This window comes from Coturnix japonica, chromosome 12, assembly GCF_054131305.1.
Source record: "Coturnix japonica strain WE chromosome 12, WE-NBRP24, whole genome shotgun sequence".
Lineage (NCBI taxonomy): Eukaryota > Metazoa > Chordata > Aves > Galliformes > Phasianidae > Coturnix > Coturnix japonica.
This window is the reverse complement of record NC_140674.1, coordinates 9,267,867-9,556,224: the sequence shown is the minus strand read 5'-3', so window position 1 is coordinate 9,556,224 and position 288,358 is coordinate 9,267,867. Positions and strand designations below refer to the sequence as shown.

The following is a 288,358-nucleotide window of genomic DNA, read 5'->3' as shown; positions in this document are numbered from 1 at the left end:
GTGCACCAATGCAGAGTTATCATTTTATGATGATATGACAACATCTCTGCTGCAGTTTCTTTCATTTTTCTGCTGTTGAGAAACTAATGAGAGCAGACAACTTCTCAAAGAGAGAATAGTTGTTCTCTGGGGAGCTGATGAAAATTGGGTTTATTTTACTTTACTAGGGACTGAATGGTCTGAGGAGAATCTCTTAGGAAATCACATGCACATTGAAAATTAAAGCTTAGAGAGGAACCCTTTGGATAAAGAAAGAGAAGAGGAAACTTTGATCAAGCTGACTGATGAAATAATTGAAAAAGATGGTGAAAAGCCAAACCTGAGTTCCTGTGTTGAATGAAAGACCCATGACACAATCCAATATGCTGCATTTGCTTGGGTTATGCAAGACATAAGTGTATGACACTGGATGGCCCAACTGAAGGAACTCAGCTATATGCTCTTTTACATCAATTAGTATGTATGTACTGCTGCATGTCTGCTTCACACGACACCTAGAATGTGTTCATTTAACTGTCGACAGTGGCCAATAAGTGTGTGTATGTGTTTCTCTGTATTTTTAGGTATTTTACATCCCTAAACTCACTGAAAATCAGCTGTGGAGTCTAAGACTGTTCTCAAATGTAACTCAAAATTTTTCATTTCTCTGTTAAAATTATTTCAGTCTGTGAACCCTGACTGTGTGAACAGCTTTGCAAACAGAGTCTGGGATTCACAGCACCAGCACAACCTTAGGCTGCAACGCAGCACAAGAATAAAGATTTAGCTCTGCAGTTACAGCACAGGAAAGTTGAATCTTCAGACCAAAAAAAAAGTAAGAAAAAAAATGGAAGGCTATGAAAATGCAGCAGTTACTCCTGACTGTGGTGTCCCTTGTCCTGAGAAACAGAGTTGCTGATCTTACCTGTGTAGTGATCAGCCAGTTTGGTGTGAAATATGTCTCCCAGGACTGGGATAGAATAGAATTTTAATGTCATTAATGTGGCTGTAGAAAACTTCTTGTAAACTAGTGGCATCTCTTTAATTAACTGTATTTTTTGCATAATTTGAGTTATATATGTAACTGAGTCACTGAAAACACTTTTGGAGCTTTCTTTTGTATGTTTTTTGTTCTTCAGCAACTTTGAATCTCCACTGATGCAAGAAGTCGCAGAGCACCAAGGCAACAGCACAGATAGTTCAGGAAGCAGTTTGGGAAGCACTGTCACAGCATGTAAAAAGGTAACTTCCAAGTTTATGTTATTTTCAATAGCATATATATCCTGGGTTACAGCTTTGCTTTCTAGCTTTTACTATTACTGAGAAACACAGCCTTTAACTGATGCCTAAAGAAGAAAAGGATTGATACAGAAAAATAAATTCTGGTCTCTATTATTGTATCTTGTAATTTTGTGTGCATGGTCTATACTTTTCTGGCTACAAAATATATATGTGTGTGTGGGAGGTACATTTCCCTTAAGTAAGTATTTCTCATTTTTCTCGTTACTGGCAAAGTATAAAAGTCATGAAGAGCACAAATAAAGTCAGGACTTCTCTTTGATAGCTTGCAGGTTTTGGGGACCCAGTCTGAGGGCCCAGAGCTTAGCTTCTCCGAGGTCAATACAATACAGGGTCCTTCATGTAATAGAGCTTTTCTGCCTTCCTAGTATCTTAGCAGAGGATGTCAGCAACCAAGAAAGTAGTATAGATTTGACTGTTGCTGCTTTTATTGCCTCAAAATGGATTTATATGTGTTATTTACTTTAGAGCATGGCGAAGAAGGGAAGCAGTGCCTGTATGTGTCTGTATGTAGTTAGGATTAGTCAGGTATGACTGACAGTAGTTTATTAACGTAGGTATTACAATTGAGAATACATGAGGGAAGACTCTGGATGCTTTCATCCACTCTCAGGGCCAGATTGTGGCAGTGCAGTCCAAGGGAAGGCCATTACTGATTACAGAGAACAGGCCATCTTTCATCTCTCAATTTGCAATAACCATCTGAGCTCAACTATTTCCCATAGGCATAATTCTAGAACTGGTAAGAAAGCATCTGTTTACCACAAAATATTATAAAACTTTGTAGTTCATGCAGTTTTCCCATAATCGTGTCTTTTTCTTCCTTCACTACTAAGTGTGATGCTTTCCTTTTGTGTTTTCTTATTTTCCAAAATAAATAACAATGTAAATATTTAAACAGACAGATAAACATATTGAAGATAAAGACTTATTTTCCTTATCCTTCTGAAAACCACACTGTGACTCTGGGGGTTGAGTGTTGGCTGTCTACTGAAATTTCAGCAAATGTAAAATCACTGAAATAAAAAAATCCTCAATAGACTGATTTGTATGCTGGAATTGGGCATCTTTAACTCATCCCAGCAAGGCAAAAGACAAAACGTCAGTATTTTATTTGTTCAAAGAGTTTGCTTATTTTCAAGAAAAATTGGGTTTTTAAAAATGCTTCTGACTGTAATTGGAATCTGTAGAAATGGGAGTAAAATTCATAACATGACTGAACATCTTACACTTCTTTAATCTGAGTTGGCTGTTTCATGTAAGACTGAAGGACAGTTTGCACAGCACTGAAAAGTGTCACCACTGTGTTTATGAATGTTCCCAGCATGGTCACATTCAGAAGCATCACTCTTACAGACCTACTTTTACCTTTTGATTTAGAGCTGCTTCATCTGTCTGATCACTTACATTTGAACTTTTCATTTTAATATGAGCCAATTTTATGATGTTAGACACGCTAGAAGAAGTGATTCACCTCTGCCAGCACTTCTGACAAACAGTGGGATATTTTGGGCTTCTTTGCAGCTTTGTCACAGTGTGTGTTAGTGTTCTTTTTGTATGTGTGTGTGAGAGAGAGAGAGAGGAAAAGGATGCACAATAATCAAAGTAAGCCATTATCTTTTCTTTTATCTTACATTAGTTACAGTAATTTTTTAAGTTAGTTATGTAATTGGTGTTGGAGTGAAACTGTGAGTTCCTGCTGCAAGGGAACAGTTTAAACAGTTCACTTTCTGGTTTGAGTATTTTCACTTGGTATGAATGGGAATGGCTCCTGTCAGGAACAATATGTGATGTGGTCTTTTACCACAAAGACCAATCTGAACAAATGCAGAAGATGTGCCCCGTGATAGTTCATCTTATTCTGTATGTCCCACTTTCATATCTTTTTTGATGAGTAGTAATTAACCAAAGCAATTAAGATGATCAACCACGAAGACGCAGATGTTTCATTTGTGGAGCAGAGCCTACTTAATGTTGTCACAGTTATAGATATTTAGTGTATTTTAATGTCTTATGATCTAAATTAGGGAGCAGGAAGCTGTTACGTTAAAATTGTATGCAGTATTTTCCTCTGGGAAAGAGTGACTTTTCTAATCTACACACTGCTAGAGGCTGATTTTAGTTCATTGATTCACAACACACTGAGTAATGCTGACGGATGAGTCTCTAGATGAGAGTGGAAAATTTTTTTTTTTAGAACTATGAATTACTGCTGATTCCACATTTCGTGCATGATGCAAATTCATCCCGAATTGTTTTCTGAGTGTGATGATCCTGCCTTGAACCAGACATACAGCTGTTGAGTGTAAGTGCAGTCATTGAATAAAGTTCTGCTTTCACTTGTACTGCTGCAAATCAGAAGCAACCTCACTGAATTCAGCAAATCCCATGTACGCCAGTGGGACTGGCCTACACCTTGTCTCAGCTAGGTGACAATGAAGAAAACTACAAGATGAGAGGATAAAATTTTCTAAAGTGATGCTGTTTGTATTGGAAATGCAGGCTGTATAAAAGAAAGATGGTGAACAACCACTGGAGTAGTACAAGTTTAGGTTCTTTATCTTTGGTACAGAGCTGCTCAGTATAGTTTGAAAAGGACCTAAATGCAAAAATGGCAATCAGAAAGTATGGAAACAGTTATATCTCTGAGGGATAACTACGCTCACATTGCATTTCATTAGTTACCCCATAGATCAGGCAAGCTCACTCAAGCTAATACACTGTTGACCATTGTAGTCATACATTACTGTAGTATAAGGACTTCAGTCCTTTTAAGAACACATCTGCATACTCCCATTTTATATAAACACAGTTAACAAGTAAAATTGTCCTACAGTAGCCAGGTCCTAGGAGTATTAAATTAATTTGCCTATACCTGTGTGTCTTTGACCATGATAATATTGTTGTCAACTGCCAAAGCACCATGCCCAAAAGCTTATGTGGATTCAATTTATGGACTTACTGCATAGCAGGAATGCATAAACAGTGATCTGCATTGCAGCGTGGCCTGAATTATCCTTCTTCAATAGAAATGTTAGCGGGAAAGTTCTAAGAAATAACATATCTGTAATGATCGTGATGCAGAAACTTGTATTTCATAAGATAAGCTTAAACTCATCCAAAATTTACATCTCATCACAGCTATTGCTTAGTCAAATGTCACCTTCTGTCCTCTGAACACCATTCAGATATGTGTAAAATCAGAGCAAGAAGTCCCCATCCATATGCTTCCACACGCCTCCCTTTCTCATAGTGCTGTCTTTTCTGAGTAATTTCCAGAGGCATTCCAGATCACTTTGGGCCTACTTGTATTTGTTAGATTACTTACCTCCCCCACCTCCTGTTGCATAGGCTGAACTATATCCTATTTTGCTTTTCTCACCTATCTCCTTCAAAATCTAATTACTGAAAATTATCTTCTAAGACCTCCAGTATTAAAAATGCCATTGTACCCTTCTTCATATTTCTGACTGCATTTTCAAGGCTGTGTCCAGCACTGCTTGTGCACATATGAAAGCAGAATATAGGCCAGGTAGAACACCATCCTGCTAATGCTGCTCATCTCCTCAATGTTACTAAAAATCACATAATATCATAGCTTCCATGTAATAATCTCTACCACTGCCTTAAGGTATGTTATGAAATGCTGCATACAAAAATTAAATGCATCAAAAAGCCTTGGAATTAATAAATAACCCTGGAGTTATCCTCAAGCTTGACAGTAGCGACCTGACCTGAAACGTTTGTTCAGGAGAGTTATTAGTTCTGATAGTTCATTACCAGAATTTGCTTCATGAATGGAAGATAGATATACCAACGGTGATTTAACATCCACAGGAAGAAAAGGAGGTGAAACTTGGAATGCACATCTCATTTCATTAATTAATCACCTACAGTATACATCTGCTATAACCTAGCAGTTCTGAAGAGAAATATTGGTTGAGCACACAAAGTGCTTTGAGAAAAAGGAGTAGCAAGCTTTTCTGAAGCTTGTTTCTCTGTGATAATTTCTGCCTATTCCAATTTCTCAGAAACTGTTTGACATTTGGGAAAGAAAGACCCAAAGCTGTTAAGAATAAAGACAAGTTCACTAAGATTTTTTTAAGGAAATAAGACAAAACTTGTTACTGAGAAAGCTATTTCAGTTAGAGAGGACTGTTATGTATGTTCTCAGATCACATCTAAGAGGACATCAGAACTTGAGTCCTTGAGGATGAGAAGATCTAGAATCAGATGAAATCTGACATCAGATAGATATATATATATGTGTGTGTAGGTTTATATACATGTTGAAATTCTTCAAAAGGTTTTCTGAAGATGGTACTTCTTGGAAAAAAATATTTGATGCAATATTTTACCAACCAGTTTATAATGTTTCAGTAACACTATTATTATTTTTAAAAAGGTTTACAGTTTATAGAGCTCAAAGGAAATTTTTTCTCTGCTATATGACATATGCTGTTTTTCCCATCTAGACTCAGTTATGGTGGCATGAATCTATTCATACTAAGACAGTATGCTGTAGAATTTATTGAGTTCAGAGTCATTGAACTAGTAAACAAGATTAGCTAGCAGTCCCTGAGAAGAAACCGGTGTAGATGTGCAGCAGTCACAAGTCTTAGTAATTCTCAGAACAAAGTCTGTGGGCACAGGAGCTTTTCCTTCAGAAGAAATCTCATAGCAGAGCTAGAGTTTGCAAATCAGCCTACCCTTTTGCAGAAATAAATAAATAGATAGATAACCATAAAGGTGCAAAATCTTTGTAGAGGGCACTGAAGGAAGGTGCTGAAGCAAGCCAAATGTATGGGCTCTGGTATTCCTTGTCATCCATCCCCCAGGGATTGCAGTATTAACTATATGACTTTCTGACAAGTTAAAAATTAGAGTGGGTGTTAGCCTGTGTGTGGTAATAGGCTTACTTCTGCATTGCTCCCGAGTATTAGAAAATTGTGTTAGCTGGCCAGATCAGCTTTCCACAGTCATTCATCTTCCCTGAGAAAGGAAGAGGCCTGACAAGTTCTTCTCACTTCATAAGGAATTGATTTAGGCTTAGAAAGTAAGTGTTCCTGAAGTAGGAAAGAAATGTCGATGCAAATTGTACTGTAAGATAATGAAAAATACTGTGGATAGATTTTTTTTTTCCCAGGTAGGGCAACAAAGGTATATTTTGAAATACTACTGAAGTAAAAGTCTAAAATCTATAGTAAAGCCTTTTTCCAGTTACCAGCAGTACAAAGAAAATATACATCCACTTCACAAATGTTCTTGTTTTTTTTCCCAGGAATGATAAGCCATATAAATTGTTCTATGAGTACCATCACTGTTGCTGCTGTTATTTCCTGATGCTAATTAGTTGTTTCAAAAATAATAAGGGTTCCTCTTTTTCAAGGAAGAATTGTGAAGGATGAGAAAAAAAAACATGCCAAATAGTCAGCCTGTGGATTAATTTATCCAGACAGACCCTTTTTCTTTTGCTTCAGAATGCCCCACTACCTGAAATACGTGCCTTAAACTGAATTTAAAGGGAGATGCATCAGCTAGGCGGATAGGCTTTTTGTACAGTCAGAAAGCACAGTCCCTCCAGGAGGACAGCATACAACTCCGCTGGCTAATAAGATTCCTCATGTTGTCCATGTGAATAACCCCCCTTCTCATGCTTCACCATCCTCAACTATTTGCCCTTTGTACTCAATTAAACAGAAAATGAATGCATGGAAAGAAACAACTTTTCAGTTTTAACAGTCTTGTCAGCATAGGAATTCAACCCCTCGACCATCTGTGCCTCTCAGTTCCACTTTTATCCCTGATAGAAATTAGGATAAATTGGTCTAGCCTTCACGCTCTCAATGAAAGGGCAAACAGGAACGAGTGATTCTTAGTGTTGTCATCTGCCTCTTTTGCTTGTCATGGATCTTTCTATAGTGACCCTATAAATGTAATAAAGTACAAGCCTGCCCGTTTTATGATGTGGCTCTTTAGCCCCCAACAAATTATACAGAGACTCTGGCGGTGTTGTCACTGCAGACAGTTCCTGGTTCCGTCTGGCACAGCCAGCCCAGATCCATGACCCACTTCCAGACTTACTGGTATTTCAAAGAATCACAGAATGACCCGGGTTGGAAGGGACCTCAAGGATCATGAAGTTCCAGCCTCCCTGCCTGGCAGGGCCACCAAACTTCCACATTTACTAGACCAGGTTGCCCAGGGCCTCATCCAACCTGGCCTTGAACACCTCCAAGGACGGGGCATCCACAACCTCCCTGGGAAGCCTGTTCCAGGACCTCACCACTCTCCCAGTAAAGAACTTCCCCCTAACATCCAATCTAAATCTACCCTCTTTCAACTTAAATCCATTTCCATTAAATCTGATGCCATGCTTAAAAAGACAGTCCTTTCTGAGTGTGACTTTCTGCAGATACATTTCAATAACATATTAGAGGTTAGTTTATTAAAACGGCAATTTGACCCACCTGAAAATTGTGCACAGTTAGTACAGAGGCAGCAAGGAATATACTTCAGTCTAAGCTATCTGCCTTACAAAACTGACTTTGCCTCTTTATAATCTACAGATATCTCTAATCTAATTTTATTTTTATTCAAACAAAGCTTGTGGCACATGCAGGAAGACTAAGTCATCACAGAGAGACTGAACTCTGTGAAAAATCCTTGATCTTAGGGTACTGACTGAGCTCAGTATTCTTCACAGAAAGTTTCAAGGGCTTTAGCTTCTCTTCAAGCAGAAAAGTATTTTTAAGAAGAAAGAGGCTGTAGCCTAGGCAGCCTCAGAAATGAAGCTGCTAACAGAATGAATTGTACAGGTCTGTTTTAGACAGAGAGACACAGTAAATCATAAAGGCTGTAGGTTTGTATACTGTGGTATAAATAAATGATTAGTTTTCCCAAAGTCAATGTTTATCACTTTAACATAGAACAAAACTCCTAGCACTGTTTTCCAATAAACAGTGTTTTATTTGTTGGGGTTATTTAAGGCACCTCCTTCAAGGACTTCTAGTTCTTAGAGAAAAATGTCCAATACTTTAGAGGATCACTTGAATCCCAGGCACATGAACTGTATAAGGGAATGGGAACCCAAGTCTTGCCTCGCAAAAATATGTTTACGTGAGACTTTCATTGAGCACCAACAACAGAGTTCAGGCACAGTACGACAGAGTAAATTTTAAATTATTTTAACCTTTTTTAACTATTTTAACAGATCCTCTGCAGTAATAGCCTGCTAGAATCAACAGATTACTGGCTGCAGAATCAGAGGACACCATGCCAAATTGGCTTTCTGGAAGACAAGTCAGAAAGCAACTGTGCCTCAGTAAGTACACACTGTATGTAATCTCCTCTGGATAAATGTCCATTGGGAGCTATTTGAGCACGGTGTGGGGGTGTCTAGGGTACATGTTAAAAGAAGTCAATGACTAACCGACTCCAAAATTGTGTCAGTGTATTATTGATAGTTCCTGCAATTTCCAGCTTTCTGCAAAATATCCAAAGCAAAAAAAAAAAAAAAAAAAAAAAAAAAGCATACAGATTTCTATACAGAATACATGAATAAAGATTGCTTCAGAGGTTTCCCTGTGTTTTCATTATGCAATGTAGTCAGCAACTAAAAACAGAAAAATAAGCTGAAGAGTGAATTATTCCAAACTGTATCTTGTTAGTGGAAAGGTTGGGAAGAACAGATGCTTAAAAGGTTGCTGAGTGTTCTTGAAGACACAGGGATACAATTAGGGAGAAAACTTTCCATATTAGATGAGGAGAAGCTGCTAAAGGACTCAAATAATTTTGCATTCGAAATGATACTTAAATCTCCATGTATTATGGTTTATAATGCAATTAAATTAAGAACAGCTTTTGGTTAAGCATGTATTTGGAAAAATAAGACTCGTGTTTCTTTACATGCCACCTTTATGAAGCTGAATGACATTACATTGCTGTGACTCTAATAGTGTTTTATTCAAGAAAGGACTCAGGAGAGCAGAAACATTACCAGAAAGAATTACATAGAAAATGTGCTTTTAGGAATAGTATCAGAGATTAGAGGGCTAAATGTCATGCTGTTCTTTGGACACTGAGTTCGCAAAAGATACAGAGATCAAAATGCACAGCCTAAGTAGTGTGTGGTAAGCAACCACATATGGCACAAGGTGAGAAACTGAGCCAGATTTCCCTGTACAGCTTTGTGAACACGGCGCCTACTCTACATGCACAATTCACACACAGAATGTGCTGTAGTTTTCAAAGCGAGGTGTTAGTACCTAGTTCATTCTGTAATTATTGCAATTATTACTACAGTAGAAAAAAAGATTGTGCTGAAATAGAGATTGTATTGAACCATATGACTTTGTATTCACAATACAGAAGTAGAATTTACAGTTTTAAATTAAAATTAGAACATCATGCATAGAGAGCATTCATTTAGAAGCTAAGTAGTTAAACGTTATTTTGGAGCATCCCTGTTCACACTAAAAGAGGTGTTTAGTGGCCTGGAAGTTTAGTTCTAGGCTCCTAAGCATCTAAGCTTTTGAGTTACTGTTAAATAGTTACTCTAACTGTTATGAGCAGAACTGAAGTTTGCTTCATATTCCTGTTTAATTTATTCTGAGTGAAAATACAGGACAGAATTTTAATTTAAGTACCTGAAATGCTACACAAGTAATGCAGTACACTAGGAAGCTTCTACACTAATCATTAGAATGTAAGCATGCTGGTGTTTGGTTTGTTTATTTGTTTTTGCCTTTGCTCTTGTTTTACCAGAATTGCTCTTCCCTCCTCAGATATGCCAATGGTGTGTTTGGCTAGGCACGGAGCTCGAGCAAACTAGGGAACAGGGAACACTTAACCACTATGTGAGGATTAGTTCAGCATTCTACTCAGAAAGCATTTTGTTCTGAACCCTTTCCAGTGTCTGATGATGAATGAGTGGAGGCTGCAGGAACAAAGAAGGACATAACATGGGGCAGTTTCCCTAGCTTCTCTAATAGCTAGCAAACCAGACTGCCATTAACAGAAAATACATTCTTCTCCTTCATGAAGATTTTATAAATTGCTGCTACCAACAGTGCCAGAAATGTTTTAAAGTTGTCATTAGGTTTGCAGAATGAAAAAATAAATCTAAATTGTACTACATGGCTAACGGGTACTTTTCTTAAAGATAACTAGTAATACATTTAGCTATAGTGTTCAGTTTTTGTTTGAAGGAGTTTATGTAGTTACGTCTAATCTCACTATAACTATAAATGCAACAAGACTGTATGAACATAGATATCATAAATGTTGTGTTCATTGTCTCCCATTACAGATTAATGCATTTAGTACATGTAAAAATAGACTTGTGCCTGCCCTACATATGCTCACCAAGCGCACTAGCGTTGATTTATTAAAATATTAAACACTTAGCTATAACAGACTGCTTTTCCATAGAGAGATTTTTAAGGAAGAATGGGCATTTGAATACAAGTAATAGTCCATTAAACTCCAAGCTATGTATTATGATATGAAAAAAATAATTTGCATGAGATTAATAGTATTTTGTATTTGCCTAAGTTGGATATATTTTCCTGGGCTTTGAAAATAGAAATGTTCATGTGATACATGTTTTCACTACATGAAGTTCTGATAGTCCGTCATACTAGAAGAAACACTGTTGTGTCCATGTTTAGTCCAATGGTTGTGGACATCTGCAAAGATGAACAATAGAAGTCATAGGAAGAAATCGTAACTAAATGTGATGTCTGTTCTCTGTCTTTATGCCAGCTTTGTGGTACATTATCTATTAAAAGCGTTGTGTGCATTATGAGTATGATATTAACAGAGTTTGAAAGACTGTCTTGTCCTAATTTTCTTTTTCTCCTTTCATTAGATGTGTAGGAACAATCTTTTGTCCAAATGCACTGGAATTTAGTCCAAGTGAGCAAGGCTAATTGTTTTAGTCATTAGAACTTTGTAGGAAGAACTGCAGAGGCTAATCAGGAAGGGGCAACTGAATGAGGTATCTGTGAGCTTGAAATGAAGGCTTGTTGAGAGAGAATGAAGGTGAATGCAAGTTGGTAGTACCATTTTCTTATATAAGATCATGAGAGATTTTAAATGTCCTGGAGTTGAAGCGTGCTATCCTCTGTACTTCAGGTGATCCTATTATATTTTGCCATGCTGTCTACTTTAAAATTTTGACTCCTGTGAATAACTTATACACTAGTGCTTTGAGAGTATGTAGTAGAATGCTACTGTCTAAATATTTCCATCCTAAGAGAATAAGTAATTACCAAACATTGAATTAAATTACGATTAACAACGATACTGCTTTGCAACAACTTACTGGTGCAAATTAAGTACATAGTTTTGTGCTATTTTCATAATTAGATAAAATTTCAATGTAGTTTAATTACATAAGTCTTGTTTCATTTGTTTACACTGAGAACTTAGTCAAAATCTGTCAAATAGAATAAAGCTCATGGATTCATAAGATACAGTCATTCATAAGCTGCACAAAATGACAGATGTGATTAAATATTTGCAATGAGACTTTTTTGTTATCCCACAGAGGATAACACAAACTTTCATGTCTTTGTCCATTCCATTGTTTCAAACTCTTTCTCATTGGACCTATATCAATATTCTCTGCTTTGGACCTTCTGGTAAGTAGATCTCATATAAAAAGAAAAACCTGATAGGTAGTTTGTCCCTACTTTCCTTCCACTGACCTAAACATTCACGTCAGACTATGTAATGCATACATGTAAACACACACAATTGTCTATTGGTTATGTCCAACCCAAAGCAGTACCATCAGGAACACTTGGCCAGAGTAGCAGGAGAGGCAAACAGCAGAATGAATTTAAGTCAAATTCTGTGCTGCCAAAGGACACTCTTATTTAGCTCTTGGGTCCTCTGCCTGAACCTCTCCCACGTGTACTGGTTCTGCAAGCTATTTCACAATTGCTGGTAGTAGCACAGTGGGGAGGGGAGGATGATGTGACTAGGAATGATGGAGGGGACAATAATAGGCAACTAATGCTGCATAGAAGAACCTTAATCCATCAGAATCACAGGTGGAAGAAGAACTGCAGCATGGAGTTGTTAGCAGGTTAGCTGAGTATAGGAGAACACAGTTGGTCTAGGAGACAGGCATTAGCATCTCAAAGAAAGGAAGCAGTGACTATTTTAGTCAAGGGTGGCAAGACTGTTGCCTTGGTGAGAAAGGAAGCAGACTGCTAAGAAAATGTAGAGATGATGTAATTATGGATCATGTTTTCTATGATCTCTCTGTTTAATGAGATAATGAAGAATGTCACCTTAAAAGCTGAGTTTTCAGAACTGACTGCTTGCCTTGATACTGCATAGCTTGGCCATCCTAAGCAGATGCTTAGGCATTGTCAATTTTAAGCAGTTCAGCTACTGAGCTTTTAAACAGATTCAGGGGAGGTTAAAGTTGACCTAATTTGAGCTGGCTGAATCAAGGCTTCTGTGGTTTCATCTCTTTTCACTTCATCTTTTTACTGCCTTTGTATTTGTGTGAATATGCAGTAAGTCAAGTGACATAGAAAAGAAATTGCAAAATTAAGGAATTAGATTTTCTAGCCAATTCTTCCTTGAATCATCTCACTGTGTTGTCAGGCAAATGCCAGTACTCACTGAAGTGATAGAACAAAAAAATCCAGGAAACAGCTCTTACAAATGTATCTAGACTAAATGATAACATATGCAGAAAAGGAAAATCCTTGGCAAGGTGTACTTTAAGGAAAAAAGAGTGCACTTTTCAGTGATTAGTATTTCTATCCTTCTATTTCACACAGGTCTTTTTAAAGATTTGATATTATGCATCCTTAGAAGTTTAGGTACAGATATACCTGTTTACATCAACTTTTTTGATATTGGAATAACATTAATGTAACTTCTTGGCAATAATGCTGCTACTAGGTCAGGGTATGAAAATCTGTGCACTTGTGACACAGATCTCTTAATCATGGCCTCTATCTCCAGATATTCTCCAGGGTTTCTAGAGGAGAGCATGCCCTTACTGAAGGGTGAAGGTCTATGCCTACAGGAATTTAGAAAAGAGGCTGTCTCTTCCCATGTTTGGTATTCATCAGCAAGCCAAGTATGGAAATGCATTTTTGAAACCCAGAGGAGATTCTGTGTTTGTTTTAAATCAAAACCATACTTGTATTTTCAGGCATAATTCGGGAAAGTCTTTGAATGTGATCTTGTGAATAGAGATCACACATAGTTGAAACAATTTTTCTTTTTAATCTTATTTGAATGACAATGAAAATTTCTTAATAAAACTAGCAAAGGCCTACTTCTCTACATAGACAAGCCTACATACCAAGATGCTTACTTTCGCTTGCGTATACACCCTCAGCAATTTGCCTTATGGACAGGGAATTACAGCAGCACTTATTATAGCTTTCACTCACTAGTTACTAACGCATCTTCCGTAACAGCATTGTCTCTTTCAGAAATCAAAATCCAGCCATTGCATTTCAGATCTAAGCCATAATTACTAGAGGTATTTTTAGTTTTAAGTTTCATCTTCCTATTCAGCCTGACAGTACCTTAATTATATCCTGACAAGGAATAGGAATCAGCAGCTGCAGGCTAAATTGTGGTGTTGAGTCTTGGCCCTTTCTTAGACACATGTGGGCGTTCATGCCGCTGTGGTAAGGATTAACACCTTCCAGAAAGCCCCTGTCTAGCTCACAGAGAAATAAGAATGCCTCCCTTCAATTATTCTCCACCTTATGGAGTCCAGTGCAGGCAGAGCGACCTCTCTGTGGAAGGGATTACTTGTATACTCTGCACAATATATATATCTCCCTTTGGTTTTACACCTATTCATCTTAGAATTGCTTATCTTCATATATGAGCTAATATTCAGGCAGAAATGAAACTGCAGTTACACATTTTCAACATCACATATACACATTATATGGAAGCTTTTTTTTGCTGTCTAAGAATTGGGGGGAGAGGGGGAACATTCACAATAGCCTTTCTTCTCCTTTCTCTGTAGCTTTAGACTTGGGTGCTCCTTTATCATATTCCTGGATCTCCCATCTTCTCTCCTGTCCCTCTGTGACACTCTCATACAGCAGCAGTGTCCTATCTGTACTTAAAAGAATCAGATACTTAGCCTCACTCCAAGATGCTTAAGGTAACTCTGACAAAGCTATAAGTAGGGTTGCCAAATACTGGAAGAATCATTTGCAGTATTGCTGCTATATCCCCTTCAGCATCTCATATTATCATATTATCACTGCCTCCATGGTCTGATTTCTCAGGAACTAGGATTGCTGTGCTGCCTTCAGAGTGAACATCTTTAACTGCTTGCTACTGTTGTAACCACGGGCTCCCTGTAACATGAACTGCAGCGTGAGGCATGTAGAAATTTGTTAAACATTGAGTATACAGAGCGCAAGATAAAGCAGATGGGGCATGAGGCATAAATATTTACTGGCATATTTTCTTTAAGTAATAAGCGACAATTAATTACATCAAACCCAAAGGAATAAGTCTTAATGGGAAGAAAATATTCACAGCTGGTTTTGAAGCAATAAATTACGATGAGATGATTGTGGATGATTCATTGCTGCAGTCCAGCCATTAAAATAGAGATGGTCTCTAAAGTACCAAGACCCATTAATCTACAAAGTCACTTGAGAAATGCACCTTCAGAAGAGTAACTGAGACTAAGTTTAAGGTATATCTCTTGCTGAAAATGCTTGAGAGGTTATAAAATATCCTTTTGACAGCATACAGCGCTTATCTTAAAAAAGAACCATGGCTGGGCTGGGGAGACACAAACAGGTCACATTAGGACCTAATTTATGCCAACTTGAATGACTCAGAAAAGACAGTATAGTCTAGGTTGAATGCTTTTGGAAACGATCCATTAGGGCTTGCAGGAAGAGCAGTTGGAAATCCCGACTGCACATTAAGTAGCAGCTATACTTTTTATGGGACAAGCTTTGTCATAAGTGAGCCACCTAAACCATATGTACAAGATAGTGTAGCACATGGGGGATTAAAGCAAAGCAAGCAGAGATGTGCACAGGCACTTTAATTTTCAGTGCTTGTTCACGGTAACTTTTCCTTGCTATAGCAAAGGCAGAGGAAGATTCTTAAAAGGTTTACCTTACTTTTTTACCATGTTGTCTTGTTCCCAAAGCCTCCCACCACTTTCTCCCAGCCTTTGAACTATGCTAAACACAGTGCATGGCGTAGCCCCACTTAACTGTTACTGAATTGCTTAAACCTTTCAAGTCAGCAGTTCCTGAATGCAGATTCACTGTGCACACACTGCCAGTTTGAGGTATGGGTGGTCTGGCCATTAAACTCCACTGAAGTGCCTCTGGAGAGATGCCATCGCTAGGGACACTTGAAGGCATTTAATTTTTCAAAGGAGAAGTGAATGTTTACAGTGGTTACAAGTATGCCGCCTCCTCTCTTGTAGGGAGGTGCAAGACTGAGCACAGTACTAAGCTGAGCCAGGCACAAAATGCCAGAGTTCCACCAGCTCTCACTTGAGCTTCACTAACACAGTGTGTCCTGAACAAAAATACCTAGCCTACATCCTGCATCTGTGTGAGAGCTATAAGACCTCTGAGAGAAGGGCAGAATAAAGTAAGTTGGTAATCCTACTCGACAGTAAAAGCCGTACAGTTCTATCTATTGCCTATTTAGGCACTTAGATTTTAGAATATGAAGAGAATAAAATGGGTTTTTTTCTTTCTTTTTCTTTTTCTTTTTTTTTTTTTTTTGTCCACCTGAGTGAAAATATAAAGGAAGAAGGAGGAAGATAAATAGACTTTTTCCACTTACAACTAGAGTGAAAAATGATCATCCTCTAATTACACAAAGGTCTGTACAGAAAAAGGAACTACTGGACAGTGCCATGGTCCTGTTTTGGTGGAGAATGCATTTTTTGCTGGTTTGCAGTAGTCTGGTCTCACTTTAGTGAGATCAGAAAGGCACCAATATGTAAGTGGGGCATCTCTGTCGCAGCGACTTTCGTGTTATTGAGTCTACAGGGCAGAAAGCATGCATGAGCTTCTTTGTACTCTGGAGTTACCACCTGTCTACCTGTATGTCCTTATGCAAGCTACTGCACTGCACGTCTAGTACTTCCAGATATTTTCTAATTCCTGTAATTTATATCTGGTTCCTCTGCCAAAATCATTTTGGCAGGCGTGGAAATTAACATTAGACAAGCATTACATCCAAATGCTAATGGATAATTAGCTCTGTCTTCTACAGAATGCTTTTTTTTTTTTTTTCTTCTGAATTGCTATCAGACTATTTCAAACATCTCCTATAAGACACTGATCTTAAAATCCTCTTTAACTATTAAAAGGACCAGACTCTACTGTGTACGATCAAGAACTACAGCCTTTATACCATTCCTAATCTCATATCTACCAACAAGTTGAGCATATTAATTATAACAAAAGCCAGTGTCAGGGAAAATAAGTGACCAAGTTTTAGTGAGGGGGGAGGAAAAAAAAATAAATGAAAGAAAAAGTAAATTGAAATAATTGCAACAGAGAAACAACAACTGGTGATTTTTTGTTTCCTTATTTCTTGCAAAATATATCAGAGCTGTACAAAAATGAGGTGCCAATCTTTACAACACATCATTTTTCAGATGGTATTTATCTCTGTGCTCAGGAAAGGAAAACATTTGGGAACTACCTAATTGCCTTTTTCCATCCCATGACAGCACACCAATTCAATAGCAAGGTAGGAAGTAAAACCCAGCCTGCTTTCCAAAGCCACTCAGAGATGGATCAATAGGAGACTAAATAATAGTGATGACAAAAAAGTAATTTTAAAAAGTGGAGGAACATTACAGAATATTACCTGACCCTCAGCAAACTTCAGTTGGCAGTTGGGATCAGTTGGGATCTCTCCCTCTCCCAGAAATTATAGGAAAAGTAACTTTATGAGCTTTATAATGTAGGTGTCATTAATCCTACCTATTTGAAGAGGTTTTCAAGGAGCACAAGATAGAAGCTAAATGAAGATCAAACATTAGGCAATATGAAATTGTACGCACAAGAAAGACACACACACACGCTCCTACTTAATTCTCATTTCCTCCTCATTAGGATGTGCGTGACTGCACAGTTATGTCTTTAAACAGCTGAGAAATCTGTGAGCAAGCCCGGGTGAACTCAAAGCCCATCTGCCCTCAGCTATTCTAAGTGCCTCCTTGCAGCTCAGTTGGCTGCTGGCTGCAGAAGAAAAGATCCTTTGAAGTACCTAAAATGAGCAGTTGTTTATAACACAGATAAACACACATGCCCAATGACAGAGAGAGAACGCAAGGAACATACTAGGGTTGGAATTTCTTCTTGCCTCCTTCTGTATCATTCCCCAGCTCAGTGTTCTTAAGCTTATCTTCTACTAGAAGTTACACCTAAATGACACATGGATGTTTTGCCATGAGTGTTTTGCCATGTGCAGAAGTACAGGCACTTTGCCTGACATGCATGGACTGGGGATGGAATGGACAGTCCTGATGCAGTGGTCTTCATCTCCAGATACCAACAAGAGATGTTTAACTAAGAACTTTCACATTCTCTTCAGATGATGCTGCGTAAATATGAGTAATCTAATTTTTCTGAGCATTTAGGAAGAATCAGTGTCATTTCCCACTTAAAATCAGTACATGTATTATAGACAGCTTAGAGTATTTCCTGTGTAGTTTACTAAATAGCGCATCTGGGGAAGATAAATCCTTCTAGGTTCTCTCTTTCTTTCTTTTTTTCCCCTCCTTTTAACTCCCCTAAAAGTTGTTTAAAGGACTCTGTGAGAAAAGGTACTTTAAAATTGCTATTTCATATTGGATTCTGGAAATCAATAGATCAGACTTAAACTGGAGCAAAACCTAGATCTATCAAAACTACTTGTAATTAGGCAAAACATGGTCCCAAAGTAGCTGTGGACATGTATTTCTACAAAGTAGTTAATTTTGTTTAATTAAATATTTTCTAAAAAAAAAATAATAAAGAGGATACCCAGTATTACAGACACAGTAAACAAAAGTAATTGCAGTTTCTGGTTGCCTGTTTACCAACAGTAATAATTTCAGACATAAATTAGAGCAATGAAAGAGTAAATTCCAAGTTGAGGGAGGAGCAAATAAAGGAGAAGGGGAAAAAAAGGAAATTTCAAAGTTCAGTCAAGCCTTTCTTTCTAATTATGCAGTGGCATTTTAGGTTTTGAGAGCATGTATTTAAGATGTCAAATCAACTGACTTGATGAATCTTTTTAATGTGAGTGAACAACACACTCTCCAAGCATGGTAGGCATGGTGATTCATGATTTCATTTTCAAAAGAAATTAGTGGGATCTGAGATGGTGGTATCTTACACGCTTATTTTATAGATGCTTACACAAAATAATCCTCTAAAAATAGTCAGAGAGCAATAGAGGGCATCACCAAAGTAAACCCATGCTTATGCAAAAGCAGACAGAACTGCAGGCCCGCTCGTTTCAGGAACACATTTGGGCTCAGACCCTCCTCTTACGGCTCTAACAGGTTTAAATAGAGACAGAGGAGTCTAGTGTCTTCACAAAGCCATCTCAGCCTTCCATGACAAGACTCCATCAGCAGAAAATAAGCATTGGCCTTCAGCTTTTTCCAAGCTGAGTTCCAAACCTTGATGGTATGTGGGATGCAGTTAAGAAGATAGAAGGCTGAAGGGTGGGCAGCTGCGTGACCATCAGTGCTGACGGTGGGAAAAGGAGGAACTGATGCTTCTACCCCACCAGTATTCCTGCTACTTCTCTGCAGCACACAAAGTAGTATCTGATGCACTTGACATGACTCACAAAGCATTCTGCATGCTAGAGATTAGATTGAAATTTCCAATCATAGCGTAACTAGCAAGAAAACATAGACGGTGTGAGCGCATCTGATAATTGCTGGATGGCATCTGTCTAATCTTACAATAGTTCAAGTGTCCCAAATATAAAAGTTCCTACACATTTCATGAATATAAGTCCTACTGGGAGACTGTAAGCACGCTGTCTAGGTGTGATCTCAAACCTGCCTGCACAACAGAGAAACGAGGCACGGCCACAGCTTCACCAGCGTCCTACTGGAGCAAAAGTGTCCATCAGAGCTTACATCTCAAGATGCTAAAAAGCTAAACCTGAAATGTTAGCATGTAGCTAAGTGGGCTTTTTTTTTTTTTTTCCAGCAATTCAGCTGTTTTACACACCACTTCATAAGCACAAGAATATGTACTACTCTTTTTAGTAATCTTGCTGCTTCAGAGCTCTACCTATTTATAACCTGTGTAACAGCTGGGGCAGAGCTGTCCTGGAATTCATAAAAGTGTGTCTGAGCAGACAGATGCTATGCGAGTCTCCTTCAGCAGAAACAGAGGTCAGTCCTTACAGATTTAGTTTGACATGACTGAAGATGCTGGCAAACCATATGTTACCTCGATTATAGAACTTCAGCTAGAAATTAAGAAAACAGATTCATGAGCTACAATTCGAACAAAGCCCACAGCAAAAGATTGAGCTAGGGAAGATGAAGGAACATCCCTTGGTTCAAAACATGCTGTTGAAGACCCACAAAGCAGAGAGCATTTTTTGCTGATTCTGGACTAATTTTTGACAACTAAAAGTTTCAGTGATTTCTATCTAGAAGCTTCTAAATATTGGAAGTACTTTTCTATGAAGTTTTGGTTTTGGCTTCCTAGAGCAGCCCCGTAACTGACAGATTGTTCTGGTCTGTACTGAGATTTCAGTAACAAGAGCTAGCCTGCCTTGCTGAGCAGGAGGTCAAAGGAAGCAGTGAAAGGAGGAGCAGGACTGGCTTCTTCTGCCAGCCACAAACTGGTCTTACACCCACACTTGTTATTTTGCTCAGAAACAAATCCTCATGGAAAATAACATCCCCTGCCATGATCCAATTGAACCATAATTTTTCCACACCAACAATCTTTGTGCTCAGGAAATTGAAAAAGACAAAATTAGTTTAAATAAAACTAAATTATTGTATCGATTATGGGTTATTGTTTTAGATTTATCACTGTTTTATTCGGACTGGCCTTAAAATGAGATTTCTCAGCTTTGTTAGCTGTCATGTTTGTATTATCTAGTACTCTAAGATTGTACTTGACATTTTAATGGGCACAGAAGCAAAGACAATAAGCAAGCATAAGGCCTAGCAAGAACTTAATTTAAGAAGAATAATGTACACAGAAGTCTTTATGGGAATGTATGCGACACAAGCAGGCTCTTTTCAAGAAAGCTCTACCAAACCTAAATATAACAAAAGTTTCTATGATCCCCAAAATTATGAGAGGATTTAATTAACCATTAATGAAAGGGTAACCTCACAACCCTATTGAACACTTAAGAAATCTTTTTTTGTGTTTTCTGTGACTTTCTAAAATAATAATAATAACAACAACAACAACCATAGTTGAATCAAAAGATTCAAGAAGCATCATTTTGAAAGAACAGTCAGCTTAATACTTAAGGGGACTATGCACCAAGCTATAGATCATAAGCAGTACAAGTGCTTTCATTTAGCTTTACGCTGGAATCATTCATTCAAGCAAAAATGAATGCAAAGAGGCCTTGCAGGTCAGCACTTTGATAAGCATCAAAACAAATGATCATGTCTGCATGGATAGAATCTGCCACAAAAGGCTTTTATTTTTTCTTTGCCATCGTAATATCTATAAAAAATAAGTAAACATCATTGGTCATTTTCAAGGAGGAAAAGATTACTGAAAATTTCTTGTCAGAACGTGGCACGTTGCCACTCCTTCTCTGCTTCCTGTGGGTTACAGTTTGCTGTGATTCAGATAAATGAAGTAAAGCAATATTTTTTATCTTGAGCTTTTGTTGACTTCAGCTCCAAAGGGAGCCCAGCATGCAGCTGTACTTCCTACAGAACAGACAGTTTCCATTCTGGTGAGCAATGACTTGGACATATTTGGTTGCTATGCTGTGGGGAAATTACGGGGATTTAAACTAGCTTTCTAAAGCCAGGAGACTATCTGAGCTCTAATGAATGTTTAGAGCAACTGTATTGGTTTTTTTACTTTTGCACGATAAAATCAAGATGAGCAGAGCTCAGTATTCCAAAACTGCCATCACATCAGTTATTGCTAAGAGTAGAAATGAGTGAGGTCAGACACTCCATTAAATCCTTAAAAACAACTGTCAAAACACTCACAGTTACTGTAAAATTTCACAACTCTCCGCACAAATTGTACCTTCACAGTTGTACTTCAAAAAGAAGTGATGAAGCGTTCGGTAAGATAATAGCATATAAGAAACAATATGCATCTTGAGAACAGAGATATAAGATACAAGGTGGAAATAAACTCCAAGCCTTTAATTTCTCCTTTTCTGGACAGGCCTCTGTCTACAATAGATGCTAGCTGTTAAAGTGAATGAAGTCATTACTGTCACTAGGGCAAGCATAAGGTGCAGACAACGGCACAGTTTGAATCTGCCTTTTGTGCTATGGAGATACAGTCAATGCTTCAGTTCTTTGCCCTTGAGAACTGCATTCTCATCAGTTCTCAGAACAGGCTTGTACACAAAATAATGCTACTAGCCTTCGGCTCACATTTGTTCAGCTTTCCTACGATACCATTGTGTCCCACATATCCTCAGGCTTTGGCATTTAAACCATGTTTTTCCTATGCACCCAGGAACTGCACGCTCAGATTTTTTTCCTCCTGTGGTCTCTCCTGAGGATAATTTTTATTCACCCCCCCCCCCCCCCCCCCCCACACACACACACACAAACTTCTATTAGTCGGAAACTAAACATGAGGTTTGTGGGCACATTACAGTGCAGTCTCAAAGTATTTCCTCTAACGCCCTGCTGGGCTGTCTGAATTGGCACTCTGCCTGTCTAATTAGGCTTTGTACTATGAGAGAGGACAGGAGAGAAGATGGGGGAAAGAGGGCAGCACAAACCTGGGATGTAACACCCCGTCAGCTTAGTTTCTGAACAGTATTTACGTGGTTATACCGAGCAGCATGGCACATGGCACAGAGCACAGCAAGTTCTGCACAGTTCCCTGCAAAACCACATGCATGCACAGAAGTTTGGCCTGTGCATAAGCGTATGACACCAAATCCAGGATGCTTGTGACCCTGGGGCAGCTAGAACAGAGCTGCTGCTGATCAGCTGTTATGTACACAGGAACATACATTGTTTGAGCCACCTGAATTTTCTCCTGGCAACATCACACATTTTGGTTCTTCATGCAGTCTTACTCCAGAGAGAGGAAATTTCAAGACAGATTAGAGATTAAGAAACTGTGCTGAAGTATCTTTGCAACTTTAGGTTGCAAAGTCACCAGCTCAGATGTTAGAAAACAGTAGATACGAAGGTCTCTGCCTTTGTAATTGTGGACCTTTTTAAAGTCTTCCTACTCAGTGATTCAGGCATAGATCCTGTGCTGTGCAAAGATGGGCATGTAAGAAGACAGAATTAAGGTTGCATAAAGCCATCTGTATACAGTCCTAACTTTCAAATTTCATCTCTTCAGTTTAATTTCCTTTATTTTTGAATAGATATTGACATTTTATCGAGGGGTGTGATATCTAAAGTATATATATTTGGATTTTATGAAAAAGAAAGAAAAAACACCTCCTGCCGCGCTTGAAGCAAGTGTTGGTCACATCACTTTATGGCGAAGGACAGAGTTCAAGACTAGGACACTGATTTCTGTGTACTAGTTAGGAACATGGAACAGCACTTAGCCCAGTGAGAGGAGCAAAGAAACGGGTTTTCAGTTCAACAAGGAGCTAGAAGAACATCACAGGAAAAAAGGGACCATATATTTCAAAGCTGTTTCTCTTCAAAAGCTGCCAGCAGCTTTTAGCCATTACAACACTGTGCCACCAGCTACTGCTGTTATGGTAGGATGAGCCCCAAGTTAGTATTTTGGCATAGGAGAGGACTGAGAAAGACTAGAATTTCATCTTAAAAATACTAGGTTAGTAAAATTATTAAAACAAAAAAAAAAACACACTCTAGAGCTTGTTTAAATCTCACCTAAAGCTATAAAACATCTCACAGGAAAGAGTGTTTCCTTGCTACCAAGTGTTGACATAGACAATTGAAAGAGGCACTAACACTTCTTAAACAGCAAGAAATAGTTCAGCAGGTCCTTAGCTAGTGAAAACAGCACAAAACTGGAATAGATGTCACCCTAAGGTTGATAGTTGGAAAAAAAATTACACAGTTTTAAAAATAAATTAAAGAAAATTAAAAAAAAATAAAGAATAGATACTATTAGTAGTAGATCCCTCAGAGAGTTTCTTCATTAGCATCATTGAGCTTTTTCATGTGGGAAATAATAATAAACCAGTAATACCAACAGCCTTAAACAAAGTAAAAAAAGCAAAATTGACTATGTTTCCTTGCTCATCTTCAAGCTCTTTGCATCAGTACTTGGAAACAACTTGAAATTGCTCAACTCTTCCAGAGTGTGAGAGCAGCCTTGCACTTCCAGCAACTCCTTGAGGCCACTGTGCCATCTGTCAACTAGTAAAATACATTATGTGTTTTCTATATTGTATACAAATTATTTCTTAACATTCTTAAGACTCTTAAAATGCAGACAGTGGGTGCTGAGGTTTCTGCATAGTTTTCACACTTAAATAGGAGTAGATTTCAGCACCTGAAATGGTTGGTCAGGAGAATTTACCTTTATCAGTCACAGAAATCCTCACTCAAAATAGGAAAAAGAAAAAACAAAACAAAACAAAACAAAAAACCAACAACCTTTCATATATCTAGGTTCAGTATAATCCTGGAAGAGCTTCTTGAGAACCAAGGCTCAGTATGTTGGTGACCTACCTGGCACTGACCTAGCAGAAATGCTCAGAGACTTCCATGCAGAGGATGCTGGGCTACCCACCCCCCCAGTCCGTCTCATTCACATACAAGAATCTGCAGAGCAAAAGGAAGGTTGCTTACAACATGATAGGGTGTTAAATGGCCTTCCAGATCTATAGCATGCCACTTTCAGCCAGTATCCAGAGTCTAGATTTGGGTGCAATAATACAGCTCATAAAAAAGAAAACAAAATATTGCCCTCATGTAAGCAGCTAAAATTTCTACCCTGGAATCACAACTGAACTAAAGGTATATTTTATATTAACTATTAAGTAAGCAGAAAATAGAGTGATTTTTCAAACTAGTCTTATCTTCAAGCACCTTTGATAACTAATCAAGTTATTTCCAGGAATAAATATCTTTACAGTGAATTTCTCAGTCTGTAACACTGCTGCAGAGCCTCCTAGGATAGAGCTGTACAGATAACGTATGATGAAATGATCATCTGGTTCCCCCCACTTACTTAAAGTGGGGCTAATCTCCAAGCAAACAGCAAAAAAGACAGGGAAAAGCATATCAGTTCTTCAGTACCTTTCACTGGTGTGAAACCATTTCGGTGTAAAAATTGCCTACAATTAAACCTGTAAAATCCATAGAACAGGAAAATGCTAAGAGATGACATTGACAAGACTGTGATAAATCAGTGTCAACAGAATTTGACAAGTGTATTTGGAAACTGGATTCAGGACTGCTGCGCATTACATAATCATTTCATGGGATTCTGAAAATAAAAATTAAACTGATGACAGAAACAGAACATGACTTTTAAATAATGAATACTCCTGCACATACTGTTATTTCTTGCTGAGGCATTAGAGAGTTACTTTCCATCCACAGCACATGAAACAGAGATGATTTTTGGCTATGTGGAACAGGCACGCTTTTAGTATAGCAGCCTGCATCACTGTTAGAAGTCTTTGTGTGTAACATAGGATTATGTAGAATGGCTAGGTAGCAAATGGAAACGCACAGCTTACTGAGTCTTTGGCAAGGGTGTATGTTCAGACACAACTGCTCCAGATCTTTCACAAAGCCTGCACACCTCATCCAGGGCAAAATTAGACCTCACTGGGGCCTTGGAAGTAAAGCTTCTAAGCAAGAGCCCTGCCTTCAGTGCAGCTGTGAGTGTTCTGAGGTCTGGAAACCAGACACACCTCCCAGTAGCTCTCCCTCAGCTGCCAAACAAAGGGTATCCTGAACACAAGCCTTCCTGTGCACCTGCAGTCGTACAACTGTTTATCACTGGAGATGTGTACCAAACTGTGTGTACCAAAGCAGATGTGCACCACCTATTGCCTGCACACAAAATGACCACATGTAAAATCCCAATGGAAAGAGAAATCCTTTTTCTGTATAATGTATTAAGGACATTATGCAACTACCACACTAAAAGGGTAAAGGGGTTTTTGTTTTTAAATACATTATGGTTTTGATATTTTCGTAACTATTTCTTAAACTTAGCCGACCATGAGACACAGATGAAAGTGGTACGTAATGACTGGTGACAACGTCTGACAGATAAATACATTCTCTTTAAATTCAAAAGATGTTGAAAAATATGTTTTTAAGTTCATGTGAAGATTCATTAAGTCGTTAAACATTCTAAAGGGCAGAAAGCTTGCATTCTGAGTTTCGGGTTCTTTTGGTTCATGAGGGAGGTCTTGCTGCATCTTTCCATCTGCTGTGCTAGCTGTTAGTGCAGATGGTCATAATCTGTACATATGGTACACGCATATATAAACCAAAATCAGCATTGTCTCAAGTTATAAGCAGGCACACAAAACAAGCTTGGATGCTTAACACAAGAATATTGGTAAAGGACAATTCAGAGCGTTTTACTTTTCTAGAGGAATTTTACATGGAGCTCAGGAAATAAATGTTTATTGGGGGAGGGAAACAACTCTCAGCTCAGAAAATACAAAACCTGGATCAGCAATTTGTTTGGAATCAGGTTTTGGCTTTAGCTCAGCCCTGAATCTGTGCCAAACTTTGTTTTAAATTGAAACAACCCTAAAATCTCCCAAGGTCCTGATGAGATAGGCACGACATCCAGAAGCAATACAGTTATCCTGGCTTTGGAGTCTGTGCTTTTAACTCAAAAAGCTGGAGGAGGGGATTCTATTTCTGACAGTTAGAAAATGGCTTTCTAGTCACGTAAAGAAAAAAAAATTAAAAAATCTTCAGAAATGAAATGATCTTCAGATTTGAACTTGCTTCTTAAGTCAATCTTCCTACCATTAAATGGATATTGAAACTGATGGTGGTTTGAGAAGGGGCAGAAGACCCTGTAGTTAAAAGCTGTACATTCCAGTGAATCACAGGTAAACTTAACAGATAGGAAGCTGTTCTGCCACCGGTTGTAGCACCTGGTTAACACTACTGAAAACTTCATGAACCAAGGATAAAAAAAGTTCCATAAAGCCTTACACTTCTTATCAGGAAGCATTTCCCTTGTTTGAAGAAATCTGTAGAAGACATTCACAGTTTACATGTATACCAGTGTTTGCATCTATTAAACATTTAGCAGCAGGTTGCTGAAAAAAATCCATGGGAGAGGCAAGACATAAAGATTTCATCTGATATGAACAAATATATTTTTAACATCTCCTCTATCTCCTTGTGTGGCTTCTGTATTACAGCTCAGTGGAAACTCTCTTGTCTTTCTTAGTGTCTGCCCTGCTATTCTCCTTGCTGGCCTCTCTTGCACTATGAAAAAGCCTCACATATTCAGCTGCAAGAATAGAAAAGGAAGGCATACTGACTTTGAAAGGATTACCACCATTCTAGCATGACTAAGCTACTATTTTCTTTTCTTTCTTATTACAGGTTTGTTTTGTGAATTTAGATGCAAACAGAGATGATTGCAGCAATGAACAAGTGAAACAGGTAACAGTTTGGGTTCTAATAGCACGCACAGTGGGTATAGATACACCAGGACTTTCCAAAACAAACACAGAGCAAAACTCTATGGACAAATCAAAGCCAAACTTTAGCTTTTATAGAAAGCAATGCATCAAGAATCTTATATCATTTTAACACCTACCTTATTCCCATTCTAGAAACAGCTACTTATTACTTATTGCAGCTATATATACTACATATATTGTGTATATATATATATATCAATAGATATAGTCTGTATACTCATTGCAGTCTATGAATTGATGGTGTTTATCCTTTCAGAGGACTTCTTGCTTGGCCTTGGTTTTGTCAGAGAAACAAACATGATGTATCATATATCCAGTTACTTAAATTGATACAATGCTAAAGCAAAATCACCTTCAGCCTTACACTGGTTCAGTAGGTTCTGGCAAACTTACATAGTGTTCTTTCTGTTCCTGTGTGAGCATCTGTGGGACACACGGGGTGCAGACTTTGTGATATTCCAGTGTTATCACAACCATTTCCAATGCACTGAAGCTGATATTCAGCTCCATACACAGTTTCCTGGTTTCAATCCACCAGTTCACATGGATAAACTGATGGAGATGCTCTTCATTTCGTTGTGCAACAGCTGTACATGACCATCCAGAACGTCTCATCTTTTACATTGCTCTATGCACTGCTGATTTGTATCACCCATCACCTCTCCATAAATGTCTGGCAAGTGACAATGAATGCAAATGGCTGAAAATTTTCCTGCATGGAGGAATTCAGTGAAGCACCTTTGCTTCGTAGTCACTTATCAGATACCAATTTGTCTGACTGCCATCTGTCACACTGTAACAGAATATTGGCAGGAGGTTCAACCTCTACTGCCATCCCACCAACATCTACCTCTGACATTGTGGGCCAACATAATAAAATATTGTATTACTTTCAGAGCAGCCATTGTGTATATATAATTATTATAATATATAATATATACATAAGGAAAATGTTTGGTCAGTTCACAGGTCCTAAAATGAGTTACATCATGATACATGACTTAAATGCATGTGCTTATTCAAAAAAAAAGTCCTGAAATCTGAGAAGTTATATTTTAAATAATCAGTTTTGAACTTACAATCTCCTCCTTTATCATTTCATTCTCATTTTTCTGGCTTGGTGCCTGTAATCAACAGGTAGCTTCTAGCAGCAGCCTGTGGTAAGAGACCCAAGAGTGGGTTTCCTGAATATCCAGGGAGATCCTCAGTAAACCATTCAGGTTCACTTGTGGAACCATTTTCGGTCATAGAAGGACAACCAACACAGGGACCTAGCTGCAGCCTGCAAGTCATAAGTTAGCAGGAGCCATTTTTCTATACCATTTTTTATATCCTGAGTCTGTGGAAATTCAGGTGTCAAAATAAATACATCTTCTTGCAACAGAAAGATTTTTCCGTTGTGTTTGTGGGTCAATTGCAGAACAGACTGAGAAGTTTGATTTTACTGAATCCACAGGAATAAGAATTGTTTTCTAACAAGCAATGCTTTCACTGCAGCTTAAAGTGTCTGAGGAACAAAAGCTATAGGAAATGAGAAGAACTGAGAAAATATCACACGTCTCATATTCAATCTTACAAGCTAGATAACCATGTAAAAGCCAAGTTAAGCTAGCTGTATGCAACTACTCTTTTTTCTTCTCATTACAACTAAAAGGCAAGGAACTGAAGTAAAAGATATTCAAAAGTGTCATGATTTAGTACCCCAAAAAAAACCTGATAAAATGCAGAAATTTAAGCAGTAGAAGACAGAGATATGTAGAAAAATGTATGTGATAACAGAAAGGTTATAATTTTAAAAGAGAAAAAGGATGAGAACTTTTCTGTGCTACACTGAAGTGTCAAACTGAATAGAAACACTGAATTTAGTTATGATAGATATGAATACTTTTCCTCATCTGAAGATCAGCGTACTTAAAAGTGAATTGCTCCCCAAAGTTGAATTAGATTTGCTAAACCAGAAAGGTTTTTTTTATATCCAGTTTAATTCACTTTGAGGAAAAATAACAGTACTGCAAGCTAGTCATTTTGAGGATGAAAAGAAAGAAATGAGGTATCATTGAATTGCACAGTAATCAAAGTAACTAAAGTTGGATACCTGGGGTCTGTGTTCCCTTAGTGGCTTTGCCATTTGATGAGTTGTGTTCATGTAAAAAAAATATAAAAATGAGGTTATATTTGGCCCCTCCATAGAGGGTTGTCCTTGATTCATTGTTCAGAAAGCACACTGAGATCCACTGCAAAAAGGACCTGCACTAAGCCTTCTTGCAGTTATTATCCTCCTGGGCTTGGCTCTGTACACTGTATTCTTATACAGATGTCCTGGCATGGCACTGGGGACTCCCAGCAGAACAGAGGTGCAGATCTCATGTTACAAAGCATCACTGATGTTATCATTACTGCCATCTTCAGCCATAGCAAATAAATAAGACAGAAAATGATGGCATTACTTTAAATGACAGATCATGCCACTGAAGCAGCAAAGAAGTGCATATTATATCTGTGCTTTTGATGCTTTTGTTACTCTGCATTTAGTATTGCTCTAGTTTGATTAGCGATTTTCAACTAAGTTTCAACTAAATTTCCCTTTGGTTTCTTGCTTCTATGCAAAGGTTTACTGTATTCTCCTTTCCATACTGACTGTCAAAACTGGAAAAGATTCAGTAACAGATACATTGTTCTCAGTCTTTCAAAAACTTTTTAGCAATAGAAAGGCCAAGCATTTAGATGCTCAAAGAAAATCAAGCTGCTCAATACATGACAACATTAAGAAATGGCAGATGGTGCTACTGGACTGTTGGGCAGGATTTACACTACCCCAGTGATTGTGGCTCAAAAGAAAGAATGTACATTTTAACACTACCAGTTCTACCTTTGATGAATTCAAAGCAGTAAGTTTAAGCTTTCTGAAGGGATGCTGAAGTGCTATTTCATTCTGATGTTTGTGGATATATAATTATGCAATTCAGACTTCACTACCTGAAAGCAAAATCTCTTTCCATACTACAGAAATTGATCAGCGTCTCTCCAAATCTCCCTAAACTCATCAGTTCTATGAATGTACAACCCCCAAAGGAAAATGAAATAGTCCTACTGAGTGGATTAACATCAGGAAATCTTCAGGCTGATTATGAAGTTCCCCAGGTAGGAATCAAATTATCTGTTCTGAGCATATCACAGCTGCGATGGAAAGAATTTGGAAACTGGAAAAAAAAGGAAATCCTTTCAGCATGAACTGTGTGCATGTTTTAAAACCAACTGGGAAGTTCACAAACAAAAAAAACTGACTACAAGACATTAAGCATCTGAAAGGAGAGGACAATAAGAGATCCCTCTATTCCCTCTAGGTCCTGTGGATATTTGGGTTGCAGCTGATAATGCTGCAAGAAATTAACAGCTAATATGTCAGGGAAGGAAGGAAGAAAGATGCAATACTACTTCTGTACACATAGCTGCATCGGGGCACAGCTCCTACAGCCCCCTGTTCATGTGAAGTCTTGCTACTTCCTACTTTCATTCCCAATCCATATTGTTCCACACACCCACTTCAAAAAAGAGCTGACAACAGGACTTGAAGACCCCGGAGACTTCCCTAAGCCTGACTGTTACAGTGGAAAATATCAAGATTCATTGGCTGTATCAGAGCTCATTTAGCTTCTGTCAATGTAAAAAGTAATTAACGCATTAATTAAAACTTAACATTTAAAGAAGCTGAAAGCAAAGTTCTCGTGCTAAGTCCTTTGCTCTTGCTATTGCCAGTGAAATTCCTCATATCTGAGATTGCAGGCCAAAAATTCCTCCTACTGGCAACGTGAAGAAACGGTGACATTTGTTTAAAGTCATTTCAACATACAAGTTCCAGAGTCTTAACTCCTTATAAGAAGTGTTCTACTCTTCTCCATTTTTAACATGCTTTTCTTTTTAACGTTCATGTCTACATGAAGAACAAGAATGGACAGTACTTTTGTAGTTTAGGTTGGGTTCTGGTTGCATCCGTTTAAGTATGAATTGGGAAGAATTTAATTATACTGTAGAGATGTCATGGAGTATAAAATTGTCTCAGTAAATTTTAAATAGGTATATGCAGTTTTCCCTGCAGGAAAAAAGAAAAAAGAAAAACAGAAATTGTAGGACTAACCTAAATTTGTCTTTTAAAACGAGCAGAAAAGCAAACGCCATGTTGAGCCTTGTTATTTGCTTGGCTTTCCAGAGAATTTCATTTGTAAAGAGAACTGCATAATTTTCACAGAGCATCTGCTGGGCCTCTTCACAAGTACAACCCTGAAAACCACAGGCTGAAGAAAAAGCATGGGAACATCTGCTCTAGGATTGCATCTGCTATTAGAAAATTTCTTACAACATGGTGTATGCTCAAGGTCTGATGCTCATTAGCAGCTCCTTGGCAGTTAATATATCTTGTATTTTACTTTTAACAGACTAATGCATCTAGTTTTGAGTTATAAAGTAAGAATAGTATGTTTTATTGGCCTATTCTAATATAACAGTCATCCTATTCCATTGTTACTAGTTATTTGCTTTGCATTCACACCTGTCAGCTAAGGATCTTGGAGTTCACTATGCTAAGTACTGTTCAGGGAGCCCAGTGTGTCTGAAACAGCTCAAAATAGAATGTCTTGATCCAGAGCTGGTTCCACTCAGTCTAGGTCTTCCTTAGGGTATTGAGTTAAGGCATGAGATCACAACATACAAGTTGGTTTTGCTCCACAGTGCATCTCATACCACAAACCTAATCACAAACATAATATCATGCAAAGAGATTGACAACTTAGCCTAGTGGTCACATAAATATCCAACAGTTCCAATATCCATAAAACAAGGATAATAAATTCTTTTCCCTCAGCTTCTCCCCACCTTCCTTCTTAACTGTGCAGCTTCACAGGCAAAGATATTTTTTATGTTCAACACAGTACTTTCAATTGGAGGTTATACTGGTCTGAAGTAATGGGGTTTGGGGCAAATAAAGAACAAGAGGGAGAAGAAAATAAATCACTATTTTTAAATAGTTCCTAAGGATACCTAAAGGTGACCTGCTCCTTATCTCACCAGCCAGTATGAACAGAGTTGCCTTGAGAACAAGCACAGCAGCAGAAATTACCGTGAAAAGTAATTTATGTCCACAAACAATTCCTTCCAAACAGAGGTAATAGTAGGTGGTGTGAGGGCTGTAATAACCGTGTGTCAGGTGGCCAACTCCAACATAGTTAAAAGCAAGACTGTCATTAAAATAAGAGGCTGATTGAAAACAAGCTTGATGATTTCAACAAAATAAGGATGTTCCTGTGATACAGCTGGGTTCTGTACTAAAAAGCTTGTGTAACAGAAGATGTCAATCTAAATGGTCTTATTTTGGCATATATGTAACTGCACACTGTTAGAAACCTCTAAATGACAAATTGTATTGCATCTTTGCAACAGAACATTCCTGACATTTTTCTAGAGGAAAGTTTAAAATAAGTTCTATTTTTTAATTAAATAACTCTTTGAGATTCTTTTCCCCTCCAGTGTCCTTGGCAAGCAGATGTCTGCTTGGTTCAGTGTGCGAGGGGAGACAGGAAGAACAGTGCAAGCTGCATCATCTTTGAAATAAACAAGTTTCTGATTGGGCTTGAGCTCGTTCAGGAGAGACAGCTGCAGATAGAAGCTCATGTCTCAAAGCCTGAGGATGACACAAACTGCTCAGTGTCCTCAATAGAAGAAGATTTCCTCACAGCATCTGAGCATCTCGAGGAGGAAAACGAGACTGATGAATATAAAACTGGTAAAAGCAACAAAACTGAGCGTAATTCTGCTATTGTTCATACGGCAGAACAGCCATGGCAATTGTTACTGAAATTGCACTTGATGTTAATTTATGCATATGCTTATATGTAATTTAGAAAAAGGATAGCCATTCATACTTTTAAATTGTTGTTCAGACAGAAGGATACTTGTTTGTATAGCAGTTTTATAGAGCAGTAATGTATTAGTCAGTTACGCAGATATTTTTGTTTTAAAGATATGGGGTATACAGCAGAGACTAACATCTTACTTTTCTTTCAGTAGCCCATGACAAGATAAGTGTTTCAGAAGCGTCTCCTGATGTCAGGAAAAATAAAGGAAAGGGATTTGAAAGTCTCCACTACAGAAAAGCCAGGTTGCCATTAATTCTTGAAGGGAATTGCGTTAATGAAGATAATACCGATAGTAAAGTCTCTGAAGCTGTGCATGTTGTGGCTGAAGATAGGATCTCACGACCTGAAGATAAGCCAGAGCAAGAAATCCTGGGTCAAAAGGAATTAGTGGGAAGAGCTTCATCACCCCTCAGCAGTGAGGATTTGACTAACAATGTTGAAAATTCCTGCTCAGTGAATGTATTAGATGTATCTTTAACCAAAATGGCTAAAGAGGAGCTGGGGCCTCTTTATGACTCTACAGCAAAACCCAGCAGTAAGGCAGAAGCAGAGGATTGTGAAGGTATTAGGAAAAGCGACCCTCCCTTGCAAAACGAGCAAGCAGCTACAGGTCAGTATGCTACAAATCTAGCAGAATCTGTTCTGCAAGATGCATTCATTAGACTGTCACAGTCTCAACCCACTTTCAGCGAGGAGGCTGCAGTCAGCATCTCCGTAGGAAGCTCCTGCAAGTCAAAAGATGCATCTGCTTCTCGATCATGGAATGAACTTCCAAAGATTGTCATAGTGCAAAGTCCTGACAGCAGTGAGAATGTGCCAGACTGGCCAGGGTCTGCCTTCCCAAACCTGTGCCACTGGACTGAAACAGAGAGTTCTGAAGTTTCAGATTACTTTGAAGAAGACCATTCAAACGGACACAGCCAGAGTGCACTGGAGATGGCTCTGGCTTGTGCAGCAACTGTCATTGGAACCATTTCAAGTCCCCAGGCAGCAGAAAAATTCAGAAGGGATCAAGAAGCCACAGACTCCAAAAGTGAAAAAGTTGATAATGAAGATCTACACACAAATTCTTCACAGCTACTTGAAGACGGTACTAGCACAGAATATTCATTTCCATCTGCACTGTGTGGCATGACTCAAGTAGCAAGTGCTGTAGCAGTCTGTGGTCTGGGGGAAACAAAGGAAGAGAAGTACCCTGCAACTTCGAGTGGGCTGCTGTCTGCAGCTCAGACTTCTGCAGCCATTACTCTTCATTGTAGCATAGCTGTAGGAAGCAGCATGGAAAAACTGAATGATAGCATTGCAGAGGCCCTTCTCAAAGAGGCATCAATAATTTTGACAAAACCTAATACATACAAAAATGTAGGGCATTTTATGGAATCTATAAATGGAAGGATTATTGAAACAGCAGCAAGGCCACGGATTCCACATTCCAATGAAGTAATAAGAGATGAACTTGCACAGAATTTATCCAATATTATTCTACGACATTCTATTGAAGAAGTCAGGAAGAAAAGAGAGCTACAGTCCCATTCAGAAAACGGCTCAAGTACACAAGACATTTTTATGGAGGCTGCCAATGAGTTGCTTTTTAATGTGATATATTTCACTTGCAAGAAGATGAATGACATAAGACAAGTTGAAGAGTGTTCTCCTCTCTTTTCTGAAGGCCTGAAAGGCAAGAAGGTAACAAGAGTAGAAGGATGGCCAACACAGGCAACAACATGTGAAACATCACACAGAAGCCTTGATCATCCTGCTATTAACCCATTTGGTACATCCTACAGTGCTAGCAAAGACACTGAAAATGGTATCAGCACGAAGAAAATTAACATGAGAGATGTAAATAGCAATGAAAGTGCCACAGTGAATTCAGAGCTAACAAGTAGAGCCATTGGGCATAATGCATTTGTTGCAAAAACATCTCCCAAGAAAAGATACTTGAAAAGAACCACACGAGACTGTTACAAATCACCAAATCAGAGTAACATCCAGAAGAAGAGAGACTACAGGTCATTTTCAGACAGAGAAAGTACTTTTGCAAACAATGAATGCAGGCATGGTGTTCAAGACCAACTGCCTTCCAGTGTTGTCATGAACGCGGAAAACCAGGCCAAATGTAAGTGCGATGCTGAACTAAGTGATGAAGTCCAAGTTAGCTTGTCTTTGTTAGGAAACCACGTCTTACTTCCTTCTCAGCCTGTGCTACAGGTGAAAAATTCAAGAGACAAATACTGTATAACAGATTTTGCAGAAGAACTGGCAGAAACAGTGGTCTCTATGGCAACAGAAATAGCTGCCATTTGTCTTGAAAATTCAAATGGGAAGCAGCCCTGGTTCTGTGCGTGGAAGAAAGGCAATGAATATCTGGTTACCCAGAGTATATCATGCAGAACTATGAAAAGGAAAAAGGAAACCCATGCTAATGGCTCGGTTGTTCGGAAGCACAGGGCACCTCGACTTAGTGAGATAAAAAGAAAGACAGATGAGCATCCTGAGCTAAAGGAAAGGTTGATGAATCGAGTAGTAGATGAATCTATAAACCTTGAGGACACACCAGATTCTGTCAATATCTTTGCAAATGAAGTGGCTGCAAAGATTATGAACCTCACTGAACTCTCTATGGTTGACAGCATCTGGCAGGGCCCAAACCATCCCAGGAACAGGCTACACTGCGAAAGATGGAGCCGAGCCAAGGCCTCAAGCTGTGAGAGCATACCAGAGGAGGACATAGATTCCAAAGCCTCTGTCAATACTCTAGGCCTAATGAATGCCTTAGGTCAGCCTGTGAGCCAGACAAGTTCTGTCTCAAAGCAGTCTAGTTGTGAAAGCATTACAGATGAGTTTTCAAGATTTATGGTGAACCAAATGGAAAATGAAGGAAGAGGCTTTGATTTATTACTGGATTATTACGCGGGGAAAAATGCAAGCAGCATCTTGACTTCTGCTTTGCAACAGGTTGCTAAGAAAAATGGTCACCTTAATGTACGACCAAGTTGCCCATCCAAGCAGTCCAGCACAGAAAGCATAACAGAAGAATTTTACAGGTATATGCTGAAAGAAATAGAAAAAGAAAATAAAGATAATGCATCTTCCCCTCGGAGTTCAAAGGACTGGTGTGGCAATTTGCTACCACCCTCCCTGCGATCACCTTTTTGCTTTAGACAGTCCTCAGTGCCTGATGGCAGATCATCAGGTTCTAGACTAACAGTTAACATCCCAGTCAAGGCAAATTCATTAGATGGATTTGCCCAGCATCACCAGGATTCCTTAAGTGTACAGCCAGTCAGTACTGTGGCTTCTTCAGGTCTTTGCAAGTCTGATTCATGTCTGTACCAAAGATGCAAGACTGACCAGATAACAGATATGCTGATTCATGAGACATGGGCAAGCTCTATTGAATCTCTTATGCGCAAAAACAAAATCATAACCGATGAGGCAGAAGTTGCAGAGATAGATCATTTTCACAGCGATTCCCCACCACACGTGCAGCAGTACGCAAACAGACTGGCTGCAGATATTGTTGAAAATGGTAAAAATGTAATTGTTGTCCAGCAGGATGCTTCTGATTCTGCAAGCCAAGAACATGTGCTGGAAACCAAGCATCCCCAGGGTGCAGCTCAGATTCAAGTAGAACCCAGAAGGAGTGGAATAAATTTGGTTGAGCAAAAGGAGCATATGAAGAACTCTGAGTGCCTCCCTGCAGGTCAGCACAGGGAAGTGCCTTTAATTCAGATAGAAACTGATCAACGAGACGAATCAGATAAAGACTCTGAGTCCTTAACTTTACACGAGCTTTCTGAAAAGGAGCATCAAGGCAAGGAAAAGCCACCAGAAGCTTACGCTGGGAAGCACACTGTTTCCAGTACCCTTCTGAATAGGTAGGTGACAAAACAGCATGTTGTTTTGGTGTTTAATCTCACAGTAAAATTATTTTGGTGACTGCAGAAAATAAGGAAGAACCACCTTGGGAGAAATAAACAGGGCAGACTGTCACTACAGATTTTAAATTACATAAAACCACCTTCATGGTACTAATCTGTGGAGCAAACATATGCTGAATATGACTGTATTATGGTTCTGAGGTTCAAAACTAATACTGTATTAATGAGCAAGTTCTCCCTTACAGATAACTAAATCCTTAAAATCAAGACAGATAGATAAAGCTTGAACTTTCATTTGCTGATATCACTATTTAAGAAAAAAGTTAAAAACTGAAACAGAAGGTAATAGAATGAGAGGTGAAGTTCTCTCCTGTGCTTATGTCACTGATGTTTCATGTTCCTGAAAATGCAACCAGACTTCAGAGAGCTTGAAGTTCAGCTTTGTGCTCACAGTCTGGAAGAACAACAAAAATTCTTCAGCACAGGGAGGAAAAAAAATAAAATTTAAAAGCACCCTTCAACTACTTTCTTTTAAGACATTCCTGGGTAGCATCCAAATAAAGAGTAAAATTTCATTTCAGGGAGCTCATACCATGGCCTACCACCCTCTTGTTACAGCCATACTCCTTTTGTTGAAAAACTGGCATCTTTTGGTTAAAGCAGAGAGAGCACAGTGCAAATGCAGAAGATTGCTGTGGATGTTGTGAGGTTAAGAACAAGGCAGTCTCTCAAGGCATTACCTATTTTTAACTGTACCTCTTAATCATGTTTAATACTTAAATGGTATCCAAGCTGCCTATCACTTGGAGCTTTTCAGCACCCCATTATCTCAGAGCACTAGAAAGATGCTTGTGTTCAAAACCATTCTGACAAAACTCTACTTGAAGTGAGAAAGCACGTACTTCCCTGTCTGTGGCAGCAATTAGGGGGATAATTACAATAGTCTAAATTCTTTCATACTGATTCCTGCCCACTCATCTTCCTCTTCCTTCAAGTGCAACCTGCTTTTAAGATGCATTTAGAAATCTATTTGAATCTGTTTGAAAATTGAGTTATTTCCTGCACAGTTTATAAGCCATGTACTAACATGACCCCACAAGGTTGCTACTCCCACAAAAATCTCACATGTTTTGGATCAGGTATTTTATGCTACCTGCCTTGTGTTAAACAGACTCTAGGTAACACTGTCACCTTGCTGCTTGGCTGCTCATGTTGATGAGTTTTGTGTCCAGGAGGTCAAGGATGACAGGTTAGGTTATCTGACAGATGATAACAACTTGGTTAATGCTGCAGCTTCTCAGGTGTCCCCAGAGCAAGTGCACAGCAAAAGCAGATATTCATAATGATCCCACCTCACTATATTCTTAGTCAAGTTAATTACTTGCAATACAGTGTTTGGGTCGATCTCTTCTTTTAGCTGAAGTCAGGATGTTTGCCCACATCTTACAAATAAAAGCCTAGAGAAATTGTCACTTTAAAGAGAGATATTCCAGAGCTGCCAATACATAACAGTTTCTTTTTGTTACAGAATTGCAAATGCAAACCCATAAATAAAACAGAACTACAGTTTTGCTTTTGCTATTACTGTTGGAGCAGTAATTGATTCATGATTTATACCACCAAAAAAAAAAGAATGCTTCTTTTAATTATTAAATATTTTTTATATATAATTTTACGATTGTGTCTCATAAATATATGTAGGTGTGCAAGAAGTGCATCAGGTGGGTAGAATTAGAAGGTATTTTTTCCTATGCTCTCCAAATTCAGTACTGGAAAATATTTTTCACTTTGTTTTACTTTTTAGCTTCCTGTGAACAATCTGAAAGTTGTAGGTCTTTTCTGGATTGTTTTAAAACAGCTGGCTTCAAAATGCATTGACTAAAAAAAAAACAACTGGGTTCTTCTGCTGTATTTAAATAAATTAAAATGCATTTCAGGCAATTCAGAAAAACATACACAAAGCAGAAATGAGAGACTTTTAGAAGGTAGCGTGATCTGTGAAGATGCTGCACAAAACATTGATATTTTTCATGTAAGCTTGAGCGAGGGTTGAAACAAAAGTATTGGAGCACAATGATCCAATCAGTAATCCTGCAGAGCTCAGAAAAGATGAAACTGGATCCATCTAATTGCTATTATTTTACTTCTAAACTGGATTATAAACTCTATTATAACAATTTTGAATTTCTTATGCATATACATCTCTACTTTCATTTACTTTCATATGCCAGTAATTGGAGAAAAAAACAAAACAAAACCAACAACCTGAACATACCAATAAAAACCTTTTTACCCAGAACTCAGTGCACAACCTCAAGTGCTGAGAACTAAAGCCAGCATTAGAAGAGCAGGCAAGGATGCCACATTTCTGACTTTATCCTCAATTATACCTCCCCTAGCTGGAAAACATTCACGAACGTACACAGAACATACCTGATTATAATTAGCAGTCCAATAGAAATAAAAGATCCCCTTATATAAGCAGAAAACCTTGGCAACATATGCTTGCTTGACTCCCATATTTCAAACACTGATTAGCTGAAGTGCGTTAAGACCTAAGCAGTTCTTTTTGTGCAAGTTAAACTTTTTCTATGCATATTTCAGTGCAGGGCTTGCTTAGTTTTGTTAGCTTATAGTACTCATAGGAAGACCATTTTTGAAGAGCATTCCAGACCACATGTTCAACTAGAGTTCACGTATGAATTATAAGATTGCCTAATCTCTTGCATCTGTACAACTTGTGCACCTTGGTTGAATGTAATGATGAGCATTGCCTGAAGATTGGCAGTACCAGTTTGCTTGCCTGTATTACCATTATTCCTTGCCACCCTACCAGCAAAAGCACTCAAAGCAAACCAGATGCTGAAATCACAGGAGAAACAAAAGCAGCTGAAGAATTTCCAACACACCTCAGCAGCAGTGAAGAAAGCACTGGCAGCTGGTCCCAGCTTGCCAATGATGAAGACAATCCTGATGATACAAGTAGCTACTTACAACTCAGCGAACGATCCCTGAGGTACTAACACTGTCTGTTCTTAGTATGTGTTATACTTTAATCAACCACACCTATAATTTGATTAGAATGTGTCAGAAATAATAGAGCTAATAGCTCAAAATTTACTGAGAATACTGTAAACAAAGGCCAGATGATGAAAAAAAAACAACAAAAAAACCATATCCTGATTTTAAACCATGCCTTTGTATTGGTAAGCAACTAGATTCCATCAATGAAAGCACATTCTTGCTTAACCCTATGCAAGCACCTCAGTCCTACATTGAAGGGCCACCAAATAAACTATTTGTTATAGCCTTTCCTTTGCTTTATTTGCTGCTATTTCCTCGGTGCTTATCATGGCATCTGCTTAGCTGAGACTGCTGTTCCCAGCAAGTATCCGTGCAGTTAGAGAACAAATAGCACCCTGATCTGCATAGACAAGTGTGAGGAAACAGCTTGAAAGAGGGGAACTGAGCTTGCCCTGAATAAGCATGAATTCCGGTGCCCCTGTTGCACCGTGCTGCTCTGTGTTCCTGTTTAAGTCAAGATGTGTTTAAAGATGTTGCATGTACTCCAAGGACTAGATAAAGTGACATTAGTTTGACTTTAATACTTTCACAGCTTCAAATTGAGCAAGGTCTTTTCTTCACATGATCTTAAATTACATTTTTAAATACTGTCAAGTAATTACCTTTTTCCTGTGGGTATTAAGACATAAAGAGAAGACAGTATGATAATGAAGCAAGACAAAGGCAGTCTGTTAGAGAGCACTGTTGGCTAGCTGGAAAAATACTGAACAAAGCATGTCTGTCAGTGTGGGTGAACATTCATCTCATTATTGTAGCATCAATCCTTTAACAGTGTCAGATTTGAGGGAGGTGATGCATTGTGCCTTTTGGCTCTGCATTGAAACAAGCTGTTACAGCAAACCTGAGCGCATGGCATTCTGACACTGACTCAAAAACCTGATGGAGAAAGGAACTGTCTGGTCAATCCCTCAGATGTAAGGAAAAACACTTAGTTGCTTTTCTAATATAAATTAAGGTACAGGCTTACTTAACAAACAGAACACACCTGTGCTATTTGACGGCAAATTCACAACCTGTTTATCAGACTATTATGACTGCATAAACATCCACTGTCAAGTTTATAGCAATGTTGTAAAGCAAACATACTGTCTCTCCCCAAATACTATCAGTGGTTTTACTTCAACTGTGTGAAGTAAAGAATACTTCAATGTAGTAATGGTCACAAATAGCACTGGCTTTAATTAAAATCCCAGTCTTTCAGAGTAGCCAGAATCATAAGGGATTATCACTGTACCTGTGGGTGCCATCAGATCCCTGATAGTATTTGGGATAGGATGTAATACACAGAAACTGATGCAACACAGAATCTCCCAACTGGTAAGTAGTGTAATGAGCAGCCTTGGCATGTATCCTCACTCACTCACACACTCCCCCACTCCTTGACATAACCCACGACATTCAGAGGTACCTGAATCTCTGAAGGTTTTTCCAGGATCTCTCTATACTTGGCAATGTTTCATTTCAGTGGCATTTACAGACTGTTTTTATGTTTGATTCCAAATGCTCATTGCATAAGTCATTCACAAGAAGACATCTTACTATTATTTGTTTTCAGTTTACAGCATTACTTTGATACATGACCTGCCTAGAGCTATTTTAATAAAAATCTCATTACTTTAAAGATGTTAGCATGCTTAATTCTGAGAACCACTTGATGAGCACAGTTGTGTTTATAGAACATGGGACAGCCTCCTCACTTTACCTTCTACAGAAAATAATGTATGGAGACATGTTCAGTGAAGCTTGGCACTAATATTTAAACTTTTGCTTTGTCAGCAATGGCAACAGCAGTACAACTAGCAGTCTTGGCATTATGGACCTGGAAATTTATCAGGAGAACGTGCCACCTTCTCCTATGATTAAGTAAGTAGTCACTGAAGTGAGATGTGATGTTTAATCTAATTTCAACTGCAAATCATCTACACCATCTAAAACTTGCCAAGCCCTGCTTTGCACCTGCTGCTTAGCCTACCATTAGTTTCAGAAAGGTGCACATGCAGGTGTCTGTGGAGTGTGACAGCATTCAAGAGTGAAAGATCACAGGAAAGCCCACCCAGGTGGATCAGTTTCTCAAGAGAATACAAATCTATCAGCTGTTTTCTTTGACTTACAGATTACGTTCTTGTAACAAACACTTTATCACATAATACCCATCATCCTGTGTAACTTTTTTCTTGCAGTTTTCCAGGTCTTACATTGGGGGAGAACTTTAACCATTGTGAAGGAATGTTATAGACTGTTCCTAACTATCACTAACAAGCTCTGTTGTTGTTTGTTCCTAAGTGACTTAGTAGAAGAAAAGGTTTTCCTTAAAGAACAGACAGATAATACAGAGGGTAAGTTGAATCATTTGAATTACAACTTACAAATTGAACTTAAAATAACGTGCATAATAACTGTTGAGATTGTTTTTCCAGAAAGTACTTCTGGGCTCTCAGTGGGAACAGCCAATTATCAGAAAGAACTCCTGGTGATTAATTTTGATCTGGAACCAGAATGCCCCAACGCAGAGCTGAGAGCCACCCTGCAGTGGATAGCCGCTTCTGAACTTGGAATCCCAACCATCTATTTTAAAAAATCTCAGGAAAACAGAATTGAAAAGGTAGTTTTTACAGAATTGGGCATACTGCTATGTCATTTTAAACACAGTAGCATCGTTCTGCTCACAAAAAAAAAACAAAATTGCCCCAACAGGTTCTTGGTGATAGCAGGTAAAGCATTCACGAGTAGACCAACAGTTGTATACAGAAAGAAAAGTGAAACTCACCCAACTGGCAAAAGGAATCTCTAACACTCCTCCTCAGGAAGCAGCATAGGTCCAAGAAACGCTCTCCCTTCAGTAACTGGCCCTTACATGATCTCAGGATGGCTCCACTGTGGGTCTACCCCTGCTGGTCACGTAGAGAGCACAGGTGCAAACAACTTGCCTCACCCCTTCAGCAGGTGCTCAATCACCAGTTCAAGCCCTAACCTAACAGTTTCCACAGCAACTGATTTATTGAAGTTAGCGAGCTTAGAAGCAGATGTGAAGTCTTTGTTATTGCAAGATGGAAATACTTCTGCTTCTTATAGAAAGAAGAGAGTATTAAATACATCAGGATATAAGGTTCATCAAATTGCAGAATCATACAATGGTTTTTGTTGGAAAGGACCTTATAGCTCACTCAGTTTCAACCACCCCTGCTGTATGCTAGCTGCCCCCAACAGCTCAGGCTGCCCAGGAGCCCATCCAACCCAGCCTTGAGAACCATCAGGGATGGGGTACCCACAGCTCTCTGGGCAGCAGTGCCAGGGCTCAATGCACTCTCAGGAAGAGATTTCTTCCTTATGTCTAATCAATGCTTGCCTTCTTTTAGTTTAAAACCATCCTTGTCCTACATTCCCTGATAGAGTCCCCTCCCATCTCTCCCATTCCTCTCCATCTTTCCATGGTTGCATCTGAAGGATTCCAGACAGTTTATATGGAGTTCAAACATGTATCTGTAACAACAACAACAAACCAACAAAAACCCACAAAACAACCCACAACCACGTGATTGCAGACATCTAATATACAAAGTTCCGCAATTCAGTGCCTACCAGTAACAACTATGACTTAATACATGACTTGTACTTAAGATTTAAAGCTTTGAAATTCCCTAGTCCTTCTAAAGGCTCTGTCTGACCTACTATGCTGATCAGGGCAGCCTCAGGCAGGTGGGAACTTGTGCCTGGCCATCTGACAGGTTGACATTTGGGGTACAGCAGGGGCCTGACACTTCCTCCTGCAGTGAGGTCAGAACTGCCATGGCCAAATGCACTGCCCTTACCATTGCTTTGTACTGGTAGTAAGGGATTGCAGTTCAGTGATAAAAGGGTGTATTGCTCAAATATTCAGAAGAGATTAAATACAAAATAAAGACAAACTATACTAGCTTGGGCTCAGTATCTCACATAAGAAGATCTCATGGCTTCTGCATCAGAGCTAGATGAAGAGGACAGGAAGGATGGACTAGCTATATAGGTATATCGTTATATTATTCCCAGCCAGAGGGAGAGTTAAGCAAGGGTGTTTGTGTTTTCAGCAGAGGAATATTTGCAATCACACATCTGTTTCTTGGAAAATTAAACTATTTTGAATCATTGTATAAAAATTGTGAAGTACCTTCCCTGGCTCAGCTACAACAACAACAGAAAGTTATGTATATCAGCACACTTCAGCTCCTGTACAGATGTAGCTTAGTCTCCACTAATCTTCAGCTTGAATGCAAAAGTTTGTTTTCAGGCAGAGACAGACAGATGACCAGAACTGAGAAACACTGAGTTTTTAGTCCAAGCTTGGACACAGAGAGCAACGCTAAAGACCCAAATGGCCACAAGAAATGTAGACTGTTTCTGTTTCTGAATAATTAATGCTCACTGGAGATACTATGATACACCTCCTTCAGCATTTCAGGAATGACCAAAATTGCCCCCTTTCCAAGTTCAGCAAGATAGCTCTAGCCATAAGGCTTACAGAAGTGTCACGGGATACAAAACAATTAATGAAAAGGGTGTTATAAATCAGTATTTTCATCTTTTAAAATAATGTCTATGAGAAGATCATTTTGAATAGCAGAGATATTGTTTGATTTTCTTGAGTACTTGCATTTGGCTATCATAAACATGATTTAAAATGCATTCAGCAGCAACCATCCAAATTGCATCTAATTAAAGAAACAGCTGTCAGCTTTACCCATGTGCTTTGGCAAACAGTTAATTCAATTGCAGAAATACACTGGAGAATAATGAAGCACATTCTGCCTACAACAGCGCTCTTGGAAATAACTGTGCCTATTAAATATTGTTGAAATACATATTAAAAGTTTAGGCTTCGGTATGTAAATAGCAAACAGCTACACTAACTGGAGACACAGTATTTTCTTGGTTGGTTTAAATGTAGAAGTTGCAAGCCAATTAGATATTGATTGTGAAATTCAAGAAAATGAAAAGCTTTGATTTTTGCTTATATGCTAGAGGAAAAATCAGACCAGATGCATGACACAGTATAGCCCGTTATTAAGAACAACGTGGACAAAATTCAGAATTCTTTACAGCTGCTTAAGAGTATATATTTAACGTGGTTTAGAGGCAAAGGAAGCAAAATACAAATGCATATCCTTATGGCGATTCAGCCGCAAGCATAACAAAAGATTTCACGTGACAGAAGCTTACCCAGAAATCCTTCTCACCAGTAATGCGTGAATATTAAGAATTTGGGTGAATGTGAAACTTAAATATAACTCAGAATATAACTAATGTAATGCAGGATTGTTTTTCTCTATAAAATGGATAATCATGATTTCATTTTCACAGTGAAATGCTGATAACAAGGAAACTTGCGATTCTTTAGCAAGCTTACTTACACTGCTCTCCATTTCATTGAAGGAAAAAAAAAAAGAAAAAAGAAAAAAAAAAGGAAGTAATTGCTTAGAGGAGCTAATTGAGAAAACTTCATGAAATCTGATCAGTCTCTGGGAGCTGTAGAATTTCAGAAATGAAGTTCTCAGTGTGCTACAAATAAGAAGAGCCCTTATGTTACCATGCATCCACTCTGTGATACAGCAGTGCAGTTATAAAGATTGCCTCGCAGCAGTTTGCATGCATTTGTTTAACACCTCAGCAAAATATCAGTCAAATGCTAAGCATTTGTGTTGCTGTTTTTGTTTGGTTTCTCCTTCAATTTAGTTTTTAGATGTTGTGCAGCTAGTTCAACGGAAGGCCTGGAAAGTGGGTGACATCTTTCATGCTGTGGTGCAGTACTGCAAGCTCAGTGAGGAGAGCAAAGAGAAGACACCAAGCCTGTTCGACTGGCTTCTTGAACTGGGCTAGGAACATTCGCCTGCTCCACTTCTTTGTTTTAATCCAGCTTAAGTAAGCAGTGGTTCGTGTAACACTCTGATTTCCAAACATCAACAAATAAAATGAGCAAAGACATGTACAGAAACAGCACCTGTCTGTTCCACAACTGCACGGAGCAGAGTTGAAACCAAGGTGTATTTTTTCCTTCTGTATCCTGAGGGACGCTTGACATATTGTGCTGTAGGATGTACTGTGCTAGAAAAAAAGGTGGATTTTTTAGCTTTCTGAATTAATGGACTTAATTTACTTAATGAATTAAGTAAAACTGAATTGAATTTCTACTATGTTCCATTTCCATCAATTTGATTAAATCAATCAGCTGAAACAGGATGGTATACTAAGGTTCAGTTTTAAAACAATACAAATGTTTGTACAGTTTTAGCTTTTAGAACCTGAGTGTGTTCCAGGATGCACAGAGAAAACCATACCCTTCAATAAATAAAATGTTTTAAAAGAAGCCTCAGTCCTCTGAGAGGTAAAAACTTGTGAACATATCAGATCTTTGAAGTCACAAAAACAGAACAAAAAGCTGCTGAAAACACATCTAACTTTCTTTCCACGTGACCATTTCAGCCCTATAGCTGGTCCCCATTTCTGTTGTCTTCTTCTCAAGGAAATACAAATCTGGACTCTCAATTATTACCCTTAAAAAGCCTCCTTTCTTTACACTCGCAGGCAGTGCAGTTCAGTACAGCTGTGCTTGGTATATCCCCAAGTACAGCTCTGTGAGTCAGAGTAATGGGTTCCTAAAGCCCTGTCCCCACCAGGTGACCTCGGGCAAGTCAGTTCACCTCTGTGCCTCAGTGTCCCTATCCAGTAAGAGGGAGCAGTGATACAGAATGTGATATGTGAAGTGTTCCTGTTTAAAGCACTAGGTAATGTGCTGTGTGTCGGTTGGAACGGTGAAAAGAAACACTGAGTTTAATCAAGTAAATTGTTAATAAGGCAAAGAAGGATATAGCAGAAAAGAGTGCTGTCTTGAAATAAAAATCTTAATTTTTGTAATTTTCAAGAAGTCAAAACAATTGCTACAATCTGAGCACATGCTTGTTTGTTTTGGATACTTGTTGGACTATGTATGATAGTCCCCATTATGGTAATATTTATATAACTGTTTGATAAGATATACTATGGTATCTTCTCACTGAGATGATGTTAGGTATCATGCACTCAGTGATACTCTCTTGATTCTGCCAAAGAGATTGGTCTTGAATTTAAAGGTAAACATAACTTATCACATCAAAGCTCTTCTGTGATTTGTTTCTTTGAAAACCTTTATATTTTGCTTCTCCCTACTTAAATAGCATAATAGAAAGCCTGCCTGCCTTTCCAAATCAAATATTTAAGAGATATTTTATTTTCCATACAATAGTATATGCTTCTATAATATTTTTGGGAGGTGGGGTGAAAAGAAGAAAACTATCCTTTTGCACTAAATATTTTTGAAGATTTTGAAGTAGTTTTAAGTAATTTATGAAAAAAGAGCCATATTATTCTCAATTTTATCTTTAAAACCATTGCTAAATTTGCATGATTTCATCGCTCATTTGTTAAGAAATGCAGACTGTCAGTGAAACCTATTACAGAACATTAAAGAACATCTACATGTCTGCAATATGTGAAATCACTGGAGGTCTCTTTACTGTCAATATAAAGGTCAGTTTGTTGCATCCACTCAACCTAACTGCGGTACTGGGCCCGTTCCTGGGAACTGCTGAACATCCACAGCTGGCACTAACACAAGTGGTAACACTGAATGCTCAGCATTTCCAAGGCTGAAAGTTAGTAACAAGCACCAGGCATTGTAAAGTGCTTTGATTGAGCCAATAAATGGGAAAGTGTATTTATTTTTAAGCCAGGTTAGTTGTCAGTATATAAATTTTTGCTGTGGTAGAATAAATGTTTACTTATCCTACAAAGCACAAATATCATGACTGAGTTGTAAGTGCGATGCGGTTTTCTCTGTACAGTAGTTCTCAATGTTGCAATTTGTTGGGAAATAAATTTATGTTCTAACATTTGTTGTCTTTGCCTTTCTAAAAATATTTGACCAATTCAGTTATTGCCGTGTCATCCCTGTATCTTCACACAGCAGTACTTCTGAATGAAAAATCTCATCCCTGGACATTACAGAACAAGTCAGAGCAACAGGCTTGGCCACATCCCACTATTCATCCAGGGGACGCAATATTTATTATTTCGATCACTGTTACACATTCAGTGTAAAGAATTAACCCCAGAGTAGCTGACATTCTCAATCCCTATTATTGCTTACTCTGGCCTGCTTTCAATATCCGCTAAAATTAACGAGAGAGCACTGCTAATGTTTGTAATTTATTAAATCTACTTTAAGTCAAGGTGCAGAAAGCATTCACATAATGGTGTACTACAGGATACTGTTTAAGTTTTTATGAATCAGCACACTTCTCAGCAGTGCTGTGAATCATAATATGTGAAAGCATCTCGCATTCGAGCAAGAAGCCTGGATAACGTAGCGTGAAAAGCACTCCTATTCACTCAGCGAGTCTAGAAACAGAAATAAAGCCCAGGTGGCCTCCCAGTCCAGTGCTCAGCCCATAAAACCTCAGCCCAGTCACAGTTCTGTGGTAAGAAAAATTAAAAAAAAAAAAAAAAAATTAAATAAAATAAATAAGACCTGGAAGTCAAATGCTACTACAGATGTTTGATTCAGTGAGAATCCAGCATAGTATAAGAAAAAAAACTAGACAGAGCACAACCTGAAAGATTAAGCAAAAATCTACTTCCAAATAATGTTTATGTTCAGAAAACACTTCACAGCTCGTGCCATGAACATTAGCTCCAAATATTTGATGTGCAGTGTTTCTTCACACTGTCTGTATTCAGAGTCATCACTCAAACTACCTGTTGTTATACTGCATGTAAGAATGGAGGAGGAGCAAAAACAAGTTGAAAGATGTGGGCAAAGGGTATGAATAGCAGTTTAACTATTGAAGGCATGCAATAGTTAATAGCAGCACAGTTCACAAACAGTCGCTAATTTTTTTTCCTGGAAATATCAAGCAGGACATTATATTAAAAGTAAAAAACATAAAATAATCACCCAGCACTTTAACTCAATATTTTAATGCAAAAAAGTAAACAAAGAGTACTCAAGGTAGGTAGCTAACAACACAACTTCCACTCCTGAGAGTACAGTAGTGCTGTTTGTTTTCTTGTTTGTTTGTTTTTATTTAAAAGGCTACAAGGAAACAATAACACACAGAAACATGGGCATCCTACTGGATTCAGTCATTCACAGTTCCTCTCAGGTAACAGAGACTATGGAGCCAGACTCTTATCAGTGGCATTGTGTGAAAAGGCAACAGGCATGAAACAGGCACAGAGAAAGCACTCCATTTAAGCATGAATGAAAAATAGATCAAAGTAGGCTGCCCAGAGAAACTGCTGAATCTCCATCCTTGGCGACAGCCAAAATCCACTGTTGTGTTCCTGGGCAGCACACTGAGCTCACACTGCTCTGAGCAGGACTAGTGGACTAGACAATCTCCAGAGGGCTCTTCCAAATTCGACTGTTCTGTGAATCTGTAGCTACAAGGTGTCAACAAGTCAAACCTACCCAAATTCAAGTAACTTGGCTACTCAAGCAGAGCAGAAACAAACGTCTAAAAATAAAGCATATCTGAAAGAGTGAGTTTATTGACTACAAAACTCAGGATGTAAGCACATACCACACTGGATCTTTCCTTTTCTTCAGTCAGTGCCATACTCTACAGGTGTTATCCTTGCTCCCTAGTAATAAACACATTTTGAGGAAATTGTTTAGCTGTATTGCACAACATACTCAATTTTGTTAACAACTCAATTGACCAGCTACCTGGAAAACAGAGAAACCAGAAGGACAACATTTTTCTGTTTATGATAGCAGAATCTTCAGCAGTTTTTTTTCCACTGAGATCATCCTGCATATGGATATCTGGGGGTTCAGTTCAAAGGTCCAAACAATCACAAACCCTGCTCACATTTTCCCCACACAGGGACTTTTTGTCTAAGTAACTGGAACCTGAACAGGCTGCGTTGCTGTGTAACCAGAAGGTATGCTCTCATTAAAAAAGCTTTGTATTCTTCCTCATCCAGAACTCTCTCATAGCAATGAAGTACAAGAGCATGACTTAGACACTGCTCTGTGGCTACTGCTTGCCAACAGATGGTGACATCATGCATTGGTACAATATTTTCCACATCCATATTCATTTAAGCGTCAGTTTCAAAGTAAATTATAGCTTTTTTTTTTTTTTTTTTTGACTGTTTTTAAGCCATTGTTGGCAACCTACACTTGGGCGTGGCCCCACAACACTTGGCAAGCTCCATGGTGGTTTTTGGTTTTTTTTTTAGCATAACAAGATTAAAAACATGTTTCAAAACAAAGGAAAGAAAAAAGATAATTTGGGATACATTAGTTACCTGTAATGATTATATTGCCTCCGTAATTGAAAGCACAGGAGAATATCTCATCAGTGTGGCCCTCTAATATCTGAAGGCAGTGTCCAGTAGCAGCATCCCAGAGTCGAGCTGTCTTATCAGAGCTGGCTGTTAGAATACGATTGCCTTTAGGGTTGAAGCATATCTTTAAAAACAAAAAAAAATAAATAAAAAAAATCAAAAAAAAAACCAAACCAGAAAATAATTATATTACTTAGCATGTTAACATGCCTAGAAAAGGAAGTGTATCTAGAGATTAGAAAATGAAAACAGAAGCCAGCATATAATGTAGTCGGTTTATCTGCTAAAATTAGCATCACCACTGGCAGAATTATGTTATAAATATTGCTGCAGTTGTAATAATTTAAACATTATCAATATTCCAATGTAAAATATATGCATTTTTTGTGGAGATCTATTTTGAACAACGTATGTTTCTGTAATGTCCAAACTCCTACAGAAGGCAACATATTTTTCAGTATGTTTTTATATTTTGTTAAAGATTCATTCCCTAAATTGCATGCATTTCCAGATAATCAGATTTATACATATTTTTAGGAACTAACCAGACAATATCAGGTTTATTATATAATGCATTATTGCTTAATTATTAAGGGCAAAATACCTGTTCCCCTAAAATCAGATTTCCAGGTAATAACCATCCCAAGTGATCAAAGCTACACAGAACATCTGCAGAAACAGATTAACTTTTCAGCATGCTCCCAGATCAGCAGATTCTCACTTGCAGTGAAGAAATCACACCAGCCCTGAGGACCCTGATGGATTCCCTCTCTAACCCTCACAGCACAAACACAGCATATTTGCATGAAAGCTAGAGAAAGCAATCCATTTGAAAGAATAATGAAGACTTGCAAGTTCTACAGGTCTTTCAGTGAAGTTCACGAGTAAACTCAAGACCAAGTGACTTTTGAAATGGCCTTTGAGCTTCCAAGTGTCTTAGGCACCATGTATGTTCCCACACACTTTGGGTTCCATTCCATATATCAGATGTGCAAAGAAATAAAAGCAGTAAAGAGCAGGAGGTCTGGTGGAAGCAAGGGATAAGGGTGAAGCTAAAGATCTCAGAAGGCACCAGCTGTAAGAGTTCACCAAGATACTCAAATGCTTGCACTCATTCTTTAACAGTATTTCTGTGTCGTGGAATAAGTGCTGGCTTGGATGTTACGCATAATTAAATAAGAAAAGGTACAGATCATATACAACTTACCTTTGAAATCTCACCTTCATGCCCTTCTAGTTTTGCAATGCACTTTTTTGTTTCTGCATTGTAGACTCTTCCTGATCCTGTTGTAGTAGATTAGGAGCCATTTGTTATTGTTCTGATTATTTATTTAAATAAGAACACAGTAGTAAGACCAGAAGGGCCACATCCTCAGATTTTATTTCAAAGGAAATACACAACAATCTTAACACAGTGTCTTTCAAAGATAGTGTTTGTGAAAATGGAGTATAGTCTGGCTGGAAAAGGCTGACTTCTTAATGGTTGCTGTTGTCAAACTACTAAAATATTAACATCCACATCAAGTATGGACCACCAAAGTCTAATTTCAGAATGTGCATGTACATCACATTCAGAAAGCTTTCATTTTATTTCAGATAAAGATTCTAGCTAATGAACTATTAATTATTTTTAATAAGCTACTGATTGCATTTCAGAAAACTTTTCATATTGTCTTAAGCATTAATTTAGCAACTACAACAGATGAGATCCTAATGGTGCTCCCCATCATCTGGTAACCTGTTCTTAGAAGTGCAAAGTGAAAATAATGTGTAAAGAGAATGTGGCATTATCATTATGTGAGGCTGAATACAGAAAATTATTTATGGTGATTCCTAGAAAAATTAAAAGTAAGTGTGCTGAACAGTGAACGTTTTTTGGGGAGAATTTCCAGAGTTTAAGCAAAGCTTTCTATAATGCAACAAACATAATCTGATCTATAGTTCCAAGTCGTAATACTCTGCTTTGATCAAGCAAAAACAAAGCAAAAGGACAGATGTATTTTCATAGCAGTTTCTGTCACTTCACTTACCATCAGCAGAGGCAGTTGCAATACGCTGGCCAGCATAATCAAAGCAGACATCCATTATTTCATCACTGTGACCTGTTAAGGTTGCTATATGTGTGCCAGTCATAGCATTCCACAGCTGCATAGGCAAATAAAGGCTATTTTATTTGCTTATTTTGACTAATATACTTGATAGATAGCTAGTTGGTCAATTAAGTGACATGTATAAGTACTTTCTGAGGCCTGAATGAACATATTCACATGAATTCCTGATGTAAATCAATGAAGACTCATGACTTTATCAGCTTAATGAAGTACTATGTATTTTGTATTTCAATGCATTGATTTCAAAGAACCTTAAAAAATACGTCATTATTTAATTGGACCTCACTGAAATGAATAACTCAGAAGCACAGAGGTTTTGCATTCAGTTACAAGTTCTTTAAGGAATTTAATGTATTAGTTTAAAATTATACTATTTAATTTAGAAAATACAGAGTTTTATGTATCAGTAAGGCAGTGTGAAAGCTTCCATAAAAAAAATAATAATAAGCAGAAAAGGATTCAAGAAATACAGCAAACATGACACAAGACCCCAAAATGGGAGAAAAAACAATTGTCTACCTAAACTGTTACAACATGCTCATGCTACTTAAAGAAAGCGAAGAGCATGAAGAGCAGGGGGCTTTTTTTTCCCCCCAAAAAAACATGTGCATTTTGAATTCTTGTGGCTGGGGAGGTGACTGCTCCACACTTATAAACATCTCTTTGTATGATACTCCAATAATTTATCCTGAGGAATGTCCTTCATAGTGTCCAGCTATTACACGTGGCACAGTGGGCTCAGAGCTCAGAAGAAAGTCAGACATTTGATTCCTACATACTCTGAGTCACTTCTGAAGAGCTGGATTTTGGAAATGTTACAGCTGTGACTGTTTTACAGCAAGTAAAATGAGGATGCTATAAACTTGGGTGTTTGTTTTTAGATGTTGGCACAGTACATTTGTCAAACTTCTGAACACTTCCTAATCAGTATTATTTCAACTGTACGCAGATGAGAAACAGACAATCTCTCACCACTGAAACATAATCTTTTTGCAGTTTAACTCTAACAATCACAGGCATTCATTAGAAGTAATCGAAATGAAAAACTTGCTCCTAATGACCCACCAGAAGTCACATGTGATGCTTGTGACAAAAGCATTATGCGACAAAAAAATAAAAAGAGTAAGCTTCAAGGACATGAACTACAAAATAGTCCTTTTGCACACTAAAAATATAAATAAGTCAAAATAGCCAAAGTTTGCTATTTAGTTTAGCCTTACTGGGTGAAATTATAAACTACACTGTTATTAACTTACAGCAGAGTGTTTTAAATAGTCTACAGTGGTTTTGTGAACAAAAACAGGGATTCACCATTTCTATATAAAAACAAACAAATTATTCAATGTGTTATAATGCATAGAAGAGCTTATGTACTTGGGTGTTCAGTGCATCCCCAAGTTTCTTACCATGCATGTTTTGTCCATGGATCCAGTGACAATAAGAGAACAGTCCCAGTTGAACTGAGCACTGCTAATTTCTCCTCGATGGCCTATTAAAACATGCAACATCCTGGAGAAAAAAAAAAAAAACAAAAAAACAAGAATTTATATATTTTGTGCATATTTTGATGGATCCATATAAGTTATAACCAAGCTTACAAGGTGTTATAGGTAAGGTCTCAAATCTTCGGTATTTTAGCCATCAAGGCAATCAAATGGAGTAATGCAGCTCATTTAGTATCCCAGTACTACATCAGTTCCATTTTTTTTCCTCATTGAAACAAAGAGGCAGTAAGGAATTAAGTGAAAGAGGCCTCCCTGCTGTTTCAAAACTACTTTAATGACTGTATTGCCAGTGAAATGTGATGACTTTTCAGTGCCAGAGATGAATTTATTCTATTCATCTAGATACAAAGCACACACATCAAGTTTTTCCACATTACTCTCCCAATATTCTACTGGAATGAATTGCAAACAGTGTATTTTCAAAACTCCAAATGACTAACTACTGAGTCTAAATCTTTAACACAATCCACTGAAGTTCCATTCAATGGAACTTAATCAGGTAATAACGTGAGCTTTTACCAAGTAACAGGCAGATGACACCAAACTGAAATTTGATTTCTAAACCTCATTAATCCTAAACTTCTTGTTGCACAAGGACTGACAATACTAGTTCCATGAAATTCTTCAAAGAGCTTTAGCTGAAGAGGGGTACAGTCAGCCATTATTGCTTACTATGAGTTAATGAACCCTATAAAGCAATGAATCCCAAAAATGATTAATTGATGTACATATTAAAGGATTAGTAAATTAGGGTTTTATCATAATGCTAATAACATCATACCATTAATAGAAAATAGCTTCAACTAATGGATAAACTAATGACTAGAAAAACAACTAATGAGTTTAAATAACTGAAATCTTCACATGCAAAATGAAACAGTAATAGATTGATAAATATGCTAAATGAACAGGTCATAAAGCAAATCTCCTGAGCAACTGAATTCTCTACTTGTTTGACAACAAAAACTCGATTATACTCATGTTGTTTTATTGAAGGACTCTTTTTAAAAATTTTTTTAAAATCTTTTTAAAAGCCTGTATTGTACAGACCTTTGTACGGCAAAACCAAAAATCAGAGATCAGCAAAATTCAGGACTTTGTAAATGCGTTATTTGGCCAGCAAAACTACTGTTACCATAATGGCTAATAGCCAAAATACTTAATCACAAAAAGGTTTGGAACAACTTTGATTTCCAAATCTTGAAAAGACAATCCATGGCTTAAGTGTATATCTCCAGTGAATAAGCAGAATAAATAGCACAGAACCTATGATCTATCAGATTTTGCATTAAGAAGAACCCAGAAAACAGACTAGAAATACCAAGTAAAATATTCAATTTAAATAAAAATGCATAAGAGTTTTCTCCAAGATACCACCATACACACACTTTCCTTTTATTTACTAATTTCAGACATATTTCCCTTGTATTCACAAAGAAAACACCAAAATATTATACCTCTAAAAACATAATATTTATCTTCATAAATTACCTCATCAATTATCAGGCCAATCATTTTATTATTCTGCTTACAATGAGTTTTCAGTTGAAAAAATAGGAGGATTTATCAGGATAGCACAAGAAGCTCATATTTAGCCATTTAATTATTATTTGTCGGCATTACAATCAAGACATTTTGTTCTCTACAGTGAGTGGGATCAAATTTTCTTCATAACTATATACTGACATGCAGGAGTGTGAGGAGGAAAGTGGACCATCTGTTATTTAAAGTTAATGTGGCTAAGACAAATTTTCCATGAAATACCGTAACTTTTAACAGTCCGTTCATCTAGAAATTCTAGACACCTACAAAACCACAAGTATTCACACTGATGAATTATTTTGCTGTATGGAGCATCCACCAGGAACAAACCTATGATCTACCCATTGAGTCTGCCTTCTCGGTGCTCATGTATCTAAACCTGTTGCAAAAATAAGAGAGTAGTTCTTTCTAGAAGAACATAGGGAACTGGGTAAAAAAAATGAAAAGATCAAGTAATACTTACTCTAAAAAAGGCAAAAACACACAGTCTGTAATTTGTATCTCAACATTTTCTCTCGCATTTATCATTTTACATTGGATATTTTAATGAAATTTATTAGTACTTTAGTACCTGCCGGTGACAACATCCCACACTCCTACTGTGCAGTCAAAGGAGCCGGTGATAATTCTGTCTCCAGTGGTGTTAAAAGACAATGCAACAATTTCTGCTGAGTGCCCCTAAAAGAATGTAAAAAAGGGAGTTTGGGAATGCAAATACCGTTTTTCTATTAACTGAGTTCAACATGTAATTTTTTTCAGCACCACAGTTCTTCACCACTTCAAAATATTATTTACTGTCTTGCCCAATATATCACAGTTTTAACATAAAGATCTACTGGACTGTGAAAGAGTCAATAACCCAACACCTGAAAAAAAAAGAATCAGGCACACTGCTTAAGCAGAGAGCAATTGCTGGTGGTAGATGAGAAACCAGAGAAATGATTAATATTTTCCATATTTGATTTAAGGAGAATCACATTTGTTCACCAATGCATAATGAAATCAGATGATTCATTTACAGTAAACTACAGTACGGCCTGTCTCTGGTCTCAGTGGAGAGGCTTGGGAAAATGAGCACAAGTGTATTTATACACTTGTACATTCACATTACCTATTACTAAGGATTTATTCAAGAAAAATTGGAAACCATGCCAGCCAATAAGAACAAGTAGAATCCTATCAAGCCACATGAAGCAAAAAAGAAATCATCATCTACTGGTAACTGAATAGTTTTCCTCTGCTTGTAGAGAGAAAATACATCACGATGTACAGGTAATTGGATACCTTTCTCCTGCTGATGTTTACAGGAAGATAATCTCTGCAGATGCAGCCTCTGACATTGATTTTTTTCTTAAAGTTATTTTATGTTAATTCAGAGGAGGTGATCAATTACAGTATAGCATCATTTTAATGAGCAGTGGAAGGCATTCTATCCTATAACAATAATGTCACTGAAATGAGAATATCTGTCTTTTGATAAATAGGACTCCTTACAAAACACCATATTCTTATCATTCTCTTTGAGTTTTCCTAATGTTTTTTAAACATGGTCACTATGGGACTACTTGGTAACAAGTTCCCTGGAAGTTTTGAAACTGTAGCAATATTGTGTAAGACAGAAAACTAAGAAAGCAGGAACAATTTTAAAAACCATAAAGAATGAAAACATACTCTTAAAGTAAATACTATTTCTCCTTTCTCTATATCCCATAATTTGGCAGTGGTATCCATGCTTCCAGTTGCCACCAACGTGCTTTGGAGATTAAACGACAAGCATACCTATAGCAAGAAACATTGAAGAGAAAAAAAAGTGGGAAAAAGGCAAGCAGATAATTTACTACATTTTCTCAAAAGAAAGTCACAGTATTTCTAAACAGGAAAAACATCTGAACTAATTTAATAGTTAATGACTTACAGAAAAATTACAAGACTCTTCTGACAGTTCAATTGGAGCTCAACAAATCCTTACTCCAAATCTACTGGACTCACAGAGACACAGAACCCAAAGACATGTATGGAAACCAAGGAATAAGAAATATCCTTCCACACTCACTATTTCTGCAGAATGTCCTCTGAAAGTATGATAACAGATTCCTGTTTCAGTACTCCACAGTTTGCAGGTTTTATCAAAAGATCCAGTGGCAATCTTGTCACTAAATGAAAAAGCACTGTTTTTATTTAGAAGAAAAATATCTGACTTCAGAGACTCACAGTAGAATTCACAGCAACAACATCTGGTCTTCAAGGCATAAAAGTATATTTTTTCAAACTCTTGCATAAGCTTTAATTTACCAATAGTTTCTATTCATTAAATAGCAACTGCTCTTGTACAGATTTGCAAAGCAGAAAGTGGCAGCTGGGATCTTCTCTGCCTCTGCTCATGTAAACATAATGAAGGGCAACTGCCACCACTTCAGCCAGCAGCCATTCCTTCTGTTCAGCTCAACATGAGACAGAGGTGAATCTGGAGTTCCTTGCAAGAAGCTGCACAAAAGGCTTTATGATCTTGCACACATTCTGCCATACTATAAGATCCTAGAGCAGGATTTCATAAAGAGAAGTTTCATTAAGGAGAAAAATAACAGCTAACTTATAAGTAACACTAGCAATGAAGTTACTGGCTGCAATTCCAGAAGTATTTAATAGCTACCTCATTCCATCTAAGAGGGTTTGTTTTTGCACTGTTAGAATCTGCTTTTTATAAGTAGAAAAAGGGGTAAGCTCTGCTCCCACTTAAGTTAGTGAAAGAGCTGTGAGTAATTGCAGCTAAAATTGCACTGAAGTGAGGTGCCAAAAAAACATGTAGCAAGGGAGATGGTATTGAAGCTTAAGAAAAAAAAAAAAAGTTGTTACTTTAATTGAAATATTAATTTAAATGTAGCTCAAGGATTCCCTCAGGATATATCACTTCTATGTTAAGATCTGATTTTTGAACAGGTTTTTGTCATACATCAGTTCACGTGAACTGTAGAAAACAATTTGAAGAATTACTCTTTTATATTTAAAAATAATAATAATAATAATCAGAATATAAAGACATTGACAATGAATTCAGCGTTCAATACAGTCTTTTCATTCAAAAGGAAATGATGTTCCAAATAGTTTTTAACATTAATTCCTAATGCTAACTTAGTACAGTTTAACAGGTAAATAGGATATTTGACAGTGAAAGTAGTTATGGTGATTCAGTGTAAAAACAGGAAATAATTTGTCTCGTTTTGAAAAGAAGCAAAATTCTTTACTTATACAGAACCTCCCTAATGCAGAAAATGACAACAAAACGTCAGTAAATAAAGTAACTCCCTTCATCTAACAGGTGACAATTCTGAGCTAAGGCAAACAGGAACTGTAGAAATGCATGTGCACATTTGACATCCATAGAGCGACACCCTGTGGATTTTATAAAAATTACCAATCTCTGGCACATTGATATCATGTCTTAAATCATAATGAATGCTTTATATGCATGCAGTACAAAAAAAGTGGAGGTATCCAGTTTTGTTAAAATTCTGTTTTCCTTAATTGAAGTAACAAAAGCTTTGAATTCCTAAAATACGCTTGAAGCAGAATGTGCTTAAATGTATCTCAGATACAAACGACATACAGTGTCATCCTATGGTGATTAGCTGCAGTTGAACTTTTCCAGCTTAGAGTTGGAACCGTCTGAGACAGTCTATTTTATACTAGCAATTATGATTTATCTTAGAGAAAATGTATTTACCCATAGGGATTATTAAAAGCTATCGCATACACAACATTTTTGTGTCCCTCTAGTGTATGCAGCTCTTCTCCTGATGCAGTATCCCATACTTTGCAGGTTCTGTCGTAGCTTCCTGTGATAAAGCTAAAACAAAGAGAGATGTATTGACTGTGAATACCATACCATTCCTGTACTCACCCAAATAAGTAACTTCCATACACTTACATTATCTTGATATCAGACTCTGAATCTCTTCATTCTTTCCAAAACACTGATTAATGACCACAGAGGCTCTTTTTCTTTCTTTCTAATATTTAAAAAACCCACTTGTTTAAAATCTTTAGTATATTTCAATTAAAGCACAAGTTGTTGCTTTCCAATTTTCAAAACACAAATGAAAAACCAATAGCAATAGGCTCTCAGTGAAATCAGTCATGATAGAACTCCATAACAGTGAAAGTCCAAAACGAGTTTAAGCCAATGACTTTCTGAGCTTTTAGTGATACTTGCTCTGCTGCCATAAAAGTCCTTTTTTTGTGAAATACAGCAATCATCAATAAACTGTTTTATTGGAAAAAGACATAACCAAATCTCACCCACTCTATTTTGGCATCTCCCATTGGTTCTTCAATGGAAGATGAAAATCTAAACCCCCAATCACACCTGAAGTTGTTTATAAAAAAGCAAAAATATGTGAGTGCTGATTTTCACTTGCAATTTAATTTACACATACAAGACTTCAATTAAGTATTGCATGTTCAGAATTTGAAAAGAACTTACCGGGAACCAGATTTGTTGAATGCTACGTTTGTCAGTGGCAATATATGTGCCCTAAGTACCTGAAATAGAAGGGGAAGAGTGCAAGATTAAAATATATCAAATGCCTTCTAAAAGCAAATAAAAAAATTAAATTCCTCAAAAACATGCAATAGTTCAGTATTTTCTCCTCCTCCTGCCAGATTGGCAATTACATCTGCAATATATCAACCCCTGACCAAAACAAAAAAAAACCTCCATGACTCAGCAGATTACTGCTGCAGATATTACATGGTATTGATTTCAGATTCTTATTTCACTTGAATGAACTGCCTTTTCCCAGTGTTTACTTCTCCTCTGCTTTCCCTGAGACCAGTGAAATGGCCCTAGGCTGTATCTGAAAGGCCAAAAAAAAAAAAAAAGCCTGGTGACATTATTGATGGAAAAAAAAATATGACAATTAAGCCTTAGCTAGTAAAACAACAGAACCAGATGAACTGAGTATTTTTAAATGTGTGCATCATATATAGGATGCTTTCGGCTATTACATGATTTTGTTTGTAAAAACAGGAAGAACAAAAACAGACTGCAGCTCTATCTTATTAGGTCATGACAAAAAAGCATATAGAACTGTAACAAAGTTACTTATCCAAACAAAATTCAAAGAAGGGACTTAAAATAAATTTCTGCCTCCTTGGTTTAGGTTACAGAGTCTACGTTGTTTCAAAGACCCTTTAATCAGACAACTACATGTGCTTTGTATAAATTACCTTGTACCTACAGTAACAGACAAAAGTCTACTAAGCATATATAAAAATTGAGTCAGGTAAAAGTCAGTGCATCACAATACTTTGAAAATGACAACAAAGGAACGTTTGACTGACCTAACTAATGACTAACATGCAGCATTTGGTTTACATTTGAACAACTTAAGCTTATTACAAGCCTAAATCTGAAGAGTAATAGTATAATAACACAGGAAATCAGCATCTGCTGACAGTGAAGGAGTGTCAAAAATACAGCAGTGGTCCACTAGGTCTTCTCTGCAGCATCACGAATGAAGAAGAAATTATTTATGAGCACTGCTACTTAATTGGCAAAGGAAGGTCAAAGATGTTCAAGTCAGAAGAGTAGGAACTGATGGAAGGGAAACAACAGTGACCAGGTAAAGGAGAGAGAGAGGAACAGAAAAGGTAGACTTATGATTAATTTCAGATCACAGAATTAATGCTATTCTTTCAGCTTCCAGTGCTGTAGTAGCTTCAGTCACAGAACACCAAGCCTGCAAGAACTGCTTGTGCAAATGATATAATAACCAAACCCTCTGGCAGTATTAAAAACATACCTCAGTTCTGCAAGTTACAGCAGACTGTTGCAGCAGTCCCTAAGATACATGCCTATCAGTATGGCATGCCATTGCTACCCAGCAGATTCAAATCTGAGAGCTTGTTACAATGGCTTGCTTCTCTGTGGGGTTCCTAACACAACACTGTCACCACAATTACTGGAAACAGCAAAAGGATGGGTTTACATCAGTGCCTATCTGCTCTCTTAAGATTATGTTCTCGTGAAACAGGAAAAAAATATTTATTTCCAGACAATGGAAACACTGAACATTGTTTTGGGGAAAAATAATAAATAGAAAGTCTCGCTCAACCTGATCTCCTGTATCAGTATTTCAGAATAGTTTGAAACTTGCATTTCATATACATGCACGTAAAAGTATGTACTTCTAGTTACTTGAGAGAAAGAATTAAGCCAGGACTGATTGGATTTCCCTGCTTGGAGTATTTCCAAATTGATCAAACATGGTGCTACCCACAACAAACAAGTACACTATTTACTCTGAAATTTGGATGTGCAATTGAGAATTGGTCAGTCTCTGCGACGAGCAAAAAAATTTAAAAGACTGTGAAAATTAAGTCATTATTAGCACAGCTGAGGGCATGCCTTAAAGCACAAGGAAGACTTTTTAAATTTAAGATTACATGTTATACATACAAAGCTCTGTTTTCAAGGTTAAATGTACAGATCTTTTGTATTATTCACTCAGATGTGAACTTCTGGTCAGGAGAACTGAAATTATAATATATGATACATATACAGCAGCATTGCAAGTTCTCCCTTCTGTCTCTTATGTTTAGGGTAACAAGCAATACTGACCAGCAATTTTTAACAGCCAGACAATGCCATCTGCTGACACAATAAAGACAGAACACTTAATTATTTCTGATTGCAACATGCAGCCTCTGGAAGTAATTTTATATTACTTCGCACAGTTAAATACAGTTACTTTTACTGTCTTCTGACAGACTAAATCCTGGATTTGAAGACCCGAAAGGTCTCTCTAATCTCTCTAAAGCTCTTAAAAAGCTTCCCTATTTAAAATAAATCTACAAAATGCTGTCTGTAAGCTGAAGATCAAAACACCAGTATTCAAATCTTTACAACCTAAAAAGAAATCCATTTAGCACAAAACAGCATGAATACAGCAACGATGATTCCCTTACTCAAAGAAAAGAAATGTGAATGGGGAGTAACGTAAAAGATGCAAATTCCTTAAGCAATGTTTTGATGGGCCTCAGGCCCAATGCAGACGTGATGTTTGGAAGGCTTAGCGTATAATTCCCCTAAAATTTTCTCCTAGAAATGATCTGCTGAATAAATTATTGTTTTTAAGATCAACAATATTGAATACATGACTAACATTACATTTTCCATTAGCTTTCCAAGTACAAAAGATCAAACAACTCTTTTATTATCATTATTTCATGTGTTATTCCAGTCCTATAGACATGATTCACTGAATAAAGCTCGTATGAACCCTAACCTTCTAACCTGCTACTTTAACCAGTTTGTTGGCTCATCTCTTGGCTGGCAGAAAGTAATGACATCTGTTAGACATAACCGTATGTACCTGAATGCTTAAAATTAATCCACAAAATGAAGAACAGGAACACAATTCTATACAAATCTTCAGGGGCTTTCCCAGCAGCTAATCATCTGGATTCTACTTACTGGCTTTGTTTAAACATAACTATGGGTGTTGCTTGTCACAGAGTCCCTTGAAAAGGAAGGTAATTACTTGTCTCACACTCTCATACATAAGACTGTGTAAATAGTGAGTTGGAATAGTTGTACCTGTGGCCTTCTGGGGGAATTCCTGGCAGGCACAACCAGGACAGATTCAGTCTCTCTAAACAGTAGAGAGGTGACCAAAAAAACCACAAGAAATTAGTCATAAAATCCAAATTTTTGCTCACAGGTACAACCTACAGCTGTGAAAACATAATCACATTTCAATTGAAACCCTCAAAATCTCCAGTGTCATTTTAAAGATGTTTCTAACCTTAAAAAGATAGAATTTGTGGTCCTCTTGTTCCCCTAGTTTCTCTTGCAGTCTTTGTATTAAACGTATGACATGTTCCTTGCAAGAAGCTGTGATGAGAGGTTCTTCTTTTTGAATTTCTTCTACTAAGGCAATGACATCTGTGCTAGTTATGAAGAAACAGAAAAGCACGTTTCATTTCCCAGTAATAATTATAAATACAAGTATAGTATTTCTTCCAGAGAAGCTAAAACAAAGAATTAAACAATACACATTTATTTCACTGTGTAATGGCTTATAGAAATATGAATTAATCCTTGATTTCTTTACCTCTGTATAGTTGGAACAATACAAGTATAGCTGTAAATAGATAGCCAGAGGATACCTAAGGAAAAGACTCACCAACACTGAGGCCTTCAGTCAAGATAGGTTCTTGCCAATGCTGAAGCCACAAGAACTTCACAAAGGAGCAATCTCCAGAAAGAGATACTACCTTAGTGGTGGTCAGCCCTTAAATGGGATCTAGTAGAGGTGGAGTCAAACTCCACTCCTTCCAGGAGCACAGCTAAATTACCTTCACCTGTGCTCCTGCATATGACTCATCACTTGCCTTAGATGGTTAATCAGAGGTTCAGGCTGTAATCAACAGTTTCCCTTACAGCCTCTATCCCTCTTTAGTAAAGCATTTCATCAAGATTTAATGTTTAAACATTTTAGCTTGGTAAGAGGGTCAGACATGGGAGGCGTGCATCCAGAGCTGACAGTTTGGGAATACATACTTAACATGAAGTGGAGTTTCATAAATTCCCAGTGAATTACCCACGAAGTAGCAATGTTGGAAGCCAGCAAAAAAAGTTCTATGAAAAACTCCACTGGATATGACATGGAAGCCCATGAATTATCCCATAACATTCAGCTGTACAAATACTTGATGTGGGTGAATGAAAGAGGCAGCCTTCCCTCAGTAGTGTCAACTGAGAGGACAATGGTCATACACAAAACAAAACCAAACAGAGCAGGAAATTCAGTGTTCATCCAACTCCCTCTCCCCCAAGGACAAACAAACAAAAGACAGTAACCTTTTTTTGACATGGTGGTACTCAAACAACAGGACAAGTTTCCTATAGATGTAGAGGAGTCTCTGCCTATGGGGATGTTCAAAATCCAACTGCAGAGAGTCACGTTCAACCTGCTCTAGTTGCCTGTACTTTTTATATTCCAGATTTAAGGTCCAAATCAACCTAAACAATGCTCTGATCCTGTGACGTACTACATTCTGTAACTGACTGCACAGCATGGTCAGTCATGCTGGTGCATGAGTTATACGTAGCAGTATTAAAGCAATTTCAGTGCAAAAACTTCTTAAGTCAACATTATCAGTGCAACAAACATCTTATTCCTCACAGGGAAGACATCAGAGTTTCTGACTGGCGCCTTCCAACTGCCCAAAAGCCAGAGCTACATGTTATCAAAGACTGTCCCTTCCACAGTAAGCCTCATTTCCTTCCTCCGTGAAGTGACCTCTGTCTTTTATCTTACTTAAGGATATCCTATTAAACTTATATCTAAACTTATGCTCTACATTTTTTATTCTTCAGTGTGGCCTATCCTTCACCTTTATGTACATCACGGTCCTGAAACTTCTTTCATCACTTGCAGAAGATTAGACCACCAGATTCTTTGAATCTTTGGATTCAAAGAACCCAAGAGCAATTAGGATCCTACCAAAAGAAACAGAAAATTTCCATTCCCACTGCTTTCAATACAAGACTCTTACTTTCTCCACACAAACACAAGAGGGCAAATTACCTGTCTTACACTACTTTGCCTATGGTTGTTATGAGGATTAATGAACCAACAGGAGAGCTCTGAACTGACATCCCATTGGTTCCAGTGATTTCAATAGAGATCATGTAAAGCACTGTATGGGGAACCGAGTCAGAATAACCTTTTGAAAACATTCTGAAGTCATATTACAAGACCAAACTGTTGCTCACTGCAGCACTACAAAGTGAGGCACTGTAAAACTCATTGTCTCTGATGATTTGTAAAGGCATCTTGATAACTATCATTCTCTGAGAAATACAAGAGGCTCCAACTTTGAACGGTAACACAAAGCAGGATGGAATGCAAGATTTTCTATTTGAAGTGCTAGGAAAATGATTTGACTGTGCATTTTCTTGTCTGCGCGTGTGTTTTAAGTGAAAAAAAAAAGACATTGTTGGCTTCAATTATGTTCAGTGCAGTCAAACAGAGTTATACGCGAATGGCTATCGAACGGCAAACAGCTCCGCTTTCTGAAACAAGTACTTACTGAGGACTAAGATCAAGTAGATCTATAGATCTGGTCTTCAGCTCACTATCTTCTACATATTCCAGGATAATTCCTTATTAAGAAAAACAAATAAATAAATAAATAAATGATAAGCGTGTCTTAATTAGACGACGTGGATTCCACAACTCACACAACCACCTCCCACCCCACGAGCCCCGGCCCCGCACCCGGTGGGAAGTATCGCAGCAGCAGCCGCTTCGGCCCCATCGCCGCCGCCTGCGGATCGATGCCACGGCAACGGCCAAACACAGCCTGCGCGCATGCACCGCCGGCTGCCACCCCCCGGCCGGTGCTGGGTACCGCTGCGTGCCGAGCGGGAGGCTTCGGGTCGGTTTGCTGCTGTCTGCACGCTCAGATATCCATGGTCGCCCCCCAGGCCTGCACGAGGCCCGGCAGGCTACGTGCAACAAGTTAAACAGCAAACTAGTTCTCATTGCATGGGTCTTGTAGCACGTTGCAATGATGGGGCCACCTGGAGGTTCATGTACGTGACTTCTGCAGTGCAGTCGTGGGTCTCCCCGCAGGCTGGCTTTGAAGGCAGCCCTTTGGTCTTGGGAAGGCAGGAAATGGAACACAATGGCAATTCCAGGTTTGCTGTGCGACATGACTGGGGGTTTGGTTTGATCTTCTGTCTTATTTGTACATGGATGAGTTATCTCAAGGCAGATGGGAAATATTTTTATTGAAAGCAGTAAGCAACCTTCCAACAGAACTGGATCAGAACAGTCCTGTTCAAACATAACTTGGTGGCCTTTTGAATTTGTGTGCCACGATACTTATCTGCCCTGATTATAATGTCTGAATATCAATATTTGTCTTCAACATAAGCGATGCTAACAATGGACATGGACACGCTTCCTACATTAACTCCTTCCTCTCCATTCCTCATAAACACAGTCATGCAGCCTATCTGGTACCTCCAGTATTAGCTAACACCAACTAGAATCATTAAATCATAGACTATCCCAAGTTAGAAGAGACCTGTAAGGATCGCTGAGTCCAACTCCTGGCTCCATAGAGGACCACACAAAAAATCAGAGCCATATGTCTGGGAGCATTGTCCAGATGCTTCTTGAACTCTGCCAAGCTCAGGGCTGTGCCCACTTCCCTGGTTGTCCCAGTGCCTGACCACCCTCTCACTGAAGAACCTTTTCCTGATGTCCAACCTGACCCTCTCCTGTCACAGCTTCATATCATTCCTTCAAGTTCTATTTCTGATCACTAAACAGAGTTCAGAGCCTGCCCCTTTGCTTCTCCTCAACTAGAATTGTCATGTTTGCATTTTTAGTCTAATTTAAAGGCTTTGAACTTTTATACAGCAAAAACGAGGAGCACCTGCTATTTGAATTTAATATATATTATATGCATCTTTTCAGTCCTGCACTTCAGGGTGATATTTATCATATATATTGATATCAGGGTGATATCAATTGCTATGACATTCTCAAAAAATATCTTTGTTTCAAGATTTTGTGTATCATTTACCATGAGCTTTTTCTTTTTCTTTTTTTCCCCATTTTTCATAAGACTCAGGAAGGACAAATACAGTCCAACCTGTGCAGGGGTGAGGGAAGTGGAATGGCCACTGAGCCTCATGACATCAGCACCTGGTGGCTCAGCACATTCTCACCTCACCTTCTCCCTTCGAATCTCCATCCAAGAACATGCCTCACAGCTCAGCACCACCCAGAGGTAGCAAGCAGTCATGATGCTGGGGTCATCATCTGGCAAATCAGGCCTTGACACTCATTCCCCTTCTCTGGGACATCATGGCACCAACGTGATGGCACTGTATACTCTACTCCTATAGAATAACTCGAGAAAATTGCTGTCCTTCTGAGCTATGCTATGCTGAGATGAGGTTTTTCCCAGATTTCCCCAGGACAGACCTGTGTGCAAAATAGATGGTAACAAACAGTAAGCTTTTCTGACAAACTACAGCTGAGCAGAGGTCAGATTACCGACAGAGACTTTAGGCAGCACCAATCTATGGTGAAGGGAATTTCATCGGCTTTTAGGTAAAGAGATCAAAAGTATTGATGTTGGAAAGAGCACACATCAGTTGCTCCCTATGTATTTTTGCTTTTGTAAGCAGTTTGCAGCAATGGCAGAAAGTTGTATACTGTAGACCTCACTATCAGACAATATTCAAATGCCTTTGAAAGGCTGCGAAATATGCTTATCTGGAATGCTAGAGGCTGCTGGATAGCATGGGGCAAAGTTAATACAATTACAAAGAATTTCCTGTTGAGAAATCTGGGTTCTTTCTGCCAAACAAATTCTCAAAATCTCTATTTTCCCGAGCCAAAGCACCATCCTAAGAAGAATAATATGAAGAAAGTGTTTTTTGACTCAAACACACTCTCGCTTGCAGAGAAGAGTGGGTTTAAGGCTTCCTGATTTAAACTTGCATCGTGACCCACTTGTTCTGAAGTAGGTCAGTCTGCGGTATGCTGAACTAAATCAGAAAGGCCAGCACAAGAGTAGTCTGAGTTAAGGGAAAAATGTAGAAAGCCACTTCCTATTTTTGTTATGTCAGTAATAGGTGCAGTGAATTTTTACCAAGGGGAGTTTTGCATGCTGTCCCTTCTCATAATTGCAAGGTGCAGTAAGTCTGAGCTCTGATATTTCCTTGTTTCTGCTCGGTGAATTAAATGGGTTTAGGTAATTTTTTTTCAAGGTTCTTTTATTCTAGAATAGAGTTCCTACTTCCTGCTACTCAAACAGATACCCCTGTATGCTTCCCTCTGCATCGTTAGTACATCTTCTCAGTACGAGTTCTCACTTCTGCTTGGTTATTATCAATGCTAATTATGGTACCAGAGCCACGAAAATGTTAAAACTCTATGCAGGAGATGATTTTCTAGCTTTCTGTATGTGAGTTAAGTGCTTCTCTGAGAGAAACAGCCAACAGCAAGTTGACTGTATGTAAACAAAATGCACTCTTTCCCAAAGATTCTGTTTTTCATCTTTGCATGGCTGCTTTCATCAATTTCAAGTTATGCCAGAAAAAAAATACACATAGAGAGAGAGTTGCTATTCACCTAAGAATTATGTCACAGGTTTCTTTTCACATGAACATGCACATGTGTTGTTCATCTATGGGGAGACAATAAGTACAGGAAAAGAACAGCTGATCTGTTCATTGCTCTTTGTGTCCATCTACCAGTTCTTACAATTTCCCACAGTTGAGCAAATTCTATATAATCTTACTTCTCTCTGTCAGTTTTTCACTTAGCTGAAAAGTTTTCCTTTCCACTTTTTAAGAGTGAGCTTTCTTTCCTTTATTCATCTTACCACACTAATGGGTAGACGTGGCACCAAAAGAACTTAAATAAAAAACCCCAAAGCTCTTCCTTCCCTCCCCCGTCCTCCCCCCCAAAATATATATTCATCTTACCCTCTCTGAGAACTCAGAAATGCCTTTCATCTTTCTTTTCATAGTCCAGACTGTGAGGAGGCTGAGGACCCTTCACAGTTGAGGAGGTTTCTTTATCAGGTTGTCAAGATGGCAAAGCTGATGGCATCAGATAATTACGCAAGTATTCTGTGGTCAGACTGAGCCAAAAGATGAAAAGCAGTGAGTGATCTGGATGAACCTAGGGAGGCAAATGGAGAACTTCTCTTGAAGTTACCTAACACAAAGTTGAGTCAAACCAGTTTGAGTAAGGTGGAAGCAAGAACTCCTGATAAATAACAGGATTTCTACTAAGTCTATAATAGAACTGATGAAGATAAGTAGGGAAAGCCCCTTTGTGTTAGAATACACAGCTTCATAAAAGTCAAAATGTGTTTATTTCACCACTATGTTTGTAATAATAACAATAAAATTAAATAAAAAGTCAAAATCTCTCATTTGGTCTTTTATATCTCCTTTTATAATGCCAAAATGAATTAAGAATTTCACAAAAGCCATAAAGTTTTCCACATTTTTGTATATGTTTCACTAAGCATGAGTCTTATTATGTTGTCTCTGTGTATCATGTATTCTCATTTTTTTAAACCATCATTTTTATGTAATTCAGATAGTATCATATATGTGTGTGTATCATTCATTCAATGTAACTAGCATTAATACAGCCCTACTCACTTTAAAATTAACACAACATTTTTGCCTGCTCTTGTAACAGTTTGCAGCTATCTTATAGTGTGAGCATCTCTGAGATTGGCATTTTCTCAAACAGCTTTTATAAATGTATATATACTTCCCTCTGAAGGGAGAGACCATTTATTCCTAGTCAGAATAATCTCAAGTATTCAAGTGCCCACTGGGACACAAAATCATATTTTTCAGCCAGCTTTAGTAAATGTAATTTTTTTTTCCAGGTCTACATGGCATTTTATATTCAGCCTATTTATATTCCTTACGTATGTTATGTAACAGTCACATTTGAGTGAATAGTAGAAGTCATCATACTGGCCACTCCACAGCTCTGATTTTATCTGTCACAAAAAATTTATCATTCTCAAATTTCCATTCCCTTACTTTGTAAGTTTATGTTGATTTCACTAACTCTGTACCTGACCAATGATACTGCAAAGATATTAAACTACTGGTTTAGTCTTGACACTGTAATTGACAATTTCAGTGTAAATTGGGCCACTTGAACCCATCTCTACTGACACAAGTGTAATTAGACTGTTTGATCCATGGCACCTTGCTATTTCTGAGTTGTGAGTCTAGAGCATTTTACACATTTGTGTTGTTCCTCTGTCCTTGACTCTCAATGATGATTTCTATTTTCATCTCAACATTTGTTATATGAGTTCTAGGTACATAGTTTACCTCCTTGTAAGCCACATTCCTTCAATAACCATCTGTGTTTTGATTTTTATCTTCCAGAAAATACTAAAGGATATAAAATTTAAAATTAAATTGTACTAGAATGCCATAAAATTATTTTACCTTGGCTCATGGCCACAAAAGACAGGTCTGCATCACAAACGTACATAAAGGTTGAATCTGAAATGAGAAATACTTTGTGTTTTGATTCATGCATTCTGGTACACACCTTCACTAAAAATACACACACACACACACACACCACACACACTACTCTCTGTCTAAATGAATCATTTTTACCTAAGTTACTTTATCTTGTAACCATCTTTTAACCAGGTCTTATCATTCAGGCTTTCTCACAAGGGAAGTCCAAGTGCCACACACTTCCCATTGCCAGGAACTGGTTCGTCTGCTTCCCCTCCTTTCTTCTCCTCCTTTCTTTCCACAAGCATATCTGACCAAAGTCAGTTGTTCTTCACAACCTTCAAAGAGCTTTATTTTATTGCTGGTAGCTACATGAGAAATACACAGCTCCTAGGAAGTTATCTGCACTTAATCATGTACAAGGAACAAATTCATCAGTTTTAAAGCCTTAGAGTTAGGACTGTCACACTGGACAACTAAAGCTGACACCTCCCAGAACCACAGAAATCGTAACAAAAGAACACACTTTTGAATTTGTGTAAATCTATGTGTCTACATTTGATTAGTACATTTGCCATGGGTAGTGACTGCTTTTTGATCTAAAGACTGAAAACTGCTTTTATAATTCATATCTTGAAAAAAGATGATGCTTGTAGCTTGGTATTTGAGATAACTCTGCCAGGGTGTAACACAGCTGAGATCAGCATACAGAAGACTTTTTACAATTAACCACCTGTGCTGTTTTGGTGTTTATCCAGCTGGGAGTTTGCCATTCAAATCAAGTGACAGCTTCATAAGCCTAAAAGTCTTTCTAGGTTCAGAAGTTCCCTGATTCACTTTTCAATAAAATTACAGCTGATCAATGCATTCCTGTTCAGAAGTTCAATTAGATGAGGGCTAGTTGGTGCTGGTAATAGAAAGTAACTGACCAATTATCAACTCCCCTGCAAAAGAGCTGGAAGTGTCTTTGGCAATAAGCACATCCAATAATGATTGATTTTCTGTGAGATATTGTACCTGAAATCACGCTCACCTCAGTTTAAGAAAAACATATTTACCATTCCCTTTGGACTCTCACACGCATTATGACCCCCACTCTGTGTAGACAGAAGGAAAAAAAACGGTGAGAAGCAACAAAAGCTCATTGTTAGGAGCCACAATCAACAATAGTTCAGCAAACAACTTGTTAGCACTTGCTCTGCGCATGAGATATAACAGGATTTATATTTTAACAGCAAAATGAAATCAGGAGAATGACTGATACTCTTTCAGAGAAGAATCACTCTCCACACAACATTTATTTTTCTCATCAGCATCTCTGATGCCTTTTGTTAACACCTACTGTTCTTTCGGCATATGTAAACACATAACATGCAGTGGCAGATAAAGATGCGTGCTAAGAGCCATTCCTCATTGTATACATTTTACTATATAGGTTTTTTCCCTGAGGTAATTTCAAAGAACTATAACAGATACGACAGTATAGTATTTAAAAACTTTTTTCCATTAAGTACAAAAAGATCCATATCCAGAACTGGAACAGATTCAGATCCAGTCATTCATGTATTAGGCAATGCTGATCAGTGTTGGTCATACTGCTTTCTTCATAGTGGAAACTTGTACAGTAGCAATATCTTCACAGTTTTGCTGACATCAGCTCTGAGAAACCAATGGGAACCAGAGGAGGCATTTTGCTGTGTGCAGGCAAGGTAGCAAACATGGTTGCTTTGCACTGGAGTGGGAGACACACCTATTCCCAAGGTAGTCTTTTAAAAACCTCAGATTCTGACACTTTAACATGATCCCATTTATTGTGTCTACACCATCTTCCAGTCTATAATTCAGCTCATGAGCTCTTTGAGAGCCCACCCCAGAACTTGAAGGAACGGGGCAGAGTTCTGTGGTTTGCCACAGCCCTATCAAAAAGTCCTGGGAGTTCCCAGGCAACATGCTGGATAATTGCTTATCTGGGAGGGCAATAGGCTCTTACTTGATAACCTTAATATAAGGAATATGGAATCCACCTGTTGGAGAATAAAGCAAATTAATCACAGAGCTTCACAACACACAGAGAATAGATGGTTCCCAGATCTACAGGGCCAGAAGCAGATTGCATAAGTCCTATCAAATTTTAAAAGCAGAATCAACAGCCTCACATTCACAAACACCATACAAACCACCCCTGTGTCCTTGAGAGAGAAGCTGAAAAACAATTTTAAAGTTAAATCGAAATTAGATGTAATTAATATTTCCATCTCTATGACTAAAAGGTATCAGACGTCAAGGCATAGATTTATCTGCAAGACACTGGTACTGACATTGAGTACAGTTACACAGCCTACCTGGTCATAGAATCATAGGAGTTGGAAGGGACCCTTAAAGGGCATCTAGTCCAACTCCCCTACAATGAACAGGGTCACCTACAGCTTTGATCAGGTTGCTCAGAGCCTTTAGATATTGAAAGATCACATCCCTGAAGTCTGTATGAGCCCCGTAATAACAGGGACAGAGCTGAGTAGTCTCCCCCATTTACCGATACTCACATCTTACCTACTCCTTGAAGATTCCTTACTTTTGTCATACATTACTGGCTACAGAGCTCGACCAGGTATATTTAAATATGCTAATATGTGAGGAAATGCAAAGGGGAAGAAAGCACTGCAAAATTCTCTTCTAGAGATGACTAAGTTGAGAGCAGACTCTTTCTGCAATCACAAGCCTTGCTAGTGAATGGGATAGAAGCTTGCTGATGTAAGGTTTCTCCTGAATAAACCAGTAAAAGAAAATTCCTCAAGTCTTATTAGTGTGAGATTGAGGTATAAACAAGTCTTCATGTCAAGGAAAGTCTTCATGTACCACCACTCCCTGGAGAAGCGGAAAGCATTGTGTACTACGGATTTCATAGCTACCCACAGAGCAAACAGAGCAAGGTGAATAGTGGCTTTAACAGGTGTGAACACACTTGAAATAAATTCCTTTGCTCCCAAGCACCTACAGAAGTACTCAAGGTGAACTCACCTCTTTTAATGACAAAAATAAACTTACCACAAAGTGCAGATTTAAACATTTATTTTTAACTCCAGTTTCCATTTTTTTCCCCCCACAAGCACTTTTTTAAACAATAGCCTGAAAAGTATTATAATGCTAACTCCAGTTAAAAGGGAAATTTTGGCACAAGATAGTGCCAAGAAGTAACAAAATAAACAGAATAAATAACCTTTACAAAGATTTACAAATGCTGAGCAACACAATAGTGCTATGCAATAAGCCTAATACAATGCACGCTCTGTACAATAGCTTAATGAAGTCTACTAAACAGCACTCGTGTCATATTAGTAAACCTAAAAACATCAACAAAATGCTTAATTCAAGCAAAAGAGTGATGCAATATGAATCAACTCCAGAAGTTCAACGGTTCCAAAGAAGCCAGAGATAGTGGTGAGTAAGCACACAACAGTGTACAACATGACAACCTCAACCAAGAGGTTCTTCAGCCAGGTCTGCGTTTAGTTCCCTGCTGGAAACTGTATCACATTGACATCTTCTTGAGCTTATGGCTGTGGAAAACAACAAGAAAACACACAGAAATTACCACCTCAGCCACAGACCAATTACAGGTTTCTCTCTACAAGCTATAGCACCTACTACTGAGAGAACAGCTCAGGTAGAAGAAGGGACAGATGATATGACCAATCCTATGAGAACTCTAAATAGGAATAGACGTATGACAGGAAGTAGAAAGTCTGAGTTCAGAAGAAGCCCTCAGGAGATGTAGAGGTGCAAGAGAAAGACTTCTAGACATGCTCTGTCTCAGCCTAGTAGTATTTAGATATTGAGATTCATACCTCAGGAAAAGAAGATGCTTCTTCACCCAGTCTTCCTTAGGATTTACGCAGGCTTTCAGTCCCCTGTTGGTGTGGAAGCTGGGAAAGAAATAATGATAAGGATATTGGTAAATAAACATTGGAAATCATTGCTAATAAATACTCTGAAGCTGCATTTAATAAAAAACACACATCATAATCACTATATGTGATAAACAATAACACTTGCTTTAGAAAATATTGGTTTGATATGCAATGCTCTACAATGCCTTCAATGCTACATGAACAATGTAGTATTATCCCAATGAAGCTTACACATAATAGCTTCAGTCTTAGGGACTGTTTCTTGCAACCTAAAATTATGATCAATTTGTTGTAATTACTGAGACCAAGAACTTTGCTAGATACAAGAAATAACTTGTGAGACTGAAAAGAATATTTGCTGTCATGCTAAGATGTCAGGTAAACATTTAGGTGGTCTAAAACATCAAGGAAAAAATTCTGATCTCTGTGAATTAAGAAGTCTCATTTGAGTTTGTTACGAGGTTTATGCAAGGTTTTGTCAAGGAAACAGTCTGTGTAGGCAAGGTATCTCAGGTTGTGGACAAACACATCCTTGTCTGCACAGTGATTCCTAAACAGACTCATTGTCTGGAATTATTGTATGGCTGTCCTATGGGTTAGCAGTCCCTGTCTACTGAAAAATCACATATCTACAATTCAGACCATTGTTCCTACACTGACAGACTTCCTAAGGTTAATATATGATTGCCAGCAAAAAAACCCCACAGGATCTTCTGAAAGGCAACTTACATGATGGCATCGATATCGCAGACTTCACCAGAGAGCTGTTCAGTAAAGCCCTTAATGACCTTCCGAGGCAAACGGGCTTTGGTGTAAGACAGACAGCAATCTTGGTTGCTTTGTGCTGGAAAGAAAGAAAGAGTTATGTCAATAAAAGCCATTTGGACTATGTTGACATGCTGCCAGGGTGCGTTGTTTTTCAGCTCCCTAACTCTCTAGCTCCCCTTTGACAGAAAAGTTAGATTAGGCAGTACTCTTTGCTGAATTAATCCCCCACTCCCTCATACTATTGCCAACATGCACACCCTGGCACAGCTGGCATGGTGCAAAGTATCATAAGAACCACATCCTGGGGCAGAGTGCCCAAGTTCACTCACCCTGGGAGGTACTGCACAGCAGCAGCAACAGCAGCCCCAGCAGAGAAGCCAAAATCAAACTCTTGGTGCTGACGGAAGACATGTTCACCCCAAGCAGCAGCTGTGCTCCAAGGAATGCTCCTTCGCAGCCTGCCTGCACTGCCAGCTTCAACACTTCTCCACCTGCTTATAAAGCAGCCGCCAGAGCCATGGGAATTCACACGCGGGCGGGTTCCACTCTCATCACTGGGTTTCCCCACGGCAAATTCCATCATGCCCAACCTGAGTGCTCCTTCCTGATGCTATAACCAGAGATAGCGGCATGCTGGGGACTTTTTTTTTTTTTAAAGTAGGTTATAAGATTCAACCCAAAAGAGGAGGAAATAAAAGGTTGTGAGGTAATGGTTCTGTGGGTGAAACATATATTTTTAGGGGTAGGAGTGTGGGTTGTGAAATGAAGAAAGTCAAATGTAGGTAACTAAATATTACTTAGAGAAGCTGTGACTTTTCTTTGCCCTAGTTTAATAAACCCAACCTGGGGGCAAGACTTTCCAGATGACCGCTTTCTGAGCTCTAGATTGCAGAATTTCTTGGGCTCTATCGAGGATGCATGGAAATGGGTTTGTTTAGAGTTTCTTCTACAATATACTCACTCTCATCACATTCTGCCCATTTGTTACACATCTGAGCTGTTCCACTGGAAATTGTCTGTACTGTTCCAAACACATCAATACTGTTTCCTAAGTCACAGTTGTATCCTTTTACCCCCCCAGGCTAAACTGCACTGGAGTATTGATTACTCCTGAACATTCAGCCAAAACACACAAACTTTAAAGTGCGCCGCATGGATGGGGAAAAACTCATTTAGAGAGGCAAGCACATTCTGGGCTGCAACTGAAGATTGTGCTATTCCCAGTGCCATTTAGTGACCCACGTGAAAGGAATGTGATGGCTGCAGGCCACATCCTGATCAGATGAAGTACACTGTAGCTGCTGCCAGCTCCAGGTAGTTACAGGGTAAGCTGAGCTTTACGTGGCTTCTCCTAAGTCAGAACTTAAGGATGCAGTCATAGTCTGTTGAGAATTACATACATCCTATTCCTCATAGACTGTCAGTAACTCTCACAAAGCGTACATTCCTGTTATTCCTTAGTAAAAATGAAAAACTTAAAAGATAAATAAAATTCAACATTAGAACAGATTTATATTCAAATAAATCAATTTCTCTATATAATGGCCAGAACTCAGGTAAGTTCATACAGCTACGGTGCATGCCTTGCAATACACACAACATCTCACATAAGTTAGTAATGCTTGCACTCAACGCCACTGCCATTGGTTAAGGGGCAGAAATAAAGACAATAAAGATCCCATACTGCTCTATAAAACTGCTTTATGTATCATAGTAGAACACCACGTAAACAAATAACTGCTAAAATCACAACGCTCTTAGGATGCTTCTTGAACTGTTCTATGCACTAGCTGTCAGTACTAGCCAATGCAACAAAATACCTTACCAGAATGATAACATCTGAAATGACTGAACTCTAGGTTGACAGCTTTTTTTTTCTCCTTTGTTAAACATGAATAACTTATTTCTAAACTGATACTGAGAAGTGTCAAGTTGGCAGTGAAGGATTCTCTATCACCCCACTTATTTTCTTTTCAGATGGTTGTCCAGTGACAGCCTATAATTTATTTATTTTTAAGCAGGAAGTCACACCATCCAGTCTCAGTCAATAAGCTATGGAAATTAGGCATTGGGTTATCAAACCTCATTCCTCTGTTTCCACCCTCTTATTTCACTCTAGCATTGAAACTAGGAACGTCTCCATCCTCTTCGGAAAGAGAATTTTCTAAGATTGTCGGAACATTTTCTGCTCTGTGGATTAGCATCATGATCATCAAAAGCACCAAGCAAGCAGTAAGTTAAAAATGAAAATTACTCGTAAAACTTTTGTCTGAAAAGGAGATTCATTATTCAGAACTTTGACCCCCGCCACCTACTCCTAATTAAGTACAAGCAGTTCGGATACTGGAGCAATGTTGAAACCCAGCTAGTGCTCAGCCCATACCCCTGCCCTTGGGCAGTTTCCATCCCACATCCAGTTCCTATCAGAGCCCTTTGCTGGTGCTGTGCCTAGTGTCACAGATGGCTGCTGTGTCATGGGTGTACTCCTTTCACCTCAAAGATCATTTGATTAAAGAATCCAGGTTAAGATGTGGAAGTCACCATAAGGGCCTCAGATTCAGAAGAAAATGTTTCTTTTTTAGTACTTAGTTTGTACAAAGTACCTTCAATTTATTTGCTCAGTGTAGTTAAAAATCAACAGAAGGTGCACAGCAAATGGCTGAAGTAAGCTGCCTGGCAGGTCCTGACTTACCTAGCTCATAACCATATCTTATCTGTCTTCACATTTACAACACAATCACAGGGATGGAAAAAAAATAAAATAAATATATATATATATATATAAAGGAGAGAGGGAGGAAAAAATAAAACTGGTAAGATTTACATGTTCAAAGAAAATGGAAACATGGGTAGCAAGCTCCAAGGCAGCCACTAATGTTCTGCAAGACATCTAAGCTGTGGGTGGGCAGCACTGGACCAAAACTGATGTTTTTAATGTCCCAGCACTGATGTAGTTTGGGGTCTCCACAGACAGCCCTATGGTAGAGCTGCATGCTGAGTGCAGGCCAGCAGCGCTCCTGCACCCGTCCCACACCCAGCTGCCTCAGAGAGGTGCCGCCATCTTGGGGGAGGATGCCCCAAGATGTCTCTTTGACTTCTGGGGCACAGCACAAAGCACGAGAGGCAACAGCCACAAGCTATGAGAAGGGAAATTTGTATCCAACAGTGGAAAAAACATCTTCACAGCGATGGTGATGAGGCAACAGGACAGGTTGTTCAGGAGAGGATGTGAAAGCTCAGTTTGAATTCCTTCAAACCTAACTGGCCACAACCCTGCCCTGAGCGTGATCTTTTGTTTGAGTTCCTCAGCAGTTTGTAATCAAGCCCATATTATTATTATTGTGCACATGAGAAGCTGTATACCCCTGGGAAATTTAGAACTGCACTTGATTTGGAAAACAGCTTGAAATGCTTTGAAAATATGGTCCCACAGTGGTAACCTGTTTGACTAAGTGGTTCTGCTATGAGATTCCAGAAGTCATACAAGTGCAAGGCTTAAAGCATACCATCTACTACCATTAATATTAACACAGAAGAGGGATTTTATAATCACTAGTTAGTATGCTACATCTTGTAGTCATTCTTATATGGGCTTAGGTCTAATAGCAAATAGAACTGAAATAAACATCTCTTACCTACAGTAATGTTAGACACTGCTTATGTCTTTACCTGTTGTCTAAAATTAGTATTGTATTGACAATTTTTAATTGACTGGTAGTTTACCAAAACTTCCATTTTTAGCTGTCTACACAACAAGATGTTTTGTTTCATACTACTGTCCTTGGACAGACTGCTGAAAATAAATAATTATAGTAATACATGATCAACCAGGAAAAAGAGAACTAAACAGGAAACTCCCTTCTGTAATTTCCAATTGCTTAAAGCAGAGCAAAGGGCAGGAGAAGGCAGCAGTTCAAAGGAACATACGAGCAGAGCCAAAACGGGGATTTAGACATTGCATAATCCTCAGTGATGAAATATGCAATAAATCCAAAGCACAGAAGTTCCACACATAACTTGTTCAGTCTCTCTAACGTCACTGTGATGCAACAGTGACTTCATTACAGGTAGCACTTGCATGACTGCCTGACTAAAATCCTCACGTGAAGGAAGAAAACAGTTTTCACTAAGTATGTATTACACCTCATCAGGAATGGTTCTAGAAATAATACTGAATGAAAACTGTTTGATGCAGTCATGGAAGAATTAAACCTCTGATCTTATGAGAGAGCAGGCTATGAAGAGAATGGTATGATTTGATTTATCATGGTTGCCTGCTGCTTCTTACTACAAGACCAAAAAAAGCCGAATATTCTACAGGGAGATCTCTCTAGTTCAAAACTAATGTTATTCTGTCCTGCAGCCTTTTTTGGTACTCAGTCACCTTTTCACAGTAGTAGGCCTCTGAAAGCTGAGGGCAAAAATTGAAATTGGAACGATGGATGAAAAATAGCCAAAAAAAAAAAAAAAAGAGAAAAAAAAGAGAAAAATCTTCCTACCAACCTGAGCTGTTGGTTACGTTAAATTTGCTTCATACTACTCCATCTTCCTTCTTATCTAAAAAAGAAAGGAGGAATCTAAGAAATTCAGGCATAATCAAAGAAAACATTACAACTAATCTTTCTGAACACTAAAGAAGTAGAGAACTGCTTATTTTCTGCTTCCATAAAGGTAAGGAAGAAAGGAAGGAATCACTCAAGAGGATATAGAATGTATCACCCAAAAAGGTTTGAGAAAGTTTTGTCATTTGCAAACATAAGGGAAATTGCTTACAAAAAGTGAATGTGATTTACTGTCTTATCACATCCTGGAAAACACACACACACAGAGCAATCTTTTTGTACAAGAGTCATCCTACTTCAGCTCTGCATGTTTGTCAGTGCTTTTCCAGTGCTATTGCATGGTTGAGAATATTCCAGAAGCACACAGATTGCAACGATCTGGATAAGGAGAGAGTAGCTGGAGCCAAAATCCACAGCCTGAACATCGTGTTACTTTCCAGTATTAAGAAATGTGAGTCTGCACTTAAAAATATTATGAAGCATTCAATGCATTCAAAAAATATTCAATTCATAAAGGTAGAAAAAAGCCTCATTATGCCTCAGCAATGATGGAAGGGAGAGATGATATTTTCCAGATTTGTAGACAAGAATAGAGATAGGAAAAAATAATTTAAAAAAATAGAATGAAAGGTAACTAATATAATAAACACAGCTGTAGGTCAGCTGAAACTGCTCATGAATCAGGTGAAACCAATTTTGTCTAAAAATTGGAAGGGAATGTTTTATAAAACCTGCAGGAACTTTTCTCTAGCAGCCTGTGGTTCTTTTCTAGAACTGACATAATAAAGAGCGAGAAGGAAGAACCAAATGATGTGAAGTGGTAAAGTTTGAGGCTGACCTTGAACTCACTGACTGAAGGTTTTACCAGACTTGACATTTAGAGCACTCCATCGCTCCAGCCTGCTAAGTACTTGTTTGAAACAAGTACAACAAAAGGATTTTGTTCTGTATTACAAGAACACTAGCACAAAACTTCCCAGTAACACCTGTTTGTTTTGGATTGCCATACTACACAAATAAATTGTATGTATGTTAGCTAATATCATTTAATGGCTCTGTCAAAAGCATTAGCAGAGTGGCCATGGACACGGGCCTTCTCAAGTGTTGCAAGCAGTGTAGCTTTTCAGCACTAAGGAGGTACATTATGGGGACTTTCCTAAGGGAAGATTTAAACCAAGGTTGCATAAAACAGCTGGCTTGGGCTTCACTCTGTCTTACTCTTTTCCCAAGGAAGCCACAGCTTTAGGTCCTTCCACAATGACTCTCACAGAATATCCTGTATAACACAGTCACCTTGCTTATCCACCCTATACCTTTAAAACACATTCTGGACCTTAGTTCTTCAACTCTTGATTTCTCTAAGAGACATTTTAGAGTCCTGGCAAGAACAGTATTGCTTTAACTCCCTTTGATAAACATTTGCCAAGGTCTTTTTCCTCTCCTATGAGGTTCCTCCTTGTCGGCTTCAAGCATAACTTGGAACTGGAAATGACAACATTTCCAAAGTCTGGTCTGGACGACATCGGCCAACCCACTGTACAGCTCCTGTCAGCTGCTGCAGAGCTCTTTTACTGAGGCCCATGGCTGGCATTTTAAGGAAAGAGCAGTTCCCAGCCACACAGAACTGTTGTCAAGCTTCAGGGCCTCCTTGTAACAACAAGAGATTGTTCTGCAAGAACTAGAGCCAGAAATTCTGCTCTAACCCAAGACATTCTAAACCAAGCACTCTGGGCTTGACAGAAATCTGCTAATTCAAATGAACTGCACCTAACAAGAACATTTTGCCTGGACTTCTTAAATCTAGACTGTCTCAGATCAGAAAATGGTCCTTTTTATGCCTCATGTTTGTACCGAGGGTCCTGGGAATGTTAGCTGTAGTGTCAGCATAAGGCATAGACTGTAACTGCTGCCACTAAAAAACTATGTTTACACTCTCTTGGGACAAAAATACTTACCTAGTATTTGTCCAACTGTGTTTGGTTATTGCTATCCAAACCCTTCTGAACTGGCAAGGAGTCAAAGTGTTGGAAGAACCTATGAGAAGAATCTACTAGCAGCATGATGCATGTGTAATTTGTCAAATATCATTAGAGATTTAACGTTAAATGAAACATCCAGCTAGTTATGTGCACTTGTCTAGACATGCGTTCTTCCAGCAGGACTTGGGCAGTCGCAATGATTCAAACTCTCCCACGGTGTCTGTAGCATGAGATGCACTTTGAGGGGAGAAAATTAGAGCAGAGGTGCTGAAACTTCCTATCTGAGTTGAGTAAACATGAATTTTTACTCTGAAACAAGATATCCTTCCACGACAATAGAACAAAGGAAAACTGCCACTAGTGGGAGGTTTGTAGGATAAACAGGTCAGGTATACACGCCTCGGAAAGTGATCTTTCAACATGGGAAGTTGCTAATGAGTTCTCTCAGGTTTTTCCTCCCATCTCTGTGGCAATCCACAGCAAGTCACCATTAGTCACTTAAAGTATTAACCAACCTAAATGAGATTTGCTTGACCTAAAATATCATTTCCTTTGTGTTACTTAACTGAAGATGAAGAAGTTATGCAGTGAATGTCTGAAGCACCATTTAAGAGCGTTCACTGAATTAAATTGTACATCATTACAAAACAAACAAATGAAAACCAAACAACCAGGATGGCAAAGTTCCCAGGTCCAGCCATCAGATAGAGATCATTCCAGGAGACTTATCTGCATAATGCACACATCTATGAATGACCAAAATGCCCTCAAAATTCTGAAGGTGAAGGTGAATAGATACTTTTGTCCTCTTCCTGATCTACTAAAAGCATGATTTTTACTTTCTTTTTTTTTTTTTTTTTTTAAATGAACTGAAATAGAAAGAGGAGATTTTACATTGCTGTCAGAGATCAGTGAGAGTTGGCACAAGCCCTATCTCTAGAGACTAATGAACTTTTCTTCATACCCAAGCCAGCCCATGGACCTTGGCTGGCTCGCTAGTCAGTCGTGTGAAGCTAATAGCTTTTACAGGAGTAAGTAAATTGAGGTTGACAGTATTGAGAAAATAGGCCATGATTTTTACTGCATTTGGTACTTTATGAAAGTGATCTTTCACTCTTACGAATAACATGTGGTTCATATCAAGAGAGTATTAAAGAAAATTTTCACATTAGCCACAGAGAAAGATGTGTTTCAATCTCTTTTTTCCCCTCTCTTTCAGAAATGAAGAGCTCAAAGCCAACTTGTGAACCACCAACAACAGTCAAAGTGATGGTGAAAGACAGCTTTGCAGTTGCAACAGAAATTCAACCACATCTCTCACCGGGATCCTTTATCCTCTGTTTAATCCAGAAATACCATCAAACTGCTGCTCTTCCTAGAAGCACTGAGGGCTTCCATGACAATGAAAGAGCTGACAGACAGACTGTCTCTGGGGCAGAGGAAAAATAGTCCCCATACAAAATAAAAGGGGAAGATGCCTCAAAGCTCACAGAGAACTTTAGTCTGAATGATTAATTTTGCAGCAGATCAGTACCAGTAGATACCTTCACAAGCTGGAAGATGTCTGCTTTCCATCTCTGCCCTATGTCTCCTTTCAACTATATTGCTTTTCATGCCTCATCTAAGTGCTGCGATGGACCAAAATTTGTTTGTGCCAGAGAAAAAAATTCTAACACTCCATTACTTCCAAGCTTCCCAGTGTTTGACAGTTTCCTTAACAGACAGGAAGCAAACCAGAGAGCTGCAGTGCAGATCACTGCAATGCAAACAAGAATGCTGTACTCCCCATAAGGGCTTGGCAGGACTCCCAAGGGGACATCTACTGTAATTCAGGTGGTACTTTCCCAGCTTTTCATGAACAGGAGGGTGTTGCCCTGTTACATTTAATTCAACAAAGAAAATGCAACAAATTCAACAAAGAAAATCCAAATGGTGACTTATATTCCAGAAAGCTAAAGACAATTAAGTTAATTTTCCTCTAGCTAATAAGAGAAAACTAAGGAGGATAAAGCACTCCTGGCACAATGCAGTATACAAAAGAGGAGCTAAAGCATGGCTCCACAAGCAGATTATGTTTACCTTGTCATTAGAAAAACTCATCACAAAACTTTTACATACTCCAGGCTACCTTGCTAGCGTGTTCTAACAAGAGCTCCAGGCCTTCCTTATGCAAACATGTCAGTGTGCCACCACTTAAGTGTTGCCAGAGAGTAGAATGAGAAACACAGAACAATGATGAATGACACAGCTCTCCATTCCTCACTGCTACCAGCAGCCACTACCCTGTGTGGTACAAATGGAAATGCGCATTCTAGCAACATGTGAGTAAGAGCTACTGCTCTGATGCCCTTTGTTAAACATTTGGAACAGATAAAAGGAAAATCTTTGGGAAAAGGATTAGTGCTATTTGCTTTTCGGTCAGTCAACCATCAAACCATGTTTTTGGTCTCAATTTACTGCTGCCTTTGGGCAAGAAAAGGCCAGGATTATCTGCTCTGTTCCTTTAAGGATGCTGACAGTGAGCCAGCTGGAAGTGTTCTCAGAGGTGGTGTCCTCAAAACAAGTTGAACTACTAGAACAGGAAAATCAAGGAAGCCAAATAGAGTCCAGAAGCTGCAATACACAGAAGACAGCTGAAGAAATACTGTAGAACCCAGAAGGGGACTTTTCCTGTGGAAACAAGAAAGGAGGGGCTCAAGCACACAAGGTATGATCATATACGAGCTTTGGAAATCAGAAATCCAGCAGTGATGAAAAAAATATGGAGGGGAGGAGAGCAGTTTGGTGGGGAACTGCAGGACTAAGCCAGGCTATGTAGGAGAAGAGCTGGTGGCCCTGGTACCAAGTGAGAAATGATGGAGTGTACAGGGAAAACAAGAAACAAGTGGTTTATCTGCATCTGCACCCCAAGGCTTTTCAGTAACTCCAAAACTTTAGAAGAACCCAGTGTTACAAAGATAAATCGATCATAAAGTGTGAATGAATGAAAGTCTGTTCCCTCTGCCTTAAGCATGAGCACACAGATTTTGATACAGGAGGTTTGCGATTATGAATGCAGAAAGGGGTAATGGTATCAGTGGCCGGCAGAGCCATGCTAGGAATGCAGCAGAGTTCTTTGTGGTTCTGGGGTGCAAGGTGAGTGTGCACACTGCTGCAAAGAGAGCAGTATTCACCTCCTGCTCTCCATGGACAGAGCAGGCTGTCCCCACAAGCTCCCTCTGCTTCCTGGCTCTGCATATCTGTTAGAGTGGGAAATTTCTCATCTGAATTATCTGCTAGTCAAGAAAATGCACCTCCAGTAGCAAGCCTGCGGAAAAGAACTGTGTCTAACCCCAAACTGTGCATGTGCTGGGAAAGGAAGGATGCTCATACCAGGGTGCAAATGAAGATATTTTGTACATAGCTCAAAACAGAGATTGCTGCACGTGATGGCACAACCTTACCACAGATTGCCAGTGTCAGAGGTGCAGCTCACAGCACTGAGTCCCAGGAAATGCAGCAGTCTCTGGACTCCCCAGAAGTCTGTTATGTCCCACTCACATCCCAAGACATGGGTTATTTTGAAGGGCCCATGAGATCTGCCTCGCTTTCACTCCATTTGGCCTACTGGGCATTGAGCAAACCCAGCAGGACACAAAAGAGACATATTTAACCTGAAAATCTGGTTTGAAAAGGGAAAAGATACAGACTGGTTAAGTCATAGAACTAAGCTCTACTGATGCTCTACATTGAAGTGCTAGAAATGTTCTTCAGCCCCTCTTCTTGATCCCTGGCTCAGAGCCTTTGTGTGCCACATGAAACATCTATATGATGCTAGGGTGCTGTAAGGCATGAAAGATTACTATGGACAATAAGAGTGAGGTTGTTTTTGTGACAGGTTTAGGCAGAGTCCAAAGTGGTCCTTGCCAAATCCACATTCACAGCAGAAGCAACTGCAACAACACGGAATGAAGGAGGGGCAGAAATGCCTTTCCTTGAATCCTCTGGCTGTGTAGCTGTTCTTTTTGAGCACACTATTTCTCTGCTGGGGTCATCTTGCCCTCTAGTGGTTCACAATACAGAGCTGATATGCAGCTGTAATTTCTGCTGTAAATCCTGCAACAATTACGCAGTTGTACATAAAATGAAATAATTCAAATTCCGTTTGATTTACACCGTTTCTATGTGCATCATTAGGAAAATCTGCTGTTTTGATATAAACTAATAGAAGATACAAAATGCTTGTTACCTCATACTTCGCCTATCACCCCAGGTAACTTTTGTACCCTACAAGAGGGTCCTCTACAGTGAGCCCAGAGTGACACTGTCACACACACACAGACATTTCCATTTGTTTTGGAAGAAACCTTCCTCATCTTTTTTTTTTTTTTTTTTTTTTTTTTAATCTTAAATTTTGAGGAAAATGCTGCCCATAAAATACTTCTATTTTAAGACAAAAACAATATTTTGCCTGAAAAAAAGTTGTTAGGAAGAAAAACGAAAAACAGAAAGGACATCAAAAACAGACTGACAGAAATAGCATCTGGCAATGGGAACCCTACAGAGGGCTCCAAAAGATAGTCTGTATAAGTTTAGATTCCTGATACTGCCCAGATCAGAATGAATATGGAATATAACTTACACTGCACTCATTTCCTTTGTGTGCTCCCACATCACACCCATTTTCTTTTCTATGGTGTTCTGTCCAGAAAAGCTGCAATGAGGTTTAATTTATTCCTTAAGTCTCAGCTAGAGGACAGAACCGAAACATCTGCTTCATTTCACTTTAACTGTTATATTTAGTAAACACAAATGTTTTTTAATAGATTGAACATAGGAGGCCTGCACCCAAACTGGACTCCTGATGAAACTTAAGTACTTGTAACTGAGGATCTATCTTTACATCTGGGGGAAAGGGGAAGGGAGAAGCATGGAGAAAACCAGTGACTGTTATTCAGCAAGGTGCTTGGTTGAGATCAACAATGATGTCAAAGAGTCACAGTGCCCAGCTATCTTCATCTAGGAAGGCTTTTCCTGTGGTTAGCTTAGTCAGTACAGAGTGAAGGACAGTGTAATTTGTCTCTCATTTACAGATTTTCCAAATCTTTATGCACTGTCTACAGAGAAACAGCAGAAGTATGTACAGAAAGCTTTTCAATTTAGAGCTAAATAAGATGTTTTCCAGACGCCAGCATTTAAAGAACACTACTTAGCACAAGAAACCAGAAGATATATTGAATGACAAAGCATCTTTGTATTTGCGTGGGCAGTGTCGGCTAAGAAACCTCCTCCTCACTGGCTGCAAAAGCCATGGGCTGCTGGAAGAATATGAAAAGCAACACCTGGACTTTTCCCACCCTGATCCTCTGCCTCTATGGATTCTTCTACACAATGAAGCCATCAGAACCTTTTCTAACCCCTTACCTAACTGGACCAGATAAAAACCTGACAATAGACGAGGTATGATTTTTCACTGCCTTTTCCACTGAGAATAAGAAATGAAACATAGAACTTTACATAAAGTTTTTAAACAGCCCTGGCAGGTTACAGTTTGCAGATGGCATAAATGAAAAAGATCTGAAATACACATAAACAGGGAATGTAAAGCTTAAGATACACTACCCTGTTTAATAGACACACGAAGCTTCAGAACAATGTGTTTCCATATATAGCATTTTTTTTTCATCCCTTTCTATAAACCAATTTAAATAAATGAACTTATTTTCAGCAAGAATTAGACTTCCTCTTCTCTTCCAGGTTACCAACCAGGTTTTCCCAGTTTGGACATACTCCTACCTTGCGCTCCTCGTCCCGGTCTTCCTGATCACTGACTACGTGCGCTACAAGCCCATCATCCTCCTCCAGGGCATCAGCTTCATCGTCACGTGGCTCCTGCTCCTCTTTGCACATGGGCTGGTGGCCATGCAGGTGGTGGAATTCTTCTATGGGATGGTGACAGCCACCGAGGTCGCCTACTACGCCTACATCTACAGCGTTGTCAGCACTGATCACTATCAGAGAGTGACAAGCTATTGCAGGAGTATCACTCTCGTGGCAGCCACCTTTGCTGCTGTGCTGGGACAGCTCCTGGTTTCCCTAGCAGACGTATCATACTTTCACCTCAATGCCATCACTCTGGCTTCCGTGTCCCTGGCCTTTGTGTGCTCCTTTCTCCTCCCAATGCCTCAAAAGAGCATGTTCTTCCACAGAAAGGGCAACTCAGAAACCCACCCACAACCAGACAGAGTTGTAACTGAGCCCAGCCCCAACACATTATCGAGCTGCCAACAGAACAAGGACTGCACAGCTGCTGACACGGGACCGACTCCAGTGCAACAGCCTGAGCCCCAGCACCACGTGCTGAGAGTACTGGTGCAGCTGGGCAAGGACCTGAAGGATTGCTACAGCTCTAGGAAGCTTCTTTACTGGTCCCTGTGGTGGGCTTTGGCTACGGCAGGCTTTAACCAGGTTGTGAACTACATCCAAGTGCTGTGGGACTTCCGAGCCCCGTCCCACAGTTCTGCAGTGTACAATGGAGCTGTTGAAGCAGTGGCTACATTCCTGAGTAAGTTAGACTCTAAGAATCAATCAAAAGTGGCCTGAAAAGTTTTACTTTAGAACAGTTTTTCAGTTCTTTTTCATTGCAGATACTGCAGGAAAACAGTATACAAGTTGTGCATTCAGAATGTGGGCCTTTGATGTACAAAACGGTGCACACGTGAGCAAAGCTATTTATCTATATTACTGGGGCAAAAAACTTTATCCTACCGGTATGCAGAGAGTGTACGTCCCATGAATCTTACACGCACTTGAAGGCACTATGTCTCTTTTGACAGGGCTTTGAATTTTGTTTTCTATTCTCCCCACAATCTCCCTGCCAACCAAATAGTGCTACAGTTCCCATAGCAATAGCATAAACTCATAAAGACGAGTTTTCCATAAATATTTTACACATGGAGAGTATAAACCCCTCATTAAGAGCTGTCTCTAGTGAAATGTTCTTGCACAGCAGGAAGCAAAGAATTTCAGTCACTTCAAGATATGGAGGTGTGCAGGAAAAAGTGCTTACCCAGTTCTCAATGGTACTGATGTTAACAATTACTCTTGCAGCAGAAGCAGATGCCCACACTGCACAAGCAAAGTAATGTTATCCAAAGGCAACATAAGAGGATACCTCTCTGACTTGGCAGCGTTTCACATTCATATTGTGCTGCTGTAGAAATAATTGGGATGTGATCCAACAGGGAATTTAAATATGTCTTCACTGTATCAAGCCATTCACTACTCTTTCTGTCATTAAGGAGAAACAAATACTTCTAAGATTAAAAAGTACTCTCATCTGCAGGTAGGCAGCTAACATAGACCAATTGAATGATGCACTAAAAACACTTAACTCCTATAATGCCTACACCAGGAAAAATTCCTCTTCTCATGGCAATGCTTAGTTCTCATTGTAGAGGTTTTAAAATTGTATGAGATCCCATAAGACAGTTATTTGGATGGCTTGCCTTCAAAATAGATGTGTTTTGGTAGGAAACACACCAATATCAAATAGTATCTACCCTTTTTCTCTTTTATTTTTTTCTGAGTATATTCACTTGATATTTCATAGAAATCCTCCTTTTGGGGATCTCTGAGCTCCTTACTGAGCTGCACAGACCTAAACTATTGACCTAGAAGGTAACAGCTTGCTAGCTTGTCTATAACATGAGCTCATAGAAACTAGAAGAATTGTTCCTCAAGCTCCAAGCAGCATTCCTAATTCTCTCCCTAGAAGTGCATGCTGTGTACACACAGATAAATAATGAACTCTTACACAGGAGAGTTTATCCAAGAAGTGGAATAAAACACAAAGAAAAGAATGGCAGACACTTCACACCATTGTCTAAAATCAACCAGTCACCTGCACAGTTACAGAACTAGTCTCCTTCATTATTCAATGCTGCCTTGTGGTAGGCGAGGGTGGCAAGCTTTAGTAACATAGGCAATATAACAGATATAATGTTTGCTTCTTTTTCATTATTTCTTATTTTCTAGGCTCAGTAGCATCTTTCATGGTCGCGTATATGAAAATGAACTGGGACCTATTTGGAGAACTGGCATTAGGAATCTTCTCCACAATGGATGCTGTTTCTTTATTTCTCATGCACTTTACTACCAATATCTGGGTGTGCTATGCCAGCTACCTAATTTTCAAGGCAAGCTATATGCTCCTTATAACAATAGCAACGTAAGTATAAACCCTTTCAGCTATCATGATATGCATAATACTTAGAATACTTTAAGTTTACTTTGGGCATCCCTCTTTTCACTCTCATCTAATAACAGATGTAAGTGATCAGGTAAAGACAAGGACACTTAAATGTCTACTTATGTTCTAAATATCCTTCTAAACAAACATAAAGAAAAGTTATTAAAAAAGCACTGAACAATTGCCTATACAGAAGTTAAACATAGCATAAGGTATGCTTACTACTAAAGGCCATAGTAACAGCAAAGAATAAGTCACCGTCCCCTTGCATGTATACTGGTATAGGAGATATAAACTAAGCCAGGGGGACAGCACAAACATCTTGGAAAAGCAGATCTGGAAAACCATCTTCTAAAATCCCCTTACGTCCAGACCACCTTGCTGATATATATAACCGTATGTATAAAACTACAGGACACGACAAAACAATCCCCATCTTAAAGCCAACTAATCCCTCCCACTTCTATTTTGGTGGACTTTTAGTATATTATAATGGATTGTACCTGATCTACTTCAACATATTCTACAGAAGAATTAAAACCTGCATCAAAAAGCTTCAACAAATCATCTCAAAGCATTCTGCAGGGATATTTGTTCAGACAGAAACTTGGGAGGTAAACATTGCTATGAAAGACTATTGCCAAAACAAGATTTACATCAGAAAAAAATGGTTAGAAGATATCACTATAACCATTAATACTATTTCTCTTTCTTGTCTTAATAAATAGTCTCTAACCTGTGAGTTTTAATCTTTCCCCCCTGGTTCTCTCCCCCCACACCACTGGGGGAGGAGAAATGGGCACAGAGTTGCCTGGTGCTGAGTTGCAACCACAGCACCTGTCCATCTCACCTCCCATAGGTTCCAGATCGCAGTCAACCTGAGCATGGAGCGCTATGCTTTGATGTTTGGGCTGAACAACTTCGTTGCACTGGTGATTCAGACCATCCTTACAGTAGTTGCTGTGGACTCAAAAGGTTTGGGATTGGACATTGTGACTCAGGTATGTGCTTGTTAACTTGCTTCTCTATCATTATTTAGCCAATTTATCTTCAGAAGTTTATAAAAAGAAACTGTAAGGCAAAGGATAATTTAAATCCCTTTCTTCTATAGAAATCATGGCAACATATCTGGTGTTAGCCTTCCTATTTGCCTTTTAGTGCAGCATTTAAGATTTCTAATGATGAGAAACAACTTTTTAAAGGTGATGACTCTACACCTTAAATAACTTGGCCCTGATAGCTCACTAACTTTTGCTAGTTCATAGGGCACCGAATAACATGCTCTGCCCAAAAGATCAGGCTGGTTTTCTCAGATGTTGAATTAACATAAACTCACATTGTCAGGGAAGCTCAAGACCATGAGACAGCATGGGCTATTGAAATTACTTCAGTTCAAGGACACAAGCCTTCTAATTGCAGCTCAAGAGTAAACTTGATTGAGATCTCATGATGAATACTGTCTCAGTGCCCATAGTTTGGTCATTCAATTCGTTATGGGATATCCTATCCCACATCAGTGTCCATAACTTCAATCAGATCAATTCCATTCATGACAGCCAGCTGAAATTTACCAACATCTGCATTTTCTCAGTTGGCATTTGAGCAGCTGAGGCAACTTCCTGCTCCCATGGATTTGAAGAAAATTAAAGCTATCCAGATGTTCTGTATGGAGATAGCAAAAGTTACTTGGATAAATGAAAGATTAAATGAAAGATTAAAGATTAAGTCTTGAAGATTAAGGACAGGAACACCCATAGACTTCATAAACAGACCATAAATAGGCCACTGTTGTTGGAAATATTGATTCAAATTCATATTACACTTAATGAAGCCAATGTGGTAATCCCAGTGAAATGTGCAAGTAAGAGCAGGAAAAGGACCAACTCAGACTATTCACTTCCATGATTCATTACTGTGTGAGTAATGGACACGCTGCCTCTGCATTTTGCAATAATATTAAAAAAAAAAAAAGCTGTTCCTATCCCTTCACCCCTCTGATGTTTAATAGGAAGCATAAGGATTGGGAACAACGTGGCACTTCTCCATTCTTCAAAGCACTGCCTTGTGGAAAAGCTAAGATTGCGCTTGATGACAAAGCAAAAACTTCAACATTGAAACTATGCCAGGACATAAGTAAACAAAATAGTGTCTGTTCTCATGATTTCTCAATCATGTGTTTTTCATCAATTTTTCTGCCTTTTTTTTTTCTCTCCTCCCTTCCTCTAGTTTTTAATTTATGGCAGTTACTTTTCAGTCATAGCCGGGATTTTCTTGATCAGAAGCACTTACATGCTTGTCTCAAGAAAGTGCAACAGGAAAACAGTGAGATTTTGGAAAGAGCCTCAGAACCTCACTGAATATGAATCTAAAGAGCAGACTGTAACCAGCTGTGTGACGCAGTTGTAAGAGCTGGACAGACAGCTCACATGGCCCAGCCCTTGTGAGAGAAGAGCTCCTGCTGCAGCAAACAGGGAACCACTGTGCAAGAGGAACTTAACAACACGGCCCTGAAAAGCTACGCTGAATCACTGCAGCACTTCCTTACAACATATGCCAGCTAAGATCAACATAATGGCACTGTACCGAGAATAAAAGATAAGTTACTTTAGATTCTTATTTACTTGCCTATAAATAGCTAAATAGCAGTAACTTATATGTAAAGAGAAGCACAGCAACCACCTTGGTGTCATGCTGTGCACAATAGAAAAGATCAGAGTTCACTCTGCTTGTCTAGCTCTACCAGTGTTTCCAAGCTGCTTCCATGCACACTTGCTCACGAGTGTACATGAATCTGTTCTCTACTTTTGCCCTTTGCACGTACCTTGCTCTGAGCTGAGGAGTAAGATATTGCATCTGGATACTCTCTCCTACCCAAAAGCAGGCAGTTCAGTGGTAGATTACTCCCTCATAACTGAAAAGCCCACCACAGAAGCAGGCCTTGTGCACACAAAAGCTCAAAGGCAGAGTGGCTAAGGATTTGTGAGGGTCAGCATCTCGCAACTTTCAGGAGGCTTTAAATCCTGCAGCTAATTTAGTTCAGCATAAATGACAGACAGTCCAGGAGAATCATAGAACTGTAGGGGTTGGAAAGGACTTCTAGAGATCATCAAGTCCAACAGGGAGGTTTGCAGGGGGCAAAGCAGACTCCCCACAGCAGACTACACAAGTGGGCATCCAGATGGGTCCTGAATATCTTCAGAAAAGGAGAATCCACAACCTCCATGGGCAGCCTGTTCCCATGCTCTGCCACCCTCACTGTGAAGAATTTCCTTCACAGATTGGCGCAGAACTAGCTATGGTCAAGTTTACAGTTGTTTCCCTTTGTCCTGTCCCCACAGACCAATGTAAAGAGGTTGGCCATGTCCCTTCAACTTCCACACTTAAGATATTTATAAACATTAATAAGTTCTCCTCTAAGTCTTTTCTCAAGCTGAACAACACAGGTCCCTCAAACTTTCCTCACAGGGGAGATGCTCCAGGCCCTTTATTGTCTCTGAGGATCTCTGCTGGGTTCTTTCCAGGAGATCCTTGTTATTTTTGTGCCTGGGAGCCTAGAACTGGATACAGTATCCCAGGTGAGGCCTGACCAGGGCAGAGCAGAGGGAGAGAAATTATGAGTTTGCATAGTAAACGCTTAGTTTGATACAAAAATATATCCGTGTGTTAAAGTTAATTCTGTACTGCAGATTGATTCAAGCCTGCAATACCTACATCTAACTAATAAAAACAGAAATTACTTAGAATTTGTTTTTTCTTGTGGTGAGACCACATGTACAAACATTTACTCTTTTCATAGACTGGTCATCACCTGCAACTGGGCAAACTATCAGTGAGTGAAACTACAGTGAAACTACAAACAGGAGTGAGAGCAGACAGGAGAGAAGTTTGCTTCAAGTCTCAAGAAAATCAGTGGGACTTACCCAAATGAAGACAGCTTTTTTCTAGTCCGTTGGTTTAGTATTGGCATTGTGAAGATTCCCCTGGTTGCAAAGTGGCTTTAAGTAGAACAGTTTAACCAGTGCAGCATACAAGCAGATGTACTTATCCTCTGCGAAACAGTACCTTGTATTACTACAGAACTACTTATGTGGAAAAAAGGAACTCTGTATTTCCTGCTCCATGGTCTCAAGCTGTTTTTGGTTCAAAAAGTTAAATATCTCCCTATAGACAGCATCCGGTAAATGGAAAGGCATTAGCAACATGGCAAACTCTGCTGTTATGTAAAAATTAGCAGTAGTAAACTTCAGGAAAGGAACTAGAAAAAAAACAACTGGTAGAAATAACATTAAAAGTTAATCTGTTTTGAATTGGTCACAGCTCACCATCTTCCATGCACTGCCACTAAGGAGTAAAGGAACCAAGCAGATGGTATGTTTAACTTTTAGTTACAGAGAGCACTGTCTTCAGAAAACAGACAAGAGTTTTATACTCTTAAATTCCCGTCCTCTAAAATTTCCAAGAGATAGATTCTGGGGTTAGGAGTTTGGAGGAGTATTTGGGAGGGCAAGGGGGACTGGGAAGCTCTAACAGAATCGTAATCAGTAACAGAAAGGTAAAGCCTTGTGTTGTCCTGGGCTTTCAGCAGCAAAACAGTGTTGACCCAGCAATCACTTACTGGTTTCACCCAAACGACTGAGATGCACATGTCCTGCTGTGCGTTCACGTACAACACACACTCCTTGAAGAAGCCACAGCTGAGGTCTGGCAGGTACCAGGAAAGCTTTTTAGATCTGCAGGAAAATGAAACTTGGAACAAATCCACCTCCTCTTGCAGCTGAGCTGAGCATGAAGGGCTTGTGTCTCCTCTCAGCAAGGGATTCTACATAACAATTGCTACCCCAAGTGACAGCCCCACCTAAGTGCAGCACCAACTGCCCTTGAGGCACCAGTAGGCTGGGGGGGCAAGTCTTCTATTAACACACAATCAAGCTGGTAAGGCCCAGCCTGGGGGCTTTGATTGTTTGCAAAACACTTTCACTTCAGTTGTTCCACTCAGCTCCTGGACAGACAGCCCCCTGAGCTTGCTGAGAATCTAACACTTTGCTCAGCCATTTATTCTGAAATGAGACTGAAATGGAACTTGATTCTTCCACTGAGATGCATCTGCTCGAATCTTAGTACACCATTAAGAACAACCTTTGACAGATTAAATAGAGACTGAAGTCCCACCACAAGTGCACCTTGATCCGAGCTGTTCATTTACAACTGTGTTCGTGATTAGGAGGACATGTGAGGAAAGAAACAATGGTGAGAGTAGGGATGGTTAAAAAGTAAGCTTTCAAATGAGGTTTTACCAATTGTGAACAGTTTATTGACGACAAGTTCCTGGTGTTTGTTTTTTCACTACTCTTACACAGGTTATGGATTGCTGGAAAGGAGCCATATGCCGCAGTTGGATTTATCCCACACTCATCATCTGCATGAACGGGTTTTTCTCCACAATGAGACCTTCAGAGTCTTTTCTCACACCTTACCTAACCGGACCAGACAAAAACCTGACAGTTGAGCAGGTACGTAACTGTTCTCTGGAGTAATATTGAAGTGCCTAAAGCAGTAAGCCTTTGGTTAGTGCTGGAAAGGGAGACAAAGCATTCAGCAAAACATGTACATTTTACCTAAAGATTCACGTTTAAGATTGTGCTGGAGAAGAATAAGGGTTCTCTTTTCAGGGAGGCAAACATTTTGAAATTCCAGCATTCCTGGCATTTGGATGTTGTTTAAATAAATGAATAATTTCAGCAAAATCAGGTCAACCAGATCCCAGCTCTCAAGAGAAACCCAGGAGGGGCAACACAGATCTATTAATTCTTATTGTGGCATCATGCTGCAGGAAGAACAGGTGAACGTGGTACTGCGTGAGGTTACATTGACAGTGAAGTAGTGATTGGACAGAAAACAAAGAAACAGACTTCCACTGATGAGCTGTTAGATTCTATCACCTACAAGGTCTGCTGCAAAAGTAATGCCTTCTATTTTATTACTAGGTTGGCCCACAACATCAGAAGTATGTGGTGGTGGTACAGAGGCTGAACCCTCCCACCAATCTCCCTTTACATTTTGTTGTCACGTCACAGATGGCAGCAGAGGGGCAGACTGAAAGAATGGTGCCTAACATGAAAGCGTGTTTGAAGGAAAGGGATGCCAATGAATCCCTCCATGTGGAATGATTTACACCCACTGACATTCATGGACACTTGCTGCATGTGTATGGAGACCCAGCAGTGAATGCAAGCACAGGGAGCTGGTGAGTGGTGCATTTCAAGCAGTGGTAACAGCAGCAGTGGGTCATCTCCACTGGTGCAGTTTTGTTGTGTGTTGTTTTCATCCCCACAAACACAGCATGCAGGCTCTTGTTCACTGCTGTCAAAAAAATACAGTGAGTGGTGGAATGTGGAAAAATAGTGTTTTATAGCTGAGAATTTTGCTCTATCAAATAGAGCAATTGTGCTGTCTGTATCTGTTGTAGTTTCCATGGAAATAAATAGGAAACAATACCTTCAGAGTGATCTATGTGCATTACAAGACTGTGCAGGACAGGTCTGAATTTTAAAATATTTTAAATTATTTTTACAATTTACTTATTTTTTGAACTTTAAAACATGCTTCTAGAGCACACTTTGTTACAGAAGAAGACATAGTTAACAAGTGAGTCATGAGTTTAATGATATAATTAGAAAACACAAGCTTCATACACCCACGTACTGCAAGTATGAAGAACAGTCATTCCTGACTTGCACTTGCAAATGTTAAGGCAGAGCGTTAGCATAGCACAAAGCCAAGATTTCTGCTGAAAAATGCATTTATGGGATTCTTCTTTAGTGGAGGGAAGAGCAATTAATTTCTTTGGGCAGGGGAGGGGGGTATTACTATTATTTTGTCCTTCTAAACCAGAAAGGGAAATTATCAGTGTATTTTGTGTATGAGATCCTGATAGGATGCCTCACATCTGACCTCATCAACAGTCTGCTCAGAATTGACAGTACAGATTTAGCTCTTCCAGTTATTCCGTGGGTGTCCAACCTTTTGGCTTTCCTGGGCTGCACTGAGTGAAGAGAAATTGTCTTGAGGAGCTGTTAAGTAGCTCCAAAAGCAATGCCTCTTATTTAGTTCAGTGGGAACTACAACAGATACAAACAGCACAGCAACACTATTTGATAGGGCAAATTCTCGTTACAAAACACTATTTTTCCATGTAGTTACACCATCATTTGCTGTACTTTTCTCTTTTGTCAGCAGTGAACAGGAGCCCACATGCTGTGCTTTTAAAACAATCTGCACCAATGGAGATGACCCACTGCTGTTGTCACCACTGCTAAAATGCAACACCCACTGCCAGGTCTCCACACACATTCAGCCATGAATATAATTAGGTGCCATGGTTTCTATATGGAGGAATTCAGTGACAGCTCTTTGTTCCACATCACACACTTCCACGTCAGATGCCACTCTGTCAGACTGCCCCTCTGCTGCCATCTGCCACACAGAACAAAATGGAACGGGATGTTGGTGGGAAGGTTCAGCCTCTACTGCCATACCAATAACATCCACCTCTGACATCATGGGCCAACAGCATAACATAGGAGGCATGACTTACAAAACACTGCTCATGCAATATACAATACTGTTCATGTATACAAAGTAACATTTATCTTAATTCTCTCTCTCTCTTTTTTTTTTTTATTTTTAATTACAATACCTAAAAAAACCCAAAAAGCAACAAAACCATAAATCAAGTGGGATTTTTAACCTTGTCTTTGTGAAACTAAGGCATCAATCTGGTTCAATGGCAATGGCTGCATCTCTTAGTAAATCTTCCAGGTGTTCAGGTACAAGAGAACAGAGCACAGAGAGAATAAATCTCTGCATTTATTGATGAAATCTGACTCTTCCTGTAATTCATCCTTGAAAACAGTTGTTCACAAATGTGTGCATTACCAATAAGTGACAAGACAAATAAGGCACGACCATGAAACAAAAGGTATTTCTCTCTGGTAAGAGGGGGCTTCTAAAGGCCTGGTAAAGAGACATGATCATATTTTTGATTGTACCTCTATAGATCCCATTTGAAAACTCACAAATAACATTTATGTTGACTGAAAAGGGAGTCACAAACTGAAAAAAAAAAAAAAAAAGGTTGTTTTTTTTCCCTACAATCCTGAAACTTCCTCTGAAATTCCTCGATTAAAATGGAAAACAAAGCTGCAAATTCTTTGCTGTTCACAGACACGTTTTTATCCTATGCATCAAAACCCATGAACTTACTTGTCATCACTTGAGCTGGCGCTGCAGTGCCCCGTGCCCTGGTTGCAGCCCAGATGGGGTGCACAGCACACTGCTGTTGGGGAGGTGCTGAGGGGTCAGGCTGCTCAGCAGGGCACAGCAACCACGTGAGACAGAACTGAATTTCAGGCCACCAATGCATAGAAAGCCCAAATACTGCTCAAATATTGCTTCATCAAAAACTTCTTACACAAAAATTAAAGATAATGCATGGAGACAACCCACTAACAGCTACACATATACTCCAGTTCCTAGTTCAAAAAGAACGTGGTTCTTTTATTTTTAATTCAGAGATCACAGACATGCAATGATTCAAGCAAAACTTGAAACTGAATGGGCATTAATTTTCAGCTACTGCAGGGAATGGAATTTGACGCAAGGCAGATTTTGCTCTGACACAAGCATGGTTCTTCCAGGTTACCAACCAGGTTTTCCCAGTTTGGACATACTCCTACCTTGCGCTCCTCGTCCCGGTCTTCCTGATCACTGACTACGTGCGCTACAAGCCCATCATCCTCCTCCAGGGCATCAGCTTCATCGTCACGTGGCTCCTGCTCCTCTTTGCACATGGGCTGGTGGCCATGCAGGTGGTAGAATTCTTCTATGGGATGGTGACAGCCACCGAGGTTGCCTACTACGCCTACATCTACAGCGTCGTCAGCGCTGATCACTATCAGAGAGTGACGAGCTATTGCAGGAGTATCACTCTCGTGGCAGCCACCTTTGCTGCTGTGCTGGGACAGCTCCTGGTTTCCCTAGCAGATGTATCCTACTTTCATCTCAATGCCATCACTCTGGCTTCCGTGTCCCTGGCCTTTGTGTGCTCCTTTCTCCTCCCAATGCCTCAAAAGAGCATGTTCTTCCACAGAAAGGGCAACTCAGAAACCCACCCACAACCAGACAGAGTTGTAACTGAGCCTGGCCCCAACATATCATCGAGCTGCCAACAGGACAAGGACTGCACAGCTGCTGACACGGGACCGACTCCAATGCAAACGCCTGAGCCCCAGCACCACGTGCTGAGAGTACTGGTGCAGCTGGGCAAGGACCTGAAGGATTGCTACAGCTCTAGGAAGCTTCTTTACTGGTCCCTGTGGTGGGCTTTGGCTACGGCAGGCTTTAACCAGGTTGTGAACTACATCCAAGTGCTGTGGGACTTCCGAGCCCCGTCCCACAGCTCTGCAGTGTACAATGGAGCTGTTGAAGCAGTAGCAACATTTTTAGGTAAGTAAAAACACCACCAACTACTTCTAATCTGTCCATTCCTGATAGCATCATTCTGCAATGTCTTTGGTGCCTATCATTAAAAAGTTGACAACTAACGAGATTTTTTCAACAGAAAACAAAGCTATGCCTCAAAGTATGAGCAAATGCAACAGATTTTCCATTTCATGAAGATCTTTACATGAATTAAACTTCACTGTGCAGATGTTAACAGAAAATGCTTGATGATTTTGCCCTCTTAACTCTCAGTTGTAAAAAATGGAACAATACACCATACACAGCTGCCTCCAGCCCTCAGCATGAGGCACTGAGAGTACTTCAGCCTGAGAAAGCTCTATAAGACGTGAAAAAAAAACAAAACAAAACAAAACACTCAGAAGACTTACACAACACTTGCAGAAAACAGATGGAAGCCACACTGTTATCAAAGCCCATTTGCGGCCCTCAGAAAAGTCAAGATCTCTGAGCATGGTCCATTTGCACAGTTATGCCATGACTGTAGAAGGACAGTAATGTTTATTATTTTTTATGTTTAGGTTCAGCAACATCCATGGCAGTCGGATATGTCAAAGTAAACTGGGATCTTACTGGAGAACTGGCTTTGGGAATTTTCTCTGCAATGGATGCTGGTTCTCTGTTTCTCATGTATTTTACTGACAACATCTGGGCATGCTATGCTGGTTACCTTGCATTTAAGGCATGCTATATGCTCCTTATAACAATAGCAACGTAAGTATAATGCACAACTGTTCAGTCAAGTTGATTTAAATCAGTAAAAATATCATAGTTTCACATTAATAAATAAGTTTCCTCTGCAATAGGATTTTTGAATAGGTTATGACAGGAAAACATTGTTTCCAGCTCATATAAAGTCATGCTTAGAAACATGACTCAATCGTTACAACAGCTTATTCCAAGTCAGACAGTTCCTCCTGCTGCATTTAGCTGTCAGATGATTTACGTGCAAGTTGTCCTTAAGCAAACATACAGGTCCTCACCTAGCAAAAACAGCCACTCGAAGCAGGTAAGCAGGATGCACACTAGTGTGACAAATACAGGGAGAAAGAAAGATTTCTGCCAAAAAAAGATCTGAAATAGCTTTATCCTATGACAACTCCATTGTACGTGTGAAATAATTTCCAGATTTCTTCCCATAAGCTGCAAGCATGCAAATTCTCCACAGCTCAGTTACAATATACATTCATTTTCAGGTTCCAGATTGCTGTTAATCTAAGCATGGAGCGTTATGCTTTGATGTTTGGCTTCAACAACTTCATTGCGCTGGTGATCCAAACAATTGTAACTGTTGTTGTAGTGGATTCAAACGGTCTGGGACTGGGTATCAGCACCCAGGTAAGGCAAATCACTGACACTGCTCTCATTTTCCTGCACTCCTCTAAAAGACAGTTCTAATCAAAGCTTAGACTCTTGGAAGACATTAGGTGATGGGATGGCTTAGGGCAGTTACTCACTAGTAGCAGCTACTACCATCTCCCCGTCCTCTACTCCTGTCAGTGTTGCATTTCTACCATAACTTTAAGAACATCCTCCTAGAACAGAAAGGAAAAAATACCACCCATTATTCAGTTTCCAGGCTTACTACTGACAGGTTTATTATGAAAACACCCCAAACAGAATCAGGAACCAACCTGAAAAATAATTTACGGAGCTTTATTACTAGAGTAATTTTAAGTTGGATGCACTTTCAAGTTACTTCAGTTCTGAAAACTAAGAGATTCTTTCTGCTCTATAAACTCGGAGTTTATACACACACTCATAAGGTCCAAGTCTCTAGCTTTCATTTTTTTCAGAATAGAGCCAGAAAGTGCAGGGTAGTGGCCCTTCTCTGTTATTGAGGTGGGGATGAGAAGTAACTCCCTTTGTAACAGCAGACTGTATTGAATGAGGTCAAGCAGCTGAACTACCATTGTTTCAAGATGAGATCATTCAGGAGCATGGGCAGTGGGAAGCGGAAGAGGGTAGCACAGGGTCACCCCTTAAGTTATTACCCAACAACAAGAACAGTTCTTGTTTCTTCACTTTTCTCCCCATTTCTCAGTTTCTCATTTACAGCAGCTACTTTACGTTCATAGCTGGAATTTTCCTGATCAGAAGCGTATACACCATTGTCTCCACCAAATGCAGAAATACCAGCACAGCTGGTGAACCCACTGATCATTAAGGAATGATGGAAAAAGATGAAAAGAATGCCTGCAAGCAACACTGCAGAAAGCTGCATCATCTAAACAAGTAACTAGTGGAAACGTAATGCTCAACCAAGCCTGTGTCTGTCACACAACTGACCAGTCTTATAAGCTTCCAACATGAAGAGCTTCTTAAACAGGATGATGCATTTTCCTGCTTTCCTTCACCCCAGGAGAATTAATCCATGCACCATGCTCCATCCATCAGCCCTTGTCCGAAGGAAAAAAGAAGACTCCAAGTCTTTCAACATCAAATACATCAACAGGCCAGAAGAATACTGCTATAAGGAACTTACTATATTCACTGTCCTTTGGGATCTCTAAAACTTAAAAAAAAATATACAGAAATTACCATTCCCCACACACAGGCAACACCTGTCAGACACAGTGGCACACAAAGAGCATTTTCACAGGCAGTGGTCATGTCTGCCAGTTCCCCAAGAAACAAGCACATCTCTGCTCAAGCAGATGACTACAAAAAGTTTCTTACCTTGAAGAATTCTCCCATTTATTTCATTCAGCTCGCACGCTCCTCAAAAATCTCTAATAATTAGATCTCATTTATTCCCGTTATTTTGAACGTTAGAACTTTATTCTTCAACTGGCCAGAAACCCCCCTTTAAGCTTGAGGTCTGGGCACTCACAACATGTGCACATAACTCATTTAATTTCAGTATTATGCTTGAACATAAGCCCAGTTATCTGTGTTTAAATTCCACCACTGATTACTCTGATGCACTCGCAATCTTCTTGCAACTCCCTACCACAGATTAGACAAGCCAGACATTTCTTCCTCTCTTCTCGGACTGCAGAAAACATTCCAGAAAATTAAGAAATCCAGTTATTTAACTTAGTGTTCCACAGGAGGTCTTACTAATACACACAACTCAATAAAAAGAGACCTACTGCATTGTGGTACCAATGTCAGACATGCTGCCGTGATCACAGCTACTCATGTTCAAAGATTCCATCACTAGCTGCCTACAGTTATGCCTTCCAGCAACTAATCATTTTTCAAGTCACTACCCACCTCAGTGCTCTCAGTGTCCTTCATTATGTAGCTTACAGAATCCTGTAAGAGCTCATCTAAACTCATTCCTGTTAGATAAGCCACTTCACTTGAACAGCAGGCTCAGTCATGAGGATGTATTCAAGACCATAGGATATGAACTTAAGTCATCTCTAGGCATATCACTTCTGATAGACCACTTGCATATGAGTCAAAACATGAATGTTCTAACCCAGCTAAGCATTTCTGCACAGAAATAAAGCTACGCTTCTTTTTTCTAATATTTATTTTTTTTTCCACCTGCAAACTGTAGCAAAACATGATCAGCTTTATTATGCAGACAGGTATCCCTCTAACATTAGAGATTTAGGCATGTATAAATAGAAGAGCTCTTAGGAAAGGAAAACATTTTGAGAAATGAACAAACCTTCAATTTAATCTCATGACTTCCAATACCAATGGTTAAAATGATGTAGCTCATTCATTCCAAGAGATACAACAGCACCTTAAAGTGGCTGATCTATTTCCCAGTAACATTTTTCACATAACAATGTGTTAAAGTTACAAATACTGATATGCACAAATAGCTATTTTCTAAGAAAAATATGTACAGTACTGCAGCATAATGAATGTGGTATCTGCAATAACTTATTAGCCAATTTTAATATACATGATACCGCTACTTTTTTCCTGCCAGTTCACAGGTCCAAGGATGTTACCACAGCCCTCTGTTTTGCACATTATTACCCAGGGAGGTGGAAGGGAGGGGGTTGATTTTCTTTGTTTGCGTGTGTGTGAGGGGAGGGGAATGACTCCTTGTTGGGTTTTTCGTGTTCTTTCCCCCCTCCCCAAAGGTACACAATGCAGGCTTTCATTTTAACTTCTTAAAGACTTCTTTTGTGTTTAAAGCTAATATCAGTGAAACAAGACAACAGTGCAAGAGGCGCAGAGATGTTATGTGACCACATAAGAGTTCTTTTGGGTAAAGTGTCTATAAGGCTATAAGAAAGGATTGGTTGATGAGTTTCCTGCTGGAAATTGTCCTGTTGGTGCACCAGCCTGAAGGAGACAAAAAGAATAAAATAAGACATTTTTCTAACTCATAAATCATAAATACAAGGTATATGAAACAGAGAACAAATTAAGAGATATTTCTGGGTCATGTTGCAAAGTTTTAGTTTGTTTTTGGTGTATGTTTTATTTAAATTTACACTAATGTAGAAGTACAGTACATAGATACTTCTGTTTTGATTTGAGCAGCCTTATAAATGCCATAGCATTGTTATATATAATTGCACTTAAGAGATTCATGTGTTGCCTTCCCTCATTTGAAGCAAAAAAAAAAAATCATATAACTATAATTATTATGGATTATGCCTTTTCAGACACACACAAGTTATCAATATCATGCATCAACTCACCATAAAAGGGTTACTAGATACTCCAACAGCTGCAACTTGTCCAAAAGGAGTTACTACAGGCTTTGCCTGTCCAAATGCAGCAAAACCTGCACCTTTGAAAGATAACAAAATATTACTACCAGATATAAGTCTTCAATAAGTTATTTGCTGCAAACTTCCAAACTAAAACAAGGGGAAAGCTTGGGCTGCACCAGTCAGCAGGATTTACCCTACCTAAACAGCACAGTATTTAAAAGTTGCCTCAGCGTGCTGTCACATGGATAACACAAATTAGATGAAGAAGCGATCAGTATTCATTGCTATATCAAAATGTTTAGTACCGTAATAGCAATGTAAATCATATGCTCGTCTGCAGCAAACTTTTCACTTAGGTAGGCAAGAAGCCTAAATTACATCTGCTTACGTTTTCTCCAAAAGTTTGCTCCAGTGAATTACTGCTTTTCTATTAACATTGCTATTAACAGTGCACTCTGAGATGCTATTTATGAAGTAGCCATACTATCAGTATTAATTACTGTATCTTTAGATGCTAAAGCTCAGGAGCACTGTGCAGAGGAATATCAGAGAACTCATTTTTAAAAGCTTAAACATGATACACATTGGCATCAAAAAGCTAAGTTCTTTAACAAGAGAAAACTTGCAAAATCATACAATAAGACACCATCAGGAAAGCATAAAAATTATAGGTGAGTTTTTTTGTCCAGTTTCAACTGTTCAAAACTAATGAATTCCTGATTTTCACATACAAACTTTTTTCAACGTTACTTTATCATTCAGATTTTGGGAAAAAGTACTTTTTGATTTTCTCCTGCCTATGCTGTCCAAGTTAGAGAAAACATTATAAAGCACGCCTGCAACAGGCTAGGTAAAGATCAAACGGTCCTTGCATTTAGATCTGCTACATCTCTGAATATTTTCATCTTATATCTATTATGATAAAGTTTTGGTTACATCACTGCACACAGTCAAGCCTGACTGCTAACTACAGAGCCAATGGAATGCCGTGTGAGGGGAAGCGCTTGCTAATTTAACTACGATGTTCATATAGAAATAAAACATTCACTTGTTACTGCTGACTCAGATTGTCTTCTTTAAAACAGAAACATGGAGAAAGTGATCTGAAGTGTATAGACCTACCATTTGGCTGCTGAGCAAAAGCAGTCTGTTGGGGGAAAGCTGCTTGGGTTGGGAATGTAGGCTGCTGGAAGTTGCCACTAAAACTAGTAGGAAGACTGTAGGAGGCAGGAGTTCCAAATCCTGCAGGCATGCTCATGGATGCAGTACCAAATGTTGCTGCTGGCAGGCAAAAAAAACACATTCAGTTATTTGTAAGAAATCACATTTCCCATAAGATGTTACTGTAAAGCCACATTAAGAGTCTCCAAACGACTCAATGATCGTTAAAAAACATTCTGTTTAAAACCTGCATCCACTGATTTGTTACCTTGGATCATCACAAATTAAGTACATAATTTACTTTTGCACTTCAGAATGAAATCATGTAACATTTGCTAGATCCACTACACAGGCTTTCTGAAAAATAAATTGTTTTCCATACTTTCTACACTAAATACTTAACCCCAGGGTTTTACTGGAAAAAGTCAGCACACATTAGAAGCAAGCACTTCCAGGCAGCACAAGCCCTTCTTTTTCTCTACCAAGAAAAGCACAGCAATACCTTCCTAATTCAAGCTGCATTACAGTAACAAAAACAAAAAACTTAAGGGATACATGCATCCCATATCTCCAGCCCATCTTCAGTGTCATCTCAAAGGATAATCTCACCATGCACATTACTTTGCACACAAAGTTCCCAGTGCAAACACCCTCACTGTTGAAGTAAGACTTGAAACAAACAAAAAAACAGATCTTTTCATCTGATTCTCTGCTGAAATATTTCAAGTAAAGAACATAACAGCACGTATACAATTCTACATGCCTTCAACAAAAACAGGAGCACATCAAGTGCAAAAATATAGTAACAAAACCATTATTCAGTCTTTTGGGAGTTGTTATTGTAAGGAAAAGCATATAGAAGACCTTTTGGTACAAACAGAGACATTGGGTGTTTTCTTCTAATTCAACAATAGAAAAGACAGCTCTTTCAAACTGATAAATGTTCAATTTGAGGGCTTGTATAAGATCTATATGAAATAAAGGAAAAAAAGTCAATCAGTGTATTTGAAGAATATGGCTTAATTGCCAGTTCAAAAATTCACCCCAAAAGTATTCAAGGGCAAAACATTACATACACCAACTACAGAAAAAGTGCACACAGAACTGATGTACTGACACACTGACACTGTTATGAAGTAAAAATTAGAGAAACTATTTATCAGGAGAAGTTGATAAACAGTAAACAAAATCACAAACTGAGCAGCAACTTGGGATACCACAAAATTTATCAGGCTACTGTTAGCACAAGCTACAAGAGTCACTCAACTTACATGGTCATACTAGTGTGACTGTGGAATATGTCAATAATGGTTTTGTTTTAGTTGCTTTATAGATTTCTGTGCTCTTCTGTCCTTTTGTTGAGTTGCCAGATACCCACACCCACTCCATTATAAAACACGTAAGGCTTCTGAAATTCTATGTGCAGAGAACCAGATCGCTGCCAATAAGGTTTAACAAGCAAGAACAACTAGCCACAAGAAACTTTATACCAAATGTGGCCACCTACCAAAATGAGCGTGAGGAAATATGTGAGAGTGCATTGCTCCCGAGAGGCCTTATGGAAGCCACAAAGAGACCAGACAATGTCAAATCATTTATACACTATTGAACAGTAATTTCTTAAATGACTACTAATATATATATATATTTACATACACGTAGCAAACAATTCAACCATAGCATTAGCAGTGTTAGATAAGTTAAGTCATAACAAATAAATGCTACAGACCAGATGGCCCCTGTAATAAATATTTCATGCAGAAAACATTCAACTTAAAAGGACAAGCAACAAGTTTACATCCTATATGGAAAGGGGTATGATATTATCATTACTTATAGTCACTATCTCTTATTTAATACATTCTATATCACTACTGCTGAGAAAGTGTTCAAACCTCGGCAAATCGAGGAAGGCAGTTTAGAAGGCAGAATAACAGAGCTGGAATATTTTAGAAATGCTGTAAAGCAGATTAATCTAGTTATCTCTCAGAATTTGCCATTGGGTGGAAAGTCCAAGTTATTTCCTTCCCACTGACTGTGCTGCTTCCAAAGGCTACAAAGGACCTAAATAAGATCCAAGAGAGCACAGATTTCATTCGTTAAATAGCTGAATAAGTTGAACTACATTATAACTCAAAAGTGACTTAAAAACATTTTTGCAGAGGACGTGAACATGATCAACTCCGCTTTAAGACAGCCTGAGCAGTGTAACTCAGCCTACCAAGAACTTTGAGTAAAGATCAATTCATTGTTAAAATACATACACATCAGCAGACTTAAGTCTATGCAAGTCCAGCTGGTGCAGAAAAGCACCAAGGTTTAGCAGTGTCTGAAGATGGAAAATTAGCACCGTATGACATTCACCTAAATCCTTGACTGATACTCTGTAGATAAATGCAAGATTTTTGTTATTGATTTCTATGCTATTTTCAAAATGATCAAGTTTTTTGTCTATAGAATTACGGAGTCCTCCTCTGGAAAATTAATGTAAATTTTGAGTACTACACATTTGGTACATAAGAGGGAAAAAAGGCTATCAATTCACCTATTGCCATCTGTGCATTCATTTTAATCAATTTCTGATTCTTCTACATTTATTTAAATGGTCTTCTCTGCTTCTCAGAAGTAAGTTTTACTCCAAATACAGTTGGGTATCAGCATACAGGCTCTGCATGCCTTACGTAAGTTTAGTTTCAGCTAAAACAGAATTTCCATTTTGCTACAAAGCTGAAGAGTTTCAGACTTTTGTGAAATACATTCCAGCATGCTTGATAGCATTTTGTTTTTAAATCCACCCCAAAAACAATATGTAATAGTAACAAAATATTAAATTCAGAAAGACAGTGAATCAAAACACAGCTGACAGGGAAAAAAAATACAAAGTTAATTCAAAGTTTCAGATTCTCTGCTGTGGTGTATTGATAAAAAAATCTAGATGCATTCTTAGATATGCCACCTCTTCTTTCCTTCCACTTTATCCACTTAATATACTGTAGATGTAACAGGTGTAGATTGTGTATATAACTACTAAACTTGTGAACAGCCCAAAAACTTCATGGAATGGTTTGGGTTGGAGGGTACCTTTAAGATCACATAGTTCCAATCCCCCGATATAGGCAGCAACACCTCTCACTAGAGCAGGTTGCTCAAAGCCCCAACCAACCTGGCACTGAACATCCACAACCTCTCTAGAAAACCCGCATCAGTCTCTCTCACCACATTCACATTAAAGAATTTCTTCCTAATAACACTATAAATACTATAATAATAAATTTTTTCCTTCATCTAACTTGGTTCTAACTCTGGTGACCCTGGATTTGAGGTCTTCCAGAGCTTGGAAATAAAGAAAAGTGGGGAGTGTGTAGAAAATCAAGCATACTAGCTTTGCAATCTGTTGTGAAGCACATTTCAAAGCTAAGGTAGTAGTAATGAATAGTACTCAACTGGTAATACGCAGAGTACAATATAGTACAGGTATTATTAAATATCTTATGCAGATCACTTAGACACTTCATGGCCAGAGTCTGAAGTTGCAGAACTGGGCCAGAAACTGGAAGCTAATGCCCTCTGCTCTCCCCTCTCCCCCACCCCCCCAAAAAATAGCTATCAAACAAGCGTAACAGAAGAAAGCAACTCTATGTTAAACAAACTTAAACTTGAAGACAAGTAATATAGAAAATCTTAAAGAAAAAAAAGAATCAATACAAGTATCACAAAAAAATTCCAATACATCTGTTCTGTGACTTTTTGCTAACCTGTTGCTCCTCGGCTATTGGTCTGGAATGGATTTGTTGAGGGTGCCACTGGGGCAACAGGGGCAGCTACGAATGGATTTGTGGAAGGTGTTGCTGAAAGATCAAAAAACACTATTTAATCACGAATTAAAAAACAAACAAACAAACAAAACAACACACAGTAACTCACAGTAGGTTTATAATGTTTTATCCATAAAATTGCCTGAAATCAGTAATAGATAAAACACTTAATTTGAAATGCATCACATGCATAGATCACAGTACTTCTTTGGTGTCCTTTGATACCTTTGTATCAAAAGTGATAGTATTGAATTCATAACAAAAAGTAAGGTGCTAGTCTATTGGGCAAAGCTGTTACATACCTCCAAATGGAGCAGGCACACTCGAAGATGCAGGCTGTGTCTGTGAAGTAGCAGCCACGGGTACTGTCCCAAAAGCATTGCTGAAAATAATTCACAAATTCAGAAAAGTCAGAACTGCTTGTTTAACCATTAAATGCAACTTCACATGCTGACAATGAATGTAAAAATATAGAAAAGAAATGCCTCCACACAGTTTGCTAACTGCAATACAAAACTGCAATACAAATGCCAGGAATGGAGGCCCTGAGTCAGAGCCTATAACTGGTGCCTGAGTCAGAGACTGCTGAGTAATAAAAAAAAAAAAATACATCCTCTCCATCAACAGCAAGAGAATGAATATTGAACAGAGGCCATCAGGGTAAGGTTACAAAACAAAAGCTTTAAGGGGCACTTCTAATTTCAAGAATAACTGTAAAAAGTCATTTGGTTTTTATTACTTTAGAGATCCAAAAAGAAGTGATTAGTACTATTCACATCAAAAATAAGAGCAATTTTTGCCATGGATGACGTTATGGTTTTTGGTATGCATACAAATATTCTCTACGTACATGTGTTACCAACTACAAGGTGTAATACTCAATCACACAGTACTGTTACTATTTAAAATAAAGGAAGTACTTTCAACAGCAAATATTTCTCCATGTTCGATAAACGTAAACCATGTTTGTTTAAGAAACAACTCTTAGCTACTTTCCTACATTTTGCTGAAGCCAATAAAAAGTCAGTTACATCTAATGAAAAGTACCTGCTGACGTTACTGGTGGAAGTATATGCATTGCTGGAGGTTGCGGTGGAGCTGAACACACTGTCTAATTCTGCTAAAGCTGCATACTTGTCTGAAGATGCACTTGACTGATTTGGGGCTGACAAAGCAGGACCTGCTGATGCAGACACTACTGTACTAAAGCCACTTCCTTGCTCACTACCACCTAGAAAGAGAAAGAACAGATTTAAAATTATGAAGATGATTTCACTTGCTGCCTTGCTGATGTTAAGCACCAACACACAACTCTCAAACTTAAAAACTTATACATGAGCTATGCCATAGCGTTATGCTTCTACAGATATTCTGAAGCTCTGCAGATTCTTGAGTTTCTCTAGAAAATAAGGGCTCGATATTACTTTCATCTTCAACTAGATAAACTCAACAACAACAAAAATACCCTTAAGTAACATTTCAGAACAAAGCTCCCCATTATAGACCAATAAATACTTTCATGTAATATTCGTAAAAAAGAATTACAGAATAACTACAAGGGCTGCTCCAAAACTAATGTTTTCTGCTTTATTATGTTGGCCCACAAAGTCAGAGGCAGATGTTGGTGGTATGGCAATAGAGGTTGAACTTTCCCACCAATACTCCATTGCATTTTGTTGATGTGCAACAGATGGCAGCAGAGAGGCAGACTAACAAAATGGTATCTGACATGGGCATGCATATGAAGAAAAAGTGTCATTGAATTCCTCCACCTGCTGAAATTCACAGACACTGAACGTTTAATGGAGACCAAACAGAGGATGTGAGCACAGTGACACAGTGGGTGGTGCACTTAATAGCAGGTCACCTCTGTTGGTGCAGATTTTCTTTCCCTCCTTAATCCCCCCCCACAACAAACACAGCATACAGGCTCTTGTTCATCACTGACTAAAACACATAGTTAATGGTGGTTACTTAAGTTGAAAAAAAATAGTGTTTTGTAGCAGAGAATTTGCTCTAATCTAAGTATTATGGTGCTGCCTGTATCTGTTTGTTTCCACAGAAACAAATAGGAGGCATTACTTTAAGAGGGACCTAAAGTTTTTGTCCTTAAAATTAGCTAAGCTTACGTTTTCACTTCCTAAATACACATTTACAAGCACTGATAAAACTGCAGTCTCAAAGCTAATTCCTACAGAAACAATGATCTCAAATGACTATTATATGGCATCACATAAGTATTCCACAAGATGTCACTAAACCTGAAGAAGAACAATAATAAAGTACTATCTCCCTGTAGATCAAGAAAAGTAATGAACTCTTAAGAGAAGATTTTAGAAGATAAGTAGGATAAATGTATGACACCTCAGCATCTCTTAAGAAAAAGCTGAGATTAAACTCACTTATCTTCACGTTCAGTGGAGTTCTGCTATTAAAAGAGAACCTTTCTTTGCAATTTTTATATTTCCATTCCTTATCTGTGGTCGTTCAAAAAGATCACTAAGTCAAGGAGACAGGACAACTTGACTGAATGTAGTCTTACTGTAGGCTAGTACTGAATTCAGAGTGGAGCTGAATTTTGCATCCTTGCTTAAAGATTATTTAATCTCAAGCTTTGCCAGAGCCACATTAACTGGCAATGATTAAAACCAAGCAGAAACTTCGCAGTGCCTATACGTTTATGAAAAAAATTTAACACAGACACAAACATTGTGGATGTGTGCAACTTCAGTGCTTCAGCAATATCAGAATAAAACCGAGCTTGAATTTCACTAGCATCTGGAAATCTACTTTCAAGACAGCATTTCTTTAGTACACAAGAAAACCCCACAATTTATTTTAAGAATAAGTTTGTAAAAAACTAGAGCAAAATCTTTTGGAGTCAGAGATGGGAAACCTACCCTGACACCTCTAAGCAACAACTGCAGTTCTATATTCAATAGTCTTCACCACACATTTTAGCACACAAATATTTGTATACGTTCATTTGAAGGGTTGGTTTTTTTAGTATAATGTGACTTGAATGTGTGTGTGTGTCACTGCACAATCCATTATTTAAATATTTAAACCTAGAGTTACAATAACAAGTTCTCAAGCAGCAGACTTTAGAAGACACCCTGGACCGATGCCTTAAAGTCTTATACCATACACACTAAGGATGCACTGAAGTGAAAAAAAAAACCTGATAGCTTAAAGTTATTAATTTGATGGACACAGTCATCCCTATGGGAAGTATACCAATGTAGTATAAGCACGTCAAAGAATAAAATTTATTACCTTGCCCTGCGCTGAAGATATTATCTAGATTAGCCAAAGCTGCATATTTGTCTGCTGACTGGAGACCTGGTTTATTCACTGCAGCTTTACTGGCTCCAGTTACTGTTGCATTGCTCTGAGAAGCATTGAAGGCTCCAAAATCAGCACTGGAGGATTTGGGGAAGTTATCAAAGTGAGCAAAGTTAGCATTCACTGATCCAGCACTTCCACCTGTAACAAAATAAGTTAAACATGATCGATGCTTTCTCCAGCCTTTGAGGTGTTTCTAAATTCTCTGTGGTTATCTGATGTAACACGTTCCCAATATCCCATCCCACAAGTGAGACCCTTTACTTCTATCCTTCAAGTTTACATTAGGTAAAAACAAAAACAGAACAACAGAAAACCACCACCACCTATGTTTTTTAGTCGGCAGCTCAGGGACAGAAAATGTTAACAGCTTAAATCAGTCACAACTACGTGCTGCCCATTAGCTGTTAAAGTAATTTCTGCAATAATAACTCACTAAAAAAAAACAAACACAAACATATGTGTATGAATCTTTAATATACAAAATAGAGAAGCTTCATTTTCTGTTATGTGTGTCAAATGAATAACTAATACTAATGTATTTGATAGTTTTAGATGACAGCCACCATTCTAGGCAAAAACCCAGCAGCCCAGAAGCCCGAGAGAAGAATGATCCTATGCCAATGTTTTAAGAGAATTGTGGGGTTTTTTTTATTCTCATATTTTCAGACTACATTCAATCAAGAAAGAATTTGGGGCAGATAGTTTATAAACTGGTTCCTTTTATATCTGGATTGTGCTGATGTAAGAGTACCCAAGTACCCAAATCAATTTGAAAAAAAAAAAAAATCTGGCTTAGGTCCACACAGTTGAATGTGTTTAAATATGAAACCAGGAGCTTCCATCTCTTCACTGTCCAGACTATTTTATTAATATAGGCAGGGCACGTTCTTAAATGAAATTAATTCCATTAAGCGTATCATATTTTTTAACAATTGGTTGAGACTTCCACTCGTACCACAAAAACAAAGCTTTCTAATAGTTTAATCAGTTAGGTTAAAACATATACAACAGTAGAAATGACGATACTATACTACAATGGCATAAAATGAAGCAAGCTGAGTTCTCCACTGTGTGGAACTTACTGTGCACAGCCTGGAGAGGAAAAGCTGAAGTAAATTCACCAAAACTGCAGCTAGATGAAAGCGTTCTGAACGCTGGACAGCCAGAAATTGTGTGTGGGTTAAAGTTAACATAAGAAGGGAGAAAGAAAATTTGAAAAAAAGTTTAAAACGACACCACACTCAAAAGAAAAAAAAAGAAAAGAAAGTCAGTCAGCCAAAGATCTCGACAAACAGCAAGTGTAAGCTCAAGCAAAAGTTTTAAAGCATGATCAAACTAAGGAAAAGTAAAAAAATAAATCTTAGCAACTGGCTCTACACATGAAGCCAAACACACTAAAATGTGTGCACATTACATGTGCGAGTAGACACACTTATTTTGGTACTGTGATGTGCGTTTGAGTCTTAAGCTCTTCACTTAAGATAAATAGTCAATTCGTGATCAAAGATAGTATTCATTACTCAGTTGTTTCAGGTGTAGAGCTAACAAACATATAGTGCCATAAAGATCAGACTTCTTAGCAGCGTTGGAAAAAGAAAATCAACAACAAACAGAACGAATTAATTTTGAGTTTCCCCAGAGCTTCAGATGGCTTGATTGCATTCAAGGCGGCAGGTGCAAGAAAAACTCAGCATAAGTATCTTCCAACAAAAAAGTAAGGGATTATTTCAATTAAGTATTGATCAAAAGTGCTAGGAGTTCTACCTGTATTTTGGGGCTGAAAAGAAGACTGACTTGCTGTGGGGAAACCTCCAAAATTACTCGAGCCACTAGACTGTCCAAATGCATCAAAGTTTGCAAAACCTGCATTTGCAGAGTTCTGCGCTGTAAATTGCAAAGGAACAAAACATGTTAATGGATATGGGAAACAAACATAAAAAACAGATGTATTAACTGAATTTATGGTCATGACAGCCACCAAGAGTTGTGCCCCATCTCCTAATTGCTTTTCACATGAGAAAAGTTATAGATTATTTTGGAACAAGCTTTCATTACTTATTTTCATAGACCTATGCCTCCTCCTCACCCATGCTACTACTAAACTGCATGAGCTGATAAACTCAGTGTTTGCAATTTTGATTGATCAGGGAAAAACAACTGAGAGTAGAAATGTTTACCTGTCAAACCCAAACCAAGCATCATTCTAAATGTCAGCTTTCAAAACAGAATGCGCGGACTAACTGAACATTTCTTTGGGAATAAAAACAAGGTGGGTTATCAAGTTATCACACTGATAACTTGAACTCCTACAATACAAAGTGCTTCTTTCCTGAAACCTTATGTCCTGGCTTCAGCTGGCACAGATTTGTTTTCCTTCATAGTGCTTGGTATGATGCACTGTTTTGGCTTTAGGAAAAAAAAAACAAACAAAAAACACACTGATGTTTTAGTTGTTACTGAGCAGTGCTGCACAGAACCAAGGACATCTCGGTTTCTCATCTTCTTGTACTGCCCTGCCAGCATGGGGCTGGGGAGAGCTGAGAGGAGATGGAACCAGGACATCTGCCTGAACTGACTAAAGGGATATTCCATATCATCTGGCATCACATGAAAAACATACAGAACTGAGGGCAGTTGGCCAGAGAGGCAGCCACTGATAAGGAAATGGCTGGGCAGCGGTTGGCAGGTAGTGAACAATGGTGTCTGTGCATCAAGAAGATAGCATTCATGGACTGTAACCACAAAATAACATCCAAGGAAATTTCAAACAGAATTTCAGTCTGTCCCTTCCTTTTTGTGGAATACTACAAAAAGAAATAAAAGGGAAAAAGTCCATTTAATTTTAAATAGCTGGGCATTCAAACATTAATATATTCAAAAAGAACAAGGAGCCTAATTCCTGAACTCCAGGTAAAGTCTTAAACATACTAAACAGAAATACCTGAATTCTACTTTGTTTCTTCTTAAAACCAGTACCTCTAAGAGAGATAAATTAAGAACTTAACTGCAACTCACTCAAAAATGAAAGTGATGCTTTAAATATTGATGCACCAATTGGATAATGATTACTCAGACTGATGTTTAATTAACCAAATAGGATTCAATATGCAAGTGTCGCTCCTAGAATCATGACTTTTCTCATTTTAACCTCTCACGTGGATAAAGATCTTAAATATCTTTTGAGTGTAGACTGAAGAACTACAGCGTATTATATTACAGGCCACTGAATTCTACTCTATCAACTGACACAGAATACAACTTGCAAGCAGGTCCAGTAGAGTTCTAAAGACTCCTGCATAACATTCTGATGTTAATCTTGCTCTATTTCATGTGGTAGCATTTAAATCTGTGCCGAAGTGGCACAAAGGTAAAGACTGGGTCAGACTTGCACTTTCCTTTACCAAAATAATTTGTAAATCATGTTTTAAAGTTTCTGAATTGACAGTCCATCCTAAGCTCTCCACCCAAAAGCCACAGAGCAACTCTAAGTTCAGGAACCTGAGCAGACTGCAAATCAGCACAGACTTCCAACCGCTGCTGTGATTATAAATCAATAAAGCAGTACAAAAACTTGCTGGTTACATCTCCTAATTGACATGGAAACACAAGCTACACCCACAACTTTGTTTCTTCTGTGAGGTTTACGCTACCTAGCATGGGATAAAAGGTAGGAAATATTCAAAAAATCCTAAAAACAATTACAAAATTGAAAGGCAGCTCTGAAGAAGGCAGTAACTATGTCATACTTTTTTCTAAATAAAGTCTCTTCTGCTGTTAGTGACAGAGTTATCCTGTGTCAAACGTACTTGAAATCACTTGTGCAGACAATACTCTAGTCTATTAGTTTGTAGACCAAAATGTTTAAACTTTTTTTTGACACTCTTACTAGTAAGGATGCTACAAAAAACAGTTCTTTATAAAGAGATGCTACCACCACCTCCCAACATCTCATCGTTTTGCAGAAACTATGGGACTTAAACACAGGAAATTCATGTAAAGTCAGCAAATTTTCCTCTCAGTGTGAAACCATATTCTGAGCCACATACATTAGAAAAATCTGGGAAAGAAAAGGACCATACCAGAAGTGACACTTCGTGTACCATCTTTAAGCTTCACAAATCACAGCACAGTTCTCTACCATATTCCTGTCAGCTGCTACAATTAGTTGAGCTTTAATTGCAAATCCAGTAAATTATATTTCTACTCAGATTTTGCATTCTAGAAATTAATTTACTTGAGTCTGTTTGGGGTTCTAAAACTTTTCTGTAGGAGTCAAGGGACCATACACAACATAATAACTGGAACAGAAAATCAGTCATCATACCTGGGCATTACTCAGAACTTTGATTTTTCAGCACCCGCTTTGACAAGAAATTAACATAATGTTATATTTATTCTAGAGTATTTATACTGTTCTTTCACCCATTCAAGAAATGGACCAGAAGAGCAGTTTTACCTAGATTTGGAACACAGTACTGAAATATACCTTGAACAGGACTTCCACAACCTAGAAGTCACATGTGTTAGGTATCTGTGAATACCGACTAATTCAGTACGAATTTAAAAGACTTGAATGTCTAGAGTAGAAATGTACAATACTGACCAGTCAGCACAAGTTTTCCCACTTAAATACACCTTTCAAAACAGTGATTAATGTGAAATCTTACATTAAGGACTTCACAAAACACACTGCATCAGAATATCCTATTCTTTATTACTGATTTGAACTAATTGTGCACCATATTTTGAAAGTTAAATTTAAGCAAGTCTTTGATACTTTGCTTAACTCTTCAGGCATATGACTGGAGTACCCCAGTCACTCTTCCTCTCAGTTTTTAACAGCTTGAGGTTTCTGAGAAATGTCTTTTTCTTGTTGGCTTAGCAGCACTAGTTCATCTCAAAACTAGATGAAAAACTCATTCGGGCCAGGCAGGCAAAGGTACTTTCCCACAATTACAATGCCAGTTCACAACAACGTACTTCAGTGACTACAGAATCAACTTTTTATTTAGGATAGACTTCTAGGACTTGAGATATTTGGCTGAAAATTCACCCTGAGGGCTCAATATGTTTTACTGAAGATATTCTTAAAGAATAAAAGCCTACCCCTCCTACCCAGTGAAGACATGCTCAAGGCTTGTTTACTCTCCCTGAAAGTAGAGACTACTACACATATAGGCTTTATTTGGTTTTCAAATAGAAACACAAGGTGGGGGTGGTAGAGGGAAAAATCTTTCATTAAACTGAGGGTGCCTTTGTTTTTCTTGTAACAAACTGACAGTTATTGTCAATGCATTTGATCTCACTTAGTCTTTTTATTTGCTTTTTTTCCATGACTGCTCTAATACTTCTCAAAAAGAAAATTAAAGGTCTAATATCAGCTTCTTTCTACATTCTGTTACTCATCCTTTCACTCTCTCCTCCAAAGAATTTAAAGTTCTGTCAGTAGGCAGAAAACGTTCTAATCATACGCATCATAGAAAATAGCTACAGCAACTCCCACTCCAAAAAAAAAAAAACCACCAAAAATCAGGATTACCAGTAGTTGCGTCTTCTATTTCCACATAGAAAGATCTAAACATAATCAACAAAACACTCTCAAAGCACAGAAATTAGATATACTTTGTGGATACATGTAATCCACAATAATAAAAAATTAGAACCGCACTTTATGCATACAAAAAAGGGACACATTGCTCAGAATACTTACCTGTATGACTGTTAAAGTGTGCAAAATTAGCAAAATTTGCTGTTGCAGTTGACTGAGGAGCAGGAGCAGCAAAGATATCTGAGCCAAGGTCACTGAGAAGGTCAAATTGTTTCTTTTCTTGTTGCTGCTGTCCTTGAGACCGGCCTACAACAGGAGACTACAAACAACATCCAAATTAGCTAAAACAAAACCAATGTTTTACCAAATAGGCTTATACAAAATGCTAAAGAAAAAAAATAGACATACTAAGCTTACTTCCTTAAGAAGTCATTTATTCTTGAAGTTCAAGATGCTGTATACAGCACAAACCTTTCTCCTGCAGTAGGAAGTTGTTATTTTACAATACTGTGGCAGTTTTAAAGTGAACTCTGCAGCAGACTTGTGGATTAAAGGATCAAATAAGAATAAATTAGCAGCTTAAAAGCAAACAATGTCAAGATCATGCATTTCAAACTGTAAACATTGTCCAAATTCAAGCAATAAAACTTTATTTTACAAGTTGGAAAATAGTTATTCACTGCATTCTGAAAAAGTTTTCAGAATTCAGCAGGAGGAAAATACTGAGGGACGTCACAGGAAGGCTGCAAGCTGCAAATTCCCAATGCGAGTCTGTGAGAGGTCTGCTGAAAAGCTGCCTGTACCCTAAAGGTAAAAACTTTTTTTCAAAAGCCATCTTTGCTTTAAAGTATATGTACATAGTGTCATTTGGCTTTAAACAACAGCACACAGAGGCTTTCTAAACGACACTCAGTAAGACAGCCACAGAATAAGGAGAAAGTAATAATGAACATGCACGCTTCTCACATATGTGCTCTTACACATGAAATTAACAATGAATATCAGCTATTTTATTGTTTCTTAAAGAAAAATATGCTTAAAATATAACACACTGGATACAGCTTATTGACGTATTTAAGCAAAAAAACAATTGTAATTAGACATGCCAGTCACAGACACACAAAAAAATCTGTATTTTGAAAATAATCATGAAAAAATAATTTTTATTTCAATAGAAACAACTTTAAATTTAGAACCTGATATGTAAACACTTATATACTTTAATAAAATACATAAAATAAGCTTAAATGGTTATAACATAAAAGCTGCTACTGCAAAACTTCCTATGCCACTGAACAAGAAAAAGATACAGTACTGAACAGTTCTGTCCTTTTGTTACTCACCTGGCTAGGTGTGCCCTTGTTTAAGTGCAGTGCAGGTGCAGCTTCTCCCAAGAGGGATTTGAGGGGCTTCACCTCAGGTGTGCTGCTTGTACTACTAGCAGAAGACCCCGATATGGATGCGTGGACTGATGCCACAACCTTTGCTTGCTCTGGGGGAACATACCTACATCCAAAGGAGCAATTGTTTTTATAAGTTTAACATGAAAAGTTCAGTTGAACAACCAGTTTTCACACTTGAGTCTTGTGGAAAGTCTCAGCTTTGCTGTTCTAACCACTGACCCAACAACAAAACACCAGCAGCTTGCAAAATGCCTATGAGTTAAATGTCAGATCTTATTAATTTTTATTTTTATTTTTTTTTTATTTTTTTTTATTTTTTTTATTTTTTTTTAATGGACTATTCCATTTTGTTTGGAATACAAACCACCCACACCTTCTACCTCCTAAGAAAAGCCTGCATGACACCTACTTTGCACTGCTGCTGAAATAGAAATGGCTTAAGATAATGTCATCAGTATGAACAACACACTGAGCAAGTTCTTTGAAGTTATTTTTCTCCCTTCTACTTTCCTGTAGGATCTACGAATAGAAGTTCAATAGAGCATTTTACCTTAGAGCTGTGCAATCTAGTCTAAAGAGCACACAAAAGGGAAAGTACACTCAAGAATAACAGTCAATATTTACTTCTTGTCAAAAGCAAACATTGTAAATTGCAAAGCTATCTTACCATCTTTTCTTCTCATATTTTTCCTGTAGAAACTCCTTTACTTTCTGTGGATCCCTGAAGTCTGGAATTGCTGATGATCTATCATCAAATAGGCCTAGCCAAATCTGTTTGCACACCTTAGAAGATTAAAAATAAAGATGAATGGTTAATAATAGAAAATACATTAGTCCAAAACCTATTCAATGTTATGATTGCTAATGTAGGCAAAGCATTAGAAAGTGTGTGGCTGCATAGCTTTTGTTCCAGATCAAGCTTCTGGTGCAGCACGTACTGGTCTAAACGCTTCAAGTCAGAAGACCATCTGTCTCCGCAGGGCAAGTGAATCCTAACATCCAAGTCCACTGCAAAACGCTGCTTTTGCAAAGTATATGCTCTCATAAAGGGACAAGGCATCTGAACACTACCTATGATGAACTTTAGCCCTTCTGTGTTACTTGCTTCTACACACAGCATTACTTGTACTTCACACTTTAAACTACTTCAACAGATTCCACGTTACATCATGAAGTTCCAGACAGAAGCTTTAAAATATTTCCATTTTACTCGTTATGATACTGTTTGAGTATGGTATTTTAATTTCATTTTTAAACAGCCTTTCTTACCTTTCTCTAAACTTTAGGTATCAAAATATTTTTAAGTGACCATCTATGAGATAAGAAAGAGAAAGACCTACTCTTCCTTTGATTTCATTTTTTTTAAATTGCAGTTGTGAAACAGAAAGAATCAAACCAACTATAAAATATGCTTCAGAGAGGAAATGTGACTGTTCTCAAAACCAAAAGACACACAAGTTCGTGTACTGTTATAATCAGCACTTCGGAATACTCCATAGGTATCCTGAACATGCATCTGAACAGCATAACAGACATTAGCAAACCTCTAGAAACAGGCACTGCCATTTTGACGAGATTTCTTCCAGAGAAACAAAAGATTTATGATGCATGTCCTTTCTTCCCACACCACCTCTGAAATCATTCTGGCCATCCCTCTTTTAAGCCTCCTACAACTGCTCCCTTCCATCCCTGCAACAGTATCCGGCCTTCAGCATCATCTACAATGACCTTCAGAGGAAGCACGTACTCTAACAAGTGTAGGAGCTGCACAGACTGACTGCCTTGAAAGCTGGCAAATTAAGGTAGCAGCTGTGCTACTTTCACTGCATCACCTTCCCAATGCAGGCAGTAACTCTGGTGGGGGAGGTGGGTGAGAGGGTGCATCTTTCTATAGCCACTTAACTTCACCCTAATTGTAGCAATTTACCTTCGGGAACACTGACCATCAAATTTGATCAGTCATTTCAAAGATTTATCTGGACTAGACAGACAAGAAAGTGTACATATTTCACATTTGACATCGTGATTTCATTCAGCTTGATTAAATCTAATACTCCATCGTTTACTGGAGAGAGGCAAGCAGTGGGAAACATTTAAGAATCAAAGGACAGCTAAATTAATGATTCAAATACTCAACTAAAAATAACATTAGCAGCCTCTACTTCCAATAAGCTCATCAGTTCTACAGAACTCATTTAGCAACTATAGTCCACAAAAGAATTAAGTTTAACGTACTGTACAGAGTTTGCTAAGTAACAGTCATCACTTGTAGCCTGTTGATGGATGAAATGAAACCAAAGGTAACTGCGTAATAGTTCTTCATATGAATAGGTTACAAACCACAGACTTGGTTAAACTCAAAAGCCTGCTCTAAAATAACAGCTAGGAGTATGAAGCACTATTTTACACAGTAACAATCTTTCAATCCATCTAAGCATTGCTTCTACAGACCCAATACACAACTGGAAAACATTCACAGGTCTACCTTTAAAAATCTGCAGTGGATGCTCTGATGTGGGCCAGCAGTAGCATTTTATGTTTATATTTGTAAGTACAACTGCACCAACCAGCAGCAGCACAGTGGGAAATGGTGTACTGGAACTCACAGCTGCCATTCCCTACTTCCATCCCTCCCCCCCCAATCCCAGTTTTAACTTTTCGAGGAACACCCAGAAGCACAGATGGAAAGAAAGAACTGTACCTAATTTTGGACAAGCCTCTATTTTACCCTGCAACTCGCAGAAAGGGCTGCTCACTGATGACCAGTGTGCATCCAGCCTAAAATAAGATCATGAGCAGAAGAGGAGGTGCTGCTCCCTACTCATTTCAGGCCACTGAATTCTTCACATTTCTTATACAACACCAAAATCAGATCCAAGAAACCCATCACAACTACTATGCTGCTAGTAGTATGGAAGCTCACTGAGAGATCAATTCAAATTCAAACCACATGGTTGGTTTTTTGGTTTTGTTCCTTCTATTATTATTATTTTTTTTTTTAATTTTTAAATGCCCTTCCTCAATCTTCTGCTTCATCTTCAGGGTGAAGTGCCTAAGCAGGGTGGGAAGAATACATCAAAAACAAAGACTGATTCTGACTCAGCGGCCCCCTGAGTACTACTGGCTATTTCTAGGAGAAAGAGAGATCCTTTACAACCAGCTACATTACCAGCTACACAGCTTGAGTAGGCAACAGTTGTGTGTACACAAATAGCTGTAGGACTATACAAGGAGGGGTGTACTGTCCAAATACACTGCTGGTTTAAAATACTTGATGTGAGCTTCTTGAAGGAGTTGGTTCTTGCACGTTTAACCTTCAGGCTTCCAAAAGCATTACCTGGAGCAACTCCTTTCTTCTAAGCACTTTAACACAAAAGCAGTAACTGAATATGTCTTAAGTCACCATAACAACTTAATTAAACCTGCCAGGCACCCTTCGTTGGTTCTCTGTCACTGGAAGCAGGGAGAAGAGTATTTCTAATCCATGTGTAAGAGGGGAATAACACAACATACAGCACCCAAGCAGAAAAACCTACATTTAGTCTCACATGCTTCAACAAGCAGCGCTTATTTTAATTAACAGTTTTCACTAATATTTCTACTACAGTTAAACTTTCATACACCTAAATTTCACTTAAGTTTCATTACATAAAGAATTCATAAGGAGTAAATATAACGCTCTGGAAATCTTAAATACAAATTAATCTTCTTAGAAACCTTTTGTTGTTGTTGTTGAAAATTAAGTTTTACTATCACATGTGAAACTAATAAAAGACAGTTATGTCTATTTCTGTATGGAGTACCACCCAACGCTTTGAACATCAGCAGCCACTGGGAGCGAGCACTGAGAGCACAATAAAAGGCCTGTTGTCTTTGCTCGTTTGCTAGTGACCTGTATGCTCTTTCTAGCTATACTTTTGTTACCATCATCTGACGTGGCAGGGATCCACAATAAAGCATTGATTATGCTTCAAGCAAGCTGTAACAGACTATGGTCAGCTGTCTACAAAAAAAAAGTTAATGGCGGAAAGCTGCACAGCATTATAGGATGAAATCACACTTGGAAATTATAACAAGGAAATACTAATTGTAGTCACTAGACAGAACTTGTTAACACTGTAACTTGAAATATGATAATATTTTTTAAAAATAAATTTTAATATTTTTTAATATGATATGTTAATATGTTTTTAATATTTTTAATATGATAGCCTTTCTATCATATTAAGCTAAGAAGTTACTAACTACAGCAGCCAGTGCAAAGCAAAATGAGAAGCAGTTTTATTGACCAGATCACACTATTTCAGAGCTATTCAAACGCTAGTCTTACAGGAAAGCTCAAGGAAGTTGGTTTTTTTGGTTGTTGTTGTTCTTTTTAAATTAACGTCAAATTATTTGAAGCTTAGTTACAGTGGGGTCTTCAGCACTTACATCCAGGGTACCCATGTCACTCCCCACTTACCACTGTTTTTTAAATCTACTACGTGAATTTGACTGCACTTGAGATACTACAAGATTAATCATATTAAAAAAAGGCAGAAAATCAGACCAGCAACTTCACCTGGGAGCACTTCAGTATGAGCTCCAGTTCTATGTACTGTCTATCCTGAGAAGCCTCAGGACACCTGGACAAAATAGCACACAGTCATTCACAGCAAGTGCTGACTTGTGCTCAGGCATTACCTCCAATACATGTTAAAAAAAGAAAACGTGTAAAAAGATGGTAGAGAGCATATAAATCTTCAAATTATATATATGCTTTGGGATGTGATACCCAAAGTCCTTGAAGAGCATGTATTTTTTAATTAAGCACCTAACTATCTCATACCTTAATCAGGTATATGCCTGATTAATACCTGCCTGAGTTTCAAGATACATCTTAAGCTTTATTCCCACAGAATTACCTCCTTTTCTCTTTCATGTATTACAGTCTGAGAAGTATCCAAATTCATCACAAAGTTGCACAACTTCTATATTAAGGTATCAGATCTGAAATCCTTAAGCTTTCTGAAACCCTTCTACTTCACCTCATTTTCTTGAGCTAACCCTGGTTCAGCCATTTAATATTGTTCTTTTCACAACAGCAGCACAAATAAAGCTCCTGCTCAAAAGCTCTGTACATCCAAAGGCCGTGCTATACTCTTCCTTTTGATAACTAAAGCTCTATTAAACAAAATGCTCTTCTTAGATGAGAAGAGCCTGGCAAGTCAGAGCCAAGAGTAAACATTCAAGTTACATGGGAGCCCCTAGAAACAGTGGAACATATCCAACAATCCATAATCATTGTCCACTGTCCCTGAAAAGTATAATTAGTTCATGTCCCACTGGGTCACCAATGCAGCAAGAAAAAAAAAAAAATAAAGACATACTGAAATCACGATGAGTAAGCACATGTAGTATTTGAAAGTCCGGTTTGTTGAAAGGCTGACAGAAGGAAGACCTGGAAGTTTTGCTTGCCTCTACTACATCTCAGTGAATATCACAGAAGCTGCAAAATAATGAGATAAAACAAAGCCCAGCAAACCTTGTTATGTGACAATAATTAGAAGAAATCAGGACTCAGAATAGCTATCCTAGTGGGACTGTAAAGTTTGTGAGGAAACTTTTACAACTGGTTTGGGAAGAACAGCATCTGTTCTTTGCCAACAAGCTTCAGACCTGTAAGGGATGTCATTAGACATTTGGCAACTAGATACTGGGAAGTGCAGAATTAGATCAGTAAGTACATCATGCAGCAATAAGGAAAAGAGAACCACAACCAGCCTCAACCTACTCACCCTGACCTAGATAAAAACCCTGGAGGTAGAAAAGCAGAAACTGCAAGCTGACATAACATCACGAAAAGGAAAAACTGGGCCAAGTGCGTACAGTATGGTCCCTTCCAACTCCAAGGATTCTACAATTTGTCTTTATATCTTTGGTTTCTCTGAGACTATACTCAGTAACTATTCTATCTGAGGGATAAACACTTTCCTAGACTAAAAGCCTTCACCCACCTGCTTTTCTATACACCTTTTATAGTCCTACAGTTTGAGGGATTGTGTTTGTTTTCAGCTTTGGCACAGGAGACTAAAGAACTGACACTACTCATTGTGTATCTAGTACTCCACAAACCAAGTTGACCAGAAAGGCTCCTGGTTGAAAACCCAGCCTCCTAGTTCATTTCTTACTTTTACAAGTTCCAGACAGGGCTCAAAGGAGCACCAATTTATCTGTTTCTAGGTTTGGATGGTTGCATTTGGTGGTGATGGGAAGATAACTATAGATTCACATGGTGGGGAGGGAAAGACACACTAAAAACTGCTCAAAGAGAAAACAGCTGTACCCACTCGATTTTGCAGAAAGCCTGAGAATTTGAGAGTTCAGCTACTTCTGTTCTAGTGCTATGTATTTCAGCCACCAAACATTTCACTATGTCATAACTATTTCACTGATATAGATCTCCTGTGTGTGTGGGAAGGCTGATATGGGAGAAACAAAGGCCTTCTGCTTACACAACACATTGAGCCACCACATTTAAACTCCTGTTAGCCTAGCTATGCTAGTTAGGAATCATACAGATTCAGTCAGGCCATGCTATGCAGTAAAAGGCAGCATGGCAACGATAAACCATAGTAAAACATGTACTTCTGCTGGGAGAAATTATCCTTCAAGTAGAAAATTCACACTACTACAGCAATAAAACACTTCTTGTTTAGATACAGACATCCTGCTGCATGGGAAGATTACCTGTGTCAGACTTGTTTAAAAACCTGTAATGAGATATTACCTTTCAGCAGTCTGGTAAACACAAAATTAGATTCCTCCCTCCCCCAGCAAAATATTCTATTGTGCACCAAATATAATGCTGACAGTGCAAATAATGAGATTACTATACACTAGAACTATGTTCCAAAACATAACATTCACCACAGGAAGAAAGATTTGGAAACAGTTCCCTTATGTAAGCAAGTTATAGCTTTGTTTAGTAGTTCAGCATTTCTAATGTCAATATTATTCATTAATCTCTGTAGGTTAAAGGAATTTTATACTGTCAGTACACAGATTTCAAAGACAGTTTGGGTCCAAAAACTACATCTGCTTTCATAAGCACAGTCCATGCTAGCAAATCCTGCTAACAACGACATTGTTCCACATGCAGTCAGCTCATCCATCTCTATATCGTATTAACAGAACCAGGGATATACCACAAGGACACCTGACTGCACAGCTCACGCTGTCAGGACTCATCAGGGCCAGCTTATTACCATTTATTCCACTCCCAGCTTCTAGTCTACTTTCCACAGACAAGAAAATTCTAGGGCAGCATTTTGTTCAGCCCAAAGACTAGCTCTGGACCAGGCCCATACTGCTACCAGTTCTGAAGTTCCATATGCTCCTGGAATCTAGAGAGCAGAAAACAGGTAACAAACACTCTATCAGCCACTATGAAGTAAACCAGCTCTATCCCAATCTAAACCAGTACAACAGGTGCCATTAAGTAAGGGTCACAGGAAAGCATACTTAAACACCACTAAACTACTTTCAGGCAGCCGAACATACCTGCACAGCATTCTGCTCACTAGCTCAGGTGAGCATTCAGCCCAGAGCAAGATAGTTTTTCCAAATAAAAGAACAAAATTTGCCACCATTACACACACTTTAAAATAAGCTAGTGAGAAAAATTACAAAGTATTTGGCAGATGTCAAAAACACAGAAAAATTAACTATCATGTAAGAGCTTTGCCTCGTATTACTATTTTTTATATTTGGTAAGAGGGTGCTGTGCAGATACAACTGTAATGGTAATGAGATGAGTACCGTTGCCACTTACCACAAGCGGTGAGTTCACTTTACACTAACATCACATTACTGAATCAGAGGCCTAACATCAGCTCTCCCTGAATGCTCATAACTGAGTCTCCACACCACACACTCCTTAGCATACCTATTAAAATACTTCATACACTGCTCTTCATGGAAAGGAGAAAAAAATACCCAGAAATATAGAATTTCCTTCATCCTTCAGAAGGCACTCAAGGAATATCAGCTAAAAGACACCTCCATTCTTGCCATACAAGTGAGCTAACTGCATTAGTAAAACCAGAGTCTGGATGCCTATCCACAAATAAATAAGCATCACCAAAATACAGATCTCTCCACATACAGTAAGGTTTAGCTTTGAACCTGAAGTAGTAAAAACTCACCCAAAAGTTACCTGCACTAGGAAGATTTTCAACAAATACACAGAGAAAGAAATAACATCACGTGTTTTAAGAGAAGCTGCTCTGAATAGTTTCTTCAGGGAAGCCTTCTAGTAAACAGGGGTTTAACCACATGTCACAGAAGACAGCAATTAGTGACAACTGGGGAAAAGCTACTATTTCAGGAGCTAAGAAAACGTTACCCCTTGTTTTAAAGGGAATGTCAACCTCACACAATACACTGACTTTATGAACTACTCCCTGAAGGACACTGGAAAACTACTTCCTCCAAGAACAACTCACCACCTTAATAATGACTTTATCTCAGTGAATGTTTGTTTAATGTGATTTCTTGCTATTTTTCTTTCAACAGAGAGCATATTCCCTGTGCTACACCATGATCCATTAATCCAGAAATAGAAAAGTTTACTACAGGGGCCCTGGCTGTATAAAAGTATTTTACACAACATAGAAAAGCAAACGTTAAAAACCCCAACTTGGAATAAAAACTTCATTTTTCTTCCAGTTGCAGAACTAAAAAGCTCAGTGCTACCAACATCCAAAACATCTAGAGACTGTACTTTGTTTCATACCGATCTCTAAAACTTTGGACAGTTCCATGTTTGAAGAAGTTCAGATCAGAAAGTTTCATTTCTTAATATCAGCATAGATGGAAAAAAAAAAGTTTTTTGTCAAGTAAGATGAATTTCATGTATCTAATACTTACCTAAGGTCAATACTAACACAAAGCTGCTACTTTACTACTACAACATACAGCATGATGAAGTGAAAGCATGCTTAATTAGGCTTTAAACTTCTAACGGTGTTTAAAGCATTAACACTTCAGCAAGCAACCTATTACCTACAACAGCAGAGGCACATCTTATTTATGAGGTAGCTCATTTAAATTGTGATAATGTTTTTATTAATGAGAGCGATGAATACAACAAAGACATATGCTTTTTGAAACAGTATGTCACTGCAGATATCTCAAGTGTATTTATGTTGACAGTAAATTACGAATAAAATAAATCATAATTACAGGGTAGTCAGTTCTATAATGAGGACAACTATGTTGATCAACTATGTAAGGACCAATACAGGTTTCAAATCAGTGAAAAAAGTCATCACACTCTGAAGAGAGGCAGCATTACTTTTGGAGCAGCCCTCAAATACAGACATAAATACATGCATGTATGCATCTTTTTGAACCATGCATATATATACTCATATGTTTTCCCCTATGCTTCGGAAATGTAAAGCAAAGTTAGAGTTCACAATCTAATCTTAACGCAAGAGACTCCTATATACTTTACCTAAACTCAAAAAAGATTATTACTCTCTTTATGCAAGAAGTCAACAATATGCTATAATATTTACATTGTTTAACAGCTTTAACAAGCCAAAGTAATTTCAAAAATCTATTCAAAAATATTGGGAAAATGTTGTACTGTCTGGTAGTGTTTAGACCCCATTCCAGCTTTGTCTAAAGCGATCACCCTCTAAACGACTAACAGTCATTTCAACAGGTAACACTTATTTCTTAGGACAGGAAAAGAAATTGCTATTTGCATTTCCATTCTTAAAACTGACAGTTATGAATGAGGCTAAGTCTATAAAAGTTAAGCGTCAGCATTTTAACTAATGATGAGCTTTACACCCACAGAGCTTCACAGGAACACATTAGTACAATACTCCACAGACTACAATCAATAACTCTTCTGAAACAGAATACAGATCCAATCAAAGCGAAACAGAATCTTTCCATATTTGGATTAGAAGTTGCCTCCAACTTTGTAATGTTACAGCACAATACTGAAATGCAAACCTCAACCCCAAACTGAGGACAGCAACAACAGAATCCAGAACACAGGCCCCCATCAGATGCAATCCAACATTTATATCAGATTTAGTTTCCATTTATTTAAAAAACACAAACACAAAGGCAATACATTAGAACTTCATTTCTTCAAAGCTGACGCAAGTCACTCTAACGTATCCAGTTGCTCATTATCTAATCCTTAGAGGAAATAATTTTTCCCTTTCCTTCCTCTCTTCAAGGACCTTCAAAACACCACTATTTTTATTGAAGAAAAAGGCTACTGAAACTACAGTAACGCTTCTTAGCACCTACCTTGTAGAAATACATCTACAAGCAATACATTCATGTTTGTCATGGTTGATTCTTTCAGCAGACACTGCTACAGTCAGCCTAAAGGTCTGGACATGCAGAGTTTAAATAAATGCATAGTGCATTCCTATTCCTAAAAGGAAACCTGTCTCTTAAGATCTGACCATGTGAACCTAGACTGGTCAGGCTGGGCAATAACACAACATTCTGATCATCAGCTACTGAAGTGAAACGAGCTTCTTAGAAGTATCACTTCAAATGAGCTTAGCTTCAAGACTCCTGTCTGCTTGTTACTTAAAAAACCCTGAAGCTTTGCTTAAGTACTATTTCAAAGTTGAATATTAAAATGCTTATCACTTGGTATTCTGTGATTTATACTTACTTCATTTCCGTGTTTCTGCAGAAATTCTATTTCCTGTTGTGTGAAAGTTGTCATTGAAATTGACTTCACTCTGTGGGGTGGATTCAAGCCCCGTCTAAAAGAAGAAGCAAGAAGTATTTTGTCAGTATTCAGGAAATTTGTCATCACGCAATTACTTTTAATGTTACAAACCAAAGTCAACTCATCTCAAAACTACACTCAGCGCAAAGTCAAATAACTGAAATTTAGTGGAGACCAAAGTTGCACAACACCAACTCCTCCTTCCTATGCAAATTTATGAGGACACTTGTACCTCTTGTGAAACCTTTATCTGTTTCCACAAACTTGTTCATCTTTTCCTTTACATCTCTCAATCTTGGGTCCCTCCATCATTTCTTTTTCCCCTCCCAATCCTCTTTCACTTGACCCCACTCTGCAGTAGATTTCCGCCTACTAGACTTCCCAGCTCAGATTATTTTCCTCTTGCTCTAACCTACATTTCCCGTTTCCTTTTTCCAGCTGTTTTTTTTTTGCCCTTCTGTCCACAGGTCTGTCATCTTCCCCATGAACACTACAAGTAACACCAGCAGAAGGAAACAGATTTTTGATTATGCTCTCAAAATAGTGAAATAGCTTGAAGCTGCAAGAGCTCTGTCTCAAAAAAAAATGGGCACATTCTCACATTCACACACTGCTCAAAGCAAGACAAACAGAAACCAAAAGTCAATTTTGTTGCCAAAGCTTGATACTGTCAAAACCAGTCCAGTCAAAACCTGCAAGCACATTAAAATCCTGCTGAGTAACTCCGTAAGTATAAGAAAATGCTTTCCTTTCAAGCCTTTGCCTTAAGTACATGCTAAGTACTGCTTTTGCCCACAAATATTCACAATTAAAATCAAACTGTTTTGCTCAATGAAAGGAAGAACATTACAGCCCACATATACCAAACTGCAGGGGCGCTGACAGGTAGTACAGCCATGTTACCTTAATCGGGTCTGGATTTTTTTTTTGATACCATCTTAAAAAGAAAATACACTAAGTTAATTATGAGGTAACCACAAAATATTGCATTCTTTATGTACATGAGAAGACTGTCTCCAGCAAAGAGGACACTCTGCAGGAATGTAACATAGGGCCAACAAATGGCCAACAAATCAACCAGTACAGAATTAGCTTTGATTCTTATATTTGTTATTTATCATTAATTGGCAGTTTGTTCAGCATAGAGTTTATAACATTATTTTTTTTCCAAATGTAGATTTAAGACGCTTGCTGTTTGAAACACCTGGGTAAATACAAACAGCTCACTGTACCTTGCCAAGACATACATGAACTTACAAGTACTCAAAAAGCAGAAGTCACACATGAACCTACTGGCCTATGAAAATTAGTTTCACAGAATGCTATTTGCCTAAAGCAATTTTTTTTCAAACCTGAACGCCTAAAATTAGACTCCGCGGTTTAGTATCTCAGCAAGAAGGCACAAGGTATTTAAGTAGGAAAACATGTGTACCTGCTCTACGCTGATTTATTAGGGCTCTTCACAGCTTTTAGGAGAGCACGCTGTCAGTTCTGCTAAGCACCACACTAAACGCATTTCAAGCACTGACTAGATGGTGTTCAGCCTAACAAGAGGCTTCCAACATATCCCGCTCTCTCCAGTGCAGACTGCTCCACTGTTTTAAATTGTATGTTATAAAGCTCAAGACGCCTGGATTTACAACTTATGGCCATGATGTCTGAGAAGACAACTCATCCCTTCTACAACCACCTGTCAGGGAGGGAAATAGGCCCCATCCCTACAGGCCAGGGCCTAACACAGAAGCATCCAATGTCCTGCATGACGGAAAAGCACACCACTGAATCACTGAACTAATAAACCTTGACATTCCAAACTTTTATGGTCGTAAATACAAAGTTAACAGCCAAGCCACATTACCATACAAACAAGTAACTCTTAAGTTCATTTAAGATGGCCAGGGGTGGGAGGAAGCCTAGAAAGAACACCTTGCATATCGGAACCACAAGAGAAATCAGCCTAGACCAAAGAGTTCAAGACAAGGGGGTTATTTGTACAGTATGGAAATACAACCCAAAACATACGCACAAAGTTTCTTGATCCAATCACTTAGATTCTACAATCAAATCATCTTAAAAACATTTCTAATATGATTTACTACTAGCATGAGCTACTTTCAAACATGCTATATCCTCAAGCCAACTACAATCTCCCTAGAACAGAACAGTTACTGGATTTAGAAAGAAGTCAAAACAGATAACCTAAGCACTAACGCTCTGGCTCTGCAAGTCCTAAACTATTTTACCCTTCCTTACCTACAGGATATTACAGGTGATTCACAAGCAATTCATGTACATGCAGGAGAAGCTTAATGGTAGACAGTCACATTTATCCCTTAAAAGGAATTAAGGACCTTTTTTTATCCAAATAGAAAAAAAAAATTACCTAATACTTGCTTTGTTTCTTTGATATATTAGGTGAGCATTTTGCACAGTTCTAATGCTTCACAGAATTCCTACTTAACAGGAGACAAATGAATTATAATCCTTTAGTCAGAATAATAATGCCTGAACTCAAATTGATCCTGAACGTATATTTGTAACCCACACAGGTCCAGTGGTACCAGTTACTCCTTCCTCTGCTGCAGAGCTCCTCAGGATGACACTACAGCACTTAACCCAGATCGCAGCCATCTCCTAAACAGCATTCAGGAAGGATGACTGAGTCAGATGACCATTCTGCCAGGCTGCATGCAGCCAGCACGCCACAGCTACAGCATCCCACACTTCCATCCTGCTCATGAATACAAGCTTCATATACTCAGAAATTATTATTCCTGCAGAACAGCACTGCAACCAGAACCTCCAGCTCTGAGACTGCCCTGTACCGACTTGGTCTGCCCTGTCAGCAACAGCTCATCAGCTGGATACTATGGCAAACAGAGCAAGGCTGTTCTTCAGCAAGTACTGTTAGAACTTGTGCTCTAACAAAGGAAGCTTTAAGGCCAGCAGCACAAGACCACAAAGTCTGGGGATTTAAATATTCAACATTTAAGACACCATCAGTGAGCACCAAAGGTTTGTTACTAACATAATTTAGAGCAAGTTTAGGCTGAACTTGTGATTGTTGGGAGAGCGGCTGTTTCTGTGCTCTTCTCCAACAAATGTCAGTAACATTTCAGAGAATACCAGACAAGGCTGGAACACAAGTTTCTATTTATAAATGTTTAGAAGTGGGCTTTGTTGGGACGGAGGGGCACTTGCATGGGAGGAATGGTGGACAGATGGTTATTCAACACCATTAATGTCACCCTACGTCAGATTCTAACATGATCTCAGGTCTAAGAGGCAGCAAAATCTGATCCCCAAAGAAGCAGGAAGTTAATGAGGCAAGGCAAATGCCAGGCCCTTGGACAGAACCCTACATTCCTATGTGTGCCTGGAAAATGAATTTTGGAAGCCCAGTGTAACCATATTCATTGTTGTTTCTATGCTATTGTTATTAGCAGTAAGTGAATGTAAGCAGTATTGGCCATTCTGGGTACGATAAGACTTCCCTGGAGACCTTCCACCATCTCACAAGTTCACTTTATTTTTAACAGCAAAAGACTCATAATCAAGTTAAATTTAACCTTTTCCTTGAAAAAAATCAAGAATCCTCTCTAAGCTGCACAGTATTTACCATGGCACAGACATTCACTGAGCTTTCCAGCCAGCATACAGAAAAATATAAAAATAACCACATGTATAGATACATAGCACATTTTCCAATCACAATAAGGAGAAAAAGGACTGGGAAGTGACACCAATAGTCAGAATCACCTTCACTCTGGAACTGCTCATTTAGACCTTTTAATTTCTGCAGAATTATTCTGGGGAAAGGGACAGCAAACCACAGCCACTACACAAAGGTTTATTGTTTAGTCTGTAGCTGGTATCAGCCATCAAACACTCTAATCTGGCTGATACAGAAGTCCCTTAGCCAGGAAGTCTTAAAATTTCAAATAGGAAGATTATAAGCAGCCAGCAGAAGGCCACATCATCCAATAACTGTAAGAAATTGGATAAAACAGCTTTTTCATTCCCCACAGTAACAATATGTTCTAAATAGTCTTACTTGCTCCTTCCTGACAAGCTGGGAATGCCAGCATCTGAATGAGAAAGTTCCCCAGGAGGTTGGAGGGGGTAGAAATAGTGATGCTGAGAAGGGGAAGGGTAGGAGAGGAGTCCAGATGATCACATCAGCAAGCTTTTAGAAAAGCTATCCACCAGACAAGGTTACACCAAGAGCTTCTGCAGTACTGAACCAGAAGTGGACTCTTAGGTAATCTTTTGTTCAAGAATTTACAAACACCTTAATTTGTGATAACCAGGAGTAGGTGCTTGAAGGCAAAGTCAGAGACAGCTGAGAAACAAGACAAAACAGCATGTGATAAAGACAAAGAGAGGATGTTGCTATCAGCATGATACACTATGGCATCCAACACCACACTAGACATCACCACCAAACACAAACTTGTACCCCAGTGGACTTTTCTCAAACCAAAAGGATCTGCCAACATTGTTGTAACAAAGAAAAACCTTCTAGTTTAGCAGCAGCCTGATTCCTGACCTGACAAGAGTGCTCCCATATAGCATTTCCTCCCACAACAGGGAAAAAAATGATTATTTGTATATTTCTACACATCTTACATTCTTCTCCAACACACACACTAGGCACAATTTCCAGAACGGCATGCTGCTTTTCTTCCATATAAAGAGCAATTAAACAAGGGGACAAGCAGAGGTATTTCAACATGAAGCCACTACCCAAACCACTGCGCATGAACTTTCTCCTGTATTCTCTATTTCGTGCAGCTCGGACTTTACTCTGGTAAACTCAACCTGATGGGAAAACTTAAGCCCTGCATATTACGGAAAAGGACCTCTGCTATATTACAAACAACTAACTTGGCATGCTTCACCTTCAACACTGAAGTCAGAAACAGACCTCCTTAAACTCATTTGTTCTTTATATTCAGCAGCACTTGATCAAGCCAGTCAGACTCTTTTAAAAGCACTTAACAGTCATGGTTTTCTTAAAGCCAGACCTAGTCACAAACTGTATCGATACCACTCTATACACAGAATATCTCTCTATAGAGCAGAAATCACTAGAAATTAATGATGGACCCCACATGAAGGCTTTGGGTTTGAATAGACTGAATAAACACCTCAAAAAACTCACAAAAAAAAAAGTCTATCCAGATATCAGACTTCTAAAGTTTAGACCTGTATCTAGAACAACACACCTGCTGAAGTTGATACTGATGTCAGCAACCACACATTAGAATTCACTGAGTAACCTTTCTGAAGGAGACTCGTTAACTATCAGTCTTTTAATCTTGCACTGGGCACTTTGCCCTTGAAAAAACCAGTCTACTTACTCCAAGAATACTTCCTGTACCAGACTAGAAAAAAAGTTAATTAAAACAGGAAGCAATGAAAGTCATTCACATAGCACACAAGACCAAGTAATAATAATATTAAAGCCTTACAGTAAAGCAAGTATTATGAAGCAGAATGCAAGCAGCCATTAAGAACTACAGAAGCAGCAGGACTTTTACACTCATTTGCCATTACGTGGTTTCTTCCCTGCGCTGTGGAACTCTCCATTGAAAAACATTTGGAAATAAACAAGTAGTCTGAAGAAATGTTTAAAAAACAAACCAAGCAGTCTCTGGTGATGAGGCAGGCCTTGTCCATCTCCATGCTGTCTCATTACTAAGACAAACATCCCACTGCTGAGGTTCTAAGGATATATGATCTGCATGTGCAATTCATGAAAGTGCTTCCATGTCTATATGAAGGGAACACAATTTTATTTCAGTAGAAAACTTGTCCTCTAAACAGTCCTTAGAATAAGATAGTAACATTCTAACAAAACACCAATTGATAATAAGTGTCTTTTAGTCAAAGCTTACTTTGTTTAAGCACACTAGCAACTAAGTGAGAGCTAACTTAACTGCAAGGGACAACTGCCCATGCTTGCTTGCTGTTTCATTGCATGTATGTTCTTTATGTTACTGTAAATTGACTACGGACGTTAAAGGATCATCCATCAGAGCCAAGAGACAGAAGGAACAAATCCTCCCAAAGCCACACTCAACATCTCAGCAGCACTCACGATATATATCTTAAAATTAAGCAGCCTGAAAAATAAAGAATATTCTCATCGAGCACTTTTGTCGTGTTGACAGTTTAACCAGTAAGAACATGTGCAGCCATTAAATAAGCTCTGTGCAGTAGCTTAAAATAGTTTCACATGCCAGCACAAATAACAGTTTGCTAACATAGCAAACAATAGCCAGGGCTGGCTGATTAAGTGCCATGTGTACATCAAAATCAAGAGTCTCTTTTCAGCTTCCCAACCTGAATGTATTTTCTGTATTTGCATCAAGCCTGTGCAAAAAGTCTACACAAAGCAGGGGGGAAAAAAACAAGCCTAAGTTGTATAAAAGGCAGTTTGTTCCATGTGAATTCAGCACAGAACTTACATGTCTGCTTTGTTCTGAGTCTCATTATAATTAGTAACTTTGTTCTAAAACATCAGACTACTTGAAGGACCTACAAGGGGAACCCAGTCCTTCTTAGTCTGGGACAGGACTTTGTTGAGGTTCCTACGTGTGTTTTACAAACTCAAGCCCTGACAAACAAAAATATGTATCCTCCGACACACTAAAGCCAATTCTTTGATCCTGGTCAATGCCACAGAAACACAAACAAGCAGACAGAGTTAACTAAGCAAACACTAACAATGAAGTCAGGAGCTTTTTCCTCCAACTTATGTGTATGTAACTGACATCCTGATGACACGAACTGCAATTCAGAACTGACTGATCTCCACCGGTTTAATTTCATACGTGCTCCAAGGAGGAGGAAGGGTGGGAAGGGGAGAAGGAGGGGGAGACCTGTGCAGGAATGAGGAACAGGAAAAAATGCAATCTCCTTCAGCAGAACCAATTCCTTTGTCAGAATTACATGTAAACTTCGCATGAAGTAATGAAAGATTTATAAAAGTCAATTTTTTTTTTCTGATCAATCCTATTAAACCTGCTGAGGCCAGAGATTAACCTCCTAGCTACAGCATAGAGTTGCCCCAATCTAATGGCAAGCATAATTGATGTATAAAAGGCCAAACTGGTGATCTAACACTGGGTGATGATTTTTCAATGCCAAAACCACAGTATTCACAACAGGGTTCGTCCGCCCATATCTTTCACGTCATGAAAGCGGGCGGCTGGGCCACGCGTGTCCTCTCGATCGGAGAACGCTTCTGCGGACACTTCATTACGTCTCCAGCCACGCTCAGGGGTCCGTTCTGCTGCCGTTCCCCCGCCCCCAATACGGGAGCAAAACGCTTACGCTTCCTAAGCGCATGAGAACACCTTCTGGACAGGATAAAGCCAAGGCCACACACAGCCGCTAGGAACCACCGAGCCGCTGCCCGCTGCCCGGGGGGGGCGGACTTCCAGCCCCGTACAACCTCCCGGCCGCCTCCCCCGGGCAGCCCCGAGCCGTTCGCCGTCCGACGTGGCCGAGCGAGCCCGGCGCAGGGAAGGCCCGGCCCGGGAGAAGCACCGCGCGGAGAGCTCCGCGTCACCGGCAGCCCGGAGCCGCAGCCAGGCCGAGCCGGAGCCGAGGTCACCCTGCGACGGCCTGGCCGGCTCCAACCGAGGGACCGCCCCGAAAGCCCCCGCCGCCCGCCCGCACTCACAGGATGCCGGAGCAGGAGGTGCACACGAAGCTGCCCACCGTCATGTCGGTGTAGGTGGGGCCGCGCTGGTCGCAGTCGAAGCACTTGCGGTTGGGCGGCAGGCTGCTCATCTCCCGCAGCAGCTTCAGGTGCTTCTCCTCCTGCTTCCGCTTGGCGCTCGCGGCCATGGCCCCGCCGGCGAGGGGACGGCCCGGCACGGCGCCGGGCCCCGCTCACACCACAACGGCGGCGGCGCTTCGGGGCCCGGCCGGCGGGAGACGAGCCCGGAGCGGGGAGGGGTGAGGGGCGGGGGGAAGGAAGAGCAGGAAGGGGCGGGGAGGGCGACCGGCGCCCGACGCTGAACCGGGGTGGGTGCGCAGCGGCCGCTCACGACGGCTGGAGGCACCGCGAGAGAAGGAGGAAGGGAAGGGGAGGGGGAGGAAGAAGGAGGGGCCGAGCCGCGCCTGGCCGAGGGCAACGGGCGCTTTAGAGGCCGGCGGCGGCGCCGGGCCCGGGGCGGCAGAATGACGACGAGTCCAGGCGGAACCTGCGCGACACCTTTATGAGATCAGGCAACGAGATGGCGGCGGGGCCGAGCGTACCGCCGGCTGCAGCGCCCCCTGCCGGCTGGGAGGACTCACTCCATCCCGCCTCTGAGCCCGACCCCGGGGTGGGGGTGGCACCGCCGGCGGGGCTGCGTTACCCGGCGTGACCCAGCGGGACGGCGTGAGGGAGAGGGCGGTTCTGTGGAGAACCTCAGTAGGAAAACCTCAATAAAACCGAGGGTTTGGCTGCGACGCGCTGCATCGTGAGGAGATGCTCCCTCATCGTGAGGCTGCTCCCTCCTCGCCCGCTCCGTAGTGAGGCGCGACCGTTATGGTTGCGCTGACCACGTCCCTCAGTGCCACATCTCCACACCTGCAGGACGGTGACCCCACCACCCCAATCCACTGCCTGTCCACTTCTTATAACGAGAATTTTTTCTCCCAACATCCACGCTGAGTTTTTCACCACAAACCAATGTTTGTGGGCAGAACATTGTCATCTATCTCTTGTTTTTTTGTTACTGGCGTCAGACATGCACAGTTTCCCCTTGCGAGATTCACTTTCCAACTGGACGCTTTCCCCTTGGAAGGGAAGGAGCTAATGGTCACATGTAACTACTCCCACTCTTGAGAAACCCGTGGCACTGGCCTAAGCTCAGAGCTGCCTCTAAGCTACAAAGTTGTCATCTATAGAGACATCCGAAGGAACGCCTCCAGTGCAAAATACTTCCAAAGGAAGAACAACTATCCATCTGATTTATTTTGTAACTCGGTTTGCGAAAACACCTGGCAATGCTACACATAGTAAGCTTTAATGGTTCCCCATGCTGTGTATTTATGGTCAGATCTTGGACCTCTGACATCAGTATCTAGTGTCATGTGGAATTCGTAAGGCCTGTGTGAGCAAGATCTGATTTGCTCTGTTTTCCTCATAGTTTGAATTTTCCTCATAGTTTAGTTTGGCTGGTTGGTTGTTTTGGCTCGGTTGGTTATCCAGGCCTAGTGTTCAGTATCAGTAGTTTGGCATTCCTCTGATTTCTCTGGAGCTGCTAATTTACATGAGCTGATCAACCAGTCCAAGGGTGTAATGAACTGATCTGAAACATTCCTAAAGCAGGTGGCAGGAGCCTCTCATAGTGAAAAACAAGCATCACTAAATCACTACATAGATACAAGTGCATAAATAGAGCTCTTGAAGTAAATACAGAATATACCCAGTCTTGGAAGAACCACATTTTCACTTATTTAAGTTCTAACCTCTCTCTGAAATGCTGATATTATTCAGAAGGTCTCATTTTGTTGCCTGCTTTGAAACATGCTTTGAAACACTGGAGATTTTTTCAGTGGCCTCAATGACCTCAAGCAAATGACCTAAATTCAGAAGAAAAATAATAGGTTTTAAGGTTAGAAATCAAGGTCTATTTCTTGGAAAATACTTTGGAGAGAGAGCAGTGACTGGCTAAAAGACCTGTGCTAGCAGGGATTGCTGCATACAAGTTCAGTTTCGTTTCAATGAGAACCAGCCCACAAACCATTGACAGAGTGTCAGAGGTGCTTTGTAACTGAGGGGAAAATGTTCCGCTCTGCTTGCTTATGTCATAAATATCACATGGGAGCAGTTAATAATAAAAATGATGCAACTGTTACTGAAGTTTTCATTTCCATTGATGCATAGAATGGAACTCACAGGAAAAATCTCAGCACTGTTCAAGTCAATTGCAAAGTTCAGTAAGAAGAGTAAACCAAATTTCATATTACACTAGAACAAGCTTTGATTTGTTTCATGAAGAAACTGTTGAGATGTTATTTGTGGCCAGCACCGAGATGGGCTCATGTTAGAAGCTAAATGACATTTTAAGCATTGTTTCATTAGAAATCACTTTTTAAATAGCGTTGACCCTCTCTATTGTGTGTCTCATAAAGCCAGGTTAGACCAGGAGAATAGCTACATCAAATTTCCCCCTGTTCCATCTCCCCACAGAAGCAATGAGTAACTTGTGCTTTTCTTCCGTGTGTTTGACTGATCACAGCTAGGGTTACTTTCCTCAAAGCAGGTGAATCATTTTTTTCTCTCAATTACTAAGAGCAAAAATGATACAGACAAATAATAATAATTAAAACAAAAATTACTGTTCAGCTTTACTATTTGATTTTCTGTTACCTGATCCATTTTTCTAGCCCTAGGACCTTAATTTCCTTTCCTAATTCTGTGTCCAAATTTGTTCTTGGTTCTCTCCTCCTAATGACTGTACTTATGCTTTTGTGGTTGGAAATCTACTGGCCAGCTGTTTTCTGAAAGTGCTTAATCCCTGCTGCACCTGCTGCAGCATTCAGCATCAACATTAATTTATTAACAGAAGGTGAAACAATGGATTCTTACACTTAAACCATTTCTGTTTATATTAAAAGGAGAAAAAAAAGAAAAAGAAGACAGCACCCAAACTTAAATGTTAGCCCAACAATTTCTGAAAGACACGGCTTCAGTAATCCCTTAAATATGGGCTAATAGGGTATAAATTATAATTTATGAGTGTATAATCTGGGGCACTTATTGTCAGGACCAAAAGAAACAAGTGTCTAAGAATGTACATCTGGGAGATGAATAAGACATCCTGTTTGTCACTAGGATTGAGGTCAGTAATATCCATTTTAAAGCAATTAACCCAGCAGGCTAAGTGATGTGGAAATTATCATGCTGAAAGACTAATGGGCTATTAAATCCATCTTGCTTCGCTACTGATGGGTATACAAAATTAATCCTGGGATTAGGTGTATTGCATCTGTGGTAAACTGCCACTGCAAGATTTGGATATGAGGAGCTTTCTGAGAACGTTCACTGATTTGCTCTGTTAAAAGTTCAGTCAGCTGAGCATCAGTTTTTGTGTTTGCATGTGATTTTATTTAAGCAGCATCTTTTTGTTCATGAGTAGATACATTTTAGCCACCGCAGGAATGGTAGCCTGAGATTCAAAGCAAATGTACTGGCTCTCAGGATGACATGGAGGAGTTTGAAAGCACGGGGAAAGAGGCAAAAAAACAAGAGCTAGCAGAAAAGTGGGAAGTATAAAGATAACATATATATATATATATGTATATATATGATCAAAAAGCAATTATTCTTTCATCTGCTCCTTCCCATTTATTGCTTCATGCATTAACATATGTGTTAACCAAAAATCTTTTACAGTGTTCAAGTGTGAGAGATCAAAGCTGTGTAGGCTCAGGTATCAGGAGTTAATAGCAAAGCACATGCCCTTCTAGCTGCAATGTAAACTAGGTTTTTTTTCTCCTTATCTGAACAAACCCAACGAGTTTGATGAAGAGGACTGTAAAAACATATTATGTCCTTCTAAAGTTAATGCAAGAGGTTGACATCAGACGTAGAAAAGCCTTAAGTCTCTTTGTGTTTGTCTTCTTTCTTGGTGATAATTACTAAGAATGAAGGCTGTGCTCTAACTGGTCATTTAGATGAGCTTCTTACAGCCATTCATCTTTCTAAGTTATTTTTCTAAGTTGTTTGAATGGAATGTTTGAATATATATTGAAACTTTGCTTGAGTTATATCTATTTCAATGCAGTTCAGTTGAATCTAAATGAAGTTCAGCTATGGGAAGGCCTGAGATTTCTTCGGTAGACTCCCACGTGGCACTGCTACCTTGTACACTTATCTCTTTTTCTCTTCACTATTCACTACTTCAATTTAACTAATTTTCATTTCTCACATAAAAGTGCTTTCCTTATACTTTCTTCTTCCTCTACTTTGGCTTTGTTCTCATAAAGCACCAAAAATTGTATACCCGTCAACAGGGTAAAAAAAATAATAAATCTGTTCCTAATTTTAGCTGTCCAGAGGTTTGTTCAGAAGGATTAGTAGCTTCTGTTCTATTTAAGATTTGCTAACAGTGGTCAATTGAGCACTGTGCCCTCCTGGGGGCACTTAGTGGGAGCCCTTTTGATTTTGTCCTAAGATGTAAGAGTTCCTTCAGTGTAGAACTGTTATGATGTGGGAGATGACTGAGCACGGGATTGTCCCACTTCATGGTGTAATCCAGCCTAGCAACCCATGCTGAAGTCCAAGAAGTTTTTTATTTTCTAAATTTAATGAGCAATATGAATAGCTCAAAAGTCCCGATTCTCTTTGTGCTTCCCATCTTGGTCAGCGATGTTGAAAGGTTATCAATATTTCAACCTCACCCCTTTGTTTGACACAGTTCTTGAGTTTCCATCGTGCCTTAAGTGCACAAGATCACATTCCCGGTTGTAATCACAGACTAGGCAGTGGAAAGAACATGTCTATGTACAGTTGCAGTGAAGGCAAATCATCTGTCAAAGGAACATCTTGTACGTGAGGTATTTTAAGTTCATCCTTATAGTCAATTTTCCTTATTTTTAGGGCGTAGTCGATGTTCTTATTACTAATTTTGATTTGGCTTGTTTTCATTTTTCATTACTCCGTAAGTTCCTGTAGCTGAGTGACACTTGACAAACTGCACCGTGGGTGCAGCTGAAAAACATTCACATCACGTGGCCTTCCAGAGGAGCCTCCCACAGGAGCAGTGTGGCCCTTTAAATTGAAAGAGAATTATATTCACACGTGATCCTGTCAACAATAGAAAAGTAATGGTGAGCCATATCATAGTATCCACTTACTGGGCCTGCCCATGGGAGCACACGCAATGTACAAGGCAGCCTAGGGCCTGTCGGTAGAAAAAGAGATTGTGGAAGTGATATCTGTACAGATGGAAGGAAGCAAATGAGTGAACTGGGAGAGAAAGAGCTGAAAGATGCCTTGGAGATGGAAAGACAATTTAACTCTTGGTTCAAAACTAGAGGGGAAAGAGATATGTTTAGGTTCTGTCCAAACCAACAATTTCTTTATTATTCAGCTATCCAAACCAATAAGCCAGGATATGCTCTCCCAGCTCTTTGAACAGCAACAACTTAATTGTCACGTTAATCTTTATATGACACAAGTTATTTTGTGAGCCATGAATGAGGTTTGTATTTAAAGCCCAGTGTATTTTCAAGTTCTATTCTTCAGTACCTTTCCCACTTGACGATGAGCATTTCCTGCCTGTTTTCTGCAAAACCCCCACGAGAGTGAAGAGAGGCCTTTGTTCCTCTCCACTAATGAATCTAAATTATTCATTAGTCAGTCTAATTTGTGGAAACGACTATCAGTTAGTGCTGTCTCATTTGGTTTCATTTTGCATTTTGTATTTATTTATATTTTTACCAAGTCTAAGTTAGCACCTTAGATTTGGTAAAAAGAATTAGAGGCAGTCTGACAAGCATCTTCAATGAGAGACATGCAAAGTTAGAACAGAGAGAAGTACTATTTCCAACCTGATTTCTGTGCTGTACCAAATTCCTGTGTTCTGCTGCAGACTTTCCTAGAATTTTAATTCTTTCCAAAAAATACCAATTGAATGTTAATTTGTAGAACAGGTTTTACTTCTGTGAGTAGGCCGAAGCAGTGTGTACAACTGGGGTCTACACGCAGAAAACAGGGCCAACATCTGGTAATTCTCCAGGTCTTGTATTACCTTAGAGCCGCAGGCCTGTGGTGCCACAAGAAAGCAGAAGGTTAAGTTCACTGGAATATATAAAGAAAGTCAAAAAGGTAAGAAATGAGGGAAAAAGTGAGCCGGGTCTAACATGCCATGACAAGGCACAAAATACCTACCATGTATTCTCTTTGTCTGAAGCACAATGCTGGTAAATCTGTGACTCCAATGTAGCGGTGTGTTTATTTTGCCTGATGAATAAGGCATCTTGTACACTGCAGTGAACCAATCCACGTACAGGAGCAGAAGACTAAAAGTCACGTAAGCATCCATTTAGAGTTGAAGAGTTGAAGTAAGGCAAAAAACAATATTGCAGTGCAAAGTAATGATGATGGACATGGACTTGAGACAAGGAAACCTGGGGAACAGAGCTTTCAGATGTCAGACTGAAAGAGAATAAGCCACATAACACAAACATGGGAAAATTCAGTTCTTCAGTCACCTAGATTACAAAAAGAACTTTAGATGTAGACTGATCAAAGCAATCTTGATGCTTCAAATTTACTGTAATGCTTTTTATTACTGTAAGTATTAAAACCGAGATACTATCAAGAATTTTTCATGAATCCCTGAGAACTGATTACATCCAAACTGCAGTTCTATAATTCAAGGAGGACAAGTGAAAAGGGCTTTGCAACTGTCAGCATTAACAAGTTAGAAGTACACTAACAAGATGCACAGAAAATTAAAATCCCCTGGAGAATGTAGTAAAGGTTAAATGCAGTTGGGGTGAATACATACAGATAATCCTTGGTAACTGCAGGCAGCCTCTTATGGGAGATTTTTTGCTGGAGAAACCTAATCTCAACCCGTACACGGTGGCAATACTGCTAAGACTAATGATATTTTAGCAGATTCTGTGTTATTTAGTTTCAAAGCAGAAGGGCAAACCCTCAAATTGCTTTTTAAAATGATTGATTTAAGGTGAAAAGTAAATCCCTGCCATTTGGGCCTCTTGTACATTCTGCTGTAAAGCACAAAAGCACCTTCAGTTCCTCTCCTTGAACTGACTCTCATCAATACTGCAAGTCATAGCTGGTGCTGCAAGCAGCTTAAATAGCGTTTATTGCAAGAATATATTCTACAGTTGAGTGGCAACGACTGGTGGGTCTCTTTGAAACAATGTATGCAACTTTCAATTAAGAAAGCAGATCTTGAAGGTGTTTGCTGATCAGAAAAACTGAACAAGGAGGAAAGGGAAAAACGCCCATCAGCACATGACTTAAATGACTTGATATGAAATGGAAGCTTTCTTCATGGCATAACAAAAATAATTTAAAATGTAATGCTTAACTGCTTAAGTAAATTAATATGTATATGTACTTAAAAGCATGATGTTCTATCTGATGGGAACTGGAATGGTCAGAACAAAACCTTCCTTTGGTCCGGCTTTTCAGTTCAGTTTGTGGACAATGTATTTAATGGAAAAGAATGAACAGATACTCTGAAGCAGCACCACGACTGGGAAATTTGGGATAACATCCACTGTGAGCCAAACCCTGCCTTATTGACACAGAAATTGGAGAAATACAGCAAACGAGGTTTTTAAGCAAGAGGAAGAAACTAAGCAAGCTCCCCCACCCCTCATGGTACTGTGGATGGAGAAAATAAGCAGCAAAATGAACCTGGCTGTTAATAAACCCTCACAAATATGGAATCAAAAGTATTTGAGAAGCCATTAGGCAGTGCAGTATTTCTTACAGCTTATGGTTTTTAATCAAGTCCCTTGTAACTGCTTGGAATTCTGACACCATCAGTATAATTCCCCAGAGCTCCCTGAGTTTACACTAACATTCCTGAACTACCAAGGTCTGCTTTATGAATATACAAGTTTCCGTTTACATCCCAGCCCTCCACGCATTGTTTCAGTCCTCTGTACTTCACCACTTAAGGGCCAGCCTTCAAGTTTTGCATATTCAGTGTATTCTTGACCAGTTTCTAACACTGCTTGGATGCCACAACCGCCCTGCAGCTTACATCTTCCCACCCTGCATATACGTGTGTGCAGGCAGATAATGGCCTCGCCGTGACAAGCACAGATGCAAGCAGAAGATAGAGCGGGTGCTGAGCCCTGCCCACAGTGCCCTGTGCCTTCAGTTACCATTTAAAGTAAAACAAAATCAAACAATCAACATGCCTGCCTGCCTGAAAACGTGCTGCAATAACATCTTGTGATATTTGGAGCAGGAATTAAATATTTAACAAATATTTCCACTGCAAAGGAAACATAAAAACAAAACTGCACTCTGGTATAATGAATGGAAAATTACACTTAAATCACTCAAATCTAAGGCCATTAGCCCCCTAGTGAGGAAAGGACGATCAGATTATCCAAGTGGTTGTACTGAGCTCATTGTCACAGTTGTTACTTGATGCAGGAGGTCTGTGTAATGGAATAAGCAACATTCAGATGCACAGTTTTACGTTAGGCAACAATGTTATTTCCGATGGGACTAAAAGGTCATTTTGTAAACACATTCACGGTTCCTATTATTGAAATTTAAGAGAACAATTATCGTTAGAATAATTATCAATTAGAATCAAAGTTGTCGTTTTCTCCAGTGGTTTCCTCAAATGTTCTTTGACACTGGAGTTATTTCTACAGAATTATGTCGTTAGTTAATAATCCTAAACGTCGATATTTGTTTGCGGTAACTTCCGCGATGAAGCTGCACCTCCTCGCTCTTTCTTTTAATATTATCATTAAAACAACTTAATTTCTTCCTCGGACCAAACCAGGACTTCTAGGCGAGTTATCGCCCCCTGGTGGTGGGCAGGCTTTCCCCACTCAATCTTGATGCTGTTACCGCACTGATCCTGAGACACTTCTTCAGTTTCTCGAGCAGTTCCTTAGTTAAGTAGCAGTGCCTCCAGCCCCGCAGCAGGCTGCACAATCACACCTTCGTGTAATCTGTTGGTTTTTCTTTTCTCACTGTAGGTTTAGTTTTAATATAGGACAGTGATTCTCCACCACTGCGCTTCCTTCAGCCTTAAAGAACACATAACAATTTCCACGTAGCTAGACTTACTTATTTGTTTGACCTGGCAGCATCCCCTGCTTTACTTCACCATCACAAATCTGGGTGTGCCTCCACAAAACTGCCATCTCAGTGCGATGGTATAGACTGATTGATACTATGTGAATGGTGACATCATTCCCTGAAAGCAGGTAAAAGTAGGAGAGAGCAGAAAGTTTTCAGAACCTTCACACACTGACCTCCCACACACACCAGTCAGAAGTATTTCCAATCTCTACAAGGTGGAAAAGTTGCCAGTGGGTTTTTTTTCCTTTCACCTGAGCCATAGGCTACAGAAAGAGATTGCATGTAATTAATTCTGATTGCCTATATGAAGTATATGAAGTCCGAGAACAAGTGAGCGCAAGCGGCAATGAGCACCTGCTGAGGGAAGGCTCTGTTTTTAATTTCCATCGCAGAACAGTCAGGTTCTGCAGTTGCTGCCAGGAGAAACAGCGGGAGCAAAAGGCTGAACTACTTCCAGTCTGGAGCACCATCTGTTTAGAGACTGAAGAATCATTAAACTTAGCTATGATGGCAATGGATTATCTTGATGATGTCCCTCAGAGCCGTACCATACCTGTACAGTTCACATGCCATACCTGAACATGAAGCTGCTGCCTCACCATGATTTAAGAAGCACCAACAGCCCTCAGTGCTGTGATTCTGTTCCCAATCTGCACCTGTCCACCACAGCAGCTGGCTGCTGACCGACCAACTAGGGATGGTTTCATTCTCCTAACTTACCCACGATTTCTTAGGCAAGCTGAAAAGGCAAACACATGGAACTGGTGCCATTGGATCAGTGGAATCATTTTGAAAAGATAAAAAACAGCATGTCCTTGGATGCCTGTTTCTCTACAGTAAAGGCATCTCTTAATGTTAAACTTCAAAGCCAAGTGTATTTTAGATGAGCAACAAAATAGTTCTGAGCCCATTTAATGTTTACCACAAAACTTATTAAAGGACAGGGAAAAGTATCTCCATCACCTCTGCACGGCATCACCCTCCCTCCCAAAGAATGAGAACACATCTTTTGATGTTTTGATTTCTTGATGGCTTTTTATAGCACCCGAATGCCAGAGCAGCTTATCTAAATGTGTGCTTTATTGTAAGAAGTAAGAGAGCTCGGTATTAGAAATGTCAGTAATGCTGTAACTTCCCAGTGACAACTTCAAACCCCAAATTAACAGGGAGGTACCTGTAAAGTGGTCGTATTTTAATCTCCTGCCTTTCAGTTACAGCAACAATTAAAATGCAAGCAATTGTTTCTGGACTTTTTTTATTTCCAGAAAATTATAGGAAAACTTCAGGTAACTGCAACCAGAGGAAGCTGCAGCTGAAAGCAACGAGGTACCCGGAGTGTGAGGAAGAAAGGAAAGGTTTAGCAGATAGATCTGTACTGCTGTCAGGATGCAATTGTTAGAACACACGTGGCTATTTTATATTACAGCTGAACAACTTCTGTGTTCCGGTTTACTTCCAGTTAACAGTTATGGTTATGAGATACAATTTGGACGAGTTAAAGGGAGGATAAATGCAATTACAGGAAGAAATATCTGCATCAGATCAAATGTAGCACACAGGAAAACATAATGGAGGTTGGCTGACACTTGAGATCATGTCAGCCTATTACAAAACTCCATCAATGCCAGAGAAAATACCTTTTTCCATCTGCTGTCAGTTTATGAATATAAACTGCAACAACTACCTGTACAATGAGTTGTTCAGCGGGTTGCAAAACAAACTGATTCTTTTCCATCAGGCAGTTACTGGCGTGCTGCTTGATACGCTGCCTTCTCTGAGGAAAGAACAGTCACTGGGATGTCAGTGCACTTGTACTCAGGACAAGCAGCCTGAAAAGTACTTTGCAGACCAGAAAGCTGCCGGGCCATCCCATAGTCTCTAGCAGAAGAAAAGCTGCAGTTTTCCCTGCTTATTTTTGGTTAGATTTACAGAATGAAGCAGCTTTAATCATTTAACATCACTGAGGTAGTAATGCACACTGAGGTGCCAGAAAGTAAAGCAAAGATACCACAACAAACACATTTCTGACCACGAGAACCTTGAAAATAGGTCACCTTTACCTACAAAACTCCTTAGTTTCCACTCAGACCTTCATAGAAACCAATCCTTTTTCCCTGTCCCCAAAGTACTTTTCCCTCCGAGCTCAGAACATTCCATATGTACACAACACAATACACTCATTTCTCTCACACGAAGCAGTTTCCTTCCAGCACAGCAAGCAGCAATCCACCTCTCCTAGCATTTATTCTCATATTCCAAACTATGAGACCACAGTAAGCAGATATTGAATTTTCTTTTAAGGTGAACTGCCAACACACTGCTTTTTTTTACTTTCTCTTGAAATAGAGGCATTTCAAATAGTAATTATTAGAGCTATCAAATATAATAATAATTAAGATCGAACTTTGAATGTGCAATAAATAAATAAATAAAAATCACGACTGTCCTTTTAAAATAGGTAAAGGTAAAAGAAACACCTAATCTGAAAACTAAAAATAGCAAAAATTATTTCAGCTTCAGCTCTTATTCCCCTGGAATACAGTGACCTTATTGGCTACGCTTACGTAAGTGACAACAGATTACCTAGATGGAATTTTTAACTTAACACAAGCAATTTTAGGTGTATTTTACATGTGATGGATCTTTCTGCACTCCTTTATATTCAGGCTTTCACCCATTTTGTTTACTATGCCAGAAGCCAGACGAAAAGTTTTGCTGCTGTCTACCCACAGAAGCATTTTATATGTGCTTAGGATGTATGTTGTAACAAACATGACAGTCACACATGAATAGTGATCAGTTGGGTGTTTTTAGTTAGTTTTTAGCTTTCTCTCTTGAATCTACTCATTAAAATGTTTCAGTCAAGTAGAACAGAGCCAGATCTCATCCTTATTCACAGGGCAGCAGAAAACACCACCTGCAATGCACCACTGAGCTGCTCAGCAGCCACAGCCTCAGACTGGGGCCATTCCCTGCCACACATCCTTCACATGGATGCAAAATAAAACCACTGCCTGCAATGGGATAAGGTAGAAACACTCCTTCCCTTCATCACTGTCACTTTCTCCTTTGAGGGCTCAGTCAGGAACATTACAGAGGTACGTTACAGAGGTACCTAAGTGTAACTGAAGTCATTGAAAGCCATTAAGAGAGCTACAGAGGGTGCAACTAAAGCCCACAGAGATCTCACTGAATCCAATGCCTCAGACACATCACTGCGTCAGATGAATGTCTGAAAGAGCAGTGAAGAATGAAGCTCCTGGAGACAGTGGAAAAGCAGACAGAGACGTTCTCATTTCTTTCAGCACAAGCCCTCGTAATCCTTGTTTTCCTTGTTACAGACTTCAACATGAACAACACTGCTTTGCAGAGAGTATTCAGTAACAGAAACCAATGTGTACAGGAAAAAAAATAGAAGACAAGGTTGCACCGGAGCAGTCAGAGCTGCTAAGTGCCATTTGCTTTCTTAAACCAGACCACCAGCATCAATCCCACTGACATCACGTTCTATGTTTTCACCAGGCCAAGGACAAATGGATCCAGACACAACTCACAGACCAACGCTGCACGTTAAGTTCCACTCACCTTATTACCAGCACCCTCAGAACCAGTCCCAAGGAAGCACACAAGACACTTTTTTCTATAGATTCTGAACACGCTATTAAACGTCATTAAGAACCTTCTCCTGTCATTACACTTCTCGGCCAAAATACATCCATTCAGGAAGATAAAGGAACTTCCCCTGTTGAGGACAATGCCTGAACATTAAACATTATACATAAGAAAGAGAATTTATTTGTCTTATAACCATATTTAATTTGAAAATTCCAAGAACTTGACATCAGAAAACCAAACTGAACTTTGCTCTCCTGAAGGTGTCTGAGTTCAGCATAGAAGCTGTTCATTCTTGAGAGAAACTGGAAACAGTCTGTGTTATCTAGTTGCTGCTGATGGCCTTTTCAGCTGTCCATCCTTCTTTAGGTTTCGAGTAATCCCACGGCCTCCTGTTCTCAGTGTACCCATAGAGCTTCCGCAGCGCCACGCGAGCAGCTTCTTCCTCTGCAGCCAGCAGCGTTTCCCCGGGCCCTTCAGCTATGAGCTTCTTATCACTGGGACAAAAGCAAACACAACGTTTTCATCAGAATCCTGAGCACTGCTGTACACCGTGGGTCAGTGCTGCTAAATGCGTTTCCCCCCAGTTTATCAACACTGCAGGTAATTTCTACATACAGGCACCAGCGCACACATTTCTGCTGTTTTGTTCTTGCAAAGAGGAGCTATTGGATATTCAGCAATGGAAACTCGAGTCCATTTACATTAATACCATACTAACCAGTACAGCCCAATGAAGTACAGTGGCAGAACCGTGCTGACCCCCAGCTGCCTGGTAATTCTTGGTTCTGGAGCAGCGATATTTCTCTTGGCCAACTCTTCCACCAGCAAACCCATAGGATTTACAACCTCCCAGATCTCAAACAGGTCTTTTCCAATCAGTTGGGGAATTAAAAAATCCTAAATAGAAAAATATTTAGAAGTTAAGGTCAACGGGAACAACAGCTCTAACTGCTACTGCCTGTGAACAGTCATTAATGCACCTGACAGCAGATAACTGGAAGGAATAACCAAACTGCCTCAGCACTACGGCATGGCTGAGCAGGACTGGGAGGTGTCGGTGCTGCTGAGCTCTGCTGGCTGAGCTGCTCAGTGTGCACACCAAGACAACCTGCTCCTCTTGAAGGCGCAGCACCTGCCTGATGGGCTCACAGTGCTGTGGGCAGCTCTGAGTGCGAGGTGAGCAACTCAGCACTGATTGTAGGGACACCCAACAGAGGCTGCGTGCTGCAGGGTCCTGCCAGAAGCTGAAAGTCCCACACAGTCCCATGTGATTTACACCTGTTCTGAACACTGTCTTGTCTGGTAACTGCTGCTTGCTCTTACAGACCCCACCTTGTATCACAAATGACATTTTAGCTAATAACTTCTCCATTCCAACATAGCAGTAAGTGAAAAGGACAACAGCTGTCCAAACTACCCTGTTATGCTGCAGTTTAACCGAGTGTTCCAGTATGAAAAGATCTTTGGATCTTTGCGCTCCTGAGTGCAGAACTTATGAACTCAGTGTGTTTGATATGAAATTAAAATGAAAGCATGCAATTTTTTTTTAAATTGAAGGCATATGTAATCTGACATGGGACCACTTCATTGTTTGACAGGTAGCATAAAACGTGGAGGGAAACACTGCTCCTTAATGAGCAATAGCAAATAGGAAGGCATTGCTGTTATAGGAGTGCACGGCTTAATGTACCTGAGCAGCCTGAGCCTTTTTGTTCTGGGGCAAGAACCGAACAAGCTCTCTGGCTCTGGTCACTAAGGAACAGAGCAAGACACACTTTTTGCCTTTCTTCCTATAACTTCGCCCTTCCCCCCCGCACTGACACCATCCCTTATTGCTATCAGCAGAGAACACCACAAAGGCCGGCGCACCCTGACGAAGAGCCCGGCTCTCTCAGTCCCGCTGCTGCCCAGCAAAGCTCCCACCACCGCGAAGAACGTGTTGTGCAGCACGGCCGGCGGTGCAGGGAACTCCTCGCACAGCACCAGGTCGTGCAGCGCCAGGTTGTGCGCCACGTAGGACACGAGCTGCTGCCCGGTCAGGAAGGACACGAGAGCCGCCACCCCCGGGGCGGGCAGGCGGGGATGGGCGGCCTCGAAGCTCCGCGTCAGGTACGAACGGGCGAACTCCATCCCTCGGGCCGACAGCTCCGCGTTGTCTCGGAGGTTGAGGGCGACGGCGTCTTTATCCACGCCGAGATCCCGGCGCTTCGCCTCCTCGCTTTTAATGTAACAGGAATTCACGAAGGCGGTTTTGAGGAGCTCCAACGAGAAGTTCTCCTGCAGGCGGTGTCCGAACGCCTGGATCTCGGCGTGGTAATCCCAGCCGGGCCGCTCCGAGCTGCGGGCGAAAGGAAACGCGGTCAGAACGAGGCGGCTCCGGCATCGCGAGCGTCCCCCGCCCTCCCTGCGGCTCTCACCGCCGGCGCGGCGCCTCCCGCAGCCGCTGCATCTCCAGGTAAGCGCGGACCCAACGCTTCTTGTCGCGGCGCGGCGCGGAGCCCGGAGCGACCCGCCCCGTCCCGGCCGCGGGCAGCAGCCGCCGTGAGCCCCGAAGCAGCAGCAGCACGGCCGACATCGCGGCGGGCCGGGAAGGGAAGGGAAGGTCCGTCCGATAACGCGTCCCCCGGACGGAAACGCTCCGAGTGGGAGCGGTACGGAGCGCACAGGAAGCGACGGAGTAACCGGTCCGTCCGTCCGTCCGTCCGGATGGGCTTCACAGCGCAGTTCCACTGCACACCAGGCCAGGCAGCCCCACATCAGGCTCAGCTGTCCGCCTGCTGCTGCTCTTACTTCTCAGGCTTCCAATTCAGACAAACCCTCACAGTTAATTAAAATAATCTTAAACACATCTTTAAATTATTTGTTTTATTAAATACACTGCAGTGGGCTCTCGTACACCATCATCTTTTGATTACAGCCCGACTCACTTAAAAATCTATTTTATAGAAAAAACATCTGCAAAATGAAAGCTAAAATGAAAAGAAACAAACATGTTACACACCTCTGGACAGTCTGCATGTTGGCAAAGACCTTTTATTGTCTGACCTGAACAGCCTTAAACTAGGAACATACTCATGAAACAGGACTCACTCCTTGAGCATGGCACAGCTCTGATACAAGTGAGACTGAAGGAGAACCAGCAGTGCCGTGATGTGCACTAACAACAGATCAATAAAACCTTGTTTTTATTCCATTGTGTTGATGTTTCTTCCAAACCCAATTTGATCGGGTTTTCCCTCCTAACCACAACAAAAATCCAGCCTTTATTCCTGTCGGACACTCCTTACATTGCACAAAGCTTCAGTTCAAAATCAGCTGATCCGTATTTACATTGAAGCATGCAAAGGAGGATACTGCGAGTATTCACAATGCAAATCTATTAAATACAGCGTAACTGAACAATGAGGTGTCCCTTTAACACCGCAGTTTCTACAGCCTTTTTCTGTGGTGGAGGTTTCCAGTGTATGAATTATAAAACAGCATTACAATTCAGAAACAGAAACAAAGAGTTTTGCAAATTTTGTTGGTATTTTGATCTACTAAATCTCTCAGAGCTGTGCCTAGCGCCGAAACCAAAGCCAGCTATTGAGCAGCCAGAAAGCTACAGTAATTGAATACATGATCATCTCCCTCTTAGCACGCTCTTTGTTTTCTTCTTCCAGAAGCTGGAGACGCCGATTAAGTTTGACAATCTAAAAACAAACAAACACTTTTAATAGTTTTAATAAAGTTGCCACACTTTCAAGAAGCTTAATTAAGAATTAGCGTTGTGCTTGATGGATTTTAAACTCCTGTTTATGTAACTTTCCATCTTCAATTACTAAGGATCAGACCTTGCTGCCCCTGTTGAGTAGGAGCAGAAATGGAGCTGGACTCTCCAGACCTCCAGACCAGTAGAGGTTTGTGCAGGCAGTGTGGCAGGGGTACAGGCAGCAGACCTCACCACACCTGCTGTATGGTTACCTTTGCAGCCATACCACTATATTACAACAGACAACCTGCTCTCCCATTTTACCACTACAGCTTTTCCTTAATATTATCAACTGTTACGCTTTACATACCTGTCTTCTTAAGGAAGCAGCATCTACAACAGTCATGTCATCTGGTGTTCCCTCAAGCGTGGTATCCATGTTGGAAAGGCCGTACCTATCAGGTTAAAGGGATCCATTAGCTGTCTCATCCATACAAAGTTCAGCAATCATTGCATTTCATGAACATTCTAGTGGATGTATTTTTGGTGGCAATAGGCAGAAGAACTCTCAGACACTTTAGCTTTTACTGAGTTATGTACTTGCAGTAGGAACATGACTGAATCAAGCATGAAGATATATGGAGTGGGTGACTGACTAAATCTGAGTGCACTGTTCTCCACATCTAAGTATTTATGGGATTTCTCCACACAGACACACTTAGCATCGTTTGGTCTCAGAACACCATTTCTCTTTATTCCACTGCTTAGTGAATGCTGAAAACTGCCTGAGCTACAAGATGACAGGTGCAAGAGATCTGCAATAGATCTGAACTGACCAAATGAAGATTTGGAATGAACTGGGTTCTTGTGCTCAGTATCTATTCAAATATTCTACCTACTGAGATCAGTGATCTCAGTCACAATAACCTTAATACTTTAGGTGAAGGACAGAGACAAGTGCTGTCACTGCTTGCTGAACTCAACACACTTCAGAAAGAAGGTTGTTCTCAAAACACCTCAGTTTTCTTGGCGTAACATTTCAGATAAAGCTTTATTCTAACTCCAGGATAAGTTATTTCAATATACACATTTTCTAACAGTTGGGAGTGGGCAGAAAGGCTATATAATGTGTTTTGATCATCCAAATGCTACTTCTTAACCAGCTTCCTTTCCAACAATCAACAGGTAAAAGAAGTTTTTTATGCTGTATGTACTGCTAAGTTTGTCTCTATCTTGAAGTCTTAGTTTCCAATATTAGCTCCCCTTGCTTTCTCATTAGGACATACAAACAAATGCTGACAACAGTTTCAAATGCTGAACAAAAGTACACGTCAAAGCTACCAAATGCAGAACAAAATACACCTTAAAGAACATTCGGCATTTAATGACAGAGTTAATGGTTAACTCTGACTAACATTTGAATTCAAGTAGAACTCCTTAAACTTGCAGAATGCACTTAAATGCAGATACTTCTTTTGCATCATGTGTTCTACTATCACTTTTAGTGCCCTCAGCTCATATATAATCCTCCACCCCCTCTAACACCATTAACATGCCATTTCTCAATGTTTCTGTGCCCCACTTTTCAGTAATATATTGCTTTTAAATAAGAGTCGCTGTTTCTAAATAACAATTGCATTAGTTTGGACTTAAATAACATTGAGATCCTCGACCAACAATGTATAAACGGTAGAAACTTGATTTGGTTTTGATCAGTGTTGTTGGAGGTTTGAAGGACACACAGGGAGGGGCCATTAATAATTTCTTACCATAAGGAGACAAAATACTCACTTCACTAAAATTTCTGCTGTTTACTACTTACAGTTCTTTCAGTGTAGGCAGAATTAAATAGACTGAAGCTGTGTTTTCATTCCCTTAGTGATGTGGGGAAAAAAATAAAGGGCAATCTCAACCCATAGCATGGTGGAGTTGTCTGCCACCAGCTCTTGGGAAAAGAGAGAAGGGCTCATCATTTAAATTATATGGGCACGTCCCTCCAGTCACAAGAACTTAATACAGGTTCACAGTATATCACTGCTATTCTGCCCATTTCCAAACAAGCCCTGGAGCATTACACCAGTGAGCGACCCTTAAGATATCAATTCCCAAATTAGAGCTGAAGAATCACTTGTGTGAACCCAGTGTTTAATCAAGCATAAATCTTATCTTCACTTTGATGAAAACAGAAAAACGTAGTGTGAAATGGGAACAAGTAATGTGGAATTTCCTTAATCCTGACTGTGACCTCAAATTTACATCCAGTTCTGCTGCAGTGATGTCAGTCTGCCAACATAATGGCTGTAGAAACACTTCCAGCTGCCACTAACACTCATAGGCACGTTACTAAGAATGCCTGGAAAAAACATAACATTATGCAAGGCCAACTTCTCAGCAGTAACAATATGAAACTCAACCACTATTAAACAGGAGGCACTGCAAGCATAATGCTCATGTCATTTTAAATCCTCCCCTGCAGCGCTGTTATATCTACTACACCAAGTATCTTGGATGGTAAAAAATAAGGGCCTAAAGTACCTCAAGATGTGAGGGGGGATATGAAGGAGCATCATGATCCACTGAACTAGCGGACTGTGACTGACAGGAACAACAAAATCTTTACCTGGTGTTGTCATGATGAGGGTTAGAGGAAGTGGTAGCAGCTGACCCACCACGTAACACTGGCCTACAGCAGTTTTTTGCAGATAGAAAACAAGAGACAGAAACGGGAAATGACAAACAGAGATAAGAGGTAAAACACACAGAACAAAGGAACATCACAATATTTCCACTTATATATTTCTACGCAATGTCTATTTATTTTATTCTATTTAATTAACACTAAGTGTATGTAGGTAAATTTTGGATGAGAAAGCTTCATTTGTGGAAGATGAATTGTTGGAAATATAGATTTGGGAGGAGTTATCAGCCTTATAAGAATAACACTGTGGGAGACCTCGTATTTTTTAAAAACACTCTCCAAAAAAAAAACAAAGCCCCAGGAAAAGAAGCATCTATACACATACAGAACAGAACATGCCAGTTGGAAGGGACTGCAAAGATCGTCCAGTCCAACTGCCTGATCAGCTGATGAGCCTGATCGCTTCATGGCTAACCAAGAAATGCATAACAAACCATTGAGAGCACTGCCCAAAAGCCTCCTGAAGACTGACAGGCACGGGGCACTAACCGCCTCCATAGGAAAACCTGTTCCTTTGTTTGACCACCCTCATGGTAAAGCAGTTTTCCTAATGTTCAGACTGAACCTCCCCAGGTGCAGCTTTGTGCCATTCCACACATCCTGTCCTCAGTTCCCAGAAGGATCTCAGCACCTCCCTCTCTATGCTAAGCAATGCAGTCGCCTCTTGGTCTCCTTTCCTCCAAACTAGATAAACCGAGAGCCCTCAGCATCTCCTCAGATGAGACGCCTTCCAGGTCTATAAAAGCCTTTTTAATCACTCTCTCCTCCCTCTAAGGAAAGAGGGGTTTCAGGCTTTTCTTTCTTCATCTAAGCTAAACATAAATCAGACAACAAGGGCTACAGGCTAAAGGACCATATGCAGCTACAAAGGAGAGGCAGTAAGAAGTGACTAAGAGCATCAAATAGATGGTATGAGTATCCCTTTCATTGTTGCTCTTTCAAGTTTATTTCCTTTCATTTCTAGGCACAGGGCAAGAAAAGGTTACAGCTTTCTAAGCTGTTAGAACTATAGAAGCACCTCTTTGTCAGGAAGAAGTTGGCGTGTCCCAATTTACAGAAGACACGAACATCAGCAGTAAGTTCTGATGCCAGTGACAGCAGGAATTTCAGTACCTCTGGTAACGAGGCAGTTCCACACCTATGCTGTGTAACAAACTGCAAAAAGCATTTCAAGCTGTTGAACGATTTCTTCCATTTTCCCAGTGCCAGCAGCAGGTATTTGTACTGTGCACTCAACCCACATATATACCACCCTCTAAAATTAGCAATAGGGGAAGAGAACCTAGGGGTGAAGATCTTTACAGCTGTGATGGGTGGGAATCAGAAGCCTGGTGCTGAGGTGGCTGGGAGAACACCGTGGCCTGGCCTGAAAATGACCAAGTGCTGCACAAAAGCATCACAACCACTTGCTTAAATTAAAAGACTGAGGGTCTAGGAAGCCTTAGCAAACAGCTGCCCTGTACACAGTACTGGGATGAGGTCCTACTCTAAACAGATCTTCTGCAATCGGAGCACTTTGCTATGTATAACATAAAACTAAAAATGAAGTCTTGCAAGGGAAAAATGAAAGGCACACAAGTGAAAGCCAGTGTGATGCACCTTATAGAACAGAAGCTCCCAATCCCAACACCCATAATTAAAGAATATTCTTCCTCAAGTTCTCAAAGAATGGTATTCCTGTTTCTTAATGGGAGAAATAATTCAGTTAGTCTCAAGTCTTGCTGGACAGATGCTATCACTAAATGCTTGGAGAAAATATAAGAAATTCAGCATAAAGCAGTTGTAGAACAGGTCACAGAATTTCTCTGTGAACAAAAGTCGACTGTAATGAACAAATACGCCAACAGCAGCTTGCCAGTATCCCGCACTCATCTCCCACGCTACCTAATGCAGGCCAGCAACATTTGGATGTTGTGTAATGAAACCATCGGCTCCCAAATGCTCTCTGTACTCTAAGCCTCTGTGGCAGCTTGTGGTAAACTTAAGGTTTAATAAACAAACAAAAAACCCTCAAAACCCTAAACCTCAATCTTTCAGTCCTCTGGCTGCTTTTGGCAGTTCCAACCTAAACATTAAAAAGTGATCAGAAGCAGCCATAATGTTGGTATGTTCAGCACTTAACTACTTCACTGCGAATACAATGGCAGCCTAAAACACAAAGGGAATGCACAGTAAGGTACTTTAATAACGGTGGTAAAACACGTAATAATGCAATAACCAAACGAATCTGGTCTATCTTCTTCCACTAGAGTAGAGCATGCAATGGAAATACCACAGTAATGATGCAATCAAATGGTCTGACAGGAAAACAAGAGATTGATAATCTAGGTACCTGGTCCAGCTTACGTCACCTGTGTGTGCACGTGACTGAGGCCAGCAATTGTTTGTTCATTGGGGGCAGCAGCTATGCTGACTTCTCTCTGTACTCTGAAACTTCTCTGGAAATCTCAGAGCAGCCGTAAGAATCGGCACTAGGACTTTATGGACGTGATGTAGAAGTGAATGAACTGGGCAAGAAGCTCAGCTTCTGAAGTGCAGAAAGGATTTGTGCACTGAGGCATCAGTGAGTAGGAAAAACTGCTTTCCCTGCTCACCTCAGTGCTACGAGTGATTACTTAACAAAGCAAGGCTACTTCATATCTGCAGCTTCTGAACTACATTACTCTCATCCATACTCACATGTAAGGACTTGTACAACCTTAACTTGCACCCTATGTTATTTCTATCACGAAGATTGCAGTTAACTTCCTCAAATTCCTCAACATAAAATGTGATCTCGTAACACTTCAGGAAATGACTACATGGGTGAAGTCCAGCACTTAATGAGGATAGAGGTGTTTTAGAAAGCACTAATCTAAACAAAAGGAGATAGCAATGAATTTCTATACTTTCTAAACAGTGAAGTCATTGGTTCAAGAGGTAAAGAATAGCTCAGATAAAGTACAATTATTTTAAAATCTGATTGAATTCTTTTCCCCCCTGTGATTTATTTAAGATATTACTAAAATATCCTTAAATGCAGTTTTTTGGTTGCCTGCAGCATGTAAGCCTTAATAGACTAGTTTTTAGTCCCATAGAAATGGAGAAAGGGTTAGAACTGGAAAGCAAAACTGACCTATTGTCCTTGTCCAAGCTGAAGGAAGTGCAGAAGTAAACAGACAGCGTAAACAGTGATCATTATATCGTTGCCCATCTGAAGAATCTATCATGCGAGCAATGCCAACCAAACTAGGCACAATTCATGAGCTGCAGCAGTGTAATCAGCACCTACCATTAGCAGTTTCAGTGGATGCTAAGATAATTTTGAAAACATTTTGTAAAAAGGAAAGCAAGCCATGAAATAAGTGAAAAGTAATTCAGTGAATAGCATGAGTCAGACCTTGTTCATTTTAAAAGCTCTCTTCTCATAACTAGCATAAAGTTTAAAACAGTTAAGGCTTTGAGATAGAACACATCACACAGAGCAAAAGAACAGGCTGCAGTTTGAAACAGTTTAAAATGAAAAACATTTTACAACCATGCAAGTGAATCATCCAAATTTCACATTCCTACGCTGGCTGTAGAGTAACGGTGGGTATCTAAACCACCAACCATGAAGAATACACTTTTACCTTACTGATAAATTCAGTTTTGGGGTAATATTGCTTGACAGGCGTGTAACACCAGTTTTCTGTTTCTTTTCAGAAGGCCAAGCCAGGAGTAATGCAGATTAAGAAGCATTTAGAACTGTAGAATTATTTTGATGACTGAAATTACAAGTGTACATATTAATGTGTGCACATATATGCAAAACCCAAGGAAATGTGGGCAAGAACGTGCCTAATGGAAGGCAGGGTAAATCTTTTTAGCTCCTTTGCAGACTGGGGGAAGGGCCAGAATTTCAGTCCATGTTTTAACAAGGACTTTCAGCACAATACACAGTGCTGTTACTTTCAGACAGAAGAATTCCGATGTACTGCCCTGTCATTGAATGTGGTGAGCTACAGGAGGTGCCAATTTGGAAAGCTGGAAATTTCCCCCAAGTTCTCACAAGATCCAGTGAAGTGGTCACCATAAGTCATGGACCAGCCAGAGATAAGTATTCATTATATAAACTGACAGGGCCTGAAGTCTCAGCACATTATCAAAAGCAGCATCTGCAACCAGTACCCTGCACAGTAACCAATCCAGTCGCTGTACATTTGTTTAAATGATTTATGGCGACATCAACCCAATCTTATTGATTTGCACCATTACTCACCAATAGAAAAGTAGTAGATAAGGTTAATAAATTTGCAGGTTCAAGGTCAAGCATTAATTGAAGAAAAAAAAACCCAACAACTTAGAAATCCCAACCAGTCACAGATTAGCTCCTACTGTTTTTGTTTGGAAGGAAATTTTAACGCTGCATTTCAATAACCTGAAGCATTTTGAAATGTGAATTTTGGACAATCAAATATTGCTTGTGAATAGTGAACGCAAAGGAAAGCAAAAGCAAATCATTTCATCTCATTATTATGTCAACATAAACCACACTCCACTAAAAGGAGAAAATAAAAATGGAAGCAGCAGAAGCTGGCAGAATCAGTGACAACCAATCACCTGCGATTTTCATCCAGCACATCCAAGACCTGCTGGTAAGCCCTACGTGTGGAAGACTGGATAAACGATAAAATGCCACGAGCAGAGTAAAGATTAGTTCCGTCTTCAGGCAACATACTGGGAGGACAGACACGAGCCTGTTGCACTGATGGTGTCACACTGTTCATATAAGCATAGTAAATGAAGAGAGAAATACTGTAGTCAGATTTTTAATTAAAAAACAACAAAACTTTTCAGATAGAACCCATTTCAAAGTGTTTAGCGCTCGCTTTCAGTTTACCTTCCTCCAAGCATTATAAGGCGGCATCCCCAAATCCCAGGTGTAAGTGACTGTGAACTATACGCACATATACAGATCTGATGAATTACACTGGATAGTTTTAGAAAGCCCTCACTCAGCCAATTCTGTGCCTGCCGAAATCAGCAGTCAAGTCCTCACTGACGCCAATGAGAAAGTATTTTTAAAAGCACAAATTTTCTCAGCAAGGAGAACCTCAGAGATGCCCTAACAGAATTTTTTCTCCATGTTGTGACTAAAGATCAAGGCAGCATTTTGATTTGCACACAAACAATGTTTAAAGGCCATCGCTATCCTTCCAGCACAGAATGCAGAACCCAGGGACAAGTTACACAATCTGAGTTTTTGGCCATGATGAAACAAACAAGACTCTTACAAAAAATACAGGGGATTGCAATGCAAGGATGAGCATTTTGGTTTAAAGCATTATACAAACCTTATCCTTACCAGGCAGAAGCAAATTTTGATAAACAGCATTTGATTAAGTCATTTTTCTTCAAGTTCAACCTGACATTATCCACACTGCCCTTCAAACATCAAGGTTTTCTTTCATTTTAATTGGGGATTCTTAATTAAGTGAGTTTTTAAAGAGGAAGTCACTTTTATTAACTTTCTGATTTATATTAACACATAAATGCAAGACAAAGTGTGAGTCACTGTACCCTTTAAATCTTGGGATAGTTTCTATTCCAAGATTAACATTCTCATTTCAACACACCTCGACCTGTTGATGCAAAATAGAAGTGGCAGCATTACCAGAGTTAGAAAACCAATCTTTCTACTTTTGTTGGCATTTTTATGAAATTAATCAAAGTACAATTGGAAGCGGGTCTGAATGCAGATAATTTCTATGTGGGTCACATCCCTTTAATGCTCTGTTTTGAATAGTGCTGCTTTGTGACTGTGCGGCAGCAAGATTACAAAAGTAAGAAAGAAAATTCAATTGAAAAGAGACTCAAAGCATGTTACACAGATGTCACTTCAACCACAGAACAGTTAAAGCCATCTCAGGTTTCTGGAGACATGCAAAGACAGCAGAGACTGATACCAGTCATTATTTGCTACCTAATGTGCAAGTACCTCATCACATTGCTGCAGAGTAAGTGAAGTCAAAAGTTATGAAACAACAATAAACATTTCTCTTTCTGTATTTTATTTTCTCTATGAGTTGTAGAATTAATTTCTCTTTCATATTTATGATGGAATCTTCTATTTTGCCACCAACAGTAGTGGTCACAGTGAGAAATTTATTTCTTCAATTGCACGGGAAATCCCAACAGACAGTAGAAAAAATAAATAAATCACTTGAAGCGGGGAAATTCTGCCACTGAAGTAAAATCATGAGATTTTCTATTCCTGTACAGATTTACCAGCTTGAAGGAAAGAGAAAAAGAGCTCAAGGCTTGAGGTCATAAAATGACTTAATATTAAGGGTAATTTTCCTTGTTCATCATCTCAGAATGAGAGCTTTAAAAAAGTAACAGCATATAAACATGTGGCAAACCGTAAAATATAGTAGAATTCACATTGTCCAGAATACTGTTACCGTAAATAACCTAGAAATGTTATTTGCAAAGTATTACGTAGAGACTGAAAAATGACAAACAATAAACTACAAAACCAAAACTACACATAATTCTCTAGAAGTCACATGTAGAAAGTGTACAGTAAAGGGAAAGGGAAAAAGAAGACTGCAGAAGTAGGTAGTTCCTAATTCACTGAGCTACTCTGTGCTCATTGGCTTATAGGCAGCTTCAAGAGGTTACTTCATTCCAAAGTACTTTTAACTAGAGAAAAATTAATTTCTTAACTTGAATATATTTCCCCCCAGACATGAAATGAACTGCACAGCTACATTAAATTATTCACATTTTCTCCATAAGGATTACTGCTAATTTTGTTATCCTTCTGAAGTCCACGGTTTAGGAGAGATCTTTCTTCCTTTCTGACTGAAAATGGCAATAATTAAATAAAGGGCTCAGATCTCAGAGTCAGGGAATATGGGAGGTGGGGGCTCAATGATGAAGCTGAATTCGTCCTCTGTGCTCCTGTTTCAGGATTACTCATCTATAAGCATGCAGTAGTCCCTTGGACTACATCAGAGACCACAGAGAAGCAGTGTAATTAAGTAAACATCTGATACACAAACCAACAAACATGACACAAAAATAACTCTCTAACACTTACACTTAACAAGACTACTTATCAGAAATTGTAGCTATATCCTTATCTCTTAAATTGGTAGAGAAATGTTCTTCATCTTCCACACAATTTCATTTAAAATTTCTGAACAGTTTTCCCATTAAGTCCCAGACAATTCATTGTTTCAGCACTTTCTGGTTAAAAACACCAGTAAATTTCAGGATTTGGCCCATAACCGAAGAGTCGTTAAGTACAGAAATTACTATGAAGGAGTTCAGTAACAGCCCACTTTCCCAGTAACACCCCCAAAGCCCTCTCAAAAAGCGTGAGATATACACAGATTATGTTTCTCTTAGGTCTAGGAATATCAAATAAGGGTAAATAGAATTAAATTAGAAGTTAGTTTAGATTCAGCCACAGACTGTACTATCATTAAAGATACGCGTACCACAACCTTCTACCCCGTAACTTGCATGAAGAACAGCATTTCTCAAGCTATGAAATAGAAAAGTGCATCTCCTTAGAGAGTTCAAAGGAAAAGGCAGGAGCAGAAGAAAGAACAAAATCACATGCTCATGCTCTACTCGTTTTGATCCAATGTCAGTGGTTTGTTTACTTCTGATTCACAGTGGAACCTTTGCATTCAACACTGATCAGCAATGGACAAGAAAAAGCTTCATTCTCCAGATAATCACAACCAAAGAACAAAACTAAAGTTTTTTAGCTTTTTTAATAAATCAATTGTTAGTTGAAGCTCTGCCCTTCCTTCTGCCACCACTTCTTCCTCTCTGCATTTCTCATCCAGGTAAGTGATTTGGGAAAGAAAGCATGCAACAGAAATAAAACCCACATATTCAGTGTAGCAAAGGCTGTTTCAATTTTATATTCTAAATTACAGATGCTTAGTCTGAAAATTAGTACTGCAGAGAGCGACATAATTAAACACACTCCTGATTTCCATATACCAGGTAACATGTTGGCTTACGTGCAATCCTTAGTCGAAAGATGTGACTGGAACCATGGCATTTTATTTCTTGGGACAGTATCTGATCTGTGCCACCTTGAATAATAATTGTAATCTCTTAAGTAAGCATCCTTTTATTAAAGTACCATTCAAAGAGCTGTTAATATTGCTAAATAGATAGAAGGTTAACGTACAGGGAGATGCCCACTTGTTAGACTCAGGGTTTTTGAGCATTTGAGAATTACTGCCTCAAACAAACTCCTAACAAATGGTTGGAAATGCATGCAGGTGGATGACAAGTGAGAGGGGGGAAAAAAAAGAAAGAAACCAAGAAACAAGAGGGGAAAAAAAACGTTATCTGTATCATACAGAGAACACAGAGGCAAGGAGCACAGCCAACTCCTTTGACTCAGTCTGTTCTAGAACATCTTGTCACTTTCGTAGGTCAGGAGCTGGAATTTTGCACAGCACATCTGAATATTTTGTCTACAGACAATACTGCTGCAGATTAAAACTTGAGTATTATACTCCCTCCTAAGTAGATAAAGTTCTTACACAACAGTGTCTGATGTGCCTTTTCACTGGGAACAGCACTGAGCAGTCTGTCTGTCGGGAAAATAGACAAAAGAAAAGAACAACTTTTATGAGAATTAAATCTTTGATGTAATTTCAAACTGGATGTAAAAGATGGGACTGTGTTTCCTATGAAGATGTGAACTCCAAAAAAACCCCATGGAAATAAGGTGCTGGTCTTTGTTGTAACACTTATTGCAGAACTACCTAAACATGAAATCAACTTAAAAGTTGAGCCAGTTTTGATGAAGCTGCATTGTACCACTGTAATAATTAGAGCAAAGGTAAAACTAGCAGCCAACACTGCAGACAAGAACTTGAAGAACAGCTATTTTCTTGTGTATTTGTACAACGGTGGAAAAATATTTATAGGAGGTAGCAAAATTAAATGTTTAAGAAAGATGAGACATAACAGAAATAGACTTAAGTTTTCTGTAGTGCAAAGAATGGATTTTTAGTATGATTTCTCTATTTAAATGATGTATTATCAATAAGGGAATGAAATTCAGAAGAAATTAATCACATTTCCAAGGAATCTCTAAAAGAAATAACAATCTACAAGCCATGTGATAATCAGCACCATCTGAGGTAGCATAATTAATATCAAGCAGGTTTGTTTGCTTGCATTCCACATCCACATCAGCAGCATCTCTAAGTGGCTACCACAGTGAAAATAGAACGTTATCGTATTGGTTTTGTTCACAGAGTCACTACTTTTTCCACAAAGCTCACATTTTTCTTTTGTGGTTTGCAGTATACGCCCTATAGGCCTAAATGATAAGGAGAAGAGTCAAGAGATACCAAGCCTTTTGTACTGGGTGCAAAAGGCATGGCTCACACAAATGCAGAAAAGCCAAATTTCACCTTGAACACAGTATTGTCACAATATGCTTTGATAGAACACTGGCATAAGCCAGGTCTGTAGTTGCATTCTCCACCTGCAGACTGACATGAGCTAAAAGAGGCAGAAATGACAGACTCAGAATTGCTATGAATGCCACAGCATTTTGAAAGCGATTTCTTTTTCTGGACCTCACTGAATCAAAAGCAGCAATGATGGCAGAAAATGCAGCAATTCCTAGGAATCTCAGTGATACCAGAACAGATGATCTCTACACTAGGCCCAGCATAACTTCTGTCATAAGTACTTGAGAGGATAAGAAAAAAAAATACAAGTTTATTTAATTTTTCCAGAAGGCTGGAAAAACTTACTAAAAGAACCTGGATTTAACATTATGCAAGTGCTAACACAAGCATCAGGACAGGAAAACTCATCTCCAGGTGTGTCACAATTTCCTGGCTCTTGCGTATGATAAACTGAGCTGCGCAAAATAGCAGTTAATTAGTTCATTCATCACATCCCTCTTAAATGTATAGGATATCAGGTTCATATCGCACTGCCAAGCCTCTTGGAAGGTCTGCTAATAGATTAAGCAATTATGATGGCAAATAACAGTTTTAAACCAGTAATTCTACATAGAGTAAAGCACACAGGTGAGTTCTGCAAATTTTAAATTTCTAGATTGAAGAAATTCAGACATGAGGAATCTCACAGGGACAAGATACATCCAGAGCTGCTTTTGCTGGTTTTTCAGGTTGCTGGCTAGGCAGACACAGCCCTCTCTAAAGAGGGAGAGCAAACAAATGTTGGGAGCAAGGATAAAATGATTTCAAGAAATTGCAAAAACTCCTGCACCATCAGTTTTTCCTCCAACAAGGATTGAAAAAGCAGGGCTGGGAACATAATAGTGCTAAACTTTTTTACAAGCAGCTTCCACCACATGAAGACCATCAATCTATTCCTGCATGCATTGAATGCCAACTATCAGACAGGCATTTGAAGGCCATTCCTGTGACGAAGTTCTAGCATATCCAGTCCAACATATTTTAACTGGATGACCAATGTCATTTAACTGGATGACCAATGTCAAAGGGAACTTGGACACTTAGTAGGCTGCTAAAACAACTGGAGACTGAGCTGATCAGGAGCTTATAGGTGTGAATTGGATTTTGCCAGCCCAATGAACTTAAAATTCAGTAGAGTTGAGTACCTAGATATGTGAAATCTATGAGCTTGTATAAAAGCCTGATTAAGATACGGAAGATAAGCAGCAGAATTTCCACAAAGATCTGGAGGAAGAGAAGGAAAACAGTAATTCCTGGAATAGGCATCTGAATACATTTCACCAATTTTAGACGAGTTAACTCACAGGTAGATATGCAGTATATAGAGTACCTCTATACCTCTTAGTACCGCTGCTGTAAATACAAGAGAGCAGGCATTTCTAGGACACAATTTACTTAATCTTTATTTTTTTTCTTTCTTACACTAAGTAGACCTTAAGTGGGTCATGTGCTTATTTTCTAAACCAAATTTAAAGAGGTTTAGTAACTGTGCTACTGAGTCTTCATTTGTCCGATATAAGATGAATGCCATTGGGAGGTCTCACATCTTAGATCCTTTCATTAAAGCAACACTTCTTATGGTAGCTATATTAGGAATTGTTTTGATCAATACACACATATCCTGGAAGATTAAGTGTTACAGTGCAAAAAAAAGTTATTGCCAAGTGGAAGGGTGCCATTGCTCAGAATATACTTTGAGTAATCAAATGACTGTTGTATCTAATCGGAATATATAGCCGTGCATGTCTTTAGAAAGTACCATAAGGACTGCTGCCTCTGATGGTATCAGTAAATGAAGTTCCCAGTTCTAAATGCTACTTGCCATTTTTGTCCCAAAAGATGCTGCACACTCACAGATCCCAATCCACGCAGTATACAAACACCAATGAAAAATGACTTACTCTCATATTCATGAAAAATAACCACATTCCTTTGTCTATTAAAAACATTATGTAGTATCAACAGCAGTAACGGGGAACACTTTCATGCAGACAACTCAGTTTCTTTGAGCAAATAACCCAAAAATTCAGGAAAAAAACCTTACACCAGTTCAGAAACTGAAAAAAAATCTCCTAATGCAGCAATTCACAATAACTCGTGAAACAACTGTGTGCCCACAAACACTCCTGCCTCTGAACTCCAAGAAAAACCCTCACTGAACCAAAAGCATAGAAATGAACAAAAATGCTGGCTTTCTAGTGTTCTAGTGAATTATATACTTACTGCAGCACATAAAAAACAATACTTAGTAAAAATAAATAGACACGAGGAGATAAAGAACACAAGAACTATATAGTAAAGCTGTAGCTGTGTCCCTGTACCCCACTGCTTTACTCACATGGAATCATTTCTGGCCAGCTGGCCATTCTGTCGAGTGGCATTTTCACTCATGGAACGTTCTCTCTTCAGTCTTCCCACTGAACGAACCTGCACAAGAGGGGGAGCAAGAGGGAGGTAAAGGACAGGAAAGTCCAGGAGAGATTTAAAAGCTTAGCACTGGAGAGTTAAGTTAGTTCAGTCCTCAAAGGCAAACCAGAGCTGTTGAAGCAGTCCAGAGGAGGGCCACGAAGATGATAAGGCCAGAGCACCTCTGTCACGAAGAAAAGTTGTGGAGACTCACTGCCATCCCTTTGTTATCTATCCATACAACACGATGCCACAGGTATGAGCAAGTCTACAGCTTACACAACTTCACTAGTATTTTCCAGATGTAAGATGTCAATTACACATCACCCATCAGCATGCCACAGTCACATGCTTCTATAAAGTATGGTTTTAGACTTTTGTTAAAACCCACTAATTCTAGGTATTATATCACCTGTCAGAGTCTTTCAGTTACATGTCTAAAGCATCTCACTACATGTTCCAATAACAAAACTGCAAATTAAAGCCTGTAGACATTTTGTCAGTTATAGAACTTAAAGGTCACAGTTAGAACTTAAAGTGCTTACAAAAACATTTTGTATTTTCCTAACTTAGCTTGCACCAGATAGATCTGCACTACAACTGAGAAATCTCTGTTTATTTCATTTTGCTTTAGAAGAAAAGATTCTCAACCAGGTAAAAAGCAAAACAAGTACTTGCCTCTTCATTTTGAGGGGTCTGTTGTGGAGGTTTTTCTAAGTCCAAAAAATCTAGTGGTCGATCACTGAGAGAAATAACACGGGGAGGAGTTTTCAATGCCAGTGGTTTGAATGGAGTAGACTGAAGGAGGTCAAGGTCTGGAGGTCTGGAAAGTGGAATGTTTTCACTATCGCCTGCAAGAACATCAGTTGTTAATAGAAAGCAAGTTTCATTTGTTAGCTATTTCTAATACAAGTTAAACCAGAACTCTTCATGAAGCATCTTCTAAGTTTGAGGTACTCTCTAGGCCTAAGTCAATGAGCAACAACTGTTTGAAAACTGGAAAGCATTTATAAGTTTTTCTTTAAATATACATTCCTGCCCTTCCAGAAATATGGAGGATTTAAATTTAGGCTTGTCTTTACCATATTGAGACGCAGACGTACCTGCCACTACAATCCGCTCTGGGACCTGCATAGTTACAGTGGCATTTGGAAATCCCTCTGGGATGCTCTTCTCAAGGTCAGCATTCTGAGGAGCCACTTTGAGTTTCTCTGGGACCCTCATGCGCTGACTGATTCCTTCAGTGTACTCCATCTCATACTGAAGGCGATTGATTTCTGCCATCTCGGCAGCCGGTGACGGGAACGCAGCCCCACTCATTCTGGCAGAAGGAGACCACGAGCTGTAACAACAATATACAAAAGCAATGAGAAACAACGAAAGGGACATCTCCACCATGATTACTAGGCAAGTGTTAGAAGACCCTCAGGGAGCAAATGTAATGAAATAAACCATCTGACAACATCTGTGGAAGTTCAATCACAAGGAGCCGAGTGTGGAAAGCAGTGAGAGAACAAAGTGAAGCTGTATGTAACCCTCGAAGCTACGCCAGGGATCCTCAAACAGAGTTGCACGTTATGTGTAGAATTTCTAGGGCGGCTTTGGTTTCATTTTTTTAAATCACTTTTTCTTCATTGGCTGGTAGGAAAGGAAAAGAAACACTGGGTACATCTTCAGGATTGGTAAGAAATCAAAACATCAACCTGGATTCACACAGATCCAGAGTGCCAGTATTTGAGAAAGCAGACAAAGCCTCATGAAGCTGCACGGAGGAGTATAGAAATCAAAGCAGCATTGACCTGTGCAGCTGCCTTGTGTTTGCTGTCACTCATCCAGACCTCACTTTATTTTCTGGGATAAAGCTCCTTTACAACAATCTGTCCAGTCTTGAAAACATGCTTGAAAACCAAACACGTTCATAAGCCATTCCCCATCACAAACAATCCTGTAAAAACTTCACTTCGGAGTCTTTCTTCTGCAGAGCAGACACTAAGTGAGAACAATAGCTGAGATACTCTTAAAAGTATTGGCAGACCCTTTTATGCCTACGCTTTCTTAGAAAAGGAAGGGAATTTCAAAGGAAGCAGTGGAGGAATTTCCTAGAAACTGGGCTGTGATGAAATAATTAATAGGGCAGCCACTGGAAAGCCATAATGAAGGTGCAGACCAAGGTAACTGCTTGTTTGGTGAGTCTGGTTGAGAGGTGGGAACGGCTGGTTTAAGTCTGAGAGAAAAAGAAATCCTAGAGCTACGTGGGCAGAGCAGCAGGAAAGGGATCACTGGTGGAATCTATGGGCTAGAAAGGGAACCCAAATGGCTGACAGAACATCTTCACCGGGGGCAGTGACTGAGGGACCTCATCAGTGGCTGTGATAGAGACAGCGGCTGTAGCTTGGGTTAAAAAAGAAACCCTGGAGACACAGTTTGAGTGAGACAGCAGAGCAGCTCCCAGCAGAAACAGTGAACTGCAAGAAGCCTCACTTGTGAGAAACCTCACCCAGCCAACAGCTGGGAGCCTCAGCTGTAGCACAGCTCAGACCAAGACACTGGTTACTTCTACAGTTAGAGTTAATAGGGATATTTATTTGTATACATATATGCACACACACAATATGCAAATACAGTTATTATGGGAAAACCATCTATGGGAAACAGCTTATTCCAGCAAGAAATCTTTTATTGGTACTGCTTGAAGTGGTTCCCTAAATGAAGCAATCTATTCCGGCAAAAGGGCATTTCTAGCCAATTACAGCTACATTCTTTTGCTATTTTTGACAGCAGGGCTACATCTGTTGCTGTGCATGTGCCTTAAAAAGCTGAGCACAAAGAACTCAATTTTAAGACCTTAAAGCCCCCATTCCATCTATTGGAGGCAGCACACAGAACAGCTGCCTCACATCACCTGACTACAGATGTTCCACAGCTTGTTTGCTTCCTTATTCCAAAGCACCAGCACAGCTCTGATATTTGCCATCAACCATCACTACATTGCAGCGCTATTATTGCACAGTGCAGCTCCCCTGAAGTTTGGGATTGATTTGTCTGCAAGTCAGCATGACTGCTGCCTTCCAGCAAAAAATGACAGCATCAGAACAGCCATTCTGTACGCTATTTATAAACCAAACAGTGCTGGGTGGGTTTCTGGGAGGGAAGATTTAGGTTGGATGTTAGGGGGAAGTTCTTCACTAGGAGAGTGGTTAGGCCCTGGAACAGGCTGCCCAGGGAGGTTGTGGATGCCCCGTCCTTGGAGGTGTTCAAGGCCAGGTTGGACGGGGCCCTGGGCAACCTGATCTAGTAAAGGTGTATGTTTGGTGGCCCTGCCAGGCAGGGGGGTTGGAACTACATGATCCTTGAGGTCCCTTCCAACCCGGGTCATTCTGTGATTCTGCGGGTTCAGCTGAGCTGTAATTGCTGGGCAATGCACACAGCACCTCAGTATCCTCCTGCTCTTACCCACTTCCCAACACTGATTTCAATTCTTAACCTATTTTTCGCTCCCCACAAGAGAAAACAGTGCGATTTCGTCAGCAGAACAAACGGGGCCCAGCAGGAACGTAACCGGTCACACTGCCTTCTGTAACGGGCATCAGGCTTCAGAAGATGTTAACAAGTCATAACGAGGATTTTAAGCCGTACATTTACAGAGCCCAGCCGCTCTCACAGTCGTTCCGTGGCTCTGACAACTGACAAGGTGCAGCTGAACCCAACAGGCGCCAAACTCCTGCGGTCCGTTACCCCCCTCAGTGCGATCATCGCGCACAGCCCACACGGCAGCACGGAGCGCGGCCCCTTGTCCGTAACAGAAACCTACCGGAAACGTTGGAGGACACAGCGCGGAGCTCCGTGCAGGCCCCGCAGACGCACTCACCCACACACAGCGCAATGTGCCCGGCCTTACCCTGCCCGTCCCTCCTGCTGCCCCGCCGCTGCCTCCGTCGGGCGGGTGTCGCTGATGGGCGCAGCGCACCTCAGTCACCCGTCAGGTGAGGAGCCGCCACCGGGCGGACTGACCCCACCGGGCCACCGTACGGGCTGTCACGTGACAGAAAGAGGGCGGAAGCGACTCCTCCGATGCCTCACGTGAGGCCTGGCCGCCATTTTTAGTGAGGGAAGGCGGGCGGCGCGCATGCGCAATGGTGGTGTCTGTAGGCCGCAGCGTGAGCGCTGTGCTCCGGGAGTGTGTGGGGGGTCCGTCACCACGCCTTCAGCTGACACTATTAACATATATATGAACATATATACACATAACGTTACCTATAGCTACTGGAAATAAGTATATTAGTATATATATTAGTATTATATATATATATTGGTATTATAAGTATATTAGTATATATATTAGTATTATAAGTATATTAGTATATATATTAGTATTATATATACATATAATATTAGTATTATAAGTATATTAGTATATATATTAGTATTATATATATATATATTAGTATTAGTATTATAAGTATATTAGTATATTAGTAGTGAGGAGAACAAAAAACGCCACAAGTGAACCAGGTCTTTTGTTTAGTCAAAATACGTTTATTTGATTGTATTTTTAGGAGGTTCCTTTTCTTTGGTTTTATTTTCTTTCTCCCTGTTGTTTTCTCATTATTTTTCATGCTTTCAGTACAATACATCAACACTTTGATCCTCTTCAGCACTTTCCTGTTAAGGCTCTAAGATTATTTACAGACGATTCACTAATTCTCACAACAACCGGAGATAGATTAAGATCGACTTCCTTCAAGTTCTTTGGATTTCAGCGTCCATCTTTTACCCGCTGGGTTTGATGTGTCCCTCCAGCTGTGAGCAGTGCGTGCTTGTGAAAGAAAGCCCAATTTGGAGCACTCAGAATCTAAAGCTATTTATGAAAATCTTTAGTCACTTGCTGAAGGTCACGCAATAAAGGTGCAGCAGAATCCACAGCAGGGAACAAAGCATCAATTCCCTGGAGCGCTGCGTTCAGCTCTGGGGCCTCCAGCATCAGAAAGGCATGGACCTGTTGGAGCGGGTTTAGAGGAGAGCTGCAACAATCAGCAGAGAGCTGGAGCACCTCTGATAGGAAGTCAGGCTGGGAGAGCTGGAGCTGTTTAGCCCAAATAAAAAGAGAAGACTCTGAGGAAACCTTATAGCTACTCTTCTAGTACTTAAAGGGGACCTGCGGGAAAGAGGGGAATAGACTCTTTCTCAGGGAGTGTAGCAAAAGGACAGAGGAGAATGGTTTGAACTGAAAGAAAGCAGCCTTAGATTAGGCATGAGGAAGAAATTCTTCACTGTGAGGGTGGTTAGGCATCAGAACAGGTTGTCTAGGGAAGGTGAGGATGCTCCATCCACACTGGTGTTCAAGGCCAGGTTGGATGTAGCTTAGGGCAACATGATCTTGTGGAAGGTGTCCCTGCCCATGGCAGGGGAGGTGGAACTAAATGATCTTAAAGGTCCCTTTCATTTTGTAATTCTATGAGACACAACACACTGTAACTTACCTCTGACCACAGTCCATTCCCTTCTCTTTATACTTTACCCTGTACCGAACATTTCCAGCAGTCTTTAACATTACACATTTACTTATATCCTTCATTTTGCTAATAAGCTTTACAATTGTGTCTTGAGTCATCAGTTATACACAGTATACAATGGCTTTGTGTGACTGCATTGAGCCTTAATTAAAAAAAAAACAACCTAACAAGCAATGGGCATAGATTTTACTTGGAGTATTTGAAGAAATTTCAGAGCTTAGAGTAAAAAAAAATCTAACAAGAGATTATATTAAAGAAAACGCCTCCATCACCAAACCTCATTTAGATGAGAGACTAAATATTAACATTAATACCTTCTTATCAGTAGTGCATTTGCATAGAGATCCTTCATAAAAACCTGCCAATTCACAATTACACCTTGCAAACAGAAGTACTACAGCCGCTCAAGCTGACAATACTTTAAAAATATTCATTTAGTTCATGGAAATGGTATCTTCAAGTCACCTCCATCAGAAGATACTGACATGAAACACAGATGAAACTGTTTCATAGTTTGATTAACACTGAAAATTCAAACAGACAAACACAATGCAAGTATCTGAACAGAAACGATATAAAATTTCATTGGCTTAAAAAAGATCTAAAGGAGAAATCTTGGCTATTTCAAGGTATTGCTCTACCTTACATTTAAAATGGTACATTTACAGAACTCTTCAGATGCATTAGGCTTCTTCTATAAAACTAAATACTGGAATTCCGATAATCTGTGCAAGTATTAAAATATCAACATTTCAAATGTTAACTTTACAATTTTAAATAGCCTTGCAAGTGCAATGTTACAAATATTTAAAAAAAAATACAACAAAACAAATAAAACCAACAGAGCTACAATTTTATATAACTTATATGAATAAATGAAAGTGCTTTTCAAGTATTCATGTTCATTTGCAGTTGGGTTCTCTTGTTAAGTCAGTGCTCAGTGGTACAATTTAAGTGTTAATCTTGTTTCAGTTTTGGGTGCATGAATTTAACTGGATGGAATAAATGAAATTTGAAGGAGTGTTTGTGCTCGATATTTCAAAATGGTGCATCATTTGTGATAAATATCTCTGAATTAAATATTAAGAAAATGAAATACAGGTTACTTCTTGGAGGCTCCGTATTAACCCTATAATGCTGTGGGAGGTCCTGATCCACAGAGTCATTGTAAATTCTGCTGATTTCTTACATTACGTTATGCTAAATGTTTGTTCTTGGGAACAAAATAAAGGCTCAATACTGTCAAGTTCTAAAGAAGTTTTAGGATCCAATAATCTATGTCAAAAGCATGAGATCTACAGAAGATTTTCCTACGCTTTCAATTAGGCAGCAGTTAGCTGAAGTCACTCAAGAGAACACAGCCAGTGCACATCAGCACTGTAGTGTCTACCCAGTGCACAGTGTAGCTTCCTTCCTGGCTAGTTAAAAGCCATTACTATTGCAGCGACACAAATAAGACTGTATGTCTGTTTCCCAGGCAAGGAAAGGTGAGCTAAGTGGGGAAATGCTTGTTTATTAGACAAGAAAACCAAACCAAAACAACCCTAAATTACTCAATATGTATGTAAAAGTGCACTGAAAATATTTCATATTGAACCCCGTCTCTTGTAAGTGCTGGATTTTCATCTTAAATTATACCTGCTTTGAACACTGATCATCTGTAAGCTGATATTAGAGCATTTTGTTTGTCTTGCTGTTTGAAAAGCACATGACGCAGGGCAGCGCAGCATTAACGTCCTTCATTAAAGATTTGGCAGTGCCACAGATTTTATCATGAAGATGCAGCTTAGAGATGACACAGTTCTGGAGATGATCCTGCAGATTGTCATTACAAGCTTACTCCAACAAAGTGCTTTGTCATTTGCCAAAGACAAAAGTCAAACTGTTGCCCTACCTCACCACAGTGCTGCTCTGGCAATCATAGTTTTCTTTCCAGGTGCAGTTGGACCTTAATAAATTATAGCTCTTCAAATTTAGGCATTTCTTTGTAAATAAAAGTAGGGTTTCATGCTCTGTCAAGACAGGACATTGTTTAGACTTGTCTCTTCATGCAGACCTGACAACGGCTGATGATGTTTTCTAGTTCTCCTGCTTTCAGTGTCTGTGGGGTAGGTTTCCTAAAAGAAAGAAAACATTTACTTTGTTGTTGTTGTTGTTAAAAACTAGGGAGAGGTGATGGAACTTTTGGAATGAAATTCAAAAAAGCACTTCAAAGTAATTTTGCACTATGAAGGTAGTGAAGCACCAGAACAGGTTGCTTAGAGAAGACGTGGATGCCCTATTCCTAGAAATGTTCAAGGCCAGGCTGGATGGGGCTTTGAGCAATCTGATGTAGTGGTGATGTAGTCTCCCATGACAGGAGAGCTCTAGCAGCTCTTTAAGGTCCTCTCCATACAAAGCCATTATGTGACGACAAAATCAGATGCTTTTCTCACTCTAGGTCTCTTTGTGCTATGGAATGAACACAAACCTGACAAATGGGGATGTCTAATCTGATGGGAATTACTAAGGGAGACTCTGCTTGTTATAAAGGTAGTTAGTGGCTTCAAAGCCATCTGCAGCATGGATGCAGTAGGCATAGGTGAAGGAAGTAGGGCTGAGAAAGTACAGTTTACCTGAACATTCTTCTTGGATTTAGTGATGCCAACCAGAAGCTGTAGGAGTTTGTGTAATAGTTGCATGTCCCCCTGCCATGGCACTCTATGAATGGGATGGCTCGAAATTCTTCCAGACAAGATCCAGGAGATGCCAGAGCTTGGCCAGAAGCTTCTGAGCCAGCACTTGTATACTGTAACAATATATTTTTTTTAACAATTTATTTTTTTTAAAATGAGAACTCATACGTCAGCTTTTAGTAAAATGCAAAAAAAAACCTCTAAAGTTTAGCATATGTTCCCTGCTGTATCTTGGACAAAACAAAAATCAGCACAGATTAGTTTTATCAGACTCACAATGAAGTACAGAAGCCTTATGAAAATTCAAGCATATTTATGCTATTTCTTAGTTCTTGCAAAGGCCTTTTTCTGCCCTAAGAAAAGTCATAAAAATGTAACAAGCACAATGACTAGAAAGAAGCTGGCTTCCATCCATTTAAGGGCTACAGTAACTGAATCACAGATAAGTCAAATTCCATCTTTTCTGTGTGTGTGTGTGTGGTCCCATTCATGTTTTTTGTTCAATTGATTCTTTCTCCAAACACAAAAAAAGAAAGAAGGCATTTTCATTCTCTCACGTTGGACAATACTTGTAGAAAGAGCTCTAAAATAATTTATGACAGCAGAGTATTTGCTAGAAAAATACATTTAAATTTGATGATGTTTGAAAAAAAACCCAAAAAACCTGCAATTTAGCCAGTAGCTGAGAATTTTTTTTTTCCAGAGATGTTTATTATAACTTAGGGCCAAATCACAGGAGAGACAACAAATTCCACACTAGATCTAGAAAGACTTTCCATCATGCAACAAATGAACAAACAAGAACAAACCAAACCAAACCAATCAAACCTTTCAAGAGGGATTTTTAGTTCTATCTCTTACCCTCATTTGCTGGCATCCCTATGCCATGCCACAGTTATGGCTAACAAAAGTGAAGTGCCACTTCACCCCTTATTCCCATTCTCAGTTCTCACCTTGAAAGCACATTATTCTGTTTCTTCACTAAGATCTCATTATGGCATCGAAATTACTGAAGCAGCCTTTTGTAGAAACTGTACTGCATTTGTTTTGATTTTAGCTTTCTGTGAAGATTGGCCTGAAGTTCTGAATTATAAAAGAACTGCTTATTTCTGTGCACCTGTGGTCAGGACTGCTTTAACCACCCCAGGCCCCAAACCTGTCCTTCCAAGAGCTCAGCAGAACACATGATCATGCAGTTACTTTTGTAAGATTAAAATCCAATTGTTTTCTTCCATCATGTTCCCTTTTCTTTCTGCCACTTATTTCCAGGGGCAGATCTGAATAGGTGTTCCTATGCTTTTGTCATTAATTAAGAGTTAATAGAATTCGCCATTATTAAGACACAAACGTAGATGAAAAAGCCATTAAAAGTTAGGCAAAGGAAAATGAGTATTTCCAGTGTTTTTATCTTTACCATAACAAAAGAAAAGCCCTTCCAGAGAGATATCCAGCCTCCTGGACATGCAGGAACTGTGGTTGTTTGGCTGTGAACTGCTATTACCATTGCAGGTCCTTCACAGACAATGCATCTGTAAGAAGAAGCATGCATACTCAAGCAACTGAAAAGGTTAACATTTATACGATGGTGTTTCATAGTAGAGAACCTTAAGCTCCAGTTTACAATGTTCCTCAACCATTATAGTCAATTTATTATGTGTAAATGAAAACAGAAATTGACTTGTACTGTGTTACAAACATTGATGCTGTCATTATGTCACTTTAGCCTGACTCTAATATATATGACATTACTATTAAAAATATGCATGTATGTGCATATGTATAGATATATCTCTCTCTATGTCATTGCAAATAGTAGAACTGTTTTCCCCTTTCTCAGGTCAGCTATGCTAATGGAACCTGTGGCACTCCTTTACTATAATCTAACTTTTCTCATTATATCACTGAATATCTAATATATTCAGATGAGTAATAAATTAAAAAAAGCAAAAACAAGCAATTATGAAAAGTGCTTGTATTTACTGAGAGGTAAAGGTCCTTCTCTAAGATTTATTGTTCAAAGCAACTTACACTCTGTGGCTGCTGGCCAGAAGAACTAAAATTCTTGTACTCTTACCTGCTTATGTGGGGCTCTAGTGCTTTGCCAGAGATTGGTGCCATGTCTACTGGCATTGCAGTTGCAGTTGACAGCCAGTATGAATAGTCATTGCGAGAAGCAAAACTGCAAACATCATTGGTGTTACAGAATAAGAATGGCATGGTGGTAAATCTCTGCAAGCAGCTACCAGCTGTTCCTGAAGTACATAAGAGGAAAATTTGTGACAAATAGAAGATTATATTCAGCATAACAAACAAAGGAGACCAGTGAAAAATTTAAGAATTGATGGCTATTAAGAGTTAAGTATCTATACTGTGATATTATATGAAAGCAAAATACTTATCACATAGATAAAAGTAAGTATTTAAAATTCAGGGCCAAGAACAAAACCTGTTAAAAATATTATCTTACTGAATTATACCAGTACTTAACACAACAGCAGGAATTAAATACAAGCTTCTGGGGCCATTTTTTGACAATCTATAGCATCCAATCCAGCATCCACAAAGCACCTTGTAATACTACTATCATCCCTACACAAACGGTACTGACATTTACATTAGGCATCTATTCATAAGTAACCAAATTGCTCCTGAAAAAAGTGCATGGAGAAAGTACAGGAATGTAGGAAAGAAAGATGACTTTCAAACTGTGATCATTGAAATTGACTCAGAGCAGCAGACCACTGATGGCTGAAGCCAGTGTTCAACTTAGACACAATGAATTTGTTTTCGTGAAGACAACTTAGCATTACCACACTCTACAGAAGGTGATATGAACATTTTGCTAGTATAGTACCAAGGTCTTGTCCATGAGCTCGTTCATTTCCTTGTACAAAAAGCAGTGAATAGCCAACATAGATCTGTGATGTCCCAGATGGGCATGAAGGAATCCTTGTTGTCTGACTATGACGAGTAAAGATAAAACCTCTTCTTGTTGGACCAGTGGTGGTAGTACCTGGTGATCCAGGCAAACCCTGTAGGCCAGGGAAGCCAATCAATCCAGGTTGCCCTGTGAAGGTGAAGAAAATATTATCACGTTCTTAGAATTCCTGCCTTACTTAAATTAGTGAAACCACTTGAAAGTAAATAAAAATGAATAAATAAATCTAAAAACTAATAGTAGTTTTCACTAGATATATGAATTCCTTTCAATCTAGCTCACATAGCTCAACTTTGCATCTATTTGTGGCATAGTGAAAACTTTTTTTTTCATAAGTTGTAAATAATTTTATGGTGACTCAATAAAAATATTCAGTTTCAAGTTCATATCATGTAAAGTCACACTGATTTAAACAGATTTCCAAGTGGGTGAGTAAAATGCAGTTAGTAACAGAGAAGTACAGTCAAAGCACACTTTAGTAAATGTTGTAAACTACTATTTCTGCTGTGAACATGAATCTGTTAAAAGCTAAGCATGTGCTACTGCAGATTTTACAGAATCTCAATATATGTCAAAAGAAGACTTGATGAAAATTGGGAACACAGTTTATTTATATATTCAGTAGTAGCAGTCAAACAGAGATGTCTGCTTTCCTGTACCTCTTTGTCCTGGGAATCCCCTGTCTCCTTTTGGACCGGGCCGTCCTGGTTGACCTGGACGACCAAAACTTCCTGGTAGGCCTTTTACTCCTTTAGGCCCTAAACAGTAATCAAGAAAAAAACAGATTAATATAGCAGTATTATGCAGACTTCAATAACTGCTAATAAATGAAGTTAAAATCCCTATGTGAATGTAGCTGTACTAGAACTAAAACAGCAACACAAAGTTCACAAATGTTGGGTCAGTCCACAGTATTACTATCAGCGTATTTCACACCATGAAGATGACAAGGGAGCACTGAACATATTGTAGAAAAATATTATTCTCATAAAGGGCTTGTACATAAATAATAACAAATAGCTTTTACTTTTAGCATGTGTTAAACTATAGGAATATTTCAATAACATAATAACAGGCCATAATCATGTTGTTCACATTTCATAAATCATTTCATAAGCTCCTCTGTAAAACAAATTTAAGGGAGGTGTAAAAAAAACATTATTTAATGCCTGTTTTATTATGCCAGAGGGAATTTTGTCATTCCTAAGTCCATGCTTTCTAGCAGGTCCAAGACTCTGAGAAGTTCCCTCCCGGTGTGGAAAGCTGTGGTGTGAGAACAGTGGTTGAGCAAACAGCACACATACACCTCATCCCACCTGCTTCTTGTTCCCACGTTCCTCACAGCCATGGCAGGCTTCACTTCTGATAGAATAACAGCCTCTCCTTTACCTTCCCACCGCCAGACTAAGATAGACACAATCATTTTGTAGCATACCTACAGTACATGTTACACATGTTTTCTCAAGAAATGAGAAATGTTCTTGAGAATGATTCTGCTCATATGAAAACAATGAATGTTTTGACTAAAGTTTTTTAATACCATTTTTGTTGCTTAGCCTTACACTGAGGGAAAAACTTGCATACTCTTTGACTGCAGGCGTGGTGGGCAGATGGAATGGAGCAGGTTACAAATTCAAGGCTGTTATCAAGGCACCAAGAGTTATTTTTAAATTCTGGGAAGTATTTTTAAAAATATATCAATTTTCTATCCAGCTGTATGCTTTCCTGCCAAACTGAAATGTTACATCATATGAGACACACAAACATGTTCAGATAGAAAAATTATAAACTACCTTGTAGTCCAGGAATCCCTTGAATTCCTCGATCACCTGGTGTGCCTGGGATTCCTGGCAGTCCAGGAGGCCCTTTGCTTCCTGGGACAGAGAATATTCTCCCAGAGACACCAGGTGGACCTGGAAGAAAAATGTAATGAAGAGCTCTTATTTTAAAAACACGCAAACCAAAACAAAACAACAAAATCAAGCTAAGTTAGCTGCTAGAAGAATTAAAGTTGTAACAATAGTTACCGGGTTGTCCCTTTGGTCCCCTTGGCCCTTCTGCCCCTCGTGGTCCAGGTGGTCCCTGATTACCCTTTTCTCCTGAAGGAGATTGGAAATATGTCTTAAAAGGATTTTTAGCCAGCAGCTTATCTGACCAACACTTGGGAATACAAAATAAGTCTAAAACATTTTATAGTTTGTCTGCTGATAGTGAATGAGATCATAATCAGGACTGTTTTATGGCAAGCAAACAACCTAGCGCTTTGTATCATAATTATGATTAAATGCTCTTGAGTTTATTGTTAAGAGGTTGCCAAAAATCATCTTTTTTAGTGGTGGTGTGGCATTTCTAATTAGCAAACCCAGTTTCAATGTCCTTACATATCATCAGTAGGACAAACATTTTTAAGTTGCCTGAAATGGAGACAGTTGAAGCTGCAGCTCTTCCTCGCTTTAAGAGCACTTTGGACATACTCAGAGCACCTAACTAAAAAAAAAAAAGCCTTCTTAATGAACACTTTCTTTCATAGCTGACAAACATTCTGCTCTTGATAGAGAAACTCCATGTCTCTAGGATCTACCTGGTACGTGCTATTACACATTGCAACACATTGCAGATTTTTTTCTGTTTGTCACGTAGAAGTGTACATAGTAAATACATGAATACCTTTTACACCTGGAAATCCGAGAAAGCCAGGGTCCCCTCTAGCACCAGGATAACCTGGTCGACCTTCTACTCCCTGCAAATCAGATACCATCAATAATAAAGACAAAGAAACATCTGCATACTATGACATATATTTCTTTTTTGCTCAAAAATATTTAAAGTGTTATGTCCATAGAACATTCTACAACTGAAATAATTAGTTCAGTTTTTCAGCAGGTTAGAAACAGTCATATTATTCTGTAATACCTAGTGGCCAAAGAAACGACATGTCAGAACTACTCAGTGATTCCTTTTTGGTCAGGTTAGGTCTATGACAACTGTTTTCAATATCCATTTTAGTATCTTTTTTACACATTTATTTCTTGCACTCTGGGTGTTATTTTCATGGTAGGAATGAAATTTACAATTGAGTAAGAAACAAGTAGCATTCCTTTCACTGACTTTTGGACCTGGGGGGCCACTGTCACCAGCTGGGCCCATTGGTCCTTGTATGCCATCTGCTCCTCTAACACCTTTGCTTCCTTTTATGCTCATAGTGGGAAGACCAGGGAGCCCTTGAAAACCAGGAATACCTGTACAGAAATAGAATATGTAAAGAGCACCACCAACACCATTTCACATACATTACATACAATGCAGCTCTATAATGATACTTCATGTTTATTGTCTCAGCAATTCCCAAGGAAATATATCCATTTATTAAAAAAAAAAAAAAAAAATTGAATAAATAACTACAATTCATTTTTCTCTAGCCTCTTAATTTAATCTGAGATCAGAGATGAGTTCTTGCAATCCTCTGTAGCACTACAGTTTTTGTTTTTTATATCCTTCAATTGTAATGAAATCTGGAATATCTCACTGAAAGAAGTCACATTTCAGACACTGCAGATTGCAAAGGAACAAAGCAAAATTCAGTGAAGGGTAAAACTTATATCATACTGCACTGTCCATTCTGGTGTTTGCAATTGTAACATTGCATCAATTCGTAAAGGAACTGCCTGTTTAATTATGAAGCTCTCTTGGAATTCCCTCCAATCTTTAGTTTTGGACAGTCTGAATTCTGCTTTCAATTATCAATATATCATTTCAGATAGATAGTTACGAAAATATTCACAATATACCTGGTCTTCCATCTGCACCAGCAATGCCTCTATTCCCTTTTGGGCCAGTAATTGCCATGCCTGTTGCTCCTTGAAATCCAGGTAACCCCATTAAACCAGGAGGTCCAATGGGTCCTTGGTCACCCTGCTGACCTTTCATACCTGGTGGCCCAGGAAAACCAGGCAGCCCCATGTCCCCCTTGACTCCTGTGAAGTATAAGTAATACATCAGAGGAGAACTGTCATGATGGTGAGATGGTATGACAACTTTCAGAAATAGGACTACACAGAATATACGCATTTATTATACAGTAGCGAAGGTGGAATTCAGCCTTTGTTTTTAGTACGTGTATGTCCCCAAAACCATCTTGCTACTGTGGAGCAAAATGGTTGCATGAAGGCACAATACAAGGTAGTACACCCACTTTTCTTATAAAACTCCACTTCAGAGTCTGCCCATACAAAGGAAGAAACTTGAAGGAAGGGTAGAAAGATCAGACTGAAGAATATTTCTTGATGTAGCAATAGAAGCAATGCTAGTTCAAATATCAGATCTGTCAAATCCTGTTAAATTAAATTCCAGGTAAAACCAAGAGCACAATAACACTAGTTGATTGAGCAAATTCTCAGTTACAAAACACTATTTTTCAACAGTCTCCACCATTAGTTGTACATTTTTACCAGCAATGTCATGGGACAACAGCATAATAAAACAAGAGGTATCACTTTCAGAGCAGCACTTGTAGGTAGCATTTTAAGCATCCAAAGGCATCTCAAAGATGAAGACTCTAATATTTAAAAATGAAGCTTCTACTTTCTGAAAAAAACAACTCACCTCTACGACCAGGAACACCTTGAAGGCCAGGGATTCCTCTCCCTGGTGCTCCTACAAAACATTAGGTCACATTATGCTTAATAGACCAGAGTAAGTGCTCAAAAATATCATTGTCCAGCACTTCATATTTCACTTCAAAATTCACTTAATCAAAACAAAGATTTTTGTTATAAATCCAATATCTGATACTTTCTATTTTGAATTGGTTCTATCCAGAAACACAAATGATATTTGTAAACTTTTCTTTACAGCAGGAACTCTAACTTACCAGTTGCATATAAGGTAGTCTATAATAAATAATAGACAAAGCTTAATTTCAAGAGGAAAAAGCCAGGTAAAAATTTGCATTTATATTGGTTAAAAAGAAAAACAAAAGAACATACATAGTTATAACAATGAAAATATTTCAAGTGATTACTCAAAGCTGAATATGAAAAAGCACATAAATATCTAAACAGCAGCTGTCAAGTGGATGGGGCAGAATCTTTTTGTTGGGGCAACAAGCAGAGTTTGGAGCACAGGAAGTTCCACCTGAACATTAAGAAAAAAATTCTTTACTTTGAGGTGACAGAGCATTGGAACAGGCTGCCCAAAGAGGCAGTGGAACTTCCTTCTCTGGAGATACTAAAACCAGGATGCTTGCCTGTGTAACTTACTCTAGGGAATGTACTTTAGAAGCAGGACTGAGCTGGATGATCTCCAGGGGTCCTGTCCAATCCCTACAAGTCTGTGATTCTGTGAAAAGGCTTATTATGAATGCCTTCTCAGAATTTTAAGACATTAATATATAAAAACATTTTGACTGTAAAACACAAAAACAATTTGTCAGAATTCAATACAAGATCGTATCTATCTGTGGACACTGATGATGTCAGGAACGACATTCACTTGAAAGCTTTTACACACTGATTCCTTTCATTCTTGTTGCATAAAAGCTGAAACCCCTTCTTTAAAGGGATTTTGTTTCTCCTAGGTTTTCTGAGGTGAAACATACGAATCATTAACAGCAACACTTAGGCTCTGGCAGCAATTAACATTTTAAGGGGAAATTAAGACAAATCATATGCATAACAGATGAGTGACATGCATTTCATTAATAGCGTGTACTACAGTGATATAGAAAGTCAATAAATTATGTAAAATTAAAAGCCTTTTACTTATAAAGTCCTCTTTGGCTCCATGGAACTTTCTTATTATTTTTTTCCTCCCAAAATTCTTGTCAGTTTACGTAGGGAAAAAAAGTAATTTTTAAAATATAATGCAAGTATTTCACTGCAGTTACCTGGTTCTCCCTTTACTCCTGGAGGACCCGGCATACCATCCTGACCCTGATTCCCTCTTTCCCCAGCAAATCCATTTTCTCCAGGGTATCCAGCAGCACCTGTGAATTAAAAAGGACCATGGTACCATTTTTACTTCTATTATTTTGCACAAAAAAAAAGAGTGCAGATCTGAATTTCTTTTAAAAAAAAATTATTAGTGCAGCTACTTCAAGGACAGAGGTATCCATCATATATACACATATATATGATGGATATATATATATATTTGACATTTGTCAAAAGCAGAATATCTTTTGTATTCTGCTGGAAATCAATACAAGCAGCATGCTTTATTTCCCTAGCTTTATTACAAAATCAAATTTTCAGGGAGTAGATTCTGATCTTTGCTAAGTGCTGATAAGCCAGCATTAGTTCACTAAAGCCAACAGAACAACACGACTTAGATCAAGATCTGCATATGAGAATATTCAGTGCCCTTTTTTGAAGAAAATGCCTGATGCTGACTTTAATGAAGTTCACATTACAAACCTCTTCTGCTGCATATTTACACACTCCCCCTTACATATTTTTTAATGCCTCAGATTTTCTGCTGCTCTAAGATATGCAGTTCTTTCTTCCCTTTCTTCACCAATTTACTTTCTCCTTCATGTCTAGTTATGTCTTAGTTTATTATTCTCTTTTACTAGGTAAAATAAGCCTTTCCTACAATCTGTGTTGCTATCACATCTTGATTCTTTTGGATTGAAAAAGAGAATGAAGGAGAAAGTTTCACAGTACTGATGTGAAATTAAAAGTTATTCCCTGAGCTGAACTGAGAACATTGAAAACAGGCTGTCAAAGAGCACAGCTGAAACTGGAGAAGACAAACAGCCTCATGCAAACACTAACATAGAATGGAACTGTATCAGGTAAATTATAAAAGCTTGTAAGAACAAGATTATCGACTGTCTCATTGCAAAGAAAATAATAAACCAGAGGGCAGCAATCTGGGAGAGATGCTATATACCATACCAGGAGGGCCTGTAACACCCTGTTGCCCTGGGTGGCCCTGCTGTCCTTTAACACCAACATCTCCAGGAAGTCCAGGTTTCCCTGTAAAACAAAGTGTTTGGGAGAGAAAAAGAGGCATTTTCACTTGGAATTCAGTTAGCCTGTCTATGCTGACTACAAAGGAGCTGCTGGGGTTTATGACAGCTTATTATGCATAGCTTATTGAGAAATTCTCTTCTTTTAGTAGCATATCAGCATTTAATCCCCGTCCAAAACAAAACATACCTGGGTTTCCAGCAACTCCTGTTTCTCCTCTGAGCCCTTGTAGTCCTGGTGCTCCTTTATGACCTGGCTGACCTTGGGATCCTTTTTCTCCTTTCCTGCCCAAAGCCCCAGGAGCCCCTGGATCTCCCTAAGAAACAGCAGTTGCACACAAACAGGTCAAGAATAACATTACATTCTATATCTGAAGAATAGAAAAATCATGCTTTAAACTTACAAATTAACTTCAGTCCTTAGATGTTTTTTTTTTTTTTCTGTAGACATTTTCCTATTTTATACTAATAGTTGCTCTTTTGATACAAAAATACATTCCAAATTGCCCATTTTATCTTGAATTACAACTGACTTGCAGAGCAACAATCTCTTTCTTGATATCTAGTTAATAAGGAAAGTAAACTGACAATCCAGACAGATTACAGGAGGAATAGTACAGCTTACATCATCAAGCACATCTTTTGGATAATCTCACATCTAAAGATTCATAGTTGTGCAGCAAACAAAATATGCGAAGCAAAATTGTACCCACTTTGTCTAACTTATATCTTACAATACATATTGCTAAAAGAAAAAAAAAAAAGGAAATGGTATCAACAGGCTTTCAAAAACCACTTAGAGTATACGATTTTTGCATTTTCTAAGACTATTTCTCTGCAATTCTTGGTGCACAAGTGGATTTCTGTATGTATCACCATAAGCATGTCATCTACTAATCTCCTGCAAATTCTACAAGCATTGCTTACACATTTTTCTGTTTCTGTTATCAAGGGCTCTGCTTTTTGTTTAATATGACAGTGTTTCTATTGCCTTTATACCTTTGGACCAGGTTCTCCTGGGAGTCCAGGAGATGGGTGCCCAGGGTCTCCTTTTTCACCTGGAAAGCCACTAGAGCCTGTTGGACCAGGGTCACCTGAAGTTCCTGGAAAGCCTGGAGATCCCTTCTGTCCTTTTTGACCTGGATATACACAGATAATAACAACATTCTTAATCATAATCACATATCACATTTCATGCTTTGCTAACTATGGCTTGTATATTCAGGTATTCATTCTTTATCAGAAATAAAGTATTTTGTAGAATTACTGATTTTAATTCCAAACACATTAACAAAAAGTTTATTACATTTAAGAGTATATAAATTAAATAATTTATATTTTACATATTATAGGTTTCAACTATTGAAATTAGAGATAAGTCTTATGACCACTAGCCAGGCATTTGGTTACAAAATCAATTAAGCCACTATACATTACCATGAACTGAATAATTAATGTCCTGAAATTATTATTTAAGAAGTTATTGTAAGCTGTATACAGAGATAGTCATTTATGATACATTATTAACATCCCACTCTAAAATTCAAGAGAGAGAACTCCTTTCTGCAATTCAGGCAAATGCTGGGGTGTAAGAAGTATACAAATAATGCAGAGAATAAACCTCAACTTGAGTAGGTATTGTCTGTGTGCTTACAGTAACTGCTCAGATCTGCCTAAATACTTCTGTACAGCTCTATCAATTTTCAACATGACTTAGTAGAAAATAACCTGGAATTCCCACGTTCCCTCTGTTTCCTGGTGCACCAGGAAATCCTTGTCCTCCAGGTATCCCTGGAAGACCCATAAATCCTTTGACACCTGCAAGATGAAAAAGTAAGTGTCATTTTCACATGTACTGTTTAGTTACTGACTGTCTAGTAGAGCTGAGATTAATACAGAATCTTTTACTTCACACATTGCATGGTATCTTGTCATTTTATAAATCAACAAACAGTGAAGTATAGTTCTTCCTACTGCTCTATATGCACATAGAATTATCAGTATTATTATCAAAGAAAAACCTCAAATATCTTATATATCAGCATTGACATATTAAGGTTTTTGACTTATCACAGCATTTTGGAATGGCAACTGAACCTTTGAACATTTTATCAAGATCAGTAATCTCTGTTAATGTGTTCAAATTTCTTTCCATTATTCACCTGAGTTCAGATTCGTTTCTGGGTGTGTCACAATCACTTTAGCTTAACTTAGCTAAATTAACATTCAGTTTAATGACTGCAAAGTAGAGCTTCAATCTAGAATGCCCAGATATCTAAATTCCAGGACACTGGTAATCCCTGAATATTAACGCATGTTGGATCTGATTTTCTCCCATAAAAAGTCAGAGTACCAAAGTATTTGCAGCTTTTCTTGTGATGGCAAACACTGTAACAACTACAAAGGACATATGGGTGATGATACTGTTTATTCCCATCATGACAAGAGCCATTTCAATTACAAGACTAAAATTATTTCTAATTTCTTAATTGTCAAAAATTCTATGCATCTAATTACAGTATTGTGATTTCTAGAAATAAATTATCTTAAAGAACCAGAAATATAGAAAAATAGAGAAGTAAAATTTTTTATTATCATTAATTTGGAAAAAAAACCCAACAAAAACACTATATTCATTTCCTCACTTAAGGTCAACATGAATCATTATGTATGAGGGCATGGTGAAGTCAGAGCAAACTCTGTAGAAGGGCATAAGTAGGTTTACAATTTACACTAAATTTTTTTTCACTTATTTTCATCGAAGACCCAACAACCTTCAAAATTATATTATCTTCATGTGTTATGGTAATTTTCAACATACATACTCCATACCTGGTACACCAGGTACTCCTGCAGATCCAGTAAGACCTGAGGGACCTTGGATACCTGCATCTCCTTTTTCTCCTTTTAGGCCCATTCTTCCTTGGACTCCTAAAATGGTTTCATTAATAAATAAATAAATAAATAAATAGAGCAACAGCATTTTAGAATGTGAGTTTTCTAACTCTTTTAAAGTAATGAAACTGCAATGGAGTAAAATATTTTACTTTGTGAATAAACAGAAGCAGTGTCTTCTCTATTTCCCACATGGAGACAAAAGGAAGTTTCCAAAATCTACCACACGAAAAGGTCTACACAAAGCCAGACAGCATTAGTTGAGCACACAGAACTCAAATGCCAAGTCTCATCTAATATTATGCAGAAAATAAATCCTCTCACAGTCAAATATATCTAAGCAGAGTCAACTTCTTTATGGTCTGGTATTCAGCTGGTAAGCATACATGTTTCTGCTCAAAGGCTACTGTGTGTGTAAAGACACATGTGATTGTAAGATGTTTATAGAAACTAATCCCATTTTATTACTGATTTAACATTACAATGTGAGGATTACTAAGGATGGACTTGTTAAAACAGAGACAAATTTTCAATTTAATATCCAGCCATCTCACAAGAAAAGGCAGAGTGTTTGGCAATAATTATTAGAAAGCCGTATGAATACTTTAAGTAGTAAAGTTACCATCTTCCATATGTTAGAATCCATTGAATCTGCAACAGAGATGACAACCCTAACTAGTTTTGAATGATGAAAAAGTGAACATGTACCTTTTGAGCCTCGTTCTCCTTTATTTCCAATCACAACCAAGGTTTCAGATGGTCCAGGAAAACCTTTGTCACCTGGTTCACCTTGAGCTCCAAGAAGCCCTTTTCTTCCTTTTAGCCCTGGGGAGCCAAGAGAACCTGAAAAAAAAATAAATAAATAAAAATTCTAAAGATAATATTTTGAACATGAATAACACAGAAAAAAAAAAAAACCACAAAACAAACAAACAAAAAAAAACCACAAAAAAAGCAGAGCAAAAAGCTCTGTAGCAAATCATTAACCATTTTTACAAATACCACTGAAGTAGGAAAGGTGACAAATCATTACCACTAAAAGAAAACTCTGTTATTCTGTTGGTAGACTTCAAGGGTCCAGAAATCAAAGATTTACCAAGACACAAAGAAATTCTGGTTAAGCTCCTGTAATGAAGGCATGTAATTTTGTCACTTGCCTCTGATACCAGGGTTGCCTGGACTTCCGGTCCTGCCAGGAGGTCCAGGAATTCCTAGTGGGCCCATTATACCTGGCTCTCCTCTAGGGCCTGTGGAAATGAAACAGTAGGAATGTACTTGTTAATACTGATCAGTAGCATAGAACATTAGTTTAGAAAGTTATGCAGGTGTCTGAGATTTAAATGGCTAATTGATTCTGTTAATCTTTTCTCCATTTCTAGAACATAACTGTAGAAGTTATGTAGAAGTTTTAACAACTGAAACAGCACTTAGATACAGATTAACCTGGATAGTTTGAGGGGTTACTAATGGCTGCAACAGCTTCTACCAATTAATGAAATAACTGAGAGTGACTGTAATATACCTGATATCTGTATTGGGCTGTGACATCTGTCACAGGATGTATGGGAAAGACATTCCTTACTGGCTCAGGAGCTGGAGCCTAGCCAGGACATGACATTAGAAACACAGGTTTGGCCTGCATGTTTATCATTATTTTTACAGTTGTGTATATAAAAATGTATGTACCATCTCCTTGCAACAGAATAACAAAGGATTTAAGAGTACTGAAAAAGTTTTGTTAAAAAAGCTGCATTACAAATGTGATTTCTTTTATTCTCCAAACCAAGTACGAACATATTTCTGATGAAATAACCCAACGAAACAACTCACCCTGTGGGGGTTACCTACTTAAAGTCAGCTCTGTGACAATTTGAGTCATATCTCTGACCCACTCAAGACATGAACTTGTTTCATTTTTTCCCCAGAAGAAAAAAAAAAAAAAAAAAAAAAAAAAAAGGTAGCATTAATAAGCTATCCATTTGAAAAGGAATGCTGAGTAAGAACTATCGAATTCTTTACATTTTCATTATGTTGGGAAGACTCTGAATGTTAACTATCTAGTGTTATGTTTCAGACATTGCTGTACGGAAAACAGTGAGGTAACCTACTCTCTAGAGAACACTGTAGAAAACTTGGAACTGGTTTATAACAGCTTCTAGATATTCTTCAGGAAATGATGATTGATTTATCTTCCATATAAGATCATACAGGTCGGTATATAAAAACTGCTGAAGTAAACTGTTTCTGTATTTTCAACTTAGAATTGATTACACGTCACCATGACTGACACCTTTTTGCAGAAACTGACTAGATTTCTATGACATAACACATATTCACAGAGACCTTACCTGGCACACCAGATACTCCTGGCCTTCCAGACTGTCCCTTGAGGCCAGGTAATCCTGTGTTTCCCAGGAGACCTATTAATCCAGGTTCCCCAGGCTTTCCATAGATTCCTGGGATACCCAAGCCAGGAGGACCTAGGTTGCCTTTTGAACCTAGTGAACCTCTTCTTCCTAAGAAAAAAAAAAAAAAAAGCATGATAGTGTATGTAAGGTATATCTTGCCAGAAAATTAACCTTCATCTCTATCTCGCCATTACAAGAACAAAACTCTTCTTGAACTCTGACAAACATACAGAAGATACATATGTGAAAATATACACAGCACAGATTAGACAAACAAAAAATACCAGTTCTACATTCGTCCTCCAAAAACTGTGGAGAGTGACTTCCCACCATGTCAATAAACATTTTTGTGTTCACATACAAGAGAATAACTGAGTTGAATGTCTGAGTATGTTTCCTTTGGAATGGAAATCACACACAGTAGATGCAGGTACTCTGAGTCCTTGAACTGGTTTTCCGTATAGTTGAGACTTTTCCTCTGTTTTGCTTCTTTATCAATGACATTGCATGAAATTCAACCCCGTACAAGACAGATGACTGAAAGAGACTTCTACTTGTGGAATTTACATCAGCTCATGATCACTTTTGGGGCCATATCACGCAATCTGACTCTTAATCTACCTTAATCAGTCATGTGCTTCCTCCAATCAGCAATTCTTCTTTTTAAATGAGATCTCATTTTCTTGCAAATTATCCCATAATCAATATCCATAAAAAAACTTCAGATCCCTCAGGACATTGGAAAGTAGAAACAAAACCCAGAACCACTCAGCCAAAAATCTCATTTGATTCAGAGAATCCTACCTGGTGGGCCTGCAGCTCCCTGGGCTCCTGGCAAGCCTGGCAGGCCAGTAAGACATTCAGCAGGTTTCCCTGGAAATCCTGGATCCCCAGGAACCCCAGACAAGCCTGGATCTCCTAAAAGAAAGGAGACCGTTTTCATAAAAATTTAGACAGTAGTTTGAAGCTTTGAGAGAACACTGTTTAACTTGGCTTCCCTTTCCTTAAAACATGGATCTATCTTATGGTGTTTCTTATGCTTATTTGACCACAGTACCTCTTGGGCCACTATTGCCATCACGTCCAGCATTCCCTGGTAAGCCTGGAAGCCCTGGAAATCCACTATCACCTTTTGGGCCAGGAATGCCACGACCTCCTGGTGAACCTTGTCTGCCTGGCTCTCCAGGAATAATCATGCCTGGGTCACCCTGCAAAACAGAAATACAGACAATCAATATGTACTATGCTTTGCAGAAGTGCTAAAATACTTTTTCCATCCTGTGATCAGCTAGCTTTTTTTTACTATTCATCATCTTTTCCTGGGGATCTTTCACCTTACCATGCATAATGTCTCCAATTCAGTAGAACACTGGATGTTCCTTAATGACCAGCTGCAGATTCTGCATCAATATATTAATTTGTCTAAATAGCTTTTGAACTCTATCTCCTACCTCTAAGAAATTGCTACTAAGCATTAAAAAAGCAATTCCCTCTGTTTGCTGTTATTGCATTACAATGCTCGCTTAAACAAAAAAAGCTGGGCCCATATCTGAAAATAAAATTTTTCCTTAATTTTACATGACAGTCATTTTTTTTCATTAGGATATTTATTTAAGTAATCAAAGTCAGTGCCTACAATATTCACAATATTCAGTTATTCTAACCGAACCTTTTCTCCTGGTTGTCCTACATTTCCAGCTCGGCCTGGCTCTCCAATCTTTCCTTCACAGCCTGGTGCCCCTCTGCCTCCAGGAAGGCCTTTATCTCCTGCAAATGAAATGAAACGTCAGTACAAATTCTGTGTTTATCACCTTATTTTACAAATGGGTATTTGTATGTATGCTGTTACGTGCTTCTTTTACTAAGTTATATCCTTACATGCATCTGCCACACAGTCTCTTAATCTCAAAGTACTCACTCAATACTCATTGTAACACTGCTCAGTTACTTGTTTCAAGTGTTAAATGCCAGCTCCCTACTATTCTCTTCAACAAGCTACATTGTAGTAATTTTAGTAACAGAGCTTTCTACTTTTTGTTTGTATGTTTCTTGATGGGACAATTAGAGTAGTTCATAATATTTCTAGCATCCAAAGGTATATAAAAAAGAGGGGCATGACTGTGCATGAGGGAGGGCCAAATTCACAGTATTCAAAATGTTTTCTATTTCCTCCAGCGTAGAGCAGATAGAACACTGTATTGTATTAACACTGATTAAAAATAAACTACTAGTACAGCTCTGTAACACACATGTAGGTAAACAGAATTGAAGTAAGTTTGGCACTCAGAACTAGTTATTAGGCCAATATTCCAGGATGCATCAATTCTTTACAATCATCTTTTAAAATATTTTCCCACTGACACCTTTTATAAGTCTCTGAAGTACCTCAAATTTGCAATCTGAAGGCAGTGTTGAAACTTTTGCAACTTGAAGGCAGTAAATTACAAGAGTGCTAAATATCACCTAATGTTCATTTATTTAAAATCTATTTCAATTCAGATTTAACAACAACAAAAAAAGTAGAAAAAAGGGGGTTTTGTGTTTTTTTGTTTCTTATTTATTTACACGTGTGGGTTTTTTGCTTTGTTTTGCTTTGTTTTTTAAAGATCAATAAATGTGTTTTACCTTTTGGGCCTGGATTTCCAGGAAACCCAAGCCCTGGAAAGCCTGTGTCACCTGTTGGCCCTGGTTGCCCCACATCACCTGGCTGACCACTTGTTCCAACTCTACCTGTGCAAAGAAAATACATAAACTGTGATGCATCTTACCACAGAACTTTATCACGTAATAACCTGGTGTTTCCTAGTTTATCATCATTAATTAGAACATCACTGTAGATCATATCTTTAGGTCTTTGACACTATTTATCCTCCACATCACTATAGTAATAACTGTGATTTTTGTGCTCACCACATCAAAGCAGACATAAGTCTGTGAGATCAGTCTTTATGCAATATTTCCAATTTCAACTTTTTTGAACAACTATGTGCAGATACATATCTTCCACTTGCTGAGAACATTCAAGCAACACATCATAGGGCTGAGGCTCAGAGCAGAACCAACTAAATGAACAGAAGCTACCATTAAACTAACAGATTTTTCTGTACTATTCAGGGCAGTTTTAAGGACTGCTGTTCTATAAAATCAAATCAGAGGCCTTACAGTTATCTTCAGTCTCACTGCAATATTTAGAAGACCAGCTGTCAGAAAAGCATCTCTCTAAACCCAAGCCCCGAACCCACCCATTAAGGAAACTGAGGATCACTCACAATATATTAGAACAATGTTTAATAAAGTAAAAAAAAAAAAAATAAAAAAAAAAAAATTGAGCAAGCTTGTAACTACTGTATGAGATTTTGTTACTGTCAATACTGGGGGCTTAAGAATGCTTCAAACTAATTTTAATTCTTCTCTTTTGAGGACTGCAGGAATTGCTGTGTATTTTCGATTAGACATTGCAAAATTATGTCAGAATGCCTTTTAAGATATATGAGCTACAACATACACACCTAAAGTTTCTGTTTCTTGGTCTTGCTTAGATCCTTCACTGTACTGCACACTGTGGGTATGGCCCCATGTGCCTTTTCTGTTCATTTTTTTATGCCCACTTCCCCTAATTTTCTTGAAACTCAAGGATACAGCTTATTCCTTAGTCTCTGCATCACAGAAATTCCTACATTTCTCTCAAAATAAACCAACATTTTTATCCAGCTTGAGACGGTAGAGAAAGTCCAATCAAATCATCAAATCAATCAAATCACATTACTTAAACTTACTCACCAGGCACTCCTGGGGGTCCAGGTAAACCATGTGGTCCTTGGGGTCCTGGCAATGCAGGCAATGGAGCTATCCTACTTGTCTCTCCTTTCAGACCTTCAGGAAATACACTATCAAAGTCTTACAGTTTGAAAATGTTAGGCATTTAAAATATTAGCAAGGAATCTACTCAGTTAAAAATGAAGTCTTCTGTAGTTCCCATACTTCCGAGTATCCTTCAAATCCTGACTTAATACAGGGGAATAATTTTATTGACAGTAAGCCCATCTCATGGCTTCCTTTCAGCCCTCCTGCAGTCTGGTGGAAAACCAGAAAAAAGAGCACAAAATGATTTCAAGTAGGAAATAAAACGTATTGTCAATACCAACAATGACTGCCCTCAGATCAGATAAAAAGAAACAAAACTAAAAACCCCACAACCAGCAATGTCTCCAACAGAGATTTATGTAGATTTCTTCATATGTGGAGCAGTGTGACAAACTGAGATTGATGAAGGCTCAGACAGATGAACTCTGATAATTTCACCTCTTTCGATAACAAATTCACATCTTAAATGAGTCAACAGCTTAGGCATACGGAATCCAACGAATCTGAAGCACTAAGCTTCAGAATCCCAAGGATCTAAAATTCAAAAATTCTCCTTATGAAGTGACTTGATTCTATCTTGAATACATCTCTCCTGTTCAAGTTCTCTCAGATCATGCTTGCCTTTAAATAAACACACTGATGATGCTGGCACTGATTTGATCCCTTCTATTTTCCCCAGTGACTTAGCTCACACTGATAACTGGATATATAATTAAGGGATCTTTTTTTTATGATGAAGTTGGTCAAGCACTGGAACGGGCTACTGAAAAATGCACAGTCTTGTTACTTGGAAGTTTTCAAGCCTTGACTGGATAATCCTTTGAGGAACTTGTTCTAATGTCATAGCTTACCCTTCTCTGACCAGGATTTTGGACCAATGAACCTGATAGGGTCCCTTCCAACCTCAGCTGTCTTATGACCCTAAGATTTTTGTTTCTAGTGGGACTGAAGCTGGAAGAACGCAAATCTCATCCTGAGAAAAACTTCCTATTTTTCATAATTTATATTTTTTTTTCAGTCTATCTTTGCAATTGAAATCTTTATCATAGGTAAAGAACAATAAAATATTAAGCTACAAACCAGCTTCTCCAGGCAATCCATGTGGACCAGGTAATCCTTTAGAGCCTTTGACACCTCTTATTCCTTGTGGTCCGTATCCTGGCAGTCCAGGAAGCCCCATCTCTCCAGGAAGACCAGGGTTGCCAGGCAATCCAGGTTGCCCTCTATCTCCTTTTGAACCAGCCAATCCCTATTAATGATTATACATGTCTGCATCCCACAGATTACTTGCTTTTCACGCTAACTTTCAAAACAAAATGCCTGACTATCTGTAACTGTAATATCACATTATTTCAGCAACAGAACAACTCTGTTAACTGAGGAGGACTTCTATGACTGAATTATTTGTGATCAACAGAATATGAACTTTAGAATCAATGGTTACAAGCACAGGGCATTCGTTCATCCTTTTTATTAAAAGCGAAATAGTACCAGCTCAATTTTCAATCACTGTGGCATTACATCCAACTATTATTTTTCATTTTTCAAAGCAACATTTGGGAAAAAACAAAATCTCAACATTGATTCTCCTTGAATAGAATGAGATCAAGTTTAGAGGGAGTGATATCTGAATTGCTTTTACAATTTCTCAGCCAACACAGCACAATGATAATTGCTAGTTTTTGTTTCTGCTGAACAAAGACCTCTGTCCAAACAATCCTAGTCTTACAGTTATTCTCAAACCTTTTGTGGTTTCTCTCAGGCCTGATTGGAGATTAACTCCTAAAGACCAAACTAGAATCATCTGGACTTCTTATTTTAAGCAATGTGAGTAGACAGAAAAAAATCTTTTTTGTTTGTTTTTTTTGTTTTGTTTTGTTTCATTTATCACAGAAATCTAAGACAGTGCTGAGGCTTTTCAGCAGCATGCATCCACACTAGCCTCGTTTCCGTCTGGTATTACACAAAAATATTTACTGTCATTCTTATGTTTTCGCTTGGGATTTGTTGCTATAGATGAGCATAGTACGTCTAAGTCAGGGAGAGGATATTCAGCAGAAATATCATAATAGGTAAAACAGATTGTTATGTAAGATAAAATTGTTGACTAAGCTTTTCATGAATTCTGTATTCACTACAGACAGTGCATACTCACCTCTTCACCTTTAGAACCTTTGTGACCCTTAGAGCCTGGTCTTCCCAGAATTCCACTTGACCCTTTTCTTCCTTTGTCCCCCCTGGTTCCTGGATCTCCTTGCTCTCCTTTTGGTCCTTCTGGATACACATACCCTGGCTCACCTTTTGATCCCTTACGTCCTTGATCTCCTTTAAAACCTGGAGGTCCCTAGAAAAAAAAGCAATCATAAACTTTCAGTGCTAGACATGTCAACTGTTTTCAAGTGGGTTTTTTTGTTTGTTTGTTTGGTTGGTTTTTAGTAGTATTCAAATAGAATACCTGAGAATGATTCTCCTTATTCTCATCTCCATTTACTAAAAATGCACACTTTCATTATTGGCACAAATAAGAGTACAAGAAAATATCTTCAAATCTGAGATTTCTTCTCCTTGTGGGACTCTCTCACTAGGGACACTGCCATAGTTGGCTATCTGTAGCTAATTTCAGTGCTCTTTCCTTGACCACTCAAGGCATAATGTAAAGCTGAAAGCACACTGAGATCTAGCGACCTTGGGCTCATGAAATCTTGGAAGCTGCAAAAAAAACCATTAGTAGGCTCTTCCAGTTACAAATCTGTATGCCACCACAATATATATTTGTGCATGTCAGTTTGATATTGGACAGTGTCTACCGTACTTTCCTAAGAATAATTATTACTACAGGCACAAGCTAGAACAACCAAGTGCCTTGTCTGTGGTAGGTGCCTGCCAACCCTCTTCAGCAAGTTTCCCAAGAAGGAATGTCCTTTGTACCAGTAAATGGGGCATTATGAGTTTCTCAGTACAGCCAGGGCTTTGGTAAGTCTGGACTTGCCAAGATATGCTGGACACAAGAGAAGTGAGACAACTGAAAAAAATCACAGCAGATAAAATATAAAGCAGACACAGACAAACAAAATTGTGCATGCTTAACAGCCTCTGCCATGATTATAGTATTATGTAGATGAACAGAATCTTGACTTCCTTTTCACCAGACTAGACAGCCTAAGCATCCTCAGCTTCTCATTATAGGACAGGTGTTCTAGACCTTTTACCAGCTCTTTTGGCCTTCTCTGGTCAGTTTCAAGTATCTTAATATCCTTTTGCTATTAGAGAGCCCAGAACTGCACACAACATTCAAGGCAAGGTCACAACAGAAAACCGTTGAAATCACCTAGTGTAACAGCATGTAACACCAGCTGTGACATTTGTATGAAATTATTATGGGATCTAAAAAATAATCTGAAAAATGCAAGTCTTACTTGAGCTCCTGGAAGCCCTGGTGCACCTGGGGAACCTGGAGCTCCTTTGGGACCTGGTGCTCCATCTCTACCTGCAAAAGAAACAGCATATTTTGCAGAGGAAAAAGAAAATAAGAAAATAGATTTTGACAGCTCTGATAATTACACTCAGCACTGAATGTTACTGCCATTCACACTGATTACATGAGCACAGATTAACCTGGCTTCAAGCTGCACCTAAGCTCAGCGCACAGGCATAAATGCTTTTAGGACACAGGCTCACATCAGCAAATGGAGCTGTATTATGCATACTTATCACAACTTCAGAGCTATTTCAGGGACCCAGAATATTGCATGCTGCTGACATGCTCATACCAGTCCTGATTCTTGTGCTAAAAGTAAAATATTGCCATTTTCTACTATCCTATTAGGAACACTGAGATAATTTACCAGGGATGCCATCCTGACCACGTGGCCCAGGAGAACCAGGAAGACCAGGTGTTCCCGGAATATAGCTGCAATCAGTACACACGCAAGCTTCATCACCTAGAAGGAATATAATAAGTAAGTTGTTCAACAGCAAGTAACTCCTAAGCTTAGCTAATGTGTTATATTATTTGTTGCAGAGGATGGTCAATATATCCTGGTCAAAGAGCAGTAGCAGGAAATGTGATCTTAACTTCAAAGGAAGGTCACTTCAGTAAGTTCTAAGTGATAGCTTGCAGAAAGGAAGCAAAACTGGAGAAGGCCAGCAACTGCCATTATGATCTGCTTGTGATCTCATTCAGAGGAAACACTCTTGTGAACAAAAGAAAAATTCTACTCAAAATCAAGATAGACAAAACCCTGTACTGACACTTTTTTTTTTTTGTTGTTGTTTTCCAACTCTAATTTCCGCTCTAAGAGCTCTCAAATGTGGAAAGGCTTACTCCACAACAGTAAGAGTTCCTGGTGTCTCTGACATCTTGTTAGCCAAGTGAATACTATACCAACCCTGAAACATAGCCAGTAAAACACAGTCACTGACCTTTCATGCCAGTGTCTCCTGGAGGTCCTGGAGGTCCTGCACACCCTGGCTGTCCAGGAAGTCCTGGTGGGCCTGTTCTAAAAGTTACTCTACCTGTTAATGAAAGAAGCATGGCACCAGTACATCAGACAATTATTCATTTCCTAAAGCAGAAATAAAGGTTCAGGGATGAGCTGGTGTCAGTATTTATTCAAGAAAGAACTACCTGGACAAGTCCAAAACACCTTTAACTTCATATACTTGAGGATAAGTATGGCAAAGCTAAAGTAAATCTCATCAGACTGATGCTGGATCCACCTGTCTAGCCAGGGAGGTGCATTTAAAAAGCACAGTCCCTTCTGTAGGAAATATTTACATTTTATTTGAATCAACGGAAACATAGCTCTTACTTTTCCAGAATTGGAAACTTTAATTTTAATTGTAGATTATTAATGCTGTTCAAGTATTTTTGTCAGAATTATTCTGGTGTATTTACTATCACTCTGGAAAAGACAGAAGATACACAGAGCAATACATTTGCAGGATAGATGTTTTTTGAGAGAAAATAGAAGCATCATATCAGAAAAGAACTTGTGTAAGCAATACCGTATGTAAAGAAAACATGATGCTGGTTCTTTAAGAGATTTTCTTGGTTAATACACTTTCTAGAAGTGTTGTAAACTGCATCTAATCAATTGGTTCATCTATTACTTTGCTACTATTTTGTTTTCATGCTGTCAGAACTTCAAACCAGCTCTAATGCCCAGCAAGACCTATGCAGGTATCTGTATGATCTCTCTAACTTTTAGAACAGCCCTTTCTGAAGGTAGTCTTACAGAAATTCTGTAGATTTTGGAAAAGCTAATCTTAAGAACAGATTTTCTCTCATTAGTCCTTCCTGTGATTATACAGAAGATTTTTAGTCACAGTTATACAAAAAAGTGAAAAATTTTCAACCTCTCAGCCCCTCTCCCCAGAACTTCATTAACAATGAAGCAGACCTTTGCTTTGCATGCTTTTTAGTGAATACTCTGTCAAGAAATTTCCAAGGAAAAATTATGTTGTATAACTCAATATACACTCCATTCTTAAGTATTTATATAATCTAATTAGTTAGATATGGAGATGACTCTAAATTCATTGTTGCTCATTGTGTATACAATAATGAAGCATCACCTGGTTCTCCTGGAGGACCTGGCAATCCAACAGAACCAATTCTTCCAGTTATCCCAGGCAGTCCTGGAGGGCCTACAATACACAAGCCCACCTGTCCTTTTTCTCCTTTTGCTCCTTTTGGCCCAGGAAATCCTGGGGGACCCCTCAGACCAGGTCTTGACACACCTAACAAAACAGGAAAAAATATAAACAAGAAATGGAACTTCAAAGCAAAGTTTGCAGGTTGAACAAGATGAACACATTGCCTCAGAGTCCAAATCTTTTTTTTTATGCTGTTATTTATTAAATAATTACAACGACAATGTAGATATATTTTAAAATGTTTTTTAATCTCTCTTCAAATACTTGTCCCATCAAAACTTTTGGGTGGCATATTTTTGCCACTTAGAGTTACGTTCAGATTCTTCCAAAATTAAGATTTTCACAAAGCTGACTGGGTATAATAGCAAGGTACTAAATTATTACATATACCTGGTCTACCAGCATCTCCAGGAGGACCCTGTGGCCCTGCAAAACAATGTGTTTAGAAATTTAAATAAAAAACTGCATGATATACAAGGCACTACTCAGTAACACTGACTACAATCTTTGGACTTCTGCATTCTATTCTCATTTTATCATTTAAGAGTTTGGTTTTGCCTGTGTAGGTATATACCATTTACACAGCTGTTGCACACTCACTAAAATCTGGTTAAAATATATCAGTACATTTTAGTTTTACAACATGGCCAAAATAAACAGAAGAAAAAAAATATTATTCTAGGGTGATAGTCAATAAAAAATGGCAAGAAACAATCTGTGAAAGCCAAAAAAGATTAGAAGAATCTCCACCAGAAGGTAAGAAGACTTACAGCCCTGATGGTTTGTCTACGGCATACATAAACAATGCTCTGATGGAATTACCCACTGAGGTCATTATAGAGAATAGAGTGAGTTTAGGTCCTAAACTCAATTAACTGCATAATGAAGTATGTCAGCTTCACCATTCCATTGGAGTAATTTGGAATTATTCTTGGAAAGGCAGAAGCAAGCTTCAGAGTACTCTAAAAATCTAGCCTGCAGCAAGCCCTTTGAGTAATCAGCTCTTTCCAGAAGATTATAGTCTTAATGGGTTACTAACCAGGTATGCCACGTTGCCCTTTTGGTCCTGGAGGTCCAGGTGGTCCTTCATCACCTTTTTCACCAACTACATCATAATACTCTGTCTTAATAAAAAGATTGTAAGAAAAGAAAAAAAAATAGTAAGAATGAAGAGAAATGCACAATGCCTCATACTGACCATTTAGTTAGAACAATGTGGGCATTTTTACAGCTCTGCCAATATCACACATTATTCAGCTTATTTGAAGTTATTTCTTTTTGGACAATTTGAACAGAAAGTTACCATTAAATGCACGTGGGGCCTTTAAGAAGGACAATGGAGTGGAAATGACTGAAGTCTAATAAGGTGCTGATTTTGTATCCAATTCTACTTGAAGGGAGATGCCATCTCTATGAAACACCTAGCAATAACAGTACCTCCCAGAATGATATATTCCAGTAAGAGCATCATGAGGTATCTGACATTGCCATATGAAATCAGTTGGGCTTATTCTTATTCTAGTGGTTTAGACAAATGCTGTGATGAAGGTAATTCACACTTACTCGACCACAAGCTCCAGGTGGACCAGTGTTTCCTTTTACACCCTTAATTAAAGGACAGAAATTGGTTAAACTTATTTATTAAAAACAATACTTGACATGACATTTGGTATCCTCTGTCACCTCAGTACTTTGTTCATAACATTAAAGGACTTCTATTCCTGAACTGTTTCTGTTCCCAAAACAACTGTTCAGTATATATACCAATATATGTACTAATATACTAACCTTCAAACATACATTATCCTCATCCTCAAAAATAACAATAAAAGCATTAACCAATACCTTAGCTCCTTGTCTGCCAGCCAGTCCTGGTTTGCCCTGTTCACCATTTTGTCCCTGCAGGTGATAGCAGAAAATTTTATGAGAAATAATCTCTTAGCACTGTCATCAGTAAGCTTTAAAATTGAAATTTTTCTTTTTTCATGGAGATGGCAATGGCAATGTGAATGTGACTTGCTCAGAGGAAGAAATCTAAGTGAAAGATTCAGGCTAGGGTAAAGTTCCTTGCCTGCAAGCAATACTACAGATCTCACGTCCAAACCTGCCTTTATAATGGCATATTCTACCAATCCTAATCCTAAAGACTATTATTTAAAAAACATTTTGAAGGTTTCCTTCATTACCGGCAATCCAGGTAGACCCGGAGCACCTTCTTTACCAGGTTTACCCTACAAAGAAAAAAAATAAAAGAATAATAAAAAAATCAGAAAATTAAAAAAAAAAAAAAGAAAAAAGATTTCTAGACTGGTTTACCGGATGAAAGTTTTTGCATCTTAGAAAATCTGACTTGAAAACTGGAAAGCAAAAGTCTAACAGCTTTTCCCTGAGAAACAATAGAACAAAACTGCTTTTCAAGGAAGATTAACATATCATGCCTTTTTCACATACCTGTGCCCCAGGTTCTCCTCGGTCACCCTTTTCACTCTGAGAATCACCAGTTGGCCCCTGTAACAAAAACACCCTCAAAATACACATATTTTTAAGTCATATTTTCTAAATTAAATACGTATTTATCTTTTTTTTTTTTTTTTTTTTTTTTTTTTTTTTTTTTTATCTTTAAATAGTGCAAAGATGACGTGCAAGTAGAACAACACTAGTAGGTATTCATTAAAGGTCAGAATATATATCATAATGCTGGACCCTAAAGAACTGCCATTACTAGGTGATGCTGTTTGAATGTCTGAATTCATGGGATTTACTGTAGTCTCTTACCGCAAATCCCATTGGCCCTGGAAGTCCTCTTGATCCTTTTTCTCCTTTTTCTCCTTTCAAGTCCTATTATAGAGAAAAAGTAATAAATTAATTCAAAATTTAATATGCTCACTGAACTGTTTCTGCGCTTACCGAAACATTCAAGTGTAACAAATAGGAAAGCCTCACACCACTGATAAGATCACTTAAGCAAAGATAGCTCTACTTAAATAATTAAATGAAAAAGCAACTTACTATCAGCACCCCTTCCTATAGCTAGGGGTACAAAGAAAGTTAAGAAAGGCTTCTATAAGGTACAGCACCTGGAAAAAAAAGGCCCAGGAGTGCACAACCTCTCTAGTGAGCAACACGGACAGCTGGTAACAGCAGATAAGCATAAGGCTGTGGGATTCAATAACTTTTTTTTGCCTCAGTCTTCACTAGAGACTGCTCTACACACAGCCCTCAAGCAATGGTTCAGATGGTGGGAACCTGGGGAGCACTGTCTCTCACTCCATAAGTTTGTGACTGCCTGAGAAGCCTGAACATCTGTATGTCTGTGGGTCTTGAGGGGGTGTACCCCCAGAGTCCTGAGGTAACTGGCTGATACAGTCACCAGCCTGCTCTCAAGGATACTTGAAAAACTGAACAGACACATTGTAAGATAAGCTTAGTAACTAATGATACTGAAAAAGTTACAGTGGGTGAAAAGAAATGTTACCAGGATAGTGAAGATAAGGATATCCTTGCACAAAGTACAAGACAGTAAAATGGTTTATCTGAACATAGCCTTTGACTATTTTACTACCGTCATGTTGTCTGGTCCACTTAATGTCACGATAACAGTTCCTGGTGGTCCAGGGGGTCCAGTTAATCCAGTGTCTCCCTTAAAAAAAGGTGGAAAAATGAAGCAACTACAAGTTTTTGTTTGTTTGTTTGTCTCAAATTACTACTGCTATACGTTTGAAATTGTGATTTTTTTTTTCTGTCTTTACAATTACCTGTTAGTAAATTTAACATTTCTGTTTGCTTGCTTTTTAGCCAGAAAACATAAGACTAGTATTACAGCCTCTCCTAGGTGAGAAATTTAATAATGTGCATACTGTCCTCTTTCAAAGAATCTAGAATTAGCATAAAGAGTATCTCCTTACAATTATCATCATTTTTCTCCCAGTTTGATCAAGACTGTCAATAAAAATATATGAAGTGTATTTGGTGACATCCTCAGAACTGTAGTCCCATACTACAAGGAGATCATTATAAAATATTGCTGACAGGTAAAATCAGTTTTTGTATCAAACATTACTATCAAAGTACAGTTTCCACTGGGGTACTTTTAGAACAGGGAAATTCCTAAATATGCCTTTTCCCACAGAGCTCAACAAAATATTATCCATGAATTTGAGTGATTTTAAGCCAAGGGAAAGCCATTGCAAGTACTTGCACGGTAACAGCAAGGAACGCTTCACGAATCAATTGTATTTCTAAACATTACGCCAGGAACCTTCTAGCATGCCCCTAAGAGTAATTATGAAATTAAAATCAATCCCACTGTCAGTGATGTTTCAGACCACAGCTGAACCCATGCAAATCCATTACCTAACTCTGAGATGACCCAAGTTCTTAAAATGATGCTGTAAGGGTAATCAGATTGTCTACTTTTATCCTCCAAATGCAGGCTGAGGTAATATTCTTTGTCATTTCTATGCATGTAAATTATATGGCATATAAAGTAAGACAACAAAAGAAGAATCGTCCAATTTTTTTCCTCAGAACCTGGGAGGTTTTCTAGCATCATGAGAGCTGAAACAAAAAATATGTTGGCCATAAGAAATTGAGTCTACAGATGCTCTATATTTACCAGTGTTTACGTGCTTGGATAAGCAGTTAGGAATGCTGAGCAAATAAAAATGATATTGATATATAAATGACACATTAATCTGATGAGGTAGTAAATATTAACTGCTATCTCCTCTTAGGTTTCTACTCTTCTATGGTAAGTTTGTATCTTCAACTCTCATGATAAAACAATTTGTCCTTATATGCTGCCATGTTTCCATCTTCCAGTAAAAGACTTCCACACATACACTGGGAATTTTTATTCGCAATATCTACTTTTCCAAACATTTCACCATAGTATATCAGAAACAAAACTTTAAAACATTTTAAGCATTCATGCAAATACCTTTCTTCCTTTGGTTCCTATTACTTTCATTCCCATAAGACCCTATAAAAACAAAAAAACACAATTCAGAGCTCTTTACAGAATTTATTTTAATAACACTCATAGAATATGAAAATAGATGTTACACATATTAGAAAGCTTTCATTTTCATTACCAATCTGAGACTACCTTAGGTCCAGGAGGTCCTGGTCTCCCTGGTATTCCCTACAAAAAAAAAAGGAAAAGAAAAACTCACTATGTAAAAAAAATATGGTATTCACAGCAACATAGGACCCCTGAAGTTCCCAGCTTTCACCTGAGTTATTTTACTTTCTTTCATTTCTTCTTTCACCATTACTACTGCAATTTGTTGTGAGGTAAAGAGACAGTAGAGTTTACATGGCCTGATTGCCAACATATATCTCTGTAACAGTTATTTACATTAGTATTTAATGTTAATTTATGGGTAGTTATTTTGAAACTAAAATTAGTGCCTGCTTAGACAAGGATATGTCTGAAAACATGGAAATTATCAGGCATTAAACATAAACAGAAAAAAAAAACCAAACAGATGAATGCAGAAAGGTACAGATTTCACAAATTCAAGACACTGAACTTTCAGTGAATCTGAGAGTCAGATAAGTCCACAGATTACTTTGAAAATCAAAGGTTAAAGTAACACGTGAGATATAAGATCATACTCACTGAAGTTCCCGGGAGACCCCGTGGTCCAGTTTCCCCAGGATATCCTTGAACACCCTGAGCACCCTGCACATTAAAACAAACAAACAAACAAAAAAATACAACAAACCAAACACAACATGAATAAATGTCCTAGCAAGATCATGAGAAAATCATAATGCTAAGTTCATCAAACTGAATAACAGAGGAGAAGCACTGTCTCTTGACTTCCTTTTTATGTCTCAAGATAATGCAGAAGTATAACTCCATGTTTTGAAACACAGAATACACGTCTGTTCTAAAACTAAACTACCCTAGTGTATAATACCTGTTTAATGCAACAGTGGACATTCTAGTTATCCATGTAGTCCTACTGTTAGACAAAGTAAGCCTGCAAGCTTTGGGATATTCCATGCAATAAATCCTATACTTAAAAGCTTCATTTTTGAAGAAATGGGAAATTTAAAATACTATTTTTTTTTCAGTTTAATTCATTGTTCTTTGTTTATACTAACAATCAAAATAAATGTCTACTCTGCTTTCTTCTATTAACCTTGCTGTTCATTAGAAAAAATATAGATCAGATTGGTTTTGTTAACAGTCTTAGAGAAGTTAAACCAATTTTACTTCATGGGGAACTTTTCACTATTTCTAAAGTAATTTTTCTCGTCTGCAACCTGACTTTCTCATTTTTATTTAACCAGTAGATAAGGAAGATTGTTGGTTCTGATGACAAAATAATTACTATTATTCTGGTGTACTCTGTGTTGAAAAGTCAGAAAAAAAACTTCTGATAAACTCTGTTTGTCAGATTATATTAAGTTAATAATTTTTAAAATATGGTTATTTTATGTTATATGTTATTTTGTTCAGAAATGAGTAATTCTAAAAAATATTGCACATATATAAATACATAGTACATAAAAACAATTTATTATATGGACACATGTATATACATACAACTATAGGCGTATATGCACTTAGATCTCACAGCAAGAGTTAACTATACATTACCTGAGGTCCAGGCATTCCTGGCAATCCAGGATCACCTTTTGCACCATATCCTTGGTCATATCCATCTGCAGGGCAGCCCTGGACAACCAGATAAATCAGATAGAAAGATACACTTGTAGAACTTCTTACTGGATCTTAGGCTTCAAATCTTATAACAGAGTATATAGGAAAATAATCAACATCAGATCTGCGAGACAATGATAAGTGGTCCACTACAGATAATTCTATATTTTAAAATGATTTTATTAAATGAAAATTTTTTTTTTTAGGCATCCAAGTTCTCTGTATTAGGAGTAGTTTTCATTTCAGATCTACTTTGTCTTCCTATCCACAGTCCTGAACATTTTTTCAGTTTTTCTATACTTTTTTTCCATCTTTAACATCTTTCCAGTGCATTTGTAGCTTTCCATATGAATTCCATAAGCTATTTGAGGAGGGGTTTAATTCTTTGTGTGCTTGAAAGACATAAATTCTTAACATCCAATAAATGTAGTTAAAGGAACAGGAAAAAAAATAATACAATTTTGAATGAGATACAAAATTTGTTGTACTTCTGGAATATAAACCTGTTTTCTGTGAATGATGACATCAAGTACTCATTTCCAGCAGCAAACATTAAATCTTGATTTCCAGTAACTACTTCAGATAATATGGTGTGACTGACCTTATCTCCTTTGATGCCAGGAATACCCTACAGAGACGAACAACCATATTACTAAAACAGAAAAGTAAGCAACAATGGTGAAGGAACACATCACAAATTCTCTTTAAACTCAGCGCTCTTTAAGTGATTTATTTTCACAAACAGAGTGTTCTGTTAGTGGCTTAAGTAGGCTGTATCCTCAATGATATTTAGGTATGAACTGAAAATGGAATCTATTTAAATACATCCTGTACACCTTTAGAGATGTGTTAAATTTTCATGAGTACACCTCGTGTCATTATAGAGCTAATATCAGACAATGAATTCACATGCATTCACTGCCTAAAAAGTTGAGGCCTAACATACAGCAGATTAAACATCAGTTTTACATTTTGTTTCTTTACTGCACTCTATTCATTATTAACAAACTGGGGATACTTTTATATTTCAACTGTTGTCAGTATCATCTGACATAAGGCTTTACAAAACTCCTTCACTGAGTGTCTCTATGCAGTAAAAATACATACAATCATGAATTTCACAGACACCTACTGGAATGCCTGGAGCACCTCTTCTACCTGGAGGACCTGGGAAACCTCGATCACCCTGAAATTAAGAGCAATTGTTAATGCATCTTATTATTATTATAGCAAAAGATGTTTTCTATACAAAAGAGTTAGTTACTACACTAAATTTATGAGTTGGATTACTATCACATTAAAAGAAGTGGCATAGCCTGACCTTACTGGTCAGAGATAAGGATTTATTAGCTATGTCAGACCAGTTTTCTGTTTCTTTATTAAATGTATGATTTTCCATGAAAAGCATTCTTCTGATGTCCCCTTTCAGATGGAATTCTTTCTTAATATTAAATTTTTATATTAGTTTCTCTTGGGATTTATGAATTGGCAGCTGCAAGTTAGATACAGGTAAGATAAAATGAACTAATTTCCTCTTCCATTACTCATGTTAAAAGACAGACTGTTCAGGCAAAGTTGGTTAGGTCTTCTGGACTTTAAGTGAAATAATTTTTTGGTCAAAATAACAAACATAATTCTTAACAGCACAGGACGTTAACTTGTATTCTTTAATTATGCTTACACAAAGACAGTGCTCCTCCTTCCATTATTAACTGCCATGACTTAATTTTTTTTTCTAGTCAATAAAATCACAAACTAAACAAACCAAAATTGTTGTATATTGGGGGAAAAAGTAAGAATGCTTTGTCCATTCCGAAACATAGCCAATCACAATCACAACCAGCTTGGTTTGTACCTTTGTGCCGTTGCAACCTGGAACACCTGGGTGCCCAGGGGGGCCAGCAATTCCTGGTTCACCCTAAAAAACATGTGTGAAATTGACACAAACTTTTTTTTTTTTTTTTTTTTTTTTTCCACATTCATATTCCCTTACAGCAACACTGAAACCATTTGTGCCAGAAGAGTGTTTCACAAGACCTGATAGATTACAAAGCGTTCTGAAATCATTACAATAAGTAAGAATCGACAGTGCTAAGACTGTTATCTCTAGATAACATCAATTCACATGTTGACACTGGAGTGAGTATGCTGAGTTGAGAGTAATTGTTTACTGAAGAGTATTTCAAGAGAAAAAATTGATGAATCAGATTTATTTTTACTTACTGGAAGACCTGGGGGACCTGAAAATCCAGGTATTCCTGGGACTCCCTAATCATAAAAAAGAAAACAAAAAAAGAAAAAACCACAGTAGAATAACATCACTGATATTAAGGAAAATCTCATCATGAGTTTTCCTTTTTGTCACATTCATAAATAGAATGAATGCAAGTATAGTTCTATGAAATCATTATCATTACTTTAACTTCCTTAACCCTTCTGACTACACAAGTATAATGTATAACATGCTGTCCAGCTTCTCATCTACCAGAGCACCCACGCCCTTTTCTGCAGGGCTATTCTCCAAAAGTTCTTCTCCTGGCCTGCAGGTGCATCTGGGATTGCACTGACCATGGTGCGGTACCTTGCACTTGGCCTTGTTGAACCTCTTAGGTTCACATGAACCCATTTTTCAAGTTTGTCCAGATCACTTTGGAAGGCATCCTTTCCTTCTGTCATATAAACTCATTTTTCACAAATTACTGTTATCTTTAAACAAGATATTTAATATATATGAGCTTGTTTAAAACAGAAGTACTTACCCGTATACCTTTGGGTCCAGCTAAGCCCATAAGCCCTGGTGAACCCTATACCAGAAATGAACAGCCACATATTTCAATATAATAGAGCAAATGCATAACAGGGTATACAATATTTTTTAATATTAGTACAAACATGTGCAACTATGTACATTAGTACATACACACAACTATGTAAATATATTTGGGCATTTCGGCAAGTAAACCTAAGTCACCAAAGTCATTTTCCTCAGACTTCAGGTAAGTAAAAGGCATTTCCTAGGCAGAACAAGATTTAACTGAAAAAAAGTATTTTGCTTCAGGTTTTCTTAAATCTACTTTTTATTCTTTGCCTTGATAACAGATTGTTTCCCTTCTTTCTAGCAACAGATGCCAGAGCACACTGCTTAAACAAAATTGTAGTTATGCTACTATAATGTATTTAGACATATGTTCCTTGCCTCTGGCAGGTCAGTCCAAGACCTTTAGCACTGATTCCTGGAAAAATGACAACAAAAGCTGATATTTGTATCACCTACTTCCTGTCATTCAAAAATGAACATTGCAGCTTCTGACCACATAACATCAATCACTAGACTGGAGATTCCTGAACACATGGTTTTGGTGTTGTGTTATTTTTTTCTGTTCTTTTTTAAAATAGTTCTTTATCCAGGCATATCTTACTTCCACAGTTAAGCACAAATCTAGTGTCTTTCTCTTACCACTGAAACCTACCTTTGGTCCTTGTGGTCCTGGAGGCCCTTCTGGACCTGGAAAGCCTCTATGACCAGGTGGTCCTGGAACACCAGGGAAGCCTTTTTCACCCTGCAAATGTTAAGAAGTCTTGAAAATATTGCTGATTTTTCTTTCTGATAACTAATTTATAAGAATTCATTACCTCTGAACTTCTACATCCGTGTCTACTACTGTGGCAGACAGATTACCCTTGCCCATACTGACCTGGTTTCTATATAGCCTGCATAAGGAACATTAGAAGACATGAGTACTCAAGTTTTCACAGAGTACTGAATTTAATTGGCAGCATGTAAAGTTTAAGAAAGTAGTTGATACATATTTCTCGTTAATATTTCTTTACCATGTTTAACTCTTTAAATAGGAGCAGTTTAGCATGATCCATTTTACTTTTTCTACCCATTCTATGATTCTATGACTTCACTGAAGAGTTAACTATTCAGGACTGTTCATATTGCAGTCTATTTTCCTACTGTTTTATCAGAGACAACTTACACACACAAAAAGCATTTTCAATTCTGCTGTGAATAAATTATCTTACTGGTATCTTAGTATTCAGTGTACAAGATAGGCTCCAAAAAAAGTCCTGACGATCTGAAAATACCTTGGCTTGTCCCTCCACCAATTCTCACCTCTAAAAACCTCATTGTATTTTAAATATTATCTGAATTGTGAATGTATATATATACACATACATACATACACTCACACACAGAAAATAATCCCAGAATATTTAATCACAAATAAAGGATGAAGATGGCATTATGAAGTGTCTATGAGATCCGTATCACAAACAGGCATAGCTTCTTATAACAAATCATTTATTTTTTTTTTTTTCAGCCAGTGCCATCCCAAGGCAGGCACAACGGAAATGTTGTACCAAGATGTGCCACTGGAGGGGGTGCGGTACTATCCCATAGAAAACGAAAGTAATTCTGGAACTACTGAACATAAAACATGCTTGCTGCAGTGAGCTATGGGATGCACATAAGCTGCAGAGAAGAAATGCGTTCATCTGACCACTTCACTTCTCTCCCATTTTAGACCTGCAGTTTTACCCACACTTTCTTCTTGAAGGATCAAAAATTCCAAGATTTTTCAGGTTGGAGAGTTTCCTAATGTTGAACAGTTGTGAAAATGTGCCAATGAATGTAAAATGTCCTCACTTTTCAATGCTACCTAAAAAAACACAGCATTACATACTAATTACTCAGTATAATTAAAAGGGAACTGATGAAGACAATTTGTGGGTGTTCACTCATCAGTATTTCGATTTTAGTGGCCAGGTTTTTGTTTGTTTGTTTGTTTACTTTTCACATTTTAATATGAGAGAACTCTCCTCCACCACCAAATCTAAACTTCCTAAAGGCAAGAATAGCAGTGGTGCAATATGACATACTTCATACATAATTAAAGAAGTAAAAAGTAATTCTTTACCAACCAGATGTATTGATCAGTGGGAATGAACCCTGAGTCTATACTGACATCATGGCATGTACATGTCTGAAACCTATTGTTAAGGTTTAGTACAGCAAACACTGTGCCCCACAGTTATCCTGAACTACCACCATGACTTCTCTAATAATGGGCCTTTCATTGTGAATCAGTTGTTGTTCAAACTACAGAAAGAGTTTGAAAGAATTTTTGGCATTTGTGTAATTCAGGTTTGTCTAAAAGCCACACTGAGCCTCTGCCAAGCAACAGGCAGGGTTGCAGTTCTTTTGCTTTTGATAGAATTGACACTGTTCTCCTGCTCCTGACAAGGTATTTATGATCAGGACCCAGAAACTCATCTCGGTCTGTAGATTTCTCTGTTGGATACCAGTGCATGTATCTTCCCTTCAGGAACTGGAAAAGGTGAGGTCAGCGGTGGGTTCAGTTAAGCAAGGTCCAGATGCAGAAAAAGAGTACAATGAACACAATGCCATTATGACATTCAGAACAGGAGAGCTGATGCTGCCAGGACAGTGAGAACTGAAAGCATTGGCTAGGAGTTTATGAAAGGAACCTAAACAAACATCACACAAAACTGTAAACAAGTATTAATTGATTAACATTTATAAATATTAATTGATTAAAAAATATATTTTACATTCTTCATCAGTGTCCAGAGTTTTTTCAATATTTTTTTTGTGAGATAATGTATTGTCTTTACAATCACCATAGACCTCACTGACAGATTACCAGCACAACGTAAATTCACTCACTATATCAACTCAACAAATGCATTGACAATTTTCCACTATAAACTAATTCTAGAAAATATATATTTGCTCTTACCTTATTGCCTTTCACGCCATCACAAAAGCAGGGGCTTTTACCTTTGCATATACAGTTCTGGGGGAAAAAAAAAAAAAGACAAATTCTATAATAAAATTATTTATGTCATTGGGTTTCTCAGTGAAGGACAAATGAGAACTGGTTTTGTTTGTTTGCTTGTTTTGAAGATAACAATTTAAAATGTTCATGAAGAGTGGCAATTCTCAACAGAAGAAAATAGCTCATTATTACTCAGCACAGTGTTTTCAGACAGATAAGGCTGCTGCTACCCTTTGAAAGTTGGGGGGAAGGCCAAGAAACCATGCTTGGCACCATCCAAACTATTAACATCAACACAAAGTCTAAAATTCAAGTGTTTGGGATCACAGCACTAAATGTTCATGATTCATTTTAAAATTTATTATAAACAAGTGAAGAAAAAAAAAAAAGACATCAAGTAACTTGATAGAAAGTACAACTACATCAGGTAGCTCATGTTCTCAGTTTGAACAGTGAGCTCAAGTAGAGCTGCAAAACACATCTGAGATCCCCTGGGGAATATGAGAAATGTTAACCTCCCTATGCCCTGTTCCTGCTACAGCTATCACGCAGCCAGGACCTGAGCTAACTTAGCCCATCCGGGATGACTCTGCAGAAGACTTCCTGATGCTCAGGTAGACATATCTCAGTGCAGTAAAATAATGTATTTTTTTTTTACATATTAAAACATTGTTAAGGTTATTGAAGCTATGCATCTCATACAGAGGTGGAGTACACTGTATTTGTTGTCTTTCTTTGTATACTGGAACTCTTCCCTTTGCTTTCGTAGCTTCTGCTGAACGACTTTATCAATTGTAACCCTACACAAAGAAGGTTATTTTTCAGCTTCCCTTCTCATTTTTATATATATATTTATCACAATTACTTACACTATGGTACAGTTCCAAACAATACGAAAGTAACAAATATCCTCTATCTATTTTAATGATATTTTTAAATGTACCATCAAATTCAGAAAAAAAAAAATAACTAACTGCATTTTCATGGTATTAAAGCCTTTAAGATACAATGATATGAAATTTCTATTTAAATCTTGAAGATAGAATTAATTAACCCCTACAGATGGTCATAATACAGCAGCAGCATTGTTCCAAATGTATAACTTTTCCAGTGAAGTTCACACACACACAAATAAATAAATGAAATAAACTTTGGAGAACAAAGTCATCATCCCTGCCTATAGCAGTGGGATTGGAAGTAGGTGATCTTAGAGGTCCCTTCCAATCCAAACCATTCAATGATTCTATGTAAAACAAGCCGTGTGACTGAGTTACTTTTTGTATTGTTTTAATCAGTATGATTAAAAACGTCTATCAGTTTGCCACCAGGTAATATAAATTCACCACTGAAGTTATATGACAAGTATCTTAAGTCTTCCAGTACAAACATACAAGTATAAAGTGACAGACATCTCAAAATGAACTGAAAATAATCTATATGACAATCAGTGTTCTTGTTTCCTATTCAGTATCACTGCCTTCCAACACCAATAATTATTTTCATCAAAACAGTACATCCTACTGAGACATTTTTGGTGCACATCTGATAAGCAGCATAAAACTGATTAGTGTTCAGCTTACAAAGGAAAGATGTAAACATACAGTATGCAGTAAAGGTAGTCAGCATTTGCAGGTCCCTCACCTTTCTGCTGTATGGATCTGGTGAGTGACTCAAGCTACCACATTCTTATGGCCTGCATATTCAAATTGTATATTAACTGCAAAATCTATGAGACCCAATTACTCAGCAAACTCAATTGCTAAAGAAAAGATGTAGCTTACAAATTTAGTAGACACATCAACCCAGGAAAAGTGCAGCTTACCTAGAAAAAGTGCTTGAAGTATTCCAAATTCTCCTGATTTATTCACTGTAAGCAGGAGCACACCCTTACTGACCACACTGAGCTTTCCGGAAGAATATACATCACTTCCTACCATTGCCAGCATTGGCTGCTTGCAATTGTATCTCCATGGACCTCAATGAAGTTGCACTTTATTTCTAATCATAAAAGTAATATCAAAAGCAGGTTCATTACAAAATAGAGCAAAATAGAGTTTTCAGAACATGTAGAAAAGTAACTATGGGCAATTATTCTTCCACAATGGATACAATCTGTGGAAAAACAGGTATGTATGGGTACAGAAGAAACTTCTCCCTTTAACTTATAATCACAGATCAATCTAAAGTTAAATGCAGGAACATGTAAAAGTTTATGATGCTACATAACTAATCAATGTTTTTTAACTGTTTGAAGAAAAAGAGCCTTTCTTCTTCAGAAAGTGAGAATGCTTAGAATGTGCTTGATTTGCCATTGTCTAGCTTTCAGATCAATCTACATCTCTTTGTGAACTTTAAACTAACTTTAAACTAAACTGAAAGGACCAAAGACGATTTTACATTACACAGACAACTGGCTGGATAACACAAAATGTTTTGGCATATGATTTTTACATAAGATTGGATTATGCCTTCTGTAAAGGAGCTGTGAACCAAAAAATTATTGCTCACTTACACCACTGATGTTGCCTGGATGTCTCCACGGCCTTGTAAGATGCCTGCAGCTTCTTTATCAAAGAATCATAACACAATGATAGTACATAGTCAAGTTATAAAATGGAGACATTTCATATTAGATAATAACAGATTATTTCTCACAATAATGTCTTCATAAGTGAATGCATTACTGTAGCCACATGTTGGCTGCATGCTTTTTGGTTCTGTGACTTGAAGTAATCAACTAAATTTATTTCAAACAAGTAGATAGGAAGATGGAACTAGATTTCCAACCCAAATCTAGGCCAAAGAACAAAGCAAAGTCCGTCTATGAGCAACAAATCAAATGAATTAAGCAATGAACCAAAATTTTTAAAAACACTGAACAAACAAAACAATGACAACACAAACAAAACAGGCAGAAAAGCCCTGTGTTGCTGAGGAAAGGATGAGCCAATATTTGTCCTTGTACGTCATTCCATAAAGAGGTCTAGGAGAACAGAGGAGGCAGAGTACTTGTTTTTCTAGACCCAGAGAAGAGTTGAGTAGGTCAGCTATAATTTAAATATATGAATAAATTTAAAAAGAAAAAAAAAAAAAGGAAAAAAAAACCAAAAACAAAACAAACAAAAAAACCAAAAACAAAAAAAACCAAAAAACCCATAACACAAATAAGTAAAACTGCACCAAAACTAGAGATGCAGCAAAGTGTGTTGCAGCAAGATCAAGTATCACATACTGTAAGTAGGATTCAGATGAACTCTATCAAAACCACACAAGATGAGTAATCAAGGCATTCAGATGAAAAGTGAGATGAAATTAAACGTGTACTGCAGGAATATAGTAATCCTGTTGAAGAAATGCTTAAATTTGCACTTTGGGCCCAATTGGTCTTTAATTTCATGAGTGAACACCACTGATTCCAGAGGTAAGTCCTGGTTAATGCAAACGAAAGATGACTGTTCAACATCAGGAATTTGAACATGAATTAAGAGCAGTGCAAATTACATCCTTAATTACACCAGGCAGTAAAAATAGCCCAGGTGTCTTCTCTCAAGTGAGTAGTGAATATCTCATTTCCTTCATCCTTCATCTAGCAGCTGATCACACTCATTATTAAAACTGTAGTCTGATTTTTCATTTAAATTTCATTTTTACTGGTATCTCACCTATCCTGTCATCGGGTTTTTATCTTCTAACTTCAAGCATCACAAAAGAAGAACTCCACTGAAGTCACTGAGACATGAAACCAGGTTTGTTGAACAAGTATTTTTATTTGTTTGTTTTGGTTTTTTTGAGTGCTAATACTTTTTCTTCTCCTTTTTATTTCCCTTTCATTTTTCATTTGCTTTCCCACCTTCTGCTCAATAACAGTATCCTGTCTATAATTTTGCAGGTCATCACAATAATCCTTTCTAAATAGAACTAAATTATCTGTTGGTTTCCAGTTTTCTAAATATTTTCCCTTAGATTGTAATAGTAATTTAAAATTATGTATCAGCAAACCAACTCCTTAAAGAGCCCTGATTAAGAATTTTCAAGACTGCTGACACACAGGGATTCCTCTTGAGCTGTCTCAGTGCAAAGCAATCACTTTACACATTCCAGCTGTGTCTATAAACCACAACTGAGCATACAGAATAATATTGCTTAAATAGTTGATGTTCATATAATGTTTAAAACTACAAAAGGCCCATTTCTCTAACAATCTCTACCATGTGTTTTCTGTTACATCTAATAAAAGTGGATGTAAAATCTTACGTTCATATTAAGTGGAAAATTTTGCTTTAACAATTATCTGTGCTACAGACTTGTGCTGGAGGACGTATGCTGCACAAAGACGCAGCACTCCCTGAAGAGCACTATGGCACTAGGTAAAGCTTCTGGCTTGGACACAACCATGTTTTTAACAATTTGTCAAACCTGCCCAAGCAGACAATCTGAGAGCACAGCCGTCCAGAAAAAAGTTCTTACTGAAAAAGCTGTATAAGAAAAATGTTTTTAATTTTTTTTCTGAGTCTAAGATGTGCTTGTATTAGGATACTAAGCTAGACTAGCACAGTTAGTAATTCTATCCAGGCACAGTTAGTAGATACGTGACCTTGGCAGCATATTCCTCGTGCTGTACAAATGTAAATCATCATGTAGCCTACAAGGTTCTGGAGAATGAAGTCCCTTTGCTCCAAAACATTGCTAACAAAACAAAATACCACTCTCACCATTGCTATCTGTATACTAAAAGTTTTTCATGCATTCTAAGCATCAAACATGAATTCATTAAAATTATCAAAGACCACGAAGAACTTTGTGTTTTTTTAGTGATTGCTGCACCAGTACAACAAAACCAAATTATTAAGACTTCAGTAAGTATAGACAACATAGGAGATGATGAGATGAAGGAAAATATGCCAGTTCCCAAACCCTGAAATATTGTGTAGTCACTTGTGAACTGAAAGGCAGCCAGACATTCCTACCTTAGAAGACTCCTGTTAGCAGCAATGAATGCTATCAGAATTCAGAGCATTTTGCCTACCAGATGAATGCCTTGCACCTGAAAAATGATTTTGTTTCTCACTTTAGATTACAAAGAAATAAAACTGTAACTTTAATAAATAAACAGTAATATTTTATTCAGGGACACATGACCTCAGGGGATGCTGTGGAAGACAACTGTAAAACTACAGACATTGCTGTTACTGAATAAGCTTCGTTAAACACTTGTTTTGGGAGCCTTGCACAGGGAATAATTACTGAATCAATACTCCTCCTCAGGATAATGGACCTTAGAATGATGGGCATGTGCTGCTTTCAGTATGAGGTGCTAAAGAGAAGGCCTTAGCATTTCCAATCACTGGAAAATAATGTTAATATCATTTCACAGAATCACTATTTTGTGCCTAATTAACAAATACACAATTTGTGATCAATGAACATCCAACATGCACCTACCTGTATTTGATAAGAACTTCTTTACTTTCTGTTCTTAACTGAAAGCTGTCTGGAATTCTTTTGGGAAGGATCTGTTCTTCAATGTAATACAAAGATACGTTCATGATTGCATTTGCAAACCAACTGAAAACTTATGTTAAATCACTGATATGGACAAACAGAAGAAGCTGCTGTAAATTAACAATTAGACAACTTCCTATGATATTATGGGTGCATGTGTATGAAAACTCTTTTCACTTCAGAATTTTTAAAACAGTTTTGAAAACCAAAACGCTTTTAAAACTTAGAAAAAAAACACCACGTTGCATAAGAACTTTGCTTAATGCCAGTTTTATACAGTTGGCCAAATACCTTCATTATAAGTATTCATGTTTATCACAAGAAACAAGCCAACAACAAAAGCTTTACAGAGAGCTGTAAAATGGATACAAAATTTTCATTATGTTTCTGGTATCTTTTGCCAGTGTTTAAGTGGGGTAAATTATGTATTTGAAAATAAATCCCTTAAAACACCTGCAAGTTTTCTACTATACTTATTTATTAAATTTAAAACAAGTAAAATGTTGTCATTTAGAAGAAAAGCACCAAAGAGTTTTTACCAGATGAATGCTGGGAGCTCAGTGATGACCACTGATGCCTGAGATGTAGAAGCTGCCTCAATTATGCAGTGATAATATGTAATTTTTTGGGTAATATTTTGTGTGCAGTTGAAACTCCCAAATGAATCTGTGGTGGGTTGGTTTTTTCCCCGTGTTGTTTTTGTTCTATGAAGAGGATACAACATTATTCCCTCTTCAAACAGAAAGAATCCTGGCTTTATTTTCTGCTATAACACAGGAATGTTTGATACTTCCAGTGACCAATATCTTACTTCACAGTTTCCCTAGAGTATGATGAGGCCTATCAGCAACTGGAGCTAACTGTTCATATTATATTCAGACTGGTAAAACCTTCCCAGGCAGTCCCATAAACACCATCCCCATTCTTTGTTGTTTTGTGGTGGCTTTTTTTTCCTTCTGATCTTGAATGGAACAAAGGGACAACACAAACAAATATTCATCCTTTCCACAGGAAAAAAAAGATTAGGCAACTCAAGTCATAGAATTTTCTGTGTAGCAAACTCTTAGGGGTGTTTCATAGCTTATTCATCCATGTTATTCCTTCCTAAGAGAGGGTTGTTTTAAACAAGTAATCTAATAAATAATTTAGATAAATTAACTAGCTATTTTTTGCCATCCTACCTTAATATGATCAGTGTTATATCACAGACTGTATTTCTTCCCAGCTGTTAAGTGTGGAAATGGTATTCACCATAAATGTTGTCTCCTCAGGCCTGTATATTTGTATATTCACAGAATTCCTGGCGTGCATCTTCTGTTAAGTAGTTCAAATAGCTATGAAAGGAACAGTGACTTGCCCACAGAAAGCTTTGCACATGCTTCTGTTTTTCCTTTTTGAAGGGCTTTGTGATTTCACAGATTTAGAAAAACAAAACAAGAAAGGTTTTCTTGCAGCTTCCTCCAAAACAAATTGTGGAAAAAATGCAGCTTAAGGCCCCAATTAAAAAGCCTTCACTGAACCAAGCCAAATGGAACACCTCTAAACCTACGAGTCTTGGATCCTACCACAAAAATGCTAAGTTAAAATAGAAGACAAGCAAAGAAAATAAAATTAAGAGTACACGGTGTGGCAAAATAGAAACTTTTCTGTGCACAAGAGAGGCAGAGCCTGTAAACGGTTAAGAAGAAAAAAGCCTTTTTGTATTTCACCTTCCTTCTAGGCTCCTGTAATCCATGCCAACACACTGAGCCTTCTAGTGTTACTTTGTTAGGCAGCAGGGTGAGAATGTGACAGTAAAACAGATGACCGGACATCCCATACTAGCTGCCCTTAATAGCAAAGTATTTTGTTTCACAGACCTGTTATGATAAACCAGCTCTAGGTATTGCTGAGGAGCTCACTAGCAAAGACCTCAAAGTAAAATGCTGTTACTTCTACTAGAAATACAAAGCAATGAAGAAAGAACCAGTGTTTACCTGCTTACTGTGATCATTTTAATATTATTCACTCAGTAATACAACTTGAATTCTACAGTTTTCTTGAATGCATACTTACTTCGCAGATTTGATAGAAAAAGCAACACAGTGTTAGCAGTCTGTGTTTCACAAGAGTTTTACAAGGAAGCCCTAATGATGTTCAGCATCTTTCAACCGTATGCTGCAGCATACAGCTCTAAACAGAACACTTAACTTTTCTTGGCCATCAGAGCAAGCTTGCATGTGGTGTCAGTGAGCAGAACTCCACCGGTTTTGATGCACTAACATGAAGGCAACTGTGCCAATTTATGCTAACTCTGATCATGGCCCAGTGAGAAAAACAACTCAGCAGCAGCACTGACACTGGCCTGTTTCTCTATGGCTGTGTAACAACTAATTACAGAGGCAATCAGGATTAGAATAGTCTAATATAAATTAGGCCCAATTACTGAAGTAACGCCCCCATTGACTTCAGTCTCGGGATCATATGAACCAAATCAAAGAGAGCACTTCACAAAGAACTTGTTTTTCTAACACGCTCAGTGAACTATCTTTTGTATATTCAGGTGCATGTCTTCCCTTCTCAGCTGCTCCATGCAACAGAGAGCCTGGATGCTTCCAAAGAAGGCAGAAAAGGAACATCCTCACCGTGACACTGTTTTGTCCTTCTAGTGTTTTGATCCCTGGCTACGCAGAGCCAGTCAGCCTGCATCCCATTCTTAGCAGGCTTAGAGATGCTCATGTCTGAGCTAGAACATTGTATTGTTCACTCCCAGAGCCATATATTAAGATCTACTTGTGATCACAACATAGTTTGCTATCCTGATTAGGAAACCAATCAAACAAACAGATTAAAAAAATATTGCAAAGATAAAAGCTTACAACTATTTGCCTGTGAGTTCTACCCATGGAAAAAAAAGAAATTAATTATGGAATATACACACTCATTCCTGGTCATGGGTTGTAAACAAAAATAAGAGACAGGATGGATAAAAGATCTTCTCAAGCTTTGAAGTCACTGAATTTGTTATCTCCTCTCCTTTCCAATGATGAAAAAAAAATGCAAAGAATAATGATTGCTGTAAGTATAGAATACAGAATACTTGACTTCATCCTGTGGACTAATACAATAATTGTGTTACAATAAAAATCCAGAAATACAGGTAACGTGAGGTGATGAGCATATTACAACTGAGTAATCTTGCTCAAGTAGAAACCTTCTTTTCTCCTGAACGATGGGCTTTTATCATAAAAATGAACGGCACCACGAAGCAGCAGCACTGATGCAGAATTAATGAACTTGACCAATGCATTTTTCTTACCAGTGTCATCCGTGACAGCAAGTTTCAGGGAACACTGTTTAGATTTATGTTTCATTTCAAGACATTCATCACTCTAAACCACGGAAGAAGAACATGAATGATATCAAAAGAGAGACTTCTATTAAGGTAAAACCAGCTTCAGCTGCTGTTAAAATGAAACAGTGCAAAATAAAATCTATTTTTTTTGAGAGGAATAAAAAATATTTGAAGAATTTGAAAGATCTTCTTCCCTGAATAAAAAATGATATTTTTTTTCTCCTATTATTTTAAAGTATTTACAAGAACAGTAGGAACATCCAAAGGATTATAACATCAATATTTGGAGGGAAGGAATACATTAAGTAAGTTGAAAGCCTTTGACATGGGAAGATGCTACTTCTGCTGAGTTTTCAGAAGATGTGATTAGAGGATGCCAGTGGCCAGGAATGCAGATAATAACACTCCCTGCTATGTGCCAGAAAACTCAAGCTGCTAAGGACAGAGACGACACGACTGTGAAGACCAACATTTGTCACATAAACAGCAGCAGGCACAAATTCATCATTTTATTTCTTGTGTTTGGGAATAAATTACTGAGTTATTAAAAAACATATACTAAAATCTGCCTTTATTACAGCATCTTACAACATATGCACACAGCAAATATAAGGACTGCTTGTCAAATATCAGTTTATTTTTGTGTGGAAGTATAGCACAATTTTCAAACATAAACACTATTTATATTCCAGCTGCGGTGGTTTATTCAGCCAGTTACTATAACAAATCACTTAATGCCAGTTAACATTAGCCATGAACTAGGATGTCAAATGAAATTGCTTGTTTTAAGTTCTAATTTCCTCCATCATCTATAAAAAAAATCTTAGAACAGAATTTTCCCCCTGAAAATATCAGCATTTTCATATCAAAAACCCAACGCAGAATCTGTGACATCTGAATCCTAAACTGACCTTGGTTATCTGTGGTAAATCTAGTTTTAACTGATCTCAGACAACATCTGAAATCTCCTGAATTGTCAGAGCATCACTGAATCAGCACCTTGTGGTCAAGCTTTGCTTAAACAGCAAAACTTTGGTAGGAACCTTGAAGTGAAGACACTTCTTACCCCGTAAACAAGGATCTGGTTAGGACAACACTCCAGAAAGCTGGGAGCTTCATGATTTACACTTGGCAAGAAGGCCGAACAACTGGCCAATACTCCAGAACCTTACCATGTTTGCTAGAAAGTGGTGAAGTGCTTCACTGAGAAATATGCGATCTCTTGTCAATACACCTCCTTTTCCCTTCCCTTGTAGATAAAAACCCAACACAGATCTATGCAGCCAAAATAAAAGCTTAGAGAAAGTTTGTGCTGTGGGAGGAGTCCCTGGTACACAACCTATGCTCTTATGAACCATCCAGAAGTGAATATGATGATACACACTAGGAGCAACTAGGGTCATGAGAGGTACCAGCAAAGGAGGAGAATGGAGTTAAGAAGAGCAAAATAGGTGAAAGATAGAGAGATTTTGAGTTTATTTGTCTGGCTTTCTATGCAGAACCTGAAAAAAACCTTGTACTAAATTAGTAGTTTACTGAAACGGCAAACAGATCTGGTACCTCTGTTCGACATAAGAACCAAGAGGTATTTTAATTCCTTCATAAACAAAACAATTGGATCATTGTTAAATAACTAAACTTGTCTGTGAGTTAATACAGAGTGCTGTGAAACAACACATGATATGGAGGTGCTTGTTCTGTCTTTAGGCACCTTACCCACACTAAGTGGATGGAACAGCTGCAATCTTTTAAAAGAAATATCATTACTAATTACTTTGCTTTGGTTAACCTGTACAGCAGAAGCAACCCGGGACAAACTCAGACCGAGCCCCTCGTCAGCCCCAACCGCAGTGCGAGGTAACGGTACCGGCACTGGGGGCGATCCCTCAGGTGCACCGCACAACGAGACGCGCCTCACGCGGCTGCGGTGCATCATTTCACGGTGTAACACGTTCGCGTTTCTCTCTCTCGACCGCTACCACTGCGCTGCGGAGGGGACCGTTCTGTCCCGCTCTGTCCCTCTCTGTCCCGCCTCGCTCACTCACCTCAGCCGCGGCACGGCCCGGCCACATCAGGGCGAGCAGCAGCAGCAGCGCCAGGCGCTGTGGGCAGCCCCCGCCCGCCATCCCGCTGTCTCAAGCGTTGTCCCGCCGAGCTCAGCCCCGCACCCGAACTCTGCCCCCCGTCCACCCGAGGCTTTTGGCCCCGGGGCTGCCGTCTCGCAACCTCGCCGGTGCTCCCGGCTCCCTGCGGTGGGAACAGGGACAGGGCTGGCTGGGGCGGGGCCGTTCGGGCCGCCCCTCTCCTCCTCCCCCCTCACCCCCCGCGTGTCTCCTGCCTGGGGCACCGCCGACAGCCGTCGTCCGTCCGACCTGAGCGGGAGCAGCGCTAGTGAGGAGCCCGGGGCTTTCCCGCCTGGAACTGAGGTGAGCGGCACAGGGGCAGCCCCGGGCGGCAGTACCTGGAGCCGTCCCGCCTGCTCGCTGCACCTGCCCGGCTGGGCAGCGCGCTGAGGAGCCGTCCCGCCGCGGGGCAGTGAGGGCGGCCCGAGGCACCCTCTCCTTGTCTCCTCGCCTCACCGCGGTGCTGTGGCGCCGCCCGAGCGGCCGGCAGCGGGCAGGGGACTGACTGCCCGAGTTGTGTCACGGCCCGCGCCCGCCTGGAGCGGGGTCGCCGTAGCTCCTCGGAGGGGAGGGCAGGTGACAGCGGGGCAGGAGGGCGGTCGGAGGGGAAAGCGAGAAGGAGCGCGGGGAGAGGCGGCCCCGGGCACTGCCGTCATCTGCTGCTGCTGCCCCGCGGGAGCGTTCGCCCTCCGACGGCGCTGCCGCCTTCCTCAGTGAGGAAGTGCTATTAATGAGGCGGCTAACGAGGGAAAGTGCCTCCCGCTGCATAAACGTGAGCCGGTGATACGTGCTTCTTCCCGGGGTTTTTCACAGCAATAGGAAGGTTTTCTCCATTGAAATGTGTTTGTTTTTGTTTTTTTTTTTTTTAAAGTTTCCATATTGTCAACGCTCTATAATATTTTTTAAATCGACAAAAATGCTGCATGTCTAACGTGGCGTCTTACTTGAGTGCTGCTCAGAGATAGTGAACCACAGAAGAGTCGCCAAGGCCTCAGCTATCATACTTAGTTGTAGTGCTTTTGAGTGTTGTACAGGGCATCCTGCACCAGGGGCCTCGAAAATCACTGCAGATGATACAGAAAAAGCCTCGCCATATAACAATAGGTAATTAAAAGTCGATTAGAACTACTGGTGAGATAGAAATCCAAAGTCTTTCAGGAGCAGCAGAGGCAGATTTCCATTCAGAGAAGGTAACGTCAGCCCCTATGAATGAAAGCCAGTTATTGGGGCAGATTCTCCCAAGAGTTTGGGACTAGCAGCAAAAATGTGTCTCTGGAGGAGCAGAGCAGAATGTCAGAGACCTTGTGCATCACAACAGGTGCAGGCACCTTCACTCTTAAATCCCAAGCATCAGTGAGAGCAAGCTGGACAGCACAGAGAAACTGGGGGTGGAGAAAAATAGAACTAAATGTTTTGCAAGCCAGATAAGTGGTGAACACACAGAGAAAATCATATCTCAGGAAAGGAATTGGTAAATTGTCCCATTTTATTTGTGAGATTACTAAACCTGTCAGCTGTGCTATGCTTTTCATGCAGGAATATGGTATGGAAATAGGCTAAAAAAATAATAATGATAAAAATGTGGCCTGGAGTTGTTTATAAGCCAAAGGCACATCCACTTTACAAATACCTGAATATATCACTTTAAATTTAACCTGGTATTAGTCAGGAAAGGTAGTATGGAGTCTTACTGGAGTGAGAAGATGTGGTGTTATCTGGAACAGGAAGGTCAGGGGGAAGCAAATGAGAGGACAGTGGAAGAGAGCTGTCAGTACTCAGAAATAGCACAAGTTCATACACAGGATGAGCAGCGTAGTCTCATTAAAGAGGAGAGGGAGGCTCTTGCATACAAGGCCAAAAAAGTATTGAAAGGAACAGAAGTAGAAGAAAGAAGCAAAAGCATTATGAAATACATAAATATATGCAGAGGATCTAGTGAATGAAATTCTACTGTAACACAAAGTTTTTAAAGAGTCAGTTTTTAAATGGTGAAAATCCATGTGGAAGCATCTGAAAAAAATGTCAGCTTTCGAGCAAAAATGGGAAAATGCATACAAGGGATCTGAGCTTATATCTTATCAGAGTCCATAACTATGAAGTTGTCTTCCTTCTCAGTTGTTTCTTAGAGACTAAACATCACAATTACATTACAGTGCAAGCTTTCTCCACCTCCTCCACCCCAGGTTTTTTAGCATTACATGAGTTGGGTTTTGGTGGCACTTGCATCATTTTGGGGTTCCAGATGGAAAACTGGAGCACAGAATCAGTAAGAATTTAGCAGATGAACAGAGAGCTGCTCAGTACATGTATAGTGTAATCTTACTGCATGGACTGGTTGCCTTAGGCTGTTCATTCATTAGTCAGTGCATGGTTGTTTGCAAAGTCTCTTCTTCATACTACGGGATGTGGATATACTGTGCATACACATAGGAGTCAGTATTATTCACAGATTAGTTCTGTGAATTAGGAGGCTGTTACACTGAATTATAGAAAGGAAGAAAGAAATGTTTCAGGAGCTGCACACTCATTACTTTTACAAAGAAAATACAGCTATTGAGCAGCTGAAAGAGAGCAGCCTCTTGGCTGCAGGTTCAGATCCTGGCTCCCTTTTCAGTAACTGATGCCTTTCCTTACTCAAGGGACTTCTCCAAAGGAAGCGAATCCCTGTCTGTTTAGGCAGTGTTCAGTATCCTCAGAATTAACCTCCCCAGATTTGGAAGACTACAGCTCTGTAAAAATAAAAAGCCTGTGAAGATCTGTGGCACCATAGGAAAAGCCCAGCCTCTCACACATAGATGCATTACTGTGGGAGAAGACTTTCTTTTTTCTTTCTTTTTTTTTTTTTTTGGAGTGAAATCTTGTACCCTTAATGATGTGTAATTTCATACATAGATCTCCTGAAATAAATGGATAGCTGATAAAAAGGTTGCTTGTAAAGGGACAGTATAACGTAGTGCCATTATAAAGCTGTGCAGTATGATATTTTTAAATGGGTAACACATTTTGGTTTTCCAGTAATTTTTCATGTAAAATTGAGCATCATATATATATGTATCTTGAACAGGTTTGGAGGAGAAAACAACAGAATGGAATGGTGTCTATAGGCCATCCACAAACAGAATACCTGCTGGTTTGTTTTTAAAACAGAGAAAAAAAGTGCTGCATGTCCATCAATCAGTGTAAATGGCATTAACAAAGGATTCATTTGAACGAATTAAGTGGCTTATCAGAACTGCCTGGTAAGTTCTACAGATCACTAAAATCTTTAACTAGAGTCGCTAAGATAGATTCTTAGCTGTCAATTGAGCAGTAAGCACCAGTGAAATGATCTGTAGTCTGTCATAAGTTCAATAAGCATATCAGGTAACTTACTATCTTAGAATTTTATTTGTCTGTAAATTGAGACCACTTAAGTTTCAGGTACTATGCCATTTGAACAGTAGAAAACAGGAACTATAATTCTGAATCAGTTTTAAGAGGAAAGATGTTCCTATAATCTAGTAATTATTTGTAGAAGTGAAAGTAATGTCAAACTCATACCTGGATACCTGCCCCAGAATCATTTTACATGGCTTACTCATCCCTGTATGTTGATCCTCAGTCCCATGCATCCAAAAAGATAAAATTATGTAGGATGCACTGACCATTTCTTGATGATGCAGATCCTTTAAAAACATGCATTTACTAAATAATCACCCCAACCATCTGTATACTCTTCCTATTTTTAGAGGTAGTGTTTTTGGGTAGGTTGGATATTGGAAGTTAAGTTGTAAACTAGCTTTCTCCTTCTCTTAAATCAGGTGGCTGCTGATTGTTTTTGCAGCACAAGAAATTGATGGGGTAAGTGTCAATTTGTACATTAAACACTTGGTAAATAAGCTGATATAGTTAAAAGAATACTATATACACCAAAATGACCTACAGCTCTGTGGGAAGCCGGTGAAGTTTCTTTCAGTAATTCTGCAATTCTCTTCAATTTCTCAGCTTAACTATTTTGTGATTTTCTCCTTTGAATTCTCCTACATTCTAACTTTGGCATCTTTAAATGCTTTTTAAAAGCTGCATTTGAAAAAACACTGCCATGCGCTGATTCTGTATCCTTTCTCATCAAGTTGCTTTAGTGGCCTATGTTTTCAGTATAATAGAATAGATTGGGTTGGAAGGGATCTTAAAGACCAGCCAGTTCCAACCTCGTGTCATTCGCAGGGTTGCCACAGCCCAATCCAACCTGGCCTTGAATGCCTCCAGGGATGGAGCATCCACAGCTTTTCTGAGGAGATGGTTCCAGTGTCTTACTACTTTAAGTAGAGAGTTTCTGCCTAAGATCCTGCCTAAATTTTCCCTCTTTTAAAGAGCTGCTCTCCCCTCTTGTTTATAAGCTCTCTTCACGTATTGGAAGGCTACAACAAGGTTTCCCCAGAGCCTTCTTTTCTCCAGGCTAAACAAGCCCACCTCCCTCAGTGTCTTCCTAAGAGAGGTGTTCCAGACCTCTGACAATCTTCATGGCCCCATAGCATGTATCATGCTTATTCTGCATGTTGCAACTGACCTCTGTATATCTGTGCATTCTACCTCTTCAAAGTAAAAACTATACATACAATACATACCATATTTTCCACTCAGTACTGTTCTCTGTATGTACCTCATCTTTGTAATTCCCTCAGTGTTTTTTTTTTTTGTTTTTTTTTTTTTTTGAGTCCATCCTCTTTGTTACCGGCAAATTTATTTTAAAAACTTTTCTTGTGTTGCTTTTTTATTTTTTCTAGTCACCCCTTTTTGGTTTCAATGATAGAATTGTTTATTAAAAAATAGAACAAAGGGAAACAGCTGATACGCTATTAGAAATTTGCATTCCATGGACATTCCAGTGGAGCCAAGTTGTTAACAACTAGGTTAAAGACTAGCATGAAGTAGATTGGTAATTTCATGGGAAGCTGTTTGTGAAAGAGAAACAGTCTGTGAGAGAGGCTATCATACTGCCTTGTTCTGAGGCTTGGGAGTAACAGATCTTCTGAAAATGTTGTAGAAAAAAAAAGGAGCAGAATTTTTCTTTGTTATCTAATATTTATTAGTGTTTTATCCTTGAAAAATTGAAGTATGAATGTATTGTGTTCTGCTGATCACTAAAACAAGTAACGAAATGCTTTTGACCTTGGTAAAAAAGAAATCCAAACTAAGCAAATATTTTTCACATTATCACTGTTTACTTGTTTATTGAAGTTGTTTGTAAATCCTGTAAGTCCTTGCCATCCTAGTTAAAGCCACACTCACCATTTATACACTTAGTTTCATTGAATAATGTGACCTAGTAAACATTCTAACCACTTGAGTTTGTAAGTGCATGTGGTGTGTATAGTTGGCACATATTTAATACTATGCATTGGGAAGTGTAAAAGAATAATAACGATCTTCAGTTACGACAATAAATCTAATGACATTACATATCGTGTTACTTTAATTTCTCCTAAAATATGCTTATTTTCTTCATTTCAATTTGATGAAAAGGAAGTATCTTCCTTTGGTGCCAAGAAAGCAACAATAGAAAGTTTTGATACAAGAAATAAGTAAACTAATAGTATACAGTGCATAATAATACAGTATACATAGTACCTTTTTTCACTTAATAGACAAATATTAAATACAGTCGTTGTATGTACTGTGTTCAGCCTGTTTTGCCTTCTATTGTGTAATCTTAGTTAAACAGTCTCCTATTGGGATAGTTTATAAATATAAAATTGTAACAAAATTATGACTGTTGAAATATTTCTAAATGCAACCTATTTACTTAATTGTATTTAGCTTCAATATTCAGTACTGCTCAACTTAGATTGTAGGCAGTATCTTTCACCTTGGACAGCAGTAGTATTAAAATTTTGCATATTGTTTCTACTTTGCCAGCATGTTTGTGCTAATGAGAGTTCCAAGAACTTCAGGAGGAGTTTATGTGTAACGCTGTCTTATGTATCCTATTAATCAAACACTGGGAAAGGTTCATAAGATGCAGACAAAAGTAACTTGTGGATTAGCTCTGAAGATGATGAGACATCACCATTTGACATCCTTCCAAGAAGGGAAATTTCAAAGATCTGCTGCCTCTTTTGTGTCAGTAATATAAAGTGTTAGAAATGATCAGATGTGGATCACATGCTTCTGGTATTCATATTCCTCTGAGACTTTCACCTTGCCCAGGGACTTCTGAATACAGAAGCAGCTATACATCTATTTTTCTTTCCAAATGAAGCCAAAGAATTTGGGATGCAGCACAGACCAATGCCTTGTCCCCAGCTACAGCAGGTGTGGGAGTTATGCTTGCTGATGTGAAATAGTTCACCAGTTTAAGTGTGGACATAATTCCTCTAAAGTAACAAATCTTCTGCAAGATCAAAAGCATCCTTGCTTTTCTGCATTAAGTTGAAGAGCTACACATTATTCTGATATTTACTGTCAAGATTCTTCTACAGCAGCTTATTGCCCATATTACAAAATTTACAGCAGGAGCCAAATTTTTTGCTATAAAATCATCTAATTGGACAACATGTGTACAAATCGAAAGCCTTATCACTTATTAAAATAAGAATAAATAGTAGAATCTTAAAATGTTACTAAATTAAGAGAGAATCCACCAATTTTGTTTTGTTCTCTAGAGCTGGACAGGCTTACTTAAACAACAATTTCTTCCTAATATTTTTCCCTTTTAGAAATACTCAAGCATTTAAAAAAGTATATGTTTAAAATAAAGTGCTATGCCATATGATAAAATGATTACTGTTAGTTGTATGTTACTAAATTCATACCCTTTGAATTTTCAGGGAGGATATGCTTATATTGAGCCATGTGGGGGACAGGATTGTTCAGTCTGTCGGTGCTTTCCAGAGAAAGGATCAAGAGTAAGTGATAAATAGAACTAATGAGAATTGCTGTTGCAAATACTGTTCATTTTGTGCATGTTGCTATTGTGAAATCATTATGGCTGGTGAGCATAAACAAGTCTGAATACAGCAAGCTAGCATAATTCTGCCACTGGTATGAAGTACAATCGCCATTGAAAGAAGAATCTGAAGAGCTTTGATTGCAGGCAAGTTTGTAATAATGTTGTTGCCTTTTTATTTTGGTAAGGATTCTTTGTGATCCATCTGGTAGTTAGACAAAGGCCATTCTTAAGATGTATTAAGTTTAGAAATCTATGCTTGTTTTCTTCTAAGAACTTGGTTAAAAAAGAATGCTTATGCCATTTACCATTTTTGAGGGAAATTGTTTCTTATTTTAGTTAGGTGATTCTGAAAAAAGCTTGCAGGCTTTTATTTTACTAGCTTAATGCACTATGTGTAAAAAGAAATCTGAATTGCCTTTGTCTGTTAAATAATCAGCATATAAATTAAAAAAAAAAAGAAAAGAGATGAAATCTAGGCATTTTTATATTGTACAATAAAATTAGTAACTTGCATATCCTCTCTTTTGATACATAGTAGATGATTTCCAATTGTTAAAGGTCATCTCTCACAAGTACGTGGATATTGTTATTTGTTAGCTGAAACGTGGTCCATTGATAACTAGTTTGCTACCTTAGCCACTCTTTCTTTACAGTATATAGCTACATACAGCTAGTAAAAATAATTTAAATGTTAAACAAGGAAAAGACTTATTTAGATACATTCTCTGATTAGTGAACAACTGAAAAATTGACAGCGAATGAAATAATTTCCTTTCAAAGCTCAAGTGTTTAAGTTTTGTTCTTAAAAATCTTGAATAACTAAACGGTGTGCCCTGTTTGTATACAGTCTGAGAGGCCACAAAAGTAAAGGCACACCTTTCCATTACTTTGCTTCTGCAGTCAGCTGCATGCTTTGCTGTGTCATGATTGCTGCCCTGGTGTCCTTGGATCCTATCCTAATCCTCCAGGATTATGTCTATACAAGAGTACCCCATACTGTAGAATTTTCATAATAGGGGCCTAGGATGTGTCTATCTCTGTAACACTGTTAACAAAGAGACATCCCAGGGAGAGTATTTTGACTAGCAGCATTGCAGTGTCTCACAGTGCTACTGAATAGACTGATTTAGATACCTAAAACCAGATCTGAAGTATCATTTAAAAGAAATTTAAACTTTGAACCTAGGGGAAAAGGAAAAGATAATGAAATTTCCCCCAATTCTACTTCTCTCATTAGATTAGAGGTTCTGAATTATGCATCTGAATTACAAATTACATTGAGTATAATCATTCAATATTGCAGTCACTAAGGTTTCATATCAAGATATCCTCCTCTGGTAAAAAGAATCACAACTCATGCATTTGCAGTTAGTTTTCTAAATGCTTACAAGGTCTAGATCAAAGTGCCTAACAGAAGTGCAATGGAAAAATAACATCATTATGCATATTTAAATCAGAATTGTACCATTCTCTAAAACAACTCTGAAATACACACGTGCACTGACAAGTACAGTTCTTCCAATGTAACATGAATCTATATGCCATACAATGATTTCTAGCCATAGGTAAGTAAGGAGTTGAAGTATGGCTGATAAAGCCATTATTTGAAAAATAGCTTAAATAAGCATAACTTCAGATAGATTGTTGCAAATGTTTTAATGCATAATGATTAATTCTTTCATATAGGATTACATAGTCTTTTTCTCAGTCTGCAGTCCTGTTGATTTCTAAACTCGGCTGTGTTCTGCCTTTACACTTCGACACACAAACTTTGCTTTCCTAGTCTTTGCAGATAGTAGTCATTTCAAAATAAATAACTTATTTATCTTATTGTTAGCTTCCTAGAATGCAAAACATCATGCTTTATCTTCTGCTTGGTCTGAGCTCTGCTTCCAGGCTGGTTCATCAGGCATTTGTGTCTAACCTCAGTCTTGTCTTTAAATTGAAAGAAATGAATGTACTGTTAAAGCCTTTGTCACTGTACAGTATGTAAGTATAAAATTTCAGAAGCATTCTGTTTATTAAAAATCCTTCTCTATAAAGAAAAAGGGGTAAGATCAACAGTGTGCATTCAGGTTCTTAGTGTTGTATTTTTATTTTTTTTTTCCCCTTTTTTACTATTTAGAACAGGCTTGATGTCAAAAATAAGGATGAGCTTGCCTCCTCAGCAAACATTTGCTGAAAATACAAAAATATTATGGGAAATTCATGGATTTGCTGGGCAAGAGGCAATGGAACAGTAATCCCATCCAAACTAGCTGGAAAGCCAGCCTTACAGCAACTTCCAAAGTTAACAGATCTTTATTCAGTTGCACAAAAGAAACTGCAATATGGGAGGATTTTGCAAATGCTGAAAAAGAATGGCAGTATCTAAGTGAGCTACACATACAGTGTATGTACTGAATTACATTGGCATATGTAGCCTACACCACCTTTTGTTCTGTTTTGTTGTTTTTGTTATTTATTTTTTAATTCTTTTGCATTGGGGAGGCAGATGTACAAGATTCTTTGCAATGTTTAACAGAACATCATGAAATCTAAGATTTATATGGGAGCAAGGGCGAATTGTCGTGTAACAGTAAGATATCGCATATATTAGGGTCACACAAGGTCGGACCTACTATGACTAATCATCTTATCCAAACTCTTCCAAGGCCTGAAAAAAACATCCTTCTTTAGACTAGCTGGAACATGAATACTCAACTGTTATTCTTCATCTTTGTTATTGGATGTTATCTTTGTTATCTACTTCCAAGTAGTGGTACAGTTTCAAGGGAGAGTGTATGTTAACCAGGTTTACAGATGGCATATAAGTTAGTATACATTGTTTTATCTCCCTTAAAAAGTGTGCTGTTGTAGAAACAATCAAGCTAAGCGCGTTATTTTTAACACATCTGGCTGAATCCATTAAAAAGACGCTGACAGTACCATAACACAGATTTTGTGATAGACAGACATTGTGGGTCCAACTTAAAAGTGATAGACTGATGTCTGAATAGGAGTCTAAACAGCTTCTTTTGTGCATTGCAAGTGGTCATTCTCTATGTCCTTCTCCACACGCTGATGAAAAGAGTATTTTTAAGGAAGTTAGAATATCTTTCTATCTGCTTATAAAAAGCTGTTGTCTAGTTTCGTCATTAAGGTGTGCCAATCTGTTAAGGGTTTCACTTTGTCAGCAAACCGTGAAGAAGAAAATATCATGGCAAGTTTCATTTGAGGAATTATTTTTGACACTACATAGGGTATTTGATGACATTGCCACTATGCAGATATTAGAATGTTACTTTTCTTTTGGCCCTTCATTGAAAGCATTACCCATTGGAAGTTTAGCTACTAAAATGAACAAATACATTATTTCTATGTTTGGAGTAGACTGATAGACAATCAAGAGATATCTACTGAACTGGAAGTAGGATATGTTTTAGAGCTGATATAAATCAGCTTTATTTATAATCACCAGTAAAAAGTGACATGTATTTACGTTTTGTAAAGATAAAACCATTTAAATTTGTTTATTACCTAACAGTAGCACTCAGCTCTCTCCTAAAATAGCTAACAATTGGGATAATAATTTGCCTCTCTTTCTCTAGCATGGGAAATTATGTCCTTCAGAATTCCTGCAGTATTGAATCAGAGGCCTAAAAAATGCTGGCTGCTCTAAAAACATTTTGGTAGTTAAAAAAAAATGTTTGCAGTTAGCACTGACCAATTGTAAACCTGTCCTGTGCCAACCCCAGAGTTTGATCCCATTCAATTCCTTTGGCTTTGTTTATAGAGTTAAGTAGATTTAGAAAGCAAGCATCTATTCATGACCCAACCTGATCAAGCTTCCATGAGATCATGTGAAATGCCTGGAGCCAAGAGAATAACAAATATAACTCGGCAAGACCAATGTTCATTCTTCTGCAGATGAAGCAAGTTGTCTATATTCATAGTAGTTTAAGAGAGAACTTAGTAAACAGGTGTCTAAGAAAAAAGTCTCACGTTTTTTTGCATATAAGGTGAAAGAAATAAGCATTTCTGAAGAATACTAAATTAAATCGTTCCCCAAGTTAAAAAGTCAGCTCATGAGTATTTCAGGACTACGGGTTACTGATTGTGAAATCTAATTCTATGGTAGGTCTGTCTTCTGATCTTGCTATTCTTGTCACATGTATGGATCATGTGGGATATCATGTTTCTTTTGTAGGTTCTGTGGGTTTACCAAGTCCAATTTTCAGCAGTATAAACATATGTAAGATTCACTAACTGGGAAATGGGAAATTCTGAGTTTTTTGTGCCTATCAGGTGTTTTTTAAACCACATTTTTTTTACACAGAGTACAATGGATATACATAACATAAATTAATGGCAGTCTGTCATTCACATGGAATGTCTAGCACTTAGATTGAATTTTTAAGCTGCACACTGATGGAGCAAATATATAAAATCCATAGATTTGATCTCAAAATTCATGTGCTTAGCTAAATCCATTATCGGAGATACAGCATGCATACTAACATTGAGGAAACCCAGATGTGTCTCATGTTTTTGCCTTATACTTGTTGATCATTTTTTCTTAGTATATTAGCTGCAATATAGTTTTAAAATAGAAGATTCCTGAGATAGTAGGGAGTGGACTCTACTCACCAGAATGCGGAATAGCGAAGGATCACTTTGTTCTCCTCACTACGAGGGCTATTTGTGACTGTTCTTTGTACAAAATGTACCACTACAGCATCTGTAAAATAACATTATTTATATTAGGTATGTTTCTATTTTTTTTCAAAAGTTTTAAACTTTATAAATTTCTTTTGTTCTTGAGGACTTTCATTATTTGTTTTGGTTCTCCTGTCCCACAATAGAAGAAGTAGTGTTTTTATCAATTTCAGATTGTTGTCTTTTTCCTCACTGAATAAGACCATTTGAGGTATTACAAAACTCTACATAATTATTCTTTTTCATAGATGTGGATTAACCAAATATTGCCAATCAGCGAATCAATAATAAAATAAAATAAAATAAAATAAAATAAAATAAAATAAAATAAAATAAAATAAAATAAAATAAAATAAAATAAAATAAAATAAAATAAAATAAATCATAGAATGGTTTGGGTTGGAAGGGACCCTAAAATTTCCAACCTCCATTGCCAAGGCCAGAGATACCTTTCTGTATATGAGGAGGTTCAGTGCTCCATCCAACTTGGTCTTGAATATCACAGCAAAAGTTAATTTTATTTTATTAGCTAATCTGATGTTAATGATTTGTGGTCTAAAATACTCTTTGTAATTTTCTGCTTTCAACTGCTAACAATCTTAGCACTTCAGTACCAAGTTTTCTCATTTAGTATCTCTTTGATGCAATAGTGACACCCACTGGCTTATTGGATGCCTCTTGTATTCATGGTTGTTCGGGGTTAAAAAAAAAAAAAAAAGAAAAGAAAAAATATATGGTGAAATTTTTCTCAGCTCTTCACTACGATTTGTTGTGTTTCAACAAGATATCACTATGAAGTCACTTACAGGGGTTGGAATGGAGCACTGGAGTTAATCTAGTTAATCTAGACCAATCCTTCTGCTAAAGCATGTTCCCTAGAGAAGGTTGCATACAAAATCACAGAATTGCAGGGGTTGGAAGGACCTCTGGAAATTATGATCCATCACCAAGTGCTACATTCCCAAAGCATACTGGATCATCACAGAATATTATAAAAGAGCACAGAATATCCTAAAAGATTGCAGCATGATCAAGATGTTGAGACAAGACAGGCACTATGGTTACTGTTGAATTTAATTGGCTTAAAATATGACTATGAAAAGAAGCTACGTAATACTTAAAAGTCACCATCTCATCTATTGTTTCTGAACAAACTCGCAGTTAATTATATTCCATATATTTTTCAGTCAAATAAAGATTTTTCTTGAAATACTGTCTTGAAATAAAGTCTTGTCTTGATCACGTTAGTAATTAGAAAGTTGATTTGGAAGTCTTAACTTACAGTAGAAATGGTTTTGGTCCAAGTTCTGCACAGTTAAAGCGGGGGAGTGGAAACCACCCAGAATAGACACTCCTAAAAGGCCTGAGTTCCAGAAAGGGAGAGTGCATGCATGCAGCTTAAGAGTAGCTGCAGATGCTTCCACTTCACCAAGCAAATTACAAAAGAAAATATCTGTCTGCAAATGGCTTTGTGTGCTCTCCTCCACTCTAGATTATTCTGTTTCCCTCCATTTCTCCATTTTATCCCTGGTGAAATGATAAGGACTGGTTACATGTCAGAGTCAAGTGAAGAATGAAAAGAGTACTACCTTATCTGCCTACAACCTGTTGTTGGGCAGTTGCTGAGAATTTTTGGTTTTGTGTATGTCAGCAAAAGGTAAATGCATTTCACAAATTCCCCAATAATTCCACGTTGCATATCACATAGAGGTACTGTTCTAATTGAAGCTAATAGCTGATCATCTTTTGACTTCAATGATAACAAGAAGTGAGGCACAGAATTCACTCTGATAGCATGAACCTATTTGTTTGTTTACTTTGTTTATTTCCAATTAAGACCACTATAGAATGTCAAATTTTCAAGCAGTTAATGCTCAGGGCACTCTAAAAATCAGGTGCTCTTTGGTGTATCAGGCAAGCAAAAGAAGTAATTCCAAAGAATCTTGGCCATTGTCTTTTCTAAAGCGTAATAAATGCCTTGCTGCACAATTCTGATTTATTTGCGGTTTTAGTTGCGGGAAACATACTTGATCCAAGAAAAGTAATCTTGTTTTGTCAGAAGTCAGTTTCTTACTGCAGGTCAAGCCCAGGATACACTAAAATGTACCATAGTTTTGACATGGCTGGTTCTTTACCTAGACAATTAGCAAGGCCATGAAAACCTAAATGAATTTATTGACATCAGATGGAAGAGGAGGCATAATATTCATTCCATTTTAACTGAGCTATTTTGTCATTTCTACATGAACATGACATGACTACCTTCATCCTCTTTATTTGTACAGCTGTCCTGAGACTGCAGTGCTGTGGTAGTCACATTGGATGGGCACAAATAATAGATGTGATAATAGATGTTATGACATGGTATCAGTTTGGTCTTAACAAAGCTCCCAGTCATTATCAGTCTTTGAGCTGAAAGAAAGAGAGACAATCCACCAGCTTCACATGGCATTCTAAAGTTGTATCAGCTGTCAAACCTATTGTGAATTCTGGATTCAGTGACTCTGTTTTATGACTTCACTACCTCCTGCTGAAGACACAAACCGTGGAGTCAATTAAATTAGCAGGGTAGCAACTAAAGACATTTTTATGAGCCTGAAGGGCCACATGTCCATAATTTGAAAAAAAATTTTCTGTCGACTATTGGATGCAGAGTGTACACATTAATAATTAATTAATAATAATAATTAATAATGCAGAAATTTGCCAAGAAGATGCTTTGTTAACATCAAGGCATTTGAGCATTACTGAGAACTAGCTTGTCATATTTTTCCCCCCTTTCCCCCATATTTTGCATGGCAACAGCTAGTTCCATGTACGAAAAAAAGGTACTGCTTCTAGGAGAGTGAGTTGTTCAAATATTTGCATTTTATTATTTTATTAGCCTAATTTGTTTTACTTTTTTGATATTCAAAATGAATTTTTAATCAAAATGACCTTCCAGTCTTTTTTTTAATCAAGGTATTAGAATTTGTAATAGCTTCTTTAAAAGTCTATCAATGAAAAAATCATTTTTTTCAATAGAGGAGGTGCAAAGCTCTGCCAGTAGATTAGCTGCAATTGTTCATACCAGTAAATACTCAAATAACACCCGGAATTCCAACTATCCATTGTTAAAAAGGATGCAGAATCAGCACATTTTCCTACTGGTAGCCGTGAATTTCTGTAGCATTTTACACTTTAAGTTATACTATCAAGAAAATGATAACTGTCTCTGAAGACATGATGCTGGTTTTACCCTGGAACTTTTGCTCATGAATTCATTGGAAGCAACATTAAGTTTTAAGTGAGAGTGCCAATAAAGGTAAATGGAACGTGAGCTGTACAAAGATTCTTTTCCAGGCAGTCCTCTGATCTCCTAGTAGGACCTTCAGCTTTAAAGAAAAGAAAAAAAGACTTAAGGCTCTGCCTACAATTTTGGAGAAAATATTTTGTTTTAGACAGATTCAGACTGTTGAATTCTTTACACTCAGTAGAATGGAATTTAGTTCTATCATTTCAGCCTAATTTGATACATGGAGCTAATGAATATGTCTACAGTCATTTTTGATCTCTGTTCTTTTTCTTGAATCCATTCATAGGAAGTAATATATGGTCTGTCATTTCTGTGAATGGACGTTGTACTCAAATATCCTTTACTGCCCTCATGTGGTTTTAAAGACACACTTTCTCTGATAGGCGTTTGGCTCCATATTGCTCTCTTTTTTGGTAACGTGGTATAGCGAAGGCTTTGTAACGTAAAGTGTAGACAGCTCATATCTAAAATCTTTGGTGTAATCATTATTTAACAGCACAGAACAAGAACTGCTACCAGACCCAAATAAATCCACACTGGTGCTATAGATTGAAAAAGCTACTTGTTCTTTGTCACAGAGTGTTCTTACTTGAGAATAAAGGTGACCTGGGAAAACTTTGTACAAATACACAAACCGTATGATGTTGTAGGTGCAAATGCTGAATTTAGAGTTATATAGAGATAAATGACATTCTGAAGCCTTCTAAATTCTTTCAGCAGTCTATTCAAATTGATACTTTGTGTGTTTGATAACAGCTAACTTTTTTTTCCTACATGAAACTTCACACCTTTTTCATTAAAAGACATCAAAATCTGAGAATGATAGTGGAAGATACGTGACCAAGAAAAACTTAAGATAATGAGAATATAATATAGCTTAGAAGAACAAGGGAACTCTATTGATTTGTCTATAAATGCCTTTTCTATAAAATGAGCCACTACTTCTTCCCTGGTGGCAGAAATATGGAGTCTTATTCTTACAAGTGTTACTTACAGAGCCAGGAGGACTTGGAATTTATTCCAGTCAACTTCAGAGTGGTGCTGGAGACCTGCTGAAAATGAAATGACTGCCTTAATCAAGTTATTTAAATTTAAAAGTTGTGTTTAAATAGCATCTAATGCATAGAATAGATCTGGTGCCTGAATAATAATAATGTATACATTTAAGCCTTGTTTTATCTGTACGATCATCTCTAGTACACTACCTACTTCAAGGTTTACAGTAGTATTTACTTACCCCTTTGGACTCTTTCCAGGGTCAACCTGGTGAGCTGGGAGCTCAAGGTCCAATTGGAACCTTGGGATCTACAGGACCAGCTGGTCTGCCAGGGGAAAAAGGACAGAGAGGTGAGAATGGGCAGCCTGGGCCAGCTGGACAAAAAGGTGATAAGGTAGGAAACACCATAGACAGCTCTATTGGGCATGTAAATTATGTAATGTAAAGTATTAGCCAATGAAACAGAACTTAAATGATTAGAAAGCATTTGCTAAACTATACTCTTGCATCAGTTACAGCTTTCTTTAGAAAACGTGTTTCGGTGCTTGTTTTTTTTTGTTTTGTTTTGTTTTTTTTTTTTTGGTTTTTTTTGGTTTTTGTTTTTCCTTTGGGTTGCAAAACTAGAATCATCAGGGAACAGAAAACAACAACAGAGATGAGTCTCTGATTAGTTTACAATCCTTAAACTTAGAGCAGGCTGTGGGAGGAATGTGGAGCTGGGGGGAGTATTATGGTAGTTTTAAAAATGCTGTACACTAAACAGAATTTTATTACCACTTCCGGGATAAAAATTGCAGTTCAGGTTTGTGTCTTACATAGCTGTGCAATCCCTGTAATTAACTCTTGCTACTTTATATCAATTTCAGTTGTTTAATTTCACTGATCTCAATGGATAGCAGAAGTCTTTAAAGCAAGTGTCTGACATGCATGAAATATAAGCCCTGTAAATAGAAACTGCTGCTTATATTACCAAAACAGGACCAGGATCATAAAAATTATCCATAGAATAATATATTAATTATAGGCAACTTCTTCTCTCTACTTTTGTAGTCACTGGAGAGTCAGCAAAGTTAGGAATTTGTCATTTGTCTTCTTCCATGGGTAGCTATTGACCTTAGGTTCATACTAAATATCTGACAAGAGTTAATGGGTTTATTTCTGATAAAATTGTGGCTTAAATTCATTTTTCAAACAAGAGTATGCTTGTTTATCACTATACGGTATCATGTATTCTTATTTTTCATTTTATAAGCATTAATGACATCAGCAACTTTGTTTTTTTCATGTTATCTGTTTTTAGGGCCCAACTGGAGTCCCAGGATTTCCAGGTTTAGATGGTGTTCCTGTACGTATTGAATGAATATTGCAGTTTCTTTTAAGTCAAAGCAAATCTTTTGATAAAATGATACACTTAATATGTTGTTTGTTTTATACCTGTAGCTATTGTGCCACCTACATAATTATTTGTGCTGCAAAAATATAAATTAGCTACAATAATTTCAACTGTGTTTTTTATTTATAAAAAGCTCCACAGAATCCCAAGAAAATAATCACATCATTTTCATGGGGAAGTGGGACAGTGAAGGTAGAGACAAGCCTTAGTCCTTGCAGCCCTTGTCAGTGCTAGGATTAAAAATTTGTTGATTGTCTTAGGCTCTATATAGCAGACTATAGTTTGATGCATTCTTCACAACTCTGAAAGTCATCTCAAATCACGTATTGTTTTTTTATTTTTTTTTTTAAATTACTATTATTTTTGTCTGTAGTTCTTTTCCAGGCAGAAAGAAAATAACCAGACATTAAATTTTACACGAATAAGGACTGAAGAAGTCAGTTCTAAGTGTAGAAACACACGATTATACATTTTTGTGAATGTGGTTTTTAGTGTGAAAATGAGTGTGATTAAAAAGAAAACAAAACAAGCTGGTATCTCTTAGATGTAGTATATCAAAAAGAGAGCTTTTCATTACAGCCCTAAGAAAGATTATAGCTAGATATAGACAGATAGCTATATAGCTAGAGAGCTAATCTGCTTTTCCTGAGAAAATAGCCCATTAGTTACCAACTCAAATGAGAGCAAGACCAAGCTCTCTACCCAGCGCTGTCCCCATTATATTTACCACGTATCAAAGAAAAATATAAAAAATATAGGGTTCCAATTCTTCATTTCAGGAATAAAAATTGATCGTAATGGAAGATATTTCTAGTGCAGGGAGCGTGAAGCTGGGACTACTGTGAGATGGTCTCTACTTCAGCTCTGTGATATTTGTTTCTGAATTGTTTCATTAATTTAAAACTAATTTTCTATATATTGCAATGCATCTCAAATGTTAAACTGCCTTCCAGGGACTACCAGGAAGTGAAGGACCCAGGGGCAAGCACGGCGTAGATGGCTGCAATGGCTCAAGAGGAGATCCAGGATTTCCAGGCGAAAATGGATATATTGGACCAAGAGGTCCTTACGTATGTTAAAGGCATTGCTATTGTCTAGTAATAATATATATCTACATTCTTCCTTTCAATCTAACAGCTTTTTAAATGAAAGGATTTTTAGACTACTGCATTAGCTTTACACTTTACAGTAAAGTTCCAAGGACCTTCTACTTTTGCTGAAGATAATGTGATTGAAAAACACTTTGCAGAGTAAGATTGAGGTTGAATGTAAGTTCATATAGTCTTTTAAGTACATGTGTATAGGTGGAGAGTTAAATGCTGCTTTGTTTCACCAGTGCATAACAACACCAAATCTAAGACTGTTTTATAGAGGTAACTTGAAGTCAACATACCGTTTGTCATTACTAGAAACTTCTTAAAAGCCTTATGAGTAGGAACATACCTGAGATGAATTAGCAATAACTGGAATTCTCAACAAGTTTCAACAATTCCTGTAACATATAAAGATTTTTAATGAAGTATCACACAAATATATTAGTCTCTTCCAAAACAATGCCATTACAGTTTCATATGCCACTTTTTAAATAGCTTCTCATGATTGCTCTGTGCACGCTTAAACTTGCCTTATCATTTATCTGTAAACACAGAGTTTGTTTCAGTTAAAATATTTTAAATTAAATTAATGAAAATAAAATACAAGTTAATATCAGTAAGGGATATACATTACCATAGCTTTAAAGAAATTTTGTTGAACTGTTCTTGTCCCCAGTCTTTGGCTTCTTGTGGAAACAATTTTTCGTTGTCAGTGATTAATAATAACTTACTAGTTGATCTAAGACATTTCCTGGAGTTTTCTAAATCAAAAAATTAAACAGCTGCAGTTTACATGAAAAGACGGTTGTGTTTACTATAAGCTAAATGAGATGCTGATTCAGCCATAGGCAGTCAGTGATGGAGAGTGAGAAGACATGATCAAAATACAGCAAATAGAAAAAGCATACAACTCAGGTCTTGGACATGTAATAGATGCTGTCATAAAACTAGATAAAATACTTACTAATTTATTACGCCTCTTGTGGTATAAATCATTAGTTATACCTCTCAAGGCAACCTCTAAATGGTAAAATGGCTCAAGTCTCAAGTTGTTAATTTTTTTTTGTTTGTTTTCTTACACTTCATGGCTTTCAAAATGGAGTTCTACCTTTAATATTTAGCCAAATGATATAAAATAAAAATGATACGTGAGACAAATTGCAGCATACACTCTCCCAATTCCAAGAGCATGCTATTTGTTAGGCCTAGTATTTGCAGCCTACAAAGATAGGGAGACACAATAGGCATGTAGCTTTGGATATCTACACAAAAATCCAATGCGAATTAATTTAGTTACTCAGAAAAACAAGACATAGTAATCATATTTGCTTGTGTGCGAGAATGCTGCTCCAACCTCTATATAGATTGCCTATTTTTAAATCAGTTTATTACACCAAGTAATGACCTGGCTATATATTACAGCTAACATTTTAAAGCTGCTTTTTATTTGTAATACTGTCCTGCATCATTTTATATAACTATGTGTGTATATTACTCCCCTTTACTTCATTTACCCACTAATGAATTAGAGATTAGTTTTTATTTGAAAGCCATTGCTTTAGTCATGTAATTGAATATAATAAATAAATCTTATTACACAAATTCACATGTAAAATAACAACTTACAAATATAAATTTTGGTATGCTTAATGTGTTTCCTAGCAGCTGTTCTCTGATTTGTAAACTGTATCAAATTTACTGTAGGTATATCCAGCTGTAGGCAGCTGTAGCTCTTAACACATCATACCAGGAATGACTTTCTTGATTTCATTCTGACTTTAAGATTTGAACAAGTGGTGTATAATGTCAAGAAACCAGTGAAGTTTTAATGTGGTTTAATTGCAAAGCGGTACCCCAGTCTGTTGAAATCAATAGTTGTTACACAATTCAGTTATACCATCTAATATGATTTCTGAAATATTCTCATTTGAAATATCTTAATATGTTTGTTCTTCACATACATGTGTATCATGCTTTTAGACATCAATTCAACAATTTAAAATTTACCAGATTAATTAAGTCTGACTGAGGTTTTCAGGACCCAGCAGGCTTTGGGTTTATTAATGTGTGATGGGCTGTGAAATATTTTTACTAATAGGTTGAGATCTATATCACAGTTCATACTTTCAGCTTTTTAATTGTATGCAGAATTGTACTAGGTTGTTCCACATCATATTATGAACTTTTAGAGAAGATGAAGTGTGTAATACTTGAAGCCACTAACTCATGAAAAGACAGGCATATTGATGTTGTTGATACTACAAGCAAGATTTGTAAAGATGGAAAAATATTGAAATACTGAAGAGCTAAGGAACATCCCAGAGCAGGACTCAGAACCTGTGAGTTTTGTTCAATTGTACAGAAGGCAACTTCACATGCAAGGGTCTTATTAGACAAGAGAACTACAATATCCTAATGCAGTTATGCTGATTCTAGTGGATCAACTAATGACATATGGGCACTAGTAGTACAGCCTAAGAAATTATCATTCAGTCTGTGCAGAAGCATAGGATATCAATGAGTGGATCATAATGTTTTAAAATAATTATTTTTCTTCACAGGGAAACCCAGGGCAAAAAGGAGAAAAAGGAAATTCAGTGTATGTTTCGTATTTTGGAAAAGGACCTCCAGTAAGTGTCTGATTGGGGAAAAAAATAATATTTTGAAGGAGAAATACTAAGCAAATTTAATTGTTCTCGTATGTCCTCAATGTTTAATGAAACTCTATTAAAAACAAAACAAAACAATAAATTAAAAGCAATCATATGATTAGAATAGACAGCTTGAAGACTTAACAGATATAACGTTGGAAAATTCCAACAACTACATAAAGTCAAAGCTTTTGATGTATCCTTTGCTAAATTTCTGTCTTTACAGGGAGACAGAGGTGATCCTGGCCCCCCTGGTATGCCCGTAAGTACTGCCAGTGGGTTCTATACTTGTCTTTTGTCTAGGAGATCTCTCTAATTTTTTTTTTTTGACAGCTTCTTCAACAGTATCTGTTAGGTCTCCCAAGAATATAAAGCACACAACACAATATATAACACACTTTTTTTTTTTTTTTTTTTTGCCATAAAAGTTTAACTCATAAGAGTTTAATTTCACCACTGAGCTCTTACAAACGTATACGACTTCAGTTACTTTTCTTATGCTGCTGAAAAAGGTATTAGGTGATGAACTTCTTAAAGTCCCCATACTGTAGTACAGTTACTAACAAAGTATTCTTTCAATTCATTCATAAAATATAAGTGCACTGAACAATATCTGTACACAGTTATCTAGAAACTAAGCTGCCGTAATGGCTGTGAGGTTTCTGGTATGGTAATAAGCTTCAAGAGAGGCATACCTGAGTGAAATGCCAGTAGACTGAAATCAAGTGGTGCAGGCACTCTGGATAAAACTAGTTTTGTGGAAAAAAAATTGTAATCTCTTGGTATTTTTATGAACAGGCCATTTGTTGTCTTTTTTTTCAGGGACCTAGAGGATCGACTGGTACAACAGGCCCACCTGGATATCCAGGCCAACCAGGCATGCCCGTAAGATTCTTACACAGTTTCTCAGTCTTTCATTTTTAGGATATGTACACCAATATTAGAAATCTCTTCATTGTGAATCAAAGCCTAGACATAATTTTGAGGCATATAGTAAATAGAGTTTTTTTACCTTAATTAACATTAGAGCATATGTTGCTTCTTCCCATACCTGTGAAAATGAGTCACCTGGTGGTCTGTGGTCACAGGGGAATGCTGCTAGTGCTTTCTCCTTATTCTCCTTCCCTGAGACCACTTAGAGACAGGCAGATGTGAATCCAGAGTTCAGTCCTTCTGAAAGCAGTGGCCATGCTAAGTAAATTGCACTTCTGATAAGTAAAACTCAAGAGGAAATTCTGCCTCTAGATGATTTTGGCAAGCGGAGATAATTTTCGAAGTAAAGTTCTATCTCTAAATCAGAAACATCACCTTACATTATTTTCATTCTCTTTTGAAGGGTATTCCAGGTTACCCTGGTTTGCCAGGTGAACAGGTAGGCAATGGCTTTTTCTGAAGTATGTAGTGAAATAATAGATTTTACACAGCTATTTGAAATGTCCTTTATGTCTACTTGTTACTAATTTTTTTCATAAGAGTTACTTGATTAAATTCTCATATGAACATTTTCTAATAACTTTCAAACTATATATATTCCTTTGTCAATTAGGGAAATCCAGGCATTGGAGTGGATGGACAAAAGGGGGAACCGGTAAGGAAAAAAAATAAATATAATTCTACGGTATAGAGAACATAAGTTTATCTTAGGAAAACAAGATTCATTTATTGAAAGTTCCTCAAATTGAGTAGAAAACTCAAATTTTTCCTGCCTTGGACATACACTTTTGAACACAAGCATTTAGATTTTGGATTCTATCTGTTTAGTTAGGATTTCTGTCCTTGCAGAGATCCTACCTTCAGATCCACAAGAAAAAAAGCGATCCAAGCATATTTACAGAGTCTCACTGGGTTCCCTAAAATCCATTAAATTGTGGATGCACACTCCCAGTGATCATGTTAGAACAGGAGAATTAATGTAAACTACTAAATCATTAATTCTATACAAAAGTAATTACTTCAATGAGCTGCATTCCCGAAACAAGTGTATTCTGGGACCTGAAAGGCAACAGTCAACATGGTAGATAGCATTTAGGCGTAGATACTGCCTAAATAATCACAGCAGTACCCTCCAGTAGCAGTGGCTACTGGAGCAGTTCTTTAATCTAATTTCTTGCTGCATCCAGCAACAGGTGCTATGGAAATATTGTAAGAAAAGGAGAAGAGCATAATGCTTCCTCTCCCAGTTTCACCATTAGCAGACTCAAAGCAAAGAACAAAAGTGAAATATTTGATTTTTCTTTTGCAAATTTATGTAGTCACTGTTTACAATCCATATAAAGTTAATAACATGCAGAACTTCCCTTAACAAATCAATAATTTCAAGTGCATTCACAAAGCTTTGTGTCAAAGGTTTTAGTCTAGAGCATGAGATATTGTCATTTATTTCCCTAGCCATATTATTTTTAATAAGTGACAAGAATAGGAGATAGTGCAGATTGTTGGCCATACTCATCAGAGAAGACTGCAGAGAAGCTTACAGGTCTCAGTACAAACTCTGGTATAAGCAAGCAACTCTGTATAAGCATTAGTACAAGTACTTGCTCAACAAGGACAAAAATACATACTGCTGTAGTGCAACAGCAAAACATTCCACATCTCACTGAAATGCTGCATGGAACAAAACATCTTTCTGCTGTTCCTCTGATTTCCACAGGGTGATGTTGGACTTCCTGGGCCACCTGGGTCACCACTGTTAGTTGGACCTCCTGGAGCTCAGCTGTTCAAAGGAGAAAAGGTTTTAATCTGTTTTCACATTTAACTGTGCTTGAACTGGCAAGTAATACCATTTTTGCTAAGGATGAAATAAAAAGGACAAATCTCTTCCTTCAATGTTCATTAATTTTCATAATTAATTTAATCTCTTATGTGGCTCTTCAGTATGACTTCTATTTCTTCTATTTTTCAGATCTTTAGGTTTTTTGGGTTTTTTTTTTGTTTTTTTGTGGTTTTGGTTTTTTTGGTTTTTTTTTCAGATTTCTCCAGCATAATGTTTTGAGCAGTCAACCCTAATCCTTCCAGGGTAAACAAAATAAGTGATTTTGTTGTCTATTTTTAATGCAAGATCCTGTTTTCTGGCCACTGAAAAAAATACAGTATTGTATACTTTAAAGTGTGAGAATTTTTGTTAAAAAAGGAGTTACAGAACTTATGTTATAGAGAACTCTATAGCACAGTCTCTGTGTTTCTCAAGTCTAATCTGCAAAAAACACAGAAAAGAAAAAGTGATTTTTGGGATTCCTAGCCCTACATCATCGACCCAGAGATCTGATAGCCTTCAAGTACCGGATCTTAGGTTTTCATTATGGAAACGGCCATAGAATGAAGAAGAAAAGAACCACAAGAACATACATAAACTCCATGTTACTGTCAAGTGTGACTGGTGGCATGTTTACATAATCCACCATGCACCCCACACAAATTGAGGCTGTGTGCAAAAGAATGGATTTATATTTGTGAATACTTGTGTTAAACTATTAGAGCCACAGACACAAAATAACTCCTTTCACATATATTTGGTTAGTAAGTCTTTAGAAATGAAAGGATATATCTAACTCAGTCCACCGTCATTGTGCTGGTTTGACAGCGTTAACAGAAGTAAAAATCAGCACTTAATGATTTTTTCTTCTTTTCTTCTGCCTTGTACACTCAGGGGAAAATCCCCAGTAATTCAGACTAGCATTTTGAAATGTTAACACGTAAGTATGTCCTGCATAGTAAATACTACTTCTGTATATGCAGGGCCAAAAAGGAGTGCCTGGGATAACAGGATACAGAGGACCGCATGGACCTAAAGTAAGCAATGCATTTTTCTTCTTCTGTGGTGCTTCTGTTGTTACTATGTTGATCATTCAAAATACGAGGTGACGGAAGAAATAACACCACTTGTGCACTGGAATTTAACTACCACCTACATCATAATGAAAGCAAAAATATTTGAAAACCCTTTGAAAACCTTTCAGTTTTATACCTACCTATTGAATGTTGCCTGCTTGTGGAACTTCTATTTGTTTCCAGTTGGAAGGCTGACACAAATGACTCAGACCGTGAAGAAAACAGAAGTGCAGATTCTTTTTTCTCAAGGAGAGAAACAGAGGAAAACTGTGTGTGTTCTTAATGATGCATGTTTATATTTCCCTAATTACATTAGAGAAAGACTTTAACTTCACATTCTGGGTATCCTCAAAAGTAGAGATGGCAGAGCCACCTGTTCAGAGAGAGGGTTGCTGTCAGTATAATGCATATAAACATTAGTATACCAGAAAGAAGTTCCTCAGTGCTGAGCAGAAGCAGCCACAGAATAGATCATGGTGTCTTTATTGTTGATAGTTTTGAAGGGGAGAAATCCACAGACAGAAAACTACCAGATCTCAGGGAAAAAAATAACAGAAGATAGCTAGGGACAAATGAAAGGAACTAGTTTATATTAAACATTGATTTAGTTTTGTAGGCAGAGGAGAAGCCTAAACATCACATTTCTACATTAAAAGTGTAGCACCCTTTCAGGAAGTCATTTTTCATCATGATAGGACTGGAAAAGGAGACAAACTCCTTTTGTATTAAGACTTACTTTAAAAAATGTGGAGATTATATCGTAGTTCTAGTACTGGTTGTACCTGTAGATAACTGTACATTCATTACTTATAGGCAATTCCTTAGATTCTGCTTCATGGGGCCTTAAAGGTGCTCAAAATTTAAAAAAAAAGCAAATTTCTAAAAGTATGTTAAAGCTTGGTGAAGAAATCAAAACAACTTTCTTGAATAATTGAATATAAGTAGGTACTACTAGTAGTGCTTGATGAAGTAAGCCCCAGTGTTTTACCATAACAAACAAAATAAAAGATCCATTAAGTACAAACTTAATAAACATGCACATAAAATCTATAGCAAACTTTACCACTTTAAATTAACAGAATGTTTTGAATACTCCAGGGAATACCTGGGAAAGGAGAAAAGGGTGAAAAAGGCATTCCTGGATTCCCTGGATTGCGGGTAAGGAAGTTTCAGAATAAATTACTTAACAAGTTCACTACAATTACTCTCAGAAAGTATCTGGTGGTTTAAGTATGCGTTTCCAAACAAGATTTCAAGGTTTCTTTTAATTTGTCGTACTTTCTGTATAGAATATTTAGTAGTCTTGCTCTGGGAGTTACTGTGTCACAGACTTACACACAAGTTCATTCCTTCCTTGGAACGAAAGCAAATCTGTATGTTTACCTTTTAAATATTTAGTGCTGCATAAATTCTTAGAAGTAGCTCCGTTCTAAGGTACCAATTTTAATTTATTCCATACCTGCCAATGGCAGGTTTTTTTGTTTGTTTTTTGCAGCAGTTTGTTCATGATGTGCATAACAGTATATACATAGAGCAACAGATCCATTACTATATTTGCAATGTGATAAAAATAGATGAATGCCCATCTAATTTACTTCGAGCAATAGTTCAAAATTCACGCCTACTTCTAACAAAACATTTGCAAAAGCTCTGCAAGTGCTAGCTTTTGGAGGATATGACCCCGAGTAGTACAAGTAGTAAATATATAAGGAATATCAACTGCTAAGCAATACTGTACAGGTCTAATTTGAATAAGTTTTTACTGTTTTAACTCACATTATTTTTATCAGGGTAGCCCTGGTTCTCATGGACCTACTGGCTTTCCTGGAATAAAGGTAAGATGACAAATTATAGCAGCTCACTTTACAGCTACATCAGTGAGGCTTGATTTTCTGTTTGTTTTTGCAGATTTCCTCATGCTCGAGAGCTCACATTGCCTTACTTCCTTTTCCTCCTGTTACCACAAAAGTTCTATGAACTGTGTTGTTGAGTTTATATAACTCTTTAAAATTTGTCTGAATTTTGAGCCAAAGTCATAGGTAGGAAAGGAAGCTGGTGGGCATGCAGATTGTGTGATAAAAATGTTACACAGAATAGTAACTTTGGTTGCTATGCTCTTGTTTTTGTTATTTTGTGTTAAGTGCATGTTTTGTTTAGCCCTCTGGCTCAAAAAATGCCAGGAGCAGTTATGAACTTCTTATATCTTATTGGATTAAAGAGTAATAGGTGTAGGCATACAGACTTGTGTTTTTTCCTTCTCTCCAGTTTACTTCCATATCTAGTTAAGATATGGATCATTATATTCTTAAATCACATTAATTTGCAGATACTTTCATCTGGAATTATGTTCCAGGTGACTTTCATCTGCAAAATGGCTTTTTACTCTATTTTTAATCACTGTTGATCTCAAGGATTTGAATATTGGATGAATAAATATATCAGCATATCATAAAAGGACAGGAGGGACTGATAAGCAGCTGCTTTTCATGCAGTAATAGCAAATAAAAGCAGGTTGTTCAGCAGCATGACAATCAGAAAGATCAGTGCAGTGTAATGGATACAGGAAGCGTAATAACAAAGGGAGTAGCATAATGGAAAGGTGTTACAAAGGGAAAGGAAGAGTGCTCACCCATCTCTGAAGATCTAGGTTCACAGGGGAGAATTCCACAAGGAGGAATCTGCAAGCAGACACCCTTCCCTAGAAGGGGTCAGTCCTTAAATGAAGTCTAAGAGAGCTGCGACCAGCCTCTACCCCTTCTGGTCACACAGGTGAATGACCTTCACCTGTACTCGCAAGGTTGACTGGGTCCTTTGCCCAGGTGCTCAGTCTGGGCCAGATGTTCAGGCTGTGACTTAACAGTTACCAAACAGGCAGGCAGCAAACCAGTTTCACCTGTGTTAAACAGTCAGAGTTTTATGGTATGTGTTCCAACTAATTCAGTGCCTCAGCTACACTGAACCCCAGTGACTACTATAAAAATAACCTGTGTAGATTTTTAAATTAAAAACCAAACAAACAAACAAAAATATAGAGGAGATTCTATGAAACATGTAATCTCTTCTACAAAACCATTGAATTTCTCTGGAAAAAAAACCAACCAACTGTGGAAGCTATTATAAATTAACAGTATTTCATAACTCTCTCACTGACTTTTTTTCAATTAATTAAATTAATGTCTAAATAGATGGTATTTATGATCCTTTCCAGGGAGAAATGGGTGTTGCTGGTTTTCCTGGTAAACCTGGCTATCCCGGCATCAAGGTAAAAATCAAATAAACAAACAAAAAAAGAACTACAGAAAAAACCCCACACATACACGCTTCCCCATATATATACTAATGATTCTTCCCAAATCTACCCACTTATTAGACCATCTCCTTTTCTACAAACATAATTACTCATAAGTTTTACTGTTTTCAGGACACTTGGAACAAAGGTAATAAATAGCAAAGAGTAAAGATTTCTGCTTGGTGCATGTGAGAGTGAGAATTCCATTTTTTTTGGTACAACTCTAGATTTAGCAGCAATTTAGGGTTTCTGACATCTCCAGTACTGTATAAAAATCATAAAAATATCAATTTTGAGAAAAGAAAGTACACAGAGGGGCATAGACTGCTTGGTTTTACTCATACAAGGATGGGCATCTAGTTTTCTCAGTTCTCCTTGCCCATGTCCTAAGATGCCCTGAACTCCAGCCTGAGGAATGCTACATAACTATGCAGTTCCCAGATTCACATTCTTATTTTCTCAGTTCCCATTTGCTGCAGACAGAAGGACTGATTTCTAATCTACACCACAGCAAAAAAGTCTAATACAATTCGCCACATAAAAGACTTCCTTAAAGTCCACTTCAGTTGGAATTCTAAATATCAGAATCCAGGCTAATGTAGAAATCCTCCAAGCAGAAGTGATTTTCCTTGCTGTTAGTAGAAACTTATGTTTCCCTGATGCAGATGTTTTAAACATCTTATTAAAACACTGAGCATTTTTTATCATTGATAACATCTGTCAAATTGAAAGCTCTTTTCTTAGTGCTTATCTGTCATCATAAAAGTAATTTCTATATTCTAATATAGAATTTTAAATTTTAATATTTACATCTTGGTTGTTAAAACATTTCAAATGGTGCTTATTATACAGTAAATGACTCAACTTTATGATGTATGACAGAAATCAAGTGCAGAAGTTGCAAGTTCTGAAAAGCCAAATAGATACAAGTGATAGGTATATTAAGTCACTGGTAATCTGAAAGATATTTATTTTATGTCCTGTTGCCCAGGTGATATGAAAATGCTACATCCTTCCAGTTACATGCAAGGGCATTGCATGTTTATGCCTACCAGTACAATTTACTGTTGGATTCTTACAGGGAGATCCTGGAGAAAAAGGGCCCCCAGGTCCTCCTGGAGCTATTGGAACTCCACTGCGTCCTGTGAAAGGTTAAAGACCTATTTTTTTATTATAAAGACCTATTTTGCTAAGGTGCTAGAAAGTAATCTCTAGGGACAAATCCTGAACGTAATCTTCTAGGTTTGTTTATGCCTCACTGATCTTAATGGAACTATGATAAATATACTTATTTAAAATCAAATGTTACTTGAAAGATCTTTATGCATACGGCCACAGTTAGGTCTGCTAGACTGTCCCTAGTTATTGGGCCATGGCTTATTTAGGAAAGGGCTCTGAAAAATAAGCCCATGCTGGGTAATGGAGAGAAACAGGAAAATCAGGCTTCACATTGTAGTTCAGAAACCCTGTGTTCAGCATTGCCACAACACACATATTTTAGACTTCAATTAAGCCTCTTAGTGCGCAGCAGGGGTGAAATCCCGGTTCCTGAGTTTGCAGAAAGCTAATTCCATCAGGATTTCATCTCTGAAGTCCACTGAAGTCACTAAACACTGTGTTTTCCAGGCTATTCTCATTTTGTGTAACTGTTTTTTCCAATACTGCAAACACAAGAAAATTGGAATATTTTGGAGTTTCATAATCCATAATTTCCATCTCTATTTCCTGAATATGTATTTTTTTTCTTACAAATCTAATATAGACAGATCAGAGAAATCAGTTTTTATACAAAATTTCTCAAGCTAAATTGTATATGGCAGTGCAAAATGATCTGTTCAAAAGTCTAGATTTTCTGGACAGTGAGAGAGAGCATGTGTTCTATGGCTGTACAACACATCCAGAAGAACCAAAGTTTTGTAAAGTACTGAAGCTGCTGTGCATGCTACATAATCTGAAGTGTACTAGGTCCTGTGACCTAGTACAAACTATGCTTGACTGCAAAAAAAGGTTGATCAACCTACTTTAATTCCACCTTATCAGGGTACTCTCACTCATTAATACAATCTGTAATGTTAATGTTTTAAAATAGACATTCCCAAACATCGTTTGCCTGGCTATGCCTGAGAGCTGCAGCTGTGTCTGGTGGGTGCTATGAGTTAACACCAGCTGGTACTCTCTTGCCAGAAGAAACATATGTATCATCTTTTCCTTCCTTCTCCAACTTCCTAGTATCTTTTCCCTACTTGTCTAGTACTCTCAATAGAATACCACTCAGTCTCATTGCCTTCCTACCAAAACCCAGGGCTGTGATTTTTAAATCTTCTCTCTTTTTCACAACTTTATTATCTAATTAGCAATAATGTGTGGAAGTTCTTACTTCCTGCACAGAAGGAGGCAGTGGGGAGCAGCCAAGCGTGGTGCCTGGAAGGGATTTGTTTTGGCATCTCAAAGAGAACCTGTACAGTAGAAACATTTTAACAAAGAACTTCCAATACATTGTATTTCTAGCGCAGCAAATGCTGATTATGAACACCAAAATAAATCACAACACAATGCTGGCTCAGCAGAACCTCCCCACTAGGTAGGAGCTTCAACAAAAATCAACTAAAATTGTTTCCCATTGGCTTCTATGAGTTTCCAGCTCATGCAGCAAAAGATTTAAGCCCATACTTAATTCTAATATCTCAAGTAACATTTAATGTTGGTTACGTGCATGATGTGTGAGTAGATACTGAATATTCTTATATTTTTCAGAGAAAATGTCATTTTTCAGAATTGTTTGAAAACAGAATGCCAACATTTTGCTTTTCCAATTTCATTAAGCCCTCTGTATCTGATTTAAGCTTTATCACTAATTAATAACAAAAACATATGTATTGATTATAGCAATGTTGAAAATAAACTTCTTAAAATTTGGGTAATTTCCAGTAGGATGATCCTGAAATGACCTCCTTGTGAGTGCTGTCAGATACACATTTATTTTAACTGCTACATGTATTTATTTGGGACAAGCACTTTTCCCAGTGTTCCAAAATATTTAGCAAAGATACTACTACTGAGTGACAAAGTATTAAAACTGTGTCTGTGAAATGGGCAGGAATCCATAGAAAAGTAACCAAATCCTCCCACTTTAAAATTTGACACACATTTAAAACTGTTTCATGCAGATAAAGAGGGAGAGATTACTGTGTCTTACTTCTTTGTTGTTCTTGAATTGTAATTTCAATTGCTGTTTTATTTAAACTGTCAATTGCACAAGATGTTCATTTCATATATCTTCATAATTCCGTGTAGGCCCACCAGGAGATCCTGGATTTCCAGGTCCTGCAGGTGACATGGGGTCAGTTGGACCTTCTGGCCCTGCGGGTGTGCTAGGAAGACCAGGAGATGATGGAACAAGTAAGAGATTTGGGGAATAAAATAAGAACTCTATACCAGTAAGAGAAAATTGGAAGAAAATTCTTTGTTCTTGTTTCATGCAAGTCATCAACAATAAGGATTTGGGTCTACGAGCAGTGAAAAAAAATAAATAAAAAATCCCAATATTTATTCATACTCATAAAAGAACCAAAATGTTCCAAATAGAACATTAGGAATTGCTAGAACAGGAACAGAAGGCAAAACTGAAAAGGCTGCCATGAACTGTATATCCATGGTGTACATGTATCTGTAAAATTGTGCTCAAAAATCCTGTTCCCAACTTCAGTAAGTTGTAAAGGAGAGTGATATAGAATTTTTTGCTCTATGTAAGGACCAACAAAATAAACTGTGATATCTGGACAGGTGATAATGAGGAGAAGGAGAAGGGGCATTTGAAGGCACAAAGCAGAAGCCACTTATTTTTCCTGGGGACAGAAAATATAAATATTTAGATTTATGTCTTATTTATTGTACCATGTGTCTTCTGTGTGACGGTTCTGAATTGTCTGCATCATTACTTTGCAGGTCTGCCTGGCCTGCCAGGAATAAGTGGGGTACCAGGACCTCAAGGTTTTCAAGGTGACCCTGGTTTGCCTGGAACAGGTGAAGCAATTCCAGGAAGACCTGGATTTCCTGGGCCACCTGGACTACCAGGACAGCCAGGAAGACAAGGCTTACCTGGACTACCTAGTATGTTCAACAGCAATTTATGTTGTGAGAATACCATTCATAGATTTATTGCTTTTGATAACCCTACAAAAATCTGAGAACTGCCTTTTGATAGATATATCAAATCTTAAATGTGTTATAAGAAATGTGTTTCCCATTAATTGTCAGTTAGGAAGATGTCAAGATATTTAGTTTCCTGGGAGACTTGAATCCACAAAATAACATATAGGTAGAGTTGCTAAAGATATATCATCTGAAGTTAAAAACACAGTAAACTGGGGAGGAAACCTAAATCACCATCCTTAAGTAAAGAAACAAGCTGTAAGATTTTACAGTGGAATAAGTAAAAATAGTAGCAATGAAAAAAATACTTGCAGCATCAACTCTAGCCAGACTTAGTTGTGTAGTATGATCTGTAAGCAATAACTTGTAAAGTATTGTGTAAAATCTCTAGATTTTCATCTAAGGACAGTGACATAAGGGAGAGAACAAATGACCTAAGCTTTGTTTTTTTCAAAGGTGTAATTTGTGCTGAGAGAGGGATTCCTGGAGAACCTGGAGCAAAAGGTCAGATAGGCCTTCCAGGTAGAAAAGGTGAAAAAGGAGAAAAAGGTAGGTATACCTGGACAGCAACAATTTGAATATGAGGCCTTTGCCAAATTGTCACTTCAGTCCTAAATTTGCAAACAGAAGTTTATGGCAACTTGGATGATCAGAACAATCAAAGTGTATAATTAGATGGTTGTTGGTATTGCAGCTTCTAAGTTAGTAGAGTCACAACACTACAGCAGTTATTCAGCACTGAAATATATATTGATAAGCTTCACTCTTCTGAAGGCCATGATGAGATATAAAATGGTCTGTGCACTATACAGACATGAAAGAAAAAGATCAGTATTTTTAAAATGTATTATGCAACTGTTTCAATGTAATTTTGATACATTTATAGGAAATCAAGGTCTCTGCTCATGTAGTGCTGGTCCTCCTGGTCCCCGTGGTATACAAGGACCTCCAGGTACTCAAGGGAAGAAAGGACAAATGGGTTACCCTGGAAGACATGGAGAAAAGGGTGATTCAGGCTTATCTGGTGCAGTGGGATCACCAGGGCTCCCTGTGAGTAGATTTCGTGAGCTTCAGTAAGTAAATAACATTGACTGAACACTCACACAGGAGTTATTTCAAAGGAGTGGTGAAGGAACTGGCCTGGAAAGCAATGTAAATGTTTTTAAAAGAAAGTGTTTCCAGCAAAATTTTAGCATGACCAAATTGCATGATGTCATCAGGTTAAGACGTATTTTATGTCAACATCCGTGTGTGAATGTGTAAAGGAACACTTGCTTTTATTCAAGCGTTTCAAGTCATTTTCTTTATTCCTTTTCTTTTTTTAGAATTTAATTCAAGTGCTTAACTTGTTGTGCTTAATTTATTTGATGGAGCAGCCTGAACGAAATATAATCTTTCACTCCCATGGAGTCTGAAAGGCAGTGCTATTTTGTTGTTGTTGTGTTTATCACTTCATTGTTCTGTATTACTTTCTAATCTCCCATTTTCAGGCACTACTCAGCTGAAGTTTGTTCCTCGCTTGGATCAGCTACTATAGGCAAAGCCTTGTTTCTTTATGACATGCTTCTTAGCAACTAAGCTAAAGTGGAACCAACATTTTGCCCTTCATTTTGCCCAGTCCTTAGAAAGAAAAACTATGATAATCCTCAAAATAAAGACTTCTAGTTTGTTTGATAGCTTCCTTGCAATATAACAATTTCAAGTTCTTCATGAAAGAAAACAAAATGAATTCTTTAGTGGTGAAGGTTTTGTGTACTAGAATTATTTGGCATCAGGATATAACATCAGCTTTTCATGTTACCAAATTTTACATTTACATATACTGTTCCAAGATCAGATTGACACATCAAGGTGATGTGCAAACCAGATTGGAGAACTGAGAGCACAAATTAATGTAAAAATACAGAGAAGTGGTTTTTTCTACCTCTAAACCTGTCAAGTCATAGATTGTTAAAAGATACAGGTATTAAACTAGATACAGATAAAATGTTACACTGACAGCTTTCTGGGCTTTCACTTAGTAAAAAACAAAACAAAACAAAACAAAACACCATCATTTACTGCTGCATTCAGTTCTGTGAGGGTAACCTCATCCAGCAGTCACAACAATCTAGAGAGATTCCCTTCCTCTGTAGACTCTGTGGATCATGGGACAAAGTCTGCAATAGGAAGATTTTGTGAACTGTTTGCATTTTAATATTCTCACATTTATGAATGAACGAAAGCATGGGCCATCAGTACTTACCTTCATAGGTGTATCTCCATGCATTTGGTAGTTGGGCTGAATGAAGAGGCCAAGCACCATTCATATACCTCTTTATTGATATCAGAAATGATACAGCAGTTTGTTTTTTATCAGTATGCTGCATTAACTGGCCTTTTTTGGGGGGAAGAAACAATGCAAGAGCAAGAGGCATATCTAATTGCCCTTCAATTCCCTTTTTACTTCTTTTCTGGAGATTAACTTAAAACTTTCTTTCTTTTTCTTTTTTTCTTTTCTTTTTTCGGATCTGGGTTGTCATTTGTAAGGGGACACCTGGTTCTGGAGGACAACATGGTGAAAAAGGAGAGAAGGGTGACCAAGGAAGAGTTTCAATAAAAGGTAAATACATATTTTATCGTTAGCCTTTTTGTTTCCTATACAGTACCTAGGCATTGGAGCAAGACATTCACTGAATCTTCAAGTCATTAATTTGGCAAGTTATGGAGGCCTAGAGGTTGTGTATATCCAGACTTCCTTAATAAAAACACTTGCATATCCAAAATTATCATAATTAAATAGATTAAAAACTCTCCCCAGTTATGGTATGATCTGTAAAACTAGAAAAGACAGAGAAAAACAAATTACAGTAATCTAATGATAAGTGATAAAGCTTCGTTTCAAATGCTGCATTAATTATTCAGAAAAATGACATCCATCTTATTGTTTGAAAAGGTTAGTTTAGCTAAGGATGGTCTCTATTTACAGACATTGGAGCAGGTCTAAATATTTGCTGTTTATTTATAAAGAATTTCTTGATGCAGCAAAATTAATCCTTGGGTTAGAATAGTTTTATTGACCTTTGTTCAGAAATTGCATTTTCATAAATGTCAGTGAAGGAGAAATCTAGGGGGAAAAGACCTTTTGGAAGTATTGGTACAATTGTTCTGCCTTGTATGGTATTACTATATCCTGAATTGACTGAAATCAAGGATAAAACTATCTGATTTCAAATAGCACAGTGTTTTCAGTCCTTATATAGTAGGCACAGGAGCACATTCTAGTGATGCCCATAAACACATCTTTTAAAGAAACAGATTTGTTTCATGAGGCATCCAACTACATGTGGCCTTCCTAAGCACATATTACCACACTCAGGAAATCTGAATTCAAGAAGTGAAAAATATCATACAGAGCTGGATAGAATGAATGGTTAGTATTTACCTAAGCAGATAATAAAAAGAAAAATGTACCGTAAATACTATGCTTCATTTTTCAAATTATTTTAAGGAATAAAAGGTGAAAGAGGTCCTACGGGGGTTCCAGGATTTCCAGGCCAAAAAGGTAATGATGGCAGAGATGGTGATTTAGGATTGCCTGGGGAAAAAGGAGCTGAGGTACGTTTGCCTTTCTCAGGATTTTTTTCTACATGGGTTAACATTTTGTCTAAGGGACCATCTCTTAATGAAAAGTGTAATCTTATTCCAAATTCATAGCAGATTAATTACTTATCATTTTCTATTAGCCTAGATAAAAAATCATAGTATCACTGAGAGAATTATTTCTAAGTTCCACTGCTTATTTTATTACTTCTAGATATATCTGATGCATATACTGGATCAGTATCATGGGATTGGGAAGAAGTACTTTCTGTACCTGTTGTTTTTCATTATTGAAATTAATTATGTCTCCCATGTTGTTTCTTGACTGTAGAACAGTGTTTTCTGCAGATTATTTTCTACTTGTGGCTTTCGATAATCAAAGAGAGGAAAAGAGTTGGGCCATGCTATTTCTTGTCAACAGCTGCTTTCTTTTAGGGCGATTCTGGAGTACCAATACCAGGTGATAAAGGATTTCCTGGAGTTCCAGGACTCCCTGGAATAAAAGGACCAATGGGATTGCCTGGTTTGGGGTTTCCTGGCCCTCCAGGAGTCAGAGGTACCCCTGGAGACTTCGGTGATGATGGTAACATTGGGCTGCCTGGTCCAAAGGGTCAGAAAGGTAATTTTAAATATTTCCATTAAGAGCTAAATAACTAAATGCATGTTTAGTACCATCCACAGCAGTTTAAAGTGCATTATATGTAGTGTTTATCATTTACAGCTAAATCAGTTTTGGTAGGTTCAGTAGTCAAACACTGTCAGCACCTAGCAGCAAGTACTGGTGAAAATGTGAATCTAAAGGGACCTTGATCCTGCTGTGTGCTACTTGTACACTACCAGGGGAATTAGTTTCTGGAATGAAGAATACTCCTATTTATAAGGATTTACAGGGCCATGCTTTTTGCTAAAGGAACAAGAAAAGATAATTCATACTTAAGACATGGTCTGTCTGTTTGTTTATTCCCTACCAAAGAAAAAAAGTCTTCACTGATATCAGAATGTATAAATCAAAAACATATACAGAATTGAGATGAAAATATATTTTTTTCTTACAACAGATGCTTTTGTAAAGAAAACTTTCTGCCAACACAAAAATGAAAAAACAAATCTGTTTACAGACTACAACTGTGTTGCAACGATTAGAATCAATAACAATATTCTATACAAAATAAGTGATGAGAGAAATGCATTAAGATTCTACATCATAACTTAAAATATATGGCAGTAACTGTGTACATAAAAATGACCTCTCTCTTTACTTTTGCTTACTTGGTTGGTTAGCTCCACAGAAATGTCCAGACTGCATTTATTCTAAAATCAAATAGGCCATTTTCTTTCTCCCTCTTGCTTCAGGTGACTCTGTCTGTATTACATCACCATACCCTGGAAACCCAGGTCCCCCAGGTTTTAAAGGTGTTCAAGGTATGTTTACAGATGAAGGAATTCTATTTTTAGTTGAACTGGAGTTTTTAATTAAAAGTGGAGTTTGTAATTAAAAAACAAAGAAGCTATCCTACAGAGATACACTTGTTTTTTTCTTGTTTTTCAGCAGATACATGTCTCAAAATGTTAAACTGCACAAGTACAGGTATATGGTTATCTATTACAACCAAGAGCTGGAAAGCTCCAGTTTGCATGATCAGAAAATATCCAGACTGTTTTCATAGGAATGACTAAATGAAGATAGTTTGAAACTCTGTCCTGGTTCACTTAAAAGACATGAGAGAGGCTACTGAATAAACAAGGGGAAGACTCAATAAGACCTGGAATATCCTCATATGGATAACAGGATAAATATGTATACCAGGCAAAAATATGCCTTGAGACTGTAATTTCTAAGATGATATTATTCAGAACATGTTGCACTTGAGCCCTAAAATCTGAATACTCATGACTTTGCTTGTTCAACTTAATTTAAATTCAAATAACTCATCCAGGAACTGGTAAATGTTGCTTTTGATCAACTCTAAAGCATTTGAGTCACCACAGAAAATCATTATCAAAACAAATAGGGATACTGGATTTTCAAGATGTCACTTCAACATGGTATTACACAGCTCCCTGACATGAGTATTGTGAATGGTAACTAATTGCACATATGAAATGTGATGAAACAACAGAGATTAGTGTATTGAGTTCAAATGCACCATTCCAGAAGAGGTATATAGCACAGAAGAATTTACATTGACAACTGTAATTCACTAGGTTGATGTCCTGTAGATTTAAGATATTATATTTGTTTTTTTTCCTACAGAAGTGACTCTGGTGATTTGAAGTTTGTTGTTAATATAAATATGGTACAAATCCATTTGGAAAAACAGCAGCCATAGATTTGCTTGCAATTTGTTTGGCAAGTCTTGCTTGAAAATTTTATATGTCTTCTTGTTTTCAAAGTACATACTTTACCATGAGTTAAAGACAAAATATTTTTCCCTTAGGTTACAAATTTTAGAGACCTATTGGACTTTTACATCTTTTCTTTCTGTTTCCAGGGCCAAAGGGTTTAAAAGGACTACCTGGTCTTCCTGGACGAAGTGGCTTTGATGGGCCAAAAGGCCAGCAAGGCAGGCCAGGAGCAGGAATCCCTGGACCAGAAGGTGATTTTACTTTTCTCAGTTCAGGATACTTGATGTTCAATCTGTAATGCCTACAGACAGGGTATAGTGAGTACTGTGTAGAACAGAAATATATTTCAACTAAAGCTAGTAGAAGAGGAATATTTACCAATGTCCACCCAGCAAGTACTGCAGCAACCTAAAGTTCAGTGTACAGGGAAGAAATGATTTTGGTGTATATAAATTTTCATAGAAAACTGAGACTAACTAGTGCCCTTACAGCAAAGGAATTGATCTTGACAAGAGTGACAGTACAGAAGATAGATGCTGCCCTAGAGAAAAGCATTGTCCCTTCCCACAGGAATAGTTACTTCCATCATCCCTCATGTATTATTAGCAGTAAATGAGAAATCTGACATTTACTATATAATATTACTTTTTCTTGCAAAGTGATAATGTAATTCCGGTTAAATATTATTTATAATATTCCAGAGTGTTGGATGAAAAAAAATGTACTACTTATGCCCCATCTGAATTTAAAAATCATACCAACAGGCTTCCGAGGCACAGCTGGTGATCCTGGTGAAGAAGGTGAAAGAGGATCTACCATTGATGGTAAAAATGGCGCTCCAGGTCCACCTGGGATAGATGGCCAGAAAGGTGTTCAAGGTGATACTACATATGGCCCTCCAGGAATCCCAGGCAACAGGGGACTGCCAGGACCAGCTGGTGCACAAGGAGCAAGGGGTGATCCAGGCATTCCTGGGTTTCAAGGTATGAAACAGTTTTTGTGAAGCATTTCCATGTGTTCAAAGATAAAAGACTGTGTAAGGTCAGCACTGATAACCTTATTCTTACCTGCATCCGTAATGGTGACCATGAAGGGTTCACAGCATTTTTACTTTTTCACAGATAAGGTTGATCAGCCACTGTGGAAATCTGAACTGCAGGGGAAAGACAATGTCTTTTCTCCGGTTCATGCAGTAACAATGCAACTTCCAGTTGTTACTAATGTCGCTAGCTGGCTATGGGCCATCTGTGCTTAGAGTTTTCTGCTGTGCTCCACAGACACAGAGATAGTCCCTGCCTCAGTTTGCTTTCTTAACTCCAAAAAGATTGGCTAAAGGTGGGAAACACTGAAGGAGAGAGAGAAAAAAAGAGGTGATCTTCTTTGCCCAAAATAATCCCCAGTATCTAGTTTTGCTTGTTGCTGCAAGTGTCTCCACAGTGCCACTGCCTTCCTACTTTATAGCAGATGTTCCTGTTTGCATTTATAGGTCCCTCTTTTTGTCTGACCCTCCACAGAGAAACAGATCTTTTCTGTGTAGGGAACACCAGTAGAACTGTGTTGTTGCTGCATGCCAGTGAGCTCCCTTCATTCCAATGCTACACATCAGAAACGGATTGCTTTTGCAACATAAGGGCCCCACTCACCTGTAGGTGAGAGCTGAATTAGTATTTATTCTTAAAAAAGAAGCTCTCTGCAGCAGCCAAATCGAAATTGCAGATAAATATCAGTTTTCACAAACCATGCAAAAGCTATAGGATAAGTAAGAAATTCCAATAACAACATAGAATCTCAACATTAAAGTTCAAAATTCTAATGGATAACAAGTCACGGAATTGAAAGACTTTCTAGTGTTGTTGTTTTTTTTGTATTCAGGGTACCCTGGGACCCCAGGATTTCCAGGTGCGAAAGGTTTTAGAGGCCCAGAAGGTGATACAGGAGCACCAGGCTGTCCAGGCACCCCTGGTCCACCATGTCACACAAGATTACCAGGGCCACCAGGACTCAGAGGTGCCATAGGCCTGCCAGGTTCTCAAGGTATTTGACATTCATCAGGTTGCCTTACATCTGTATGATTTACACATCAGTTCTAGTGGATTTAACAACTTGATTTTTATGACTAGCATGACAAATACTTATTTTTGTATACTCATTACTGGGTGTGTACATAATTTTGTACATTTCCTATAATTCAAGGAGTGTTTAATGTTCATCTCAGATTTTTCTATACTTTACTTTCTTTCCCGTAAGTACTTTTAACTTTAACAAATACCTTAACTGGCCAAATATTAATGTTTTCACTGTCAAATAATAAAAGGAAAAGTTAATTGTTTTTTATTCTGTTGTCCTGAGTAGCTTAGCTGAACTCCTAGCATTGCTGAGATAATTTTATCTTCCTCTTAAGCTGAAGCACTAGTTAAGGTGAGCTAGTATATGTGTGTCAAAAGTACTTGGGGATCTTGGGATTCTCAAAATACAGTTGAGATTTTTTACAGTGAGCTTCTTGCTGTCTGTCTCTTAAGAAAATATTACAGGTGAAAATTTAGACAGAGGCGCAACTCCAGCATGGTGTCAAAGTTTCCAATTCATTTTGCCATGTTTAATGATTTCAAATTTATACCCCAGCATTATACTTTTAAAATACAATTGCTGAATTATTTCACTGCATTTATGCTTATAGAGTAAATATTTTCTTCACAGGTTTACCAGGCTTTAAAGGTCAGAAGGGAGACAGGGGCCTAGCTGGGCCACCTGGAATCAAAGGTCTCAAGGGCTCTCCTGGCTCACAGGGCCCCCCAGGTCCTCCAGGGTCCCGAGGACTTCCAGGACTTCCAGGCAATAGAGGACAACCTGGCTTCCCTGGTCAAACAGGTATGTTAAACATCCTGTACATCACTTCATAACTTTTCTTGTTTGGGAAGCTATTTCAACTGCTTTCAAAGATATGAGATACTTTACATCCTCTTCCCTTTCCAACTTCTAGAATAAGACCCTGCAGCAAGGTAGAGGCAGTAACAATAGCACCCTTTGTTCTTTCTATTAAAATAAAAAGAAAGGAGCAAAAAGGTACACTTTGATGCATTGTAGCACCTTGTTTCTTATTCAGTACAGACATATTCTGGTGTATAATCTACTATTTTTGATAGTTTGTTGCAAAATACGTCATAATGAGAACAGTATACTTTTTGCTACATGCAGACAATCTCCTTTACAGAATACAGTCCCAGACTGCATCAGTATCTAGAACATATTCTTATAAGTGAGTGAATAAGTAGTTTCACATTATGTCTAGTCCTTATGAAAATGCAAGAAATTGTGCCAAAAAACCCTGAAAACTACTTTGGTATGAAAATAACAATTACATTTACATTCATCTTAAATCAAAATGTTGTTTACCATTCACAGAAAAATACTCAGTCCAGAATTCAAAGTGCAATAAGGCAAAGACTAACCTAGTTAGATGAGTGCAGGTTATAAGGTAAAATTAGACTTAAGGTTAGATGTCACAGAATATTAAAAGAAAAGTTTAAAAAAAGCTAAAAAGTCCAACTTGCAGTATCAGTTATCTTGAGGGTTATCTTCTCAAGTAGACAGTATAAGTATTCTGAGTAAGGAGGTGGTGGCTGGGGAGGGGAATGTGTTTGTTTCAAGGCAATTTAGATTTCCTGACAAGTTTGGTCTTGGCACAAAGCTACGCTCCAATTATTGGCTTTCTAGTTTTGCTGATTTCCTAAAGAATCCTTGTAAAACTCCTACCTTTTGCTTTATACTCTTCCTCAGAATGTGATAGCAACACTATAGCAGACTGTGTATGTAAATAAAGCATTTAATATTACCAGGAAGCAAAGGGATTCAAGGACCACAAGGATTTCCTGGACTCCCAGGAACACAAGGCCCAGTGGGAAACTCTGGTGTAAAAGGAGAAGAAGGAAACATGGGTCCACCTGGGCCTAGTGGAGAATGTGGGGATATGGGAATGAAAGGTTTGTAAAAATCTGCTTCATTCTGTAATTTTGATACTACAATGATTAGTATTTGTTAAGACCATGTTTGGTATAGATTTATACTTTCTGTTTTTATAAGTGTATTTTAACTTGTTCTCAGAGATACAAACTCCACTTTTCTCTACTATGAATGAATAAAAACTGACTGGAGAAAAAATAATGTCATAAAAATTCATTTATAACAGTAAATCAAATGATATTTAAAGATAACTCATACAAACAAGCCTTGAATTTTCTCTTGTACATATCTGGAACTTTAGATTTTTCAAATTTTCTGTCATACAATCTGCATATGAATACAGGAGAAAGAATAGTAATCTCCAAAGTGTACATGGTCATAGACAGTACATTGTAGAGTAGGCAGTACATTGGCCAGCTTCCTTATTCCAGGCAAGCAGGAAATAATTCTGATTTAACATGAGCTGTTTTACTAATGATTGAACTAAAAAGAAAGCAAAAGAAAATTAACTGTGTTAGCAGTGAGCCTCTCAAATAACTGGAATCTGTGTTAGTATTCAAAGACTTTCAGTAGTAGAGAGGACTTTTCTAAAATTAATTTTTAGGACCTGTAACACAAAAGGATTTACTTATGTTACATATGTTTGGTTCAAAGGTGAAAGAGGGCTTCCAGGAGATGGTGGCAGCATTAACATTCGGCTTGAGAAAGGACAAAAGGGGGAGCCAGGGTTTCCTGGTGAGAATGGATTTAGAGGTGAAACAGGTAAGTTCATAAAATAAAGCTGTGCACACAAACATACATCTTACATGATACAAATGACTGATGTTTTTCTTAGGTTTGGATTTATAGTTGCAGTAGTATCCAGCTACCTTACCGTTTTTATAGATTCTGAACCTAGCAGGCTAGTTTCTTTGAGCAGTTACTAAGGCTATCTACGAAGTGTGAAGGCGTAGCCATATTCAAAATATGATTTGACTATATTTGTCATTATCTTATTCTGCAATTAACTTCAGGTGAAAAAGGAAATACAGGTTTCAGAGGTGCCCCAGGATTTCCAGGGAACAACGGTGCCCCAGGACTTCCAGGTGACCATGGTGACATTGGTCTGATGGGATTTCCAGGATCATGTGGTTTCCCAGGACCAAAGGGCTCTAAAGGAGTTACAGGTTTCAAAGGACTACCAGGTGACCAGGTAAATTGAAGTGACAGTGAAGTGACAGTCCTGGACTGTAGGTTCATCTCTCCCAACTCCAAGAAATACAACAGTGGATACTCATATTGCACTTGAAGTTTCTTTTTGGTAGAAGGACATATGTTTGCTTGTTTTGTCCTTTATTATATTTCTTTGAAGAGAGAATCAGTTTTGCTGATTATTTAAAATGAAAAATAAATGAATCCTTATATTTTGATTTTTACATCACAACAGATTTCTGGTTAATGCTTATAGTAAATTGGGGGTAAAGTACAATAATATTTGGTGTACATTGTAGTACTTTTAAATTAAATTACTCAAACCACCAGTGGGGAATTTAAGATGTTAAAGCAAAGGCAAGCATTAGCATAAATAGTTTCAAAATTGTTAGTAAATCTAATATAGAGTTTTTTAAAAGTGTTAATGGTCAGCGTTAGACATGTAATGAAGACAGCATGCTTTTCTGTTGGGCTTAAGTTACAGTTTTGCTGTTCATATTGATTCCCAATCTGTTTACCAGGGTGAACAAACTAAATGTTCTTACAGATGATTTTTACTACATGTATCATACAACAAACTTCTTTTTCTTTGCTCTAAAAAAAAATAAAAATCAGGGTGACGTTGGCTTACCAGGAATGCCTGGAAACCCAGGACTGCCAGGCCCCAAAGGACCTAAAGGTAATGCATTGATACAAATACACTTTCGAAAAAAAAACCAAAAAACATTGTTATGATATATATGCTTTGATATGTGGAAAGGAATTAATAGAAACAGGAGTAGATGACAAAAGTGAACATAATTCAAACATAAATATCATTAGAGAGAAGTCTGACATGCTTGAAAGGCAAAACTTGCATTTCAATACATTGCTTCTTTAACAGCTTGTTCATTATAAGATAGTTCATTAATTTAGAAGATAAATCTATGTCAAGTTTCATAGAGTTTCAAAAAAAAAATACAAGTAAAAACATATCTTTAATAGTAGTCAAATCAAATAAGACAAAATGCAACTATTTGTCATTAGATACGTGTTTTAAACAGTACAGTGGGATTCACAGTTACTTCTATGTCACTTATTCCTCCTCCTTCCCCCTCCCTCCCCCCAAAAGAAAACCACCCAATCTGTACAGATATTACAGAATTGCTAGGAATTATTAACTATTATATGGGAATGTCAGCGCAGAGAAACTGTGCTAGCTTAAAGACCCCCTAAATGGTATTTTGAATAAATGGACCCATGCTACATTGATTATGCAAGTCTTCACAAATATATGAAAGGAGCTCTTTGTTTTTAATAAAGTATTATAGTGAAATTACACAGCATCTTTCATATTCAGTATATGCTGCCAGTATTGGAAAAGTTCTCTTTTTTTTTTCCCCTTCCCATTGTGGGAAATTTACTTGAACATTGGCAGCAGTTATTAAATACAAATGAGTTTGTACTTCAAGATAGAGTGAGCTGTCAGATGATGCCAGAGCATTTTTCATTGTGTTCTCTCATTCCCTTTTATAGTTACAACTAATAATCATAACTAATAATAACATATAGATAATATATGAGTATATGATCTGATTTTACAAAACTGTTCAGCTTTGTTTTCATGGATGAAAATGATATTTGTACCACATGTAATTCACTGTACCTTAACAGGAAAGAGAGGTGATCCAACTCTCCTGCTTGGTACACAAGGTCGAAAAGGGTCTCCTGGAGATCTAGGATTACCAGGTAACTTCTTTCTGATTTAAAAAAAAAAAAAAAAAAAGGAAAAAAGTTGAACATGAGAAACTTTTGTAAGCTTTGTTAGTGGAGGGAGAGCCCTGCTTTCTGTATGATCTCAGCTGTATTTTTCACAGTTAAGCCTGGAGAATGGAGAGGCACCACAATAAGTAGCAGAGCTATGACAAACATAAGAGGTATAGCCTGGCATTGCATGGTCTAGTACAACACTGGTGAATATCCTGAAACCTTTGAGAATACTTGTCTGCTTCTTACTCACCATTTCTACTCTTTTGGATATCAGAGAGATCTACATAACTCATTGCTGTTAAATAGATGCAAGGATCTTATACAATAGGAGAAAATGCTTTTCTGTTCCAGAAGAATCTTACCAAATGCTTAGAATTTTATTTCCTTTTTTAAGGATTCTGTGGATTCCCAGGTGAAAAAGGCTCACCAGGTATCCCAGGACAACCTGGAATCCCGGGATCCAAGGGCGAGCCAGGATACCCAGGAATACCTGGATTTCCAGGTAAAGCCAATGCTTTTGTTTTGTTGGTTTTTTGGGTTTTTTTTTTTTTGGTTTTTTTTTTTTTGTTTTTTAAAAAAAGACATGATGTAAGAGCTCAAAAGAGGTAGGGATCAATAAAGCACAGCTAAAGAGGAAGCTCTGTGGAAAAGATTATAGGTGGTATGAAAGTTTGCACTGAAGGCTCTTTAAGTATGTCAGGCAGTACCTGTAGAGTTTGCTCAGAGCCTGAGAGCAAGATCCATCAGTTCTTCAGATATTCCCGCATATTTTCAGGTACCTGTGAACAATGTTGTGTGCTGAATAGTGCAAGGAAAAAAAATCTGCATTTAGTGACTTTGTAGTCATTTGTAGATTATTTTTTTTTTTTTTTTCTTCAGGAGCTGCAGGTCCTCCGGGATTGCCAGGAGAACCTGGAGAAAAAGGGAAACATGGAATTATGGGACCTCCGGGGCTGCAAGGATTAACTGGATCACAAGGCAGAAAAGGTAAATAGCATACAGAGCAGTGCTACTGGTTATAGGACAGGATCATATGTTGCTAGTCTTTTAGCACTGAAAATGGAAAGTTCTAATGCAAGCATGTTTTGATTCTGTATTCCCCCTAAATAACTAAAAACAATTAAGCCAGTTTTGTGGACCTTTAAAAAATAACAGATGTAACCTCACAAAATTGGACTGAAAATTAAAATGAATAAGGAAGAAAATAGAAACAGATTCTGGCTCTGCTGATGTAACTGATAGTGGGAGTTAATGAAAGAAAAAGGAGTTTGCAGTAGTTCAGGTACTCTGCTTTTGCTTCAGTTGTGTTCTACCTTTTCACCATGGAGTGCCACTGTTACTCTAACAAAAACAGCAAACTCTTGTGGACAGTTTTGTCCACATGAAAGTGTAATTATAAGATAATTTAGTTTTCTTTTGATTTTCTAAAAACTGTTCGAGGTTTTTTTTTGTTGTTTTTTTTACATACATTTTTTTTCATAGAAGAGTTTTTCCTCAAATCCTATGTTACACTTTTCACAATGATCATTAGATCTAGATTGAACCTATACAGTTTTTTCTGTGGGAGACCAATATGTCATTCTGAGGATAGAAAATATTAATAGTGAAGTTATGAGTTACATTAATACATTATAAAGAAAGATAATCAACTTTGCATGTTTTCTGCACTCTGTAATAGTTTAGTTCATAACCCATTTCAGAGCAAGAAGAACATTAGTGATGCTTATATAGATACACAAAAATAACATGAGACTGGCAAATGACTAAAGGCAACAGATTCACTACAAATTCAGACTAAGAAGATATTGAGGAGGTTTCCTTTGAAATACTGGAAAATTAAGTGAAAAATGGAAATTTTTGATTCTTTGCAGAAGTAAACAGAGCTCATTTGAACTGTTGGGACAGATTTCTTGCTAATGCTTAATCTGCAATGGAGCATTTAATTGTTGCAAACCATATATTCTATAAGGCAGAAATCTGCAATCGTGGCGATGTCTAAATTGAGAGAGAAAAAAGCGATACCTCTGAAAACTTCTTAATAATGGATGGACTCTTCCTGCCATAAGAGCTCAGACAGTTTTCTCTTGTACAGAAGTTATACCAAGTCCTGCAGAGGAAACATAAATTAACACAAGCTGGGGAGGAAAGTTTTGTTCCAAATAGAAATCAATTAGACACCAAGTTGCCTGCCTTAGAATCCCATATATTGCCATTAAAGTCAAAAACACCATAGAAATTATACTCGGTAATGAAAACTGAATAAAAATAAGTATTCAACTAGAAAATATAGATCATATGCTATTTTTATTAACATGGGTATTATTAGAAGTGAAATAGTTAATTGGCTGTTCACTGTTAAGGACACAGCCTTGTTAGTGTAATTGTCTCTCATTTATATTAATTGTCTTGTGCCTGAAGAGCTTTTAGATTAAAAAATTTAGTTAAAGGGCTTCTACCAAAGCGTAACAACATTTTCTTTATTACAGACATAGTTTTACAGGTTAAGGGTTCAGTATGGCAAGCATTACTTGTGTGAGTAATCCTCCACAAAACAAGCAATATTAAGAACATGAGCAGAATTACTTGTGTGAGTAAAAGTTGATTTGGGCTGTAAAATGCAGAAGTGGTGGTTCATGCATAGGTCAGCCAATTCAGCTGCACCTAGAAGTGTGCAACTACAGCAATCCAAAAAGCTAGAAATACAAGTGCTGATATTATAATGGATTGTTGGCAAAGGTGCCAGAAATTCCCTGGAAGGCAAGTAAGCCAAGCCATCAATCCTGACTGAATAAAGCTAAAGATAAAAAAAAAATTAAATGGTGGCCTGGGTTCCAAAAGTCGTTAGTAGTTCATAATTGTTTTAAATTAAATTCCCCAGATTGGCATACAATTAGCTCATCAATTTGAAAATGGGAACATCCTCGAGATAAAAGTGGGCTACAGAAGACAGGGCTGAAAGTTAAAATTTCATGAAAAGTTAAAGAGCAGTGGATTAAGGGCACAGAAGGTACTTACAGGTAGGATTAGTAGTATCCCATACTGAAAAGTGCATTACATTTCCCATGTTTTGTAGGTTTTTAAACTTTCTGGATTTAAATTTTTCCAGACTGGTGTTTGCTGCTGGCCATTTACTTGTTTTGTCATTGTTTTTTTCCCCACAACTTTGTTCAAGTTTAACAAAAATAATTCACCTTTTTTTTTTTTTTCTGAGAACAAAGCTGTAGGAATATATTATTTATGGTGTGTTTAAGAACCCTGGTGACCTATTTGAACTAAGGATGTTCACATCTGGCAGGTGAACTATTAGATGAAGGGCATTCCTGATGCTGTTCCTGTGGTGAATTGTCCCTGAAATATTTGACTGTCTTCGAAATTTTAAAATAATTCCATTTGTGTGTCTATAGTAAAGCAATAAATTCTATGATTCATACAGCAGATAATGTGTGCTGTGGGATATGCTGGGATCAGACACAGGAACTGAAACAAAACCTCCATCCTCTAAGCCAGGAAGTGGCTAGACAGGGAAAAGCAGACAGAAAAAGATAGTTCAGAGTTGTGGGAAAAAAACAGATGCCACTGAAAATTGACAGAGAGTCCTACCTTGTAGGGAGGTGAATCAGAAAGGTGGAAAACTAACAGGAATTCTAACAGTATTGTCCAATTACTTGAAGACTAATATCCACTCTAGGCTGTCCTGCTCTGGAAGGATAAGTATCCCAATTCTGTTCCTTGCTAAAGTCTTTGAAAACCATTGTCTAATCGGTTCCTGTCATCAGGTGCATCCTTAGCATAACTAACAGGCCTAAATATTGCACTCTTATTTCTCAGGTGAATATCCAACTGATATGATCCCCTTACTTCCCCCCCTTCTAGTTTTAAACAGCATTCAGCATTTTTAAGTGAGAAACTTTAAGAATACAATTGATTTCACTCTGTATTTTCTAATCTGTGATAGTTCCAGGTTTAAATAGTAGTGCAGTTTGGAATTCTATTTTTTCCTGGATAGGAGCATTATGACATGATACATTCATTTCTCAAGAAACAATGCTACAGTAATCAGGATGAGAAAGGACTTTTAATCAGACTTTTTTATTCAGTTCTACAGGACTTGCAATAATACAGGCAAATAACTTGATTGGCTTTCATCACAGTTTGTACAAAATAGAATTTCAAGTTTTTGACCTTTTATCAGAGTGCCTGTTTTTAATGAATCATGAATTAACAAATATGAAGCGCACATACAGCTATTTATGGTTCAAGGTTGAGACAGCATGGCTTTGTAAAACAAGTCTGCAGTTTGTATTTGATAGGTTTTCCTATTTGCAACTTCATATATGCAACTTAGGAAACTATAAAATGCTGATGATGTGGAGATATTTTTACTTTCCCCTGCAAGAAATTAATGATCTCAAATTAGGTCAACAATAGTGAAATAAAAAGATCAAAATGTTGTCTGTGTTTTTACTCACTGTGCTTTTATCAATTTTCAAAAAACCTCTGATCATAATGGAAAGAAATATTTTCAAGTAGTACAAATAATCAGCTTGTGATCCGTTTGTCTAGTTAACCCTGATAGCAACAAAGATGCTGAATGCTATCACATATCAACACAGACCTTAAGTACAGATGTATAAGTTCTGTTTTCAAAGACTTTGTGTTGTTGGGCTTGAAGACCTTTTGCATGGTACAAAGCAGCATGATTTCCTATGTAGAATCTGCAGCACTGGGAAAAAAAATAAGACAGGTGAAAATTTTGCTTCTTTTTCATGCAGCAAGGTTAAATTGCACTTCTGTTTGGAAAGAAGATGTAAAGAAGCTCCAGTTTTACAGTCAGTTTAGATAGGCCTGCATATTATATCTCCTGGATATTACAGTTACGTGGTGATGTGACATCTAACTTTGAACTATTTAATCACAGGTAGCAGTAGTACTCTAGTGACAATGAGATTCAGTATAGAGTGAATTAGCTCACACTGAGTTTCATGCTGCTAGCTGCAGTATAGAAATAGGATAAAAGTGTATGTTTTCTGATTGCTTTGATATGAAACTATTATGAGTACTATTTTCAGGTTTTTCACTCTTTCCTTTCAATGATGACTGCACTGAGGTGAGATGTGATCTCTTCACTTGCCAGTAGGAATCAAACTTGGGAAATGCCCTGCTTTGGTCCAGAACATGTCAACAACAAATACATAACTTTTAATTGCTGTGGTACCCTCTCATTCCTACAACACCTCTTTAGGTCTTCCTGGACTGCCTGGACTGGATGGCTTGGATGGACTAAAAGGTCAAAAAGGTTCTGCAGGATCTCCAGGTAAAGAATGGAAACAGCCACATAGAACAGAAAATACATTCTTATGTAACTGAACATATGAGAGATGATGCACATCTTTTTGACATTTGCCTTCCCCAGAAGTAATCATTAAGGGTCAAGAACTTGCAAAAAGAATGAAGTGTGCCTAACGACACACCTGCAGTCATTTGTGAGGGAAACATTACAACTTGCATTACTCAGATTTTTGGAAGTTTTCAAAGTCATTTATAAGATAAAAGTGTTCAGTGCAGATGACTCCAAGTAGAGCCAAAATTTGCAGATTTTTTTTTAAGATATAGAAAGTAAACTAGCAAAATAATGAGACTTACAAAATTGCAGCCCCATTGAAGTCAGTGGGAGTTACAGCAAGAACCTCAGAGGAACCAAGATTTCACACATGTTGCTCTATTAAAAAAAAAAAAAAAAAAAGATGAGAAGATGGTTACCACCTATCTAAAGATTACAGCCTTATACTGAGAGAAAACTAAAATTTAGGACTCTTTAACCTATTTATATTTCAAATTATAGGTAATAATGATGCTATATAAAATAAATCCTGAAGAAGAGCCATAAAGCAAATATTACTTTATTTGAAATAGATGAACAAGATTCAACAAAACTTGAGCTTGGCCAAGAGAAAACCAGAAAAACAGTGCTAGGAAACCCTTGCAAAGAGGAACATCTGCAGCTGGTGTTTTTGTTCTGCACATCTGTATTTGTAGTCACCATAGGCTTTACATACATAACTCTTTTCCTATAAAGGTCAAAGTGAAACAGGGAGCCCAGGATACTCAGGGGAGCCTGGACCGAAAGGAGAGAGAGGTGAACCTGGATGGCCTGGTATTTCCATTCCAGGCACCCCTGGAGAAAGGGGATTCCCAGGATTCCCAGGTAAGGAAAGGTTTTCTCCTCAGTGGTGCTCTGAAGAACTGAAATGAAACTCATACAAGCTCTTCCCCTGGTAGTATGAAGATGAATACATGCAAAGAGATTCTCTCACTAAAATAATTCCTATTAAGGGCATTTCTATTACAGGAGAGGAAAGAATGAGAGCAGAAAATGATTGACTTGGACAGACTCAGGAAACTGCTAGGTGGAGCTGCCTCTTGGGGAAAAATAAAGTACCTAAAGAAAGAGTGCAGTACAGCTGGTAGTCAGAGGAACATAGTAAAGCTACTATTCCAATGTAAATGCAAGATGGAACTGTATCACAAGACTGCTATGAGCATTCAGAGAGGTTGGTGATGCAGGAATTGCATGGAAATAAGAAAAAAAAGTGCAAAAGACACATTCAGAACCCAGCTGGACACAGTTGGTCAGTTTTCTCAATTCAATCTGTTTGTGAACAGAATGGTTGAGAAAAAAGAGACAAGTTTCATTCTAAGATATGTAACATTGCTTGCCATGAAACAGTCAGGGCCTCCCATAGCATAAATGTGTCCAGCTCTGACAATTTAAGAACTCACTAAAGAGTAAAAGGAAGGGTGGAGTCAAAATGCAAGATAGAAGAAATCAGATTATTACCTAGAAAAGGTAAGGCAGCAGAGTACAACACATGCAGATCATCTGCTAGGTTTCAGAAGTGTTATGCAGAGGATGGTAACAAATAACTTTTCCTGCCTGTTGCATATAAGGGCACTGATGTCTTAGTTTGCAAAAATTCAGACTACAAACACAAAAAATAGATTTATGTCCAGCAAGTTTATCTTGTTCACTAAGAGTTTTAGAAAAAAGCTGAACTCATTTTTGTTAGGTACAATCTGGGACTGCTTATCCTTCTCCTAGACAGAGTGATTTTGTAATCCTCCATTGTATTACATTTTTATCATTTCTTTGACCGTTAGAACTCTAGAGCAGAAGTTTATTTATGGCAGCATGCCCATATATAACGGTGTGCTCTTTAGTTAAGTAGATTAAATAGAAAGCGTTAAATTTCGAGGAGATAAAACATTTTCAGTGACACAAAATGTCTTCTCAGCCACAGGTATATTCAATACACAAGTGAGAGCATACACAACCTCTATGTCCATTATATCACATATCATCATTTTTTTGGTTATTGACTTATCTCTGTAATCTGAAAAGGAACCCTCACTATTCTGATTGTTTTAATACGATCCTGTAGGTAGAAGAGGACCTGTTGGACCCATTGGACCTAGGGGACCATCTCCCAGTAGCGCTCCTCCTGGACTTCCAGGTGATCAAGGACCACCTGGTTTAGATGGCATCAGAGGTACTTAAAACCAACAATTTCATATTTATTCATGTAAAAAGCCCCTTAGTCCATTAGGAGTCACTGATTTTCTGCCTGTAGATAAACATATAAAAGCACATGAGGAACAAAGAAACTAATTAGTGCTTCAGTGAATAAACAGGGGTGAACACGGGATAGACCCCCTCAGAGCAAGAATAATACAGATCTCCACATTCAGTTTTCTGGTGTGTTTTTGTAACTCTATAGAAGTTCTATTGCTACAGCATATCTCGATTTCCACAGAAGCAAGCCAGTATGATTACTGGCATCATTTTCTAGGAAAAAGCATAAAAGATAGTGTGCATAGGGCTGCCATACATTGTGAAAAACTTTACGACCTAAATCCAGCCTCAGAAAAGGTGAAACTGGCAACTCATTTGCAAGAACTTATACAGACCTCACTTCTTCTTCCTATAGACCCTGTCCTCAAGTAGTGCTTTTTTCAGTTCTTCTGACCCATCCGGTTTGGGGAGCTATTTGTATTACATTTTCTTTACAATGCCTTGGAGAAAGACCAATGCTAATATTTGCAAAAATACACAACGATTATCCTATGTTACAGTGGAGGGAAAAATAAATAAATAAATAAACCAACAAAAACGTAGATAACACTGGAACATATCTATTTTAAATGTTTGTGCTTTGTGTATTTAAGAATTTATTTTTTACGTTTCACTGAAGGTCAGCCTGGGAATCCTGGTCCTCCTGGAGAGACTGTCTTTGTGCGAGGAGATCCAGGTGACATTGGTATTCAAGGGGCACCAGGCATTCCTGGGCACCGAGGGCTACAAGGAGCCAGAGGTCTTCCAGGAAATCAAGGAAGAGAAGGTCCAAAGGGTATGATCTGAGATGTTTTTAACTAGCAGGTGCATTTATACCCAGTTCTGCTCAACTGAGCCTTCTGTACATAAAGCCTTGGGATTGCCATTGGAGAGTCTGCTGTAGACAGATGGCAAGGGTATACTGGAAATTTCTTAGTTCCACCCTTTTACCTACAGATAAGATAGAGCTGCAAAAGAAGGTCAGAATAGCCAGATTAATGTGAATAATTTCCAGCAGCATTCTGAAAGACTCTCCTACCAACCTGTGATTCTGAACTAAAACTTGAGTCTCCAAGACAAAGCAAGCCTTGTCTTTGTCTATAGGGATCTAGAGAAACCGTGGAAGCTGCAAATGTGTTTGAACTGGGTGTCTCCCAGCTTTTCCATAGCAGTAATTTGGGCCTCTCAACAGATTCCTTAAGAGGTCAAGAGAATGGTTCTAAATACTCTGCTTCCTCCATGCAAATGAGCCCTACTTACACAAATTCCTTCCAATCTCCTCTAAAACAAAAGTCAAACTTCAGTTCACTTCAAGACTAGGGAGATAAAGGGTGCATTACTATTTGCAAGACAACAGAGTTGAGCTGTCTCAAGCATTTTTTGTTACTCAAGCAGCCAGACATCATCTTATTTATGTGTTCACCTTGGAATGCAACTACACATCTGCACAACTGTTTTCTTTACAGGTCCAATGGGAATCCATGGCTCACAGGGTCCACCTGGTGCTGTAGGACAACCAGGAGACCAAGGTCCTCCAGGAAAACCGGGTCCTAGAGGTCCTACAGGTACTTACGAACTTGTTCCTTGTTGGCACTCAATTGTAACTGTGATCTTTGTATTCATACATAAAACAATCTCCCTAATTTTTACTTGTATATAAACAACTTAAGTGAACTCAAAAAAATCTAAGTTATTTCTCACTTGAGCAATGTAAAGACTTCTGAATTATGTATTTGTTACTTCATACAAGTGATTTCAGTTCTCATCCCATTCTTTGTTTTGAGCTGTGTAAAGATTTCTGAATGATGTATTTGTCACCTCATATAAGTGATTTCAATTCTCATTCCATTCTTTACTCTATTTGCATGTCTGAAATCTGCATTCCATTTTTTACGACCTTCAGGGTTCATAGGTAAGTTGATAACTATTGGTTATTGTTCATAAGGATTTCCTTCTGTATAGGTGTATTACATGCTTATAAGAAGGTATTTTTGGCCTGGCTGCTAGGAATAGTAGGTAATGCCACAACAACATAATGCTAATAGATTTTTCACATAAACAGCTTGTGCTTCCAAGTATATCACAGTAATACTACACTGAGAAGAAGCCTCATGCCATGATGTCAGTTAGACATGTAAAATACCTTTTCTTCAAATTACTTAACGCATTTTTTGTTTGTTTGTTTTTTGTTTTTTTTGTGTGTGTTTTTTTTTTTTTTTTTTGGAGGGGGTATGTCACACTAGATAATTTCTAACCAGAATCTTTAATCCTACGCTGAATTAGTACAAACAGAAACTGAGTTCTTAATCTGTCTAAAACAACACAACTCTGATTTTGTTCCAAAATACCAGGAGCTATACCCTTTTTGTTGTTGCTGTTCTTGACATTTTAATGTCATTTAATCTAATTTACTTTCATATTGCATGCAACAGGTGATCCTGGTGAACCAGGAAAAACAGATGACTCGTGTCCTACAATCCCAGGGCCTCCTGGGGAAGCAGGGCATAGAGGAGATGATGGTTCTATAGGATTACCAGGGCCAATAGGTCACCCTGGACCCCAAGGTAAGCTTGTGTTTTGAAATCTGAAATGCCTGCTTTCAGCTGTTTAGACAAGGAATCACAAAGGGTTACAGCACCTTCTCTACCTTTTACCCTTCAAACAATGGTCTGCAGAAAAAGGCAGCGTGTTGTTTAATGCTGAGGATGATAGATAGTAAGGCTAAACCAGGCTACTTGAGTCTGCCTACACTACAGTCCTCTTTTCCTAGGCCAAGGAAGGCAAAATTATCATGAGCTGCTGAGAACAAGAAATTCTTCTGATGGTATTTTCCCCTTTACCAACAAATAAAAAGAAATGCCTCGAATCCCCACTACCATTTAATTTTAACTGGTGATTTGGCTGAGTCAGGTTGTATTCAGAAGATGTTAAACACATCTTCACATTTTAGCAAAACACAGATTCACAAAGCCATGCTATGCTAACCAAAGTCCAAAAAAAATGTACTAGCGATTCCAACAGTTTCCATCTTCACAGAAAAACTGTAGCAAAGCTGTATGGTGTCTTCAGTTTAGGTTGTATCTAAAGGTAGCATCTTCAGTTTAGGTAGTGGAGTCTCTCCTTCAGTTTGGGACATTTCTTACTTGGGCAAGTTTGTTGTGGTAACTGCCCTGAACATCCAGTGTCTCCAAAGGAAAAAAATAATCTGTCTTGTGCTCCCAATAGATTCCCTGCAGGGGTCACTGCTCTCATGAAAGCGAGCATAAGGCAATTTTCAGTGAACTGTATCATTTTATACAGCTTAGTTGATTTGCCAACCCAGAGGTGTTTCTAAACTGAATTGCTGTTTTCATTCTATATATCCTTAAAACAGCTTCTGTAGAATCAGACAGTGCAGTGATACATACTTGCACTGTTGGGATTTTTTTTTTGTTTGTTTGTTTTACAAAGACCACTTAGTAATGCTTTTTCTTTCATTAACACAGCAGAATCCCAAACATCCCTGCTGAGAAAGCTGTATAGATCAGAAATAGAGGTTTTACTGGCAGAATCAGTGCATACTGCTAAAACTTCCATGTACTTGAACCTTGGCAAAACAGAAATTGCAAAGCTGTTCAATTGTTTCCAGTTTTCATAACGAAAAGGTAACATGGGGAACGATTGAATGCTGTAAAGCAGCCTCAAAAACCAGTCTGCAGGTTAAATAGTATAGTTTGCAAGGAATAAAGCATGCACCATTAATTATAACCAACTGTTGTGCTAGAGAAAGTTGTTTTTCATGGAAATTGGAAAAGCACTGCCAAGTACAACAATATCTGACAAGTTCAGATTGCATTTACAGTAGTCAGAGGAGTATTGTTACCTGTGCCCTATATCTATTAATGCTTGACCGTGCTTTACTGTCTGCTTATGTGTACGAGTGTGTTTGTATTTGAGAAATATAAAAATGCCTTTGCTCTTCCCCACTGGATGTAATCCAGTTCAGCTGTCTCTCTCTTTTGTATTAATACTTGAATACATACATTGCTTCACAGGAAGTTCAGTATGTTTAAAGGCTTTGTTGAATCAAGTACTAAAAGATGAAGGCCTTCCATAGTATAACACATTACACAGTAGAAATACTAATGGCAATTCAGGAAGAGACTTGTCATAGTAGTGTTTGTCACTGGTTCTATTTCAACTGTATATCATACAAATTCCATAGAGAGAATATAAAACCTTATCAGCAAAGTTGTAAAAAGAATTCCCAGCAGAAAGCATTTCTGCACCTCTCTGTTCCTTAGGTGTTGTTCCTTGGTGGCATCATTTCTGCAGACCTTTTGCATACTGTGTACGTTTGGTCAATGTAGTAACATTAAAAGGAGTTACATTAAGGGAGAGTGCATACTTTGCATTTGTCTAGGAAGGAAAGGTGAAGAAGGGTCATGCGGCCTGCCAGGTCAAGATGGCTTACCAGGAGCACCTGGACCACCAGGCGACCAAGGGCATGTGGGAGAGCAAGGATACACTGGACCACAAGGTAAGAATGGTTTCTTTTTCTTGTCTGTTTACTACTGTGGAATGGGATAAGCAGATACTGCAACAACATTTTGAAAATAACTTCAATAACTCTTGAATAGTGTGGCTCCAACTTCTAAAGACTCAGCAGGAGCTGCAGCTCAAGTAGCATTGGATTTCCTATCCATGCTATTGCTGCAGCTATCCAGTCACATGACTTTTGGGGGGGAAATGTTGGGATGCACAGAGTAAATTCTCCTTACACTCCCCTCGTTCACAGACGGATGCATCCACCTCTAATCCAAGAAACCATGACAATTCTTTTTGCCTCAGTTCAAGCACTGATAGTGACATTTCTGGCTCTCACCATAACAAGAAATGCCTCTTGTAAGAAAATTTATCTCTGCATCTATGATCAATCAGGCAATAAACCACACATACTTAAACGTCATTTTTCTATAGGTATGAAACTCTGAGTCAGGGCTACTCGTGCAATTGTCCAGATAATTGAAATTCTATTCCAGCTGTTTAATAAATCACCAGTTTAACACGTGAGGAAAATGCATCGACTGTTACTGTGGGGATTTAAATTCAGTCCAGACAAAGTAATCCACATGACCAAGTCTGGAAGATCATTGACCACCTCAGATCATTTCTTCATAGGCAAATATCCATGCAGCACAGGACAGAGGCACAGTAGAAAAGCCATTCTGTACAATTTAGTCTCTTTCTCTCTGATAACAAGGATAACATCAGTCTACCAGTGTCTCTATTGACCATGACAACCTCTGAAGTTTGTATTAGATTCAGCCCTTGTTGAACACTAAAATACAGCAAAGAGAAACTTTCCCACTAGCTACATGTTCTGCAAGCAAATTCACTTTATCTTTTCTTCTGTGTACAAAAAGGTCCACCTGGCCAGACTGGAATCCCAGGACCACCAGGGCCCCATATTAGATCTTCAAGTGGATTCTTGCTTGTCCTTCATAGCCAGTCAGACAGAGAACCACTTTGTCCACAGGGGATGCCAAAATTATGGACTGGCTATAGCCTGCTGTACCTGGAAGGGCAAGAGAAAGCTCATAATCAAGATCTTGGTATGTATTGTAGCATATGATAATTTCTCTCTGGATAAGGCCTAGGATGGTGTGATCTATACAGTGAGACATAACTCAGCACAATAAAAAAATCAATTACTTATTTTCTGCAACACTAAGCCATCCAAAACTAGTAGTGGTTTGCTTCACCTGTCCAGGCTGACCATCTGGGGCTGACTCTGGGCTTACTAGAGAGATTCTCTTAGATCAGGGGCAGCTTGGGAAAAATAGCTGCTTAGGTTAGATGGTTACAGTTGGACAGCACAAATAAACTTTACAAATAAAATTATGCATCATATACAGCAGAATTTTGAGCTCGAGTCTAATTTTTTATCCACTTGTTTTCCAAAAGAAACAAATACCGCCCGATGGCAGTTATTTCTGGAGTTTTGAGATGTTTCTTCTGCATAAACAATTTGGACTAGAGTTAACTGTCTAAATGAACCTAAAAAACCGATTGGCTGTAGTTCACATAGAAGTAATTTTCTAAACTATCGTACTCTTCTTCTGCAAGAGGCAAAGGAATCTGCTGGGAGGAAGAGTCATCCTTACTGCCTGAACAAAACAATACTTAAGAGTTAAAAGAATGTTTGTTTTGTTTTTTTTAACTACAGCAGTGCCACTTCGAAACGTTTTCACTGTTATGTGTTTGGCATTCCCTAGGATAACCACAGTTGGTAATAAAAAGTCTTCTAAAAACAGTGAGAACATGATCCAAATAAAATAAAGTCCCTGTTCCCTGCAACCAGCAGGTTCTTTTTCTCAGGCATTTTTCATACAGAGGCTACTCCAGATGGTGTATTATTACTGGTATGGAATATTATGAGTGGTCAACAAAATTGGCTTCTGTATAGAAACATCAATTCTGTTAAAAAAAAAAAAAAAAAAAAAAAAAAAACATTAGGATTTGTGGGCATTAGAGAAATAATACCTTGTGCAAAGTTCAAGGCACAAGAGAACCTCAGTGTTAACTAGATTGGTCATCACAAAACTCTTCTTAATTGAATTCTAGGAGAATTTCGCTTTGAGAGTCTGTGAAACTTTTTTGGAATGAAGTAGAACAACTGCTGAGATTTCAGCTTAATGCCCTGGCAGCAAAGGTCTGCCATACTTCACAAACATTTTCTATTTATCAGAAATGGCCTCTTTTTTTTCCCCAACTGCTTCTAATAAGTTCTTAAACAACCGATCTCCCTCAAGCCAGCCACCACCTCCTGCCCAATTTATTTTTCACTGTTGGTGCACCTACAAGATTTGTTTTACCTGTTTCCCATAGTAACAAACTGCAGCATGTCTTTAATGGTGAACTGCAATACTACTCAATGTTACTGAAGAAATGAAAGTACTGATTGGTCAAACATAGTTTGTTTACAGTACAACTAATAGGTTATGCAGGAGGCGTGGGAGGTTTAAAATACCTGAATGACATAACCCCTGTAAGACCTGCAGCAACACTGGCCAGAAGACTATTATCAACATACTAAAAAGAAGTGATGAAGTTTTCAATGTTTTCATCCTCATTATTTTCATTCTTATTATTTTCAGGTCTGGCTGGCTCTTGTCTTCCTGTATTTAATACCATGCCCTTTGCTTACTGTAACATCAACCAAGTTTGTTATTATGCCAGCCGAAATGATAAGTCCTACTGGTTGTCAAGTGCCGCTCCCTTACCTATGACACCCCTCTCCGAAGAAGAAATACAACCATATATAAGCAGATGTGCCGTATGTGAGGCCCCAGCCCAAGCAGTAGCAGTTCACAGCCAAGATCAGTCAATTCCTCCCTGCCCAATGAACTGGAGAAGTCTTTGGATAGGATACTCTTTTCTGATGGTAAGTTTCTGGGCACGTGATTTCTTTCATACAGCTTTTATGTTCTAAAGATTCAAACATTTCAGCTCTGAAGGAAAAGCAAGCTAAGAAATATCCAGCAAAGAGTACCAGGGAAAATTCACAAATGATCTTCACAAAATGAGGGTCAGTTTCAAAACCTGTCTGTAGCTATATATATTATGCTAAAAGTCATAGCCCTGAGCTCTAAATTTCTTAAAATTGCCAAGATTTTTATGTGCTTGTCCCATAAACAATGAGATTTTCATGTACAAAGACACCTCTCAGGACAGTGTAGCAATAGGGCAGGGAATATTGGTTTTAAACTAAAAAAAGGTAGACTTAGATTAGATACATGGAAGAAACTCCTTACTCAGAGTGTGGTGAGACACCAGAACAGGCTGCCCTGTGGAACTGTGGATGCACCATTGTACAGTGACAATAATGAAAAGATGGTAGTAAATACCCCAAAAGTAATTTACAGGAAAAACTCACCTGTATGGAAGCCTTTGGTCTGCTGGGAAATGCTGAGGCAATCTCCATCAAGGAGCGACCTCCAAGAGATGCTGCCTTAGAGGTGGTCAGCCCTTAAATGAGGACTAGAGGAGGTGGAGTGGAGCTCCAGCCCTTCCGGGAGCACAGCTAAATTACTCTCACCTGTACTCCCACAGCTGACCAACACTTGCCTCAGCTGATTAATCAGCGGTTCAGGCTGTGATTACCAATACCATACAGTCATCCCAGGAAATGTCCAAAGGCCAGGCTTTTGAACAAAGAAGGCAGTTAAAGGAAAATTAACATCATTTACATATTTTTCCCACTCAGTTAACAAGTTCTTTCATTGTTCCTTCTAGCACACTGGATCTGGTGATCAGGGAGGTGGGCAGTCCCTTATGTCACCAGGAAGCTGCTTAGAAGACTTCAGATCAGCGCCGTTCATTGAATGCCAGGGTCAGCGTGGAACTTGTCAGTTTTTTGCTAACGAATACAGCTTCTGGCTAACAACAGTGATGCCTGACTTGCAGTTTGCATCAGCCCCCTTGTCAGGAACTCTTAAAGAAGGACAGGAGCAGAGGAAAAAAATCAGTAGATGTCAGGTATGCCTGAAGCACGATTAACAAGTGAAATGAATTAATAGCTAGAGCGAGACAAAAAACATGCTAATGACTTAAACAGTATTTAATATGTAAATATATTTTGAAGTGTATGACTCTTTTTGCTGGAATGGATATATCAGGTAGAAATTTCATCCAGCTGTGAACACATATCTACAGGTAATAAAACGCAGTGTAAACTACTAGAGTCACTACCATAATGCACAGTTAACAAGTTGAACTTGCAGGGTTAAATTTAGTCTGAAATACCAAGAACACAATACATGATTATACAGGCCAGTGGATTTCCTGTTAAAAGTGGCATTCAGAACAGAATATGACATATTATAAAGAACTGTCTCTTAAATGTATATAGGTACAGATATGCAAACACCCAAATGTCCTAGAGTCCCAAGCCAAAAGAAAGTGTCCTGTGCTGTTTTCTGAGGGAAAGGGAAAACATAACTGCTAAAAACACATGATTACACATAATAAAAGCAACAAAGATCAAAGTCTTTTACTGCTGCTGTACCTAACAAAACTGTGAAAGAACTTAATTGAGATTTCATAAGTAAGAATAAGTTGCAAATCCATTTGACAGATTATGTAAGAAAATAAAATTAGATGAGATAATGAAGCCTTAAAAAGCTGTATTTATATTAGTGATGAATTTCAAGAGAAGAGGTAAGTAAAATTATTGAGCTCGAATCCAAGTAGCAGGAGAAAACAAAGCAATTTTTAATAGTAACTGAAAGGAAGTTGTAGCATGCTGATGAACTTCTAAGTGAGGAATATAAGAAGCATTTGTGAAATGTTATTAACCATTGTCAGGGTTATTACTGTTTTTGGAATCACACCACAGGAAGATTCATCACCTTTCAGAGTATTGTAGAACAGCTCTATCGAGATACACTTTTTATTACTGAAAGCATCGAATATGAAAAATGTTATAAGCTTAAGCGCTGATCACTTTCTGGGGGAAAAAAAGCATCTATTCCTTTTTCATTCAGCTATAAAACCAGAAAAATGCATGTTTAAAATCTGATGAAACTACTGAAAAGCCACTGATGGCATATGGAGAACTCCTCTTGTCCAGAAGGACCACTAATGCTCCTTTTACCACTTACTAGGGAGGAATAAAACATTTTTCCAGCTCTTAATTTCAGCGTGTTCACTAAGAGAACCCAAGCAGAAGGATTTTCAGACTGAGATGCAAATCCAGTTCAAGGATAACTCCCCCTAAAGCTATCACAATCATCTGATCGGCCAGCTTACAGTGTGGATACACAAAGTCAAAAGGCAGGAAAAAAGCAGTCCAGCCTCAGCCAGAGGAAAGTGAAGCAGTCAGAGTAACTCTGTTCAAGTGTAAAAACACCAGATTGCAGCTCTTTCTGACAAAACCACCCAAGCCACCCAGATCAATCTGCTCTGCTGACATGGTTGTCTCCTACACTCTCACCCAGGAAACAGGGTCATTTTGGGACACATCCCTGAACCCACCTGTCATGGGAGGCATTTCCCTTTGGGATCCTGTCTTCTCATTGGCACAGAACCCTCAGTTCACTGCTCAGTGACTGTAGCTGCGCGTTCTTCCCTTCAAATATGGCATATCACTTTGTTTGTATGTTTGTTTTTAGAGAAGGGACTGATTTTTCAGATGTTATCTTTCCCTGCTTCAGCTGGCATCCCACACACACAATACCAGCCTGCTGGTTGAGAGTGTTCCAGTAGCTCAATAACTTTCTTGTGCTGAGAGGCCAAACTAAACACAGCATTTAAAGCGCAGTCTCACCACTGCTGCACACACATGAGAACAATCCTCTCCCTGC

At 38.3% G+C, this 288,358-nt stretch overlaps 10 protein-coding genes across 65 annotated transcripts in view; 4 read left to right on the top strand and 6 right to left on the bottom strand.

Moving 5' to 3' along the window:
- Positions 1 to 47,883, top strand: part of SPHKAP (SPHK1 interactor, AKAP domain containing) — a 61,385-nt gene extending 13,502 nt beyond the window's left edge. For 4 of the 15 annotated variants that reach the window (XM_015871398.3, XM_015871400.3, XM_032446696.2 and 1 more), the window contains exons 2-11: positions 1,119 to 1,221; positions 8,492 to 8,602; positions 27,008 to 27,067; positions 30,115 to 30,249; positions 32,629 to 32,884; positions 33,166 to 36,898; positions 39,738 to 39,917; positions 41,762 to 41,848; positions 42,269 to 42,587; positions 45,692 to 47,883. In XM_015871398.3, coding sequence (XP_015726884.2) covers positions 1,119 to 1,221; positions 8,492 to 8,602; positions 27,008 to 27,067; positions 30,115 to 30,249; positions 32,629 to 32,884; positions 33,166 to 36,898; positions 39,738 to 39,917; positions 41,762 to 41,848; positions 42,269 to 42,587; positions 45,692 to 45,835 — 5,128 coding nt within the window. In that variant the 3' untranslated portion in view covers positions 45,836 to 47,883. Of the gene's footprint in view, positions 1 to 1,118; positions 1,222 to 8,491; positions 8,603 to 27,007; positions 27,068 to 30,114; positions 30,250 to 32,628; positions 32,885 to 33,165; positions 36,899 to 39,737; positions 39,918 to 41,761; positions 41,849 to 42,165; positions 42,588 to 45,691 lie in introns of those variants that run through there. The other 11 variants (XM_015871399.3, XM_085512900.1, XM_085512901.1 and 8 more) reach the window with 5 other exon arrangements.
- On the bottom strand, positions 45,050 to 65,860 carry DAW1 (dynein assembly factor with WD repeats 1). Of its 6 annotated transcripts, none has more exons than XM_085512907.1 (14): positions 65,792 to 65,860; positions 65,604 to 65,676; positions 63,311 to 63,455; positions 59,986 to 60,044; positions 59,227 to 59,349; positions 57,559 to 57,658; positions 57,177 to 57,284; positions 56,077 to 56,183; positions 53,865 to 53,967; positions 52,378 to 52,492; positions 51,555 to 51,631; positions 50,309 to 50,471; positions 49,576 to 49,636; positions 45,050 to 46,060 (listed from the first exon to the last, which is right to left on the bottom strand). In XM_085512907.1, exons 1-13 carry the CDS (start codon positions 65,829 to 65,831, stop codon positions 49,602 to 49,604), a joined length of 1,248 nt encoding a protein of 415 aa, XP_085369033.1. In that variant the 5' UTR covers positions 65,832 to 65,860; the 3' UTR covers positions 45,050 to 46,060; positions 49,576 to 49,601. The 6 variants fall into 6 exon arrangements, with proteins under 6 accessions (XP_085369033.1, XP_032302589.2, XP_015726892.2 ...); XM_032446698.2 differs by lacking the exon at positions 45,050 to 46,060 and adding an exon at positions 48,187 to 48,466; XM_015871406.3 differs by lacking the exon at positions 45,050 to 46,060 and adding an exon at positions 48,955 to 49,435.
- A 7,743-nt stretch (positions 65,861 to 73,603) lies between these two features.
- On the bottom strand, positions 73,604 to 75,786 carry CCL20 (C-C motif chemokine ligand 20). The gene is made up of 4 exons (XM_015871389.3): positions 75,557 to 75,786; positions 75,189 to 75,303; positions 74,397 to 74,474; positions 73,604 to 74,108 (listed from the first exon to the last, which is right to left on the bottom strand). Exons 1-4 carry the CDS (start codon positions 75,636 to 75,638, stop codon positions 74,081 to 74,083), a joined length of 303 nt encoding a protein of 100 aa, XP_015726875.1. The 5' UTR covers positions 75,639 to 75,786; the 3' UTR covers positions 73,604 to 74,080.
- Positions 75,787 to 84,348: 8,562 nt separating this feature from the next.
- LOC107318039 (thiamine transporter 2-like) lies at positions 84,349 to 92,606 on the top strand. Of its 2 annotated transcripts, none has more exons than XM_015871370.3 (6): positions 84,349 to 84,475; positions 86,841 to 87,207; positions 87,505 to 88,312; positions 89,785 to 89,977; positions 90,858 to 90,999; positions 92,225 to 92,606. In XM_015871370.3, the coding sequence occupies exons 2-6, from the start codon at positions 87,058 to 87,060 to the stop codon at positions 92,402 to 92,404; spliced, it is 1,473 nt and encodes a 490-aa protein (XP_015726856.2). In that variant the 5' UTR covers positions 84,349 to 84,475; positions 86,841 to 87,057; the 3' UTR covers positions 92,405 to 92,606. The 2 variants fall into 2 exon arrangements, with proteins under 2 accessions (XP_015726856.2, XP_015726855.2); XM_015871369.3 differs by having other exon boundaries at positions 84,352 to 84,475; positions 87,018 to 87,207.
- LOC107318041 (thiamine transporter 2-like) lies at positions 92,460 to 103,775 on the top strand. Of its 3 annotated transcripts, none has more exons than XM_032446614.2 (6): positions 92,460 to 92,593; positions 95,343 to 95,508; positions 98,695 to 99,502; positions 100,039 to 100,231; positions 100,714 to 100,855; positions 101,562 to 103,775. In XM_032446614.2, the coding sequence occupies exons 2-6, from the start codon at positions 95,359 to 95,361 to the stop codon at positions 101,682 to 101,684; spliced, it is 1,416 nt and encodes a 471-aa protein (XP_032302505.2). In that variant the 5' UTR covers positions 92,460 to 92,593; positions 95,343 to 95,358; the 3' UTR covers positions 101,685 to 103,775. The 3 variants fall into 3 exon arrangements, with proteins under 3 accessions (XP_032302505.2, XP_032302504.2, XP_032302506.2); XM_032446613.2 differs by lacking the exon at positions 92,460 to 92,593 and adding an exon at positions 94,263 to 94,366 and having other exon boundaries at positions 95,356 to 95,508; XM_032446615.2 differs by lacking the exon at positions 92,460 to 92,593 and adding an exon at positions 94,263 to 94,366 and having other exon boundaries at positions 95,356 to 95,508; positions 101,596 to 101,755.
- Positions 102,984 to 138,105, bottom strand: AGFG1 (ArfGAP with FG repeats 1). 16 transcript variants are annotated; one of them, XM_015871357.3, is made up of 15 exons: positions 137,876 to 138,105; positions 130,123 to 130,216; positions 120,094 to 120,209; positions 119,367 to 119,529; positions 118,186 to 118,342; positions 114,240 to 114,359; positions 113,558 to 113,629; positions 112,404 to 112,613; positions 110,175 to 110,358; positions 109,430 to 109,509; positions 109,068 to 109,160; positions 106,820 to 106,867; positions 105,274 to 105,432; positions 104,137 to 104,228; positions 102,984 to 103,774 (listed from the first exon to the last, which is right to left on the bottom strand). In XM_015871357.3, exons 1-15 carry the CDS (start codon positions 138,040 to 138,042, stop codon positions 103,715 to 103,717), a joined length of 1,815 nt encoding a protein of 604 aa, XP_015726843.1. In that variant the 5' UTR covers positions 138,043 to 138,105; the 3' UTR covers positions 102,984 to 103,714. The 16 variants fall into 16 exon arrangements, with proteins under 16 accessions (XP_015726843.1, XP_015726844.1, XP_015726845.1 ...); XM_015871358.3 differs by having other exon boundaries at positions 105,274 to 105,429; XM_015871359.3 differs by lacking the exon at positions 106,820 to 106,867.
- A 12,696-nt stretch (positions 138,106 to 150,801) lies between these two features.
- On the bottom strand, positions 150,802 to 153,231 carry MRPL44 (mitochondrial ribosomal protein L44). The gene is made up of 4 exons (XM_015871388.3): positions 153,043 to 153,231; positions 152,495 to 152,963; positions 151,344 to 151,522; positions 150,802 to 151,119 (listed from the first exon to the last, which is right to left on the bottom strand). Exons 1-4 carry the CDS (start codon positions 153,198 to 153,200, stop codon positions 150,948 to 150,950), a joined length of 978 nt encoding a protein of 325 aa, XP_015726874.2. The 5' UTR covers positions 153,201 to 153,231; the 3' UTR covers positions 150,802 to 150,947.
- Positions 153,232 to 153,475: 244 nt separating this feature from the next.
- Positions 153,476 to 172,892, bottom strand: MFF (mitochondrial fission factor). Of its 18 annotated transcripts, none has more exons than XM_015871377.2 (10): positions 172,696 to 172,892; positions 169,988 to 170,226; positions 169,563 to 169,735; positions 168,817 to 168,905; positions 165,021 to 165,095; positions 161,596 to 161,754; positions 160,130 to 160,147; positions 156,937 to 156,999; positions 154,687 to 154,771; positions 153,476 to 154,317 (listed from the first exon to the last, which is right to left on the bottom strand). In XM_015871377.2, the coding sequence occupies exons 2-10, from the start codon at positions 170,202 to 170,204 to the stop codon at positions 154,186 to 154,188; spliced, it is 1,011 nt and encodes a 336-aa protein (XP_015726863.2). In that variant the 5' UTR covers positions 170,205 to 170,226; positions 172,696 to 172,892; the 3' UTR covers positions 153,476 to 154,185. The 18 variants fall into 18 exon arrangements, with proteins under 18 accessions (XP_015726863.2, XP_015726861.2, XP_085369017.1 ...); XM_015871375.2 differs by having other exon boundaries at positions 172,783 to 172,892; XM_085512891.1 differs by lacking the exon at positions 172,696 to 172,892 and adding an exon at positions 170,337 to 170,359.
- A 507-nt stretch (positions 172,893 to 173,399) lies between these two features.
- On the bottom strand, positions 173,400 to 225,405 carry COL4A3 (collagen type IV alpha 3 chain). Of its 2 annotated transcripts, none has more exons than XM_015871391.2 (52): positions 225,170 to 225,405; positions 214,250 to 214,306; positions 211,952 to 212,041; positions 211,241 to 211,285; positions 210,705 to 210,749; positions 210,337 to 210,399; positions 209,614 to 209,667; positions 209,083 to 209,109; positions 208,419 to 208,496; positions 207,429 to 207,491; positions 206,913 to 206,948; positions 206,745 to 206,786; positions 205,368 to 205,445; positions 204,581 to 204,643; positions 204,257 to 204,313; positions 203,992 to 204,036; positions 203,651 to 203,704; positions 203,369 to 203,410; positions 202,845 to 202,929; positions 202,196 to 202,231; positions 201,725 to 201,889; positions 200,570 to 200,662; positions 199,993 to 200,088; positions 199,564 to 199,634; positions 198,303 to 198,491; positions 197,228 to 197,396; positions 196,064 to 196,156; positions 194,909 to 195,013; positions 193,953 to 194,050; positions 193,341 to 193,491; positions 193,088 to 193,201; positions 192,224 to 192,391; positions 191,033 to 191,122; positions 190,584 to 190,718; positions 189,813 to 189,911; positions 188,709 to 188,798; positions 187,980 to 188,119; positions 187,171 to 187,297; positions 186,907 to 186,987; positions 185,895 to 185,993; positions 184,613 to 184,663; positions 183,799 to 183,984; positions 183,119 to 183,249; positions 182,678 to 182,750; positions 182,038 to 182,109; positions 181,804 to 181,923; positions 180,670 to 180,768; positions 179,927 to 180,139; positions 179,147 to 179,324; positions 178,487 to 178,601; positions 177,013 to 177,185; positions 173,400 to 176,514 (listed from the first exon to the last, which is right to left on the bottom strand). In XM_015871391.2, exons 1-52 carry the CDS (start codon positions 225,248 to 225,250, stop codon positions 176,430 to 176,432), a joined length of 5,010 nt encoding a protein of 1,669 aa, XP_015726877.2. In that variant the 5' UTR covers positions 225,251 to 225,405; the 3' UTR covers positions 173,400 to 176,429. The 2 variants fall into 2 exon arrangements, with proteins under 2 accessions (XP_015726877.2, XP_085369003.1); XM_085512877.1 differs by lacking the exon at positions 225,170 to 225,405 and adding an exon at positions 219,256 to 219,308.
- A 40-nt stretch (positions 225,406 to 225,445) lies between these two features.
- On the top strand, positions 225,446 to 287,689 carry COL4A4 (collagen type IV alpha 4 chain). The gene is made up of 47 exons (XM_085512876.1): positions 225,446 to 225,550; positions 228,312 to 228,486; positions 229,048 to 229,087; positions 232,057 to 232,134; positions 241,428 to 241,562; positions 242,469 to 242,513; positions 243,515 to 243,631; positions 246,217 to 246,285; positions 246,533 to 246,568; positions 247,129 to 247,191; positions 247,643 to 247,678; positions 247,853 to 247,894; positions 248,957 to 249,037; positions 250,042 to 250,095; positions 251,233 to 251,292; positions 251,925 to 251,969; positions 253,343 to 253,396; positions 254,505 to 254,574; positions 256,718 to 256,822; positions 257,369 to 257,533; positions 258,032 to 258,124; positions 258,462 to 258,625; positions 260,105 to 260,177; positions 261,066 to 261,172; positions 261,593 to 261,776; positions 262,511 to 262,579; positions 263,650 to 263,754; positions 264,268 to 264,486; positions 265,376 to 265,537; positions 266,201 to 266,371; positions 267,340 to 267,483; positions 268,118 to 268,225; positions 268,477 to 268,655; positions 269,270 to 269,333; positions 270,308 to 270,382; positions 270,798 to 270,905; positions 271,283 to 271,390; positions 275,646 to 275,717; positions 276,480 to 276,608; positions 277,843 to 277,950; positions 278,653 to 278,808; positions 279,479 to 279,577; positions 280,445 to 280,576; positions 282,415 to 282,531; positions 283,418 to 283,606; positions 285,152 to 285,438; positions 286,290 to 287,689. Exons 2-47 carry the CDS (start codon positions 228,431 to 228,433, stop codon positions 286,551 to 286,553), a joined length of 5,037 nt encoding a protein of 1,678 aa, XP_085369002.1. The 5' UTR covers positions 225,446 to 225,550; positions 228,312 to 228,430; the 3' UTR covers positions 286,554 to 287,689.
- Positions 287,690 to 288,358: the final 669 nt, after the last annotated feature.

Excerpts from the sequence above, each read along its gene's own strand:
- COL4A4 (XM_085512876.1), top strand. The coding sequence starts at position 228,431 with ATGGCATTAACAAAGGATTCATTTGAACGAATTAAGTGGCTTATCAGA. Across the intron at positions 260,178-261,065 it reads AGGAAGAGTTTCAATAAAAG|GAATAAAAGGTGAAAGAGGT; the intron begins GTAAATACATAT and ends AATTATTTTAAG. Across the intron at positions 279,578-280,444 it reads GGGTCCTAGAGGTCCTACAG|GTGATCCTGGTGAACCAGGA; the intron begins GTACTTACGAAC and ends TGCATGCAACAG.
- LOC107318041 (XM_032446613.2), top strand. Across the intron at positions 100,232-100,713 it reads CTCCTTATAACAATAGCAAC|GTTCCAGATTGCTGTTAATC; the intron begins GTAAGTATAATG and ends ATTCATTTTCAG. Across the intron at positions 100,856-101,561 it reads GACTGGGTATCAGCACCCAG|TTTCTCATTTACAGCAGCTA; the intron begins GTAAGGCAAATC and ends CCCATTTCTCAG.
- COL4A3 (XM_015871391.2), bottom strand. The coding sequence starts at position 225,250 with ATGGCGGGCGGGGGCTGCCCACAGCGCCTGGCGCTGCTGCTGCTGCTC. Across the intron at positions 196,157-197,227 it reads TGGATTGCCTGGAGAAGCTG|GTCTGAAAGGAGAGACAAGT; the intron begins GTTTGTAGCTTA and ends TATTTCCTGAAG. Across the intron at positions 193,492-193,952 it reads TAGGACAACCAGGAGAAAAG|GGTGACCCAGGCATGATTAT; the intron begins GTTCGGTTAGAA and ends TCTGTTTTGCAG.
- MRPL44 (XM_015871388.3), bottom strand. The coding sequence starts at position 153,200 with ATGTCGGCCGTGCTGCTGCTGCTTCGGGGCTCACGGCGGCTGCTGCCC. Across the intron at positions 151,523-152,494 it reads GAGCCGGGCTCTTCGTCAGG|GATTTTTTAATTCCCCAACT; the intron begins GTGCGCCGGCCT and ends TTTTCTATTTAG. Across the intron at positions 151,120-151,343 it reads TACTTCATTGGGCTGTACTG|TGATAAGAAGCTCATAGCTG; the intron begins GTTAGTATGGTA and ends CTTTTGTCCCAG.
- DAW1 (XM_085512907.1), bottom strand. The coding sequence starts at position 65,831 with ATGGGGCCGAAGCGGCTGCTGCTGCGATACTTCCCACCGG. Across the intron at positions 59,350-59,985 it reads TTCAACAAATCTGGTTCCCG|CTTTATCACAGGAAGCTACG; the intron begins GTAAGTTCTTTT and ends TCTTTGTTTTAG. Across the intron at positions 49,637-50,308 it reads AGGCAATATAATCATTACAG|GGAGCAAGGATAACACCTGT; the intron begins GTAACTAATGTA and ends GTTTATTACTAG.
- MFF (XM_015871377.2), bottom strand. The coding sequence starts at position 170,204 with ATGAGTGGGGCTGCGTTCCCGTCACCGGCTGCCGAGATGGCAGAAATC. Across the intron at positions 154,772-156,936 it reads CCTCATCATGACAACACCAG|GTACGGCCTTTCCAACATGG; the intron begins GTAAAGATTTTG and ends TTAACCTGATAG. Across the intron at positions 154,318-154,686 it reads CTGCTTCCTTAAGAAGACAG|ATTGTCAAACTTAATCGGCG; the intron begins GTATGTAAAGCG and ends GTTTGTTTTTAG.
- AGFG1 (XM_015871357.3), bottom strand. The coding sequence starts at position 138,042 with ATGGCCGCGAGCGCCAAGCGGAAGCAGGAGGAGAAGCACCTGAAGCTG. Across the intron at positions 118,343-119,366 it reads ACAAGGGCACACCTAGCCAG|TCTCCTGTTGTAGGCCGGTC; the intron begins GTGAGTAACAAA and ends TGTTGTTTGTAG. Across the intron at positions 112,614-113,557 it reads TCCTCTCCAGGCTGTGCACA|GTGGAAGTGCTGGATCAGTG; the intron begins GTAAGTTCCACA and ends ATTTTGTTACAG.
- CCL20 (XM_015871389.3), bottom strand. The coding sequence starts at position 75,638 with ATGTCTTCCGTCAGCACCAAGAGTTTGATTTTGGCTTCTCTGCTGGGG. Across the intron at positions 74,475-75,188 it reads TGCGATATCGATGCCATCAT|CTTCCACACCAACAGGGGAC; the intron begins GTAAGTTGCCTT and ends TTTCTTTCCCAG. Across the intron at positions 74,109-74,396 it reads AAGCATCTTCTTTTCCTGAG|CCATAAGCTCAAGAAGATGT; the intron begins GTATGAATCTCA and ends TGTTTTCCACAG.
- LOC107318039 (XM_015871370.3), top strand. The coding sequence starts at position 87,058 with ATGGGCTGCTGGAAGAATATGAAAAGCAACACCTGGACTTTTCCCACC. Across the intron at positions 89,978-90,857 it reads CTCCTTATAACAATAGCAAC|GTTCCAGATCGCAGTCAACC; the intron begins GTAAGTATAAAC and ends CACCTCCCATAG. Across the intron at positions 91,000-92,224 it reads GATTGGACATTGTGACTCAG|TTTTTAATTTATGGCAGTTA; the intron begins GTATGTGCTTGT and ends CCCTTCCTCTAG.